The 262,645-nt window shown below is 37.7% G+C and overlaps 8 protein-coding genes and 1 long non-coding RNA gene across 18 annotated transcripts; 3 read left to right on the forward strand and 6 right to left on the reverse strand.

The window, feature by feature from the left end:
- Nucleotides 1–13,243: 13,243 nt before the first annotated feature.
- On the reverse strand, nt 13,244–17,330 carry LOC121313210 (GTP-binding protein GEM-like). 2 transcript variants are annotated; one of them, XM_041245525.1, is made up of 5 exons: nt 17,184–17,330; nt 16,510–16,848; nt 16,142–16,218; nt 15,323–15,527; nt 13,244–14,279 (listed from the first exon to the last, which is right to left on the reverse strand). In XM_041245525.1, the coding sequence occupies exons 1-5, from the start codon at nt 17,185–17,187 to the stop codon at nt 14,002–14,004; spliced, it is 903 nt and encodes a 300-aa protein (XP_041101459.1). In that variant the 5' UTR covers nt 17,188–17,330; the 3' UTR covers nt 13,244–14,001. The 2 variants fall into 2 exon arrangements, with proteins under 2 accessions (XP_041101459.1, XP_041101460.1); XM_041245526.1 differs by having other exon boundaries at nt 16,510–16,845; nt 17,184–17,329.
- A 32,542-nt stretch (nt 17,331–49,872) lies between these two features.
- LOC121308439 (fibrinogen silencer-binding protein-like) lies at nt 49,873–53,431 on the reverse strand. The gene is made up of 2 exons (XM_041240842.1): nt 52,913–53,431; nt 49,873–50,947 (listed from the first exon to the last, which is right to left on the reverse strand). The coding sequence occupies exons 1-2, from the start codon at nt 53,311–53,313 to the stop codon at nt 50,416–50,418; spliced, it is 933 nt and encodes a 310-aa protein (XP_041096776.1). The 5' UTR covers nt 53,314–53,431; the 3' UTR covers nt 49,873–50,415.
- A 6,880-nt stretch (nt 53,432–60,311) lies between these two features.
- Nucleotides 60,312–62,534, reverse strand: LOC121309145 (fibrinogen silencer-binding protein-like). The gene is made up of 2 exons (XM_041242054.1): nt 62,089–62,534; nt 60,312–61,314 (listed from the first exon to the last, which is right to left on the reverse strand). Exons 1-2 carry the CDS (start codon nt 62,460–62,462, stop codon nt 60,771–60,773), a joined length of 918 nt encoding a protein of 305 aa, XP_041097988.1. The 5' UTR covers nt 62,463–62,534; the 3' UTR covers nt 60,312–60,770.
- A 3,773-nt stretch (nt 62,535–66,307) lies between these two features.
- Nucleotides 66,308–73,792, reverse strand: LOC121308445. Its single transcript, XR_005948511.1, has 3 exons — nt 73,709–73,792; nt 72,996–73,077; nt 66,308–66,343 (listed from the first exon to the last, which is right to left on the reverse strand). It is a non-coding gene; the product is annotated as an uncharacterized LOC121308445 (long non-coding RNA).
- A 1,052-nt stretch (nt 73,793–74,844) lies between these two features.
- Nucleotides 74,845–96,055, forward strand: LOC121313211 (RING finger protein 151-like). Of its 5 annotated transcripts, XM_041245531.1 has the most exons (10): nt 74,878–74,943; nt 77,669–77,784; nt 84,744–84,860; nt 85,814–86,036; nt 86,310–86,449; nt 87,705–87,731; nt 91,873–92,035; nt 92,958–93,078; nt 93,381–93,631; nt 93,973–96,055. In XM_041245531.1, exons 4-9 carry the CDS (start codon nt 85,831–85,833, stop codon nt 93,624–93,626), a joined length of 903 nt encoding a protein of 300 aa, XP_041101465.1. In that variant the 5' UTR covers nt 74,878–74,943; nt 77,669–77,784; nt 84,744–84,860; nt 85,814–85,830; the 3' UTR covers nt 93,627–93,631; nt 93,973–96,055. The 5 variants fall into 5 exon arrangements, with proteins under 5 accessions (XP_041101464.1, XP_041101463.1, XP_041101465.1 ...); XM_041245529.1 differs by having other exon boundaries at nt 74,877–74,943; nt 85,811–86,036; nt 93,381–96,055; XM_041245528.1 differs by having other exon boundaries at nt 93,381–96,055.
- A 2,165-nt stretch (nt 96,056–98,220) lies between these two features.
- LOC121313212 (protein virilizer homolog) lies at nt 98,221–159,609 on the reverse strand. 3 transcript variants are annotated; one of them, XM_041245534.1, is made up of 24 exons: nt 159,535–159,609; nt 143,626–143,738; nt 143,059–143,145; nt 140,696–140,744; nt 138,444–138,606; nt 137,377–137,496; nt 135,038–135,268; nt 127,889–129,032; nt 126,762–127,253; nt 126,423–126,577; nt 125,970–126,052; nt 125,602–125,695; nt 124,812–125,356; nt 124,321–124,556; nt 123,700–123,961; nt 120,459–120,676; nt 111,633–111,765; nt 107,829–107,984; nt 107,137–107,297; nt 102,442–102,538; nt 101,593–101,759; nt 100,503–100,933; nt 99,789–99,935; nt 98,221–98,583 (listed from the first exon to the last, which is right to left on the reverse strand). In XM_041245534.1, exons 1-24 carry the CDS (start codon nt 159,595–159,597, stop codon nt 98,411–98,413), a joined length of 5,520 nt encoding a protein of 1,839 aa, XP_041101468.1. In that variant the 5' UTR covers nt 159,598–159,609; the 3' UTR covers nt 98,221–98,410. The 3 variants fall into 3 exon arrangements, with proteins under 3 accessions (XP_041101468.1, XP_041101467.1, XP_041101469.1); XM_041245533.1 differs by having other exon boundaries at nt 124,812–125,359; XM_041245535.1 differs by lacking the exons at nt 98,221–98,583; nt 99,789–99,935; nt 100,503–100,933; nt 101,593–101,759 and adding an exon at nt 102,906–102,956 and having other exon boundaries at nt 102,447–102,538; nt 124,812–125,359.
- Nucleotides 159,610–164,454: 4,845 nt separating this feature from the next.
- LOC121313213 (epithelial splicing regulatory protein 1-like) lies at nt 164,455–185,455 on the forward strand. The gene is given in 17 exon segments (XM_041245536.1): nt 164,455–164,809; nt 165,417–165,545; nt 166,160–166,273; nt 167,267–167,381; nt 168,291–168,389; nt 168,507–168,561; nt 169,293–169,403; nt 169,496–169,628; nt 169,730–169,772; nt 170,469–170,770; nt 172,007–172,222; nt 173,966–174,164; nt 175,541–175,712; nt 177,858–177,947; nt 177,949–178,024; nt 182,827–182,949; nt 183,656–185,455. Coding segments are annotated over 16 exon segments (2,070 nt in total). The 5' UTR covers nt 164,455–164,677; the 3' UTR covers nt 182,911–182,949; nt 183,656–185,455.
- A 7,631-nt stretch (nt 185,456–193,086) lies between these two features.
- Nucleotides 193,087–194,651, reverse strand: LOC121313214 (GSK-3-binding protein-like). The gene has a single exon (XM_041245538.1). The coding sequence runs from the start codon at nt 194,553–194,555 to the stop codon at nt 194,061–194,063; it is 495 nt and encodes a 164-aa protein (XP_041101472.1). The 5' UTR covers nt 194,556–194,651; the 3' UTR covers nt 193,087–194,060.
- A 10,060-nt stretch (nt 194,652–204,711) lies between these two features.
- LOC121313215 (probable C-mannosyltransferase DPY19L4) lies at nt 204,712–241,867 on the forward strand. Of its 3 annotated transcripts, XM_041245539.1 has the most exons (20): nt 204,712–204,899; nt 206,866–206,967; nt 207,865–207,978; nt 211,473–211,597; nt 212,356–212,446; nt 214,278–214,399; nt 214,686–214,831; nt 214,951–215,074; nt 218,207–218,341; nt 218,933–219,064; nt 219,167–219,268; nt 219,682–219,752; nt 225,634–225,792; nt 227,158–227,277; nt 230,871–230,991; nt 232,882–232,938; nt 234,959–235,041; nt 236,193–236,325; nt 237,312–237,470; nt 239,885–241,867. In XM_041245539.1, the coding sequence occupies exons 2-20, from the start codon at nt 206,871–206,873 to the stop codon at nt 240,047–240,049; spliced, it is 2,256 nt and encodes a 751-aa protein (XP_041101473.1). In that variant the 5' UTR covers nt 204,712–204,899; nt 206,866–206,870; the 3' UTR covers nt 240,050–241,867. The 3 variants fall into 3 exon arrangements, with proteins under 3 accessions (XP_041101473.1, XP_041101474.1, XP_041101475.1); XM_041245540.1 differs by lacking the exon at nt 232,882–232,938; XM_041245541.1 differs by lacking the exon at nt 225,634–225,792.
- Nucleotides 241,868–262,645: the final 20,778 nt, after the last annotated feature.

The raw sequence follows: 262,645 nt of genomic DNA on the forward strand, positions 1-262,645 counted from the left end.
TACCCATGCTAAAAAGCGCCGTGTAAACGCGCGGAGTACGTATTATAGAAAGATTGCAGAAAATACCCAGCGGGCACTGCACGCTAACCAGCAACGTCATCACAGCGCTGCCTTTTCATTTAAGCATGGGAATTGAAAGCGGGAACACATGCAAATTTAAACGCCAACTCGTAGCATCAAAAAAAGTAAGTGTAGCGCGTTTCTATATTCTTGATATTATGTATTGATAATATGTTTGAGGTCCACTGCTTACACAAGATATTTTCAAATGCTGGCATTCGTATATGTCGTCAAAACAGCAGGGCGTCAGCTTATTTTTTTTTTTTTTTTTCTCCTTTCCCCCTCAAGTACGCATGCTCAGAGTCTGCTCTTGTGAGAAGTACCCCCACTGTTTCAAGCAAGACTAAGTGCACCGTTCCGGCACAGACTGCCTCAGAATTATGGCAAGACGTTTTAACATTTAATCCTCAATTTCTGATATCGGCAATTTTAATACTGATATCAGGAATTCTGTTTTTGATATCAACAATTCTCAGTGTTGTTTTTTTTATTTCAAAAATAGAATTGTTGATATCGAAAGTACAGTTGTGGATGTCAAAAATGGAATTGTTGATATCAAAACAAACAAAAAAAATGTTGATATTGGAAATACAATTGTTGATATCAAAAATAGTACCTTTTATTTTGATATCAACAATTATATTTCCGATATCAAAAATTTATGCTAATGAACACCCGGGTTCAATTTTGTACTTCAAAAACAAATACTGATTAGACGGAGACTTCCGGTGGACATATTTGTAAGCACATTATCCAGGGTATGCCGAGAATGCCATGGACGATAGTGTTCATAATAGTTCTGCTATATAAAGGCGCGTTTTTTCATCTATAGAACGGGACAGAACGGACACGTCTGACAATAACGAAGCGTCAAAGATAGTGACTTTACACGAAGGTCTTGTCAAAGACGAAGAAAAAGAGATTTAACAATTTATTGTATGGTCATAACACATTATATATATATATATATAATATATATATATATATATATGTATATGTGTGTGTGTGTGTGTGTGTGTGTGTAAATGTTCTGCAATCAGAATGCTTTAGCTGAACATTACTACTTATGTCTTAATTATTTGAAACTACACTGAACAAAAATATAAATGCAACATGCAACAATTTGAAATATTTTACTGAGTTACAGTTCATATAAGGAAATCAGGCAATTGAAATAAATTCATTAGGCCCTAATCTACGGATTTCATATAACTAGAAATACAGATATGCATCGGTTGGTCACAGATACCTTAAAAAAAAATAAAAGGTAGGGGTGTGGATCAGAAAACCAGTCAGTATCTGGTGTGACCACCATTTGCCTCGTGCAGCACGACACATCTCCTTCGCATGGAGTTGATCAGGCTGTTGATTGTGGCCTGTGTAATGTTGTCCAACTCCTCTTCAACGGCTGTGCAAAGTTGCTGGATATTGGCGGGACCTGGAACACGCTGTCGTATACGTCGATCCAGAGCATCACAAACATGCTCAATGGGTGACATGTCTGGTGAGTATGCAGGCCATGGAAGAACTGGGACATTTTCAGCTTCCAGGAATTGTGTACAGATCCTTACGACATGGGGCCGTGCATTATCATGCTGAAACACGAGGTGATGGCGGCGGATGAATGGCACAACAATGGGCCTCATTATCTCGTCACAGTATCTATGTGCATTCAAATTGCATTCAATCGGTTACAACGCTGAACTGCAGTCAGGTTAAGACCCTGGTGAGGACGACGAGCATGCAGATGATATTCCCCGAGACAGTTCCTGACAGTTTGTGCAGAAATTCTTCGGTTGTGCAAACCCACAGTTTCATCAGCAGGTCCCGCAGATCCTGCAGGCAAAGAAGCTGGATGTGGAGGTCCTGTGCTGGCATGATTACACATGGTCTGCGGTTGTGAGGCCGGTTGGACGTACTGCCAAATTCTCTAAAACGATGTTGGAGGCGGCTTATGGTAGAGAAATGAACATTCAATTCTCTGGCAACAGACACACCTGTCAGGTGGATGGAGAGGAGAAATGCTCACTTACAGGGATGTAAACAAATTTGTGCACAAAATTTGAGAGAAATAAGCTTTTTGTGCGTAATGGAAAATTTCTGAGCTCTTTTATTTCAGCTCATGTAACATGGTACCAACACTTTACATTGTTGCGTTTATATTTTTGTTCAGTGTATATACGCCTTGCAAGTTCCAGTCTGCCTGGAAGTGCATTTTCTATGAATTGCTCGTAAAACATTGTCCATGTCATGAGAATTCTCAGACATTTTGCCAAACACAAAACAGACATACAGACTGGGTGTAATTCATCACCTAATTAGTATGCATTTCTGATATCAATAATTGAAACAGGAAGCTCATTAGCATGCGTTTTTGATATCAAGAACGGCATTTTTTGCTATCAAGAATTGTATTTTTGATATCAAAAATACAATTACAATACCGATATCAAAAATGCCATTGTTAGTATCAGAAATGCCATTCGTGATATCAATAATGCCAATCTTGATATCAGCAACTGAGGATTAAATGTTAAAATAAATGTTAAAACAACTTGCCATACTGAATCTTATCGGAAAGATTCCGGAACGCTAGTGTAAACGCACCTAATACAGTGGCACTGGAACAATTTTTAAAGTGCGGGTGCTGAAAGCCATTGAACAAAACTGTAACCCCTGTATATAATGTAAGCCATGCAAAGCCAGTGGGTGCTACTGCACCTCAAGCACCCCTAGTTTTAGCGCCCTTGACCTCACTTTTTGTGGAAACTGTTAAACTTGAACTATGCCAAAGTAGTAAGGTAAGATCATTGAGAATCATAATTAATGTTTAATTAATTAATTATTTTTTGTATGATAATTAGGTTTAAAAGTATCTCATAACAGCAACATTTCTCAATGTCAATACTAGTGGGCAGCATGCTTATTATCATTAATTTTGTGTGTATTCAATTAAAAATGTATGAAATGTATGACTGAATCCATTGCTTGAGGTAGATGGCATAATCTTATTTCATTTATGCTACATGAGCTGAAAACACTTTGACCTGTTGTCACGGATAGCTTGGGTGGTGACGTCAGACCCGGAAGAGAACGGACACACAGTCAGTAAGAAATTGCTGTTGCGCGTTTTAATAGTAAATAAAATATTTAAACAAACCAAAAACACTTATACAAAAGAAACCGACACTGTGGCCAAAATAAACAGGCACAGAACAAACAAACAAATATCGTGCTGGTTTATACCCAGCACGCGTAACAATTGTTTACTTTTAGGTTTCACTCCTGCTCACACCTGTTCTGCCTCTGAACACACCAACCTCGATGAGTCAAAGCTGTAGGGTTTTTATATTGTGGTCGAGGGATTAACTGGCTATCAAGTACCTGATTCTTCCCTCGACCACATTCAGCACAGGTTTTATCATATGCTTGGTCAACAGCAAGTTTGTCAGTAATCACTTGCTGTTGACCATGCATCGTCACAATTTTATCTGGATGACGCATTTTAACCACATTCAGGCTGTCAAAAAATAACAAAAAAGTGTGTTTTTAAATAAACACAAAACAATACATTTAAATAATAATATGACAAATACAAAGTAACCTAAAATACACACAGGGGCTGGGAGTACCTCGTCACACCTGTCTGTACATGTAATATGATACTGACATGGTTAACAGAGCAATTGTTTAAATGTAATACTTTTTCTAAGTATTTAAATCATTCTTTTTATGAAAAATATATTTGTAAAACGTAGTATTGCATTCTCTTGGCCAAGTAACCCACACACATTTGTTCAGCTACTTTCTTATAGAAACTGTCAAAAAATACAAATTGCTGGATTTAAATATAGTTAATTTAAAATAAGTTTAGAGTCATGCATTGTTTTCATTTCAAAGACAAGAATACATTATTCAATGGTATACTCAGTCACGACTAACAATGATTCATTCTTTATACATAATGTGTATTAATGGCTGCATTGCTTGGTTGTCGGCTTGAAATAGTTTTTTAAATGGTTTGTGATTCTTTTTTTTTTGTGCTTGTAAAAATACGACAGTAAATCGGCTGCAATGAAAAGTCCCTTCAACATTCCCAATAATTGTATTCATTACAAGTTTTCAGGAATAAACTACTTTACATTTTGTCCAGCAAAGCACCTTTCCAACATTCTCAGCTTTGTATTGTTCTATAACTATTTTCTAAACAGACTCAAACATATTACAAAAATCTCCTTCGCAGCAAACAACTGTATCCCCATTTTAAATCTGACTAAGTTACATTCAACATCTCCAAGGTTACACTAACAGATGAGAGGGGGCAGGCAGAACAGGATGAGATGGGAAGTGAAAGGAATGACTCACTTTCTTTGGCGGTATTTGGGCTAATTGGTCAGCAACTGTCGTAAAATTAAAAGACCCAAACAGACGTTGCCTAGAGCTGATCTTGGTAATGGCTACCAGATAGGAGTTACTCAATCCACCCAAAAATCGTATACACTGTGGCTCCCAAAGAGGAGCCCATACTGAGACCGATCTCCACCCTGCTTGGTGACCCACGATCCTGCAACTCGACCCTTACAATCTCTGACCTCAACATTTGTATCTTGGTTCATTAATCAACTTTTGTCTATAAGTAAGTTGTGAACATGTTTTATCTATAAGTAGATTAAACTGTTTTATATATATATATATATATATATCTTAATATATATATATATATATATATATATATATATAGTCAGTGGATGTACAGTGGATTAAATAGTCACTTATGTAAGTTTGTCGTGTGTACTTCTCGTAACATTCAAGTATGCAGTACACCCAAACAAAAATAACATATTCTGTACAGTAAACACAAGTCACACCCGTTTTCTTTGTGTTTCAGTTCGTTTGACACTGTATTACAGAACATCTGTGGCACGCGTGTTTACTACGTGTGCAGATCTCTTACTGTCTTTAAATATCTCAAATGAACTCTGTGATTGAGAGACGGAACCAACAGATGAGAAATCTAAACGCTACACCTCATACGCGTCATACTAGCACATTTACACACTTAACCGAGGCCCAGTGGTGACAAGAGCCGTGTTGCTCGCACCTCAAACTTTGTGGTGTCAAGTCTTATCCGGCAGCCACATAAAGTCATGTTGAGGTCATCTGTTTATCTTGTTCAGCAGAAGAATCCTCCTCTATTGGTCAGTTATTCTACCAACACCGGCTCCCGTCTAACCCTGCATAAAAAGATTTGCAAACCCTTTCTTGGGGTGATTCAGGAGGAGCAAAGACACACGCTTTGTAAATTATTTAGAGACCCTGTTTATATCCAGTATAAGCATTGCCAATGGTCATCGCTACTGCTATCATTGCCATTGATCCAGTCAATTGAACAAATTCCAGTTGACATGTATTGTTTTAAAGGCTCAAAGTCTGGGGGTGACACATCTTTGTCACAGATCCTTTCAAGCTGTGTTGAAAATGCCCTTCCTTTTATGTTAAATAGCCAAGTTGAAGGGACATACAATATGAAAATAAGTGTAATATAGGGGTAAAAGAAAAAAAAAAAAACCTGATCATTACAACACAGTGGGAAATACTACCATTATAATCTAACTTAATTTAATGTAGTATTATTAAATGAGCAATTATAAAGACACAGTGTGTAACGAGAACAATAGCTTTTTGTTACAGTCAGCCAGTTCTTCTTTGAAACTTTTTTATTCAAAATGGTAAATAAATGTAAACAAATGTAATACAAGGTGGCTTTTTCAAAAGTCAATGCAAAGAGGCGCCAACGGGATCTGTTTTATTGATGAAAGCAACATCTACATCATCCAGATCTGGTGGGAAGGGGGCTCTGACAATGCAGTTTTAGCCCTGTGAGTCATGCACACCAAGCCATTATTTGTGGCTCCAAATGGTTCTTAAAAATATGACTTTGAATGCATCATGACAACAGTGGGCTAAAGCAGATGTTCATCAACCTATTTTAATCTTTAATCTTTCAGCATGACTAGAGTCTAGAGATGTCTTTGTCAGAGACAGTCGTATGAACCAGCCATTATTTTAAAGAAACTAGAAAAAACAGCTGTAAAATTATGTTTTTTGTTGTTTTTGTTGTAAAAATAAACCATATTAAAGCACAAACTATTCACACACACACACACACACACACACACACACACACACACACAATATCAAGTCTGAACCAAGTACTGCTAGACTTAAATCTTCCACAGTAAAAACAACTATTCCGTGGATGCAACACAACCTTTTCTCCTGGTTCCATACAAATACATCAATAACTGTTTTTCTGAGGTCCTCAGAGATTTCTTTTGATCGTGGCATGACATGTTTCCACACACCTGTATGGTGAAGACCAAACTCACAGTTTCTGATCTTCATATAGGGTGGGGCATCCAAAACCCACCCCTGAAGATCTACCTAATTGTTTAAACACCTGATTCTAAGCTGATTCTTTTATTCGAGCTAATAAAACCAGGGGTTCACTAATGTTTTAACATACTCTGAATCTTACTTACTCATTGCTTGTCTAATTCATACATCATTTTGTTTCAAAAGGCATGGAATTGGATATTTAAGAAAAGATTGGTTTTGATTCAAGAAGACTATTATGGTAAAACTATGGAATTTCCATAATTATCATTGGGGTTCACAAACTTTTTCTCAGCACTGTATACTTTCTACCTTCTTTTAGCACCAGCTTTAACATTATTCATAAACTATTTAGGAAGATGTATACCATATATAAACAGCTATTTGCACTGGATTAAGTACAGTTCTTTCATATTTTCACTAAATTGAGTTATTGCTGTCAAGGAACGGAATAACAGGTAAAAACTATTTTTTAAACAATTTACAACAGAGAGCAATGGCCAGACGGAGAGGCCCACAGGGTTCAGCGTTATCTGCAACAGCAGTTTCATCATAAACATAGCCTGTTACAGTACAGTTGGCCTTAGCAAAGAAACATTGTATACACACAAGTATTGACACCCTCTATTGATTGAATTCTAATGTTATTACTCTGCATTAGCACACATTATAAATTATGGTTTTGATTAAATGTTCTAACACTGAGGTGGAAATGTCAAGGTTTATAGCCAGACAAACAATCTTCAGTGATTGAACGCAAAACTCATAATTTGAAATGAGTGGCCAAAGGAAGTTTTATCAATGTATCTGTGTCAGTTTTAGGGGAATAATTGCATAGACCCATTCCTGTACCTGTTTTTTGCTACTCTGTACTACAATTATTCACTGAGTTATATGCTTTAAAGCATTTTAAGTTTATGATCTATTAAGTTTATAGAAATAAAGTAAATGTATTAAACTGCAGGTAAGTGTGGCTGAAAACCAAACTGTGGGTGGTGTGACAAAAGGAACATGGCTCCAGCTTATTGGTTGATCAGGGCGAACCCACCTTTCCACCTAACCTTTATTGTACTACCTTGTAAATACCTGTCTCCCTTTCTTTGTTACACCAACTGAGTTGGCACTAGTGTATTGGTTGAAAGGGAAACCACCCTGTCTCTCTGTAAAGGTATAATAACTGTATGCTAACTCTGTATGATAGAACACTGCTCAGGCTTCCTAACACTGATGTGTTGAGCTGTTCTCATTTGCGCAAACTAATAAGCTTTATATCTCTGAATACCTGGCTCTTTTAGTTGCGGACCTGAAAAGTTCCACGACATTTTGGCGTAGCCGGCAGGATCCTAAACTCCGCCCGGTGGTAGTCCTGGGACAAAGAGTCAACCGTCGACGGGGTTCCAACTGAATTACTGGAATCAGGACACCGTGTTCTGGGAACGAGCAGAGTCTGCTCTGAGTCTGGCTGAGGGCTCCACCAAGGTGGATAAGGGATCCTGAGTGCAACTGAGAGATGAGTCAGACGATATTGAGTCTGGGACTCTAGAATAGGTTAGCCGTGGTCTGGGACCAAAGACGGAGTACTCCATAATAGGTTTGGAATCTAGTTAAGTTGTGGTTTGGGGCCATAGGACTCTCTCTCTCTCTCTCTCTATCTCTCTCTCTCTCTCTCTCTCTACTTCAATATGTTAGCAAAACAGGATGGGGCAGGGACGTGGTAAACAGTTAAACAAGGGGACAAAGTGAAACAAGAAAAGGGAAAGACAGGGAGGGAGGCTCAAGTTATGTTGCAGGTGGATCAGAGGAAGTCGAAACAGCGCAGAGAGAGACTCATCCCCCTCCATACTCCGGGGTGACTGCGCCTCCGGTAACTTTACCAACTGCACCGCCACCCCTCCCCCTCCTGAAACAGTGGTGGAAACTGACTACTCCACCGCAAGCGAAGACAGTGCAAGAGAAGCGACTGATCCAAACCCAACAGTGAGAACATACCCTAAGCGAGAGCAAGTACGTAACACGAAAGACTGTACAGTACAAGGCTTGTTCCCACTGATCCAGTATCCCAATCCCCAACCGAGACCTGGGCCAAACCAGAAGGGACATAACACTTGGTCACCAACAGTGTCAGTGCAAAGAGACTGGGATGTTGGGGAACTAAATGACATTGCAAAAGACTTGCTGGACCACCGTAAATACTCTGGACAGTTTGTGGAGCAAGTGCAGGGACTAATACAGAGGTATCGTCCTAGCACAGGCAAAATTGGACAGGTGTTGCATAGAAAAATGCAACTGGACTGGCACAGTATTAGCTAAGGATTTAACACCAACATAAACTTTGCATCAGACTTCCAGCAACAGCTCCAGGACCTATGTAACCGGATCACTACCAAGAGGCCGCTCCAATCAGACTGGAATAAAATCCACAATTGCAAACAAGGTCCTGAAGAAAGTTGGGATGACTATTATGCCCGACTGCTAAAGTGCTACCGTGATCACAGTGGTATGAGAGACGACCAGGACCAGTACTCAGAGGTACCAAAGACTGCCATTATGAATGGCATTAAACCTGACCTCCATGGCCCCGTAGCGCAGTTATGTATCGGCTGGGAAACCGGCACATTGACCAACTTGCTAGCCCACATGGTGCATCAGAATCGACAATTGCCAACACAAAAAGAAAAGAAAAAGAAGAGAAAGAAAAGAAGCAAGGAAAGTTACAGATGGTACAACTACAGTATTACCAGCAGCAAAAACATGGAGGCAGGGTGGAGGACAGCGGGGAGGACGTGGTCACCGTGGACGAGGACAAGGAAGAGGTCAATGGCAAGATAGGGGCCCAGTGGGCCAGAGAGGAGATGAATGTTTTCTATGTGGTAAATTAGGACATTATGCTAGAGACTGCCCTGAAGGGGGCAGTACAACACAACAGCAAATACAACCTTGGATGGGGTTATGGGGCTTAAATCAACCATGAAATAAGGAGGGAAATGTAGAGAGAGAAGTTAATAACGAACCAATTACATTATGCCCTTTACAATTTGATACACGTGCTAGCCCAACTATAACAGTAGAAGGGAAAGAGATTATATTTTTAGTAGACACTGGAGCAGCTAGCTCAGTAATTAAACACAGTGAGGCAGGACACCTGCAGTTATTAGGAAACACTGTACTAACTGTTGGGGCCTCAAGTCAAACCAATAAGGAACAGGTTACTACCAGAGCTAGGGTGCAGTTTAATGATATGTCTGTTGACCATGTGTTTATATGTTCGCGTTTGTGTCCAGCAAATTTGTGTGGGAGGAATCTGTTAACGGCTCTACACATCACGATAGAATGTAGTCAGGAAGGCATTATCATTGAAGTGCCATTACTATATCATGGAGAAGCCGATTGGCTATATGCGTGGGACCTGTTGTCAGGAATCCTAACCACACAATTGGAACGGCTTGCACGAGAAGTATGTGGTTCACAAACAGACTTTATGCCAGCACCTCGTATGCACTGCACAGCGCTTTTCTCGCATGGCCAACGCAACCTTGAATTTGAAAAAGATTGGTTTACTCCTCCGTGCCCTGTCTATGCTGAATATGTGTCCTCTAAATATTTATACTGGTCAAAGGATTTTACTGTTCTTTTCGACTGAGGGCTCTGCCCCTCATGTATCTCTTGCTAAGCGACCAGAACAAGCCTGGAAAGATTTGGGTCCATGAGTGTTAGCACTAGCTAAATTAGTTGATTGGGTGCCAGCGCCCAGAGGCGAGTACTCCGGTCAAGCATTCCGATGTTACAAAGAGGGGCCTGGGCATGCCATCGAGTGGCTGTGGAGCTTTTAGACATGCCTGGGCCACAGGACGTCCTTTTGTTACATGACCCTGAGCTAACCTGGTTAAAAGACATACCCCAGCAACTGTGGCCCACCAGTAAAAATCATTTTGGTTGTATTAAGAATTGCGAACCTCTGGTGGTGACACCCAAAAGCATGCACCGACCCAAAAGAAAACAATACCCCTTGGGACGGGATGCTATGATGGCATAAAACCACTGTTAGAAGAACCAGTACTAAAAGAGCCATCGTTCCGGCCCCGGGAGCTCGGTGCAATTCTCCCAGCCCGAAAGACAAATGGAGAGTGGCGATTTGTACAGGATCTCCATGAAATTAATGATGCCGTACAGCAGCGGACCCCAATTGTCCCTAATCCAATAACTTCTCTCTCTGCCGTTCCCCCATTAACAAAATGGTTCGCTGTAATTGATCTGGCAAATGCATTCTTCAGTATACCTATTGAGAAGGGTTCACAGGAATGGTTTGCTTTTACCTTTGAAGGAAAACAATGGACATGGACAGTCTGTCCACAAGGGTACACTGAAAGTCAGTCCTTATTCAGTGCTGCAATGTAGGCAAATTTAGCATGATTCTGTGGGTGGTGTGACAAAAGGAACATGGCTCCAGCTTATCGGTTGATCAGGGCGAACCCACCTTTCCACCTAACCTTTATTGTACTACCTTGTAAATACCTGTCCCCCTTTCTTTGTTACACCAACTGAGTTGGCTCTAGCTTATTGGTTGAAAGGGAAACCACCCTGTCTCTCTGTAAGGTATAATAACTGTATACTAACTCTGTATGAGAGAACACTGCTTGGGCTTCATAACACTGATGTTTTGAGCTGTTCTCGTTTGCGCAAACTAATAAAGCTTTATATCTCTCAATACCTGGTGCAGTTGGCTCTTTTAGTTGCGGACCTGAAAAGTTCCATGACACACTACTTGATGTATAACAAAACTAAAAACATCATAAAAGGTATTACTATTTGTTTTTATTAGACAATAATGGTCAAATATATAAATGGAGGTAAATTACCAGAGTAAATGCTTTACAAATATAGCCGTCAAGAGGGTTTGCATTCTGCTCTTGTCAGCCACCTTTTTTATTTCTCTGCTGACCACTTCTTTGGCACAAAGTACCTCAAGAATAGATTCTGTCTGACGTTATGCATATCTTTTTTCAGGAATGTACATTTCAATATTAGCAGCTACTTTTTAGAAAGACTAATACTTGTTTGTAAAAAAAAGTATGAAAAGGTCAGTTAATGTGAGAATGTGGTTTGAGATCCTAAATAAATTCCAAATATGTATACAAATTATGTCTGCATCAAACCAAGCAATTTTTTTTTTTTAAACCAACCCGTTATTGCCTTAGGACTAATATACAGTGGCTTTCAAAAAGTATTCACCGCCCTTGGACTTTTCCACATTTTATTGTGTTACAACATGGAATCACTTTGACATTATGGACTTTTTTTGTGTTGCTCAGTGGTAAAAACTCCTAATTAAATCCATTTTGATTCCATGTTGTAATACAGTAAAAGGTGGAAAAGTCCAAGGGGGGTGAATACTTTTGAGAGCCACTGTATATTTGAATATATATATATATATATATATATATATATATATATATATATATATATATATATATATATATATTGTTAATGATGCTGGAGAGGAAAGTGCACACTTAGTTTTATTGCGTCACAGACCTATATCTGTACTTTCCAATTGACACAAAATACAGTTTTATCTTACAACCAACACAAAAGGTCTGCCTTCTTTAGCTAATGCATGTCGGTGAACAGGATGGCTTTATAGGGGTGACATCAGACCAGAAGGACGAAGAACAACAAAGGTAGGGCGGTGAATCTGTGACACCACGGTGTCCAGGGTTTTATTGTAAATAATAATAAACAAAAGATTTAAACAAAACACACAAAACAGGACACGGCACTTGAGGCCGAAATAAAAAGGTAAACAAAACGGACAACATAAAACAAGACGATGGACGAACAGACAAACAAGTACCAGGCTGGCACTTTCAGCACATTGTAGCAATTGTTCTCAAACCCCAAAAAACTCCTTCTGTCTCCCGTTCTCCATTCACAAACACACAACCCCGAGTGAGTGAAAACATGCAGCTTTTATGCAGCTGTACGAGACTTGATTGCTAATCATTCAAGTGGAGTTTCGGTACAACTGCACGTGAATTAATAAAAGTGCAATTCCCCGTGCTCACGTATTATTTTACTTGCACGTGAAGTGCTGTGCAATCCTCGTGCCTAAATACAAAATATACATTTTATATACTTGTGCTCGAAACTCATATTTATATCCTGTGTATTTTATGCATAAACACCAACATTAAACACACTACATATAACAGAAAACACTTATAAACATAAAGGGGGCGGGACACTCCACCACAGTGTCTCATGCCAGCATGCATTACATCCAGAGCATTCCCTCATCTTCCTCTTCATATTCCATTCCTACCCAAGAACGTTTCGAAAATGTATGTAAATATTGAAAAATGCATTACTATTGGCGTGTTTACAATTTTTTTTTACTGCATTTTTTTAAGGCAATATAAAAACAGTACTTTTGTAAGGCAAATTATCGACATAAATAGTTGCTTGTGAGTTCAGGGACACTAAAAGTGGCACATTTGGAGCCTGGCTGTGCCCATGATATCTGATCATTTCAGAAACTTGTTTTGATTCTGTTTTCTGCAATGTGCTGTATTGCAAAAACATTTTCCATGTGCTGTACATTTACACACTAAGAATATCTTTATTTGTAAGGGATTTCACAATGCCCTTAACCTACTGTTGAGTTATTTTGATTCCTAGTGAAACTGCCTCCTTATATCATATTAGAAACATACTAAAACTATACAATTGGACTTTTACAAAAATAAAATGTATGTTTAAAAAAAAAATAGTATTAAATTACAAATATATGTTTTTTAAAGAAAATATATGTTTTTATTACAAAAAGAGTTAATCATGACACAGACCACATCATTCATATATATGTGTGTGTGTGTGTGTGTGTGTGTGTTAAAAATACAGTATCATCCTGTTGTCTTTGTAAGGTTGTAATGGTTACATTTTATAGCACTTTGGCAAGATTGACTCAAACAATTAGGGATTTTGATAATTATTTCAACTGGTCATTTTCCATAAGCCCCCTGCATACATCTTCCTTTTTCATTAGTCTTTATTTTCTGAAAATTTCACATCCCACAACTACTTTCATGAAATAATCCTGTCAAGTGCACACTGTGAAGTCAGGTGATCACAGAACTCAATGTTATTGGATAAACACACATTGAAGTTGAGAACCAAGTTACTGATTTTTTTTTTTTTTTTTTTTTTTTTTTTTGGCTGCCAACAAAAAATCGCTTCTGGAAATTGCTTGTGTGTCCTCGGTCTGAGCCTTAGTGAACCAGGATGACCTGCAAACTTACGTAGAATGGGCCAACCTCAGAATTTCAAAAGCATACATCAGTATCATTACTTTGCAGAACTTACAGCCAGTTTGCTCATAGAGCTATCTCTCTGTACAGATTCAAATCATTTCAGTGCTTTTATCAGATTTTGAAAACGGACCAGTTTTTGGCTGTACTATGACGTGCAATCTAATATAGACTGACACATTTTTTTTTCAGATAATATCATTTAGGAAAACAATCTCCTGCTTATTCCACAGGCAAGTTCTCATAGCACTGAGAGGTCATGACAAGACTTGGACTTCAGTCGGTATGCCATGTTCTTGTTGTTCTTGGCTACTATTTTGTCCAGAAAACGTTTGGCCTTCTTGGGAAGACTTTCTCTGCTTTTGTAATGTGCCAACCTTTTCTCATTCACCTCCTTGCTGTCCCTCCTCAGCCGAACCTGACGTACAATTCCTTCAAACATCTCCTGCACGTTGTGGTGGACAGCGGCTGACGTCTCGATGAATTTACAGTCAAACACCACAGCGCAAGCTCTGCCTTCTGCAGAAAGATTCAAAAGAAGATGATCAGCACATTTCGACACAAGGAACCAGGGGGTTCTGCAAGGTATACATGTAACATTAACATAGGATTGACGTACACGGTACACTATCATTATATCCATGAATTCTGTGGCCATTTCCGTAATAAATAAAAAAATATAACAATACCCAGCCTACGAAGCTTCATTTTAACCAGTTTAATAACTAAGGACCAACTCTGTGTAGTTAAATCTTTTAGGTATATCTATTCAACCTGAACTGCACTGCAAAGTCAGATCAGATCCCTTGATCTACTGCAGTGATGTGAAACTCTGTTCCTGGAGGATCATCCTACATTAACAAGTATAATGCAATAATCCTTATAAAAGCAGAGCAAAGTGTAACAAAGCACAGAGAGGTATGGCAACGCATATTTAAAAAGATGGCAACCAGAGTAAAATATGGTAAATGCATAGTATAGCCATGGGAAAAATATGGGAAAAGTGCAACAATACTGTGCTCTTATAAGGGAATTAACTGCATTAGGACCTTGGTGGAGGTTTAATTGGCTCAATTAAATAATTAAGAGCATGCTTGGAACAAAGGCCTGGACTGACCTTTTGGATAGACCCTATAAAGTAGGAATTGGGTCCTTTTCAAATACAGTGGTCAGCAGCACATTCTGGCCCTCGAGATCCATTCCAGTCCAGGTGTTTATTCCAAGCCTTTCCTAAATTAGTTCACTGAAGCTGCTAAGGGTCAGTCTACTAATTTAGGACCTGATTGGAATAAAAATACAGATGAATGGATCTCAAGTGACAGATTTGTGCGCCACTGTTAACGATTGGGTAACAAAACTGAATCCAAAGCCAACCCAATAGCTAATTAATAACCATTCAATACTTCACAATACTGCTATCTGTGTTACCAGTAAAAATGAGTTATTCTGTATCTGTTATGCACTGTAATTGTACTGTAGTTGAGTGAACGGTTTTACAATACAATAAAGAAACAGTCCTACACATGTTCTTATTCTTTTAGTAATATTTTCTTGTGTCTTACCTGTCACTGAAACTTGTCTGCGTCTGACCAGGTCACTTTTGTTGCCTACCAAGATGATCGGGATATCCTCTGATTGCCTTGTTCTTCTCAGCCGTATTTGGAGCTCTGAAGCCTTCTCAAAGCTGGCTCTGTCTGTTATTGAATAGACAATGAGGTACGCATCCCCAGCTTGCATACACTGCTCTTGGGTCCAGCTGCCTTCATCCTACAAACAGATATTTAGAAACCAGTCAGTTTGTTGTATGAAGACGGGCTGCTTTCAGATATTTCAGATATTATTTCCAGTGAAACCCCATATCCCCTGGTTATCCTCAGATGACAGTAATCTAGATCCTAGAACACTGGTACTCTGTAGAATCTTTTTCAGTCTAATACTTTAATAACAAGGTTCAGTTAACTATTGCTTTGTTGATACAATGCACTTGACTGCTGAATTCAGCAATTAAGTATGTGGTTGAAAGAATGCCCTGCAGTGGAATGAAGGAGCACCACTGTCTTAGAATATAATCTTGCTGGCTTTAATAAACTTTTAGCAAAATAATTTAGCCAAGAGGTTTTCAAGCAGTCAATCTGGCCGTAGTCATAGGATGGCAGCTCTGACCATAACAAATAGAATAGAATAGAATAGAATAGAATAGAATAGAATAGAATAGAATAGAATAGAATTGAATTTATATCTAGCTAAAAGAAAGGGCACTGACTAAATCTTCTTTTTAGGGTTTTCATTCAAAACAATTGTGACCTTTTATAGCTGATTTTTACTTTCCTTGTTATCAATGGGGGTAGCTAAGTGAAGACCAGTGCTTTATAATGAATTACCTGATTAGCCCATGTGTCCAATAAAATAATGGTTGCCCTTTCACCATCCACTACCAATGTTCGCTCATATGTGTCATCTAAGAGAAATGAAATACAGTCAGTTTAAACAATATTTGACAGCATAAAGGTAAGCATTTCTTATTGCCATGAAACAACTAAAATAATCCCAATTTTGCTTATAATATTTTATGCTGGATAAACTTTCATAATATTCCAGTAATGTTTGCTGATGCTGCATTATAATATGCATTACAGTTTTATAACAATACATGTCTTATTCTGATAACTGCAGCTTTAGCTAAACAACTAATTTTTCGTAACTTTCGTTGTTCCGACTTTGTGAAGTAGAAAGAGAGGAAGCAAATTACCTCCAAACAGGTTGCAATTACTATCCATGCTGTCCCGTGCACCTGCAAAAAAGGCAGCAAGTGCCGATTTCCCCACACCATTCTCTCCAATCACGACCACTCTGGAGCAGCTGCATTCCGACTCCGTTGAGACTGCAGAATCGGATGAATTTGAGGACCAGCTTCGCTTGTATGATTGGCCGGAGTTCATGCACGACTTGGAGCGCATGATTTGTGATGGTGGAACGTTTTTGGTCAACATGTGCTTCCCATCTGTGGAAATACTCCAGCGATGCTGCTGCGGTTGTAAACCACAGCTGTTGTGTCGAATTGATACATGCATGGTCATACCGCTTTCTGCTGGACAAAACAAAGTCATAGTTGATCAATTATACACACATTAAAAACAATTATGTATAATAAGGTTACAATTAAATGCAAACCACCGGACTGAAAATTCAATAATTTCCCATTTACAAAAATAACTGTATTGCACAGTATTTGTATTGCATTAAATATTACAAAGCCCAAACTTATGCATTGAATACATAAATTAACCACAATTTACCAGTAGCATGCACATCACAAGAAGGTTCAGATTATATTAACAATGTGTTTGTCAAACCTCCATTATTATGTTAAATAATAAAGTTTCCTTAAGTACAGCTGATGGTCTAAAATAATGGAGTGCTTACTCATTTAATTTCAGTTGTTTGCAAGAAGAAAAAACCTCCAGCTCTATGATCCTACGGTTTATTTCTGTCTGAAGGATTCGTGATCTGGTGAATAGCTTTTTGCGCTGTAAATCCTGCCTGGTTCTCTGACAGTCTCGCTATCTCCTATCGGCTCCTCTGTTTTATTAAAGCAGAGCTGAAACTGAGGAGGGCTTTCCTTGACGTCATCATTCACTCTCAAGCCAGAAAGATCCGCCTGGAGCAAAGACAAAATCACAAGGGGTTCCTGTAATACAGCTCGGGATAGGGAATTCTAAACAGGACTGGATCATAAATCCCAAAAGAAGCGGGAGAATAAACAAAAAAGCAGTACAAGTTATGTGCGTGTTTGAATGTTTATTTTACTGTAGTAGAGAATATGTAGTTTAGACGTTCTACAGCCAGGTTTACTGTAGAACTTTTAAGCACAGACGCACTGCACGTATTCAGTTAAATGCAACTGGGACTGCGTATGCTGATGCCCCGGGAATGCGACTTGTCTTACCTCTATTACGTATACTTTTGTTATTTTGTATTATGTTTTAAATGTTTGATTACCCCAGTGACGACAAGGAGACAAACACTTGCTCATCACAGCTGTCCCAGTCTTTAGGTGATAAATGCTTTGTGTACTGACTAGTACATAGCACTGTGATATTTGCATCATTTTGCGTAACATCTTTCGATAAACCAATTGTTTTAACTTATAGCATTTTGTATCTGATTTAACTTTTTATGTAACTTGTTCCTAATTGTAGGCATATCTTTATGCATTTGATATTTTTATTCTTGGCAGTTTTCTTTTTTTTATAATGGGAAGTGTGTTTTCCCGATAAATTAAATTGCAAGTATGTCAGTTTCCATTTTTATGATGTGGATTTACTGTGCTTTAACATGTTTTTTTTTTTTTTTTAAAGTAGAGCCCTGAAACCCGACCCGAGCTCGACGGGACCCGGCTATAAGTGTCGGGTGTAGTTTTAATACAAACATGTCCGGGTCGGGTCGAGTCGGGTTATGTAGTGTTATCAATTGCATCAGATTTTACACAAGTACGTGTCTTAGCTGCAAGCGCACTGCACTCATCCAGCTTCAGGATACCGGCTCTAAATATATCAGTTTGTATAGCACTGAAATTCTATTGGTTAAGAGAAGCAATGTTCTACCTAACAATAGCCAATCAAATGCGTTTTAAGGCATGCAGTGCCCGCCTACTCAGGAGAGTGTGATAAGAAAAGGGCAGCAATCGCATTTTTTTTTTTTTTTTTTTTTCGGACTGCATGTTGATAGCAATGAGCACAAAGAAAAGTTAGTTGGGTAAGACACCGTTGCAAAGTTAAGCAGCATCTAGTGGACTTTTAAATAATAAATATATGAATAAACTTGTATCTATTATTTTAATACATAAAAACATAAATTCCCTACAACACAATTGACCTCGCTATCTTAAAACTGGAGGAGACAGCAACAAGTTTGCAATGCAATTTAAAATTAAAATAATACAATGCCTCTAGACAAGTTATAGTCGTACATGGACTCTTTGATTAACCACTCCCGTGTGTAGTTTCGCTTCGTTTGTCCGATGCGACGGATAGACTAGGGTGTGAGTGTTGCTTTTTTGGTTTGGCAAATAGACAGGCGCTGAAAGAATGAAAAGTGCAGTTGGTTGTGTATTACACAATGTTAAAAACGTAGTAGTTTGTTTATTTATTTATTTATGTATTGGTTGTGTGTGTTTCATTTACTGACAGTCCCGTTTGCTGGCAGTCGTTGTTTAGAGTGTGCGCAGATGATATTAACTATGATGTGACTTATTTAGTATTTAGATAATCTCATGCATCGTAGTTTTAAGAATTTGAGATCTCTGAATTGAGTCGGGTCGGACCGGGTTCAACAAAGATGTGCTTGCTTGAGATTGGGTTGGTTTCGGGTTGAGTGTGGTCAGGTCAGGCGTAAAATTTAGGCCCGGAGCAGAACTCTATTTTACAGTGCTTTGCCGTAGTTATATGCAGTGTTGGGGAAGTTACTTTTAAAATGAAATCCGTTACCGTTCCAAGTTCCAAGTTACTTGAACAAAATTCTAACCAGTTATAGTAGCTTTACTTTGAAAAAAAAAAGTTAGTTAGTTATAAATAGTTACTTCTCAGACAGATTACGTTTTATATATATATATATATATATATATATATATATATATATATATATATATATATATATATATATATATATATATATATATTGGTTTAGTCAGGCTGCAGCTCGAAATGTTCTTTTGCTCTTGTTCCTTCACCTGCCATTTTCTAGCAAAACATGTTCACTTTTGACTGGCAAGATTGAAGCACTTTCTGATTGCCATATTATTGTAACGTTCGCTGTGTTTTACTGTCTCTCTGGCTTGCTATAATGTGATTGATTGGCTGTTAAAATATATTTTCTGATTGGCTCAAGTGCAAGGTTTGGGCCAATAGTAGTGGGGTTAGGTGCCCTCATTTATATATAAGGGGGTGGGACCGAAGGAATAAAAGAGGTTCAAGCGGTGTGGCTGTTAGAGCTATGGACTCTGAACCTGTCTGCGAGAGCGACATTAATAAAACAGCATCGATTCCCAAAGAGCGTCTCTGCTGTTTTTCTTCTGCTGCCATGTCTACACACTACAATTTTTTTTTTTTTCACATAAAATGTAATGCGTTACTTGTCTAAAAAAATTAACCATTACAGTTACAAATTACTGAAAAAATTGTGGGCAGCATAATTTATAAGACTATAGCTTCTATTGCCCTGGTGAAAATTTTAGAAATTCTTAGGAGCATGCAACACTAATCAAAAGTTAGATTCTGGTGTCTATATTTGTTTAAAGAAGGAGATGATAATAATTTCATTGCCACCGTTAAGAACAGTAAAATACAAATCAACAAACCAGACACTAAAAAGGAACTCACTGTGACTCCTGCTACATACAGTAGAGACACCTTGGTACTGGGTATAGGTATTGTTATTATTAACTAGTCATTTAGCAGATGCTTTATAGAGACTAGGTAAACTGTACATCAGCAACAACTGCTGCAGAGTCACTTACAGTAGGACCTTGGTTTTATGTCACATCCAAAAGACAGAGCACAAGGATGTTAGGTGACATGCGGAGTGTCACATTCAGTGAGGCAATGGTGGGGATTGAACCTGGTACCTCTTTGTAAGAAATTGCTTGCTTTAACCACTGGACCACCAAGCCTCCTACTCTATAGAAATGATTGCTAGAGTAGGCTTTGCACATAAAAACAGAAGCATACATATTAAAACCAGTTAAAGCGAGGTGTTTTTGTTTGTGTGTTTCTGCATGCCGGGTGCAAATCATTTTGAAAATTGGTGGTAAACTGTTTTGAAAGTGTAGCACCAGAGAGCCTAATGATGCAAACCCTAGTGTTTGATGAGTTTTTAGTGTTTTGTGTTACATCCCAGACTCCCAGAGAAGCTATAATCAATGCATAACTTAGTGCAGTAGTAACAGTGCCGTGATTATATCAGAGCTTAAGAAACTAGTCCTACAGGATACAATTCAAATATTGTTTGACAATTGGATTTGATGTAATATACATTCGGCTGTGTTTAAATGTGTTTGAGTGACCATGTAGCATAGTTTATTCTTTCGTTGTTGTTGACATCATTAAGTATAATAGAAGTACAACATAATAAATCTGTCAGAGTTTTAAATGCAAAGTGTGGTGTTAGCAGGTAGCTTCAGTTTGGCAATATGACATTACCAACTCAGGAACAGGGAATCCAGAAATACCAATGTATGGAAAATACTATACAGAGACCACAGGGTTGGAGTTATTTAGGAAGCAACAGGATATCCCAGAAGGGGAAATGGTGTTCCACAAAGCAAAGAGCCTTGATGTACTGGTACCTAATTGACACAGCTCTCGTCTACCTTGTTTCCATGACACTGTGACACTGTTCTGACCTGGCAGTTCTGCTTTTTAAAAGCCATGCCAGTGTTTCCACAACATGTTTTGTTGGATTTGATTTAATATACACCCAGCTGTGTTTAATTGCGTGGAAGTTGCAAAGGCTGACCTTCGTATCAGTGATATCATGGAGCAAGTACAACAGGGAAGAGGAGGCCTTGGTCTCAGTTCGGCTCCCCTGAGAGGCACAAGGCAGCTCCAGCTGAAAGGAGGAAGTTGGTGGGCACTGAAGTGCAAAAGCAGGAGGAGAGGATGGGGTGTGTCAAGGCGAAATCCTGGGTAAGCAGAGAGAAGATTGATTGGCTGGTGAGACCACATTGGAACAGAGGAGGATCAGCTTCTTAATCAGGTCCACATATGATGTTCTTCTATCACCGCAGAACCTGAATGTGTGGGTGGAAGAGAACCCTGCTTGTCCTTTGTGTTCCTCACTGAATCATATTCTTACAGGATGCAAGGTGGCTCTGAGTCAGGGTTGCTTCACTTGGCAAGGTGCTGCAATGCTTGGCATTAGCACTGGAAGAACAATGTATTAAGATCAAAAGCTTTCTGCCAATATCAGCAATAGCTGACTTTCCTCCACCCAGGAGAGCAACCAACAGTAAAGGTTATTAGAACTAAGATTCACCTGGGACAATTGGAGGCCGCAAGAAACTGGAGAGTGCAGACAGATGTTGACCAGTGCCACATGAGATTGCTACAATTACTCTTCCACCTGACACTGTCCCGTGGTCAGTCTCGGCACTCCTGATGGAGTTAACCGTGCCATGGGAGGATTCTGTGGATGAGGCATACAAGGGGAGGGAGGTGCCCACTTGATGACCCCTGCGAAGTGCTCCACCCAGCCCATTCCAGACAGTTGCCATGCTGAGGCGCTAGGGAGACCACTCTGCTTGATCCCTGGAACCAACATAGCTGCAGTTGTGTGTGCTGATGCGCCAGGGAGGCCGCAAAAAAAAGAGTAGGAAAAGCGCAGAAGGCTCAAATATTACAGCGAAGCTACGTCTTGGTTGGCTCCCACAACTATTATCTCATTTTATCGAAGTCCAAAATTAGCATGAAGTAAATAACAGCTACTCAGTGAATATAACATTTTACAGGTCATCATTTAAGCAAACAAATAAAAATTTCTAAACTTTACAGAAAGGAAGTTATATTGTGGCTAGTGCATTTTATGCCATGGTTTCCCTCTCAGTTACTAGTACTGATAAATAACATTACGATTACAGTCAGGTGTTTCTGAAATAGACTGTGTCCTTCAATCAAAAGGGACGCAATGCACAAGCTACTATTGCAGGCAGGGGCTTGGTGAACAGTGGGACGGTACACAAATGAGTTGTGCAGTGCCACCTTTCTCTCTCAGTCCACAATACAGGTCTGGGATTAAAAGGCAGGGGTTGTCCAGGCCAAGATAGAGTAGAAGTTGGGGAGCTCCCATAACACCTCATGACATAGGTCCTTCATCTTTCAAAAACATTCAATCAATAAAAATAAAATATAAATGTATTTCTCAATGTTACAGGTATAAGCCACGTTGGTCAGGTAGAATGCCTTCATCTGTGTTATACTATTCCCACACTGCAGCAGGAAAGCAGTAACACAGAAAATAGATAATGTAGTTCAGAAAATGAATGTGAAAGTTAATGTAATTTCTCTTCTTGTTGAGGGCACAGAGGGAGCAGGAGATTACTATTCATGAAGGTAGAAATTATTACAGAGGCAGGCTTGTGCGTGACAGTGAAGCAATTATAGGGTTTTTTTTGTTGTTTTTTTTGTAAAAAATCATTGTCTGATTGCATTGAATGCTCTAGGTCTCTTTGTACAGCTTTTTGAAAAAGCGTTTTTGGTTTCACTTTGTGGGGTTTGAAAGCGTCCCTCTAAACACAGCTCTATTGATGCATATTTCAAACATTAGAAAGTAATAATAACAGGTGAATGCCTTTGTTTTTGGAAGTAAACATATTTAGGTAATATTTCAGGCAATCTAGTCAGAAGAGGTAGGAATTAAAGGTTTATTGAATTAAATCAAATTTTGAATGATTTATAAAAACAAAAAGCATAATATGTTGTTCATTTTTAAAGATTTTATTTGAATGTGTTATGTTGAAATAAACAACTCAATGAACAGTTTAATATAGGACCTTGTAAGTAGTCTTACATTGTTTTGTATTTGTTTTAAAATAGTTTTTTTTACAATTTAGAGTAAATGGTTTTGCGAATATAGCATATAGTGGCCTAAACATATCTGAACAGTAGGACTTACAGCCAAATATATCGTCCAACAGCTACTGAGAGCATACACATCTGGACCATTGGTATTAACAAACTGGGCTTATTTTCTGATGCGTCTTTATCAAGACAAAAAGTAATTCCCATTTTGAGACAGGAAATTCCTTACTCATGTTTTACCTTCTCAAACTGAATGATTAATGGCGGTCCATTCCAATTAAACACTGCTGAAGCAAGCATGGTTTGTTTGACTTTTCTGTGTGATAAAAAAAAAAAAAATTGAATTATTTCTAAGAAAACTTGTTTGCCTCATATTGTGTGATTTCTGTGAATTTATTCATGCAGTTTCTCAGGTAAAAAGGTTCTGTGAAGAAGTATGTTATCCTGCAGGAACACGAGACAGAGACCATGCTTATCTATGATTCCACAAATTTCTGTTTCTTGTATTTGTGCTGTTCACTGCTCTTGTTGTTTACTTTATGAGGCATGTCTGCAACAAAACTCAGTCCAACGTAAATTTTTCCATTTATAAGGAGGCATGATTTTTTTTACTAATACTTCATAAAAATTCTATGAAAACCGTTGTGACTTCAAATTTTATAACAAACTGTGGCAAAGTGGTTAGTAGTGCACAAGTGTAGAGGTGATGCAGTGCTTAACAACAACAATCCAACAACAGTTCCATGGGTAAATAACAAAGCTTTATTAAGGCTTTTAAATAGTAACACTGACTATACACAACAACGTGTATACTCAGCAAAACCCCTGGGTTCAGTCCCAAAATAATAATAGCACACACACACTTTAACACACTTATACATTCATCAGTCCCAGTGAGTGCTCCGGGTGCAAGTGGTGTTGTGAATGTGAAGCGAGTGCTTTACAGTGGTATAGTGCAGTCCGGGTTTGATGCTGGCGTGACAGCGACAGCTCTCAGATCTTTAGCTGTCTACAATGACAAACAAGACAAAGTTAAATTGACAGACAGCACAACACTAAACATTCACGGGTTCTCTTTATTCCTCACGGTCAGTCCGTAACCGTAACGGAGGAACAGATCACTGGGGCCAATTCCCCTAATTACCATCCGCCACACCCTCTTTCGGTGGCGCGGCCATTCCCGTCTCCTCCAATTCGCGACTGACACATCACCTACCACATTAAGGTGTTGACTTCTGGTATCGTGGCCCCGCCCCCTTCCTGGATGGCTAACTTCCGACTGACCCTGGAATGAACTGCACTGTACGGGGCACTCTGCTCCGGTTATAGTGTCCTCACATGACAATGATGAGGCACTGTCAAAAGACGGTCGCGGTTCATCGCAGGCTGAAAAACCTTGCTGTTGAACCAGGCCTACAGAGGGTGCATGCATAGAAGACCCAATGGAAGAGTCTGGGAAGCTGCTGCCATTGACCCCAGAAGTCTCTGAAACATCACTACTATGAGCACTCTGTAGAACAACAGGTGTAGAACAACAACAAATGTCATTGACTGAAGTGTAACATTTTATACATGTAATAGGAGCTACAAGGCTTAAATGAAATACTGTGCTTGATTTAGCTTGTAGGAAAGTAGAATAAATTTCCCCAGTCCCAAGTCATTTTCAGCTTAGTTCATGTTGGCTTATCACAAAAATACTGTATAATCCATCATTCACAACACAATGTAGGTTTATTAACTAAAAAACTATGTTAGATTGCTATCCCATTTTACAAGCACAAGCCACGTCTACAATTTCTACATCACTTAATTTGTTTATGTTGAGGTGATCCCCCTACGTCACAATACAGAATATTTAACAAAACATACTGTTCAAAAAATTCAGTTATCTATCGGGAGGCCCTGCTTGTTTGGGCTGTTATGTTTGGTTGCCAAGAAACTGCACAGATGATTTTGTTTTTATTATCAGGGTCCAGGTCAGATCTCTGGACAGTGTAACCTATAATGAGTCAACAGCCTGAAAAAGCCTGGTGTGTTCAAGAGAAGAGAATATATTTGGGGTATAACGGGCTATAAGCTGAGGTCAGTTACTTAGCAGCAACTTGCATGAGGGGTCTAATGACACATTTAGTTAATAGAGATCCAAGGACAACAGATGAAAGAGTTGCTTATAAGCTTTTATTATTAGCCAAGGTTCAGAATTTTACAAGACAGCTGTGTTTCATATGGTGGCTCATTAAGTCCAGTGGGGGAAAAAATATAAATAACTTGACACTTCAAACCGTAGTATCGAGATCATGAGATAAAACACATTTTTATTTGTATTCCCCACACCACCCCATGTCCTCCAAGAGCCATGGAGGTTTACTTGTTTTTAGATTATAGTCCCTTTTACACTGTCAAATAAACACAGTTTCTTATATAAGTACTATATAATCAACCATCACTGCTAGCTCTTGTAGGATCTATTGATAAATGAAAGCCTTCTCCAGGGCCTGCTGCCGCTCCACCCTCACTGTTATCCCTCTGGACCTCTATGATCACTATTTCAGGAGGCCACCAGACCTATTCTGATGGCTCCACTGAAGAACTGCAGGTGCCCTATCAGCCACAGGGGTCGGGATTCCCCTGCCGACCTAAGCCCTCCCTACCCGGGCGGCACTCAGCCATTTGTGCTCTGCCCCCCAGGAACCCCTAGTCACAGTCGGCAGTGACATAGCCTGGATTCAAACCTGCGATCTCCAGGCTACAGGGCGCATCCTGCACTCCACGCAGAGTGTCTTTATTGGATGCACCACTCTAGACCCGAGTGTGCTTTTGTGATGTGGACTCCATTTCAGAGAGGGCTTAGCAGAGAGCAACAAGCTTATACCATTTATGGCCTAAACCAGGATAAAAACATCTACTCTAATAGCTCAGACAGCAAAAGTTGGCCTCCAGAATGGCCGCAATGTATTTTATTGTAAAGAAGCCTTGAATGGATCAGCCCGTGAGGCTTAGGCTTTGAGAACAGTCTGTGCTCCATTCTTCTATCAACTTTTTTTGTTTTTTTCAGCAATTACACAGGCTTTTAAGATCCATCCCGGTTTTATGTTAAATGTTCTCATGCTGATTTAGAGTCAGACTTAAGCCTTTGCTTCAGCGCATATTCTGCTACCATATACCTGAAAAAGAAAAATTTTAGGAAAGTTGAGACTATTCCTCTTTCTTTAGAGAGTTACAAAACTAATCCCTACAAAACAGCATAGGCTCATTTATTTTTAACATCAATTAATCAGTCAAGATCATATTCATAGAAATACAAATGGTTTATTTCATGTATTGATTTGCTCAGAGTTTATAGTTAAAGTGTCTTCCATATCAGAAGCATTATGAAGTCAAGAAACTTTAAAGACTCTATCTAATCTATTTCGTAAACAGCCACCAATGCAGGTATGAAAATGTTTTTTGAAGCCTTGCTTGTTAGGGTGACCATGTGCTTCAGGTTCATGGAAACAGATCACATCGGCATTCTGGTAGTCCTGCACCAATTAAATAAATACAAAACAGGACCCATAGTGTGCCATGGAACCAGGGGTCGTGGCTACCCTGTGGCTATTTCTTATTTACCAGATGGTCCACCAAAAGTTGAATTGAGCAATTAACTTAAACATACAACAGGAGCTATTATATTGTTTCCATATTATCTTAATTGAAAACTAGATATCATAGAGAGCATGCTTGGAATGTATTACTTGTTAAGCAGACAATGTGATATCTGACCAATGCAGTGCAAGAAATGCCTTGGTGTTAGCAATCCTATTCCTGATCTCTGAGCATGTGCAGTCTCCTGATTCGGTGCACTTACTTGATCCACAGAATACTGAATTAGTTTCTGATCCTAGGAAACCAACACTACTGTGAGTTATTCAAGGCCAGTGAAGTCGGATATTGATTTGCCGTACTGAAGTGTATCTTCCCTGTGTTTAAGAGTGTACACTCAGCAGTCAAGTTACTTTGTGCCGAGTTAAATCAAAGCAGTCATGATGATACATTTCTGTTGGAGGTTACATCTACTACCAATGGCAATAAATGTGGAAAATGTTGATAAAAGCAATGAATAAAAGTGGTCTATTGGAAAGTGTACAACAGACACTAAACTGTTACCAAAATATTGCAGACCACTGGCTATACTAAACCCCTTAGCTATGGATCACAAACACTGTACCTTTCCGCTCTGGATCTAGCTCCCTGGTATTCTCGCTAATGGAGCACTGAGCTCTCCGTTTACAGGATATGGCTGCTCCCAATTATCACTAATTATTCAATTAAGGAACAGCCACATTCTCACCTGTTTTTGACAGTGACAGGAATTAACCCCATCCCTACCAAACACTACCAAAACACACAGAAACACCACAATATTTACAGGCAGAGCGAGAGCTTATCCTCATCACCAGTGGTTCCCAACCCTGGTCCAGGGGACCCCCTGACCCCCTGTCTATGCTAGTTTTCATTCCAACTGACCTCTCAGTTACTTAACTAGACCCTTAATTAAACTGAATTTGCAATTAGACCTTTTTAATTGTTCTCAGCTACTAAAAAGTTGCAGAGTTCAAGTCACTTATAAAATGTTATAGCTAACTTGAAATCTGCAACTGTTTAAGATCTGAAAACAAGCTAAAGGGTCTAATTAAGCAAATGATCTCTTCAGTTATGGGTCTAGTTCAGTAATTGAGAGCTTGGTTGGAATGAAAACCAGCAGACACAGGGGGTCCCCAGGACTAGGGTTGGGAACCACTACTCATCACCATGCTTATCCTCATATTCATTGCTTCTCACATGTCTCCCCTCTCATTGCCATTGTTGCCCACCACACAATGTTGCCACCCCTATTTGTAAATAGTCTGATTGCCCTCTGATCAGTCTTTGGTCAAGCAAGACAGCCACACCTCTTGACCCCCCCCCCCCCCCCCCCAAAAAAAAAAAAAAAAAAATCAAATTGAAATAAGAGCAAAATAAAGAACACAGTAAATAATCTACACTGACGCCAGCTGGTGGCATGAGGGTGCAGACATACCATCTCTGTCGTCTTGGCAGTTCAGACAACATCTTGAGGCCAGGGCAGGACTCAAAGACCACCTGTCAAGACCTGTAGATTTACCTGCAGCTTTGTTGCTCAGGATTCCACCTGATCAGACCTGTAACTGTGCTTACAGTCTTGCTATTGCATCCTGTACTGTCTTTGGTTTTGCTTTGTTCCTGTATAAAACTTGTTTGATTGAAGTTACCTGAAGAAGACTGACTTATTATTTTTAAGAAAGCTAACCTTACAGCAGCATACATGATTTCTGAAAGGACATTTTGTCAAAAGGTCAATAGTATTGAAAGAGTTCAGACCTTTTTTTGTGCAACTTGCCCCTAGTGACCAGCAAGACTTAGGAATTCAAACATTCTAGCTATCCAGCAGGTCTATAAACGGCAGCTCAGGTTTTTTCAAAAACCAGCAGACCAAAAAATGACAGTATGATCAGTTGAAGACAATCTTTGATCAGTCATACTTGTGCTGTGAACTGCATTGATTTATTGACAGCTCTCCCTAAAATAACGCTGATGCCCCAAATTCTTATTCAGTCCAGACTTCATTGACTGTATGTTGTCCAAAGGATCAAATTACACATCTTTCTGTTCACTTTTGAAATGTTTACAAATTGACACATATTTATGGCTGACCTTCCCTCTCCTCCAAGCTGCAGCTTGGTCACATTGTTATGTCTCTCATCCATTACACAATGTGTCAGCTGTGTTCCATTAGATTCATTCTCTTGCCATAATACCAATGTATCCTTATTCTTTAACTTAGTGACATTGCTTACATATTACCTGCAAGAGTTAATTGACCTCTAACTATGCCTAACTTGTAATAACTGCCTACAAATGGAAAACTATGTTACTGGTACATTGTGCTATGGCTTGTGTTACCAGGAATGTAATTTGTTGATATTAAACCTGTCTTACTGCTCTACAGAGGATACAGTGATTAGGTTAAGTTTATACAGTGCTCCCCAAACTCTTTCTTTTTTTCCCCACTTATTTTTCCACCTTTTTATTTCCAATTTTGAATTTCCAGTCATGCTCCTTAACTGCTACAGCTCCCCACAAATGCTCAGGGGAACTGAAGGTCAGTGGGCATCCTCCAATCTCACCAAGTCAAACACCCAGAGGCTTCACAAGATGTTGGTAAGCTACCAGCCCATGGACGACAAATGCTAGCCATGCAGGTTTCCGTTCCAATTTACTTTGCCCGTACAGGCAACGTCTGGACTGTTTCTAACACTGAAATAATGAACAGGGTCATTTTTAAATGACATTTAACTGAATACTTTATTCAGGCAAAACAAGGTCTGTGATGTCCTTATTCAGAGCTTTGCTTGCAAAACCAACTGAAAGAAAAGAATAAGGTGCTTTTTTTTGCTTCAAGATAGACTTACATGTTTAGTTCATTTTAAAACTACTTTTATTATCTGAAGAAACTGCGTGGTTAAACAAACGACAACTAATTTAAAACAAATTGCTTTTCAAAGTAAACTGTTGGTGCCCAAATATTTATTTCTAAGTATTTACTTAAACACAACTTTGATAAACAGTTAGGACAGACAAAAATAATGTCACATCCTATTCCAATCAACCGTTAAAAGAAACACATACTGTATTACTGTATCGTACCAGTTCTATACCAAAATAATATATAATTGTATACATTTGCATTATGATGTTTTATTCTACTTTTCGGTAATTGACATAATTTAAAATATAAATATTTATAACATTTTAAAAAGCAAATGGCACAACAAAGCTGGATGAAATTTTATGTCATTTATGGTAACATTTTGAGCCACAAAAATGACATGGCTGTGGATAAGTAGACAGATATTTACATGGCTGAGCTTGGTGCTATTGCTGTGTAATTAATGCATATCTACTTGTACTACAATTGGCAGAAATGATCTTGAACTTTAAGTTTCAACATAAAAACATATTGTCCAGAATTGTCAGCCTTTTATTAATTTAGGTGTTGATTTGCTTACAGTTAGCTTTTTTATTGCCAGATACAACTCATTGAGATTCACTGTATACTGGCACATCTATATAATATTTCCAGGCATATGCTCACTTATGGCTAACTGATATCCATTTCAGGGCAACACAGGTCAGGTCTTTGCAAACATTTTGATATCAAAAACCCCTTGTCAAACTAAAAATGTTCAGGTTTTAATTTATTAACTACAAAGCACAGGGTTCACAGAAAATGGGTTGGAAATATAAAATTTGCCCTGAAACGATAGCATGTTACATGTGGAAAAAAAATCGGTGTTGTATATTTGTGTGTGTTATACCTGGGAGCATTTAACTACATACATTAATCTAATAAAATTACAGTATCACCAATGAAATTGATCTTCACGTAAGCTTCTCCTAAGTTACAGTGGCTCTCAAAAGTATTCACCCCCCCCTTGGACTTTTCCACATTTTATTGTGTTACAACATGGAATCAAAATGGATTTAATTAGGAGTTTTGCCACTGATCAACACAAAAAAAGTCCACAACGTCAAAGTGAAAAATAAAATCTATAAATTGTTCTAAATTAATTACAAATATAAAACAGAAAATAATTGATTGCATAAGTATTCACCCCTTTTGCTACAACACACCTAAATAAGCTCTGGTGCAACCAGTTGTCTTTAGAAGTCATATAATTAGTTGAACGGAGTCCACCTGTGTGCAATTAAGGTGTTTCACATGATTTCAGGTTAAATACACCTGTCTCTGGGAAGTCTCACAGTTGGTTACTACATTTCCTAACAAAAACTACAACATGAAGATGAACGAACATTCAAAGCAAATCCGGGAATAAGGTTCTTCAAAAGCACCAATCAGGGGTAGGATATAAGAACATTTCCAAGGCATTGAATATCCCCCGGAGCATAGTAAAGTCCATTATAAAGAAATGGAGAGAATATTGCACAATTGTGAATCTGTCTAGAACAGGCTGTCCTCAAAAACTGAGTATCCGGGCAAGAAGGGCACTTGTCAGGCAGGCCACCAGAGGCCTATGGCAACTTTAAAGCAGTTACAGTATCCCATGGCTGAGCTGGGAGACACTGCATACGGCAACAAAAGCCTGGGTGCTTCACAAAACTGGCCTTTATGGGAGAGTGACAAAAAGAAAACCACCTTTGAAAAAAACTCACATCAAATCTCTGCTAGAGTTTGCCAGAAGGCATGTGGGAGACTCTAAGACCAAGTGGAAGAAGATTCTATGGTCTGATTAGACCAAAATAGAGCTTTTTGGCCTCAAAGCTAAGCGGTATGTTTGTCGCAAGCCTAACACCGCACATCATCCTGAGAACACCATCCCTACCGTGAAGTATGGTGGTGGCAGGATCATGCTATGAGGATGCTTCTCTGTGTCACGGCCTGGAAAACTTGTGAAATAGAGGGCAAAATGGATGCAACAAAGTACAGAGAAATCCTGGAGGAAAACCTGCTGAAGTCTGCAAGAGACCTGGTACTTGGGAGAAGATTCATTTTCCAGCAGGACAATGACCCCAAACATATAGCCAAAGCCACACTGGAGTGGCTTAAAAACAAAAAGGTCAATGTCCTGGAGTGGCCAGGTCAAAGCCTGGACCTCAATCAAATTGAGAATATGTGGAAAGAGTTGGAAATTGCTGTTCACCAAAGGTGCCCTTCCAATTTAATGGAGCTTGAGCAATTTTGCAAAGAAGAATGGGCGAAAATTGTAGTGTCCAGATGTGCAAAGCTGGTAAAGACTTATCCAAATAGACTCATGGCTATAATAGCTGCCAAAGGTGCCTCTACCATATATTGACTCAAGGGGGTGAATACTTATACAATCAATTAATTTCTGTTTTGTAACTAATTTAGAACAATTTGTAGATTTTATTTTTCACTTTGACATTATGGACTTTTTCTGTGTTGATCAGTGGCAAAAACTTCTAATTAAATCCATTTTGATTCCATGTTGTAACACAATAAAATGTGGAAAAGCCCAAGGGGGGGTGAATACTTTTGAGAGCCTCTGTACATACGTTCAGGTCAGGCCATACTTTTCCATTTTGTTTTGACCCTATTTAATTTTCAATGTGTAGTGTTTTTGCTGAAACAAAACTGTTAATTCATTGAACTCTCTCTATAACTAATTAACCCTGGACTAGCTGTCTTAGATGTATAACTGTTTTGTGCTTATGCCTCTCATCTCATGAGATGTCCACCTCATGTAAATCTGGAATCCTTCGACATTTGATCTTGTCTGTTCCAGGTCTAAGGTGTAGTACTCAAGACAATTTAAAGTATATAGAGTAGAGTTACACCTGATACTGTATCAGAACAAATGCTTTCATTTTCTATGATGGTCCTATTATGTCTAAAAAAATTTAATTGATTTGATTAATTAGGGAGAATAAAGCTTAGTAGGTTGCACTTATATACAGAAAGATCAGTAAATGAACTTAAAGCTTAGCAAATGAACGCTTAAGAGGCTGTGTGGTCCAGTGGTTAAAGAAACAGGCTTATAGCTAAGAGATCCACAATTCAAATCCCAGCTCAGCCACTGACTCATGGTGTGACCTTGAGCAAGTCACTTAATCTCCTTGTGGTCTGTCTTTTAGGTGAAACATTGTTGAAAGTGACTCTGCAACTGTTGAACAGTTCACACACCCTAGTCTTGTATCTTGTAAAGGACTTTGTGATGGTGGTCCAAGAGGAAAAGTGCTACATAAAAATTACTATTTATTATTATCTTTTCCAGAATTCAGAATTCAGAATTACATTTTGTGAACTTCACAAATAGAGCTGATACCAGCTGTTTAATAATCTACTTCTAAACAGTTAATTTACTAAACTTTTAAAGTAAACTAACAGGCATCAGCTCCTGGATTTCTACAGAATGCAATTAATTTGCCTTGTTGTTGCTTGAACAGTTTATTTAAGTACATTCTGTATTGCTTACCTAACAGGGAGCATTGCTTTAGCAAAGTGCAATATTTCTGGATGTGAGTTTCATTTCACTGTGAGAGTTGGTTTTTAAGGTGGTTTAGTTTTCAGCAGTTAGTGTACTATGTTTAAAAATATTTGACAGAGATCTGTTTTCTAAATAATGTAGTCCTCCTTAAACAGTGATTGGCAACAGGAGACAGTGCTTCTTTGTTCGGAGTAAGACAGTGAGGTTGTGTCTCTTAGTTGGAAGGTGTTTGAAGCTTAGTCTTCTCATTTATGGTTACATTCCCACCCAACACCTTGCTTACAGGAGCTACCATAGTGTATAAACGATTGAGAAGTAATGGCGTTTTGGGAATGCAATGTGCTTTCTGAGCTACAGTAATCTTCTGACAGACCCAACACTGGGTAAATTCTGCACATCTACAACTTGAATGACGCACCAAATAGCAACACTGAAATACCTGTAGTTTTGAAATTAATGATCAGTGGAAAACGCATTCCAGCTGGATGCAGGCCAGTTTGCAGTATGCCATACTGATGTGTTATTTTACTTTTTGTCCAAATCCACAAACTTGATTCATTTGAACTATAATTTTTGTAACTGACTTGCCTTCTGACCATGTTTCATTTTAACCATGCTTTATCATACACTGTGCTTTATGCAGCTAGACTATGCTTTACTGTAACTACATTTTCACATTGTTTTATTGGGTTTATACTGCCTGCCAACAGCATTCTATCAATGCCCAATTTTGTCATTGTATTTGTATACAGATATTTAAATCTTTTTTATTATTATTATTATTATTATTATTATTATTATTATTATTATTATTATTATTATTATTATTATTATGTATCTGTACTCCTAACTGACGACTAACTAAATGTTTAAATATCATATTCTATGTCTACTCTGAAATATTTTTTTTGTAATAGATATTTATTTTAACTATTGTTTTATGGTATCATTATTATCATATTACTCAGTATTATAATAATTTATGTCTATACATTGCACGGTTACGTGTGGATTCTTCAGCCACATCTTACAGCTATGTGCTGAGAGGCAAGGATTTCTTTGAAAAAGTCAAGACAGAAGCAGTCAATAGAGTGATGAGACCTGCCTATGGTCAGGAAGCGATAAATGTGAACTGTTCTCTTTTTCCCCAATTCTCCAAACCCTGGCCATAGCCTGAGAACAAATAAAAACACACAAAACATCACCGCAAGCTCAGAAACGAACAATTCATTACATCTGTTTAAAACATCTATTCATATAAATCTATTCAACTACATGCATATGCTGTACTATTGTACCAGGAAATTGTCACAGTAATACCTGCAGACAGATAGCAAGAATATTTATGACACAAAAAGAGACCTGTGAACCATGTTGAGCAGTTTAAAAAACATAAAATAACCAAAATAAAGCAACTGGTCTCTCTCAAATGTATTAATTGTAACACTGAGCAAAACCAAAAACACTATAGGATCGAGACAAGAAGAGTCTAAGAAGGAACCAAATTATTATTAATAAACCTGAAATCAGTAAAAACAAGCACATTTTTTTCACTTTCCTTGGTATTGTGTTTTTTGTATGCATTGTAGTGACAGAATAATTATAGTTTTGAATATTTCAATACATACAAATCTTGAATAAAAAGCTTACTGTGGTTAAGGGCCCCTTCTTGCAACACCATTTTAACAAATATATTGGAGTAATTGAGAGACTGCAGTCCATTTTGTAATCCATATCTTTAAAAGTGTTTCACAACCAATGTTTCACAACCAATTTTACTTGAATGTAAATAATCTCAAATCGTTTCTTATTAATTCTGGAATGTAATTGTAGTTTTTTCTTTAAAAAGAAAGTGCTAAAAAAAAGGTTTGCTAATACATTTTTTAAAGATATCTGTCTATTGTAATTTCACTCCCAATCTTTGCAATCTGTAATGTGTAAATCATCTGCCTACTGCAGGATATGGTTGCAGTAAATGGAAATTCTTAAGCAACGCTGCCATCTGCTGTACTACCCCAGCACCAAAGATCACTGTGATAACAACTTTCACGTTGCATGGATAAAAAATAATCTTGCAATACGTTGATCCACGCTTGCCCTTGGTATTTTGCATGCTGAGATTACAGCAGGTGCTAGATTTGACCTTGTTTTAACTTGTGGCTGTCAAGACAACATGTTTGTCTTGGGCAAGCATGACGTAAAAAGGCAGTAAAGATACCATTCAACATCTCTATAAAAGCCTTGACTTATAAACTACACATTGAAACATAGCAGCATTTCAATTTGAACATTCAATTGATCTCATTAGTTGCTGACAGCAGAAAATAAATGGGACCATATTAAAAAGATTAATATGTATTTTGGCATATATATATATATATATATATATATATATATATATATATATATATATATATATATATATACACACATATATATATATATATATATATATATATATATATATATATATATACATATACACATATACACACAAACTGTGGATCATACAGCCAAAAAAGATGTTAGCAAAACTATTATTTTCCATATAAAAGTTTCCTGCGGTGAAGTTTAAGATTGTTGGCCTTGACTGAGGTTTTGAATTAATATTGCCTGAGAGAGTATGTCTTTTATTTCCGTTCACAGCTCTATGTGCTTGCCTCAATTCTGAGTACTATTAGGCAGTTCATTCAAAGTTCAAAATAAGTCTTTATCTGCATATCATTGGCAGGATTCCAGTCAATGTCCTAGAGAATCAGATGCAATGTCCCAACCAGGTTCAGACCTACACCTCCTGCTTTTGAACTCATCAAAAACATAAAGTCTAAAGAGTATCTGCTATTGAAGCCCTCCACTGTTTGCAGTCTCCAGAATACAGGGTTCTGTCCATCCAGCTATGTGTAGCTGTACCCAAAACCTTTACACATTTCCTGCAGCATGTCCAGAGTCTGGGTGTAATTGGAAACAAGAACAGCTCTGCCAAAGAAATAAACAAATACATTAAAAGAAAACACAAAAAAGAAATCTATCCATCTATCGCTGGGGTCCCCAAACTTTTGAGGCCCACCTTTTGATACCTATTTGGCAAAGCAGCCCATGTAAAAACATTAAAGGCCCTATGTATCATTGGATTTTCCTTCATATGTGGCTTTTTTCATTTCATTTTCAGCTTCTGTAGCAAAACATGTGATGTATACAGTATTATATGTTGTTTTCATTTTGTTTTGCTTCTTTTGTTTGGTTTACATGTGAAATTTTGATCATCTTATTCACGTGTAGTTATTTGTTACTTACTTATGATGTACAGTATGATGTGCTTTTCTATCCTAAATGTATTGTCGTTTAAGTAAAAACAAACGCCAGTCTGTTGCTGGTGGTAATTGGTCAAGTTTCCCATTAAAAATTCTTTTTTTCTTTTTTTCTAACATACATAATATGACTTTCTTGTTTAAACTTAAAGTAAAAGCTGGGCCTACAGTATTAACTCTGTTAATTAAACTACCGCCTGATAAACATGGGGCGCTGGTTACCTTTCAGCAGGACTGAGCTGGCGGATTGCTGCCAGTAGGTCAGCCAGTACCCGCAGCTTCCCAGAATCCTCTGTTTTATATCCATCAGCTCCGCATCCCTCCGGGAACAGGTTTGCTAACCCCTCATAGAGAGTGTTCTCGCAAACCTTGTCAGGACTCTTCTCCTTTTTCTGTTGAGATACAACATGTCTGTCAGGAAGACTTTTTAGTAGTTTGTTAGCACAAAAGGACAAATATTGGACGTTGACATTTTTGGATGACAAGGAACTAAAATGAAACCACAAGAAGCTTTTCATGGGGCAATGGGGCAAAAAATAAAAAAGATCAAGTTCCTAACCACAACAGAGCCCCATCAAAAATGTCCAAAATGACTCTTCTCGGGGTCATATCTCAGTGACCCAGGGCCCGTACCAATTTTCATGTCTTGGGGACCCGAGATATAGCACCCTGAAAAATGCCTATGGGAAATCCCATTATAAAACATCTTTGGGGCAACGCCCGCCATTTGGCGGTGGGGAGGAGAATGAACCCGTGGCTGGTGATTTTCTTTAGTTGAGAGTCATGTGCACATGAAGAGAGTGCTCCCTAGTTCTGCCCCAGGGGTCGTGGAGATATGAGGTACGATGAGACCACCCCCTCCCTATGGCAAATCTCATTATAAAAAAAACAAAGCGGCCCAGAATTTGGGATGTAAATGAAAACAGGGGCATTCTATATTTAAAAGTGAGATTACATTTGAGATAAACTAATGTATCCTGTAACAAAACTGCAATAGTGTATATATTTGATTTTAAAATACATCGCGCAAACGATTATAGATATATGCTATTTGAAAGAAAAAAGTACACCACTACAGAAAAAAAATAGTAATTCTTACATTCGTACATAACATGATAATTCACATAAAGTAATACCCCTTAGTCTGTTATATTAGTACAGCAAAATACCACGTTATATTTTAATTGAAAGATTGTGGAAAGCAGATCTCTCTCTCTCTCTTTCTCTGATCGTAATGTTAAAAATGCCTCCAAACTTTTCCACTCGTGTGATGACATATTCATGTGATAGACATGGACAAATCAAAATGCGAGACTGTTATGCGGTTCCATCCCAAAAACCGGGCATGTGTCATACCTCCACAAAAGACTATCCATTCCATTTTCGGCATCTGTACTATCCATTCCATTTTCGGCATCTGTACTATCCATTCAATTTTCAGCATCTGTTAAGGATCTGCTGTGTCCTCATCAGGATAAAGATGCCAGTCAGACGACCAAGCTCAGCTGCTCTTTAGGCAAACTGCTTTTCTTCCTGCAGTAAGGAAGACATCAGGGTTCATTCATTCTTATTTTGCTATTAGTTGAAACAGGTCACACAAATATGGCCCATCATAAGTTCCCCTTCTAAAGTCTTTTTTTTTGGCTTTCAATTGAAAATACACGCACATGTCATCTCTAAAGTTGTCTAAAGTCTAAAGACTAAGTTGCTTAAACAATATCCATACTGTAGAACTGAAATTGCCATAATATGCTGCCTACAATCATAGCACATGAGAAACTTAAAAAAGACCTTGACATATGCAAAATACTTTGTGCCCAAGGTTGAAAACTGTGCTGGCAATTTGTGTTTAACAGGTACCTTTCCAACAGAGGTCTTTTTTTTCTAGAACATAAAACCGAAAAGGTTGAGGTATTACTAACCTTTAACTAATCATGCAATTCAGGTGCACCAATCACAAACACCTGGTCATGATTAAAGTACTTGGTTTCTGTTACTGAATTAAATATTGAGTTCTGTTCTTACTTTAAACATCTTGCATGTTTTTATTTCCTGTCTTATGGAGTTTGGATGATTGAGTGACTACTGTACACTGCAAAAATATAGTTAAACAATAATTTCTCATCTAAGCGGGATTGAACGTTCCTAATTATATAGTTTTTGTACTTAAAATTCATAAATCTGTGGTGGACCAATTTCCCTAGGCATCTTTCACTACTTCAAACACATTTTAAACATACTTAAATATGCTTCACAATTGAAAAGATTAAACAGCTGTACCTTGGTTGCTGGAGGCTGCCGAGACCTGATGACAGGCTCTTCAAAGTCTTTCTGTATGTGTATTTTTTCTTGGCATGGCTCAAATTTATTAACTCTTTCAGTGCAAAATAACTTTTTTTTGTTGGTATTTCTAAAAACCTAAAAGAGACTTCCTTAGGATAACTATTACATATGTTCAGTGTCTTATACTGAAAAAACAAACACACTTGCAAACATATATAGCCTACACATTACAACCTACTAGTCTCGTATCTTGTAAAACGCTTTGTGATGGTGGTCCACTATGAAAGGTGCTATATAAAAATGATGATGATGATGATACTGGTGGGATGACTACTACTGATTATTTATAATAAATTATTATTATTATTATTATTATTATTATTATTATTATTATTATTATTATTTGTGATTAGGTTACTGGTCTTTTGTTTAATGGTGGAGCAGTCTGCAGCTTGGAGTGGAGTTTTCTTTCCTAGATTTATTTCTAATGGGTAGTTAGGGATCTCTGTTGAAGAGAAGTACAATTTCCTTTAATGTTATCATTTTACAGCATGCGAATCTGTAATCACGTATCGCATTGTATTGTGCTAATAAAGGTGCATGTTTTGATATGCAATGCAACTCCATGTTTTTTAACCCCAAGGAGGAACCTCTGTTGCAGCATTAGAAAACACTGGCCTGTAAGAATGACTCTTCTGTCACAAGGCAGGCTTGTAAGTGCGGAGGACATCTTTATGTTGCTGTTTTTTAAGCAATGTCCTTCATCACATATGATCAGACTGAACTCGACCTTCTGAATCTGCTACAGGGACCGAAGCAACATTTCATAGCTGATAAGGAGTACCAAGCAGACAGGGAATAAAATCCTCAACCTTGTAATCCTTTGAAAGAAAACAGGAACAAGAAAAGAACATAAATGTAAGTGTAAAGGTTCAATTTATTTCCATTGTATAGCTTTACATGTGGACACTGTACAACCAAGCACAGTACAATGTATTGCAACACAGTATCTACAGTAAAATGAACCTCTATATTATATTACTTGGTGCTATAGGGTCTTGTAACAGCTTTGAACCAAGTATGTAAAAAATGAAGTCAGAGGCATTTTTGCAAAAATGTCTTTGGTGGTGAAAACATTTTAATATATAAACCAGGATTTGAAGAAATAAGGATTTCAACTGACGCAATATTAGCAAACTAACAAATATTAAAATATGTTAAAATGTTAAATCCTTTTGGAGACAGTTTGTGTGGATTATGTACATTGGTGCAAATAAAATGTAAAAATATACTGTGGTAAAACACCCATAAATAAATAAATACATAAATAAATTAAAATGCAGGGTATTTTTGCCTGTGGACTTTTTCCAGTTGGTGCCTGTGACAGAAATATAATGAGTTCTGGTTTGAAATCTCCCTCTCGACCGTGTTTTAGTATTTTGGGGCGGATAACAATTATTGTTTGGGACTGTAAACCTGTTTATTTTGCTCCGCGCATTACACATTATTGTGTATTGCCGGAGCGTTTTGTTTTTGGGTCACCAGACCCGGATTATAATAAAACCCTTTCCAAATGGATTAAAATTGTCTGTGATTACTCCTGCAGTGCATCACTTCCGCACCTGTTCACAATCACCAGCCACTTTGCCACAGTGCCACTGAAGTAAAGTTTAAGTATTTGTTTCAGATGATTTAGAACCTAAAGCTGATTTATTAATGATAACAATGCCCTCATATTCAGCCTTCAATCTGAACACATAACCCAGTCACCTGATCTACAGCAAAGACATGGATTCGCTCTGTGCCCAAGCACTTCTGGGAGTGCTTCTCCAGTTTCTCACCACCCTGCCTGGTGCGTCGATGAGCACTTGCTTTATCACTGGTTTGCTCCCGTAGGGTCCCTGTCAAAGAAGGGTCCACTCTATTGACATGCACTATAGAAGCTCAAAGGATTTGTGGTTGGCTTTTTTTTTTTTTTGGGGGGGGGGGGGGGGGGTGGGTTGTTGGCATCAAAACTGATTATTTTATAAAATGATTTAAGCAAAATAATCTGAGTTGAAAAAGAACATACTTAACTGAAACTATTATAATCTTCTATAATGTAACCTTTAAAGTCAGACAGCTCTTGGGTGCAATATTAGGTAAACAAAGATATAAATAACACCTTAGAAGTGTCATTAACATGAAAACTACACCCACTGACCATCAGTCTGGTCTTTATGAGGCCTCCCAGCTCTGCAGATGTGTATCCAGTCCCTGACAGGGATAAGAACACATTACAGACACAAACCTTAAGAGAATGACAATTCAAGATAGGGATATAGTAATTGCGATAAACTAGGTGCATCAACAATTTGCAGACAGCACTTGTTCTCTGCTAAGCATTGCTTCATCTAGGTTGACATTAACATATGACCAACCAGGAGAGATGAGCATGTGAGGAATGCATTGCAGTCTTTACCAAGATAACATAATGATGATCCCTACTCAAGCATTAAAATGGTCCCTGCTCAAGCGTTAATATCTCGTCCTTTAAGTTTGCTGTTAACAGCAGTGTCACTCAGAATGTGCTTAATAAAATTACAAAAATAAATCAATGTATTAAAACAGCTCTGTGTTTACAATAAAGGTTATTGAATTCTGGGGTCTATGCTTCTTGGGAATGGTTTATGACATCACCTTGATGCAATGCTACTTATTATCCTGTTGAAGCAGTAGGTAAAAACTTCAGTATTTAACATGAAGAACACGGTGAGTCAGTAGGCTGGCTGCATTTACAACCCAGGGTCCCATGGCTGGAAGCTTGGCCTATAGGTTATAGCAAAAGACTATCAACCAAAAGTTACTGTCCCTTTCCCAATGTCTTTGCCTTCAATGTCTTTCAGTGTCACCGTCCTCCCTCCCACCTCCTGTGTTTTTTCTTTGATGCCTTGCACCACACCATGGTGAAGTACTTAACGACACTGGCTGATTCATTCTGTCCTACCTCAGGTTTGACCGTGTTTGTCCTCTGCAAGAAAGGGCTACAAAACGAATTCTGGAGGTAAGAATGACTGGGGTGATTTGGGTTGATTTTGATATATCTTGGATACAGCATCTGTAAATCAGAAAGCATTGAATTTATTCATTTCTGTATTAAGAACACAAACCTGTGGAACATGTAGGAAAGGGATTCACGAGTCTTATCAACCCAGACAAAACAGAATGAACCTAGCAACTGCTAGAGATTCTGAAAATACGCTAACGGATGGAATGAGTGCATTTGTTGCATTTTTATGAGCCTGCTTATCTTGTGCTGCCAAAGTGACCTTGTTTGATTCGGTACAGTATGTCAGACGACAGCACTTAGCAATATGGAAGAATTTACTGCCAAGGTGTTGCTTACAACAGGCACCTATGATTAATTAAATCACAGACTGTTTGCTAAAACAACTTCCTAGTGAATACCTCTCTCAAAATTATTAAAAAAAAAAAAATCAGCCTCAGAAATCTATGCATTTCACATTCATTTGAAAAATAATTTGTGAATATCCAAGAATATATATTTTTTCCCCTTGGTACACTCAAAATGATCTTCATTCAAAAGGCCTGTTTGCTTAATGCTATAACAACAGCTAAACTAAAAAAGGCACACTAATGTTTTGAAGGATGGATTCTATATAACCTAATTATAATTTTGTGTGCCACCCCAAATGTGTCTTTTGACAAACAAAGCTTGATGAAAAACAAACAAATCAGATACACAAATCCATGATAATCTGCACTCTCTTGTGTGCTGTAGCAGTGCAGAGAGACTGCAAATAGAAACAATAGCCTTGATAAAAGATTCTAGGCATCCATGAAAGATATATTCTTATTGTACTGAAAATGAATGTGTGCACAGTGGGCTTGTTTGTAACAAGATGATTACTGCCTCTCTCACCAGGATTTTAATGGAAGTGTCTTAGTGATGGAAATACAGATCCTGGTTTCAAACAGTAGATAGACATAGAAATCTCCTGGATGAAGCAGCATTGCACCAACTACATTAAAGCACAGTGACGGTGTGGTGATGGAACAGACGTCACAGAGTAACGGGTACAGGTGCAAATAACCCCAATACCAACAATGGTAGAGGGGTGTACTTTGACAGGGAACACAGTCCAAAGCAACAAAACTATATATCATTGGTCCCAATAGAGCAAGTCCCTCTCAGCTCTTTGGTGCTCTTTCAGGGGTGGTGGAAAGTACAGGTGCTCAGGTGCTGAAGTGTCCAGTTCAGTTGTGCGAGGTGTGTGACGTCCAAGGTGAAAGTGCTGGCAGTAGTGCGGCAGCTACTTGGCGTGACAGATCAGTCTGACCCCAGTCCTGATAATAAACAAACCAAAAACACATAGTACACAAATAAACACATGGCTCAGCAACGCAGGCTGTGTTACCTCAAAGGCCCCACACTTACAAAAGGACAGCCCTTATACTAGGAGACTCCACCCCATGATCAGCGCAACTTGGCACACCTGCCAGTTGTCTAATGCAGCACAGCTGATCACTGTAATCTTGTCCCCCAATATGATAATTTCGCTCTGCACTAAAATGGCTTTTTTAGACTTCCTTTTCTGCCCCTCTCTCAAAGCCAGCCCGTCTCGGTACAGGCTTGCGAGTACCTCTTCTTAGCGCCCTCTTGAGTCAGGAAGGAGATTTGCAGCTCAGATCCTCTCGCTCTCTGTCACAAGCACCTAATCCTCTACACATTATGTTCCATCAATTAATTCATGCCGTATCACGTACCAAAGAAAGTGTTTTTTAAATAAATCAACTCTTTGTTCTACTTCTTACCATGTGCAATGACAATAAATATATTTTCTTATTAAGACACTAATATGAAAAAAAGTTCAGTGTTTGAGAGCCATAATCAGACCCCATCTCAGCATCAAACCAATCACATGACTGGCAAAACTGTTAGGTTGAAGAAAAAAAAGAGCCAGTTAGTGCATGCTGTGTAGAGATGTTTTTAGGAAAGTCTATCAAAATATTAAATCCTAGGAAACACAGTGTAATGTTGCTATTCCAAAGATAAGCCAGCAGAATTAGCTTTAACAAGGCCTTTGCCTCCAGCCTGGGACTTACCTGCTGCCTTGCACAGGACTAACAAAGCATCTCAGTGTTGCTGACCTGAAGTAGCCCTATGTAGCATTGCAAACAATGGCTACAGTGGCACTTACACTAACCTAAACCAAATATGCAATAAAATAGCCTAATATTTTATATTATTCATTAAAAACATATATTAAAAAAATCTTCAGTTAAACAAATTTTGGAATTCATAGTGGGAATGACTTCAATAAAGTACTCTTTGTGCATTACACTATCGACATTTTTTTTACATTTTCCCCTAAATCATCCTGTCCTAATTTACGTAAATACAAACTAACTTTGACTGCCTTCTACAACTGCAGGCAGGTGCAGGAGATTACAGTATATTCTCCCTTGACTTATTAAAGCCACCAGAAAAGGATACTAATAATAAAAAGGAATAAGATCAGAACTAAATTGTTGTGAAATTTGAAACGAATATGAGACACTGTAGCTGTTTGACCCACAGATTCACAGAAAAAGGATGGCTGTATTTAAAAAATGAAGTACTAGAGGTGCAAAACAATTACATACCAAAAGCAGACAAATCAAAATCTAAAATAAAAAGACCAAAATGGTTTAATAGATCAATTTAAAAAAAAAAATATTCAGTGAAAAAAAGGCACTTTATAGAGCATTTAAAAGGGACCAAGAACAAAGTACACAGAAAGAGACCTTGGGACTGAAAACATAAGTCAAAAAATAAGTCAGACATGCCAAGAGAGAAATAGAAATGAGCATTATTAAGGGAGCTAAAACCAATTCCAAAAAGTTTTTCCAATATTATAACAGCAAAAGAACATTCAAGGAGGAAGTAAAATGTCTAAAAGACAAAGAGAAAAAAAACAGCAAATATATTAAACGATTACTCTTCACAAGTTTTTACAAAGGAGGATATGGTCAACATGCCCCACATGCCAACCTGTTCCTATCCAGTTTTAAATAACTTTAGCATAACCAAGGCAGAAGTGTTAAAAGGACTAGGAGCTCTTAAAATAAACAAATCCCCTGGGCCGAATAGTACTCGAAGAAATGAAAGAAGTTATTTACAAACTGCTAACCAAGATCATGCAACAGTCTCTTGAGAAAGGGGTTGTACCGACAGACTGGAGAATTGCAAACGTAATACCAATCCAGAAAAAGGGAGACAAAACTGAACCAGGTAATTACAGACCAATAAGCCTGACTTCTATTATATGTAAACTTATGAAAACTATAATAAGATCCAAAATGGAAAATGACCTATATGGTAGCAGTATCCTGGGAGACAGTCAGCATGGTTTTAGGAAAGGGAGATCATGTCTAACTAACCTGCTTGATTTTTTTGAGGATGTCACATCAATAATGGATAATTGCAAAGCATATGACATGGTTTATTTTGATTTCCAGAAAGCTTTTGACAAAGTCCCGTATAAAAGATTAATTCTCAAACTGAACGCAGCAGGGATTCAAGGAAATGCATGCACATGGATTAACATGTGATTAACATGTAGAAAACAATATACACATACATACACACAGACACACACACACACAGACACACACAGTATTACTGGTGAACAATGATATGAAATGTGTTTTGGTAATGATATATTAACATTAACATAGCAGACGTTACAGATATTTATATATGAAAAGCAATAACTTACTTTAACTTAGTGATCCTTTGCTTCATAATATCCATGGAGTAACACCCTATGGATGGCCAATGGTGCCAATCTTAATGCAGAATGCAAATGGCATTTGGTAACAGCAGCAAAGGTCATTCAAAATTATCTAGAACTGGGCAGACACATGGCAAATGACATTTAATTTAGAAAAGTGTAAGGTACTGCACGCAGGCAATACAAATTTGCATTATAAACACCATATGGGAGATACTGTAATTGAAGAAGGAATCTATGAAAAAGACCAAGGTGTTTATGTTGACTCAGAAATTTCTTCATCTAGATAAGGTGGGGAAGCTATATAAAAGGCCAACAAAATGTTTGGATATATAGTGAAAAGTGTTGAATTCAAATCAAGGGAAGTAATGTTAAACTTTACAGTGCATTAGTAAGACCTCATTTAGAATATTGTGTTTAGTTCTGGTCACCTCGCTACAAAAAGGATACTGCTGCTGTAGAAAAAGTGCAAATAAAAGCAACCAGAATTATTCTGGGCTTAAAAGGCATGTGATATGCAGACAGGCTAAAATAATTGAATCTACTGAGTCTTGAACAAAGAAGACTATGCAGCGATTTGATTCACATGGAATTGTGAGAGTCTGGAACCAGCTCCCCAGTAATGTTGTTGAAGCTGACACCCTGGGATCCTCCAAGAAGCTGCTTGATGAGATTCTGGGATCAATAAGCTACTAACAACCAAACGAGCAAGAACAGCCGAATGCCCTCCTCTTATTTATAAACTTTCTTATGTTCTTATGTTCTTATGACCTTTTACTGCAAAATTGTAGGACAAATAAAAGTCCTTATGAAGTTACTGATTCTTTATTTCAGGAATTTGCCTTTGGTGCCAAATATTCATTATTCCTTGTCTGCTTCACAATTCACTGAAATGAATGTTCTAATACAGTAAGTAAAAGCCTTCAGATATAAAAACAGTGAAGTTCAATAAGCACTGTTCAAAGACTGGAAGGTTGAATCACAAAATTTTGTTCCTAGACATTATTTCATAAACTAATGCACTTTTGAATTTTCTTCAGTTTTCTGCAGGTATTCTCTGACCAATTCCTAGTTTAAAACTGTCAAATAGCTAACCAAATAAGCTCTTTACAGTTTCTCCCACCCCCTCGAGACAGTAAGTAAACCTATTAACTGTTTATGCAAATGCATTCTAAGGCTAATGCATGATAGTATCCTGATACCATCATCCTGAGACATGTGGAGTAAATGTGGAGTAAATAATTTAAATGTAAAGGTCAAATCTAGCGATGGGGCCTCAAAGACTTAATTAAATAAAGGTTTTACTACTGTAATGTCGGTTGCAGAACAATTCTCACCACAAATAACCTGCTACCTTTGGAAATACATCAAATTAATACTGGTAATGCCAAAGTACCTCCATAATAATGGGAAAGGACGGTCGCATCATTACTGAAATTAAAATGTTTCTTATGTTCGTAAATGTAAAATTGTCTCAGTGGTGTAATTCTACATTGAAAAAAAATTAAATATATGCCTTTGAATTAAAATGACATTACAGTACAGTATTTTACTGTCAGGACTACCACTGCATTTAAGCATCTGTAGCTTGCTTTTTTTCAGTTGCGATGCAAATCTTAGTTTTTCACTAAGCAGAGATGAAAAGTTCTGCAACACACATACACCGTCCCCACCGCGCTACGCAACCCCCCTCCCTCTACATGCAAATCACACAATAACACTGCTGTACTCTGTATGTATTCAATGAATGTGTATTCACTTTATTTAAAAAAAAAAAAAATCACTAACAGAGAAAACAAAAAAATACCTGTACAATGCAGTTGTGCGTCCTTGTTTTTCCTGCAGTGTCGACACACATAAACTGCACGACTTGCTTTTTTTCTACTGGGAGTCGCTGTTGACCAGGGATTATACTGCACACACTGTGTATGTGCCTAATCATGTGAGATGTGATCAAATTCTAATTCCAAAATAGCTTTACTGGTTGTACACGTCATTGCACTTGATACAGTATCATATTACAGGTAGCTAGTTTGCGCCGAACTGATTCTTATAAGCGGATTACTTGATTCTTACAAGTGGAGTATCTTCGTACGGTTAGTATAAGAATGATTTTGTCCCAGTAGTTTTGGTCACTATATGTGGTTGATTCTTATCAGTGATTCTTATAAACCGATATATCGGTATATTTCCTCTCCAGCTACATCTTACAACCAAAGTGCTTAGGGTACAATAAATCATTTTAATTACCAGAGCTGACTTTATCAGGAGTTAAGCAATAACATGAACAAATAAGCAAATAATGAAACGTGAAACATATCATTACATCTTGTATTGATTGCAATTACAATAGCATAACACATGTAGAACACATTGTGACAATTAAAAACAAGGAAGATGTTAACATACACATTGCATCCTGTGTGCTGTATCATGCTTCTTTAACATCAGAAGATTTTAACACTGTACAGCAACTTTCTAATCTTGTGCTAACCCTAACCCCCCCTCCAAGTCATTTTAAAGAAGGTGGAAATAAGTAGTATGACTGACTAATGGGTTTGATAAAAGCAGTGTGATACCAACCAAAGATGTATCAATCAGGAACTTGTCCTATTGACTCCCTTATTCTGGCAAGCACATTTTAATGTGGTGATCATACGTGGAGGGTGAAATAAGGGATATTAAGGAGGGTTGACAGCTACAGTGCTACCTTAATATATTTGCCTTGCACGTAAAACCTATAAAACAAAAAACAGCAAAATAATAAAGGGATTTAATGCAGTACAGTGCCTATACAATACCTTCAACATGTACTCAACCTGAATTAGGCAAATTAGTGAATTATCAAATCGTGAACTAACGAATTACTTCAGCACTTCAGAATTATTGACAGCAATTTTATGTTAACCAATTTACTAAAAAGGTTAACAATGCCACTTTAAGCCCCCTGTTGCAAGAAACAGCTGGTAGGGGCTGCAATACCAAACAGTAAGCTGTCCTACTGGCAATGGACCCACCCACCTGTGCATTGTGTTACCATTAGAAGGGTTTTATAAACTACCAACAGTTTCTCAGCAAGTGACACAGATGTGCCGTGAAACATGTTGCATCACAGTCATAATAGCTTTAGTACTGTTTTATTTTTGTATTTTTTTTTAAAGTAGTTTATTACATTTCTCAGTTATAAAACTGAAATAACCACAACTAGAACATTCAGACCAAATATTATCTTTGCCAGGAGGGTGGGGGTTTGGAATGGTCTTTTAGGAAAGAATTTCCTAAAATGTATTCTGCTTGCCTTGTACTTTAAAACACACTGATGGTGTCTCTCTGTGTGTGTCTGTCTCTCTCTCATTAGTGCTCTGTGTCTCTCTCTCTCTCTCTCTCTCTCTCTCTCTCTCTCTGCAGTCTCTCTCTCTCTCTCTCTCTCTCTCTCTATATATATATATATATATATATATATATATATATACACACACACACACACACACACACACACACACACACACACACACACACACACATATATATATATAATACAGTTCTCCAGATAAGCTGAGTAAAGGGTGTTTTACACATTGAATATATATGAATTATGCATGATATTTAAATGCAATGCATAATGAATACACATAGACATTTTGCTGCACAGCTTGAGTTTGCATGTTATAAAGCTTCTTGTACCTCAACTGGATTCTTGATTTTGGATTTCTCAGCACCGCCTTAGTCCCGCTCAACCTAACCTACCAATTTACCTATCTGTCAACAAGATTTTTGGAAGGTAAATTTATACAATAAATACACTATTCCGTTGTTAAGTATATTCCATCTGCAGTGTTGGAATTCAAATAAAACGTTCAGTTTCTGTATTTATTTGCTTAACAGCATAAGTTAGTATTAAAGTATGTACAGTATTTGCTGAAAGTACTCATAACTTCCAAGGTAATGTTTACTTACCTAAGCTGTATTAATAACAGTTGTTATAATAGTGGAAAACACTAAAAGCTAGTATATATATATATATATATATATATATATATATATATATATATATATATATATATATACACACAGACACACACACACAGACACACACAGTATTACTGGTGAACAATGATATGAAATGTTTTTGGTAATGATATATTAACATTAACATAACAGACGTTACAGATATTTATATATGAAAAGCAATAACTTACTTTAACTTAGTGATCCTTTGCTTCATAATATCCATGGAGTAACACCCTATGGACGGCCAATGGTGCCAATCTTAATGCAGAATGCAAATGGCATTTGGTACCTAAATGTCAATCAGTGATATAAAATGCTTAAATAATACAACGTGTGTGCGTACACACACCCACACACACACAATATCTGTGGACATGTAAGCTGCAATTTACTGCAGTACTGTAATTTACTTTAATGCAGCAATCTTTGGTCTACACTGCATACACAATGTTTTTTTTTTTTTTTTTTTTTGTTTTGTTTTGTTTTTACTGTAGGAATAAAAAAAAACTTCACATTTCTCATTTATGAAATGGAAATAATCATAAATGGTCAGGCCTTCTAAATATTTATATATCTTAGGCTGCACTGTATTGGGTCGGCAATAAAAGAACTGATCAAGACATAATGGACTTTTCAGTGGCTATAGTCTGTATAATCCATAGAAAAGCATCCAGTAAGGATCACATGTGTGGTATTGGAAGCCCATGTCTGAGTCTTGCTGCTTTTAGTTTCTCTACTTTGATTTTACCCTTCAGCAGCTCTTCTTCCAGCTGCTGCTTCCTTTTCAGTCCCTCCCGTTTCTCCTCAATATACAGACCCATCTTTCTGTGATTGTCCATGACCAGTTCGTGCTCAGCCTTGGATAGCTGCAGTGTTTCATGTTCAATGCCAGTCAGATGCCTAAAGTTTTCAGCTCTGGAATAGATATCCCTTTTCATTGGAATGGGAGATGGAGACATGGTCACGGCCAAGTTGATAGAGGAAGGGCATGGGGAGATGGATCCGTCAAGGCCGTGCACAGACATCACATCTTCATCTTCTTCCTGGTCCCCCTCGATTCTTGTCGAAAGAATGGTGAGCTCGGGAGGAGGCTTCACATCTATCTCCTGATCTAGTCTCACAGTAACCGAGGCAGGCTGGTAGTCTGAAATAGTTGGCAGAGAGGAAGAGCTTCCTGGCTGTTCAACAGAGGAATCATGTTTGTAGATCATCCTAAAAAGACAAAAAACTAAATGTAATAAATGAAAATAACATTTAAGTAACCGTTTGTAAAGAGGTCTACATGTATACAACTCTTCTGTGTTCTGTAAACAGTTCTTTCGAGCATTATGCTTGATGCTTCTAAATCTGTCTTTACGCTCTTGGCGTTTAATCTTCTACCTGCTCTACTCATGATTTTCTTTGGGCGTGCACTCCTTTCAAGCATTTCAGTTGAATTTGTTCTGTGGTACTTGGTTATTGCTGTGATTGTGGATTTTGGTATTCCATATTTCTTTGATACTGTTCTGTAGCCATTTCCTTTGTCGTAGTTTGCCACAAATGCTTTACTCAAACGTGAATCCAACTAATTTTAACTAACTAATATTGCCTTTATAATGCAGCTTAATTCCTGAGTAATGGTTTTCAATCAAGGAATATATTTTTTAATTAGTTCTATTCATTTTTATACAGACTTTTAATGTAACAGTGCCAATAGTTTTGTCATGAACAAATATTTAAAATTGCTTAAGTCTTAATTAACTCTTAATTTATATATATATATATATATATATATATATATATATATATATATATATATATATATATGTTTATGTTAAACTACCAGAAATTGTGTGTTTTTGTCTATGTCATATTGATTAGTGGATAATATTCACTAAATGCTTGCATTTAAACCAAAAAAAAAAAAAAAAAACGTATTTTATTGAATTATCTTAAATGTATGGTGACAGTATTGTTGGCTGTGACTGTATATTTATAAACACATAGGCTTCTCAAACCAAGAAGACCCTCCATGCACTTAAACCATTTCTGAGCTGGTTAACGTGGATTTACAGAAAATAGCTCTGACTAGAAGCCGAAAACCTTGAAAAGCAGAGAAGCATTGCATTTTCGATTTTATTTTAATTTTAATGCACACAGGGCCTAATAAATAATAAATACATATAAAAAAAATAAAAGACTGTCAGTATTCATTCTTTTCATGTAATACCTTGAATAAAGATTGATTCAGAAAAAAAATGAGCAATAATGCAGCAAGGTATTGGCTCGAGCTGAAATCTCTGATGGAGAAAACACAGTATTTATTTATTTATTTGTTTATTAATGTGTGAACTAGCTGCTTCATAGAAATAATATATACTGTGTCTCTAAAAAAAAAAAAAAGACCAGTTTAATTGAAACTAATGCTCATTACATGTAGAAACAAATTAATAACTCTGATCACTACAATATTTTTAAAATATATGATAGCCTCTTGTGGAGAATTAGAAACCCGTTACTGATCTAATGCTGTGGCATTTTTAATAAAACAACTCAAAAAACAGAGTAGGGTGAGGTTATCACCAAGTAGTAACACAAACTGGCCAGCCCATAGTAAGTGCTGTAATTGCTGATTTTTCCAACTCCTTTTGTATAACCGAAATAAAGTTAGACAATTGGATTTTCCTCCCTCCTCAATCCTCTATTAGTTACACTAGCATTTGCTGTACCAACTTCACATAATGGGAGTTACAAACAGTGAAAGCCTGTGGTTTCACTTGGCTGTGTCTATTATTATGAGGTAAATATCTCTTTAATACATGGTGTATGATCTCAGCCAGAAGGAGGAGGGGTTAGGAAAACATATGTCCCTTACCCTGATACCTTCCACAGAGCTGTCTGCCAACAAAACACTTGTGTGGGTGAGAGAAGTTGTTAGAGCATGTTAAAAAGCCTGCCCGCCTCTTTCTGCCTTTAACAAAACTACAAATGTAGGTTGCAGACGGTTCTTAGTTCAGGCACTGTGGGGGGCAGCACACATTACACACAGGAATAAATTGTACAGTTCAAGGGAAGTTTAATCAGATAGACACTGAGACACAAATTGACGGCTAATGCAGTCAGATTAAGGTGCAACTTTCGCTTGTCTTGGTCTGAGGTATAAATGGCACAGTGTTACTTCTGTATAGGTTTTCTTACCTTGGCAAGGCGTTGTGGTCCTTGTCATGGATGGGCCTGAAGAGATGGGGGATCATTTCCATCACTCTTTTGGTGGGTTCAGAGATGCTGCCTCGATACTCAGGCTGGGCGTGCTTACGCTGCACCATCTCCTGCTTGGCGCTCTCCTTCAGCCTCTTGTAGAGCGTGCGGAGGCCTTGCGCAGTGCGAGGAGGCCTGTCGCCCCCCAGGGTGTTATACTGCTCTGCAATGCTGTCCCAGCACTTGTTCTTATCCACGATCACTGCATGCTTGTTGGTGTGCTCCTCCAGAATCCTAATGTGGGGTTTGACCAGCTTTAACAAATCCAGCTTTTCAGACAATGTAAAATTGGAGGACCTTGCTTTCCCCGCCATGTTTGTTGCCATGAATACTGCAGCCATTCTTGCTTATACTGTGTCTGTGTGTATTTGTGAGTGTTGTGCAGTTATTTTCTGGTCTGCTTCTTGGCTCTTTCTCTCCCTCTCCCTCACACACACACATACATACACACACTCTCTCCCTCGCTCTCTCTTCTTCTCCACTCTGAAAAACACAACACAGATACCCCCCCAGAAAAAAAAAAAAAAAAAAAAATCAGGCTTAACTAGGCCAGCCTCATGTAGGCCCACGCCTACCAGGGAGGGTTTTATTGAAATTCCTTTCAGCTTAAGCTGACGCAGATTCAGGAAAGCTGCTTAAACCCAGCCTGACCTACTTAAAGATCTAGACTATATTAAATTGTAAGCCAGGCAAGCACATTTGATTTTTAGTATGTGAAACTAAGAAATATAAAATCTTTGTGCTTTTATGAGAAGGGTTGAGGGTATGTATTTTATTTGTAGTGGAATTTAAACAGTAAACCCTTATGAAAAAACGAACATGCTCTAGTAATTAGCGCTGCACTGGACCTGCTTGTCATGGAAAAAAAAAAAAAAAACTAAATTAAAAAGGCTCTGAATAAGCATATTCGCCACCATCACAGGTTTAACGTGTTGTTTAACTCACGGAATCAGTGACTCGCTTGTTAAATGAAACCAAAAGCATAAACAGAAGCACACTAGTTGCTTTTAATTTGAAGTATGAGCTACAGAGGCAGAGCGTGTGTGTGCACTGATCCTGAAGAGCCTTAATCTTCTCGGCGCTGCCTGCTGCAGCTCCCGCTTTCATTTACATAATGCTGGACCTGCTGTCAATCACAAGATTAATTTCACTGTGGCTTGTTAGGTTTCACCCAAAGCTCAAGTTGCAGTATAAAGTTAATCTGCAGCTGCCTTCCGGTAGCAACAAGAGAAGGAAATTCTAGTTTTGTTTTCGTGGTAGTTCTTATTTGTTTTCCGGTACAATAGTTACACCATCTGCACAACAGATGTTTTTATGTTTATGATTATTTATTCCCGGGTTGTGGTAATTAACTTGTTGGCAACGAGACTGCAGTGACCTCTCTGATATCGCCGCTAAACTGGAGAACGTTTTGTGATTGATTGTGCCTATGTCGGGTCCAGATACAAGCACATTTGGAGAATTGGTTGCAATTTTATTTATTTATTTATTTGTTTTTTTGTTTTGTTTTTTTTTACTGATAAACATTTTTGCCGTTGTGGAATAACTCCATGATTTAAAAAGAAAAGCAAAATTAAAGTAATACACTATGCATTTGGTTATGATTAGTAACGCTGTTGTTATTTTCCACGATTACACGAGTTCTGTGAAATATACCAATTGTCATGCCGTGTAATATATGTATTTTACTGTGAAAATAACGATTTCTGAAAGAATAGTGTAAATATACATATTTATTTTCACTTAAAAACAGACTGCACATAAATATGTTATAACTCCTGCCTAAAGGGTGCCTCCCCTGTACGTGTTACCGTATGTGCATTTCATGCTTAATTCTAAAAATGTAAGAGTATACAAGTTATGATAAAATTGTCCATATGACGTTAACATGATAAAAAAAAAAAAAAAAAAAAAAAAAAAAAAATACCAGTTTAAGAAATGTATAATACCATCGCATACATGCCAACAGTCCATATACGGTCAGGACAGTCCCGATTTCCTAGCAAATGTCGCGTGTCCCGATGCATAGGAAGAGTGTCACGATATTTACCTATAGAAAAGCAATCATTTATTCTGCACAGTAGTTAGTGAAAAACACGCGGTGCTCTTCGGGCAGCTGAAACATCTGCTGATCATACAAATGTAAGAACACTTCTTTATGTCTATTTTTACTGTCAAGGTGGTCGTGTGTGAGTTGAGGGGATACCTCTGTTCAATGATAACACCGTGTAACATTTTTTTTTTTTTTGGTTCCTGGGTAGTAAGTGTTATTTTCTAATTGCTTATGCCTCAAAAGTATAGAAAATGGCTATTACTCCCCACAAACTTTGCTTTTGTGACCAGGACAGTGATATTTTGAAATGTACCTATTTTCCAGAACATTCCAGATAGATTCAGTGCTGAGTAAACTTGGAGTAACTTCTAGAACTTTTCAGTAATATAAATAGTAGTATAAATACAGGGGCCTTAAGCCCACCAGTTCAGTTTAGTTCCAGCTGCCTAAGTGGATACATATCTGCATTTTTCTGAGATGGCTTTAAAGTATGATGAGTACGACTGGGAGGTCATAGGGGACTTAAAAATGGTGGCATTCCTGATGGGTCTCCAAGGTGGTTTTACCAAGTTTCCCTGCTATCTTTGCCTTTGGGACAGCAGGGACACCAAGGCGCACTACCACAGGTGGGACTGGCCACAGCGGACCGAGTTCTCTGTGGGGAGGAACAACGTCAAGTGGGAGCCACTGGTGGACCCCCGGAAGGTGCTGATGCCACCACTGCACATCAAATTGGGCCTTATGAAACAATTTGTCAGAGCTGTCTGAGGCAAAGGTCAAAGCCGGTGTCTTCGTTGGACCACAGATAAAGAAGATCCTGGAGTGCAATGAATTCCCCAAGAAGCTCACTAGTAAGGAGAAAGCAGCTTGGAACAGCTTTGTCGCAGTGGTTCGGGGCTTCCTGTGCAATCACAAGGCCGAAAACTATGTGGAGCTGGTTGAGACTCTGGTGAAGAACTACGGCACAATGGGCTGTAGGATGTCCCTCAAAGTCCATATCCTTGATGCTCATCTTGATAAATTCAAGGAGAACATCGGAGCGTGCTCGGAGGAGCAAGGCGAGCGCTTCCACCAGGATATACTGGACTTTGAACGCCGCTACCAAGGACAGTATAACGAGAACATGATGGGAGACTACATTTGGGGGTTGATTCGTGAAAGTGATTTACAGTATAATCGTAAATCTTGAAAAACTACTCACTTCTAAATCTTTTGTAGTCATTTTTGTATTACTTTAGCATAAGTACATGTTAATTTGGATTCATATGTTGTTTTTTTCTGACTTTATGTGAACGAAAAGACACAAATTTGCCCGTTTTCTCATTGGAAATAGGTAAATTTCAAAATATCACTGTCCTGGTCACAAAAGCAAAGTTTGTGGGGAATAATAGCCATTTTCTATACTTTTAAGGCATAAGCAGTTAGGAAATAACACTTACTACCCAGGAACAAAAATTGTGTTACATAGTGTAATGAGTGCTTTTAGCGTATGCCCCTTTCATTATGATGCCTATGATGCATATGAGCCCCCGGGGGACCAAATGTTGGCATGGTTCTTTGAACATAACGGTGTAAGGCCAGAAAGTGGTACATTGTCACAATGTGGTATGCATACCAAAACATGACCTGTTGCACGAACCGTTTTGGGGTTTAAAAAAAAAAAAAAAGAAAAGTAACATTTGGTGTACCTGGAAAATGGAACCACTGTGCTTGTGAGATGACTTTCATTTGCAGACATGGCCATACAGTTTGTTCTTTACACCAGACAAACCTGCTTAATCATTGCAATATGAAAATCAGTGATTTAGCACTTTTGAGTGTTTTTTAGTTAAGGATCAACCACCAGATAGTTACATGTTACCACAATAATGTTGCATGCTTAGTCAAAAATGTGAAGGGGTGTGATGATATTAAATGCTCCCTAAAGCCCTGGCTATTTTGAAAATATGTATTTTCATTTTACAGGACATCTGATACTATAGTAAGTTAAAGAGTGCTCAGTTTGCCTTTCTTTAAGGTTTTTTTTTTTTTTTACACCCGAGTGAAACTGTCCTCAGGACTTCTTTCCAGCCATTAAAGAACCAGCAATAACAGATCCATGAAAATAAGACAAACTGAAAACATTCTTTAACTTGATGTTACCAGGTGCTATTTGATAACAAGGTGGAAAAAAAATCTATATATATATTGTACAAGGTGTGAATTTGTTTTTCATAAACAAAGCAAAAATACATATTGTACAAAGTGTGAAATTACATCACGGTAATATTATCTGATAGTGCACTGCTTACACTATGCAATATTACAGCAATTACAAACCTACGATTACCTATGGGTTTACTGCACTTTGGGTGCAAAGGTTTCTTAACACCCTTACGTTTAACAGAGCGAAGACTCTGTCGTATTTACTAAGCTTCTGCTCCATTTTATTTCAAATGATCTGTTCCAGCCATCACATCCTGGAGATTTTTTTAAGCATTAAAAGCACCCCTTTGACCTCTACAAAGCTCTAAAACTGCAGCTAGTGTAACCATTATCCTGTTCCTCTACAATGAACTTTGGGGGGGGGGGGGGGGTACAAAAATACAGCATTTTTTTTTGTAGTCAAATGTGGTTCTGTCTCTCCATTTTTGTATGTAAAAGCTCCATTCTGCAAACCATGCAGTGAATCAGTTAAAACTTAAATTCCCCTGTGCCACTTTACTCTGAAGTTGGAAAGACAACAGGGGTGATAGGGTATTCACAGAACATTGGATTCACTGGTTCCAGAGAACTGGAATGAATGTTAACGTTCATATCTGTGCATTGCTAGATAAGGCTGTGTGGTCTGGTGGTTAACGCAAAGGGGCTTGTAACTAGGAGGTCCCCGAACTCCTCGGTTCAAATCCTGGCTCAGCCACTAACTCAATGTATGACGTTGAGCAAATCACTTATAACCTCCTTGTGCTCTGTCTTTCAGGTGAGATGTTGTTGTAAGTGACTCTGAACTTAATGCATAGTTCACACACCCTAGTCTTTGTAAGTCACCTTGGATAAAGGCATCTGCAAAATAGACAAATTATAATTTAGATAGGAACCTCTGTCCAAAAACCCTTTGCAGTCTAGTAATTCAGAAAAATAATACCTAGTGTATGTACACATTCTCAAATAAGACCAACATAAAAAAGAAATGCACATTTCACATATATATTTTATGTACAGAGTAGTTTCCATTTATGTTGGCACTAGATTATGAATTTGGCAATCAACTATAAGTAATATAATTATTTCTAAGTGATTTTTTTAAAACAATACTTGCTGTAGTTATTTTTTTAAATATATTTTATACATACAGCATAATCACAATCACATGTGTGTTTATTCTGTTTGTCAAATATGTTATAATGTGGGTAACCATGATCTTTTAAAAGACAAACACAAGTTACCCAGGTTTTCGTATAGAGTGTAAAGGTCTTCCACATCAAGTCATGCATACAATTATCCACTTTTCTTAACTAGGCTATCTGGGTTGTTTAAGAAACTTTTTTTTTTCTTTTTTTGTCATGGCGTATTACACATCAACAGGAAAATATGACACAGTTCACGAATATTCTCACCCTGAAATTACCTTTATGGGAAATGCATTCTCTTTTACTGCCTAAAAGCATGTATGAAGGGAACTTGTTGGTACTAATACTGTGACTAGCACTTGGAACACCACCACTTCATTGCATTTATATAAAAAAGATGCCTCATTAGCCAAATACTTTTACATTCATTGAAGTACTAACATTGAGTAGTAACACACCACAGACTTATTCTCCTGTAATACTTCAAAACAATATGAATACATCATTCAAAATTAGCTTATAGCAGTGGTAATCTACGCAGTCCGTATCTACGGACCGTTAGTACATTTTGAAAAAAAATCTTGTTTCAGCTTTTTAACAGTACAGCAATTATATGAATCCCCTGCTTTCTTGTTGAACTGAACACACCATCTTATATATTTTTTTATTGGCAACTGAATCTATTCTGTGGTGCTAAAGAGGTGATTTTACTGTTTTAGGCCCATGGTAACATGTGCATTGATCAGTTTCCATCAGGATCGTTCAGTGGATAGCAGCATGTGTAAATGACACATCAGAGGACCACCGGTTAATAGAGGGTGTCGTATCTTACAGGTTTGGCTATGACAGGTTTTAATGTAGTTATTATGGTGCAAATGTCGCTGCGATAGACAGTAGTACTGTAGATACAGCGAGTGCTACGAAACAAAATGTACAACAGTACTATCAGCAAATATATGCTATTATTTAGTGAAACTGCTGTAGTGTGCATTGGCTGTTGTAGCTCTTTTTGCAAGTGTCCACCTCTCCCTTCCCTATGGCTAATAAAACAACCGTCATCAGTAGGTTTAACGTAATGGCTCCATGTTCACTTGGACAGTTATGCTTTTTAAATCTCAGGTACCTTTCACTTGTTTCTTTTCTTTAAGAGAAGCAGGACTGCACTTACCAGCATGCACTGGGGTGTGAGTTAAAAATCCTGAGCTGTCCCAAACTCCCAGTGAACATGGGTCATATGGTAGCCTTAGTCATCAGTAAGTTTTTACCTAATACAAAATGAAGATCGCCCTTCACAAGGACAAAGAATCAACTATGAGTACTACAAATCTTTGTTAAGTAGCTGTTCCAAGCTGATTAAAAATGATTACTGGTAAAATGATAGAATGCTCTTTTGAATAACACTTACAAATCAACATGTATTTGTGTTATTCTGTTGTGTACTCATGACTCAGAAATGGACACAATATTGTACTGTACTACACATGTTGTATGAAATTTAACTTTGCAAGCAATGGAAGCACAACAGACAGAACTCTGTCCACGACACATTTAAACCCTAACTCTGATATTGCATCATTCCATAATCCACCAAACTGCTATGTGCAAAGCTTAGCAATGAGTATGCAGATGTAATGGTGATCAAAACTGTCAACGTTTTGCAATCCAAGTGATCCTTACAACACATGCAATTAAAATGTTTCCTGTTTGAAGTATCTGCAGATCACATTATGTGTTCGTGCTAATATTATTAATGAAGATCTGCCACTTCTCCCACTTGCTGTAGCCTGTTATTTTTGTACTGAATGTAAAATAAGTACATATTTATTATTATCTGTTTTTAATTTCAATTCACTTGAAAGAGAAAACATTTTTCTGCTATTTTTGTTCTTGTGCTTCAATTTGGTTTGCAACAATTTGCTTTGTTTTTGCAATTGTGAAACACAATGTTTGGGTCTGTTAACAAAAACATATAATAATAGCTTTTGGCAGGGAAGGATACTAGTAAATAACTCTGAAACCAGCAACAATATGTGTAATAACTATATTTGTGTACCTATGTGTGATTCTGCATATGGGGATAGGAGTCAGAGTGAAAATGTTGCTCCAAACCTTAATCTTGCTGTAACCAAGAAAGCTGGACCTTCGCATAAAATAATTGGCTAGCCCAGCTTATTCGGTGTAGTCAGTCATGAAAAGAAGTAGCCAGCAACTGAGATTTGGTAGTAATGGGCTGTCTTAGTAAAATGCAGCGTGGCCCACAACTGTCATAACACCCAACCTGGCAAAACAGGTTGGATGTTATGCCAGATACAGACCTGCACACAATACAGACCTGTGCAAGAATCAGAAGACTGATTGGTATTCATTGAAAAGGTGAATACAGTAGATACAGGCTAAATAAACAGCTGGGTTGTGTTTACATGCTGTTGAACTCTGGTAGGCCATGCCTAAGCCTGGATGCTCTGAGTTTCTCCACTTTGATTTTGGCCCTGAGCAGCTCTTCCTCCAGCTGCTGCTTCCTCTTGAGCCCTTCCCGTTTCAGTTCGATGTACAGGCCCATCTTCCTGTGGTTCTCAATGCTCAGCTCCTGCTCCTTTTTTGACAACTGCAGTGCTTCCAGCTGGTGCATTGTGGCTGCCCGGCTCAGGCTTTCTCTCGTTGGGGGCCTCGATAACGTGTTTGTTTGAGGGGAGTGAGAAGTAGATGAAGATGACAGCACAACCATCATATTAAGAGAAGATGGGCGAGACGAAGCAGAGCTGTCCACAGCATTATCAGTATCTTCATTCCCAATCTCCATGCTGTCAATCAGGTGTGGACCCAGAGGTTTTGCATCTTCGTTTGAATGTACCTCTGTATTAGGGGCTGCAAGAAGGGTGGGCAGTCGGCTCTGCGAGCTTGTGGGCTGGGAACTGAGATACCCAGGCTCCTCTCTGTAAGATGACTGGCCAGAAGGAAATCTAGATCAGAAAGAACACAATCCCGTCAACATATTACCGTAACTCTACTGCAACCAATAGACACATTACTGTAACTCTCAACTGTACGTCTGGATATTGTTTTTGTACAGACATGCCATGTTGTCTTTCAGATATCCATTTTTTAAAAACTATACATGTAGTTAAAAAATCAAGATTTGATGTTCAAATGTGTAAACTTTTCATTTGCATAAATTTCATGGATCAAATGTGGCTGTTCGTTCATTAATAATGGTAAACACACGTATTGCAAACATGATTTATTTTATTACTGGTAACTTTTTTAGATAATAAAAAAATTATAGTTTATGTATTTTAGTTTTTTTTTTTTTTCAATCAATTGAAAGTTTTAATGTTCTGAAGCTTTGATGGCAGAGTGGGAGGATAATGAACTGTCTCCTTTAAAACCCAATAGGCTTACTTGATCTATGAAGTGTATGACTTAAATAAGAAATGTCAATGGGAGAAATCAAATCAAAAGGTAGATATACTCAGGGACCAGTAAAGTAGATAGACACACTGAAAATATGTAAAAGTAACTTCAAATGTGATTTGAATTTTTTTTTTTTATATATATATATAAAAGATCCTTCACTTTTTCAAATACTGAAGGAAGAAATTGGACTTTTGATACATTTACATGAAGTTTTACACTAAATTTACAATTTACTTGAAGTGAAAAGTGCAAGCAACGGGAAAGAAGTGGTCTTTACCTCTATGATCACAAATGAAGAACGAGCATATCAATCTCCGTACCTGTGTAAACAGCTACTCTCCTTGTTCTGGAGGTTCTGAAAGAAGGCTGGTACCATGAGAAGAAGCCTCCTGGTTGGCTTAGAGAGCTGCTGCCGGTACTCAGGCTGGGCCCGCTGCTGCTGCACCAGCTCCTGCTTGGCATTCTCCTTGAGCCGCTTGTAGAGCGTGCGGAGGCCCTGTGCGGTGCGAGGGGGGCGCTCCCCTCCTAGGGCATTGTAGTACTCCGCCACGGCCTCCCAGCAGCGGTTCTTCTCCACGATGGCCGAGTGCTTGTGCTTGTGCTCCTCGATCACCCGGACGTGGGGCCTCACCAGTCGCAGAAGGTCAATCTTTTCTGCCTCTGTGAAGTTGGAGGAGCGTGCTTTCCCAACCATTTCACTGTTTCCCTCCTAGAAGATGCTCCGTCACAAACACAGACCACTGACACAGGCCATGAATCTCTTCAAGTCTTCCTGGTTACATATCACCACCTTGATCACGGATGTCCTTTTTTTAAATGGAAAGACCCACGTCTTTTGATTCTTCCCTCGCTCCCCTCCTAGGGCATTGTAGTACTCCGCCACGGCCTCCCAGCAGCGGTTCTTCTCCACGATGGCCGAGTGCTTGTGCTTGTGCTCCTCGATCATGGGGCCTCATATAATAAGTAGGATGCTTTCCCAACCATTTCACTGTTTCCCTCCTATATATAATATATATATATATATATATATATATATTATGGAAAGACCCACGTCTTTTGATTCTTCCCTCAAAAACAAAGTTATTGCCAGTTAAAGTATCCTGTTACTGTATATATAATATATATATATATATATATATATATATATATATATATATATATATATATATATATATATATATCCTTTTTTTGATTCACAAAAAACTATTCATAATTAGCACTCCTCTTTAATAATATTTTCTGAAAGATTGCCAAGATATTTGCAGGTAAACATGGCCTTTGCCATATCTTTTACTATTGTGCACCTTAGAGGCTTTGAGGTAGTCAGCAATCACCAACAGCTGCTGAACAGAGAAGAATCAAGGGTCTAAATTTCTACTAAACTAGCAGCTTTTCGAAGAACCAAATTCCAAGCAAAGCAATTTCTACTGTGAAATGTAACCAGATGGAGGTTGTGTGCAAGATGTGTGCATTGATCTTTTGGTATTGTTTAGGTTTTGCAAAGCCCTCACTGCTTGCCTTCATTCTGTTTCCACAGTGCTTGAGCTGTGTGTGTGTGTTTTTTTCTTCTTCTTTTAAACCAGCCCCCTAGAGGCAATCTCATTTCCTCTAGCAGATTAGGCTGAATTGAAGTCTGGATTTCAGTAGGTTGTCAGGCCGCGCTGGCAGGACACACTGCACTGTCCTTGCTGCTTACATAGAGGATTTACATTCTGAGACACCCTGCATCGCTTCCTGCTGCCAGACTCAATTGACCTCTATGTGGCAAAGAGTTCAGGCTTTAGCAATGTAGTCTAGGAGCAGCCAGGTTAAAGCAACTCCATTGTAACACTAACTGTTGATGTTTTCGCTATTAAGTAGGGGTGCACCGATAAAGATTTTCTTGGCCGATCAATAGCCGATGGTTATCTACCCATATCGGCCGATACCAATAAGATACCGATAATAATATATAGTGCAGGTAAGCTATTGTAACCTACTAGAACAAGGCATAGGTCCTATATTTAAACTGTTTTATAATTATAGATGTTACAAATGAACAGATACTGTTTACTTGTATTTATGACAAAAATGCACAGGAACTTGTTGCATTTACTTCAGAAAATGAATATAAAGAATAACGTAGTATTATATTGTGTGCTTGACAGCAATTTATATTTTTGTTTTACAGTCGTCACACAAATATAACATTTCACATTTGTACTGTAGAAAAAAATATATATCACAACATCAAACATTGCGTATTATAACTTCTACCTGTATTGTACAGCAGAAAAGAAAAATGTAGCCCTACGCAATGTCAACTACAACAACTTTTGTAAAACTGCATGTAAATAGGGAGAAGGTTTAAGCCCTGCAAAAGATACATTATGATTTAAAATGGTTTGTTGTATTTAAATGCATTGTTTGGTTTGTGTGTTGGTGGTGGTTGTCAGGGATGGGGTTAATTCCTACCCCTGCCAAAAACATGCAAGAATGTGGTTGGAGCCTTTATTGAATAATTGATGATTAATTAGGCTCCAACCACATAGGATATAAGCAAGGCATATGATTTTCAAGTGAAATTTTTTAGGGCGTCCAAATTCGGGTGAATGCTTTTTTAAAAATTGGGTAGAATTATTTAATGAAAAAATTAAGTGAAATCAGGTGGATTTTTTAAATATATAATCAGGAAAGAATAAATAAATACTGTGGTAGAATTTGGGTTTTATTTAGAACGAAAGAAAGAAATGCTCAAGCACAAAGTGTTGGCAACAAAGTTGTTGTCAACAGTTTAAATCCCCAACGTATGCAGTCTTTTCATTTTCATTTAAAGTAGGAGGCTAGAAATCCCAAGTAGAAGGCCAGCGTGGGTGCAGGGGGTTATGTGGCTACTCCCCCAACACAGGTGCAGGGGGGTATATGGCTCCTCCCCCAACACAGGTGCAGGGGGGTATGTGGCTCCTCCCCCAGCACAGGTGCAGGGGGGTATGTGGCTCCTCCCCCAGCACAAGGAGGACACAACTTTCCCATGTTGCCGTTCTCATTAACTACCGAGTCTGAGAATACACAAGTGCATTAATAAATAAATAATACTTTTTTTTTTTAAATGCGCTTGTCAGAACTGAGATTTCGAACACTGTTGATTTTAATTTTCCAAAGTTTGTTTCTGTTACATTTTCTGTAAACATCAAATCATAAAACATAAATTGATTTTTACAATAATTTGTATTATTTTATTCTTTCATTTTTGATATATTTTTAAAAATTTTGTTAACTGTTTCTTGATTAAAATTAATACAAATGGTGGGGCTCCCGAGTGGCGCATCCAGTAAAAGCACTCCACGCAGAGTGCAGGATGTGCCCGATAGCCTGGAGATCACAAGTTCAAATGCAGGCTATGTCACAGCCAACCATGACTGGGAGTTCCTAGGGAGCAGGGCAAAATTCAGGTAGGGAAGGATTAGGTCAGCATGGGGAATCCATGGTTCACAGCACACCAGCAACCCCTGTGGCCAGTAGGGCACCTGCAGATCTGCAGGTTGACCTCCAGCACTATATGTCTGGTGGCTTTGCTGTGGATCCACAATGCAAAAAATGACAGATTGGCAGGAACATGTTGCCGGGGAGTTGCAGCAGTAAACCAGGTTAAAAACAATAATTGGGCTTTCCAAATTGGGGAGAAAACCAGGGTGAAAACCATTGGCAACAACTAAATTTATATATACACACAAAAACTACTTCAAATGGGAAAGAGTAATGTTATTTATTATTATTTATTTATTAACATACTCCCTTACCCAGGGTGACTTGCAGTTGTATACAAAAAATACATATCAAGAATTACAGTCCTAATAAGAGCAAATGCAAAACACAGTACAATTTGATATTGGGCGGTTCAAGAGCAGATAAGTGTTAATAGTTAAATCAGGGTTAGATACAAGTGAAATACAAGACACTACAAATACTGTAAAATAGGGAGCAGATAGATGCAAGTTAAAGTGCATTAAAGGCAGTGTGCCATATAGTCCAGAAGGGAAGAGTTGAGTTTTACAGGTGTTGATTGAAGAGGTGTGTCTTGAGGAGGCACCGGAAGGTAGTCAGGGACTGGGCAGTCCTGACATCCATAGGGAGGTCGTTCCACCACTGAGGGGCGAGGAGCGGGCTCTGGAGGCAGGGGAGTGTAGAGGAGGTACAGCCAGTCTTCTAGTGCAGGCAGCGCAGAGAGGTTGGGTGGGGTGTAGGGAGAGATGAGGGTCTGGAGGTAGCTGGGTACAGTCTGGTCACGGCATTGGTAGGCGAGTACAAGAGTCTAGAACTGAATGCAAGTGGTGATCAGGAGCCAGTGGACTGAGTGGAGCAGTGGAGTAACATGGGAGAAGCGAGGCAGACAGAACACCAGGTGAGCAGCGGAGTTCTGGAAGAGCTGGAGTGGATGGGTGGCTGGAGAGTACCAGGGCCTGGACGAGGAGTAGTTGGTGAGGAGGGGTCGGATTCTTCGTATGTTGCTCAGGAAGAAATGGCAGGTGCGTGCTAGAGTGGAGATGTGCTGGAAGTAGGAGAGGCAGGGGTCCAGGGTTACTCCAAGGTTCTTGACTGAGGAGGAGGGAGAGAATGTGGTAGATTCCAGAGGAATGGAGATAGAGAGATCAGAGGAGGGGGAAGATAAGGAGGGGAAGAAAAGGAGTTCAGATTTAGAGGTTGAGTTTGAGGTAATGTGAGTGCATCCAGGAGGAGATAGCAGACAGACAGGTAGAGATACGGGAGGGGATGATGAGGTCAAAGCGAGGGTATGAGAAACCATAGGATGCGATGAGGGGGCCCAGGGAGCGGGTGTAGAGAGAGAACAGGAGAGGACCCAAGACTGATCACTGGTGGACCCCTGTTGAGAGAGGGTGAGGTGTGGAGGTTTGGCCACGCCAAGTTAACTGGTAGATGCAGTCAGAGAGGTAGGAGGAGAACCAGGCCAGAGCAGTGCCAGAGATTCCCAGGACAGTAAGAGAATAGGAGAATAGACTGATCGGCAGTGGTAAAGGCAGCAGAGAGATCAAGGAGAATTAGGACAGAGGAGAGAGAGGCAGCACGGGCAGAGTTTAGCAAGTTAGTGACAGACAGGAGAGCAGTTTCAGCATAGTGAGCAGAACAGAAACCAGACTGGAAAGGGTCGAGCAGAGAGTGGTTAGGCAGGAAAGCAAAGAGCTGGCAGTGTACTGCCCACTCAGGGGTTTTAGAGAGGAAAGGTAAGAGGGAGACAAGACAATAGTTCTGGAGGGAGCTGGGGTCAAGGGTAGGTTTTTTAAGGAGGGGGGTAATGGAGGCTTATTTGAAGGCAGAGGGAAAGAGGACAGATAGAAGAGGTGTTGAGAATGGAGCAGATGAAGGGGAGTAGAGCAGGAGCAGCAGCTTGAAAGAGGTGAGTGGGGAGGGGGGTTCAGGGCACACATGGCGGGTTTGTGGCCGTGGAGGAGGGAGGAGAGGTCAGAGTCTGAGACGGGAAAGGAGGAGAAGGAGGGTGAATTAGTAGGGGAGACAGAAGGTGTAGGGGTTGGAGCGGGAGGGAGAGGGAGAGGTGTTAAAGAGTTTGCGGATATCAGATTTTAGAGAAGAAAGGCAAAGTCGTCAGAGGAGATAGAAAAGGGAGGAGGGAGGAGGAGGGGTTGAGGAGGGAGGAGAAGGTAGAGAATAGTTTCCAGGGGTTGTTAGTCGAGGATTGGATAATAGCTTGGAAATGGATATTTCTTATTCAATTTATTAATACAGATTAGCGCAAACCGACATACCAATTCTTTAGGAGATTAGCATGAGCTACTATAGGAAATCTGGAGAAGCTTCCCTTTTTTGGCTGGTGCTTGCAGTCTGTCACAAAGCACTGCAATACACAGCTTACTAGCTTGAATTTGTATTAAATTAAAGTATGACTGCTTACTGTAGAAATTACATTAATGTTTATGTAGTACCCTGGACAAGAGTAAAAGTTATTAACATAGATTGTATATACTCTATTTAAGACTTTCAATGTAATACTCTTGTAGCGCAATTTTGCCGGAACGTGTCACCAGGATTGATGAGCCAACTATACAGCTGGTGAGCGCGTGGGACTAAAACTTTTCAAAGTGAAAGCAACTGCATTCATTATTGCCTACATGTTTATACTGTGTATCTGTGTTTGCACATGCCTTTTAGTACCTTAAATGGCCTGGACACACCAGCGCTTCGCGTTGCATCTCCTTGCTTTTAAATTTTTTTTTTTTTTTTTTTTGATGCTCAGTAGACAGTGCCACACCAGCGCATCTATACCCAAGCATCAGTTCCCTTTCCGGGGTAAAAAGAAGTACTTTATAGCATTATAATTAGTGCTAAAATACCCTCCCTCCCCCCACTGTTGCTGTTGTAGTTGCCTAATATATAAAGAAAATATGGCTGTGTTTTGGGAAGGCATGGAAAGTGTGACATCAACAGAGGAAGAAGAAATTTGTACTGTTTTAACATTCATTTCCATTTGACTTGAACTTTTTAAAAAGGGAATTTAGATAGTTTCTAAAAATAACAAACTTAAGAACCGTGCCTATTTAAACATAGATAGATAATCACAGTATGTGCTTTTGCTTATTTGTACCTGCGTGTTTGTGTGTGGGTGTACTTTTTATTAGCATTTGTGTGTAAACTGTCAATAATATTATTTTACAACAACTGATTATGCAGCAAAATATATGATTGGTACATCTTGTAGCTCATATAGTGCTCAATCAGCAAAATAAAGCACATACAAATAAAATAATCAGTCATATTCATTAACTGTGGCATGAGAATTTCGTTTCCTGAATTAACTGTATATGCTAGGTTTCAGATTGATCTAAGTCAATGCAGAAGACATTTCCCAATACTATAACATATATGTAATGAGTTTAGCTCCCCACCCGATTGTTTAAGTGACTCACCTGCTAATAAAATGAGGCTGCCACGGCTGAACAGGGGATTCTTTGGTGTGGGCTGATTGTTGCAGGCTGGTCACTGCAGTCTGGCTGCTGCAGGAGAGCCAGAGTTTGGACTAACCCTGTTTTTAGGCTGATTGTGGTCAAGCTTCAGAACTGTATGGATTGAATGTGTACGGGCTAGGACCACAGTTATATTGACAAAAAGTGTATGGGACTTTTCCTTGGATCTTATAGATTAATTATTGCTGCCGTTTTGGGCTGCTGGGAGCCGACTGTTCAGAGCCTTCAATGTGCACTTTCTTTTGCTTCTGGCAGTGTCCTTCTTAAATCGATCTGTGTGTATGTTGTATATACTTTTAACTATTGTATTCATTACTGTAGTACTGTTAGTTCTTTTTAGAGGATGGGTTGTATCCAGAATTAGGCTGTGCTTTAATATCAGGGAGGGTATTGTGGGGGGGTGTTTTTACCGCTGTATGTACATGTTTTAGAAGGGTAGAGTTTTCTTGGTTTTATTATTTGTGTTTTAGAGGTTACATGGTTTATTGTCTAACACCTTAGATTTGAGTTGTTCCCTGTCCCCTTCTAAAAAAAGAAGGAGGGACAGAGGCTGTATTTCCTGTTTTTTTTCCTGTATTTCCTTTCTGTTACTGCTGTACTTATTCTAACATTGTTAGAATTGCCTAGTGTTTTTGTGGGGATACTGTTAATTGTGTGTTGTAATAAACTTTGGTTTTTATTATTGTGACTTCTGCTCCCGGACTCTTGTGTTTGACCCAGTGCTTTCCCCCTCTTATTTTGATACCTGCTCAAGCGTACCTAAATTAAGCCCCAGACCTTCCAGGTTATTAAAGGTGGTGGCAGCGGCTACGCTACCCGAAGCCATCGCTCATTACCCCGAGGCGTGGATTCGCTACACTGGTGGTAGTGGTGGGATCGTGCAAATTATATGTACGCTTGTGCATTTATTAGGTGGATTGACTTGGTCAAAAAATGGAGAGGGGTGAGAACCCTCTTAATCATAATAGCAGAGAGGCTTGTGTTCCATGCGCAGTATTTATGCTTGAGTCATTTAATGGAACTCAAATTAAAATTCATGAAAATGCAGGGTTACCCCAGAGTGCAAAAGATAGTTATGATCTGTGTAAAGCTGCACCACCTGAGACTAATGAGGAACCAAATAGAGTAAACTTCAATAGTCAGAAAAGGGAAGAAAAAGAGTCAGTAAGGGAATTTGGTAATGCAATACGGATGTTAGTAAATCATACTTATCCTAGCATAGATCTAGATACATAAGCCATGTTGGCTAGGGATCATTTTATTTTACTTGTGGATAGTGGGGATTTGAGGATCCAGCTCTGCAGCACAAAACCAACAGGCTTGGAAAAGGCTATTGGGTTGGCTGCGGAGCTTGAAATGATTTGAGAATTGGAGAAGGAAACTATCCCCTCTGAGATTGCGAGGATGAGCGAGGTTGGTTAGCCTACTAATAACGTTAATACAGGCAGTGATAATTTTGAAAAGTTGATGAAAACGATAGAACACGTACAAGGAGAAATGCAACAGATAAAGGCCATTTTTTTTCAGGGATCTGAAAACGGACAGCTGGCTGTATCCCTTCTCAATGGGGTCCGCAGAGACAGCGCGTAAGAGCCCCTGGTAGTAATGACAACACCAGTAGACAGTGTTGGAACTGCGGTAGCTGGGAACATTTACAGCAATACTGTAGACAGCAGCCTCCAGAAAAGTGGTAAGGGCAGGAGTGACTGGCTCCACTGCTGCTCTTTTTATACCTGGGCTACTGTTTCTTGTACCGTTACCACTTCAATTGGCCTCTTTTTACAAGCCTATATAAAGACCATCCCATGTCAATTTTTAATTGATACTGGAGCACAAGTTTCCCTGTTAAAGGAAAGATTTTTCAGTGATGTACAGGATAATGGAGAAACGACTCTTCAGCCATACTTAGGTACTGTGCACACAGCCAATGGGGGCCGGTTGGAAATCCAGGGTGTGTGGGAAGCACCCTGTAGTTTCAATGGCCTTAAATTACAACATGATTTGTTGATTGCACGAAATACTACACAAGTGGGGATTTTGTGGTTAGACAATGGATAATTGCAAAGCATATGACATGGTTTATTTAGATTTCCAGAAAGCTTATGACAAAGTCTCGCATAAAAGATGAATTCTCAGACTGAACAGTCGGGATTCAAGGAAATGCATGCACATGGATTAGGCAGTGGTTAACATGTAGAAAACAGAAAGTAAAGATTAGAGGAGAAACCTCAAAATGGAGCGAGGTAACCAGTGGAGTACCACAGGGATCAGTATTAGGTCCTCTGCTCTTCCTAATCTACATTAATGATTTAGATTCTGGTATAGTAAGCAAACTTGTTAAATTTGCAGACAACACAAAAATAGGAGGAGTGGGGCAAAGGTCATCCAAAATGATCTAGACATAATTTAGAACTGGGCAGACACATGGCAAATTACATTTAATAGAGAAAAGTGTAAGGTATTGCATGCAGGCAATAAAAATGTGCACTATAAATACCATATGGGAGATATTGAAATTGAAGAAGGAATCTATGAAAAAGACCTAGGAGTTTATGATGACTCAGAAATGTCTTCATCTAGACCAGGGGTGCCCAATCCTGGTCCTGGAGGTCCGATGCCCTCCTTTTTTTTGTTCAAACTGTACACCAAATTGATTAATTGGAATAATTAAGCTTATAATGGGCGCTTGATTGGTCCGATTAAGTAATTTAGTGCACAGTTGCAACAAAAGCCCGAAAGGACTCCAGCCCTCCAGGACCAGGATTGAGCACCCCTGATCTAGATGTGGGGAAGCTCTAAAAAAGGCCAACAAGATGCTCTGATATATAATGAAAAGTGTTGAATTTAAATCAAGGGAAGTAATGTTAAAACTGTACAATGCATTAGTAAGACCTCATCTAGAATACTGTGTTCAGTTCTGGTCACCTCACTACAAAAAATATATTGCTGCTCTAGAAAGAGTACAAAGAAGAGCGACCAGAATGATTCTGGGTTTAAAAGGAATATCATATACAGACAGGCTAAAAGAATTGAATGTATTCAGTCTTGAACAAAGAAGACTAAGCTGCGATCTGATTCAAGCATTAAAAATCCTAAAACTACTGACACTGTCGACCCAAGGGACTTTTTAGACATGAAAAAAAGAAACAAGGACAAGGGGTCACAAATGGATATTAGATAAAGTGGCATTCAGAACAGAAAATAGGAGGTACTTTTTTACACAGAGAATCGTGAGGGTCTGGAATCAACTTCCCAGTAATGTTGTTAAAGCTGACACCCTTGGATCTTTCAAGAAGCTGCTTGATGAGATTCTGGGATCAATAAGCTACTAACAACCAAATAAGCAAGATGGGCCGAATGGCCTCCTCTCGTTTGTAAACTTTCTTATGATCTGTCGATCTTGAGCAGGTGTTGTGACTCTTGGTCTTCCAGTTTGTGGCCTGTCATTGACAGTGTGTCTGGTTGTACCGTCTCGCCAGGTTTCAAATTGCTGGCTGTAAGCACCCAAGATGGCAAGCCACAGTCTAGCCTCCAACATGCCGATTGCATGAAGGCACTGCTCTCTTGACAGACGTGGCATATTGTTTTTTATCTGTGATTTTCTTTATTGCTTTTAATCAAGCTTACAATTCAGCAGCTGAAATCCCTCCATATCCAGTGTCCAATCAACTGTTTCACTAATTAGGTGATTAAGCATGTCATTGTCAAGAATGAACAATCAAAAAGAAACCAAAAACAATTTGTCAATGTCCATCATTTATATAATTTCATTTTTTCGAAAATAAATGTGTTATAATAGTGGTGTTTATTTTGATGCTCGGTATAAGTTGTGCCTTTTTGTTTAACTGTTATGCACAACAGTGTTTTTAGTTATTGGATCTTCTGTTAAAAAAATAAATTAAAAAAATTTAAAAATTCTTCTTTACAATAATTGAATAAGAAATTACGGTGCCAATTGCACCACTACCAAACGCAGATCTTTTGAAACATATTTACAGCAGGTTGCTCGCATGTTACACAGCACTGGGAAAATGACGGTGCACCCATACTATTAAGTATTTTGAAACCAAGCTTTTTTGAACACACTTTTTTTTTTTTAAACTATTAATGTACAAATTAAACCAGCTAAATACAACACTAATCAGGAAACTACATTCAATGGTTGTGTGTTTTATATGCACCTTATGCAATAGAGTCATCACATTTTATACCAAATTGAATTTGGGCAGAGAGTACAAATATGATGTACTCACTAACTAAAGATGCAGTGTTTTGTTTGTCCACTTGCTCAAGTTGAGCTTCGTTTTCTGGTGTACCACTGCTTTCATGAAGAGGCTGTAAATGCAAGAAGGAAAAATATATAACTTAAAACTACAGAATATTGTAGGTAGGAAAATAGGAATCATTGTTTTTACTCGAACAGTGGTCTTTGCACTTTTTTTGCTGTAAAATAGCATTGTAAATGCAAATTACAGCCTGTGGTTGCATTGAGAAATACTGATGGGTGTTATATGTGTAACACATTCTGTAGTCTGAGTGCACGGGAATGGTACTGTAATTTACACTCCTTGAAACCCATAGTCCCTGCCCTAGGAGATCAGGAGAACTGATACACAGCGCAAAATCCTGAATGGTATAACACTGCTTGCTGTGTGACTCCCCTGTATATAATTCCAGCAAATACATCCCATCAAGAGCATACAACAAGCTAAGCACAGTTCCCAAAGGAAGCAGTGCATATAATAATAATAATAATAATAATAATAATAATAATAATAATAATAATAATAATACTCTATATATAGAGTGGGTCTTAGGTTTGCAAAAATTCAACGTATACATATTCATCATTTTTAAATAAACAAACACAAATACACATTTCCGATTTTGTAACGTCTAACATCTTTCATAAATACGGGCCATTATTAGTCTTAGCTGTGGTTTACGTGTTTTGTTTTTTTTATACCTTTACTATATTTTCACATTTTATATTTGGTCACAGAAACATCTCAGGAAGGCGGGACCTGGGACGCAAGGGACTTTTTCAGCCTGAAAAAAGAAACAAGGACCAGGGGTCACAAATGGAGTTTAGAAAAAGGGGCATTCAGAACAGAAAATAGGAGACACTTTTTTACACAGAGAATTGTGAGGGTCTGGAATCAACTCCCCAGTAATGTTGTTGAAGCTGACACCCTGGGATCCTTCAAGAAGCTGCTTGATGAGATTTTGGGATCAATAAGCTACTAACAACCAAACGAGCAAGATGGGCCGAATGGCCTCCTCTCGTTTGTAAACTTTCTTATGTTCTTATGTTCTTATGTTCTTATGTATTTGTTATTATTTTTGTAACTTAATAGGTTTTATTTTTTAATGGAAAAAGGGTAACGTCAAAGTGAATTGATATACTATTATTATTTTTTTGTATCGGGGAAATTTTACTGGGTTTTATCTTTTAAAATAAAAAATCAGAAGCCCTAATTATTAGGTCTTCTAGTTTTCGGGTATTACTTTTGATCACGTGGTGTCCGTTTAAACATATTTTGAGCCGATTCGCTTTCGTAATCAAACACTAATTAACAAAGGAAGTTGTTTCTTTTTACTATCTTGATTGAGTTAGCAAACGATGTGCCTTGATCTCACCTGATTCTATTTGAACCTACATTTCGACTAATCGCCGAATTCATTTTTATTAATTTCTAATGCGTTAGTTTATAGTAATGCGTCTCTAATTTAAACAATCTGGCATTCAGTTAAGGCTAAACACCTGTTAATTAAGGTTTAAAGGGATGGAGAGAGATGGAAAATCAAAATCAAAAACCCTAATTATAGTTCAAAATTGCAACACACATGATAGGACACTGCATGTTTTGCAACCTGAGACACAAGAATCTGAGCGGACTAGAAACAAACAGATGGTAGAGATAACATTTCCCAAATAATAGTTGTGTATATATATATATATATATATATATATATATATATATATATATATATATATATATATGGTAAATTCCATTTATAAACATGTTAATGATGCTGATTGTAGACGCTGAATATCGAAAACATACCAGCTCTGCCACACTGCCGTAAATTGGAACGATACCGACGTATATTATAATAATTTACCACAGTGTACGGCCGCATTTCCTGCCATGGACAGGCTGTCAAGACAACTGCAGCCCGAGTCAGCAAGAGATACCGGTGAGTCTATTTGGAAAATGCGTTTTAAAATTAGTTGTATTTATTTATTTTAAGATAAAGTTGCTTCATATGCATTTTTGTTTGCTATAGCTCAGTGTTTATTTTCACCTAGGCTACGGGATAGGATTTTGATCTAATTGTAGTTTTAGATCTTAAACTTAAACAATGTCATTCATATCATGCATTATATGTTTTTTAAATGTATTTTTCTTTTTTATGAGCTGCACCAGTCCAACACACCGTTATTCAACTGGCCATTCTTTTTGTTATTGCAATTGGCCATTCTGAGACATATGTTTAGTTGTTTTCTTTTCATAGTTATACATGTTTTCATTAACATTTGTCTGTACTTATTTCGACAAAAACATTGGCAGGCAGTAGCGGTGTAATACATATATCCTAAAAAAATACGTTTAACAAGTAATCTAGAATAATAATTTCCTTCTCAAATTTTGATTAAAATTGTGAAAGATTATATTTTTGGTATTTCTCAACAGTACAATATGTGGGGTGTCTAGTAATGGAATGGCATTAAATAGCCAGGGTTGGGAATATGAAAAGTGAAGTCAAAGGTACTGGTCAAGTGTATTGTAATTGGGCCAGTTAGGCTAGAAAGCTCAAAGTAGCTACTTGCCCAGCAGCTGATGAAGTACAACCATGTAACCAATATACTGCCTCTGAAGCAGGGGTGTCCAATCCTGGTCCTGGAGGGCTGGTGTCCCTCCTGGTTTTTGTTCCAACTGTGCCCTAAATGACTTAATTAGAACAATAATTGGCCTAATTAAGTAATCTAGGACACAGTTGGAACAAAAACCAGGAGGGACACTAGCCCTCCAGGACCAGGATTGGACACACCTGCTCTAAAGTAAAGGACAGCAATCTAGAGGGACAGCTCTCAACTAATATAAATGATCTTCATCTCATAATTGAGGGATTCTACTGTTACTGTTTCCATATTGGACAACTAAATAACGGTGGACCTAAATACTGCCAGTGAAATAATATGAATGCGTACAAAGGTTATGAAAAGCAAACCTCTACAAGTAACTTTGCATTTCTATTCTAGTCTATTTCTGTCTGTAAAAATATGTAAATGGTAAGGGAATTATTTGGTGAATTAAAGGACAGCGGCACTGAGATCTGCCACCGTGTAAATCAGTTGAATAGACCCTAAAGAATATTTTGATTATTTCGTCTGTAAAAAATTACAGAACCCACCACTAAAACACACATACAGCTTAATGAGTCTAAAAAATACTGGCTAAGCCACATCATTACAACATGTAAAATATTAACATAAATATTAAGAATATACTGTAAACAATCAAAGAGAAAGAGCACAAAAATCCTTCAAACTAGCTGTGGTTAGCAGAGACCTCTGAAGATGAGTAGGTCCCACGTTCGCATACTTCGCGTTTTCTGGACTTGCAGGGTCCTTCTGAAGCAAGTGATCTCATATTGTGTGTTAAAGAACAACTTGGTATGAAATATTATCTTAACTAATGTAGTATTCTTTTTGTTTAGAATGACTGTTAGTGTGTATATAATATTCTGCTTTTATCATCACATCCTGGGGACTATCTCAATCTTGGTATAAGTATAGCTTGTACACCACAATGTAACCCTTAACCCTTTTTTTCTGTAACTTCCTGCCCCTAGTGCAGTGGTTCCCAACCTTTTTTAATCTAGGGACCACCTTGGCATTTTGGATTTTTCTCACTGACCACTTGCCATGTATTTTTTTCACATCAGAATTTTGAAACTAATTTGTATGTGTAAAGTAATGTATGATTCATTTATTATGAAATCTACCAAAAACTGCCATTTTTTTCTTGACCTCTGATTTTTTTGATAAACATTTGCACATTGTCTTTGGAAGAAATGGTTACACTGTGAATTGTAGGCCCGAGTGACCCCCCATTCATGAGATACAGGTCATCAAAGGTTGACCTGATTTGGACAGCCACCCTAACTTTACATAGTCATAATGTCCTCCATAATTGACATAGAAAGCTGGTGTTGGTGTCGTTTTAAAACTCTCAAATAGGACTTTGATCTATTCATTATATTTAAATTGTTGTGAAATACAAGATAAAAAAAAAAAAAAAATGAAAAAATCTGTGAATCTGTGGCCTTTGACCTCACCCAAGTCAAATTGCGTAACCTTGGATTTTTGTCAGTTTTTGATAGATTTTAGCCTAGACCCATATGTACGTTTCCTGCAAGTTTCATTTTCTGCCTGCCATTAGTTGAGGCACATCACAGATTTGAGTGCAGTGTGTCAAGTGAATCTTCTAACTGAAGCCATTACACACCTAATACAATTAAACAAATATATTTATTTGCAATTGAGTATACTCTCCTCTCCTGTTAAACTGAAGCTGCAGTGAACTGGTGCAGCTCTAACAGTTATTAATATGAATTAACCAAGGTGCCCTATTTACACAATTGGCTAAAACAAACAAATACAGGTGAATTAAATATAAATCAATACTGAATTGTGCACGTTTAATTTTGTCCCCACCAGTGGTACTTCTGTCAAAGCATGTTTTGGTATTTTAAGTAATGCTTCTCTAGGAGCTGTAATTACCACTGTTCAAATCCAATGAATCACTGAGCCTGGAAAAGAAAATGTATTGTTATATCACCTATGCTTAAGTTGCCCTTTTCTTCACAGCCATTCTGTCAGGGCTTTTGATGCTTTGGTCATCTTCTTGTCTCTCAGGGTATATGTCCTTCCTGTTGCAGTTGTTGGCTCCACTGATGTCAGCATATCCCCCATGTCTACAATAAATTGATCTGGACGGTGTGGGAAACAAAATGATCGTGCTGGTCATTCAGGTGCAGGAAGTTAATTTCAGCCTCCCGTTTCTTCTGCTCAGCACCAGTGACTATTGTTGTTGTTGTTGTTATTATTAAATAATTTCTTAGCAGATGGCCTTACCCAGGGCGACTTACAGTTCTATACAAAAAATACATGTCAAGAATTACAGTACAATTAAGGGCAAGATACAAAATACAGTGACTTCCGTCCTAATAAGAGCAAATGCAAAACCTAGTATGATTTGATGTCGGGGCATTTCAAGAGCAGATAAGTGTTGATAGTTGCATCTGGATTAGGTAAGAATGCAAGTGAAATACAAAATACTACAGATTGGATTAAGTGCACAATTTAAATACAGTAAAATAGGAGCAGATAAGTGCAAGTTAAAGTGCATTAAAGGCAGAGTGCTATATTGTCCAGAAGGGAAGAGTTGAGTTTTACAGGTGTTGTCTGAAGAGGTGTGTCTTGAGGAGCCGGAAGGTGGTCAGGGACTGGGCAGTCATGACACCCATAGGAAGGTCGTTCCACCACTGCAGGGTGAGGGTGGAGAAGGAGCGGGCTCTGAAGGCAAGGGAGCATAGAGGAGCCAGTCTTCTAGTGCAGGCGGAGCGGAGCGGTCAGGTGGGGGTGTAGGGAGAGATGAGGGTCTGGAGGTAGCTGGGTGCACTCTAGTCAAGGCATCGGTAGGCAAGTACAAGAGTCTTGAACTGGATGCGAGCGGTGATCGGGAGCCAGTGGAGAAGCGAGGCAGAGAGAACACCAGGCAAGCAGTGGAGTTCTGGATGAGCTAGAGCGGACGGGTGGCGACGCAGGGAGGCCGGCCAGGAGGGTTGCAGTAGTCTAGGTGGGAGAGTATGAGGAGTTGCATGAAGTAGTTGGTGAGGAAGGGTCGGTTTCTTTGTATGTTGCTCAGGAAGAAACAGCAGGTGCATGCTAGAGTGGAGATGTGTTGAGAGTAGGAGAGGCAGGGGTTCAAGGTTACTCCGAGGTTCTTGGCTCTGGAGGAGGGAGAGAGAGTGGTCGATTCCAGAGGAGGGGAAGAAAAGGAGGTCAGATTTAGAGAGGTTGAGTTTGAGGTGATGCGAGTGCATCCAGGAGGAGATAGCAGACAGACAGGTAGAGATATGGGAGGGGATTGTAGGGTCAGAGCGGGGGAAGGTGAGGAAGATCTGAGATTCATCAGCATAGAAATGGTATGAGAAACCATAGGATGCGATGAGGGGGCCCAGGGAGTGGGTGTAGAGAGAGAACAGCAGAGGACCCAAGACTGATCACTGGGGGACTCCTGTTGACAGAGAGTGAAGTGTGGAGGTTGAGCCACTCCAGGTTACCAGGTAGGAGAAGGTGAGGTCCAGTTGACGTCCAGCTTTTTGGGTAGGAGGGGATGGAGAGAGAGAAGTTGAAGGAGAGGAAGGAATTCGGCAGAGTAGGTGGGTTTGGAAAGATAGATATTGAAATCACCTAACAGGACAGTTGGGGTAGATAGAGAGGAGAAGGAGGAGAGGAGATAGTAGAGTTTGAGAGTGAGTGAGAGGTCAAGGGGGATAGTACAGTACAATTAGCAGGAGTTGACAGAGAGAGGTTAGTTGGACAGTGTGAAATTCAGAGGTGTTAAGAGGACGGGAGTGAGAGGACAGAATAACAGGGATGTGAGAGACGGTCCTAGCAGGACAGGTGAGTCAGATAAGGATAGTAGTGGTGGGAGCAGAAGCTGTGGGGGGAGGGTACAGACCTGTCTAGTAGTTGACGTCTTCCAGAGAACTGCTAGGTTTGGATTTTCTTTTAACGGTCTCTCCACGCAAGGCTCTCCTTGCTGGACTACCACAGCTAGACTCCCAGCTCTGTGGTAGAGAGTTTGTTCTGTGCTTGCACACAAATAGGCTAGCTGTCTATTATTCCTTAGTGGTCCATTTATTCTGATATTGCAACATATGAAATGTGCTGAGAATTTCCATATTTGTCTTGCCAATAGCAAATGAAAGAATGTATGGTTGCCTGAGAGTTGTTCCAATGGTATGATTGTGTTTCATCTTGTATGACGAAAGTGAAGTTTTTTGCAAAATCACCAAACTAGGAATTCATTTTCTTGAAGGAGTTCATTCCTTAGCTGTTGATAATATGCAGTCTGCATCTTTGCAATTAAGTCATGTCAATGAAGACATTTGGAGATGGCTTGTGAAAGTCTCTATGAACTTATCAGCAGAGTCATTGATTGTCTAAAGGGTGGATCTGTCACTTGTAGTCCGCTTCCGATACTCCACTGCATCCACCAGGCTATCTTGAAAGAGGAATTGACTCGTGAAATCTTCAAATGATGGACAGTTTTCACACTTTCCTAAGTGGCAATTGATATTAGGTGGGGAACACATGAGATAAGATAAGCAATGCCGATAGTGATTCAAAAGCATTTCTGTACTGGCATTCAGTTGTGGAAGCTTGGAACAGATGAATGTTAGCTTTACATTCTGGTGTGTTGTGCAGACACTGCTACTGCCTGCCAATACACACTCCTTTGGTTTTAGCTCTGCAGGTTTGGAGAAGTCAATCTTAATGTTAGGATGCTGTAATTTGAAGAAACAATAGACCTCTGAAAGATTGCAGAGAACAAGCTGTTTTTGTTGATGCCCCTCCTTCCCGACTCTTTGTTGTAAACAGAAACAAAATCTTTCTTTCCGGCTGTGAGTTGACTTCTGTAACATCTTCCCTCTTGTAGAACAGTTTTACCATTTGAGCAATCTCCTTTGTTAGCATTCTCCCCCCAGTTTTTGATTTGGATCAGATAGACATCTCTTCTTTTCCTGTAAAGCCTTAGCTGTCCTGAACATGTGGTAGGTAGCACCAAGCTCTGCAGCAGTCCTCCGTATAGACCAAGACATTGAGACGGCTGTCAAAATATGAACTTGCTGACTTCGACTGATATTTGAATTACATTTTTCCTTCAGCTGGGCCATCATCTCTTGATATGCCTGAGCCTGCTCCTTGATTTGTTTTACAGTCTTGCACTTCTGTTTGTGGGAAAACCCTTCTTGGAATTCTCTTCATTGCTTCTCCAATGTTCTTTACCTTCTGATATGCATATACCTTTTCTGACAATTTCCTTCTCTTCAGTAGAGATTTTTGTATTACCTCCAAGGCCTTATTTTTGTAAAATCTCATGTTCCGTTTCAGCTTTGAAAATTTCGTTTTTTGTCTTGAGCAGCATGAGGGCAGGATTCTCTGGTACTAGACTCCTTGGGGTCAGTTTGTTGTAGATGATGTTTGGTCTTGGTCAGGAGGACAATGAGCTAAAAACTTTGATATGCTTCTTTCTTAAAGTGCGACCTTTAGAGAGGCACACTCCACGATGCTTTGCAAATGGGTCATGGCATGCTTTGATGTCTTAACTCCAAGAAAGTCATTGGAAGTACTTGCCACAACAAATTGTCTTCACTGTCAAATAGACTGTAAAACTGCAGCTTCAATTTAACAGGTGAGTATTCTCGATTTACAACTAAATATCTTCACTTAGAAGATTCACCTGACACTCTGCATTCAACTTTGTGCTGTGCCTCAACTAACGGCAGGCATAAAATAAAACTTGCAGGAAATGTAGCTAAGGGTCTAGGCTACAATCCTCTCAAACACTGACAAAAACCCAAGGTTACAGAATCGCACAATTTTATCTTACACTTCACATAACCTTCCATATAATGAGAACATAGTGCTATCTGAGAGCTTTAAAACGACACCAAAACTACCTTTCTTTGTCAATTATGGTGGAAGTTATGATAATGGAAAGGTTGGGTCTGGGGGTCAACTCGAATCAAAGGAGGTCAAGGTTTTTGGTGATTGATTTTGATGAAGAGTTTAGCTGCATATAACAGAAGTTAATGTGAAACAAAAAGAGGCTATATTTGTAGTTTGACTTGAACTGTACCATGGTGTGAGTGACATTCTGTAGACTGTCCAATCATTTTTTTTTTTTTTCAAATTGCTTCCCACCCACCTCGTCTTCCTGTGTTTTCTATATGTATATTGAGCGAAGTTGGCGAATAGTAAGTTGTGTTAGAAATGTTTTGGATAGATTAATTTGCTACGAGGTAACGCTTCCTTAGACTAGCTCTGGCATTTTTTATTGGATCCGAGGATGACCTAAGCCCCAGTGCATTATTTGTCAGGAGGTTTTGCCAAACAAAACTCATAAACCTGCAAAATTGAGGCCACTTGCCACACATTTTTTCACAACAGCATTTTTAAACACATTTGTACGTGTATATGTAGAAAGTAAAGTATTTGTATAGTTACCTAACTTAATGAGATCCCTGGGGTTGAGTTTTCGCTACCAGTTCATCAAGCAATGTTGTCATTTTACGCATTGAAAGTTGCTGATGGCAAAGCTGCCCTTTTGTTTTAAAGCAAAGTGTTGTTTTTTTTCACTTTCTAAATGTTTTGTAGATAAGTGGCGTCTCAATTTTGCAGGTTTAAGAGCTTCATTTCACAAAACCTAGAGCTTTGGGTTGTCCTCAGATCAGAAACGTGCATTTACGTGAATACTATTACTGGCTAAAAAGGAAGTTGTGTTTTTGACAAGACAAATATACCTTCATACTGTGTAAATTATTTAGGTAGTATTTGTTTCACATTGGGGGAGTTTCCATGTGTGTTCTAATTTTTCTCGAGACATTGTGCTCGAGTCAAATGAAAAATGACCCTATACATTTCAGGTTTCCACCGGCTCGGTTTATTTTACTCGAAGACCCTCTTTTCAAATGATGTCATGGAAATGAAGGGGAAAGGAGGAGGTTGATATGCAAATTAGTCATGCGTAGCATTCTCGTGCTGTTTTCCAGACACCTCTCAAATGTGGTTTCCATGCACAGAGAACGGGTACACAAGAGAATACGTAAGAACATAAAGTTTACAAACGAGAGGAGGCCATTCAGCCTATCTTGCTCGTTTGGTTGTTAGTAGCTTATTGATTCCAGAATCTCATCAAGCAGCTTCTTGAAGGATCCCATGGTGTCAGCTTAACAACATTACAGGGGAGTTGGTTCCAGACCCTCCTAATTCTCTATGTAAACAAGTGCCTCCTATTTTCTTTTTTGAATGCCCCTTTGTCTAATCTCCATTTGTGACCCCTGGTCCTTGTTTCTCTTTTCAGGTCGAAAAAGTCCCTTGGGTCGACATTGTCAATACCTTTTAGAATTTTGAATGAGGTCACCGCATAGTCTCCTTTGTTCAAGACTGAATAAATTCAATTCTTTTAGCCTATCTGCGTATGCCATGCCTTTTAAACCCGGAATAATTCTGGTCCCTCTTCTTTGCACTGTTTCTAGAGCAGCAATATCCTTTTTGTAGTGAGGTGACCAGAACTGAACACAGTATTCAAGATGAGGTCTTACTAATGCATTGTACAGTTTTAACATTACTTCCCTTGATTTAAATTTAACACTTTTCACAATATATCCAACCATCTTGTTGGCCTTTTTTTTGTAGCTTCCCCACACTGTCTAGATAAAGACATTTCTGAATCAACATAAACTCCAAGGTCTTTTTTCATAGATTCCTTCTTCAAGTTCATTATCTCCCATATGATATTTATAATGCACATTTTTATTGCAGTACCTTATACTTTTCTCTTATTTCATTTACCATGTGTAGGGGTCTACCTAAATCACGATTTCGTGGAAACTGTGAAATTGAGGGGTCAACACACGTATTAAAAGGAAACAAAGGGGGAAATGCAGAATACATATATATATATATAAAATGTGGTTAAAGCTGTTGTGTTGCTTAGTAATATGTATTGTAGTTTTATAACATGTGAGTGTGTAGAAGTGGGGTTTTGCAAGAACTGCTTAAACACATTTTGGGAGTTGTTTGCAGACCACGTGGAGTTTACTCACGGACCACAGGTTTGGAACCACTGCTCTAGATCTACTTCAAAGAATTAGATGTTAGTAACAGAGGGTTTTAAAGGTTTCAATGGGAGAATAGTTAGATTGCCTGCTGTGCTGACCTGCCTGCCTGGTCAAAACAAACTAAGCAGATTCGTATCTGTTAAGAATGTCTGTCTGAAAGCCACTATACAATTTTCTTCCTACAAAGCGTTAAGAAGTATGACACCTGGTGAATATGAGGTGCCATGACTCTCTCTCTCATGAAATGACTAAAACCGATTCAAATGTAGTTTGACCATTGAGTAACAATTTAACTGATTTAAATTGGTTTTTAAGCAATTTTAATAACTAATCTTACGGACGCAAATTTAAGAGTTGTTTAAGTATGTTTTCCCAATAAAAATTGAAATGTTTGTTGTGCTTTTAATTAAGTTTAAAGTAGGGGTGTACTGAATCCAAGTTTTTGGGATTCGGCCGACTACCGAATCTACAAAAAAAAAAAAAAAAAAAAAGGAAAGGGGGGGAGGGGGCATGGCATGCCCTAGGATACTGAGGTTAAATATTGTGACAAACCGGGGTAAGCTTGCCACTTTCGGGACATTTTTCCACACTCTTTCGTGTGTAAATTGAACTCTCACAACAACACATGAGTTGAAACAGGCTGTATATTTATTTGCTTTAACAAAACTAAACTTTTATCAAATTCTGAACTATCAAAAACCAGACGGCTAAGACATATACCGGTATCGAAACCTATCGGTATTACAATACCTTTTAAGTTTTCAGGGCTCCCTCCCCGCCCCACCCCTCACAATACTTTTAGTCTAATGAAAACAATTGATATTCAGGATTATTTAATTTAATCACATGTATTTTTGTTAGACATGGACATGCCTTCTGCTCTCTCCTAATTAAGCTGCTGATATGTAACACAAAAATGCCAGTCGTGGGGAGGGCTTGCTCTCCAGGCTCAGCCCATGTGAACACAGGGTTATTGTTTGCTTTGTTCAACAGCTAGCTGCTTCGGCTCTGGTTATCAGTCCCTTAGGAAACACAACAGTTGATACTTCTTTTCTTTTGTCTGTTTTTCCATTCAGGAGCTGTCAGGGTCGAAGAGAGTTGTGTCGTTAACAGTGCAGCGGTGACTCCTCACCTTTTAGAAGTAAAAGTTGAAGATTAAGAGAATTAAAGTGTACCAATTCTTCTTGCATCAGGTACACTAGTATTTGCTTGTGTGTTATGATTTGCATTCATTGATGAATACAACTGTAGATGATTATTTTGTATTTGTAACAAGAAAATTGGTAGGTGCAGCTGTTTTTGCACATTTGAAGGAGATGTGGTTAATTCAACAGTCAGTCTTAATTTATCAGTTTTCAACTAATCAGTTGGAGTTGTACAGTTTTTTTTATTTTTATATTTCTGCTAACCACTTTTATATCACTGCAGTATTTTAATATAATGACTTGCTTGAAAAGTACTTTGATCAGACTAAAGGGAGGATGAAATCAAGTATTTACTGCATTCAGTATTCTTGTCAGCATGTTCAAATAATGAGGTTGAGAGTTGTGGGTTTACCCCATGTAAAGAAAGTTTTGAAATCAACCAGTTACCAGGAACTGGATCAGCAGAGATTGGACTGATTCTTATAAAACTAAGCAGTTTTTCACGATCCTGTCGCAGTTAACTTTGGATCAAAAAGATGGTTTGTGGGTGTTCAGTCTCAGAGACCAGAAGTACTTGTTTTGAAAGACTGGCTGATTTTCTGTAGACAAGCACTGACCCAGAGTCAGCGTCTTCACTTTGCTGTGTCTGAAATTGAAGTGCTGTCACTGGTTTAGAGATAAAATAATTATGATTGTGTTCTGTTCTGACAAAGTGGGGGAAAAAAAAAAAAACTAAGCAAAAACTTTAGTCCTTGTGTAGATCTCAAAGTAAGACACCCTGCCATCAGTTTTTGACTTATTATATTGTTAGTAATAAGCTACAGTAACTGCATTGCTGTTTGCCCAGTACTATAATTTACTTGCATATAATGTTATCTTTCAAGCAGCCTCAGCACCTTAACTTCCATGTTGAAAAGGCAGTTTGTGTTCAATGTATATCTTCTCCAGGTGTATCTCTATATTTAGAACTTTTCCTGAACATTTTCCTTGCTTGACAGCAGCTCGCCAGCCTAGGGCAATGGGATATGATATAGAGCGCTTTGTTGGATACGTCAATGATGGTCTGCTGTGCTGTATCTGTCGGGATGTGCTGGAGAATCCACTGCAGGCACCCTGCGAACATGCCTACTGTACCTCCTGTATCCAGGGATGGTTGGTTCATCACCACAACTGCCCTGAAGACAGGCAGGTCCTTGATTTATCCATGCTACGACCCTTATTCAGGTAAACCTGCACAGTGCAGTGAGTGGTTGTCAGTATCATAACATTTATCTGACTACTCACAGTAAAACGTGTGATTCAACAGCTCTGTGTTAAAAAAAAAAACAAAAAAACACTCCAATTACAATATTGTTGTGCATTGTCTGATGTAGAATACTCAACTTGCTGCTTTACTAAAATAAAAAAAAAAAATGCTTTCAGTTTATTGATGGAAGCCACATGAAACCAAGCAGGATTTTTTTTTCATTTAGCATCAATATAATTTGATATACGCAGGTACATGCGAAATGACTTGAATCGACTGCAGATCCAGTGCCGCAACAGAGAACATGGCTGTGAAATGGTGTGTTCTCTTGAATCCGTGGACAGACATGAGAGAGAGTGTGAATACAGTCGAATTCCTTGCACAAATACTAGTAAGTAATAAAGGAACACAGTACAAATTACATAGCTTATCAACATATGTTGTGTCTGTAAATACGATACTGACAGCAGTATATTACTAAACAGAACAGATGAGGTATTAAATACAGTCTAGTGTATTCTTAATGGGCACTCAATGCCATCCTGAAGTGGCAGGTGTTGAATTTATGAACATGTGATTTAATGTTGTGACTCTACTTGGGGGTTGAACATAGTGATTTAATATATATATAATTAAGGAACTGTTTGCAGCTCTGAAATGTACATGTGTAAGCCAGTGCATAAGGCAACACTGCACTGAGCAATGTAGCTAGGCAGTAAAGAAGTGTAGGGGATGCATCCGTGATGGTTCTGGGGTGATTTTAAAATAATCAGCTAGGCAGTTGCTTTGTGTCTGAAACATACTTTGTAGGAGTCTCATTCCAGCAATACCATTAACCTATGTTTCATTTGTGCATGAAATAAGTGATTTGTGGGAAAAGAGACAACCCTGTTCGTCTCTCGACTAGTCTGGGACGGTATAGACAATTCATCTACAAAGTTTACTTTTTTTTTTACCACCTTTTTGGAGTATTTTAGCAAGACTGGTAGTTTCTAGTGTAGCAGTTTGGTCTAGTTGTTTTAATGAAAGCACTGAAAGCGAGGATATGCTTCTAATGCAAAAGGAAGTAGGTCTGACAAATGTATTCAGCACAGCCCGTGTTTGGGTGATTAAAATAGATTCCGCTGTGTTGCTTTCGACAAGCAGAGGTATAAACCCATGAAAACAAAACCTAGCAGTCACCTGTCATTTCTAGATTAATAAAAAGAGATGCGAATGCAGAAGTGCCCTGCTGTATTGTAATCATCTTAACAGCAACAGATCTGAATACAATATGTTTCTTCACTCTTGGGAATTTAAAGGCGCTAGTGGTTTGCGGTGGATCAGATTTAAGTTATCAATAGTACATGCGTATGTTTTAAATTAAATCCTTTTTTAAAGAAATCTGGAGTTTCAGAGTTCTGTATAGTTGAGTGGTATTAAGTATTTTGATCATAGCAGTGTAGCGTGACTTTTCTGCAATCATATGCATTAATTATCTCCTCACAATGTTGTGGCTAAAAGTTCAACAGAATAATCGAAGGACTCGTTTGGAAAAGAGGATCTGAACTATTGTGACTTAGGCTAGGTGTTTACCACTAAATTGTAAAAAAAAAAAAAAAAAAAAAAAAAAAAAGGTAATACCTTTTGTAAACTGTTCCTACCAGGTGGAGTATACATGTGTTACCGATGTGGTATGTATGAAATCGTTGTTTTAAAGTTATTTGCTTGCATTTTGGATTAAGCTGAACTTTAGTATTATTGCTCTCTATTCACAAAGCTTTAATGCATGATTTTCATTAAACTGTTCTAACCAGTTGCTGATATATCAAACTGTGTTTTTGTATAAAAACATGATATTTAAGGTTTGGGAATGTGTGTGATATGCTTTCTTGTGTGATTTTTGTGAGTGTCTTTGTGTTGTATTAAATCTGAAACAAAAACACATTGGAAATGTGAAAAAACACTGTTATCAAAAGTGCCCAGCCATTTAAAGTAGAGTTAGCAAAAACACAAGCCAAGTTTCAAGAAACCATTGGGGCAGCTGTGCCCAGCACAAAGCAAATAGGCACAACTGTAAAACCAATGGGGACCAAGTTTACCTCAATTTTTTACTAACTTGGCTTGTGTTTTTTTGTGTTTGATCCGCATAAAAACAGGTACGCTGACATGTTTCGACATGTTGTCTTCATTAGAGCGTATGGAAAGCAGGAATCATTATATCTATTAAACGCACCCGGTACTCATTGTCATTTAACACCTCATGCGATTACTAGAAATAGTAATCTAGCAATCAATGCATTCAATTCACATTCTACGATCTGTTGTATATTGTAGAGGAAGCGTATGTGGTCCGCAGCAGAAAGAAATGGAGATGGCACAGGATGCAGGTTAAAGCAGTGAAAACTGCTATTTTATTGAAGGGTTTAGAACAGCAGGCAAATGGACGCTCTGTTATTAAATGGTTTAGCTCAGATAGACAGTTACATGAAAACCACAACACGACCCTGAGCTTGCACGCAGGTGGCTCCTAAATAGTGATCCCCCGAGCCCTGTTGGCTCACACACACAGGGGTACCTTTACATACACACAGTCCAATCACTAAGACCCTCAGTCCCGTGCAAACAGCTGGTTGGCGGAACCAACCACAAATCACAGTGCAACCAACAGAGACCCATCTACATCCAGCTGCACTGAGCATGCAATCCCAGATCCCCTTGCCATTCCTGGATAGCAGTCCCTCCTGAGTCCAGGCTTCCTGGGACCACTACTCCCCTCCACACAGCATGGCAGAGGCTAGCTAGCACAGCCCCAACAACAACCTCGGAACCCGGTTGCTGTTTGGCAAAGGCTGGGTGCTGCAGCCATGGCGTGGGGAACGCTCTAGGGCGATGCTGCTGGGCTTTCTCTCTGGGGCTCTGGCGACACTGTGCTCTCTCTCTGCGGCTTTAGTGGTATGGGGCTCTGGCAGCGTGGGGCTCTCTCTCTGGGGCTTTGGTGGCATGGGGCTCTCTCTCTGGGTCTCTGCCGACACTGGGCTCTCTCCCTGGGGCTTTGGTGGTGTGGGGCGCTCTCTCTGGGGCTTTGACAGCATGGCTTTCTCTCTGGGGCTCAGCGGCATGTGTCTCTCTCTCTCTCTCTCTGTAGGGCTCTAGTGGTGCTGGGCTCCCACTCTGGTAGAGCAGGACAGTTTCTTCTGGGCAGCGGGAGGTGCTCTTTCGCTGATGTCGCTGTGCTGTCTCTCTCTGGCGGCGGCGCAGCATGCTCTCACTGGCAGTGTGAGGCACTTTCTCTTGTGCGGCGTGGGAAAACCTCTCCCAGGCAGTGCAGGACACTCTCTCAGACAGCAGTTGTGGAGCAGAGCTCTCTGGCGGAAACTGCAGCGCGGGGTATCTCCCTGCATGAGCTTTTTGTCATGTATATGTTTTTAACCCTTAGCGGTCCACTTATTCAGTGCTTGTCAGGTGCATCATGTCCAATTTATTTTCACACACGCTGTTTAAAATAAAAATATTTTTTTCAGAGTAAAACAGGTTTAAAAGGCCCTGCATAGCAAGAGGACATGAGTACTGAATCTCCAGCCAAGCCCCACCCCATGATGTCGGACATGGTCCGATATTGGACTAGAAGGGAAAATTTGTAATATCGGACCTGGTCCGACATAGGACGGCAAAGGGTTAAACTAGTAATTTAAAAGGCATTGGGGTTTTAGAGGAGTGCTGGAGACGAGCTGTATTGGTTTTCTTGCTGTTAAACGTTTATATATGAAAAAAAACATAGCAATACTGTATGTAATTCATATTAGTACTGTAATTTGTAAGGTGACTGCAACCTCTCACTTGGATTGTTTACATCACATGGTTATATTAGTTGTCTTCAGCATTATTCAAATACTGTGGACAAACAGACCAGTAGTAAACAGTACATTTTTCTAAATAAGATCGTGGAAACCGTTAAGCAACTAATGTATGTCACTTAAAAAACGGACGTCGGGGCGTGTTAATTCCTGCCACATGGACACAGATGTCAATTCCCGGACTGTCCAGTCAAACCCGAACTGGTGGTAACCCTAACTCATGTTCAATTCTCGAATGCTCTGCAAGCTCCGGAAACAACAACACATATTCTCCCCATTCACTAACGGCGTGACCTGTCCTGTTCCCCTTTGAATACATGTAACCTAGACAAACCAAACAGACAAGTCCTGCAACAAAGCACTTGTCCGGATCGTTACAATATATTTTTAAATTTGAGAGTAAAAATATATGAAAGCATAATGACCTTTATGTACAAAAATCTTCACTAATACACAATTGAACAAGGACTGTAGAATATTTATTTTCATATCATACAGTATTAAATGCCACAGTTTATATGATAGTGAAAAACAAATACATAAATATCAAGATAAATGTACTTTTTTCTTTTTTTGTACATTTCACATAAGTGTTGCTTTTGGCTGATTTACTTTTACTGTGTCAATACCCTGAAAACACGTAAACTGTACTGTATTGATAGTCACTGGCAGTTCTTGCGCTTCGCTATAACTTAGCACAAGGAACTACCATTCCTCTCGATAAAGCATACATTTATCTCAATAAGTTGCTGTTTATGAGCGGTTGTTTTTTTCTTTCAGTTTAAAAAGAATAGACAGTTTTTAACTACAGTAGCTTCTTCCTGTTTGTCTAGGAATTGGATTCTGTTGTGAATAAGTGTTATTTTTTTAAATTAATTTTTTTGTGCGATTTGGATAACTTCTCTGTATTTGAAGTCTGTTTCAGTTCTTTCCTGAGTGAGATTTTGCAGTGCAGTAGTATCTATAGAAACGTGCAATTATGCAAACTGCATCCAACTGTGCAAACACAATGCTGGTCTGTTCAGTTGTAGTTGAGTCAGTCTTGGTATAATTCCATGGCAATTGTAAGTGCACTGCAAGTTGTGAGGCACCAACGCTACAGATAGCTGCTCGTCTCGCTGGTTCTCGGCTTCTCTGTGGACTGTTTTCTACTTTCCGCATGTGATTGTGTTATGTTTGAAATGTGCATCTCCACCTTTTTAAATTGCAGGTTTGAATAAATGCATGTTTGCATTTTGACAATTAGGGTTTCCATATATTGATTGGGGGTTGACCATTATGTAGGGGATACAGGAAGTAAGAACGAGAAAGAAACATGAGTAAGACTTGTAAGCAAGATTAAAGCAGCTGCACTATCCTTTTTTTCTCTGTACACCTCCTCATACCATGTGCTCTCCCAATAAAGCCTTTTGACCCAGTTATTGTGTATTGACAATCTTCACAAAGCCAAAGGAGTTATTTCTCAGAAGCTGCCTTATAAGAACACTTGCTGTTTGGGTAAGTTTAGCAGTGGTTGTTTGCTAAATATTATAGAGAACTGTCTTGTACTGCAAGTCAGGGCAGTTTAAAATATGTAGGTTCCCTGCTCAGTTTTTCTTGTGATAAAAGTACACTTCCTACAGGAGAAAATTATCAAGGAGGTTATGTGCAATTATTTTTTTGTTTGATAAGTGTATGTTGTTGACTTTTAGTTATCAAGAATAATCACAATTTAAAAGTTTTAAACGACAATAACTGCATTTGCATGGTGGTCAATGTTGGCACAGGTGATGTATCAACATGATGCATCTTTACATTTTGTAGTTTTTGTCCCCCCCCACATACATTGGAAATAGGGGGAACATCTAATAGGGAGTGCTGTTTATCAGTGAATGCAAGTATTATTGTTTTCCAAGACAAACATCCTGCAGTTGTAGTGTATTGATTGAATAGTGGGTATTGCACTATTTATTTTTTTGTCTCCACCGTATATCTGCAGGTTGCCCAATGCAGGTTGAGCGACGAAACTTGGAGGCACACCTGGCCGTCTGCGAGTACCGTAGTAGGGAGTGTCCGAATGGTTGTGGCTACACCATTCTCAATGCTGATGACACTCATCACAACTGTGTAGCAGAGCTGAGGACAGAGTTGGAACTGCTCAGGTATGCAGGGGGGTGATCAGGAAGGGATTTAAATAAAGCACTTGCATTGTTTCCTCTCAGCCCACCACAGGACACTTGAAATGCCTCTGACTTTAATGCAGAACAGAACAGAACAGCACAGAAGCAACAGTAAAATCAACTCTATATTGTAAGCCTAAAATGTGTGTCTTACTTCTGATAGTTTATACTTCCATCCTGGAAGACAGTGGATTACTGTCAAATCTGTAATGCCAATATATTGTAGGGACTTCATGCAGACAGGTCAATATTCAATGTCAGGATATCAACAGTTGCATTCTTGTGGCCATAAGACAATTTAAACAATTCAAAACAGTTATATTTCCAAGTTTTTTAGATGATCTTTGAATTAAAGATTTAAAATGTGTTATGGTAATGTGCACAAACATGACCTTTCAAACTCAAACACTTGCAAGCCAATACCGATTAGTTCCATTGTCAGATATGTCTTTGTTAACCAATACAGTGCTTTTGGACTTGCATGCAAGGTTTTGCTTAGGCATGCTTTAATCTCAATTATACATTCCTTAATTTCTAACTTTTTTTTTTTTTTTTGCCCAATAAAGTTCTTTGTCTTGAATGGTAATTCATGTGTAATAAAACATTATGTACTGGTGTTTTGCTTTAATGGTAATTTGTGTTCATCAGCTAATCTTTTTACAGAGCAGTCTTAAATCTGCTTTTAAAATGTTTCTTTCTGAACTGCAAAGCACTCCAAAATAATAATAGGCCATGGCCTCTTAAGGATTTTAAGTAAAAAGCCTTCACCATTATATGTTTGCAGAAGTGAATTTATTTGCGAGTTTTAATTAAACATGCTAGAAATTTAGTAAATGTTTTTTTTTAGTTTCAACAAAGTCTAAGTCCCTGTCAGCTAGTATTAAAAAGGCGTCCAAACTTTCAGGTCTGAGATGATATGTAAAGTTGAAGAAGTAAGGCATGAAATGGAATCCCGACTGGACTCGCAGAGACGACACATGGTGCAGAAGGAAAGTCTACTTAAAAACGAAATTGAGGAACTGAAGGTAAGCAAAAAAACTGATCTGTTCACTTTACATTCCCACATTACATTTTAGAGCAGTGTGTCAGACTTTTGAGAAGGCATATTTTAAGTAAATACCCACTCGAATGAACATATTTTTCCAAAGAAAGCAGAGGGAAATGTATTCGTGAATCGGACATCTGTTTTTAAGCGGAGTGAGCAATAAAAATCAGTGCTACTTTAAACAAAATGATTTACTTTGCATTTTTGTATATGTGTAAAGTAACTCCCTCTCCCATGTCTTGTCAAGCACGATTGTAAATCAGTGATGGTTTTGTGACACAGAGCCAGATGTCGAGGGTGATGTCAGATGTGCGCACCTTGCTGGCGGCAGAGCGGCTGCACAGGCAGGACCTGGAGCAGGCCGAGCTGGAGAAGAGGGAGCTCGTGGAGTTGCTCAAGAGCCTGCAGCGAGATGGCTATGCTGGCAGCAACATTGCCGAGGGGAGCATCCGCAAAAGCAGCGGCTCCCGAACCCTTGCTCGCCTTGACAGTATCAAGAGGAAACCCAGAGAGGTCACAGTCATCTAAGCCTGGTTAAAAAAAAAAAAAAAAAAAAAAAAAAAAAAGCCTGCTTTCTCTCTTCCATAATTAGTTTTAAGATGCATCTTTTCAGACTGCATTGTACCTCAAACATGTAAAGTAATAAAAGGGCCATCATGTGTTTATAGGTTTATGTGGAAATTAACATTTATGTGGGAATTTTTGCTAATAAGACCATTGTGTTCCTAAATGTGATAAGTTGTGAAAACAACCTTAGACTTGGTTTTATATCATCCAGCTACTGTACCTATTCAGATTTTTCACTACCTTCTGAGTTTTTGGCAAGATGAAAGATTGGTTACGGCTTACTAAGACATAGTAACACTGTTTTCAGAGGCCTTTACCAAGACGATTGGATTACAGCTAGCCCATGGCATATTCAAGTACAAAGAAACTGGTGCTGGGAGGATACACTGATTTAGACAACATGGTGTCTATGCAATTATACAGCTCAGGTCCTGAAATCAGCTCTGGAAACTGCCATTCAACAATTGAAGAACCTTTATTGCATTAAGGAAGTGATATCACTGCCACCTGTGGACTAAAGTAGAAACAAATACAACATATTTTATTATTATTTTGGGTCATTGAAGTTGTATTACCTTTTGAAGTTAGTCATACACCAAAAAAAACCTACGCAATTTGGACAAATGGTATGCAATGTTTAATTTTATTTTTTTCTACAACAAATGACTAAGTAATACCTATATATTGTAAAAGCATAAACTATGCGATTCCCATACAATTTAATTAGTAGTTTTTTTGTTCTCTGTAAGGTAAAGAATGCAGCCAAACAATGTCTTGGTGCTTTGTTTTATAATTTTGGAAATATTCTTCCTTAGTAGTCATAATTTGGTAAATGTATATCTTTCTGAATACAGTACATGTCTTTTAGATTTTTGTTCTATCATAATAATGTTGTACTATGTACGCTGCCACTAAGACTTTTGTACATACTTGAATTTTGGATCAAGTTATTTTCAGATCAAGCAGTTTATCATCCCTAAGAATATTTCATTGAAAATGTGCACAAAGTACTGTATAAATTGACAATAATTATTCCAGTGTGATCATGCCATAACCTTTGTTTTTCACAGTTATAATCACATTTGAGATAAAAAATTAAAAAGTACTATATGTTTTTCACAAATAAAATCTTGTACAAATGGTCAAAAAGAAATGTGAACTTTTTTGTACCATTCATATTTTTTGTACCAAGTCACATTAAAGAAATCTGGAAACTACAACACTACAGAGTGCCTCCTCAACTTGATTTCCCATAGTTAATCTCATGGGAAAAAAAATGGACAGGGACACTTTTTTTTTTATATTTTTGAATTACCTATTGGTATACATTAATTAAATTTGCTGAGAATCTCTGTATTGCACCATGTGCAGAAAATGTAATTTTTGTAGAAACAGAATACTATATACAATACATTAAGAAATGCTTCAGATCTAGTGGATCCCTTATTACCAATTGACTATTCTGTAATATATTTACAATATTTAATTGCTGAAAACCACTTGGCAAGTTGCTACAGATGTACTCTCTTTTTTCCCTTTTTTGGAACACCAATACTACAAACAGAATCCAGTAAACATGTTTGCAAAGCTATCCTATATCTACCAGTTTTCAGGGATGCCCAGCCCCAAGAAATTCTGTTACATTATTGAAGTTCATAAACTGAACTTCAATTTTACAAACACTTGTGAACAGCCCACTGATAACCTGTCATATTACTTGCCCTGTTGTCAAATTAGTACATATTGTATGTTCTTCAATTAACTGCAAATTCTGTATGTAACAGAGCCTGGAGTGTATTACATTCGTACAATTGAAAATGCAATAATGCGCCTTCCATCTCTGATACTTACAGGAAAGTACTTTATTATATAATGGTACAGAGGTTATATTGTAATCATTTTTCTTGACTATAAATGTAAAGGCCACGATACATTATGCAATTTCAGTTTGCAGCCTGTGATTGCACGGTGCAATAATGATGCGATAACCATGTAATTGGGCTCTATCTGATTGCATCCTATCGCAAGCTATCAAGCAGGGTTTTATTTTCATGCAATCGGTTGCAGTCGCCCTGAACAAGTATCCAATCAGTGAGCAAGGAGGAGTCACATGACCACATCTACGTTGACAGTAAAGAACGTGAGAGGAGAGAGCTAGAAGCAATGTCCCCCTCTGCTTCTGTACTCAGTCATACACATGAAACTGGTCAATTTAAACATTTTAATAACAATAATGGAAGGAGAAATAAAACTAACTTAATCAATTTAAGTAGCTAACCAATGAAATGTTAGCAAATTATTCCAACCGAAGTACAAAAGGTGAGTTATTTGTGGGGTTTAATAAAGTGTATACGTGTTGAGTGTTTAACGTTTTAAATATAAAACTTACCCCCCCCCCCCCCACACACAAATATTTAACTTTTTTGTACTTCGGTAATTTATAAAACAATGAAAATAAAATGATATATCTATCACCAGTCCAGTTTGAGTACACCTGCTTGAAACTAGGTTTTTCATGATTATCTATGCTTTTAACTGTATAAACTTGTCTATAAACACTTAATATTTCATTATATGATGTGTACTTATATAAGCTGATAATCATAAGTGAATTGCATTTAAAAATTAAATTATTAAATGAAAATGTAAATCTTGTCAATTTCGATGAAATGGTCACTCAAAGCAAGGGGATTTCAATCTGAAGCCCAAATCGGTTAAAAGTCTGAAATGTGTATAACACGGTGTTAGAATACTGGCCTAAGTATAAAAGTGTCTTTGTTAGATGTTCTGAGTTAACTAGCGTGTTACCTAATTAACCTTTTGTCACCAATTATTGTTAACAGGTGAGGGTCCATGATTACTATAAATATAGGTAGCATAGGCACAAGTTTATCATTCCTGAATGTAAGAAAATGGCAAAATACGCTCAGTTAAGCAAATAAAAAAAGACAGTCTGTAATTACTTTAAGAAATGAAGGTCAAGCTTTAAGACAAATCGCAAGAACTTTGCAACTGTCTGTAACCGCTGTGCCCAAGACCATCAAACGATTTGAAGAAACTGGCACTCATGAGGACCGAACAAGGTCAGACAGGCCAAGGGTGACCTCGGAATCAGAGAACAAGTTCATTCGAGTCACAAGTCTGCGAAACCGTCGACTAACTGCCCCTGAAATACAAGCTCACTAAATGCTACTAGAAGTACAGATGTTTCAACATCAACTGTTCAGAGGAGATTGCGTGAAGCTGGCCTTACTGGAAGAATTACTGCAATGAAACCATTGTTAAGAGTGCAGAATAAGAGGAAGAGACTTGCTTGGGCCATAAAACACAGACACTGGATGTTTGAGGAGTGGAGTCTGCCTTATGGACCGATGAATTTGAAATATTTGGGTCCAACCGCCGAGTATTTGTAAAAAACAGAGAGGGTGAGCGCATCAGTTCTGCATGTGTGGTTCCTACTGTCAAGCATGGAGGAGGCAGTGTCATGGTCTGGGGTTGCTTTGCTGGTGTCAGAGTTGGTGATCTTTACCAAGTCCATGGCAAGCTCAACCAGCATGGCTATTATAGCATACTTCAGAGGCATGTCATTCCATCAGGATTACGGCTAGTTGGGCAGTCCTTCATTACTCAGCAAGATAATGACCCGAAACACACCTCAAAGTTGTGCAAGAACTATCTGGCAAAGAAGGTAAGTGAAGGACAACTCAATTTAATGACCTGGCCTGCCCAGTCTCCAGACCTCAATCCCATAGAACTTGTATGGGACAAACTAGACAGAAGAGTCAAAGCAAAGCTACCCACAAGTGCCCTACATCTCTGGGAATTGCTGCAGAAGAGCTGGGAAGACATGTCAGGTGATTTCCTGCTGAAACTTGTTAACCAAATGCCTCGTGTTTGTAAGGCTGTTATTAAGGCAAAGGGTGGTTATTTTGAGAAAGCCAAGATTTAGAGACAATTTTCTTGAACATTGCTTTGATCCTCCTTATGTTTTGTTTTGTATATTGTAACGTGTTTTCATTTTCAAGTATTTACAGAAACGTATACAACAAATTTTCAACCAAACCTAGTTTTTATCTATCTATATCTATCTTCTCATCTTCTTTTCTCTATTTTCCACTTCAAACATCCTTCACACTCCCTGTTCCCGCTTCCACACACTATAGTGCATCGCATCCGATCGCACCTAGAGCTGTCAGCCGAGACTGCATGCGATTGATTGCATGCAATCACGCAATCGGACTGCACCGAAATTGCATTGTGTGTTGTGGCCTTTATATTAACAATTTTACAGAAATAAAATTGGTTGAATTTTCAAACACCTCCTGGTCCCAATTAGTTTGGACAAGTTTTGCTCTAATAAAACAAGACCTACATATATTTTAACCTGTATTGTAATTTCACGGAAACTGTGGATTGTCACCCCTGCTCTTATTCAAAATGCAATATGATGGCACACTGACTGTTTAATATCCTATAAACAAAGAATGCATCTTGTTACATCATTATCTTTATTGAAATTCCAACACAGCTGTAAGAAAAAGAGATACCTTACTTATTCATCAAACAAAGTCTTTATTATCTCAAGACAATACAATAAAATTCACATTGGTCCTTCAGTGCCTTAATAGCTTACAGGACATCTGGCAGTTTCTTACAATGATGAAACATTTCACATGTCCACAGTTCTCTCCATCACATTTCCTTGCTGGTGACAGTTTTGAAAAAAGAGGTGCAAAATGGCAGGTTTATCTGGTAAAGGAGCGGACGTGTCTCCCTCGGCCGCCACTGCAGCTACCGCTGCTGCCTCCACCACCGAATTTCCCTCTGGAGCCACTGCCTCCCCCACCGCCGCTTGACCATGAGGGGCCCACTCCCCGACCACGAGGGGCATGGTCCCGAGGAATCAGCCGGTAACCACCTGCAAGGACAGAGCACACCTCTGAGAATCACACACGGAATAGAGCATCATACACCATCACATAAGGGACAGAGCACATAGGGGACAGCGCACACCCCTGAGCATCATACACCAGAACACGGGACAGAGCACACCCCTGAGCATCATACATCAGCACACACGGGACAACGCACACCCATGAGCATCACACACCAGCACAATGACAGAGCACACCCCTGAGCATCATGCAACAAAACATGGAACAGAAACACAGAACACAGGACTGCAGAACTGTATACATGTCTAGCAAAGTTAACTCCACTCGAACACTGACACACAAAATCATTCATTTACTTATTCTATGTCTATTACTGTGTTTTTATGATTATTTTTCAGTATTTAGTATTCATAACATATATAGGGTTAAGTTAATCTAGAGTAGTCTTTGTGTAAAGTTACTCGGGCCTGAACAAAATAAATTGGAGATTTCAGCCAGAATATTTTTTACTTATGTAAACCTGTTTTACAGTGTAGGTGAGGTTGCAGGAAAACCAGAACAAAAAGACTTCAATTCTTGACCTTTGTAAACCTTGTTCTCAAGTAAGTATTTATCTGACCCAAAGATTAAAAAATAAATCATTTGAAACAAAAAGGTAAAAATTGCAATTGTAAAGCTCAATTTCACTTAATTTATAATGTATATAGGCCTAGTTCTAAAATTAACTCTTCTGTATTGACACACAGACACGTTTTACCTTGACAAAAAGAAAATAGCTTGACTCTTTTGACTCTTCCAATTGTCTTGTCCTTCCTAAAATAAAACTCTTTTTTCTACAAATGGAACTTACCTCCCCTTTTTTCAGCTTTGATGATTTAATGTGAAAACACCTTAATGCTTTAAAACACATATAAACATTTTGGCTTACCACAAGGACTTTAGAACATGCCTGCCTTCGATACCGTGTTTGGTACGAGGGCATTCCTCCCCTAACTTCTGTGCAAGCAACATAAACGCTGAAACAACAATTTCCTTTTCCTTTTTTAACCCTTTTTCACAAAATCTGGTTTGTAGTCAACAAACCAACTGGAAAATTACATAAAAAATCATTCCAAACCGAGGTGCGTGATATGTACATTAGAGGGCTAATATGATACTAAAGATTCCAATAAATTAGAAGGGAGGTAAAAATAACGATGGTATTAGTATAAGCAGGAAACATGCTAACCTGCAGCAGGCTGTCTGGATTGGGGAGGCCCTCGATTGAAGTTGCTCTGCCCCCCTCTACCTTCATTGTACGTTCCACGATGCGTGCCAGGTATACCCTGGGGACTCCAAGCAGACCCACGGCCGCCTTCTCTGCGATTGTAATTTCCTGTAACACACAGGTTTGTATAAATCACCAAACGAATAAAACAAGGACCCACTGTATTACCATTACCACTACACAGTAAGCAGTAAACACAGGTCACTCCATCTAGCACTACCACGGAATATGTGGATGATTTGAGATACTAGGCATGATTCTGCAATAACAATCCACTTAGCAATTGCTATGTCTGGAGCCTCACAACTAAACCTGAAAATAAAATAAGGCATTGCTCTGTATCAGTGTATCTATCTGTGATTTTCTTATGAGGGGGTGTTGCATCAGTTTCAAAGAGGTAGATCTTAACTTTTTCAATGTAACACTGGGTTGTTGCCAAGTATGAAAAGCTTGAAACACTTGATTGGTGGGTCCAGTGAGTATTGCTAAACCAGAAGGCGACGCAGACTGTGGCTACATCATTGTATCTTTTAAACTCAGACATTGAATGACTGCAACTTATCAAAAGTAGTAAGACCTAAGAACAAACTTCACATATCAGACAGATAGACAGACAGATAGATTCCATTCAGTTATTAGCAGGGTCAAATATAACATTGATTTTATTTTGCTTACTTCTTAGAATTGCAAGTGCAGCTCCATGTGTCACTGGCAGGGGGTGCTGTACCATAGAGGTTTCCCACGGTCTGCACAAATCCCGGGAAGTACACAAACCTTTTGGAGCTGGGGATGAGAAGAATCGGGTCTGACTGTGGAAAACCCCCCGACCACCTCTGTTCCCAGAGAACAGACCTCGAGACAAAGCTTTTAGAGAGCCTTTGACAGTCCTTTTTGGTAGAAGCAAGCCAGTAGGAGGACCAATATCTTTTATTTCTGCTGCAACAAAATCATCCACGTGCATGGACGGTGGTCGGCTAGTGTTCTGTTTTCTTTGTCGGAAAATATCGTGAGGTCTGCAAAGCTGTCCGAATGCTCCCCTGCCCCGCCCTCTAGGAAGAGCCATAATATGGGCCCTTTTGGCAGGTTCTATGTAGTCCAACTTCCCACTAGATAAAACAAAAAAAATAAAGACATATTAGAAGAGAATCTCTGTTAGCAGGATCAGTATTTTTGTGGGAGCATGGGGGAAAACAAGATAAAGTCACTGTTAACCTAAAGAATTGCTAAAGTAAGTAAAACAAATGGAAAGAAAAAAACAGATGTGTGGATGCAAAGATCTCGCTGGTTCTGTGTTTATTCTTTTTAAAAGGACGCATTACACAAAACTACATTTATCAAAGCAAACTGTGTTTATTGAACGGGAGATATTAGAAGTCGAAATATCAGCAGTGGTGGAGTTGTACAAAAACATAGAAGCTCCCCTTACATGGATGCTTAAGTGAAGACATCTGAAAGGTTTTAGGCAGAAACCTTGCCACTTTAGATTCATAAAAACAATGTCCTTAAACAGCCATTCTAAAACTAACATATTGTAGTTACGTATAAAAGATCAAGTAGGTGGCTACATTTCTCCTGATGATGTTTTTGCAAGTGCTGCAGGAGTCCCCAAATACACACACCCATTGTAATGATCAGCTCTCTAGCAATGGGTGGATTGTTCACACACAAATTCATATTTACCTAAAAAACATTGTCCTCAAAAACTTTGAACTATTTCAGTTTATTAAAATTCAAAGTTCCATCAAGTTGTTGTCGTGCCATATACCTTGATGTGATGAATGTTTCATGCTTATGTTTTCCCAGTTTGAAACCCTTGGCTGCCTTTGACCTTCCAGGAGAAGAAGGTTCCATCAGGAAAGACCTCTCCAGCTCTGCCTTCAGGTCAAAATCAGTGCAGCACTGCTGTGACAGCTCCACCAAATCAACTTTCACCTGAGATCAAACAACACTGATTAAACATTACAAAAACATCACGTCCTATTTCATATCTTACTTTAAACATTAAACATAACTTGTTCTGTAAAACACATCAACACGATTCTTGCCGAATTTCTAGATCTGGATTTGCACCTATCTTGGACTAGTAATGTTTTCAAACTGTGTGTCTACGTTTGTGTACAAGTTTCAAGCACTGTATGTGATAGGAGATGGAAACACAGACATAGGGAGGGGGCTTGGTGGGGACCTTGTAAGATAGGAGGGCTATCTTTGTTTCTTTAATTCTTTGCAAACAGGGGATAGTGGGGAATTGATTATTTATTTCAAAAGGACTAGGTGGATGAGTGCTGGGGACCAGGTAAGAGGGGAGGGAGTTACACAGACATGTTTGTCCACTGCAAATCGGCTTTTATTGACAAGACACTCACTACCTGTATTTTATAGTGAGCCCAGGTAATATTGAGGCATGCATGACTGACAATTCTTCATTGTTGAAAAGTTCTTTCAGTGTATTAAAAGTATTTATCTTTGTAGTTAACCAGGTTTGTGTGGGGTGCATAATCCGCCTTCCTTGTTCGCTGAATTATTGCTGCCACTGACAAATAAAAACAGTTCCTGATAATTACAGTTAACTCACAGCTAACCAGAATGCTATTGGTCTTGCTGGCTCACTTACCATATCCAGGTCTGTGTCAATCTCCTCTGCTTGGAATGGAGAGAGCCATAGTGTCTTCAGCTGGTCATCAAATACATCTGCCAGAATATACACAGTCCTAAAGCATAAAATAAAGAGAGATTGCTTTTCGGGTCTCAAAACAGTCCCCCCCCCCAACATATTTACTTTAAAGACTTAAAATTTAAGCCCAGTGTTCCATGTATCGATCATTTTAAAATCACCATGGCGTCCTCTTTTTCCCTTTTTAGGCTATTGTAAATACTCATTTAGGCACCTGCAGTCAACCATCTTTCTTCTGGAAAGTTTGCAATAGATATTTAACATTACCTACTAGGCTTGTAACGATAACAATAATAAATCGAATTATCTATCGATTGGAACCCCACAATAACAAATTGATAATATTTTAATGAAATCGAATATTCCATGAAATTAAAAACTTGTCTTGTATATTATTAACTTACTGTTAAGAACATAATCTGTGTTGTTGCTTCTAAAATTCAGAGAATATGCATCTGCGAACAAATACAGGATAATGATGTAGAGATGAAGAGTAATCTGCTTTAATTTATTTCATACATATTCTTTTGTTTTAAATCAATCCCAACTGTAGCCATCTGTCTTGAGTGAAACTAATAATATTTAAAATTACTACGTTGTCACTTTTCGTTTTGAAGCAATGCACTATCCGCAACCTCTTTTCATTTTTGATTGCTTTGATTGATTTTTTTTTAGTCTATATAATCCAATTAAATATTGCAGGTTGTACAAAACAATTTGCCACCATCACCATGTGGAATGCAAAATTACTGCAGATTTTTTAAATTCATTTTCGGACACTGGCTTAACAATACCAGTTGAGATCTCCTAGGATATTAAACCTGCACATATCTACCAATCAGTGAGGAGAGCCCAGAGTGGTTATTGGCTGCTGTTAAGTGTCAATCAATAAATCCCGTCCAGTTTTCTTTTTGAAATTGAAACAAGCTAATAATTAGGGATTCTAATTTTTGGTTTATTTGGTTTATTTTTGATCACGTGATGTCCCTTTAAATATATTTTAAGCCGATTCGCTTTCTTAATCAAACACTGATTACCAAAAGAAGTTGTTTCCTTTTTCCATCATATCTTGATTAAGTTAACAAACAACATGCCTTGATCTCACCTGATTCTATTTGAACCTGCATTTCATTCTGGCTCTAATTGCCCAATTCAGCTTATTAATTTCCACTGCATTAGTTTCCAGTCATGCTAATTTAAACAAACAATCTGGTATTCAGTTACGGCTTAACTATTAATTGAGGTTTAAAAGGGAGGGAGAGAGATGGAAAACAAAAACTGAAAACTAGAAGCCCTACTTATAATCACATCAGGAACCTGGACCGGTACACATAACTTCATTGGATTTAAGTGCAGGCTAAAGGACACAAAACAGACAATTTTAACAGTGAAGAATGAATTTCTCGGTCCGTGTGACGTTTTTCATGGCAGTGAAATAGGTAGGGCTTGGTAATGTATGTAAGCGAATCCACGTGGGCGAAACGTTACGATGTGGTAAATCGACTAATAATAAATCCACATACGTGTATGAAAGAGATATTCTACATATTCAAATATGGAGATGCAAAATAAAATGATCAACCCGAGAATGTCGCTGTTTTTTTCTGAAATGTTTACAAATACAATTATTGAAATTAACATACTTCATTGGACAGGGTGAATTGAACCCAGACGTGCAGGGGTCAGGTATGCCTATTGTTGACTGGAAGGACCTTTCTATGTCTGCGAGTGGAGCATAATACAAATATTTCTATACGTTTGTATTCCACAGCCAAGATATGAAAGGGAATTGTACTTTGTTAAAAATGGTCAATCTTTCACCATCGACTGGCAGACTGAATTGCTTTGCAGTAGTACTACAAAGCAAGCTATCTATCTACACCTGCTGTAGTGGGGCAGTCAGCAACTTGTATATTATTTGCATACTGTTATTTGTTCAAATACAAAGTACTGTACAGAGGCTACAGCAGATTTTGTTAGACTCAGCAATTGCTCTCCTTACAGTTTAATGTATAGTTTTAGTACAACAATGTCAACAAAGTTGCTATTTTTATTGGTCCTGTATCATGTGTACGATGCATAAGAGAGACTAAAAGGAAATGGTAAAACTTCCATTCTCCCCAACATCCTGCATTTCTCAATCACAGCACCAGCAACACGAGTCCCCCCGTCCCCAGTAAATTTGTAATTATTACTTTGAATAATAAGCATTTATGTTATGTAATTAATGGGAAACGTTAGGTTATTATCATAACCCTGGCTCCCTGAAATAACCATTACTGTACAGGTATTTCCCTCCTAAAGACCCAAAACCTGAATAAAGTACACCACAGCTGCTCAGCGAGCCTATGGTGCAGTCATGCCCCACCCCGAGAGTACAAGAGGACTGCGCTCACAGATCTCATCATCATTTTTCCTTCAAGTATGTTGCAATTACAGATGCAGCAACCTATATTTCAAAGAACCAGGGTTATACCAACAATCTAACGTTTCCATTCATGTACGAAATATAACCATTACCACATGGGTGAGTGTACCAAAGCTGTCGCAAGGGTAGTATTGCAGAATGACTGGAATTATACAAAGCTAAGCCGAGATGCTGACTAGCATGTTACCATACAGAACCCCAGCAACACAGTAGCTACAACGGAAAAATTGAGGGACAAACTCACCTATGTGCCTGTGTTGCAAGGGTTTTGAGGATCCACGACATTCAGACTGTAGAGCCTAATGAAGCTATGGGGAGTAGCCCACACCACTGCATTACATATCCTTGACAGATGCACCCTGGAACAAAGCCCACGATGTTGCCATGTCCCTGGTGGAATGGGCAGTGAGCTTTTCTGGAGGGGGCAAGTTGACTCACTCATAGGCAGGCCTAACGGTCTGCTATAGCCTTAGACAGATGTTGCTTAGAAAGGGCTTGACCATGGGACTTCATCCCATAGCAGACATAACATTGTTCGGACTGCCTCCAATCTTTCGTCCTGTCAGCGTAATGCACCTTGGCCAGCACTGGGCAGTGTATTGAGCGGTCGTTCTGTCAGACTGGAAAGGAGGTAGATGGAAAGCCTCCAATTCAACAACCTGGATGACATGGAATGCCGATAGTCTTCGGAGAAAAAAAGCAGGACTGATACCGAGCGCAACCTTTGTCCACGCTTTCGCAATAGAAAATGTCTGCATCTCACTCACCCCCTTTGCAGAGATGATAGTGAGCAAGAAAGCCACATTAAAATGATAAACTTCATCTCAGCTGAATGTAGGGGTTCAAATGGAGGCTTCATGAGTTTATTAAGCACCGCGTTTCGCCTCCAGCTAGGAACAAATATCCTTCATAGGCGGCTCAAGCCACCGAGCCCCTTTCAAAAATTACCCCGCAAGAAGGTGAGCTCCTGGAGAGACCGAGTCAATCTTGACATGGCAAGCTGAAATAGCTGCCAGACAGACCTTTAATTTAGAGGGGGACTTCCCTGTCAAACAGGTCCTGCAAAAATTGGAGGAGGGTAGATCATACAAATAGCCTGTTTTTGCAGCAAAGTTGCTACCTCCTGAGACACCAAAGCTGCGTTCTGTGGGTCTGTGACTGATGTTGCAGTCACACCCCGAAAGGGAGGGGAACCGTGCTTTAACTGCAGCGAGTAGCCGGTCTGGATGGTAGTAATCACCCAGATGTCTTTGGTGCACCGACGCCAATAGTCCAGATGACTCCCAGAGAACGGGCCCTGGGCCTGTGGCAGCAAATTCTTAGAGCTGTTGCTTTGCCTGTGGCTGCAGTCTCTGTGCAGGGTGCAGCCATCTGTCCCTGTCTTTGAGGCTGCTGGGACCTGGGGCACCAGTTTGCTGCTGGTTTATGTACTGCAGGTGGTCGCTTGGGAATTAGGCGTACTGACTCCTTCGTGGATTCCCAGGTCGGTTTGGTGACTAACACTGAGTCAGTATGGTATGGTAACCCAGTTTGGGAGCGGAGCGGGTCGGTGACCCCGAAATAGTTATGGTACGGGTCCACCGGTTCGCAGTCACCAAGGGTGGCAAAGTGCAGGGATGCAAATCTGTAAAAGCCACTGGCAAAACCAGTCAGTCAGTACTCACATGAGTCTGAGGGAAGCCTGTTTGTTAGAATGAACTAACAGCCCTCGTAATGGCGAGGCAAAAGCGGTCACCAAAATACGGCATCAAGATACTGTGGAAGAGATTGCAAGCTACTACAACCGAAGCAAGTATTTTGGTCCTGCGCAGTACTGCTACAGTACCACTTTGCAGACAATCCTGTGCATAGCCTCTGTAAAAAACAAAACAAAAAACAAAACAAAACAAAAACACACACAAGAGAGAAAAAACTCCCTAAACAAATACAGTAATAATATAGAACGTCTCGTATTTTTAGCCAAAGCCAAAATGAGAAATAAATAACTCCAGCTGGAGCTTTTGCAGCTTGGGGGGAGAGCACAATGTCACAATGGCAAAATTGAAGCCTGCTAGCTCCAATAATAAATGGCCTATACTTGAAGCACTTAAGCTATTACAGCCTTGTTCCTGTAGGACCAGATACTATATACACTATCAAACCTAATATGTACACATCATTATATTACAACTATTACAGTGAAACAGGTTATAATTTTGTGAATGTACCTGTTACTGAATTGGGTTTGCAGACTCTCTGGTGCAGGAAGTACAGGTTCTGTGTCCTGTTCAGCTGAAACAGTAGCATTACTGTCACTATCCAGCATCTGCCTGAGTCCCACCACATTTTCCAGCACAGGTTCAAGGCTATCATCATCTTTAGAATATTCCTATTTACCACAAAAAAGATAAGTATATAAATGCAAGGAAAAAAGCTCAATCTAGCTAAATGCTGGTGTACACACATACATTAAGCAAATTACAGGTTAATTTTGTCTCTTGTACACCATCAATAACTTCAAAATAGTTCAAGGTAAAACTTTGACAAACATTTTCAGCTGCCATTTTCAGTGTACTGATGTTTCAGCTGCTTCTTCTCTGGCTAGTTCAAGACTAAAGCTATAGAGATATAATTCTAGATATTTGTTGGAGCTCTAGAGACCAATGTCCTAATGGCAATATAGACAAGCATGTTGTACTATTAATGAAGAAAAACTGTAAAAAGGATTTTGTGAACAAAACCAAAGCCTTCTGAGGACATTATGCAAGGGAATAGCATATCTGATGGAATTTACTTCCACGTAAACATGGAAAAATATAAAAAATCTGCATCTCAAGTGGTTTTTGAGATATTAGCAGTTGAAACAGCAGCAGATTCACAAGTACATATAAACTCCCTGACAGGATGCTTAAGAACGTACTGTGATTTGCTTCTCTAATTCATGAAGCAAGTGATCCTGAGAGCTCTCCTTCCACTGCAGAAGTTCTTTCATCTCTGCCACACTGAATGCCAAGGAGCGGGTAGGGCAGCTTCCATCTATATCCATGGGGGTTGTGCTTTCATCACCACAGTATCCCTGATAAAGAAACACAAAAAGGACCTAATTTAGGCATTGTCAGATCTAAATCAGTACACCTTAATAAGAATGTTATTGATAGAGTTTGAAAGAAATATATTCCATTGTTGTTGGAAACATTGTTACCTCCGGTATACTGGTTTTGAGGGTCACAGTTTAGGTCCATTACATTGAGTAGCTTAAGAAACACGAGAATGCTGCCCATCACTATTTTTTATAGGTTCTGGTGATGTATTTAACTTTAGCTTGTTAACCATTTAATCTAAAAAAAAAAATGTTTTTAAAATATATTATCTACCATAAACGGTATTCCTAATATTTAAGAAATCAATGCCAACTTAAACAACACTAAAGGATTACAAACTCAATAGATTGTTTGAACCAAAATGTGCATTATACTTATTACCACACCCCTATACAGAGAGCCAGAAAAGATTAGGTAGAACAGATGTGATCAATTTTTGCACCAGTCCCACGCTTAGTTACATATTTAATTAAGTATGTAGCAGCATTTATTTATTTATTTATTTATTTATTTAAAATATTAAAAGTTTTAGTCTAGCCTTTAGATATAGTTGAGGAGCATGGCAGCATTTTGACATTTGTTTTTCAATGTCTTTCTAGCTCTGGAGCTGTGCGATACTGTTTTAAATGTGTCTTGCATTTTCAGAAACTCAGCTAGGTCAGAATAGCTGGATTGCCAGGATAATGCATTTATATTTATAATGCCTTTTCGTAAACTGATGCATATCAAACCAAGGGATAGCGCAAAATGTAACACGGTAACAAAGGATACAATTAACTTGTAAATGAATCAGTTTTTAACAAAGCTAAACTAAAATGTAGGTTTATTACTGTCCAGTGCAACAAAGAATAAAACATGCAACTGAAACAGAACTGGTGGCTCGTACAGGGCCAAGACAGGTTTACCAAGGAGTTTTGGTAAATTGTAAGCCAGCATTAATTTAGATTTGGCAACTTTAAGTCTCGTGAACTGTCGACTTTCAGGGCCAGGGCCTAGCGATGAAATATCAATTTATTACCTGGTGCATATGTTACTAGGAGAAAAGCAGGAGAACCAGTCAGTGAATTAGTTACCCTGTTAAGTGAAATGTATGTTAGTTACACAGTGACTGATGAGGTTGAGAATGGGGAGGTAGAAGTCCAGTTACTGGCTATAACTGGTGGATGTTACCTGAGTGGGTCGTCACTGAATAATAGTGAGACACACAGCACTGGGTGTTCACAGGCACGGAGATTTTATAAACACAGGTGCTGCCACTAGGGTACCAGCAATGGAAAATCGACTCCTCCCTACATTGCCTTGTGCAGAAATTACGATACATTTACCTTCTCATACATTATTTCTGAAAGGGTTACATAGGAGTACGCTGAAAGGACAGAAATAGTTTTTGGCGATTTAAATTCAGACCTGAAAATGACAGTTTTTTGACCCGCACCCGAACCACAAACCGTGAAAGTGTTCACATTCCGACCCGAACCCGACTCGCTTTTGCGGGTCACCCGAAAAAACACCCAAACTGATGAGAGGAAAAATATGGGGTCAAAGGACAGAAGGGATAAAATTATTATTCATTTTCACCCAAGATAGAGTGGGGGGTCTGCATGGAATATGCAGAACAAGCCTGAGTTACACCAGACAAATCTTTACATGGTTGTCCATCAGATGCCTAAGGCACCCGCTGGTTTTACCCCACTGACAGAGGAAAATATAGTTGCTTTAAGAGAATAGCCCTCAGTATGCACATCACACCTGAACATGACCACCGTCTGTACACACTCCATGTAACCCACAGACAAGATGCCAGTTAGGGTTACAGCTTACCGAGTGACACCCCAAAAGAAGGCACCAACACAGGAACACCTTCATCAGATGATTGAGGATGGGGTGATTGAACCACCTTCGTCAGATTAGTCTGCCCCTGTAGTACTCATTCAGAAATGAGACGGATCCTACTGTTTCTGCATAGACTACTGGCAGCTGAATATAAAAACCCAGTTTGATGCTTACCCAATGCCTCAAGTTCATGACATCCTGGAGTCACTTAAAAGAGCAGCCATGTTTAGCTCTCTAGAAGTCAAATCAATTCAAAATGAAATGCGATGTTGTGGGCAGGTGTTTTTGTGCACAATGAACCGGGTATAAATAACTACTTTCTTTGTACCTTTTTTCGCCTGGCCCCGATTTGGCTATGCACAATCATAGTGTTTTACTAAACAGGAGTATCTCAGGACAGATTGTATCAATTTTAATATTATACACTATTATGGTTTATTGTGAAGGCTGGTATTGCTTTGAGGAGAATACCCCAGAAATGCTGTATCAATTCTAACATAAATTAAATTTTACAGAAGATCCCGATGTCCTGTAAAACAAAATCAGGAGGACCTCCGAGAATATTACCTGGGATAAAAACAAATGGATGGTTTGCACAGGATTACATTTCACCAATGATGTCGGTAAAAATTCCAAATCCACCTGTTTATGTGTTGATTTTCAGTCCAGTGTGAATCGGGCTTTAGAAGGGTTTGTTGTACCTACTGTTTTTTTATGCATCTATTAAGGGTTTTACAGCAATTATTTTCTCTGAGCTGTTCCTGTATTAACTGCTTTACCGTAAAGGTGGGGGAGCCATTCGAGGTTAGGTTGTCCTTTGTTTGCATGGTGTGTTTGTTATTGCCATCTGTTTGTTTTTGTTTGTGCAGGCCTTATTTCTTTATTGTTGTTTATATTTAACTTTTCATGTGTTGCCTCAGCATTTAATTTTACTGTGTGCTTATCTCATATCACCCTTCCATGCTTTTTTCTTTTTTTTTCTTGCACACACATGCACATACATATTCTTTTGAGTATGGCAATAAACTCACTTTACTTGGTTATGTATTTTGACCCTTGAAATGTTTTATTTTGCTGTAGCTCAGGTTTTTATGTTTCAGTTGCACATTGTAATATTTATTGCACTGGACAGTAATAGCATACTCTTCACTTTTGCTTTATGTTAAAAACTGAATCGCTACAGGCTCTTTGCAACAGTCCTACATGCAGTGTGGTCATTTCTGTTCCAGTTGTGATTGTGTCTTTTGGATATTTATATATAGCAAGATTCCAAACTACAGTAGGACAAGGGGTGAAGTTCCCAAAACAAAAAAATATATAAGAAAATGCCCCCTGTGCCATTCAGTAATTACAGTCAATGGGAGATGGCATGAAGAGCAGCATACACGTAGGTAAGTACCAGGAGAATGCATGTGACGTTGATTTTTGTGGTTGGCTGAAAAGTGATATATAGCACATGACATTCCAAACAACCATTTGACTATTTCTACAGTACAAAGGATTTAATCTGTGATGTTTGGTGCCACTCTTCCTTTACTCAACAATAGAGGGCAGTATGAACCTTTCAAAACACAACTTCAGGAGATTAAAGTCATTTTGACAAACAAAAGAATACACATATGGTAAGTCTATCAGAAACACATGTTTTGGCTAATTATTTTGACATTTGACATGAATTAAAACACAGAAACATTAAAATACATTTACCAAAGTTTTTCCAAACAGAATTACAAATCCTACACATTCAAAAGATGAACTTCTACTAATGGAGAAACAGCGTCATCTCCTACCTGAGTGTCAGTGTTTAAGATCTGCCTAAGGAACTCCAACAGAGCCGACACCAGCTCAGCAGATTCTTTGTTGAATGATAAGACCACTCGTTTCAGCAGGCAGAAGAGGGCAGTGTCATGTTTCTTCAAGAAGCTGTGCAAAAAAGCAATCATATCGGTTATAAACTAGAACATGTTAATTCCAGTAACCTTCTATAAAGCTGCTAATGTACAAGACAAAAAAAAGCCACTTTTCAACATGCTCAAAAATCTCCCACAAAGAAAGCTGCTAATTTAGGAGGGTTTAAATCTAAAATGAAATCTATATGCAGCTCAACTCACAATTTTTTCACATGTTCTTGTTTGGATGTTTGTTTCTATAAATGCTTGAGAGGCTTCTAACTTCTGAATGCCTTATCTGATGGTTGAAGAAAGTAACACTACAGATTGTTAGAACAAATTGTTTCCCCTAAGATCCACACCTCAAAAATGAATCAAGGGGGGGTGCATGTGTGTGACATTTACACTGGTGTGTGCCAACTCAAGCCTTTCAAATTGGTAGAAATGCACCGACAGAGAGCAAAAACATATAATGTCCTAGGCATGGATTTTACCATTAAGGACATTCAAACAAATGAGATACTAGGGAGTCCCTCATTCTCTTTGTTCCATTTTTGCTTAATTAAAAGGAACAGCAGTCACATTCAATATTCTAATATTTAGCAGAATATGTTCTATAAGAGAGCACGAGATTGAAATGAAGTGAAAACCTACATAATAAAATCCACAGGCCTCCTTTTCTTTTTTGCACAACAGTAAAAGAATGAAAATATGAATGTTCATCCTGGTACCAAATTGCTTCATGTGTTCAAAATATGTTCAATAACCTATCTGTGATCAGCACAGGAAGTGATTAAAGAACCAGAAAAGGAGGTTATTTACAATAAATTGTAATGCAAATGAAAGCCTCTGTTATCACTGTTTCAGGAATGCAACAAACCCAGCTTGCAAATCAGAACTGGTTGAACCACATGAACAATACAAGCCTTTATTACTACTTCCAGCATCATTACATCCAAATACAGCAACAAGAATATATCTTGTTTCTGGCAATATATTTTCTTTTATATGCATGTGTATACAGTGGATCATTTTTTTTTGTATTACTACATAATGTGGAGATAAGTGTGTGCTATAAATGAAGGCGAAATCCCACCAAAAATAAAAAAATAAATAATAAAAAATTGCCTTCAAGGCAAAAGGTGTTCCACATTGCTGTCTCTTACAAGCAGATATGCAGGAATTTTAATACATCAATGCTGCACACAGAGATAAGAAGAGTGCCTGGACATAAGGTGTAAAATATTTTCCACAAGCTTATTCTCGTAAAATCCTTACAAAAATGCTATTTGTCGTTCCACAAACTCTACTGTGTGTCTTTATACTGGTACTGTGATTTGAACAAAAAAACAATTAATTTCTCTTCTGATGAAAAATGTAGAAAATAATCCAAAAAGATGACTTCATGTACTGCACACAGACAAGAGAATATTACATTTCTACAGCATTTAAAGCGATAATCATTTCTTTACCAGCAGTTAGGAATTCCTATTAAATTAGGAATTACAGGATCTTTGCTTCTTCACAAAATACCTTTTCTAAAAACACTATTCATTCTTTCCTTTATTTTACACTAAATGGATTAGCTTATGCATATAATACCTCTGGTCTTACATGCTTAAGTAGTGCGCGGACAACACTATTATACAACACCCTGCTTTTCCACACACTTTATTTGAAGCGTTTATTCAAGTTAAAGTTATGTTATTACTTTTTTTTGTTTTTTTTTTTAAGAATTTATTATTTTGTTTTTATCCGACATACACACAAGCTTTTTGTTTTAGAATACATACATTTACTATTTTTTTAACAGTACCTAGTGTATGACATTCTTTGTTTTGTAGTTAATTCACAAGGGTAAGTAAGGCCTTTCTTACCCAGATGACTGCAATTTTGGGGAGGGGGGGGGGGGGGGGGGGGGGGGGGGAGTTTGCCTTGCCAGGGTTTGTCAGGTCCCAAACAGTCGTGGGTAAATCTGGGTTTCTTTTTACTTGGTTTCCTTCTCTACAAAGAAGTTGCCGATCCCAATTAGAAGTGATAGGCGTGGGAAGTAAAAACTTTTTAAAGTGTTTGTGCGTAGGTGGTAGACTTCTACAATTCAGTTTTCAGAAACGTGCGTGGCTCTCTAGAAATAAACCCGGAGTGTCTTTCTAGCAACAGAATGAACGTAGGGAAAATAAACAAATAAAAACTAATTTGTCCAACGAGCAAAGTACAACGGCAAATCTTGTTGTCATGGTTGTCGGGCGATACGAATTGCACACCCCTGTTACTGCTGGGATATTTTTCAACTTTAAGATAGTGTTGCATATAATGGATTTGACAACATTTTGCAAATCAGCCAATATTCAAATGCTTGTACTAATTTTGAACGGACAACCGTAAATGAAAATGCCACATTTTTTACGTACGCATATACCGGAAAACCACCATGACAACTTTCCAGCAATATGTCAAATTCAAATACTTCTAAAAGCTAATGATGAAAACTGGTGGGGCCTTAACCCCCTTAGCAAAAAGACAAGTAACAAACTGAAATAGATATACTGAGCATCAAAAGAAACTTATCACTTAAATTTGGATAAAATTCAGTAGATGTGATTGTAAAATGGCAAACACTGTTTTAGAGCAGGTGCAGTGACTTTTTATTGTGCTGATTAACAATTGACATCACAAAGATGCTGCAAAACGATCTGTCGATCTTAGGCAGGAGTTGCGACTCTTGGTCTCCCAGTTGGTGGCCTGTGAGCACCCAAGACGGCGAGCCACAGTACACTGCCCTAGTCCAGCCTCCAAAATGCCAATTGCACGAAGGCACTGCTCTCTTGACAGACGTGGCATATTGTTTTTTTTCTGTGATTGACTATTGCTTTTATTCAAACTTGCAATTCAACAGCTGAAATCACTGCATATCCAGTGTCCAATCAACTGTCTCATTAATTAGGTGCATATGCTTTAGTCATAGTCACTCAAACGTGTCACGGTCAAGGATGAATTAAAAAGAACACATTTAGTCAATGCCCATCATTTATATATTTATAAATTATTTTTTTCGAACATAAATGTGTTATAATAGTGATAAGTTTCTTTTGATGCTCGGTGTATGTATATATGTATGTATGTATGTTATACGTAAGGTATAAACCACCACGGGCCGTGCGGGTCCCATGCTATATACCAAGCCTGAGGTGGTGATAAGGTCCAAGGCATCAGCCAAGGGCCTTTAACCGCCCCAGAAGTGGTATGGCTACATGTCATTTGTGGGAAGAAAAATTATTAAAATATTTAAAACACATTTAAATTAAGACAAAACCAGAAACTTTTATTGTGTATACATCCTTAGTGTAATATAGTCTGAAATTGAATTTAATTAATTGCTAGCTTAAAAATTGCACGTTAGTTTATTGTGAATTTCTGCATCGAAGGTGCCACCTCACTAGAAATTGGCGTACTGAATACAATCTGTGATGATGGGCAGAGTTTCAAATGACACTAAGGAAGTAAGGAGAGCAGCTGCGATGGAGACTGAAGCTGGATCTTGAAGTGAGTTTGTGAATATTTTTGAATATTACGTTGGATTGCAAAATATGTTTTTGTTTGTTATTGGACACCCTCGCGTCCAAGTCATGCCAGATTAAGTTGACGATCGAACCAGACTTTACGCACCAATCCGACCACAGTGTCAGGGGACAGTACCTCAGTTTCCCGCAGGTCTTTAAAATCCAGGCCGGTAATTCGGGGGTGGTGTCTGGCCTTGTTGTTACCAGCTTTTCTAAGAGATTTCTTGACTGACATGAATACATTACTGCTGGTTTTAAACTCGCTGTCAGCAGAGATGTTAAAACTTCTACTATTAAAACATGAAGTTAGTCCAAAAATTGGAAAACTACTTCTTCTAAAATTATGCTTCTGTATTAAATGTAAGTACTGAATACCACGTTTCTTTACTGTTTTTAAGAACCACGTGATAGTTATTTATTTTAAGAATATATATATATATATATATATATATATATATATATATATATATATATATATATATATATATATATATATATATATACATATACACACACATATATGTGTATGTGACACATACATATACATACACACACACACTACCGTGAAAAAGTATTTGCCCCCTGTCTGATTTTCTGCATTTTTCACATTGAATTTGGCCAGATCTTTTTGTGGGTTGTAGTAGTATATAGAGGGAGTCTGAGAGAAAAAAATGACACCAATGATCCTCAAGAGTTCTGGAGCAATGTTCTATGGACAGATGAGTCAAAAGTGAAACTTTTTGGCCAACATGGGCCCTGTTATCTTTGGCGAAAACCAAACACTGCATTCCACAGTAAGAACCATACAGTAAGCACGGTGGTGGTAGCATCATTGGGGATGCTTTGCTGCATCACGACCTGGACCATGAATTCTGCTCTGTACCATAGAATTCCACAGGAGAATGTCAGGCCATTCGTCCGTGAGCTAAAGCTGAAGCTGAAGCACAGCTGGGTCATGCAGCAAGACAATGATCCGAAACACATAAGCAAGTCTACATCAGAATAGTTGAAGAACTAGCAATTTAAAGTTTTGGAATGGCCTAGTCAAAGTCCAGACCTAAACCCCATCGAGATGTTGTGGGAGGACCTGAAATGAGCAGTTTATGCTCGGAAACCCACAAATGTTACTGAGTTGAAGCAGTTCTGCATGAAGGAGTGGGCCAAATTTCTCCATGGCGCTGTGAGAGACTTATCAATAACTACAGAGAGCGTTGGGCTGCAGTTGTTGCTGCTAAAGATGGTGTAACCAGTTATTGAGTCTAAGGGGGCAAATACTTTTACACACGGGGGCATTGGGTGTTGCATAACTTTCTTTAATAAATAAATGAAAAGTATCAAAATTTCATGGTTATTTGTTCACTCAGGGTCCCTTTTTATCTAATATTAGATTTTGGTTGAAGATCTGATAACATTGTGTCAAAAATGTAGAAAATCAGACATGGGGCAAATACTTTCACGGTACTGTGTGTGTGTGTGTATATATATATATATATATATATATATATATATATATATATATATATATATATATATATATATATAAAAAAAAAAAAAAAGTTTCAAAAGTATAACGTGATATGCGAGGTTAATAGTTATCTCTCGTGTAACTGGTCCTGAAGTTGTGTGTGGAAACGACTGGTTGGAAACAACGGCATTATGTTGAGAGTACGTACTCTTGTGGGGGTTAAGAATTGATGTTCGTTATCTTTGGACCCGACCGGTAATTGGTATGAGTAGACTTTCTTAGATTCTATAACCTTGTGATTCTAAAACACAGTAATACTTTTAAAACACAGTAATCTTTCTCAGAGACCATTACTTGGTTTACATCATAAACATGCTTTACTGTTTTACACACCCCTGGTGAGTTCTAGGTCAATCCATGTATTTTCTGTCATTTCTTTTGCAAAGCGTATTTAATAAGAAAACGCCTTATTGGCCAACAGCACTGGCCTCCTCTTGAACACAAACAGCTTACTTAGCTCAAAGCTTTTAAAAAGTATATGTTTTGAAAAGTGTGTTCAAGGTCAACAAGACTCATAATGGATTACACAATTCTTCTGAACTACTGTAGGTACCTTGAATGACATGTATGTTGGAAAACAAATTTATGTAGTCCCACCAACTGAATACAGTGCTCCCTCGCTATAATGCGGGTCCGGGGTCACACAATATGAGCTTTGTAACCCAACAGCATTATAAATGTAGGACGGGGGGCGCCACTGATCACATAACACATCTGACTAACGCTAGATTTTTGTACATAAAAAAGTAGCATTCCCACTCATGGATCATTTTAATTGGCAGTTTTTAAACTATAAATAGCCTGACTAAAACGGTAGTCTGAGGTTCTGCACCCCAGGTTCGGCTGCCGGAGCTGGGCTGAAGCGTCGTCTCTACAGCTCCTCTCACAGCAAAAAAGTAAGTACATTAGGAAAGATAACCACGTAATAGGCCTAATATTTATTTATTTATAAAACTAATGCTGATTATGATGTCTGTGTTATAAAGTGCCAGTGCAGCTTTTCTTCAGTTCAGAAACTGTCGTAAAAGGGCGAGACAGAAAAAGAAGTTAGACCGAGAAGTTGTTTATAGTTGGAACACCACTACTGTATTTACTGTAGAAACATTGCATGAATCACTAGTATATGGAATTGCTGGACATGCTATATAGAAATGTATAAAAATACTTTTTTTCCCCTCTCAAAATAATATATAAATACCAAACTTAAAAGCAGCCTGAGAAAGAACAGTCTGTAAATCTTTAACATCTAAAAATAATAACACTTCAATAACTTTTTTTTTTTTTTTTTTAATGTAAACAATCTTTGTAAACAGGGATGCAGGTCAGTTATGATCTTTTTATTTATTTATTTTTTAACTCGATTTTTTGTTTGACGTCCAAACAGTTTTCAGTAAAACCAAAATGAAAGTTTAAAACCAAAAAACCAGATTGAATTTGTGCAGCCAAGGAAACGCCGTCATCCTATAACCAGTCCGGAGATGCCCGTGAAAGTGGCCGGAGAAGCGACTGGGGGATCCTATTATTATTATTACTAATGAAAACAATAAATCTCGTATTTATGTATTCACGTATCGGAAAACAGACAAAGCAAGTACTTTTCATGTTCTTTAGCCTGTAGCAAACCAGCAACCAAACAAAAATCAATTTCTTTCTATGTGTTTCATTGCCACTTACTTTTGATAATGATTTAGCAACTCAATACAACTTTAACAAAACACCACATGTTTATTAAGCAGCTGGCTTCACTTACAGGTTTGCTAGCTTGCTTCTCTCAGTTCTTTTTCGTTCTCTCTAAACACTTCACTTACGGTGTTACATCTCTCTGTTGAAGCCAACTGCTTTCACTTTCTCTCTACCTACCCCCCAATAGATTCCTTGATCTATTTAGGAGCACATTTTGCCACTGTATAAAGACCCCTTTCTCTGTCCTCAATTGAGTTTGATGTTTAGTACATCTAAATATTTTCTCATTTTAACACTGATACTCCATTATAGTTGTGTTTCAGATACATTAACCAAATGAATGGAAATTTGGTGGCATTTAATTTCACGTTGAGCTATTACTTCAAGGTTTTAACACATAGGAGACAAATAAAAAAATAGAGGCAACATTTTATATAATTCAGTTTTATATTATTTCACAGGTAACAGAATTTGTACTACATATCTCTCCTCTTAGTGTAAGCTGAGCTATGGAGTGTCTTTTTCCAATAAATGTCAACTAGACATTTTTATGTAACATACTGTTTCACAAAAGCACAAAACATAATAAAACGGTGTCTACTGGAGTCATAATGGCATAACAAAACATAATACTGTACTGAAAAATACAGAAACAAAATTAGTATTTTAAACTTTCTCTCCGGTCATGTCTTATACTTTAATATACATAAAACTAAGTAAAAGTTTTATGCATATGTATGATAAAGTACTAGCTTAACACATGTGTACTGTAGACAATGTTTTATTCAGAATTGGAATTAAAGGGAAATTTAAAAATACCTAAAAATCACCAACTTCCTTAAGAGATATGGTGTTCATAAATAAATAGATAAAATACAACCATACAGACACATTAAAAAGAGAACAGTGAGCACCAAATACATCCCAACCTATTTACTTTTCAAGCTTTCACTAGGCAAACTTATTAGAAACATTTTCCCATACATTCATTACTTTTACCAGTGTGCTAACAAAACCTAAAAAAAACAACTTTCAATGAGCGCTTTTTCTGCCACATTGTTTAATTTGCCCTGGCTTATTTTTTTTTAGAATATTGACTACCTACTCATTTTGGTAAAATACAACAGTTGCATTGTGCCTGAGTTTTTAATTAATACCACGGGTACTTTTAGGGTACTCTTCATATTGTTGTTGTCTTGTTTTTTCGTGTGTGACAAAATCCAAAATTACTATTTTTACACAGAATTTTCTGCGATCAGCGATCAGAAATCTGTCTTTGCTTCCCGCCTACACATTCTGAACGGTGCTATAGGCTAGAAAGGTGTTTTCTATGGCAGGAACCTGTTTATGTGCAAAATGACACAATGACTGCGTGTATTAGAGATGCTACATGTATTGAAAAGTTTGTTATTGATTTTATCATAAAGAGAATGACTCGAGTCAGATGGAGACTTTTTTGCGCGATGAGTCGAGGCACATCTTTTGAGCAGGGAGTTGAGTCGAGTCTTTGCTTTAAGGGACTCGAGTCAAGTCGAGTCATTTGATGGCAATGGCTTGAGTCGAGTCATGAAAAATTATGACTTAAGAGTCGAGTCATTACAACTCTGTATTTTAATAAATGGATTCGAACCATATTACAGTGTGGAGCGCATATATCCAACATATAAAAACAAGCCCTTAAGATGAAAGGTGTGTCTGTATTTGGACTGGTTTGGACAAAAATATGGTTCAGGTCTCTGCTAAGGTCCCATTGCATCTGGCAATGGGACCGTAGCAGTCTCTAAGTACTATTATTCAATTGCTAAATTCTTAACACTGTTAATCCTGTTTATTTATTTATTTATGTATTTTTTATTTTGGTTTAAACGTTTTTTTTAATTTTTAGGAGTGGGCACTTACTATTAGTTTCACAGATTAATAAAAAAAAAGATGTAAAAGATTTAAAACAAGAAAGCTTACCTCCTTAAGTAGAAGAGTCCGTAATGGTGCTCCGTTAAGAACATCATTGTCCTGATACAGGTGAGCACTAGGGTGTAGCTGATCTCAGTGCTGGTTAATGCTTCAAGCATTCTGTCACATATGGTGGACAAAACATCCTTTGACGGGAGGGCATTGGTGAGCTGCTCCGTTTCCGAGACTGAGCTCTCTGAAGGGCTGGTTACAATCAGTGCAATATCCTAAACGAAATAAGAGTTTGCATCCATTTATCACATCAAGAACTATAGAACAACAATAATCCTAGTTAAATGAGTAGTGTAAAATCAACACGTTTTTTAATACTAATTAATGTGTTACTTTAATTTAAACATTAAAAAAAAAAAAAACTAAATGACATTAGTTTTTGTAAATCACAAGCTAAAAAAAGGAGAGCATATCCTAGATATCAGATCCACCTTTGCACTTTAAAAGCCTTAGTTTTAATCTGGTTTCCACTTCCAATGAAGAATGGCATCACCCAAATACTGGATACTAGTGATGAAATGTACTCAATATACTATGGTTGTGTTTTTGATGTATTTATTTTATTAAGTAAATCAGGCCTTTAACAGCAACCACTACTCAATTTCAAGTTTAATACTGCAAGTTACTAGCATTTACTGTACAATCCAGTAATTATTTGTGAAGTCAAAAACCACACATCCCAGGTACATATTGACAGTGGAATGACACCTCTCATGATCTTTTTTGTCTCTAGTCCAGCATGTTATATTTGTTATTGATATGGCCATAAGCTGAAACAATGTGAGAGTGAAATGGTTCATTTTTAGACCAGAATATACCTTATATACCTGTAAATTGAATAGGATGAAAATATTCTAGTGTTTTCTCTACCTAAAAAAAAGTACCATCACCTCAATATGGAAGCCTTACAGCATCAAGGTCAATGACACAGTCTGCACATAGCCCTGCAAATCGGTGGAGTCAAGTTCCTAAACAATATGCGAGGAACTGATTGTGTGGTTGCAGCAACAGTTTTGTAGATACAACTTTGTACAACACTCATAGGTCAGGTTTGGCATGGAAAACTTTTTGATTAAGTACAGGGAGATTGGAAAGTAAGTTAACCACATCAATGCATGGTGCGTTGATGTGGTAAACTTACTTTCTAATAACCCAGTATATAAAATAAAATAAAATAAATTATTACCTATACATTGAGGATTAAACAATATTTTACATTTAGTAGGAAGCAGTAATTAATACTTGCATTTTTAAGCATATAATGTGTTGCCCCCCAGGCATTTAGATTCAATTATTCACCGAAAAAGAAAGGCGGAAGTACTGCGACTGCTTTACTTGCAAAGAAACAAAAAACTGTGACTTCCATGCTCAAAAAGTCCACTGAAAACCGTGAAGCACAAAACACATTACATTTTGACCTGACACAGGCATTTGTGCAAAGATCCCTCTTGAAAAATTGGACATTCCGCAAAATACAACACTTTACCTGTGACACTGCCGTGAATTTAAAAAAAAATATATATATATATAGGACGCTAAAAGTGTCCCGGAATTAATATTCCGTCTGGTCTTAGATTACTTAATGAAATTACCTATCTATCTATCTATCTATCTATCTATCTATCTCTCTATCTATCTATCTATCCTATATATATATATATATATATATATATATATATATATATATATATATATATATATATAAATAAAGAGATATCACAAAACTGCAATATATAAAACAGATTTCTATTCATTAAATGTTAGTGGTCTCAATGACTCAAGGTTCTATGACCCTTCCAGAGGAGGTTAATACCCTGCAGTTAATGCCCACCACTGCCACGCCAAAAATAGTGGCTTCTGATTGGGCAATATCAATGGGTGGGGCCAATTATTTTGCAACTGTACTAATCTTCTCCTGGCTATTGGCAAATCAAACAAACTCCAGCAAGAGTGCACACTGTATATTCAAATCCCAGGTTTAACACAAGAGCACAGAATACCTGTGGTTGCTGGTTCTTCTTATGCTAGGTATTAACGTTGGTTATTTGCTGTCTGTTACCATGTTGTTCTACTCCAAGATGCCCCAATAAAGTGTTGAATTTGAAAACCTACACTATGTCCACAGGGATATGTCAGTCAAGAAAACACAGAAAAAAAAAAAAAAAAAAAAAAACTAATTTGTTAATAAGGCTTTTTGTTTTTTAAACAGCAGGTAAATTAGGCAGTTTCCATACCAACCACTGCCACATTTGTATCAGGTCTGCTTTTGTTGTTTACAGTGGTATAAAGAATCAACATAATTGGCTTTAGATAAACATGCACAGGGACTTAACAGATCAATCAAAATTCCAAAGCACAGGATATCAGTAGAGGTGTACAGTGTCTCCTAGGAGTAAACAAAGTAATTTCCTGAAATTTGAGTACATTTTTCCAAGTCAGCTAGTTGTTCAAACATCCCTCATTTATTTGTTTTATGGTTGCACACCAGTGGAACATTTATGTTTAACAATAATGTATTATTTGACCTGTGATGTTTGTGCAACATGTTGGTTTATTACCTGGGTCAGAATGCAAGAAATTCTACTTTTACACTGCTGACCTCAAAATACTTAAGGAGCTTTAACAAATGCTTTCATTTCATTTACTCCCTGATCTTACAAACAAAATCAAATATTAGAACTGCAACATGAAAATAAATAGTAAGTCCCTCTCTAATGTAGGTAAACCAAGTCGAAGAAAAAAGGTTTCCATTCTTTCATCAGCATGAACCACTATTGTCTTAATCTGATAAGACTGAAGGTTAAGCTTTACCTCAAAGTGCATTCCAGCATTAACTGTTACAGTATACTGTAACTGTAATTTGCTCCACTCAGCTCACAAATACAATGTTTTCTTACAGAAAAACCCAATTGTTTTAAAAATAAAATATTAATTTCATATTTATACCTCAAGACACCATTTATTTCTCGATTCCAAACATGCTCAGAGAACAGTGTAGTTTAATGGAGAATATATTTCCCTTGCAGAGGTGTACTACCATTTAAAAATCTTTTCCCCCTACCACAAAAGACGGTCTACAATATTTAAGTTTTCATAGTGTGCTTTGGCAGGAATAAACATTAAATTACAAACCCAATATAAATTATACCTAAAGGTATATGTGTTCTATTCTGAATATATAAAAGTACAAGCCAGAGGTAAATCACACAATTGCGTTTTGTAATATCCTGTAATTTACCTGATCACAAAGAGACTGTATGATAGTTGCGATGAACTCGGCACAGTGCTGCTGGTGCATGTTGTTGTCGGCTGGGGGCTGCTGCTGCAGCAGCCCTAAAATGGACGGAAACAACTCAGGAAACTTCTCATCTCCTTTACTGGTTCCACTGAGGAGGTGCAAGACAGCCACTTTACACGCGCGGTGCGAGGCTAAGGAGTCCAGGAAAGCAAAGAGCCGGGTGGTCTCCGGAGTGCAAACCTTCTCTTTCCCTTCAGGGGGGCTGAAAAGAGAGAAATTAATGGTTCAAATACATTTTAAAAAAACGCTGAGTTATAACTACAAGTCAATCAAGCAGTAGCATTTCAACACCTTCATCAGTGTTTGAAAGATATGGATTAAATTATTAGAAAACTTCAAAACAGCACATTTATAACAGGAAACTAATGTCTGAAAATAGTTTGTTGCTCATTTGTTTTTTGAATTTGTTTGCAACTGAAACCTGACCTGGTAAATGCTATGCAATTCTAGGCTTCTATGCCGAAATTACATAGTGTGCTGAAATGTGCCTTGTGATTGCGACCTGAACGGCTGCTTCACTACACTTTAGTTACACAATGTAATCCTTTGCAAGGGCCTTACGCTTCCAGCTCCTCCGCTATCAGCTCGAGCACTGTCCTCATGATGAGAAGTGCTGTTGGAGAAGCCAGATCGCACAGCTGGACACACACCCGCCTCAGCATGTGCAGCAGGGGCTGACATGTAGTCCCAGAGAAGGATCGCACAATGTCCTGCAGTAGTTTTGCATGAACATGAAGATGCATGCTCCACAGTTTCCGTGTATTAAGCGCAACTGCAATATCCTGCGGTGCAATAGCCTGTTCCAAAAATACAAAATGAAATGCATTAGTACAACATGAAAAATAATAACACACCAGCAGCCTGCTTTGTTTTATTACATATTTCTTCGAAGTTGACAACTGATCAATGAAATTGACTTTAATAAAGCCATAAAGCCAAAGACTTAGAGGCAATTATTTTGAATTAAAAACAAACAAAACTGTGCTACAGTGAAAAATACAGAAGCATTTGAAGTTGTAGGCCTGTGTACTGGACAGAACCATGTTGATTACCTGGGTCGTCTGCATTGGCAGGGGAAGAGGCAGCAATTCTGATATAAGAACAAGTCCAGAAAAAAAGCCCTCTGGAGTTTTCAGCACAGTGGAGAGGACCTCTTTCAGCATCAGAGACCAGGTGTTGTTGGCCAGAGTCTCCTCAGTGTCTGTAGCCTGCTCGTTTACCCCCTGGGTGAAGGTCAGCAGGATGTCAATGATTTCGCTCTGGATCTTCTGCTCCTCCAAGTCCAGGCGCCCGGAGACAGGGACGGAGCAGAGGACCATGTGCAGGGCGACCAGGGTGGAGGGCACCCGCGTGTCCTTGAACTTGAAGGAGCCGCTCCTCAGCAGCTCGGTCAGCATGTACTTGAGGAGGCGGAGGGTGCTATAGGCGACAGAGACGATCATGGATCGCTGCAGGCTGGTGCCCATGTTTCCGTGCAGTCTCCAGGGCTGGATGAGGATACTGTTCAGTTTCTGAAGAATTTTGATGAAGGTGTCCATCCCCTCAGCTGAGAAAAGCTGAATAACTGCCAGGTTCCACTTCAGGTCCTTTTGCTGTCCTGCTGCAAGGCCCACCATGTAAAGACGCAAAGCATGCTTTAATAATATGCCATCGCAAACAGGGGTAACATTAATAGAGCGGTACTATCTAGCTCAAACCTCAAACCTGTATGGGTGTGCAGATTATGCCTGCACATATTTATCTGTTTGCATGAAAAATTACTATATGAAAATTGTCTGAAGCACAGTGCAAGTTCTTTTTTTTTTTTTTTTTTTTTTTTTTTTTTTTTTTTAAAACTCTCACCTTCGACAGCATGGGATGTACAGGCAATTTGGCAGAGAATACGGAGAGCCGTCATGAGCCCAGCACCTTCCTGGGTTATCAAGTTATCAAGATTCTAAGGAGAACGAAATATATTTTAAATGTTTGCAGTTCCTCATATCATGCTTAGTTTTTTTTTTTCTTTTTTCTTTTTTTTTAACAATACATACAGCATTTGAAACAAATTGCGATTGGTTCAAAGAAAACACACTACTTAAGAATAGGATTGAACTCCAATTCCCCCATTAATTAATCTTGGGGAGGTAGTCAATCAAAAAATACAGCACCTGCTTCCAAGGGGAGCCATGTGCATATCTTAGTATTGTATCAAAAAACATGATTTTACAGACCTGTTTAATGTACTCAATAAGACTTGGAATGCAATTAATTTCGAACTGCAACTTCTCTAAAGGTTCAAGCCATTTGCTGAGCTCTGGAAAAAAAAAAAAAAAAGTTTAAATTAAAACAAGAGTACATCAAAAAAAACAACGAGCACAATGCATGCAGTGCTAATGGCACGATTACCAAATCCAAATGTTGGCTGTCATGCCTCCAACATGCAAGATTTTCATAGCACAACATTTTTTTATTATTATATACTTCATCGGTACATTTTCCCCTTTATCATACTTTTAGTTTTAAACCAAAAATAAGAAACTTTGCCTTTAGGGTAAAAACAAACAAATAGATAAATAAATAAATATGGTAAGCCCGACCCACTGACAACACACTTTTTATATTATTCAAAAGAGCTTTCCAGTCTATGGCTATGTAAAACCGTGTGTTTGTAAAGAGAAAGTTACCTTGCAGTTTGACATTGTTTTCATCAGCCTTACAGACTTTGAGAAGGGGGGCGCCGTACTGCTCCAGCATTCGAACATCACTGGACGACTGAACGACCAGCAAAACAAGCATGCAGGCATAATTGTATGTCACAGACTTTCTTGATTTGGTTTCCCTAAAGTTGTAGGAAACATTTTAAAACTTAAATGCTTATACTCTTTTTTTTTTTTTTTTTTTTTACCATGTTATGCAAGAAAAAACTGAACGCTTTAAAATAAATCAGTTTACCTTTTAAAATACTGTACTACCATTAATATCCAATCATAAAAATCAATGCCCAAATTGTAGTACAATCTTACCCTAAGCCCTCCTTGGAATAATGATCAAGCAGCGTGAGGAGACAAGAGAAGTTCTGGTCTGAGCTCAACACGTGAGACACAGCAGACCTCCCCGTGGAGTTGAAGGAGATCAGATAGAGGCTGTGCAGGATTCCCAGCAGCTCGGTGCTGTCCCCCTCCTCAACGCACGCCTCGCCGCCAAAGTGATCAAAAAGTTCAGCCACACACTGCAGGACATGCAAGGCCTGCATCAGCCAGACTGCAAATGGGTCCTCGCCTGAACTGTCTGCTTGGATGCCCTCGTCAGGGTCCTGCTCCGTGATCTGAGTGAAAACCCTCGTCAGCACGTTGGTTGCATCGTGTTCGGCCATAAGGAAGAGGAGGCCCTTCTGTGTCTGGGCCACGAACCTCAACAGGTCCTTGACTGCCTGTAAAACACCTGGGTGGAGACTGGTGGCTGGGATGGACAGCACCACAGTTAGAGACTCAAGAAAGTGCTGGCTGTGCATGTACCTGCAAACGAGATGTGAAAATGCATTGTCATTGTATGTTATTTAAAGCAATCTGTTATAAAACGTACCTACCACTGTTAAAGTTCACAGCTCGACTACAAGAGACATTTTAATAAAATGGATCACATATTACCTATTCTACCTTATGTTCATTCAACTGCATGCATTTAATGGTGAAAGCAAAAACAAACAATATATATATATATATATATATATATATATATATATATATATATATATATATATATATATATATATATATATATATATATATATATATATACATACGTACCAAACACGGTTTATAATTTCAATAATCGGGACGATTACATTATATTAATTTATGTGGTATGCTGCTGCTACCTTTAACAAGCACCGAATAACAAAAACTATGACAACTGGGTCCCACTACTTCATGCTAACACTGCATAAAATGCTTCATCAGTTCACCTTTCACATTGGTTGTTTGTCTAGTTTGTCTTTTTGGTAATTTAAGGCCGCTATAAAATGATATCAGTGTCTTAATTTAAATGCAATCCTTGGTTTAGTTTCTCTTAGTTTTACCTTGAAAATGGAACACTGCTTATTTAGAAATGAATCTAAAATAACTCAATGAGCTTTAGGCAGCGGGTATACCTGAAAAGAACTGGATAGGGGTCATCCCTCTCTGGAGGCCCGGTTATTCGAGCTGTGGTCGGAAATGACTTCACTGGGGGTTGAATCATAGCATGTGTTGCTGTCTCCATCAAATTTAACAGTTCATAAAGCATGCTGATAAGTTTCTCTATGTCTCCCTCATTTATATTTGAAGACTCCAACAGGGGATCCATATCCATGGGAGCCTCAAGATCTCCCTCCTTTTCCTTGCCTGTCTTCTCCTGGCCCGAATCAAGCTCAGGCTCTTGCTCAGTGTTAATTGGCGGAGGTGGAATTATCTCGCTCACCTGGATGGCTGTTTTTTGTAGGTCTGACAAAATCTCGTAGAAATGGCACTTCTGCACAATAGCAGTGCCAGCAGTAACAACACGCACAGTCTGATCCAACAAGATCAGATCTACCAGCTTCTGGTAGCCACTCCTTCCTTGTCCTTCCAGAGTGCAGTTCGAAAAGGCTTCCATTCCCTCAGAAATGCTGATTAGGCTATCCAAGGACTTGAGTGTGTTCAGCTTCAGAGACGAGGACACATGCTCTGCAAAGAGCAATTCAAATAGTCTGTTTATAATGCCACTCTCCACAAGGGCCACAACGGCTTGAGACCCACATTCAGCCAGAGAGGAAGCAAGCTTGGTTCCAGCTTTCAGCTGTCTTACATTGAGTGCAATGGGTTGCGAGAGGGCTGCCTGGAGACATAAGGCATGCATAGTCCAGTCTACCAGCTGTCTAAGATGACTATGTGTGGAGTCTTTCACTTGGAGGTAGCTCAGGCCCTTAACAAGCAAGCCTGGTACCTCTTCCAAAGCCATCACCCACTTGGCTCCTCGATCTTCTCTGTATAGTTCCAGTAGCTCAATCAGCTTGACTGATGGCTCTGCAGCACTTAAGGCATCCTCATGCAAATCGCTGTACTTCATTTTATTCACTTCAATTTCAAATGTAGTCCTGTACGGAGGATTGAAGTATAGCATGGGTCTGATATCCCTCTCGTAAGGATCGTACTGCATGGTGGGCACTGAAGCCAGATCTTCAGGCGTATAGTTTATATCAAAGCTGGGGAACTTAAAACTTTCATGTTCCAGCATGGCTTCCTCGTCACTGGAAATCTGCTCGTAGCCGTCATCCCCTACGAAGATAGAGAGAATACAAATTCATATCCCACAAGTTTGAAAATGGTACATTTAGCATACTTGTATGTATCCCCTTGTGAGAAAAAAAAAAAAAATCTAACTAACTATTACCACAGAAGGGTCATAAAACCAGCTTTTCAGACATTCAAATTAATCAAAATTTCAGATAGTCAAGCATGCTCAATCTGGCCGTTTTATTACAGAAGCATCTTAACATTTATCCTTACGTCTTATTTTTTTATTTTTTACCTTAGGATCCTAATTAGTTTGTTTTCTAGATTTCCTTCCAAACTTAAGAAATAGTACGCTCTTCCCTATTCAACCAATTTTGTACCTAGTTCCAGTGGTTCTAACTCACCTGGCAGCACTTACAAATTAGAACTTTGAATGAGATTTTCTTTCTTTCTTTTGTTTTCCACCATCTTAGTATTTCCTAATTAAAAGTCCCAGATGACATCCTAGCAGTACAGATAGACAGTGAATTCCAACTAATGCCTCGGGAATTGCCGATATTAGTACAGGAAGGCAGAAAGTAAATTAGGAAATAGTTTTATAATTGGGCCATAGTTAAATTGACATATTTGTGTCTACATAGTTATTCAGGATAGACTAAATAAGACCAACTAATCTGGCAATTAATTGTATCTTGTTGAATTTTACAAACCTTTTGGTAAAAGCTTTACCTCGCTCCTTGGTCATGAAATGAGGACCCACAAATATAATACATTAAAATCACTGCTGTGTCTAATGCTTTTAGGATTTTATAAAACTTAAGTACAGTTGTACTCACAAGTTTACATACCCCAGTGGAAATTTATAATGTCTAGACATTTCTCAAACAAATAATTTTAGGAAAAAAATTTGGTAGCAAAAGTAGAAAATTTGGTAGAAAAAAGTTACAAGAAATAGACGTCTACAATTATTTATTTCAACAATCTTTTTGCAAAACTCAAAAAATGCTAATTAAAAAAAAAAAAAATAATCATACCCTTTGATGACCTAATTCTAAAAAAATATTGCTGTCATTACCAATAAATCAATATGGGACAAAGTAAAGAGTTCTCTGAAGACCTTAGGCAGAAAAATTATTTATTGTCATAAAGCTGCAGAAGGATACAAGAAGATTTCCCAGCATTTCAGTATCCCAATTTCAAATATTGTTTCCATTATCAAGAAGTACAAGACTGATTTCCAGTTGGTGTTAATTAAAGATGGTCGCGTAGACACTGAGCTCTCACACACACCTATTTTTTATTTTTTTTTTCAATCTATATTTTTAAAAATGCATTATAAAAGTAACCTTTTCTTTTTTTAAAAATGGAATGCTTGTGAAATGAGCGGCAGATGCGATGGATGCAAATATCCCTTCTCTGTCGAACAAAACTAGGGAAGAAACCAAAAAGAAAAACTCAAAATGGAGGACATGCATGTGTCGGGTTCAGCTTCTGAGCTGCATATAGAAGAATCTCTACAGTTCTATGTCTCACAAATCTGTGTCCTGAAGGAGGTGATGGGTTACCTGCTCTCGGGCTGTGAGCTGAAGGAATTAATGTCGATACCGGGGCTCTAAGCTCTGACACGAACATTATCCGTAGTAACTCGCTGCTGGTGGCAGAACACAAAATTGATGCAATCGCCACCACGACACAGACGCTTAATAAGAGAGTCGACATCAGGCAGGACAGGAACAACACCAAAGCTCCTATACAGGATATTTCTTCTCTACAGTCTTCTCTGGCTGAACTTGAAGACCGAAACAGAAGTTCTAATCTCAGCTTGATTGAGCTTTATGAAAGGGCCAGAGAAAGATGATGAAATTTCATTTCTTCAAGCTAACCTTCCAAAATGGCTCCCTGCTTTAGCCACACAGAGCCCTATATAAATAGAGAGGGCATATCACATATACAGCAGTTCCAAGATACCAGGGGACAGACCTCATCCACAGATCTTCAAACTACTTCGCTTCACGGGTAGACGAGCGATACTCCAAACCTTTCGTCAAGCTAACTCCCGGGTTACATACGGTCAGGATAAACTGCTGTTATTTCCAGACTACTCGAAAGCTGCTGCACTGAGCAGGAAAGCATTTTCACAAATCCAAATGTATTTACGCCAAGATGGAGTACCGAATGTTTTACTGTATCCAGCTCGACTTAGAATTACACACAAGGGAGTGCAAACTCTGTGCAACACACCAGAGGAAGCTCAGGCTTTTCGTGCAAATCTGTAGAAGCAACGTCCCTCCTCCATAACCTAATTATGTATATATGGTGTTTATTTATTTCTGCATAGGAGTTTAAGTGTGTTACATTTGAACCAAAGTTAAGTGAGTTCTATTTATGGCACGTTCTACAAGGCTTAGCTGTTTTAAGCTTCGGCTGATTGCCATGTTAGGATATCTACCAGGCATGTTTACTTTGTTTTTTCTTTTCTATATTGTGGGGATTTCACGTCTGTGGGTGGGCTATGGGGAAGGAGTGGGGTGGCCGTGGCCGAATCTGGGAAGGTAGCGTCCTGTGGGGGGTGGGGGGTGAGGTGTGTGTGATGAGGACCTATTTAAGATTATTACTGTATTTCCTTGCTGCATCCTAAGGATGGTTGCACTAACGTCTCCTGTACCATTTTTGACATGTCATGTTTATGACTCGAATTTATTTTTGACTCTGTGACAGAAAGAATGATTCTTGGTGGTAAATCTCCCTCCCAACCCGTGAGGGCGCTAAGTAATGGGAACATAATACCTCGGACTGTTTGGCCTGACAATTTTTAAAAGGAAGTCGGTCATCTAGAAAGGGGGCAGAGCTTCAGGGCACTAATGCATCGACCCAGAACGGAAACAATGTGGCAGCCATTGGAGGAGCAGCTACAATCTTTTACCAAGGGGTCATGTATGACGGTACAAACAGGGGATGAAGCGACGTAATCTGTTCCTTCGTTTTGATTAAAGAAAGAACCCCGAAGGAACTGTGAATTGTGGAAACGTATTGTTTGTCTCTAATTATTTATTACTATTATTATTAGACAGCTAACATGCCCGTAGCTGGTGCCAGAGGTCAGCACTCCAACTGTGTCACAATAAATAATTATAATCCCACAACACAATTACAACACGCACCCAGGACTGGTGACAGTGTTAGTGTACTGTATTTGTAACGGGACTGTGTTTATTATTTGGGACTGCAAACCCTTTATTTTTAACAGTGCAATACAAATAGCTGTGTATTGTCTGTAGTTATTGTTTGGTCGCCAGACCTGGATTACAAATTAAATCTATTTTCTGATTGGATTATCACTGTCTGTCTGTTTCTTCATTGCGCACCGCATCACTCCTACCCAACTAACCACTTAGCCACAGACTCCCATGACTACTCTTTCGAAATTATCTTGGAATGTGCAAGGTTTAAATTCCACTAATAAGCACGTTGCTTGCCTAGATAAAAAAAAAATTCTATCCTATGATTCAGGAGTCTCATCTTAAACAACAAGACATACCCAGATTAGCCAGTAAATACCACTATGTGGCTGCTTCCTCCTCTGCAGAAAACAAAACGAAAGGCGCTCCAATTGCATTGTGCTGCAATATCCAGATTACTATTCTATGTACAGAGAGAGATCAAGATGGGATAGTGGGTTGTCTTAAAACTATTATTTCAGGGAAAAAAAGTCACCTTTGTATTGGGTTCACCCCAACAGTATTTGATCTTAAAATCTTTACATTTATTGACCAAAATATTATTAGACCTATCGGATTTAAAATTAATTCTTGGTGCTGACATGAACGCAGTGATAAATCCTATTTAGACAGGTCAGGGTTGCAGCAGTGCAATACACAGCACCTCGCTGCTTCTGCTATGCAACGCTTAATTTCCGATTCAGCTCTAGCTGGTGTCTGGTGTGTGTTTAACCCTTTAATAAGAAAATTCACTTTCTTCACGGCCAGACATAAATCCTTCTATAGGATTGACTTAATGTAAACACTTAGTAAACAGTGCAGAAATATTCCCTTTCTTGCTTTGCATGTTTGTCCCTGTTGAAATTCCTACTCGAGCCCCACGGTGGCGTTTCAACACCAGAACGAATCATTCCAAACAACACTACAGTAGCAGAGCTAGTCACCTCCTTGCTCTAAGCTTTACAGCTCTGAGGTTATTTTTGATAAAGATTATTGTAAGCAATTCCTTCAAAAACTTAATTTGCCACGCCTTTCAGCTGATGAGTCAGCTTCACTCAGTGCTCCAATCCCCTTGGACGAATTAAAGGAGGCTTTACAGGATATGAGGAGGTGCAAATCCCCAGGGTTTGATGGTATAGTTTATTTCTTTTTGCAATCAATTGGAACCATTATTATTGAAAATGATATTGACAAGGGTTCTTTCTGCAGAGATGTTAATTCGGCTATCATTTCCTTGTTAATGACCTATCTCATTGTTAAGCTTCATGCCAAGGTGTTATCGCGCCGTCTGGTAGACCACATAACTAAACTAATTCATCACACTCAAACAGGCTTCATCAAGATTCGTCTAGCCTCTACTAAAGTTCAGTGCCTTCTTCATATTATTCACATGTTCATGAATGTTGACACCACGTGTGCTGCTCTTTCTTTAGATGCTGAAAAGGCTTTCAGTCATCTCAAATGGGAATAGCTCTGTTCGACTACAGACTACATGGGTCTAGGTACCGAGTTTATTAATATGGTTAAAACTCTATAGGCCAATCCCACTGCGATGGTGCTCACAGGTAGTAAATGCTTACCCTTGCCTTTCTTGATATAATTTATATGGAACTTTCTACTGCTCTGTTCCATGGCGCAGGGGAGAGGACTGTGCAGGTGTGGAGGTTGGCTGCAGACTCCATTAGATCTCTGATTAATCTTTCTTCAGTTTTATCTGACTGGTATTGGTTAGGGAGGTCCTTTGTGAGGGTTGGTTTTTGTGGGGGTGAAACTGTAAAATTTGGGGAATTATTGTATTGTATTTAAACTGATTTAAACTGACGTTTTTGTGTTTTCCCCAATAAACATTTGATCACAAAACAAATAAAACAAGTACAAAACTCATGGTAATGTCACATCGCTCCCTCTGTCTGGAGAAAAAGAAGGTTCTTTCACCAAGAACAAGTAGAAGAATTACGAGGAAGGTTACTAATAATCCGAGATTAACTGACGCTGATAGTTGTTATATTTGGAGAAAGTCTGGCGTACCTACACCATACCTACTGCCAAGCATGGAGGTGGAAATATCCTTCAATGGGGCTATTTTTCCTCTAATAACAAAGGAAATTTTGTTCCAATACATTTCAAAATGAATTCCACAGCATACCAAAAGATACCAGCCAATCATCTGAAACCGTCCGCTACAAAACTTGGTTTAAAGCGCAACAACGATCCAAAGCACACATCAAAATCTACTTTATAATGGTTAAAATCAAGGTTCTGGAATGGCCCAGTCATGACCTAAATTCAATTGACATCTTTGGTTGAAGAATGCTCTGCACAAGAGAAGTCTGGAACAATTCTGTGTTTGGGGTATGTAAACTTTTGACTACAACTGCAGCTATATTTGTACCCGTGTAATAATGACTGACATGTACTACGGATTGGCATGATGGTTTACTGTAAAAGTGTGGAACTTATATGACCAGGTTGGCCATGACTATTTCTCCTTATCTTCCAGTAGTCAACTTACATGGCATGGCCTACTATAAAACACAATTGTTAAAAGGAATACTCAAAATAAAGCTGCAGAAGACTTGCGTTATAGATCAAACACTCAGCATGGAGATTTTATATTTCACCACTTGTTCTAAAAAATATATGTGTAACCTTTCAACCATGTTAGAAGCATTAAAACCAGGAATGACAGAAAAATGCAATGCAATATTCACAAAGGGGCTCCAGGTGAATGACATTGGATGATCCTGTGTGCCCTGCCTCGAACCAAAACGGTCCCCTTTTCCTCCCTCTCACCCACCCACTCAACCTCCTCATCATCCTCATCCTCACCCTCCTCCTCCTCCTCCTCCTCCTCCTCCTCCTCATCCTCCTCTACGATGCTGCCCATGGTCCTCTCGTCATCATCCTCTTCCTCATCCCCATCTATCTCCTCTTCCTCCGCCTCCTCCAGCTCCCCCATGTCAGAGTATGGTTCCTCCGGGGGGACTGAGGTTCGGTCTGGGGAGATGGGCTCAAAGAAATCCTCCTGGCCCTCCTCGCCGTCCTCTTTGTCTATGCCCACTAAAACGACAACCAACCGATAATCACAATGTAGGGAATATATTTTACTCTGGCTGTACCTAGAGGTGGAGGGAATTATACATGGGTAAGGCTTGAACTTTTCGGGTTTTATTTTTCAAATCTCTACCTCCCTTTAAATGTTAATTATTAGTCGTTAAACACTCTCTGCATCTTAATAAAGAGAAAGCTAAAAATGAAAGACTGGGTTGAATAATTTCTTTCTTTGCTACAAGGAGATTTTAAATGGACTTCAGTGTATCAGTGTACACCCTGCACTGGGTATTTTATGCTGAAAAGACAACTCTTAAATGAGTGAAAATAACAAAAGCACAATGATAAACTAGGTGACTGCAAGAATGAAATGCAATTAGGATCAGCAATGAGCAGTTAACTTAGTTTCTGGTCTGGATGTCATAGTGTACTCCTTGAAAAAACGAGTACTGGGTTTTTATGAAGCACATGGCTTTCTGTAGGGACGAAGCAAATAAACAGCAATGTGATACGAAATTTCTGTTGAGAAACAACTCTGTCATAATTCAGTGTTACAATTTATAAACTGTGCTTCTTGTGGGGTACCTTCAAACATTAAATGTCGATCAGTACTAATGATGGATAATCAACTGGCTTAAATACCAAAAAATTTACATTAAGGGTTCGTAAAAACACATTCCACTGGGTAGGCTTTAATGACTTTAAAAGAGTTAGCAGATTTATAACACAAAGACACTCCTTTAAATAAACTTACGGAACTTAATATAGCAAACCGTCGTTTGTCTGACGGTAACTCTCCACTTGTGATATTAAAACGTATGTTCACCATGTATATTTACACAGTCTTTTTTTAGATGGACATAAAATATGTATCTTGCTTACGGAATTGTGCCCCATCATCACACACACACACACACACACACACACACACACACACACACACACACACACACGCGTCAGAACATACATATAGCCAGGAAAATAAAGTTGTCTTACAGTAAATATATAATACACCAAATAATTTGAATAATGTGTTGTCTTTCTTTGACTATATCTGCTTGAGCTATTCTACATTTTCTTTTTCATTACTTTTTTATTATGGTAAATTACCATGCTTATTTAGGGACTCTGCGATTTGACTGGGCATGAATGGAACGGTTACATTGTTGAACAGGAGTATAAACACAAAACAGTAATCATTTTCAACTTTGCATTGAAACTGGAGGGTAATTGAATGCAGCATGCTGGTCAGGGTTACTGGAGTTAACAAAAAACAGTAACCTTTTCACTTCCTTTTTAGCTTCATAATTGAGCTTATTGCTTCATTTAAATTGTTTTCTTTATGTTAAGTTTTCAGGGCATTTTGTTAATGCACGTCTATTTTTGTTTTTCACTCTTCTACATTTTTTGAATGGAACTGTTCATTTTAACACAACAGTACTCGCACATGTTTGGTCATCATCACAACTGTTGCATGAAACTGGAGTGTAATAATCCAGCACCTCTGCGTTTAACTATTTGTATGTCAGCTGACCAGAGTTTAGTTGATATCCCATCATGCCTTTCTTCTTAAAGGCGTACAGCCACTATATATGAACCACCAATATCTCTCACAAGCACCTCAGTATATTGTTACGATATCGCAACAAAAGGAATACGCTTTTTTTTTTTTTTTTTTTTTTTGGTGAATATGTATAGCTATTAATGTACTATCAATCAATCCTTATTGTTAAAGGCACACTAGCATCTGCAGTACAAATATATAAATATTTTATGTCATAATTTTTCTTTTTTTTCCCCTGGGGAGGACACTGAAGACGGACTAAAAAAACAAGCCAGTCATGGATTTAACCCTATTATGGATTTAAAACAAATTATCAAGTGTATAGCAAATTCAATTTGATTACATTTATTTGGAAATCACAATAATCTTTCCACTTTAATATAAAAATCATGTTGGAAGGAGAAAGAATTAACATATATTATTGAATCAACATCATGGACACTTCAGTAAGCTACTCTATGAATGTTTTGGTAGAATGCCTCCAATTAAACACAAACATATACCCAGAACATGAAAAGAGTATACAAGTGTTGAAATGGGCAGCAAGGTCTACCTGACTCAGGGACAGCTTCCTCCTCATCATCGTCAGGGGGTGGAGGTCCTGGGGGGGTCCTAGGGCCTCTCGGCTGGGGTCTGGGGGGGCTTCCATTGTACTGATCTTCTTTATCCCAATCTGTACAGAAACAACCCCTTTGATCACCCAATCCCTCTTTGATGACCTGTCTGATTTAAAACTACAGAACCCATGACTCAAGGTGTCCTCTCTGGCTGTTAAAACACTGTATTATGACATATCTAGAGTAATCCCGAGATAAGAATTTAAGCTTATTTGATGTATACTGAGCATCAAAATAAACTTTTTATTTGAATAAAATTCACTAGATGTGATCGACTAATGACGAACTCTGTTTTTGATCAGGTGCAGTGACTTTTTATTGTGGTGATTTACAATCGACATCACAAAGATGCTGCAAAATGATCTGTCGATCTTGGGTAGGTGTTGTGACTCTTGGTCTCCCAGTTCGTGGCCTGTCATTGACAGTGTGTCGGATTATACCGTCTCGCCAGGTTTGAAATTGCTGGCTGTGAGTACCCAACACGGTCAGCCACAGTACGCTGCCCTAGTCCAGCCTCCAGCATGCCGATTGCATGAAGGCGCTGCTCTCTTGACAAGCGTGGCATATTGGTTATTTCTGTGATTTTCTTTATTGCTTTTATAAAAGCTTAAAATTCAACAGCTGAAATCACTCCATACCCAGTGTCCAATCAATTGTCTCACCTTATGCTTCAGTCAGTCACTCAAGCGTGTGATCAAGGAGAATGATCGAGTTATTAAAAAGAAACCAAAAACATGGTCAATGACAATCATTTATATACCTTTTTTTTTTTCCAAAAAGAAATGTGTTATAATAGTGATAAGTTTCTTTTGATGCTCGGTATATATATCGATCATCAATACTACTACCAACTTGAAATGGGAACCATCCCATTGTAATAATGATTGACAGTTTGACAAAGGCTACAGTAGCTCATTTCCACTGGATCTGCCAGTGGTATGGATTAGCATTATCACATTTTTAAAAATGAGTATTAGTTCACTGTGCTGCATTCCTGACTTACCATGTTTGGGGTTCCTCTTTAAAGTAGCCTGCTGTTGAGGTGGGGGTGGTGGGGGAGGTGGGGGAGAGTCCCTGTCATGGCTGAGACCCCTTTCTGCAGTTCCATAGACTGCCAGGGTAAGGCAGTTATACCAGCCTTTGAGCACCAGCCCATCTGTGTTCACCTGAAAAGAAGCATAAAACTAAGAGTGTGTGCGGCGTGGTTCACCCAGTCCTGTGCATATTTTGTATTTGTGTTGTATTATTATGATTTAAATGTATTGTTGGTTTTTTAAAACACAATGTGTGTTATTGTTTTACAGCCTGGATGGGGTTAAAATCCCCCATCCAGCTAAAACTTGTGCGTAATGTGGCGATCTCCCAAATGAATCAAGTACTTACCAATTGAGAGATGACCACATATGTAAAAGCGAAGCAGCCGCTCCTGGGAGATTGATGAGCGTTGGAGAGAGTTTGAAGAATGGAGACGGAGAGACAGTAAGATTTAAAACTAAAATCAATTGCTACTCGTGCTGATGTTTTAATCACTGTCTTTTGTTTTAGCCATCGGGCCTTTTGTTTTGTGGCAAAGTGTTTTGTTTCTGTTTACACCTTTTATTTATTATTAGAAATGAGCAAATCTGCTTCTCAACCCACGGTATTGGTATCTGTCTCTTCCTGGTCTGATGTCAACAAGCTAACTGTGAGAGAGTGGCATGTGGGAACTGAGAAATAAAATATTCACTCCATCAGGCGAGGGAAACATAAGCTGGACATTCTTTTTTTTTTGTCATTTTGACAGTGTCAATAAGGCCTTGTTTTGGACAACGGCTGGTTTAAAAAACGCTTTTTTAGCAGAAATGTATGTCTTGTGAGTAAAACTCCAGGGTTGCTTCTTCACAAGGCATATGCATGTCTGTAGTTTAGTCTGTAAACTAATCCCACCTTAACCTTTTTTCAGTATACGGAGTCAATACAAAAAAATCTTTATGAAACGTTAAAAAAAAAAAAAAAAAAAAAAAAATATTTTGAATCCACCGCCAATCCACCTTAAAATCAAAGAAAGTGCAAAACAAACAACATTGTTATTAGGATTCGCCCAATTGGAATATTAGCTGAAATATGATGAGCATGAGGTTAGTGCCGGAGGGCACACAGGGAGTGGCAGTAATCAAGCATCTCAGTTTGCAGAGGAAATTTCTGACAGAGCACCCCCCGGGCAACTGGCCTGATTCGAGACGTAACAACAAAGGCAGGGACCAATAGAATAGAGCTTTTCCATTTGTTAGTTTTTTTTATTTGAATGGAAAGTTTACAACTACAGTGTCTAAGGTTGACTGTCACCTTTGTCCTCCATGATAGCTTTTGCATGAACGCAATACACTGCTGTATTTTTCTTTTAAATCTTAGGAATCTGTTACCATTTATGTGCATGACTAGATCTTGGAGGAACAGAAATTATTGACTGATTATTAAGCCAAGTTCTGTTTCAAAATTTAAGTTTCCAGGTCATCCATTGTTCCCTGATAAATGGTATCTGGTTGTATACTTATTTAAACTTGTTTTTGTGTGTTAATTTGGGATATATATTCATATTTTAAAATACAACATTGGCTAAACTGCATCATTCTGGTACCTTTGGTCTGACTGCAGTTACACCAATTTTGCACACAAAGTGATTAGGTTCCACAAAGCAAGACTAACATTTCTTCTATAGTGTTTTCTTTGAAATATTTGCATATCTTAAACTGAAGAACGTAATACATGCAAAGAAAAGACAAATTAAAATTGGACTAATAATTAAATTACAGGTTCTACTGAGCGTAAGAAAATACTTGAAACCTTAGTTGGCACTCCTTGAAGGTCCATGCTTTTATTACATCAAGAATTGACAGTGGCAATTATCTGCTGGAATTATTGGCAAAACTGCACCTTGCTGTGTTTTTACAGTGGCAAAGAACATACTATTGTAATACTGACATCTTGAGATGTGAAGCCTATATCCAGCAGTCTTCTCCAACCACTAGGTGACAGTGCAGTAGAATGTTTCTCTGGTAAACAAGACATGGAATATCATGTGAAATGATTTCTGCAGGTCCCTGTCTCCCGACAGGATTTCCACCCCATAAAGCACATAATTTCGGATAAAAAGCAGTAGAATCCATTGTGTGGTCTTAAAACATATTATCTGTCACATTTCACTTTTGTGGTTACTAAATCCTTCAGTTGAAAAATGTTTGCTAAAGTGCTGTCCACAAAATAAAACTACCTTACCTTGCCATTTGGTCTGAAAACGATGGATTTGTTCTCGTCATAGTCAAGGCTGTAGGACAGAGTAAGAGGAATGTAATGTCACTTTTTATAACGAGCATCAGTGGTGCTGCCTTTTGCTTTTAATGCACCAGATTTTTCGAACAGGCCATCATTCAATTTAGATACTCAGGTCATGTGCACTATATGAACATTAAGTAAATAATTAAGATGTGCAAAGTTGCAAAAGTTTTACTGTCTTAATTAAAAAATGTTACTGAAGATTAAAAAGGGATTTGCTATTTTTGTTGCTTTGTATTAGTCATTGATGTCAAACCACCAACAAACAAAAAAGATCACGTTTAAACTACACATATGTTAAATGTCCTCTGGAAGAACCATTACCACAAAAAAAAACTTCAATAATTTTCATATCAGGGCCCCTTTGCAAGTAAACGTTTCGGCAAATGCTTTCAGTGACTACAACTTGTGTCTACATGACTTGGTATGTTTTACAACATAATTCCTGACTAAACTGAAATTATATATAAAACCCTTTCATCTTACTACAGTGGCTCTCAAAAGTATTCACTCCCATTGGACTTTCCACATTTTATTGTCTTACAACATGGAATCAAAATTGATTTAATTAGGAGTTTTTGCCACTGATCAACACAAAAAAGTCCATAATGTCAAAGCGAAAAATAAAATCTACAAATTGTCCTAAATTAATTGCAAATATAAAACAGAAAATAATTGATTGCATAAGTATTCACCCCCTTTGCTATGACACACCTAAATAAGCTCTGGTGCAACCAGTTGTCTTTAGAAGTCACATAACTAGTTGAATGGAGTCCACTTGTGTGCAATTAAGGTGTTTCACATGATTTCAGGTTAGATACACCTGTCTCTGGGAGGTCCCACAGTTAGTTAGTACATTTCCTAACAAAAACTACATCATGAAGACAAAGGAACATTCAAAGCAAATCCGGAATAAGGTTCTTCAAAAGCACCAAAAATCAGGGGTGGGATATATGAACATTTCCAAGGCACTGAATATCCCCCAGAGCACAGTAAAGTCCATTATTAAGAAACGGAGAGAATATGGCACAACTGCGAATCTGTCTAGAATAGGCAGTCCTCAAAAACTGTGTATCTGGACGAGAAGGGCACTAGTCAGGGAGGCCACCAAGAGGCCTATGGCAACTTTAAACGAGTTAGTCTTCCACAGCTGAGCTGAGAGACACTGTGCATACGGCAACAATAGCCCGGGTGCTTCACAAAACTGGCCTTTGTGGCAAAAAGAAAGCCATTGTTGAAAAAAACTCACATCAAATCTTGGCTAGAGTTTCCCAGAAGGCATGTGGGAGACTCTGGAGACCAAGTGGAAGAAGAGTCTATGGTCTGATGAGACCAAAATAGAGCTTTTTGACCTCAACGCGAAGTGCTATGTTTTGCACAAGCCTAACACCACACATCATCATGAGAACACCATCCCTACCGTGAAGCATGGTGGTGGCAGCATCATGCTATGGGGATGCTTCTCTGCATCAGGGCTTCGTGAAGATAGAGGGCAAAATGGATGCAGAAAAGTACAGAGAAATCCTGGAGGAAAACCTGCTGAAGTCTGCAAGAGACCTGGGACTTGGGAGAAGATTCATCCTCCAGCAGGACAATGACCCCAAACACACAACCAAAGCCACACTGGAGTGGCTTAAAAACAAAAAAAAGTCAATGTCCTGGAGTGGCCCAGTCAAAGCCCGGACCATAATCAAATTGAGAATATGTGGAAAGAGTTGAAAAATTCTGTTCGCCAAAAGGTACCCACCCAACTTGACGGAGCTCGAGCAATTTTGCAAAGAAGAATAGGAAAAAATTGCAGTGTCCAGATGTGCAAAGCTGGTAGAGACTTATCCAAATAGACGCATGGCTGTAATTGCTGCCAAAGATGCCTCTACCAAATATTAACTCAAGGGGGTGAATACCTATGCAATCAATTATTTTCTGTTTGTATTTGTAATTAATTTAGAACAATTTGTAGATTGTATTTTTCACTTTGACATTCTGGATTTTTTTTGTGTTGATTCAATGTTGTAACACAATAAAATGTGGAAAAGTCCAAGGGGGGGTGAATACTTTTGAGAGCCACTGTATATGTCAGGTCATCATGCATAGTTTGTCACCAGAGATTTATAATGGACATTCTTCGTATGTTAGTTCATCTTTCTTTGTACTGCAGTTGTGTCAAGTTATTTCACAAATATCAAAAATCAGTTTTTACTAAATGGATTCGTGGCCCTGTAATTGTTCAATGCAAACTCTTTATCAAAGCAAGTGTGTAACTAGTATACTTGAATATCTTGTTAAACTGTCAGACAAACACTCACCTTCCCAACCTGTCAAAGACAGGGGCACTCGGCTTGCTGACATTGTTGAAAAACAGGTCGAGCTGAAATGCATGAGGTGCTGTTTCCCTGGGGGACAGAGCACAGGGAAAATGTATACCTGATCCTTTACACTTCTGGACTAAAGATATCCATTTAACCTGAAGGACGAATCGTTAAAGGTTATAAAAATAGCATTTACTTTACCAATTAAAAAAACTTTGTTTTCTTTCATTTGAAAACCCATTTAGTGTTGCTATAGATTAAAATCAGTGTCTAAAGAAATATGAAGAAAAAATGGTTTAAGGGTGTAGCGATACACTACAGTCATAATATATATTATATCATGATATGCAGGTCAGGAAACAATGTCACAGTACAATGGATGGTCCTGATGGGGTTCTTTTTATTATGTCTATTTTTAGAGCCACATATTTTTCGCAAATACGAAATAACAAAATACAACATAAAAAACTAATATGCAAATATAAAATGAAATAAAACAAAAACTCACTATAAAGCAAACATAGAATTACATTTTTAAATTGGGAGGTTTATACAAACACTTACCCGTAGACCCTGCTGTCCTGCAGGTTACTGTGAGCTCGGATTCCTGGAGGGATCACTCGGACTTCATTAACAAGAACTCCACAGGGAAATCGAACAACGTCCACATTTGTGATCTGACAAGACAGAAAACATAGTCTTTGATTGTGCAGCAGTGGCAGTTTTGTAAAATTACTGCCAAGAAAAAGGGTTACTTTGTCTTTCACAATAGCCACAATTTAATCTGATAAAGAACCATGGGATATAAATGCATACCAATATAAATGTAAACCAAAAAGTTTACCACAATCTGGCAGCCATATTGTTATCATGGGTCAAAGGAAAGGATAACATTACATTTAAACCAAGGAGTTTCTATTGAATTTAAAAACAAAATGAAAAATCCTTATTTGATCAACAACAATACTGCGATCCTTACCAGAAGTCTACAATACAGAAATTTTCCAGCCTGAAAAAAAAGTACTTAAGGAGTTAGACCACATCCTTATTAAACATCCCAATGTTTTTTTTTACCCCCAAATAAAGTACAAAGTAGCAGCATTATTGGCTTCACAGTGAATTGAATAATACATTTCTAAACAGATTTGATAGACAGCATTTCTAAGGCGTGTAACACCTTAGGAGGTAATCAGGAAAATATAATGCAAAATGTGAGAGGTCTAGATTTTAATATGTATAGATTATAATATATCCTACTCAATAATTTGAAAGTCCTCAGCCAGTTCAACATCAGTTGGACAAGCGGATCTCTAGATACAGTATGCAAAACTAAAGTGTGACATTTGCATTTACTCCAAGGATACGCATCCCCAGGAAGCTTAATAAAGCAGCTTTGCAAATTACACTAACACACATTTGCTTTTGCTACAGTACAGGACAATTTACAAATCAATTTTTTTTTTGGACAAATTAATTTAAATATGTACTGCATACTGACATTGATAAACATCACCAAGAACTGCTAACAGCAAAGAAAGCATGGCATTCCTGTTTAAAAAAGTACATTGGATTAAAAATTCTAAAATGAAGTGAATATTTTATTTTTGATAATCTTATGGCCCTTTTACAGCAATTATACAGAATGCAGAATGTCTCTATCCAAATACTGTTTACACAGGTACAGACAGGACAAGATTCTTTAGAATCAACAACATAGTTTAATGTAATCAAAGATTTGGTTTTGTTTCACACTGGCACAGAATCTGGACGGAGCACCTGATACAGGTCTTACAAATTTTTGACATACTAGCGCATGTCACTTGAAATGTTTTCTTCTGAGGTTCTTTGGAATGTCTTCCAGGAACTTGTTACTTGTATTCCAAAAAAGAGTCTACACTATTTCAGAATGTGTATCTTATTGGTGTACATTTCAAACTCTACCTTTCTGCAATCAAAATGCTATCAGTCATGTGATAATTACAGTAGCACAGAAAGTAAAAAAAAAAAAAAAAAAAAAAAAAAAAAAAAATGTTCTCTGTGGTCCATTTTATTTAAGTTGACAACCTACAGTATAATAAAATGTCAGAAACACGTAATCCTCTGGAAAACTGCATAACTGATGTCTGAAAAATACAACACACATTGTATTGCACAGAGCAGTCCCTCTCTTATTAATCAAGTAGTCAGTGACACACACACACACTTAACCATCAGCATGATAAAAACAGTTGATGTCCATGACACATAGTAACAGTATCATAGTATGAAAGAAGTACAGCAATAACATGCCTGGGATTTAATCCCAAACAGGACAATAAAGTCTTTTTAGGGAGTTCTAAAGAATATTCAAAACAGAGCTTGTAAAACCTCAGTTTAGGAAAACTGTTATAATCTAAGGACACCTTACCAGATTACAACCTAATATCTTAAACTTATACATTTCTGAACTAATATGAACATTTAAATTTAAAAGCCACTACATCTATCTTGAGACGCTCCTGGACCAATTGTTTTCCAATGTACTGTACTTGGAGAATAAATGTACTGCAGTATATATGAACACTGACTCATGGATTTTCTACCTCCAATGCCCCGGAAGCAGCTTTGTTACTGACGCTTCCAACCAAGCTTCTCTGGATTGAATCATCGGCCCAAATGTTGATTAGAGCAAATGTTTCTTCATCCCTGCTGCAATCTGGCTCATGGTGTGTCTCAAGCAACAAAAATATGGATAAACAGAACAAACAGAAATGTTCCTTGTGGAAGTGAAACCATCACACAGGCGTGGCTATTTGTTATTGAGTCAGCTCACGAACGGCTATCAAGCATTTTGTCTCGCTCTATCAGGGTCAAAGCATGTCGACCCACATCACTGTGGTATATTTTCTATATACCAGTCTATGGTTTGGTTTCCATGATCAGAATAAGTTGGTCCTCTCGATCAGGTCAGTGAAATTAACTGGATCTTCTGATAGTACACTGCAACTGAGACTAATTTTGTTGAATTCCTGGCGATTTTCTAGTCCCACAGTTAGTCAGCTTGAAGTGGTCCTCTGCAACTGACCCATTGTCCATTAGGGCTAAAAAGATGTAAAATTCTGATCCAAATTGCACAACAGTGCAGTCTTTAGCCCGATGCGCACAGAACTAAAAATCACCACATAAACTGGCGGTTACAGAATTTTTTATGACAACAGTAAAAATTTGTCCTGTGTGAAGTCGTTTCTTTTTATCCCAGACAATTTTATCAGAGGTCCTCTGATTTTTAATAGGGCATCGAGACCTGTAAAATGTCAAACTCAAGCATCCCAGGTCTTTTTTACTCCTGTTCGAATCGACCATGTCAGTGTTATGTTAGAATTGATACAGCATTTACGGAGTATTCGCCTCAAAGCAATACCAGCCTTCACAATAAACCATTAATATAATATTAAAATTGGTACGATCTGTCCTTAGATTCTCCAGTTCAGTAAAACAATATGACTGCACGTAACCAAACTGGGGACCGGCGAAAATACAAAACATAATTGGCTACTCTTAAATAATTGATGATTTGAAGCTATATATGGAAATACATATTACTCAAAGCACAAAATGGTTATTCTAGCCTTTGGAAAAGAAGATACAATGAAATAAATATTTGAACCCGGTTCATTGTTTGCAAATCATGCAAAAAAGTGCCTTCTCTGACGAAACCATTGCATTTCATTTTGAATTTATGGACTTTGCTTGATGAAAATGAATCCACGTTCTGGGAGATTACCAGACGTCCTCTGCTTTTGTCCACTCTGAGGACACCTGTTTTTTAGTCCAGTGTGAATCATGCTTTTGAAACAAAATGGGATGCTATTACCAAATTATTCTCTCCACAAAGACTGAGCTAAAGAGAGACATAAAATACTTGTTAGATTCTTTGGAAGAACAAGCAGTTGAGATAGTAGAGTCGAAATATTTAGAAATAAGTGAAGACAAACTAAATTAACGTGAACAGTGTATGCTTTGTATTTAATACAGAAAAAAAATCTTTATGTCATCCATTTCATTAAATGACAAAGTCTTAATTATTACAGATAGAAAGGTTGACCTTATTGTTGCATGATACAACATGGGTGATACTTGGCAGAAAGAACAGGAAAGCATACCAAAAAATGATTGATGATTCAGAGAACGACGAGATTTAGTCTGAAACATATGTAAGTCAATATTAGTTTGCATATCTTTTTGTTGTTTTCTTCAGGTCGGTAAGTTTTCAAAAATTATATAATAAAAAGCTACATACAGCTATGGGCAAAAGTTTTGCACCTAAAAAATACATATATCTGAACATTTAGAGATTTTATTTATCATGTAATCAAAATACAAAATGATATCACAAAAGTCTACCGGAAGCCATAATAGTAGTACAGTATTTCACGTTACCTTTGGAAATCTTTCAGTGTTGTCAGAATATAGAAAACTACAAAGTGGTACAATTCAATATGTTAACGTAACCATACCAGCATTGTACAGCATTATTTTACTTTATGAAGCAATACCAGTTAATTCTATCTGGTGATGCAAAACTTTTGAAAATAGCTGTACCTTTAACACCTCAAACTTCACTTTATATCTCTGTTTTATCATTTGTGTAAGTAATGTATTTATTGACACCACCCATCCCTTACATTTTAAAAGTACCAAAATATTCCTTAGATTCATGCTGCTTAAGTTGCAACCTGAAAGGGGTCAATCATTAAAGTTTGGGATGAGGAGGAATACCTCTTTCTTCACTGCCCCCTCTTCACTTAAAAACGCATAATTCAAGCCCTGATAATAATACAAATTGTATTATTATTATTATTATTATTATTATTATTATTATTATTATAGCTTTTTCAACAGCTTCAATGTTTTTGTACGTTAGGATAATGTATTCTTGTATATTTTATCAATAGAAATATTACAATAAAGAATTTGTATTTGCATATTATAATGTTTTGTCCAAAGACTTATATACTTATTTATTTTGTTAATTCAACTGAATAAATCAGGAAATGTGAAATACAGGATAGAATGGAGCTGCTCCAGCATCCCCAGCTCCAGATCCAGAGCACAGCTCAAAAGACTGGCAAGCTCCTCAAGGCATCAAGGGCTCCATAGCCCATAGCCAGAGCACAGCCAACCCTGCTCTGCAGTACTCTAGGGGTGTGCAATTTCTGAAAAATCTAGTTGTTCTTAAAAAATGCTTGTCCCCTCCCCATCGCACAAAACAAACATACACAAAAAGTAGAATATAAATTGTAGGGTTTTGGTTCTATTTAATAGTGAACATGATCAATCAATTAGTGATTAACCAGGGTGGATCTACCTTGTACACTACATTCTTCAAGATACACAAAATGCTTCCTGTGACCACCACCTCATCTCATCAAATGTATCACATACTTTAAGGAATTGTTTCTTTCAGTGCAGTTTGGAACACATTCGCTAGTAAATTTAAGTAACATACTAAGAATACAACTATACTAAGCAATACTTGGGATTAATTCAAATATTAAAAAAAAAAATAGCTCTCCCTGTTTTTTCCACTCTTTCTCTATAAGTTGAATTCAGCGTATGATGTACAGGTGTTTTAGTTTGTTGCACCACAGACACAAATTCTTTTCCAACAATTAATGCTGCTTTGTGGAATTCTGATTTTTCTCGACATTCTTTCAGTTTTCTAACTGCTGAACCCCAGATTTATAAAGGACGTGTATAACTCGTCAAGTTTCAGATTTTCTACCAATATACATGCAATACTTACAGTAGGCTCCATCAAATTCTGCACACAAAATGTTTTTTCTTTTGTTTATTTGTATAGTATACTTAAAAAAAAAAAAACAACAACATTGAACAACAGTTTACAGCTATGTTTCCTCCTCTAACATGATGGCTAACTGGAACACTGCTGCAGCAGTGTGATCCTGCTTTCATACACTGAGGGCAACATTCTTTCCCTGCAAATACATAAATAAATTAATACATGGACACATTTCCATGAGATTTACATATTATGGCGGCCCTGAAGTGCAAAACAGAAACAAAAAGAAAAGCAGAAACACAAAAAGAAAAACACAACAACATTGATTGGAGGATCAACCTGTCAATCACTGTGCTACTCAGGAATGGGTAAAAGCATTTAACCTGGTCCGATTGTCTTTAAACAGACATCAACTGATTCCTTCTTGCCAGCTTAGAAACAAGAACCACCTTCATAGCACTTAGCATTTTTTTTTTTTTATTATTATTATTATTATTATTATTATTATTATTATTATTATTATTATTATTATTCATTAATTAAAATGCAACCGAACCGTGTCAAAAGGAGGTGTGATCGTCTCAGATCTTACACAAATCAATTCTTCCTTGTCCACAGCACACATATTACATTAAATCACATATCTACACACACACACACACACACACACACACACACACACTTACATGAGATTAAGGACAAAGCGCTGGGAAATTGCACTGTATTAATATGAACTGTGTTCGTCACACAGTTCCACAGCACAATGACTGCCAGGTTGTTCCTCCAGTCAGTGATGTGGAACCCCTTTTCCTATGTACCTACCCATTCCGGTTTGAAGTTAATGTAGTTGTGTTTTCTTAATGTTGTGTTTTCTTAATGTCGTCGTGTTTTTCTTTTTGTGTATGTGTTTTGCACTTCAGGGCCACCGTAACATCCTGTATTTAAAAATAAATAAATAAAAAATCGTATTAAAGACGCTCCTCGTATTGACACCGCAGTCACATATCAGCTTTATAATAGAGGCCGCCCTCGAATAAACGACGCTATCAATAAAGAAACATGAAAGCTTTTTTTTTCCTACTTAAAAAATACACGCAACACTGACGATGTACTGATTGTAACCTCAATCTAGCACGTACATTACGAAATAATGTACACACACATAGCAAGCACATTTTATTTTATGGTAGTACAGTTCTGAAAGAAAATGCAAGATAAACTACGTACAGAACAGCAGTCATTCTGAAGTTCTTATAGGTAGTTTTGTTGTTGTTTTTAGTTCAATTGTAATTCCTGTACTCAATCCCGTACAAATATAAACAATGTGTTTATTATCTATGAGAAGATTTAGTTTCGGCTTCTCTTGCAGAGAAATTACAAACAAACAAGTTACTGTGAGAAAAAAATATATTGTAGTTTTTACAGAAATTAAACTGATATTCTGAAGTAATTTTTGGTGCAGAAAAACAACTCTTGTATTTAACTGCCACACCAGCATTGTCCCGACCCTTAACTAATACACACCCCTGATTCGCTTGTACAGTACTCCCCTGACCTTCCAACTCCCTCCTAATAGGCTCTCGGTAACTGTCACCGATAAATGTACTGTAGTCAAAGTAGGTTAGCCACACACGCTGCTACATACAGGGTGGCTACCGTATTACAGAAAATAAGCAACCGCGATACTTCTAAAAAATGTCATAAATCATGCAATAAAATATTGCAGCATTTGAGTATTATTAATAAATGTCGCCGTCGCATAATGGCCGCCATCTTAAGCGCCAAATTGAATACGGTATATATATTGTACAGATAATCTCATATATAAGCATTTCATTTCTATTATTATAAACGTATGGTCAATCTTAATGTAAACAGTTTCATAAATCAATGGACTGTGCATGTCCAATAAATAACTAATATAGTAAAAACAAATGAGAATTTAAATCTAAAAAAAATATGATATGGTAAATAGCAAACTAGGCTAACAACACTACAATCGAAAGAAAAAAAAATCATTAAATTTTTTGCAGGGAAAGTGTCTTAAAATGCTTCTAAACAGTAAACTTTATGTTTTTTTTTTTTTTTGTAAACACATTCCCAACAAGTACACACATGCTTGACCACAAAGTGTTACAAATTACACAACGCGATTTTTTTTTCTAATCCCCTAATACCTTTGCGATTATGGTGTATTTTTTTTTTTTTTTTTTACTTCACTAGATTGCTGCTTAAATGTCAGGTTCATGTATTAAGAAAGCAGTATATCATTTGCAACATAAATAACACCTTAATACTATTAATAACACTAAAAGATAAGCCTGTGACTCTCGGGCAGCTATTTATGTGCTTCTTTGTAACCAACAGAAGATCAGCTTCTTGCACAGCTAGCCAATCAGAAGTAATGGGGTGGGGCGTAAACACATTTTAAAATATTTGTTTGTAGGCACTAGACTTCCGCAATTCAGTTTTCAGAAACACGTGTGGCTCTCTACAAATATACCAGGATTCGACATTAACCATGACCCAGTGGCACGGAGCCAGTAGAGAGCGCAGTTTGTCCGGTAGTTATGAAGCACCACAGGCCCGGCTGGGCCGGTTACATTTAACTAGTATAATTATATATATATATATATATATATATATATATATATATATATATATATATATATATATATATACACAGACACACACACACACACACACACACAGTGGCTTGCGAAAGTATTGACCCCCCCCCTTGGCATTTTCCCTATTTTGTTGCCTTACAACCTGGAATTAAAATGGATTTTTATTTGGATTTCATGTAATGGATATACACAAAATAGTCCAAATTGGTGAAGTGAAATGAAAAAAATAACTTGTTTCAAAAAATTCTAAAAAATAAATAATGGAAAAGTGGTGCATGCATATGTATTCACCCCCTTTGCTATTAAGCCTCTAAATAAGATCTGGTGCAACCAATTACCTTCAGAAGTCACATAATTAGTTAAATAAAGTCCACCTGTGTGCAATCTAAGTGTCACATGATCTCAGTATATATACACCTGTTCTGAAAGGCCCCAGAGTCTGCAACACCACTAAGCAAGGGGCACCACCAAGCAAGCGGCACCATGAAGACCAAGGAGCTCTCCAAACAGGTCAGGGACAAAGTTGTGGAGAAGTACAGATCAGGGTTGGGTTATAAAAAAATATCCGAAACTTTAAACATCCCACGAAGCACCATTAAAGCAATTATTAAAAAATGGAAAAAATATGGCACCGCAACAAACCTGGCAAGAGAGGGCCGCCCACCAAAACTCACGGACCAGGCAAGAAGGGCATTAATCAGAGAGGCAACAAAGAGACCGTAGATAACCCTGAAGGAGCTGCAAAGCTCCACAGCGGAGATTGAAGTATCTGTCCATAGGACCACTTTAAGCCGTACACTCCACAGAGCGGGGCTTTACGGAAGAGTGGCCAGAAAAAAGCCATTGCTTAAAAAAAAAAATAAGCAAACACGTTTAGTGTTCGCCAAAATGCATGTGGGAGACTCCCCAAACATATGGAAGAAGGTACTCTGGTCAGATGAGACTAAAATTAAGCTTTTTGCCCATCAAGGAAAACGCTATGTCTGGCACAAACCCAACACATCTCATCACCCCGAGAACACCATCCCCACAGTGAAGCATGGTGGTGACAGTGTCATGCTGTGGGGATGTTTTTCATCGGCAGGGACTGGGAAACTGGTCAGAATTGAAGGAATGATGGATGGCGCTAAATACAGGGAAATTCTTAACGGAAACCTGTTTCAGTCTTCCAGAGATTTGAGACTGGGACGGAGGTTCACCTTCCAGCAGGACAATGACCCTAAGCACACTGCTAAAGCAACACTCGAGTGGTTTAAGGGGAAACATTTAAATGTCTTGGAATGGCCTAGTCAAAGCCCAGACGTCAATCCAATTGAGAATCTGTGGTATGACTTAAAGATTGCTGTACACCAGCTGAACCCATCCAACTTGAAGGAGCTGGAGCAGTTTTGCCTTGAAGAATGAGCAAAAATCCCAGTGGCTAGATGTGCCAAGCTTATAGATACATACCCCAAGAGACTTGCAGCTGTAATTGCTGCAAAAGGTGGCTCTACAAAGTATTGACTTTGGGGGGGGGTGAATACTTATGCACGCTCAAGTTTTCTGTTTTTTTGTCTTATTTCTTGTTTGTTCCACAATAATAAATATTCATATCTTCAAAGTGGTAGGCATGTTGTGTAAATCAAATGATACAAACCCCCAAAAAATCAATTTTAATTCCAGGTTGTAAGGCAACAAAATAGGAAAAATGCCAAGGGGGGGTCAATACTTTCGCAAGCCTCTGTATATAGTGAACACGGCTTCCGTTTCATGAATCCAGGAAAATGTGCCAGTGTGCTAAAAAGCTGAATATTAATTTACAAACCAGTTTTTAAACACATAACTTTGAACTAATCCCATCTTTCCCGCCTCACGTCATATTTGTTGTACAGTCAGACTCTGATACTGCGTACCGAAGTTCTGTTGGTACTTTGTTAGATGTTCTCTGAGTTAACTAGAATGTTACCTAATTAACTGTTTGTCACCAATTATTGTTAACAGGTGAGGGTCCATGATTACTATAAATATAGGTAGCATAGGCACATGTCCTGGTTGTTTGTCCTGTTTGTGTACTGTTGGAGTTCAGACCACGTCACCTAGATACGGAGTGTGTGTGTGTGCGCGCAAAATAGAGCTGCGAATGACCAGACTGGATAAGGACGCAGGTACAGCAGAGGTATAAAGACCTGGGACACACGAAACCGAGGGGAGAGAGTGTGCGAGAGACAGAGTGAGAGCCAGATAATGAGTTACCTAACCTGTGGTGTGGCAAATCACAAAGAGAGAGAGACTGAGGGCTGTTAAGATCGGAAGCAAAAGGGGTTGTAGCATTCTGTGGCCTGTGGTGACGTGACGTCACAGTGGTCCGGACCACTCCAGCTGTTGCTGTTATTTTCCGATTTCACAGTTTCCTTTTCTTTATTTGCAATTATGTTATTTTACAAATACGTATGTTACAGTAATACATGCCAGTGTAAGGTTTATAATAAGTACAGGGGACTACGTTGCTTTTCATTGCGCTGAGTGGTCGCTGTTATGTTCTGATTTCAGTTTCCATTTTCATTTTCTTTAGTTGCAATTATGTTATTTTACAAATACGTATTGTAATGATCTCGGTTCCTGCAGGCAGGCACATCACACAAGGCGAGGCAATCCACACACAGGTGGAGGGTGGGCGCGAATCTGGGACCTCTCACACTAAAGCATAGTGCCAATACCGCTGTACAAAAGAGCCGGCTCCTTTGCAAGGAGAGTATATCGGGCTTATGTCTTTGTATGTGATTACATCACCTACCAGACCTGCTGCTGCCTTCCCCCGTGAACGCTACAGTATGTTACAGTAATACATGCCAGTGTTAAGGTTTATAATAAGTAGTACAGGGATATGACAGGATGATGAGTGGCAGTGATCTGGTCTGAACTGGTCTACTCAGCAGCAAAGGGCAACAGAAGTCCCTCAGTAGATTATTATACATTTACAGCCTATACTGGCAGATTGTTATTTTATTATTTACCTCTTTTTTAAAATAGATTTGTAAATGTTTTTATTTAAAGTGCTTTAACTGTGAAATCAGTACAGCGGCAGTGTTCCAGACCACTCAGCGCAACGAAGAGCAACACAGTACCCTTGTAACAAGACGAGGAGCCCTGTAGGCTGTACAGTATTGTTTGTTTATTTTTAGAATGGAATCTCCCCCTCCTCCCCTTTTTTATTTTATCTATTATGATTTATTGTATTTGACCACGTTATTGTTTATTTGGGATCTACAGTATTTATTAATCACAGTGAAAGCTGTGTGTATTTATATTTGACAGCGAAGAGCCGCATTGTTTTGTTATTGTTTTTGTTTGCGTGTGTTATGGCAGAGGCAAGGGAGCAGCTTGTCCTTGGCGAGGAATAATTAAAAAAAAAAAATAATAACTTGTGCAGAAGGTGGCCATCTCCCAAGTTAATGAAGTGATTAATTTGTTGCTAAATCAGGAGATGCTCACCTGCATTTAAACCTGCAGCTCTCTGTACTCCGAGTGGGGGTGTACAGAGGAGAGTACGAGAGCGGGAGGAGAGAACGAGAGCAAGCTAATATAACAGATTCTAGGAACACTGACAGCAAATGCCCAGCCTGACCTACGATCTTATTATTATTTTGTGATAGTGATTTGTTTTGGTTCAGGCCTTTTCTTTTGTGCTCTGTGAGTAAGGTGTTTTGTTTTTGTTCAAATATTTTATTTGTGGTTGTGTTTAAATAAATGGCGCACCACGCATCTTTTGGACTGCAGTACTTGCCTATGTGTTTTCAGTTCCTGCATCTGGCCGGACGTCACCACTCGTCATCCTGTCACACCCCTGTACTTACTATTATAAACCTTAACACTGGCATGTATTACTGTAACATACGTATTTGTAAAATAACAATTGCAAATAAAGAAAATGAAAAGGAAACTCTGAAATCGGAACATAACAGCGACAGCTGGAGTGGTGAGTGTGATCCGGACTACTGTGACCGAGTGGTCCTGACCGTGAAAACTGTACAGCGGCAGTGGTCTGGACCAGTCAGTGCAATGAAGAGCAACGTAGTCCTCTGTACTTATTATTATAAACCTTAACACTGGTATGTATTACTGTAACATACATATTTGTAAAATATCTTAATTGCAAATAAATAAAAAATTAAAAGGAAACTGTGAAATTGGAACATAACAACGACAGCGGGAGTGGTCCGGACCACTGTGACCGAGTGGTCCGGACCACGGCTACAGAATGCTACAACCCCTTCTCATCGGAAGCGCGTAAGGAACAGGGGGGAGAGACTACAATTTTGTTAGTGACAGAGGAGTTTGTTATTTTGGTGGCGTGGTCCTGGTCCAAACAGGGCCCAAAACAATAAACTGCTGTCATTTAACCCTGCACAACTTGTCTTCAGTGTTATCCATTGCGTTGCTAGCTAGAGTCATCGCAATACTATTGTGTGGTTTTAGTGGATTTCTATGATTTTTGGTCAGAACTTAATGTTAGGTTTCTCAAGATGGTTACATTGAGGGCAGTGCAGACGCCAGTGTTTTAGGTCCCATTCACACTTGGCTGATATTCAGTTTCCCGGTACAGTTCGTTTGAGTTTGGAACGTTTGCCCTTAAGTGTGAAAGCTCCAAAAGTTCCCAAGAACGATTAAAACGAACTGTCCCGAGACCACATGAAAGAGATGGTCTCGGCATGGTTACATCCGTTCTGGGGACATTTCGCTTATTTTTGCTTCAGTGTGAAAGAGAAGCGTTCTCAGTTCAGTTGCGAATATCAGGTGTACCAAACAGTCAATTTAGTTCAGTAACTGAGGTAACTCAGTTGGAACTAAAACCAGAAGAATCTTGTATACAATAGTATTATTGCCATCATTGTAGCACACCTTGAAACTGAAGATGCCACTTCATGGAGACGAAGAAAAGCATTCCGTTGCCTCTTCTGCAGCTGTAGAAAATATTGTACTTATGTTTTACCTAACTGTGATATCGGATGGTAAAAAACATTTAAAACAATCGAAAATTAAGAATATTTAATGTTAAATTAGGCGGGCCTATATAATAAACATATATGTTAAATTAGGCGGGCCTATATAATAAACAAATGATAACTTGAGATTTGTTTTCACAGTAGTGCCAGTAGCTGAGATTTTGTGCAAACAGCAGATCCCACAAGAACACAGTCTGAACATGAAGTAGGCTACAATAATAATACAGGGTTTTATTTCATTCACGCTTCTCTCATGCACTGGTTTCATCTCAATGGTAGTTTTACTTTAATTTGTAAAAAGAAACGCTTGAGGTAAGTGGCTTATGAACAGTATGTCCAAAATGTTAATGTTGTTTTGACTCATCAGTCCAGAGCACCTGCTGCCATTTCTCTACACCCCAGTTCCTGTGTTTTCGTGCATAGTTTTGCCTTGTTTCCATGTCTGAGGTATGGCTTTTTGGCCGCAAGTCTTCCATGAAGGCCACTTCTGACCAGACTTCTCCGGACAGTAGATGGGTGTAGCAGGTTCCCACTGTTTTTTGCCAATTCTGAGCTAATGGCACTTCTTAACATTTTCAGATTGCGAAGGGAAGTAAGCATGATGCGTCTTTCATCTGCTGCAGTAAGTTTCCTTGGCCGACCACTGCGTCTACGGTCCTCAACGTTGCCCGTTTCTTTGTGCTTCTTCAAAAGAGCTTGGACAGCACATCTGGAAACCCCTGTCTGCCTTGAAATTTCTGCCTGGGAGAGACCTTGCTGATGCAGTATAACTACCTTGTGTTTTGTTGCTGTGCTCAGTCTTGCCACGGTGTATGACTTTTGACAGTAAACTGTCTTCAGCAACCTCACCTTGTTAGCTGAGTTTGGCTGTTCCTCTCCCAGTTTTATTCTTCCTACACAGCTGTTTCTGTTTCAGTTATTGATTGTGTTTCAACCTACATATTGAACTGATGATCATTAGCACCTGTTTGGTACAACTGTTTAATCATACACCTGACTATACGCCTACAAAATCCCTGACTTTGTGCAAGTGTACCTAGAAGAACTGATGCTGTTTTGAAGGCAAAGTGTGGTCACACCAAATATGGATTTTATGTAGATTTTTCTTCTGTTCACTCACTTTGCATTTTGTTAATTGATAAGTATAAACTATTAACATGTCTATTTTTGAAAGCATTCTTACTTTACAGCATTTTTTCACACCTGCCTAAAACTTTTGCACAGTGTGTGTGTGTATATATATATATATATATATATATATATATATATATATATATATATATATATATATATATATATATATATATACATATATATATATACACACACACACACACACAGAGTGGGTTGTGAAAGTATTGACCCCCCCCTTGGCATTTTTCCTATTTTGTTGCCTTACAACCTGGAATTAAAATGGATTTTTATTTGGATTTCATGTAATGGATATACACAAAATAGTCCAAATTGGTGAAGTGAAATGAAAAAAATAACTTGTTTCAAAAAATTCTAAAAAATAAATAACGGAAAAGTGGTGCATGCATATGTATTCACCCCCTTTGCTATTAAGCCTCTAAATAAGATCTGGTGCAACCAATTACCTTCAGAAGTCACATAATTAGTTAAATAAAGTCCACCTGTGTGCAATCTAAGTGTCACATGATCTCAGTATATATACACCTGTTTTGAAAGGCCCCAGAGTCTGCAACACCACTAAGCAAGGGGCACCATGAAGACCAAGGAGCTCTCCAAACAGGTCAGGGACAAAGTTGTGGAGAAGTACAGATCAGGGTTGGGTTATAAAAAAATATCCAAAACTTTGAACATCCCACGGAGCACCATTAAAGACATTATTAAAAAATTGAAAGAATATGGCACCACAACAAACCTGGCAAGAGAGGGCCGCCCATCCCAGTGGCTAGATGTGCCAAGCTTATAGATACATACCCCAAGAGACTTGCAGCTGTAATTGCTGCAAAAGGTGGCTCTACAAAGTATTGACTTTGGGGAGGTGAAGACTTATGCACGCTCAAGTTTTCTGTTTTTTGTCTTATTTCTTGTTTGTTCCACAATAATAAATATTTTGCATCTTCAAAGTGGTAGGCATATTGTGTAAATCAAATGATACAAACCCCCAAAAAATCAATTTTAATTCCAGGTTGTAAGGCAACAAAATAAGAAAAATGCCAAGGGGGGTCAATACTTTCGCAAGCCACTGTACATTATATATATATATATATATATATATATATATATATATATATATATATATATATGTTCTTGTATATGTTTAAAATTTAAAGCTAATTGTACAGCTGTTGAGATACTTCTGTCAGAATATTGTTTCAAAATGGTATAATGCAACAAAAATAATAAATTACAGTATCATTCTAAAAAGCTAAGGGTAACGCTGTTTATCATAATCGTTCAATGTTTCATTGTATTTTAAACTTCTTCAATAAAGATCCAGATGAATGTGTTCCTTTTTGTGTAAACATGTGTTGTATTTTAACGGTACAAATGAACCTTGCGGTTTTAAAAAGTAAATATGCCAAGCTTTACCTGCACAGTAGATACAGAGTCGGGCGAGCTACTGGGCCTGAACAACAGTATTTAAAATTGCAAATGGCTTAAAAAAAGGATGTACAGTACTTTTAAAATCGATAAACGTAGATACAAAAATAAATACAATTTAATAACGTAAATGTATTTAAAAAGGAATAGACAACTTCAGATACACTGTCAGTGGACTGTATCTCTCTGTGTTGTTATGACGTGACGTTCTGCACACTTCAAGAAAAAAAATATTTTCCTTTTCTTTTACCATGCATATCACAATATTCAGTATACCAAATCACATTTTGCACAACCTATCCATTTAAATAAGTCTCGGCAAGATATATATACTATATATACTATATATACATCAAGTAAACCAAGAAGTTGCAAATGCGCATCCCGCTGTTGAGAAATCCAAACCAACTTGATAAACCAGAACATGCAACCAATAATATACCATAAATATGCAGAGCAACGTAATGCACCAATGCTTAAAAATTAAATCTGAAGTTACTTTTCATACCTCTGCACTTTGATGTTTAAAAGTGTCCAAAAACAGCAGCTCCATCGCAAAGTCAACCGCCATGTTCTTGGTACGCAGAACCTTGTACTTCCGGATACAAAAGAAACTACATCCGGTGCGCAGTGTTGGAAACAGAATTAATTGTGTCTTGCAATATAAAAGTTACAGTGATGTATTGTTAATACAGTACTGTAAACCTGTTTAAGTTGTGCTGGGTGACTTTTCTTGACCTTTTCTTGACCCTTCATCCTTTCAAATGCTGATATGTTAGTTTTGTTATGTGATACCGGGGACATTATATTTATATTGTTCTGTTCATTTTCTTTCGTGGACAGCCGCAAGAGCTACAGTATAGTTTTTTGCAGTACAGCTGCGCAAATTAAAGCCGTTTTCTTACCTTATGTATAACACTACATTATTCTTATATTTCCTCAGTTTTCAAAGTCTAAGCTTAGTTATTATTGCTATATTTACACCACTGTGTATATATTCAATGTACTCTTTATTTACTCTTAAGTGTGCATAATGTCTACGGTGACAGTAGTGGTGCAAATAAACACGGCAGTAGAATACAGTAGAACAATCTTCTAGTTTCCAGGACTCCTGCCTAGTTTTATATTAGTTATGTTCTGTTTCTTCCCTGCACATACCTTATTACATTGACATGCAATTATCAGGAAAAGGCTTTTTACAGCAGTTGTATGGAGTCATTTTTATTGTTGGGTGTTTTGTATGAATTAAACCTCTGTCCAACCTGGTAAATCACAAGGCAAGTTTTAAGTACGTCTACAATAAAGTCTGTTTTTGTTGCTGGATGAACTAAAATCACAAATAGTTTGAGGAAGTGTCACGTTAACAAGGAAATGGCTGAACATGTTTAATCCATGCTGACTATTTTCCCAGGTTAGGTAGGGTTTTTAGGTACTCTCAGTTTAAAGGAATTCATATTCCATGGAATGTAGCCATATGATTTGTGGGGAGAGTGAATTATCTGTTTTGATGGTTGTATGTTATGCCTCCTGATAGCAGTACCCGAGTAGCCTGGTATTTAGCCTGTGAGGTATGCTGCCTTTCTGCATTCTTTGTTGGTTGCTTGTTTATTATGTGATTATGTAAAAGCAATGTAATGACAATCATTCACATGCTTAAGTTTCCCATGAAACGACCAGAGATGGCAGCTTTGCCTTATCTGTTATTCCACTTTACCCACATTTATTTGTCTTCAACATTGAGAAATTCTCTCACCACTCGCAGCAAGGTGCAGTTTTTGCCTGGAGATCCTGTTGAGCCTGCAGGTGATAGGAAATGATTGGTTTGAAACCAGGAACAAAGATTATCAGTCCACTTGATCAGTAGTTGTGAGGCAACATTCAAATTGGGAAGAAAAAACAGCCAATATTAAACAGTGGTTAAAAGTACAAGCAGTGGTGCCAACTCATACCATTATCAGATTTTATCAATATAAACAACAGGAATTATCACTAGTGTAGACTCAGTGTCATGGTTTTAGCTTGAGTCTGTCACCAGTGTGGTGTTGTCAACATCCTGCTGTCCTCTGAAAATGTTGGTTCAGCTGTAATGTATGCAATATGTCTCCTAGCTTGGATAGATGATTCTTGCCTCTTGCATAACTTGCAGAAAATGTAAAAATGAACTATTTTTTTTTTCTTTCCTCTACTTTCATGCACAGTGTATGGTATTTATTTTTTTTGTTCAGTTCTACCCCCAATAAGGAGGACTTGAACTACAAGGGGTAACCTCTATTCAGACAAAACGTTAACAAGCTACTTAACCCTAGACCTGAGTGCTCAGCCTGGCTCTATGTCTAGCCTTATTAGGGCATGCGGAAGTGCAATGAGGTTAACTATTTCCAATAACCTCCTTAACCCATGGCAAAGACCAATACAGAGCTCTGGGTGGGCCCTGAGCCAAGATCAGCAAATGGTATTCAAATCATGCTACTTGACCCGCCTTTCCCTCTGCGTAGGAATACCTTTATCAAATTAGCCACTAGGGGGCCCTAGTTTACTTTCTTAATAGATTACACTCTAACATATTTGTATGTTCAAATGGAATTGTTCTTCAGCAAAGAGAATCAGGACAAGAGGGAGATAAATAACAACCTGTTCCTATATATTTTGTTCATTAAAATAACATACAGTAGTTAAGAACTGTTAATAAGTAGCTTGTTTTATATTTGTCTTCTTCCTTTCATAAAATGTGCCTTTCACTTACAAATAGAAATAGGGGCTATAGTTTTTGATTGGCTTAATATACTATCCTACATCTTTTGATATTGTTTATGTAGTATATAATATATTACAATTTATTATAATTTAATAAAATACAATATCATAATGTTAGTTATTTTTGTATTAATCCTAAAATGTTTTTAAAATTGTCTACCAAAAAACTTTCCCCACAAATCATATTGCTGCATTCCATAAAACATGAATTAATTTAAATATTTTACTTTCCATAGCTAATACAGTAGGTTGATTACTCCTAGTTGGATATATTGCTATAAACTAAAATAAATTAATTCACATCTATTAAATCAACTTTTTTTTCCCCAAAGGTATGTTATTATAAAGCTAAAGAAATAGACTTGGGCCACTTAAATAAATAAAATATGGACAAAATCCCAACGATTCTAGTAAAATTAAATGTTTTTCAAGATTTTCAAAGATGTACAATGTACACTTTGTTTTGTGAATGACTAAAATATTTCATACGTACAAAAACAACCAATTGAGATCAAAGGGATGTTATAGCTGCAAAAATAAGTAAACAAGATATAGTTGGTGCTAACTTCTTCAATTTTGTTTAGAAACCCAAACTTGTCATCATTTATTTGTAACCAGCAGGTCCGTATGCACTGGTTAAAACATTTGTATATCTGTATCAGATCCTTGCCATGCTAACCATGTATGATAAAACTTGGTGAAGATTTGTGCAAAATGAAGCCAGTTATTGTGTTCACCATGTTGAGTGTGACAGGCAGACACGGTTGAACACACAAACAATAAAATTGTGAAAGAGAAAGGTTGACATGACATTGCCAACACAGTTATGTGAATATATACACATTTTAATATAACAACAAAAAAAAAAAAACTTAAATCAAGGGAAGTAATGTCAAAACTGTACAATGCATTTGTACAGATAATTTCATTAATTGAGAGCTTAAGTTGGAATGAAAATCAGAAGACAATAATTCACCTACATGTTTATTGCTTTACACTGCATAATGTTCTGGAAAGTAACTGCATGTTTCCTGTCCAAGTCATTTTTATATAGCACCTTTCATAGTGGACCACCATCACAAAACACTTTACAAGATACAAGACTATGGTGTGTGAATTGTGCATCAGCTGTAGCGTCACTTACAACAACGTCACCCAAAAGACAGAGCACAAGGAGGTCAGGTCACACAGTGAGTGACTGAGCTGTGATTTGAACCAGAGACCTCCTGGTTATAAGCCTGAGTCTTTAACCACTGGACCACACAGCCTCCTCTAATACACTGAGAAGGCTAGATAAGTAGTGGGTCAGCAGTGCCTGCAGGGGGTGTGGGGGCCGGGGGGAAACAAGCACACTTTTTTTATATTCCTGTTATTTATTTGTTTACATTATTGTTACTTCATGGGTCACATTTTGTCAAGAATTGAACAAAAGCAATGGCATGTGCAAAATATGAAACTATAATTATATATTGTATGACTACTCCCTTTGTGTGTGTGTGTGATGGGACCAAACAAACAAACAAGCAAACAAAAAACATTTAAATCAATGTTTACCCTGACAGCTTCCAGGCTAATAACAGAAATAGACTTAGTGAACATAGCTCCATTCGGAGACAAGATATAACATCACCAGTTGTGAAATTTTTTTTTTGGAAGAAAACCATAACACTGATACTTTTGGTATATTGGAATAGAAAAAGTACGTCAAAATAGGAGGGGTGGCAATCGTAATAATAAATTGTTACAGAAAGAATTGTTTTGGATTTTGAACTTAAATACTGAGGTACCCAATGGATTAAATGAAGCATTAGAGTTGGTACCGGGGTAAATGTTTTTATGATAACTAGAGGTCCTGTGTTGGTAAAGTAATTTCATGGCTTGTGTATCATGACAACAACATAACAGTCTTTGAAACAGTTTCAAACACTGAAAAAATATGTAAATAACTGTGTTTTAACTGTTTCTCGGGTGCAATACCTACAACTATGTCCAAAAGTTTTGCATCACCCTATAGAATTAACTCATTTCGCTTCATAAAGTCAAATGAAACCTGCTGAATAATGTTACGTTAACATATAGAATTACATATCGCTTTGTAATTTTCCAGATACTTAACAAAAAACTGACAAAAATTGAAAAATTACATTTTGAAATCTAATATGAAATACTGTACTACTATTATGGCTTCCGGTGGTAGACTTTTGCCATATCATTTTGTAGTTCCTTTGATTACATGTTTAAATAAGGTGATGCAAAACTTTTGGAAATAGTTGTATTGTAGGCCTATAGTGCTCTCCACCATTAACACTGATCATCAGGTTGGAAAGCTGGGATCTGTCAATATCCTTTGGATCTCTTGTGGACTTGACTATTAAACCTAAATGGGCTGACTTCCTTTTCTAGCAAATGCACTTACTTTATGTAAAATATATGAAAATGTGAAATTTTTATATTTGAAACCTATAATTGGTATCTATTTTTGGTTTAGCTGGTATTTTATATATAGCAAAGCAAGTACTGGGGCTGGCGATGCTTTCTGCTGCGCTATGCCACGTCCCTGTTTAAAAGCGCCAATAACAGAGACAAGGCAGGTATCTTGTACCTGAATCACGTGGCTCGTGCGCAGGTAATGTACAAAAAATAGGGATAGCTCAGCCATTACGAGGCTGTGGGGGGCTGCCTACCTTCCATAGGCTCTCGCGAAATCACAAAAAAAGCCACAATAAATACCTGAAGCAAGGCAAACACCTTCACTTTAGACACATCTGTAAGTGTGAGGTTGTTGTTTTATTTTCACTTTATTCTACTGTGAGTTTTTTTTATTTTTTTATTTTTTAAACAGGGATTTCTTTATCAAGGTGCATTTAGTTTAGTTTTATTTCTGTCTTGTGTTCATCATGACGGCGACTTTAGACTATTTGGTGGTTTTATTTAATACAACGTCAGGGTTCAGCGGGGCTAATTTGGGATCTGATGAAAAGGAACTCGTTCAGTTGGTGTGGCAAGTTGTGGATTTGTCGAACGAGAAGGTATATTTTGAATTTTACTTTTCTTTGCAGTTTTTTTTTCTTTTTTCCAATGTTTTTTCGAATTTTACTTATATATGCATTTTTTTTTCTCTTTTTAAAAAATATTAGAAGATCTAACTCATGTGTGTGTGTGTGTGTGTGTGTGTATATATATATATATATATATATATATATATATATATATATATATATATATATATATATATATATATATATATATATATATATATATATATATATATGCTTTTGATAACTTTTGAAAAGCCATGGGTACTTTTGAAAACATTTGTAAACTAAACGGTCGAGAAGATAAAAAAAAAAAATTAGAAAAAATAGAAAATGATGCTTGATAACTTATAGAACATGCACGTTAAATTAAACCTGCTCATTCCAAATACGATTTTCATTTTGTCAATTTGTAATTTAATCGAGTATTTTACTTGTAGCCTGTCATTTCAAACTTACGTCACAGCCATGCACTCATTGACCGACATGTGTAGGAATGAAAAGATCAGACATATTGTTTATTTTTTAATAATGCATTTTATAACATCAAAGGAAAACACAAAGTAAAACAAAATGTCTTTAATACCCACATTTTCTTCAGGCTGGAAAACTCCGTGAAGTTTTAGTGAGACCTGATAACTTGGAACTGACAGAAGACTTCAAAGAAGCAACTGGCCTTCAAAAAGAAGCAATTTCTGCTGCTGATCCTTTCGAGCAGTTCTTCAATCAGGTGAACATTTATTCCGTTTTCTAAAACTAGTATGTACAGTATTTGACTTTGCATTATTATTATTATTATTATTAAATGGAAATATGTGACAAAACACCATTAACCAATAAACATTTAGTGTGATAAAAAGTTATGTAAAATTACGTTTTTAAATAATCCAATATCTTAGTTATAGTTTCCATCCATAAATAGGTATTTGTGTGTGTTACCACACACATATACCACATAATATATATATATCACGACGCTCGCGCAGATATATATCTATAGATATATATATATATATATAATCCAAGGTTCGCAGCGTCGTGACAAAAACACAAAAATCCTTGCTATTCTACGATTAAGCACGTCCGTGATTTTCTCGTATTATTATTCAAACTTTCGTAATAATCAAAAGTAAAGGGTTCTTTGAAACGATGCCGTTTTTAATGCATTTGGGATAAAGCAGTGGCTGTTTGACATGATAATATAACATCTACTGTAATAACGAAATGATTGGAATTAATGTTTAAAAAGTAATTCGTTTTATTATCATTACTATCAAAATTTTGTATGTAAATATCAATTGTATTAGTTTATAAGAGTAAATTGAACTGCTGTTTCCTGTGCAGTTTAACCAGCTGGTGGCTAATGAACCAATTCTTGGAGTGGGAACTTCATTCTGTCTATGTACTGATGGGCAGCTTCATATTAGACAAGTCCTTCACCCAGAGGCAGCCAACAAGGTAGGATTGCATCGTCTTCCATTTGAGCATCAGTTGCTTTTTTTTTTTTTTTTTTTTAATGATGTACTGTATTTACATGAAATGAATAGAATTTAACACCAAAGGTGAAGACAGTGGTGGTAAAGTAATGTTAAGGGTGGTGTACAGCTATGGTCAAAAGTATTGCATCACTTAGAATTTTAGGATTGATATATATATATATATATATATATATATATATATATATATATATATATATATATATATATATATATATATTTAGATCTTTTATTTAACAGTAATCAAAGAAACTATAAAATGGCATCGCAAAAGACTACCGGAAGCCATAATATTAGTACAGTATTTCATGTTAGATTTTTACGTTTTACACTAAGTATATGGAAAAGTACAAAACAGTATGTAATTCAATATGCTAATGTAACATTATTCAGCAGGTTTCATTTGACTTTTATGAAACAAAATTAGATAAAGCTATATGGTGATGCAACACTTCTGGCCATAGCTGTAAGTTAAAACATCTCAGTTACATATTGTATTGAGGATAAAAATGCATAAAGATATAATTACTTTTTTTGTTATTCCATAACATCTTGTTACCCACAAATAATTGCACCTACTACATACAATTTGAAACCATCCCATATTACATAACTCAATGAGGTTTTGTAATACTACATCTAGAAACTAACAAATTAATTAATGTGCATTTTATGATTGAGACCTATTCTGAAAGATTGAAAATATATGAGGTATTGTATAATGTCAGAATAAAACATGATTGGACATATTTGAAATTTAACAATGTCATCAGTGTCTCATTACAACATGAAATGTTTCTGAAATTCACAGTATAAAAAATGTTAAACTTTATTTTGGTTCTAAAAGTTAATGAGAATGTATTACATTTTTTTCAATACTCGTTTTATAGCTGAATCCTTTTTTTTAAGAGATCATGTTCTGAAAAAGTTAAAATGTGTCTTATTTTCCCAACAGAATGTCAAGCTGCCTGAATGTTTTCATTCATTTTTTGACCTGCGAAAAGAATTCAAGAAATGCTGTCCTGATTCACCTGATCTGAAAGACCTGGATATTCAAGTTATGGCCAATTGTATCCTTAAAAGAGTTTGAAGAAACACTTTCTAGATAATGCCTTGAGCGACTGTTAAAAACAGATTTGACCAGATCTTGTTAATTAAACTGAGAAGGTTTATGACATAAAATATCACTTATGGTTATGACTGTATGCTAAAGGGCCTACTTAAACAGAGAGAAGGCATCAAACACATAAAATAGAAGTAGTGTCTTTGTGGTCCATTTCTGTTTTTCAATATTATAACATTGAGCAAATTATTCTGATTTATTTATTTTTTTGTTCTAAAGAAATAGTTTTCAATAATCTCCCTAGTATATACTGCTGCATTATATAATTATCATGAATACCACATAAATTTTGCTTGGGAGTCCCAAGGGGTTGTTGCCTTCTCTGCTGTAGTAATATACAGTCGGTCTGACAGTGTTTTTCTCACTGTTCTTGCCTTTTAGATTCTTATCAGAGTTGACTGGGTGTAGAGCTGTGAGCTGGGTGTTGGCTTCTTCAGCCTTGTGTTTTGAAATGCAAATAGAATAGCTTTTGGGTCATTATAAGGGAGAGTCTAATGTGTTTAGTCAACAAGACAATAGTTTACAACACCAAACACCCTCCATATACAGTAATACATTACTATGTGTTGTTAATGTTATTTTAAAAGTTAGTCTTTATTATTGGTTAAAGTATATTCGTAATAAAAGAGGTAGTGACCTCATTATAGAAAACACAAGTACAGTAACATTCAGTTTTGTACTTACAAGTTTTGTTTTCAATTGCAACAAACATTTCTTACGCCATAATGTATATCAACAGTATATATTTGTTACACTATTTAAAAAAATGCTTGTATGTTGATCAAATAATAATAAATAATAATAATAATAATAATAATAATAATAATAATAATTACCCTTAACAACAATTTGAAAGACTTAAACATTGAAACTGATCCAACCGGTTACAGAGGGGCAGCTATGCAAGTTCAAACTATGGTTACCATCATTCTGAAACTGATTTCAGATCCAATCAGTAAGTTGCCGCTCTGTTTTTTTAAGTGCACATTAATAAATATTTCTATATAATATTAAAATGCAACTTTCTTTTAATATGCTTTTTAATGTTATTGCTTTGTTCCATTCCCCACAGACCATAGATTCTGTAATCCAGAAAGAGTAAATCACAAATTTGAAACTGGTACTTGGTAAGTAGTATGCAGTGATTAATTTGCGTTCTGTTTACCTTTAAATCAAAGTGTTTGTCTAAAATTCTTCTTCTTTTTCTTCTTTTTCTTCTTTTTCTTCTTCTTCTTCTTCTTCTTCTTCTTCTTCTTCTTCTTCTTCTTCTTCTTCTTCTTCTTCTTCTTCTTCTTCTTCTTCTTCTTCTAATACTGGAAGTATATAACTAGCTTCTATCTTTGATGTGAGCAAAAAAATAAATAAATAAATAAATAAACAAAGTATAAATATCGCTACCTAAATAAATCCAAAATGTTCTGTTATACAAACTATAGTCCACCCAAGTTAGCTTGAATACTCAAGGTTTTACTGTTTACATCAAGAGGTAACCTATCAAATATACTTGGGGAGAGATACAATCTAAAAATACAGCACCTGCAATATTTGGACGTGTGTTATTATATATATATATATATATATATCTATATTATATATATATTATATAAATATATATCTATATATATATTATATATATATGGCAACATTAAAGCAGTATAATGTGTTATATATTAAGGGATTACAGAAGTTATTGTCTCTGTTGCTTGTGTTGTCAGTATTTCCTCCTATGACTGAAAGTTAATTGAATTGTACAGTAAAACAGGGAAATTAAATGGGTCATAAATATGCAGTATTTTTTTTTTTTTCAATATAACAAAAAAGAATTAAAACTTGTTGTTACTTCCTGCAAAATATGTAGCGGCAAAATGGAAGTCGTTGATGACAACACTGTGATCCGAGCAAGGGGGTTGCCCTGGCAATCCTCTGACCAGGACATTGCCCGATTTTTCCAGGGTCTCAACATTGCAAAGTTAGTAGTGCTTGTACTTATTGTTTGGTGCTATCCAGTTTTTTTCAATGCTGTTTTGAGTGCATCAGTCTGATTTCTGTTCTGTTTCACAGAGGGGGAGCTGCACTCTGTCTAAACGCACAAGGAAGAAGGAATGGGGAGGCGTTGGTAAGATTTGTGAGTGAGGAACACAGAGACCTAGCACTGCAAAGACACAAACACCACATGGGAAATCGATACATTGAGGTACACAGATATACAGAGCCAATAATAATAATAATAATAATAATAATAATAATAATAATAATAATAATAATAATAATATTAATTACTTCTTTTTGTTTCAGGTTTACAAGGCCACAGGCGAGGATTTCCTTAAAATTGCTGGAGGTATTTATTCAAGTACCATTACTTTGTATAAATGTCATCTAGATTTATTCACAAGCAAGAACAAGGACTCTTGGTGTGTTTACTTATAAATTGCAGGTATCTGTAGAAACTTTTATTGCAGTTTCAGTTTTCAGTTTCAACAAGTGGTTATTTCTTTGCTACTGTGCTCTTATATTTACCTGCTCAAAAAACAAAAGCATGGGGTGCCCGAATGGCTCTTCCAGTTAAAGCCCTGTTTCTGGGAGCACAGGATGAGTCATACAGCTTGGACGCCGTCATTTTGTGTCCAGGCTGTGCAAAAGAGGCTGAACTTTGCTGGGGACTCTGAAGGGGGCGTCACATTGGCTCTGACGCTCCAGAGGTGGGGGGTGGGAAACTGGCAGGGACTCTTTCTCCTCATCCCACAACAGCAAACTCTACCGACCAGACACTGAGCACACGCAGAGTGGATAGAAAGCGGAGCCGATCTCTGTTCTCCGGGATTAGTAGCCCGCCCATCTCTGGTCTGGATTGCTTGCAGTAAATCAATTCTGACTTGTGCAGTAATGTGGATGATCCTGCCAGTGTTTAACAGATTTGTAATTCACTTTTATTTATTTAGCTGTCTCCTTAGTGTTAAGTATAACAAACTTAAACACACGTTGCTACAAGACGACATCTCATCAAAACAAATCACGTCTTAACTTCCTCCTGTAGGTACTTCCAATGAAGTGTCTCAGTTCCTCTCCAAAGAGAACCAAGTGATCGTTCGCATGCGTGGTCTCCCGTTCACCGCCACTGCTGAAGAAGTGTTAGCATTTCTTGGTCCCAGCTGCCCTGTCACCGGTGAGAAAGAAGGAATCCTTTTTGTCAAGTACCCTGATGGCAGGCCTACGGGGGATGCTTTTGTATTATTTGCTTGTGAGGAATTCTCGCAAAACGCCCTTAAGAAACACAAGGACATTCTGGGGAAGAGGTACATCGAACTGTTTAAAAGCACGGCAGCAGAGGTGCAGCAGGTTAGTAAACTGTCTTCATTGCCTTAAATAGTATATTGATACCTTGCTCTTGTTTCTATGTACCAAGGACGGTTTTTGATAATATTTAATATATAGCTGACTCTGTCCATTTATATATACTTTGGAAATGCATCCTTAAAGTTATGCCCAATTTTAGAAATAAATACCATAACAATAGAAAAGTATCAAAAATGTATATGTATGTTGTCATGTGACTTAACTGTCAATGTACTGGTACAAAATGGGTTGATGGTAGATATTTGGCAGCACATTTTCAGCCGTTAGGAAAAAGGGTTCAAATTGTGGATTTGTGACATACTTATCCTGCTTTTGGCAATCAGAAATGTCCTCACATCCTGTTTATCAGACATGTGATCACGCCAGGGGTGAAATGTAACTTCAGTTATTTCTTCACTTTGAGTAATGGCATTTAATTCCTTTATTTGTGTGTGTGTGAATAGCTTAAAAAATAACCCTTATCAAACATGATAACGCAAATTGGTCAGATAACAATGTCCTATGTTAGGAGAGCTAGGTGTGCAAACACTTCTGGAAATAATAGCTGCAATAAAATCCTCTTCTCTTCCTCAGTCTTAGAGAATATTGTTCTTTGACTTTTTACACAAACACACATTTGCATTTGAACCTGTGTCATTTTATTAGGAATGGATAGATTCTTCAGCTTAATTTGATGTACCACTTCTTGAAGTGGTTTGATACGTAGTTAAGCCACTTAAAAGATTTTTATAACATGGAGTAACATGTGCTTGCCTTGCGATGATGGCTTTTAATTATTAATATACCAGTAAGGATTAATTTGTGACAGCTTTACACTTTATGATGCATTTTAGTTATTGTGAAAGATACAGGGTTAACAATACTATCAGCTGAAGTCAACTTGTTATCTGTAGACCAACTACAGCTTGGCAAGTGGTGTGAGAGGTTGTTTGGTGTTTACTGTCTTCTGAAAAAAGCAATATAAACACCACATATTTTACCTTGGTCAATACAGCATCTACTAGATTTGCATGTCTATTCAGCAATGACTTGGAACTGAAAGTATTTGTGTACAGTAGTTTGGCTAATACACTTAACCACGATAAAGCACCATAATTTTTGGATTTGTAAATGGCCATTCTTTCACAGAAACAGTGAACTTCTAGGGTTTTTTTTTCCTATTATAGACAAAAACAGGATTTTTGAATTTTTTTTTAATAGATTGCTGTTTCCCTCCAGGTGTTGAAGAGGTACACATCTGCGCCTCTCATTCCTATAGCCCCTTCCATTATTCCTGTACTACCTCAGCCATTCATGCCCCCTCCTAGTGTCAGAGATTGTGTCCGTCTGAGGGGCCTACCCTACATCGCATCCATCGAGGACATACTGGAGTTTCTCGCAGAGTTTACTATGGACATCAGGCCTCATGGCATCCACATGGTGTTAAACCAGCAGGTATTGACAGCAATACCATCCACTACTCTGTGAGACCAATGTGTACCAAGGTTATATGGTGTTGTTTGAAAGGGTATATAAGGACCGTTTATTTTATTGTGTTACATGTTCCCATGTGTTGTTACAACTTATTAAGTAAGGTGAGTGTATTGTTTATTTTATTTATTTATTTATTTTTTTTACATTTTGACCACTTTTTTAAAATTTTAAGTTGCACTCCCTGCCTCAAGATGGCATCACATGGACCTGCATGGACCTCTCCGAACTACATTTCCTCCAGCTCACTGGTAAATCCATATCAGTTATGAGCAAGAGGATGATGGGAAATGTACTTCTGTGAGGTCCATGTGGGTACATGTGAAGCCCTCTTGAGGCAGGGAATGCAATTTAAAATTTCAAAAAAGTGGTCAAAATGTAAAAAAAAAAAAAAAAAAAAAAAAAAAAAAAAAAAATAGAATAATAAACACACCTTATATAAACAGTTGTAGCAATATGTGGGAACATAACGCAATACAATAGAAAGGTCCATATATACCCCTGAAGTTGACGGAGCCCGGAAGGGGGCGTGAGAGAAAATATATATCTTGTTTGCACGACTTAGTAAGATAGTAAGTCGTGGGTACGAGATATTATGTCGTGCCATGAGATTATATATATATACACACACATATATATTTTTTTTTTCTCTCTCACGTCTCCTCACAGGCTCCGTAGATGTTGCCAAATAATAAAGCAAAAATTAGCGGCTTTACTATTGATTTTTCTTGCAATTTAAAAATCGAGCAAAACAGGCATGGTGTTTTGTAAATGTGTAATGTCTGAAGCACTTTTCACCCTTTTTTGTGCAGTAAAAAAAAAAGTTTGCCATCTGCAAAGGCTGAAGTGAAAGTAATACAAAGCTTTTCTTTTTTATAGATTTTTTTTCTGCATCTTTTTGCAATGAAAAGTAGGCTTTATTTAACACCTATAAATTTAATGTATCTTTTATAGTTTCTTGCATTGGTGGAAAAGCAAAAGCTAAATAAAAATAATAAAAATATGAGCATGCATCAGAAAGGCAATTTGAGAAACTGTTGGAGATATATATATATATATATATATATATATATATATATATATATATATATATATATATATATACACACACACACACACACACACACACACACACACACACACACACACACACACACACATTGTGAACAGGCTGGCCGTAGATCTGGTTCGTGGCCCTTTAAGGACATGACCCAGAGATAAAACAGATAAATAAATCAAAATTCAAAAACAAACAAACACCTAGCTGTCATTGAGCACTAACTAAACGTATGCAGGTCTCTGACTAACACGCAGGACAGCTAAGCAGCTTACCTGACATATAACACCAAAACAAAACACTAATAAACTTGTTTAGAAAACCAAACATAGGTTTCCAACAGCCAGCCTCTTCACTCCATAGCAGCAATTGCAAACTGGGTGCTTTCCTTAAATACCCTGCACCTGGCTCTAATTTACAATGATAGCCAGGTGCAGGGGATAATTAACAATAAAACAATTAACACAAGTACAATTAAATTAACCAAAAGCAATTAAATGAACAAAATGTGCATTTTCACATGCTTTTTAGGCAGGGAGGAATCTAACCCGCCCCCTGCCACCTTACAATATATATATATATATATATATATATTTTCTTGGAATACTGCCAGGGCTGATTCTTAACAATGTAATGTTTTCTTCTCTCAGGGTCGTCCTTCAGGAGACGCCTTCATCCAGATGAAATCTCCAGAGTGGGCTTTCCTGACAGCACAGAAGTGTCACAAGAGAACCATGAAGGGCCGCTACGTGGAAGTCTTTCAGTGTTCAGCAGAAGATATGAATATTGTATTAATGGGGGGCACATTAAATCGGAATGGCCTGTCCCCGCCGCCATGTAAGTTACGACGTAAGTTTTGCTTGGGTCTTGGTGCTGCTCTACGCTACGTGCTGGTAGGTGCTGGAGCTTTTTTTAAATCTTCAATTTCTGGGTTCTTTTTTGTTCAAAATGATAAAATGGAGACTTCTACTGTCTAACATGGGAAAGAATCTAAGATGCGTTTGTGTTTCTTTTGGAAAAAACAAGTTACTCTGTTGATGCTTTCATTTAACAACTCAGTTTACAACAAGTTATATGATTAAAAAAAATCACACACGATTTGTCTGTAATAATAATCTATAAATATTTGCCTTATTTCCCCAGTGTCAAATGCTGTGTACTATTAATAAATACACATATACTGCATATTTACAGTATATACTGTATACGTATGTCTACATATGTTTTATTTTTTGCATTTCAGTTTTAACTACTGATGACGACTTTAATTTAAAAAAAACAAAAAAAAAACAACATATGAGAATAACTTCTTTAGGTGTTCGCTCATTACATTTTTTGGAGAGTAGACAGAGAGTTGCTTACTTTTTAAAGTACAAGTAATCTGTTCCTTATTTGGTTCCTGTTTAGCAGTTTGTAAAGCTCGATATGTATCATCATCCATGAGTTTCACTGTTAAATTAGCTCCCATCACACAAGTCTAGCTATCCTGTGCAGTGTCTTGTTTTTTCAAATGTGTGTAAACTTGTGGCCTAATCTGTGTAGGTCAGTTCTGGTTTAGATGGGTTTGAGAGTGCAGTCACTATGAGGTTTCTAGTACTGGTGAAGTTTAGAGTATGCAGCAGGGTCTTAGGCTGGGAGGTTGATAATCTTTGTGTGTGCTGTCTTGGGAAATTCTGTCTTTTCACCAAGTGTTGGCTGCATCGCTGTACTAAGAGGTTTTTGTTTTTGCCCTTGATCTTTAGAATGTGGAATTAAAGAACCATTTCCACACATGAAGTTTGTAAACAAATTTGTAAAGCGTGGAAAATGAAACCTAGCACATGCATTGTTTCCAAAATACTGAACAGCTCCCTGTAAACACCAGCTTCAACATCTAAGTTTGTATTGCTGGTCGAGAGATCGCCATTGTTCAGTCATATTTGTTAGCCCATACCCTCCCCAAGATATAGCCTAACAGATTTCTCTATTGAGAAATTGTTGATAATGAATAATTTAATAAATATGCCATCTAAACACCCTTATTAGTAAAGAAAATATACCCCCAACATTCTGTCTTATAGAAAGGTGGACACAGAAAAAAACCTCACTTCCAAATGAAATGGTATGTGGATTCCTGACTTTCTCATTACGTTGATGTCGTAAACACTTTTTTTCTACATCCCCCTACATTGTGCATTATTTAATCTGTCTGCATCTACAGAGTGCTTCTGTCTTCTGTTTCATAGGTCTGTCTCCTCCTGGGTACGTCTTTCATCCCCCTACAGCCATTATCCCTGCAGAAGCTGCCAGCCTCTATCAGCCCCAGATGCTTCTCAATCCCCGGGCCCTGCAGCCTCCCACAGCTTTCTACCCCGCTGGCACTCAGCTCTTTGTGAACTATGCTGCATACTACCCAAGGTAGGACATGGTACTCAGAGAGAATGGAGAGGAGAATCAAAAAATCACCTTGTAAGTGCTACGGTAGCTAACAAAGGTCGCTAGTCCCATATCGCAGATACAGCTAGCATTATTTGGCACTATGTTCGATTTCACTGTACTCCAAGTCTGTACCTCGTGTCTTATTTAGCTCATACAGGTATGGCCAAAAGGTCTGCATCACCCTATGAATTAACTAATTTTGCTTCATAAAGTCAAGTGAAATCTGGTGAATAATGTTACGTTACCATATTGAATTACATACCACTTTTTAGTTTTCCATAAACTTAATGAGAAACTGACAACAATTGAAAAATGACATTTTGAAATCTAATATGAAACTTTTGCTAAATCACTTTGTAGTTCCTTTGATTACATGGCTAAATAAAAGATCTAAATTATGTTTATATAGTTTTTTATTTTTATTATTATGTCTCAACCCTAAAATTCTAGGTAATGACATTCTTTTGGCCATAGCTTTAAGATTAACAAGTTGAATTAACTTTTTTAAATAAAAGTAGCACCTAGCTAGAATGATAAAAAAGGGGCGTTAACTTAATAGAATGCTTGACTTTGAAACTAGTTTGACTAGTTCTTTTTATATTAGTCCTGAAATAATTTGGTGTTGCCTGGTAGCATTCAAAACAACAATATTGAGAGCCTATTACAGTCAGCAACGAATATGTCCAACAGCTCTTTGAAGGAGCTGAGAAACAACAATGGATAAATAAAAAAAAAAAAAAACATTTTCATTGTGCTTTTATTCCAACCCATCTTTTGGTGAAATTTCACAGAGCAATAACACATTTTTATATACATTTTGAAAAGTGGGATGTAAAATGAAATGTACTGGAACAACCAGCTGAAAACCTCCCCAACCAGCTCTGACCACCGTAAACAATGCTACCTCATTTTGTGGGAATGATCAAATAACTGCCACTATCAGTCAGACCCACTCCAGCCCGACCCTGTTAATGTGACATTTGGCAGGTCATATAAGCTGATGTTAGCTGGTTGATCTGTGGAAAAAGTAACTGGTGGGTAAAAAAATAAAATAAAAACCTACTTTATTTTGTAATTCTAAGACAACTTCAATCGTCTTTTTCTAATTAGCTGGTGGTATCTATGAAGGTGTAACAAATGGCAACACAAGATCTGTGCTTGCCTCACTGGCTCTTCTAAACAAAAAGAGTTAACCAAGTCTAATTTAATTTTCATGTCAAACCTGTTATTGGTCTAAATTATCTAAACATTGATCTTACAATTCATGAGCATGAAAAGGCATAAAGAATTAAGGGGTTAATGACTAACTGACTGGTGACATCACTTGCTAAGGTTTATGGAAATGACAGGAACTTCTTTGACTTGCCAAACTGTGGGTGTGGATAATAAGTTTCTGTGTGAAGAAGGTTTTGCAAGGTTAACTGCTGCAGCCACGAATGAACAACCCCACGATAACTCTATGCAATAAAGTAAGAAGACTGGTTTTCTTGGCACCACAATAAAATAAGAGGCAAAATGTTGCCTAGTCCTGTAAGTAGCCAAGTCTAAGTTTCAGCAATAACTGTGTCTACAGCAATGATTTCCCCTTGTGCCTGACTTCTTCAGCTGCAAAATGATGAGACACACTACAGTGGAAATGAAATGTGCTGTCTTTACAAGGCCATCAAATACATTTGCATGCACTACATTTAAGCTCTGTATTCTCTATGCAAATAAATGTTACTGGCTGTCAAGAGAGCCCTTAAGTCTGGGATATTGGGTGCTGTTCATTAAACTTTATATTTATTTAATGAAGCACAGCATTTTGGGCATTCATGAAAACTTTCTAGTCTCTTAATTAAAGGGTGTGGGTCACACAATTTATTTACTGCTAACTGGTATTGTTAATATAAAAAAAACAATGTATGTCACATGTCTTAATTCAACATGTTATTTATTTAAAGTGACATTAACATTTTTTCTTTTATAAAAAAAACAAAACAAAATGATGCTAACTTTGTACTGAAGCAAGTACTTAATAAATCTTAATCCTGTTTATATATATATATATATATATTATATATATATATATATATATATATATATATATATATATATATAAATAAATACGATGAGAAAGTAAAGTGGCCCCACTGGCTCCCCAACCAGGGGACAACTACTTTGCCTCCCTGCTGCACCGACGTCGGACCTGGTTACCAGCCTAGTCCCCGCGACCAATGGTCAGGATGCAGAGCCTGGCCTATAGCAACACAGGTGTTAAGGACATTCTCAACTTTTTCCAGGGCTACCAGGTTTGTAACATCTTATACTCAGAAGCTAAGAAGTAAGGGATCTGAAAGCAATGACCCAAGAACGTTTTTAATTCAGTTTAAGGTGTATGTTTGTTTGTTTATGTTGAAGGTGCCTGGTATTAGAAAAAGAAAAGGCCTTTTTTTTTTTTTTTATCTGTGATGCAAGTGCACTAAAATTGTCTAAAATTTTTAGATAAATATTTAAAACACAGCTAGCCTGAAAAATGAACAGAATTTTTTTGTTTGCATTCAGTCAGTCAGGATTGTTGGAATCTTTTTGTGTTGTGTATTGTGGCAAGCTGGCGAGTGGATAGAGGCCCAGAGACAGACTGCAATTCAAAAAATATATACTTTTATTACAAAAAAACACACAAAATAAAAGTGCACAACAGCAAAAATAAAGATATTTAAACACAAATAAAGCAAAACTTACAAAAATAAAGGTTTCCAGGGTGGGCAATACCTTCACTGAACACAAAATTTAAAAATAAATAAATAAATAAATAAATAAATAAATAACCAACCAACCAGCTTCCTCAGCTCCCACCTCCAAATGAGAAGTAGAGGCCTCCTTTTATGTCAGGTGGCTGGGCGCTGATTGATTGTTAATTAAGTTAATCATTTAATCAACTAATCAACCCCAGCCACCTGAACATAATAAACCCAGGCAGGTAGGGGAAATTAACCCCATCCTTGCCAATTTCTAAACGGCAGAGCTTTGCTCTGCCACATGTATATATGCAGTTCCCTATATATTCGTAAGGTAAAATATTCCTGGAAAATGAATAATACATGTGGTATATACTGAGTATTAGTAAAAGTAAAATAATGTGGATCGGACCATTTCTTGGCTGGTTTGAGTTGTCACAATGTTTGATTTTTTTTAGGTAGTCATTTTGGTTGTTAAATGGACGACTTCAAAACACATTTGCTGATGTCTTGCTTTTTTAAAATAAAAATCTTGCGCAGGGTTTTGGCAAAATTGACAATAACAAATACAGAACATTGAAATAAAAGTAAATTCACTTTTATGTTATTTTTTTTTTATTGAATCAGCACAACTAGCTCTTGTGCCAACACTACAGCCACCTAAACCAGCATGACAGAAAACTGAAAAGCGAGAGCTTAAAGATTATTTCAGTATCAAAAGAGAGTGAGCCACTATGACAACCCACCTACGTCTTTGTGAACTAAAAACTGGTTTTCCCTGTTGCCCTTGCACTGAGCCAGCTGCTAGCTAGGGTGGAGCACTCAAGGTTTTTCAATCCGGCTTGCCTGAGCATGAGTTTGCTTTCTTTTTGTGTAAAAGGCTTACGTGTTCAGTGACATTTTAATTAATAGGAACCATCCCCTTGATGCTTTTATTAAAGATAGATGTTTCAAGATATTAGTGTACTTTATGCTTTATTGAAAAATTGAATTAATTTTACAGTACATTAGATTGACATAGATTGTGTTTGTTTTGTTTTTTTTCTTTAGTGCAGACAAAACATAATCTGCCTAATCTAAGAATTAAGCGTGGGAAAGTTTGTTTTTTAAGAAAACTGGGTGGGTGTATAACGTTAAAAGCAGGTCTGAACTAACTTCTGTTCTGATCTAAGCAAAAGTATCTACACCCTATTTTCAGTCCAAATTCCAATGTATTTTTTTTTTTGTTTAATAGCATTTAACGATTTTATTAAGAGTAAATGTAGCTGTATTTAGACCTGTTGCTGTTTAGATCATTAGAAAATAGTTTTAAAAATGTAACAGGATCCTTAAGTCTACTTCCCAGTGTGATCCCCAGCATTGTTGTAATTTAATTGAACTGTGATGACACATCTGCTTGATTCAGCATTTGTATCAAATTTTTTCAAGAATTATAACTAGGGCCCTGTGTTTTTCACAACTTGTTTTTAAAACCTCCAATTCAGTCCTAAACCCTCCAGATGTCTGTGTAGCTGCTCCAGCTAAACTGATCAAAAGAATAATTAAGTAATCAACACCCCCTAATTATGAGGGACAATTACTGCCTTGTAGAAATGGATGTGTTTAAGAAAAAAGCTTACTTTGAGACTTGCTGTTTTAGAACAAATAGATGCACCAACAAACTCAAAAAGCGTTTATTTGAGAGATATAGCCACCTGGTGTGCTGCGCACTGAAGGGTATAACTTATTTTAAAAGCCGTAATGTTAGAATTCATCAAACGTATAATAAAGATTTATTAAATGCATACAGAGCACTGGCATAAGTGTTGAACAGCACAGCTGGGAGAATAAACAAACAGTATGTTGTTAAAACTTTCCACCAAGTTTGTGAAAAATGTACAAGTTACTACAACTCTGATCAATGCAGAATAAACCACATTTTAACTATCCAGTTCACAAGTTTGTGAAGGCAGTGAGGATTTTAGACACACAACGTGTTTGTAGTTTGGCTACAGAACTCCTCCCATTAGATTGTATTACATGGTTTGATGCTGACTGTAAATCAGAAATGGAGGGATATGAACTATATGCAAAAGAAAACAGTAATGGAATTTCTTTGACTGAAGTTTGGAGAAATGCAGAACTATTTCCCTAAAAATATATTTGTAAGTTTTTACCCATTCTGTGAATGCTGAAAGACTGTTTCTTGCAAACATAAGTAACACTTATGGGCTTCTTATGAACAACCTTTTTTACATTATATTAGAAGAACAAAACAAAACAAATAAATAAATAAACACCAGTTACATATGGTACAGAATCAATCAAATTCCCTGATTCCAATAAATAGTTATAATAGATATATATATTTCTGGATGCAGAAAAAAAGTTACAAGAAATAGATGTCTACAATTGTTTATTTCAGCAATTTTTTTTTTTTTCAAAACTGCTGATTCAGAAGTATTCATACCCTTTGATGCTATGATAGTATTGTCTACAAGGTGCTAGAAATTTCAGTGATAATGTAGAACCTAATTCTAGAACAGTTTAGAAAATTCTGAATTATAGGTGAACATTCTTAGAGAGTATAAAAGAGTTAGGCATAGGATGATTGCCTTCATTACCAATAAGTCAATATCGGAAAAAGTAAAGAGCTATCGGAAGGCAGAAAATTGTTTGTCATAAAGCTGGAGAAGGATACAAGTACAAGACTCATGGTACTGTCACAACGCTCCCTCGGTCTGGAAGAAAGAAGGTTCTTTCACCAAGAACAAGTAGAAGAATTGTGAGGAAGGCTGATAACAATCTGAGATTGACTGTGAAAGATATTCAGAGTGAATTGGCTGCAAGAGGGACTGGGGTTTCCATGGTGAAGGAATCATTGATCACAGGCCAAGGAAAAAGCCACTCTTAGGAAAACATCACAAGAACAATCGCTTAAAGTTTGCAAAACGGCATTTGAATGATGGATATGAGGCTTGGTCAAAAGTGTTGTGGAGTGATGAAACAAAAATCCCAAGCTATTTGGTCATACTGATGGTCGTTATGTTTGGAGAAAGTCTAGTGAGGCGGACAAAGAAAAGAACACCATACCCACTGTCAAGCATGAAGGTGGTAATATCCTTCTATGGGGCTGTTTTTCCTCTAATGGCACAGGACATTTAGTTACAATACATGGTAAAATGTTATCCATAGCATACCAAAAGTTGTTGGCCTCATCTGAAACCCTCTGCTACAAAACTTGGTTTAAAGCACAACTGGATGTTCCAACACGACAATAATCCAAAGCACACATCAAAATCTACTTCAGAATGGTTAAAGAAGAATAAAATCAAGGTTCTGGAATGGGCTAATCAAAGTCCCAGTCTAAATCCGATTGAGAATCTTTGGTATGAGTTGAAATAGGCTGTGCACAAGAGAAGTCCTCGGAATTTGAATGAATTGGAACAATTTTGTGTTGAAGAGTGGTCAAAAATCACTAAAGAGTTGCGACAAAAGCTCATTGACAAATACCCTAATCATTATTATTGCTAAAGGTGCCTCAACTAGATATTAATATTCATTTTCCTTGTCAGGGTATAACTATTTTTTAAATTAGAATTTTTGGTGATATAAATAATTATAGACATCTATTTCTTTTAACTTTTTTTCCTCATCCACAAAAGCAAAACTTTTGCTACAAAAGATTTTTTTTCCTTTGATTGTTTTCGAGATATTTATAGAAATGATAAATTTCCACTGGGGAATGTAAACTTTTGACTACAACTGTACGTACTGTTCAGTGATCAGTGTCAGAAAAAAGCAAGTACTTCTCCACTATTAATGAAAATATAGATTTGTGCCCGGTGAGACCCAAATATCAAGATGATGACGTTTATTTTTTTTACGGAATGATTTGTGTAAAAGTCTTCTGGTAAATTAAAAATAATGTGTTTACACTTGGGAGTTCTCTGAAAGAATATTTTTTTAAAAAGTCCTTTTTAAATCCTGTTAAAAGTATTCAAAGGGATGTAAGGGTTAAATAAATGTCAGTAGCCATGTACAGTGTTTTGTTTAGTAATCTACTAATACATACTTTGTAGTAATGGGATGAGCAGTTCAAATGGTTAATGTAATGAGATGATTGTTTAATGATTGCTCATTAAGTGGCTTACTGTGGAGGCTATATCGACATCTCTGGGCTGTAGGACTAAATTGCAGGTAAAAAAAAAAAAAAAAAAACAGTTGTGAAAAACGCAGGGCCCCAATTATAATAAGAGCAACTGTTGTACTTCTGCTGCTAAGGAAAAGGAAAATGAAAGCCATGTGCCTTAAATAGGAGATGCTGTTTATGTTAATGAGCAATACTGTCCTATGCACAGCTGCTGATCTGTATGTTCAAACTTACATCATAGTATGCATCAGAAGATGGACTTGTACATGCACATGACCAAGCCAGGACACTACTCGCACATCCCAAAGAATGGGTCTGTATTTAAAGGACCCTTCCCATTAAACATCTTGTGAAGAGAAGGAAGGTAAGGCTCAACCATGATCACCTCAATGGGTCAATGGGCATCTGTTTCACAAACTCCTGCGGTGTGGTAGGCTTTTTGACTATGTAGCGTATCAAAAGGAAAGTTGACACATTATCTGATGGTTTTGCAAATTCAGCAAGGATTTGGGCTTTGTATCTACACTTGGTTGTTCAGTGTTGCTTTACCTCACTTTAAAAGGCATCTTGAAATCTTTCAGTTCTCCCATGTGCCATGTGTTCCCATTGAATGATACTGCAGAAAAGAAAGGAAATGTAGAAATCCTAGTCAAATCTACCACAGGACATATGTCAAAACGCAACCTATCACCTCTGGAGACAGGTTCAAATCCCAACTCAGGTCAAAAGTGAGTTTGGTGGTCTCTGACACAAAACTACTAAACAGTGAGCACAGAGGATGTTTAGGTTAGGACTGACGTGTGCTTGCACAACTATGAATGGAAGTGTCGTCACCATTGTCCCTTTACTGTCATGAAAATCCATACCAGGATACTTATAGATTCCCTAAAATGAGCAGCCATAAGGTTGGTTCTTAATCTTGATATGTGTACCAGAAGGTGATGGGTAAAAAAAAAATACGTTCGACCCTACCTCTGGTGATGGGGTATTGCCAAGCTCTCCAGTAGTCGTTTTAAGTCTTGAAAGGCAATGCCTTGATTGGATCAATTTTCTTTTCTCTCCTTGAACAGAATCATCCAGAGTCTGTGATAATGATGATGGTGAATAATTTATACGAACAGCCCAGCAGCAATGCCTTATTGACATGTCCGCCCTGCAGTCAGCCAAGCAAATGAACAGCTCAGCAGCAATGTGTTATTGACATGTCCGCCCTGCAGTCAGCCAAACAAATGAACAGCCCAGCAGCAATACCTTATTGACATGTCCGCCCTGCAGTCAGCCAAGCAATCTGTGCAAGACAGGAACCGTTCTCACATTGGGGTCCACTATGTGGACCTTCAGCTGCTGTAGAAAGGCCAACACGCAGTATCATGGGGACACATTATAAAACCCTGTGAGTCAAATAACAAAGTGGAGCTTAACTCATGTTTAACATGTTTTAAAAATAAATAAATAAAAAATAATGATTTTTGAACTTTTTTGATGTAAATAATAAGCTTGAGCATCTCAGATTTATAAATTCATGTGTACATGAAGTAAAAGTATCTTTTTTTTTAAATTTCTGTACCAGCTTTATTTTAAATTGCACAAGGTGTTGCCTGAAGCCTTAAACTGAAAATGTTAGACACGGTATTATTGTATATGCCAATACAAACCCAATGCCTGCTACTGTTTGTTTTTATAGTGTTGTATCGTACAATATTGCATGCAGTGTTCAAGAGGGGAGAGAGCTGGATTATGAGTAGTTGGGTTTTCATGTCCAGTTTATCAATCCTCAAAGAGCTGTAGTGCCAATAAAGTGTGTGTATATATATATTAGTCAAGTTGTAAAGTCTGCGCAGGGATTGCATTAGTTGTTTGCTATGTGAACATTCATGTAGTTAGTCTTAAGAAAATGGTCAAACTAAATAAAACCAATGGAATTGGTTGGTTTTATGTTCCAAAGAATAACAAGTCAGTTGCTGTAGCTGCAGGTATCACTGAATGTAGAAAAACTACAGGTGAGACCGTGCTTTAATGCTCGCAAAGCAAACAAAAATGTTATAATTCTCTAACACTTTAATAGTATTCAAGTCAACACTGTATAAACTGCTTGCTCAATTTGTATGACTGGTATCCTATAGCTAGATATATTGCACAATTATTTTGTATTTAAATGTTTACACTTGCTTTCCAGCCTGTTCTGCCAAATTGAAGCTACAACAAGTTCTAGTGCATGTCAATAAGACTGACTGTGTTTTCTTGTACAGTGTGTTGCCAAATGCTTGAAGTGCATGTTATTTTAAATACATATGGAGCAGTTGGATTTAAATTAAAAACCGGTATACATTGCATTACTAAACTTGTTAGCAATTAATACACAATTGGTAAGTCAACTGATACCATTTAATTCATTTTCAATGAATTGCGCAATGTATTACTAAACTAGCGTCAAAAATAAAATTAAACTATTCGGTTATTTGAAAATTATTCAATCTTAAGGACTGGAAAAAATATATATATCTTTAGATAATGTTTTTTTCTATTTTTAAATAGCTATAAGATGTGCATGTCCAGTCTTTATTATTCATGAAATACAAAAAACTATATATAAATAATGAACCATTTATGAAATTAATGAAAATATTGAAGTAGTAAGATAAATCAATTTTTGTTCTTGCGCTGTGTAATTTATAGTAGTATAGTAGTGTAATTTATAGGCAACTGTCATTAGTTCCAAAAACATAATGCTTGAGAGAAATAGTATTCATATGTATTACCCTTGGATGTATGCCAATAATAAATCCACTCTTTAATTGATTTACATGTACATGCTGTTACAGATTATTTGTGTATTATGTGTAATGCTTGAATAAAATATTGTAGATATACCTGTGCTTCTAGTGTGAAAAAAGACTCAAACCGGTTGAGAATATATTTTTAATGAAGTTGATGTGAACGTTAACACTGTAAACAGTTGCTTAATGTCTCTTAAACACTTCAGGTGGGCAGAAGGTCGTATTAAGTTAAAATAATAGCCAGACATTGCATTTCTGTCAGCTGTTTTGCCAGTTTTAGCTGCTATAGTTGGTTGTTGCCAAGCAATTGAACTCTGTAGGCAAGCATGACTAGTCTGCCTGGACTCGCGGGACTCCTGACCAGTAGGGGTCACTGTGGCAAGGTGAGTCAAACCAACCCTATTCGATTTCCTTCCCTAACCCCACTTGCAGCGTTCCCTATCGAACCATAGCTATGATCGAAGGACTTGCCTCTCACACCTCATGGCAATGCCTATAATAGGTTGGTCACTTGGGGACCCTCCGCAAAGGTCATTGAAAAGTGGGCTTATCATGATTGTTATATAAAATTCACAAAACTCACATAAAGAAAACAAAGACACAAAGCAAAACCCTTCCACACTGTCTCTCTGAAAAGTTGCCGCGTTAGTGACAGGCAGCCCTGAAAGAGAGATCCACCTCTCCCATTATGTTTACTGAAGGTGGTGGGGTGAGAGAGGACGAGGCCTTTAAATACATGTCTTGCTCCAGGGCACCAAGCTGCTATGGCGTCACTCCTGGGTTTTAGTTTGGAAACCTGGACTCTCCTCCTAATTGCACCCTCTGTTCTGTGTGAACAGCTTTGTACATTTCTTTCATTTTTCATTGTGAATACAATTTTATTTTGCTGTTTTGGAAAGGATAATGCTTTAGTTTGTTATATTATCCAAAAGTCATTGCTATCAAACATTTTTACATTTTGTATTTGAGTTTACACACTGGCACTTTACAGTAATGTAAGGCCATATCTCATTGATTAAATCTTCTGGTCACTCCCTTATAATAAGTCAAAACAATATATCGCTGTTACCGTAGCCTATTATTTCTAATCTCATCGCTTCTATCCAACATTCTGCAATGGGATGGGGTTGATTCTTTCCAGTGACACAAAAATATTTTCTTTGCCAATATGCTTGATATCCGAAGGAGTCGTATACCGTGTTTATTTTGGTAAATATGTAGATTTGTACGAAAAGAATGGGCTTTTTTTAACTGTTAAGATATGCAGTTTGCTGATTTCACACTATGAAATATGGGCTGTAATATGCGCTTCAAAACTGGGTCGAGTATGTTAATTCAACTGCTTTTACAAGTACCTAACCTGTTTATTATTTTATCCTTCATGAAAAAAGGAACATAGGTTTTTACTGAATACCTTGGATGACTTTCTAAGGAAAGAATTATGCCAGGTGGTTGGGGACCGTAATCATACTTTTTGAAATTTGCATCGTGTGTTAACAGCTACAAAACAGGTAGAACTTCTTGTCACGGGGGCAGTAGATTTTACCACACTGCCCCTGCAATCAAGCATAAATGGAGATTAACCCCAGATCAGTAAACAAACACGTGACCTTCACTCCCAGAGATTATTCTTGTACCTGAGTGAAGCACCCAAACCAGTTACTCTTTTTCACTTAAAATCTAACTTAATTGTGTTTTTTTTTTCTTTTTTTTTCAGGTTAAGTCAAGTCATAAATCTATTCAAATGTTTTTACAATACATTTTTGTCAATACAGTGTGTGTTTCGTATTATATTGCTAATAATAATTATAGTTTATTATTTACATTTTATAAAAATGGATCCATATTTAGCTCTCTAGTATGAAATTTACATTGACACCAATAGCTCTACTACATATGTAACTGATATTAATCTCTCGTGTTTTTATTATTTTTAATGCACTGCCTACCATCTGTTATTCATTATATAATCACAGCAAAGACATGGCATGGATAATTAATTTCATGAATTGTGGTTGTGGCAATTAAAAGCTTTTTATTCCAAATTGTTATATGTACTATAACGTTTTCTCAAAGGGGGAAAAAATACATAAAATACACAAACAGAACTAGAAGTAAACAATGTATTTTTTAGAGCTTTTTCAGTATTCATACATTGATTTTTAAAACTATTATAAGATAAATCCTTAATAACAAAGGAGATGAGAATGTGTTGTTTGTTTAGTCACTTTTAAGTCTTTTTATCTCTTACTGCAGACATGCCAAAAGCTGTTCCAAGGAAATGTAAAAAAGAAATGTATCGTTATTTGCTTTTGCCTGGGCTGTAAGGGAATGTCATTTTTAAGAATGCATACACACACAAGGAGGCGCTTGGCTAGAAATTAATACACCAAGTCTTGTGTTCCTACCGTCCATTACTCAAAACGTACTCTTTTAGTCATCTTCAAAAGTGAAAATAAAATGAAAACCTAGCAGATTGTCGTTTCTCTGATTAATTAATTTGAAATCCACTGACTCAAACTCAAATTCGTACCCTCCTTTGCCCCTTGTGGTTGTGGAGTTGTAAAACTTGGGTATCACAACAATGATCTACATTGTGTGAATGCCATTCTCGATAGATTCATTGAAATAAGCAAACAAAAAGCTCTTTATATCTTTCTTTTCTTGTTGAAGAAGCAAAACATACAGTAAATAAAAGACAGATCTATTTTTTACCATTGGTTTTACTATTTAGTTACCACCACGGCCATTTGGTATACGGAGCAACATCCAAATTATTCACTCAAGACAAGTTTGGATGAAATAAAACAGAAAGCTAGGAATTTAGTCTGTCTTATCAGTCTCAAGCACTGTTTCTAAGAAGAAATGACTATATATAAGTGATATCTGACTAAGATGTTTTTGGTCAGATAATTTACTGCTTGGCTCGACAACGTGCACCTAAACAAAACATTGTAAATTATCAATTTCACTTTCAAAATATACATACAAATACAACAAAATGTATTCATGTCTTGAAACTGGAGTTGGGTGTTACGGAGCTTCAGTGACATCTTGTGGCAGTTTTGTAATTCCATCATAACCTGCTCTTGCTTTTTAAACCTCTGTTTTTATTATGAGATTTAATATACTTTTTTTAACACTACATTTGCATTTAGACATACTATTTTTCCAAAGCTTTTGGTGTTTAGTTTTTTTCGGGGTCTATTATATTGATCTAAACAGTGGTGAATCTAAAGGCTGCCACTCTTTCACTCTACAGTAATCTAGCTGCTGTTTTAATTTAGCGGGATGATCTCTTGATATCCTTGTGAATTGTACTATTAAATGCAGTATAAAACAATGAAAACAGAACTGAGGTTTACAAATAGGCCTTTTTTCATACTTTTAAAATAAGCCATTTTCATGTATCCGCAGTAAAAAAAAAACACAAATAAAAACGAAGAAAGTATTACCTGAAATAGATATCTATCCAATACAATATTTTTTGTTTTTATGCAAATGTAACTTAGTGACCGCTCATTTCATAGTATACACAAGTTTACCAGTTTCCTCTTCCTTCAATTTCCTTTTCAATTTATTTATTTATCAAGTTTTAACTGGACGACATTTTCATTAAACAACATGTTATGGTAGGGTGCCCCACCCGCGTGTATTTTAGTGTTTTATGTTGCATGTGTCATGTTAATTTTGGTGTATATGTATTAGTGCACGGGATATAATGTTGGGCTATGTCGCATGAGTGTTGTTAAAATGTATATTTGTATTTAGGCACAGGGATTGCACAATCACTCCACGTGCAGATTAAAATGGGTATTTGTATGAAAGCACAGGAGTACAATTAGTTCACAAGCAGATGTACCGAGATTCAATTGAATGATTGATTAGCAAGCAAGTCTCAGTACAGCTGCATAAATGATGCTGTGTTTCACTCACTTGGAGCTGGGTATACAGTGAACAGGAGAAAGAGGAGAGAGAGAGAGAATAAAAGAAAACAATTGCTACTCATGCTGGAGGACTAGCACGATACTTGGTCTGGTCTGACATCACCACAAGCCAACGTGTCAAAAATGTTTACATGAAAACACACATTAAAACATTGAATCTTTTACTGGGCAGAATTGTTTACCAGGTATTCATTTCTTTATTGGGAATACATCCTTTAACCAACAACAGACTAGGAATATAGTCATAAACAGAGCTCAATCTCAAAATGCATGCTTATTTGATAACTTTTGAACTATATATACCTGGTTAAACTGCAAGCTTTAAACCCTGGAAACATCAGTCACAAAAGTCTGTTGGTACCAAATGTTACTCACAATGAAATTATACAGGCAAGTAATGTTGACCTGAGTCTGCAGTTTACTTGACAGTCAACATTTAAAACAATGCTGATTGAACACCTGGACACCTGTGAGTGTTTGATACAGAGCTCAATGGAAGAAAAATGAACACAGACTCCACCAAGTCTAACTCAGAATTACAGAATACTGTTCTATCAGCTGAGAGAAAAGTACACAACTCTTTAAGCATTCATTATGTGAATTACCTGCACTAAATTAGGAGATTGAGTCTGCTGGCACATGTAAAATATGCTCATTTACTTCACAGGTAAGAAACAATATATTATTCAAGATAACAAATGACTACCAGTTTTTAATAAGGTGTCAGCAGATGAATATGCAACCAATGTGAAAATGACATACAGTACCAGTCAAAAGTTGAGTACACTTGCTGGAAACTAGGCTTTTTCATAATTGACAATGTTTTACGTCGTATATGTTTCTGTAAATATTTGAAAATGAAAACACATGTTACAATATACAAAAGGAGTATCAAAGCAATGTTCAAGAAAATTGAAAATTGTCTCTAAATCTTGGATTCCCCAAAATAGCCACCCTTTGCCTTAATAACAGCCTCACAAACACGAGGTATTCGGCTAACAAGTTTCAGCAGGAAATCACCCGACATGTCTTCCCAGCTCTTCTGCAGCAATTCCCAGAGATGTAGGGCACTTGTGGGTAGCTTTGCTTTGACTCTTCTGTCCAGTTCGTCCCATGCAAATTCTATGGGATTGAGATCTGGAGACTGGACAGGCCAGGTCATTAAATTGAGTTGTCCTTCACTTTCCTTCTTCGCCAGATAGTTCTTGCACAACTTTGAGGTGTGTTTCGGGTCATCATCTTGCTGAAGAATGAAGGAATGCCTAACTAGCCGTAATCCTGATGGAATGACACGCTGGTTGAGCTTACCATGGATTTGGTAAAGATCACCAACTCTGTCACCAGCAAAGCAACCCCAGACAATGACACTGCCTCCTCCATGCTTGACAGTGAGAACCACACATGCAGAACTCATGGGCTCACCCTCGCTGCGTCTTACAAATACTCGGCAGTTGGACCCAAATATTTCAAATTTTGACTCATCGGTCCACAAGTCTCTTCCTCTTATTCTGCACTCTTAACAATGGTTTCTTTGCAGCAATTCTTCCAGTTAGGCCAGCTTCACGCAATCTTCTCTGAACAGTTAATGTTGAAACATCTGTGCTTCTAGTAGCATTTAGCTGAGCTTGTATTTCAGGTGTAGTTATTCGCCAGTTTCGCAGACTTGTGACTTGAATGAACTTGTTCTCTGATTCTGAGGTTACCCTTGGCCTGTCTGACCTTGTTCGGTCCTCATAAGTGCCAGTTTCTTCAAATTGTTTGATGGTCTTGGCTACAGCAGTTACAGACACTTGCAAAGTTCTTGTTATTTGTCTTAAAGATTCACCTCCATTTCTTAAAGTAATTACAGACTGTCTTTTTTCTTTGCGTAACTGAGCATATTTTCTGCTCCCTTACATTCAGAAATGACAAACTTGTGCCTATGATACCTATATTTATAGTAATCATGGACCCTCACCTGTTAACAATAATTGGTGACAAAAGGTTAATTAGGTAACATGCTAGTTAACTCAGAGAACATCTAACAAAGACACTTTTATACTTAGGCCAGTGTTCTAACACTGTGTTATACACATTTCAGACTTTTAACTGATTTGGGCTTCAGACTGAAATCCCCTTGCTTTGGAAGACCATTTCATTGAAAAATTGACAAGATTTACATTTTCATTTAAAAATTTAATTTTTTAATGCAATCCACTTATGATCATTGGCTTATATAAGTACACGTATCATATAATGAAATATTAAGTGTTTATAGACAAGTTCATACAGTTAAAAGCATAGTTAATCATGAAAAACCTGGTTTCAAGCAAGTGTACTCAAACTTTTGACTGGTACTGTATAAATAAAAACATTTCCACTTCAGGATACACAAACCCATACTCTAAATTGCACTATACATTACAAGATGTCCCATAAGTCAGGCATCACAGGCAATATCAGATATTATTCCGATTGTCAGATGTCTGCTGTTTTACTGGCCGGCCACACCCATTGCCTATTTGCACCACACATCAAAATGAGAGACAACCAATGTTAACAATTATTCCTGTCCGATTTACAGAACCCCCCTCCTCCCCCAATTACAATTTGAAAAAGGTTTGATATCCAAGAATATCTCGTTCCATAATGATGTGCCCAGCATAAGCTCTGGTCTACTGCCAGATACAATATTATATTTAGGTTTGCATCATTAACACTATGGCTAAGAGAGACAGACAAAATGGTAATCAATATGTTCTGTTCTGTTATGAGAATGAATAATACACCAAGGAAACACTGAGATAAAGCTCTTAAAATCGACACATTGAAAGGCAGATCCAACATAGCCTATCTTGCACAAACAGCATCTCCTCTAGATAACAAACCATACCTCAAGTGAACACAGGCAGAATTATAGTTGTTGGCATTATAAAAGCAATAATTAGGTTAGCCAAAATAATGCACTATTGAGCGCAATCTGTATAACCTCAGCACAATTAGATGATTATGGCAGTGTTTTATTGTTGCTCCCCCCTAATAATCAACAGCTTGACAAACATTACAATTGATACTGCTGTAATTTCCTTTGTTTGCTTTTCACCCCGGGATATCACTGTACATTCCTCATTCTGGCAATGTAAACTCAAGTTAAGGAGATCCCTTCAGTTATTTCCGGGTACATAAATTATATTTTCTGATTATAAGTTCAGAGGCCGACGAAAGGCACAGCAGAATTTACCAGGAGTGTTTAACACACATTTCGGAGGATACAAACACCGCTGGAAAAGTACATTTACCAAAATAAATTCAAACAATGGTGGTGTGTGTTACTCATCACACAATTTACCCCGCCCCTCACCCCCAGTAAATTACGTTTTCCGTTGATTTATCAACGTTTGTTAGTATTGAATCAGTTCACTATAGAAACGTTCAGTTTTAACGTTTTTACTGTTCTTGTATAATTTGTGTAAACTGAGAATAAAGTTTGTTTGAGGGGGCGGGAACAAATGTTTGACTGCCTTGCTCCTGCAGTTTATTGCAATATAGAATATTTTATTAGATCCCCCAAACAAACCGGCAGTAAAACAACAGTATACAAAGGGAGCCATCAGCATTTTTTCACATATTATACATAATTACATTTTTTAAAAATACATAATTTATAATATTAATGTTTAAGTTTACCCAAACAGATCAGTTTGTGGGACTTCTGAAGAAAATATATATATAAAAAGTTAAACAAGAAATCTTAACTAAACAAGTAAAAATAAATAAACAAATAAAAAAGGCAGACAACTCAAATGTAAAACCACATTTGCTTTTATTTCAAAAGACACAACCTGGAAAAAAAATCAGGAAACGGGTGGAAATACTTCGTTACGAAGTGTACATAATGTAATTTGAACAAAATGATTTACTCCGCGTCAGGATGACATAAAATGGGGGTGTCTGGGTTATTAAAATCAACCCGGTCTGATGAGTTGGTAGTAATTCTTGGTATAACTACTCTTCAACAGTTGAGACGGTCCGCCGTGCCAATTCCCCTGAGCTGCACCCTGCTGAGTGGTTGCAAAACAAATTCACTGCAGTCAAAATAACATCGTTTTGTTTGGTATCCAACTAGGGCAGGGTGCATTATTATTAATAACGACGACGACTCGGAATTCCCATTTACTTCCATCTAACAAAAAAGACATATGTTTATCTATGTAAACAAGGCAAGTGTTGTTTTCATCTCAAACCATATCCAAACTTAAAAAACTGAAAACATGTTATTCACATTTAACGGAAAAGCCAAAAGTCCCAAAGCGTACCGGTTGCACGTAAACATGTTGGCTTGTGTGGTACAGATAATATACGTGCCACGCCATTGAGTGGAAATTCAAATTAGGTGTCTCAGTCCTTAACAACAAAAAACGATGATTGTACAAACACCGGTACATAGAGTCCTTTAAAAACACATTTCTAATAAAAAACAAAACAAAAATAAAACAAACAAACAAAAAACATTAAGACTTACAAAAAAATATATATTTAAAACAGTTTCTAAAAACAGTCAGACTTTATTAATTGCATGTTATAAAATGTAAAAACCACATGTAGCAAGCAGTCTTTTGTTTAGAAAAAATAGCCCCGGTGGAATCTTGATTTTCAACAACAATCAACCCACTCTCTTCAATTTTTTTTCTTTTGTTTGTTTGTTTAGTTGCTGTTTTTTTTTGTTGTTGTTGTTTTTTATTATTTACAATGTGTATACAGCTGTCACATCATTACCATTGCAGATTATCACCGGTGCTGGATTCTGGATGGTCTGCACGTTCTGCCGCAGATAACTGAAGGCGTTTCACTGCCTCTTTGATCAGGTTTCCAGACAAAATCAATTCCTGAAGAAGCTGGTGGGGGTCGTCCTCCTGAGAAACATCGATTTTCTTTCGATTCCAGGCTCTCATGCTCCCACACTGTTGATCGGCGTCCTGTGGTATTGAATATGGGCTCCCCCGGTTTTGATTAGGACGATTCCTGAGTCGAAAACAGCAGCCAGGTCGTTTTTGAAGCGCTGCATTATTCTGTTTGGTGTGGTTGTGGTTGTTGTTACTATGAAGACATGACACTGTCCTCTGATTAGCAGCAGTGTTAGTGGTAGTAGTATTATTGTTGTAGAGGTGCAATGCTTCGCCGATTTTGGTTACTAGAGCGTCCACCTCTTTCGAGTCCACGGTAACAGACTGAGCTAAGAAAATGTAATTCTCCTTTCGACAAGGCATTTTTTTTTTTTTTTACGTTTTAAGAGCGAATTTGTTTTTAAATGAATGAGCCGTACAACAACCCCTTCCTCTCGCCACGCTGCTCAACGGAAAAGCAAACCAGGTTGATTTGTAAACAATTGACGACGCATATATCAGAGTGTACCATTCTCTGTAGGGATGACTTCTATTTATTGCCATATACTTTCAATCAATACGGTTTTATTTATGTGTCTATTGATTAAAAGTTTTTTTTTTCTATACTAATATAACATGTGTTCTATTTCTAATGTATTTTTAACGGTTGTCAAATAATAGGTTTATAATTAACTAAAAGTGCGCTCCCCTACTCCCCAGGCAGAAAATCTGTTGGAACAGTATTGGGATTGGTTTAAATATCTGTCTGGATTTCTAAGAACTGCAGGGTGTGTAGAGGGAGGTGAGAAAACGTGGCTTGGTCGGGGAAGAGACACACACACAGTGTTATTATTGTGTATTTATTTATTTGGCAGGCGCCGTTATCCAAGGCGATTTATGGGTTTTACAGGGCAGTACAGTATTACAGTGCAAGATTAATATTTAAATACAGCCACGTTTTCAGTAAGTGCAAATAACTACTAAAGTACAATATGAACTAGGATGCAAAAAATAAGGATTGCAAGTTATATCTACAAAGACATATTCGTGTCACGGTTGACAAAGGTGTATGTGATTTATTGAATTATATTGTTGTGATTTTTTTAGAATGTTATTTATTTTTCCTTTTTTTTTCTATCACAATGTGTTTTTGGAATGATTTATTTAATTTAACCAAGCTATTGATGTATTGATTTGTTTTGCTTTTACGTTTTCGTACACGCACTGTGTTAGCTATTCCTATGGCAAAGCCACCGGCGTCTACCGTTTGAAATCACGTTTGGATCACAGGCGTGGACAATAATTTAATCAGCTGTGCACTTTAAAATAAGGGAGAAGGTAGAACGCAAGGAGGTGAAACAAACACAAGGGAATCGGGCTACGCTGTGCAGAAAACGAAACGAAAAGAAAGAAAGAAAGAAGAAAGAAGGCAGAAGGCAGAAGGCAGACGGCAGACGGCAGACACAAGATAGGGAGAAAGTAGAACGCGGGGATAGAGAAAAGAACAAAATAGATACAAGGCCAAAGAAAGCAAGGAGATCGGAGTGTTGCAGGTAGTGGCACGGGACCGGGATGTGAGGAAGTTGGGGTTTTGTTGGCAGCAGTACGGGACTAAAGAGAAATAGGGACGTGAGGAGCTGAAGACGACCAGCTGAGCGGCGTTGACTGGAGAGAAGTAAAAATCAGGAGCACTTAGAGAGAGAGAGAGAGAGAGCTGCCCAAGACGCTGGGCTGGGAGTAGTGGGTCGTTATCCACCAACTGAGTGTTTTGTTGTGGTGCACTATCCTTAAACTGCAGTAGAGTCACGCACCTTCTCATTGAGCTATTGTTCCTTTTCATTATAACATATCAGCGGAGTCTTTTCCCTGTTCTCTGCCTTGCATTACAGCCAGAATTGAATTGATGCCGGGCTGTATTTTACTGCTACAAATGCTATTGGATTTACACTTGGCTGCTACACTAGACAATGCTGCTAAATTGTATCTGCTGCTAAAACTATATAATGCTGCTGGACTGTATCTGTTGCTAAACTACATAATGCTGCTAGGTTGTATATGTTGCTAGGTTATATCTGCTTCTAGATTACTGTATTTATACATAGATCTAGAAGTGTATTGATATATGGTTAGCTATGTGTTTGATTAATTTTAATTAGCAATTCTATTAAGTGATCTCTCTGATCTAAGTATACTATTTTAATTTGTATAAATTAGCTGATGAATTGAAATGTCTTGAAGTGCACTGATCCTTTGCTTTATTTTTATCAGGAAACCTGTGTTGTGTGTAATATCCTATTTTAGATCGAGAGTGGAGGCCCTGCTCTGTTGTAGATTGAAAAGTTTCATTCTCCACTCAATTGACTTTGGGGGAGGCTCAGTGTTATTAGTCTGTTGGCTTGGACTTGGTGGTGGATTGGTACCCTGTTGGGGAAAGGGATAATTGAGCAGTTTTGAAATTTGGGGTGGCAGGAGATTGGAACCGTGTGCCCTACTGACAATCCAGCCAGGGCAAGTACAATATTGAATAAGGACTGGTCATGCACATTATTTTACTGTGCTACTTTTACTTGTTGGTGACGAGGTGTGTTATATTAATGCCAAGTTTTGACTATAACCTGTTTTTAATAAGGAATTGCATATTATCGTCTGTACTCCATGCTGTGGGATATGGGCTAGTTGCTGTCCCCCTTCGTTGATGATTCGAACCTGTGTCAATGAAAGTAATTGTAATAGAACAGAATTCCTTACCTTCTTTAAACAAAGTGAAGTAGTCTGGCTATAATTTATTTCAGGGGTGTGTGTGATTACTACTACTACCCCCCTTAGCGTCCGTGGTGCGCCATCGCACCTACACTAGTAGTGCAAGGATGGTGCATTAGCTGAGCATCCAGTAGAAGGGATAAATCAAGAGATCTAAACAGGTGGGTCTTGAGCAGTCCTGCAGTTATCCGGTAGCTGGTTCGACCACAGAGGGGCTAGGGAAGAGGAGTGGGAACAGGAGGATGGAGAGTGGAGACAAGTCATGACCAATTGGCCAGTAGAGAAGTGAAGAGGGTGTGTAGGGAGACGCAAGGGATTTGAGGTAGGAAGGGGCAGTGTGGTGAAGAGGACGGTAGGCAAGAGTCTTGATTGAATGTGAGCATAGATAGGTAGCCAGTGGAGGGTGTTTCTGTTAACTTGGCTTGTGTTTTTGATGCAAGTTTGATCTGCTTTTTATTGTGTCTTTTGATAACATTTCCAATGTTTGTTTCAGATATCCCTTTTTTCACTTTGTGGATAGTAACACACGCACATTATGGGAATAGCAAAATTGCTCAACCTATATTGAGACAATGTATTGCCGTTTGGATAGGGTAAATGTACATAGTAGCCTAGTCTGAAAGGGTTAAGATGTGTAGCATAGCGGCTATGTAGTTGGATTGAAGGTATGACAAGTATGTAGGTTCAATGAAAGTGTCATTCATATCGACTACATTTTTTCACATAAATGTGTTTGTTGCACATAAAAAAATAAATAAAAAAGGACTAAGTTGCAATATAAATCATGTGGGAATCAAACCCAAGACATATGCTTCCAGTGCAGCTTGCTGTGCCTCCCTAGCTTTCACACGACAAAGTTTGTCATTTGACAACATTTGCAAGTAGCAGTAAAGTTACAGTTTTTAACAAGACTAATAAGATTTTGTAAACAATGATTATGTATTATCACGACTGTATTGAAAGCTTTCATCTGATTTTGCAAACTATCCTAATAAGCTTGATCTGTTCATTTAATATATTGTAACATTTTCATTTTTAGGAAGTAGGACTTGGGGAGATGTTGAATTCTCTGTTTGTTTTATTTGAAACTACAAACAATTTCTGTCAGGTGCCAGAATTCACAGCACCAAAAATAAGCTTATGTTTCATTGCATATTTTCTCGTGTCACAGCTCACATGCTCATTCAGTCGCACCCATAGTTTCTTATTCAAGTTCAGCCCTGTCTGCAGTCCCTAGGCTTATGCACCCACTTGTATAAACCCCTCTTCTTTTCTTGCCGCTGTCTGGCTCATCAACCAGTCACACCCGTGCGCTGCAACCCCTGAAAACAACACCACACATTCTCCCTACTCATTCACTCACTCCCCATCCCATGCTAAGTAAGGCCGTGACCTGTTCCGCTTATAATACATGTAAAATAAGACAGACGAGACAAACTGAACAGACAGAAAGTCCTGCAACAAAGCAATTGTCCAGGTTGTTACAATTTAAAAAAAAAAAAAAATGAATATAAAAATATGAAAGCATAACGACCTTTATGTACAAAAATCTTCACTAGGGCATATACAATTGAACAAGAACTGTTGTATTTATTTTCATTTCATAGTGTTAAATGGCAGTGTATCAGCCAGTGAAAAATAAATATTAAGATAAAGATGTATTTATCAAAGGTGTATGTATTGATTTATTTCAATATTTATTAATGTATTTATTTGTTTTACTTTTACCAAATATATAGGCTATCCTTCAGCATATAGTTAATTCTCAGTAATTAACATTCCTTTTTGTCCAATGGGGAGCACAAATAGCGTTACCTTCATCAACCAGTATCGAGATGAGCCATACTTCCTTGCATCAATAGGGACTAAAAGAGCGTTACACTGACAGGAAACCTAATTTTTTCAGATCCCAACAAAGATTTATATATATATATATACACACACACACACAGGATATGAACCAAACTAGTCATACTTTTACTCCAACTTTTACACAGATTCACATCTGAGCCCTTTCAACAGACTAGGCTACTATTTACATTTACTCTATCCAAACGGTAATACATTGCCTCAATATAGGTTGAACAATTTTGCTGTTCCCGTAATGTGTACATTATTATCCATTAAGTGAAAAAAGAAATGATATGTGATACAAAAACACATTGGAAATGTGATAATGCCAAGTTGTAAAAAGTGCCCAGCCATTTATAAAGTGGAGATATCAAAAACACAAGCCAAGTTTCAATAAACCACTGGGGCAACCTTGCTCAGCACAAAGCAAATAGGTACAATTGCTAAAGTGTTGGGGATCAAGGTTGCCCCAATTGTTTCTACTAACTTGGCTTGTGTTTTTAAGGCACAATAAAAGTGGATTAAACTTTCATCAAAAACACAAAACAAATTAGTAGAAACAATAGGGGCAACCTTGACCCCACCGCTTTTACAGTTGTGAGTGTTTACTTGGTGCTGGCCAAGGTTGCCCCAATTTTTTCTTCTAACTTGGCTTGTGTTTTTGATATGTTAGAAGCAACAATTGGAGCAACCTGGACCCCCATCGGTTTTACAGTTGCGTCTATTGGCTTTGTGCTGGGCAAGGTTACCCCAATGGTTTCTTGAAACTTGGCTTGTGTTTTTGATATCTCCATTTTAAATGACTGGGCATTTTTGAGAACTTGGTGTTTTTTCACATTTGCAATGTGTTTTTGTTTCTGACAGATTTAACTATTGCCTTAACATCCCTACACCACTGGGCAATAGTTTCCCTCTGACATGTGATTGGTTCACGTCACTGTCAGTCCCGCTTCTTTTCAAACAGACCAAACGCCTGCACTCGTCACAAGAGAAAATGGCTGAATGTGAAGAACTGCTCAACAGTGATTCTGTGAGTTAACAGAAAATTAATTATAAAACATACTACAAAAGAAAGATGCTCCAAACAATAAAATGGTGATTTAAAATGTCACTGTTTTCTAACTTTCTGAAATTCAAACAAATTGAAGTTGACAATGTAAACAAATATGATGGCAGGGATCTAAACTATATTATGCAGCAGTCAACAAGCAGACAGAGAGCTGTACACCAAAAATACTTTAACTATCTGGTATGAACTTCAAAAACATTTGATGTTATTTATTTATTTACTTATGCTGTATCAGCTATATTTAAATGCCCCTTGGGAAGACTATTGTTACCTCCAGGGTGCAATGCCACTGTTTAGATCAATTGAACAGACCCCAGAACTAATTATAGGTACCTGAATGCAACCTTTTTTGGTAACAAATACACATAAGGCCTGGTTTATGACTGTTTTCACTCTTGTATTGTGTTTGGGTTGTAGCAGCACCCCAAAATGGTAGTTTTAGTAACAGTTTTAAAAGTAAAAATCTTGGAAAGGATTACTCAATTCATAAGCAGACTTTCTATATAGCAGTAAAGTCAGTCACCTAGAATTGTGGTTGCTTTTCAAAACCTCTGGAACTCAGCCAGCTGGCAGTAACAGAGGACCTAGCTGCAGACATGTGAGGAACCAGTTAGGCTTTGCTCTTTTGAAACGGTATGAACAGTATGTATAATAAAAGGTCCAATATGAGTCTTTCATCTGGTAAAAGATTTCTGTAAAAAATAATTAATACTAAGGGAGTTCATGCCCCCAAACGGAAATCAAAACACAGTTAACACTGACCTTGTTACGGCAGGTAGTGTTGGTGTAATTTAAACAAAAGGGAAAGCCAGTTTCTGTCAACTTGAATTCATGGGTTAGTAGGACTCGACACAGCGTTGTGCAGTACTGTATATGCCATTTCCCACAAAAGTGCTTTATTTACAAGTCACTACTGAATTCCAGTGACTATATATGGCTAGCAACACTTACCACATAAAAACAAACAGCTGTAAAACACTGTATTGCCTATATATAAAAAAAAAAAAACTTGGCATATGGATTCTGTTTCTAATAATGCTGTGGTCTCTATACAGGGCAATAAGTGCAGATGGGACAAGTACAGGACTCCAAAGTTACATCCTTATAAGGGAGTGGGATCAGAGACAGTTACACGTGATGCATGTGTACTGTCTGCTCTGTGCTTGACAGCTATCCAGGTTTAACCAGACTCAATTTGCTGCAGAGGGGACAGGCAGCACTGGCAACTTGTTTATCACATTGCAGAGCAGGGCTAAAAATAAACTAGTGGTTAATGGGTAATATTATTTGCAGTGCAGTGAGAATATTTAGACTTGCGTTTTATCCCAGTGACAACAAGAGATGGTCAACATCAGATGCCTGGAGGCCTGGAGGTTGATGTGGCCAATAGGTAAATAGAAATGTTAAAGAGCCTACAAATTATTCGCAAAAGTGGTCAACAAAGAACTGGAAAAACATTTTAGGGGTAAGGCCAAAAACACAGTCAGCGTATACAGAGGTTTGTTTATAGCTCTTTAGAAAGTAAACTGGTGCGACTATTAACTGTATTAAAAAAATCTGTATGATATGAGTTTATTCGGTTACTTATTTTATGGTGGCAATGAAGAGAATGCAGTTGATCCAAGACCAAAAAATACTCTGAATGAGAGCAGAGAGAAACAAACAAAACAGAGAAAAGGAAATAAAGATGTGAGGTATGGTAGAAAAGATTCCTTCACCCACCCTTTGGATCATTGTCACAAGTCACCAGAAAACATTCCTTCACCCACCCTGTGGAACACTGTCACGAGCCCCCAGAAAACATTAGGTTGCTTACCCCGAAAGAGAAAACTAACATTATATATGGGATATGCCTGCCCATTGGGTAGGTATCGCTGAGCTCTCTATACCAGAGCTGCCGATAGGCCCCTTCTTAGGATGATGACCTCGGTCCCGCCCACTGAGGGATTAAAACCGTCATCCTGAGGAAGGCGTTTCTCTTCCATCGAACCCGTTAAGGAAACAAATGCGACCTCATGGTTGGTGGTCTTCTCTTTCAGGGAGCCAGGGTTACGATAAGTAACCCAAAGTTCGAAAATGATCACCAATGAACATTATGTATGGGATAATGTATACCATAGCTGTTGCGAGGGAGAAGGAACGACAACATAGAACTGCATAACCCAATGGTTAGCGGTGTGAGCTTACACCCTCAAGGACCCTTGTGCCTAATGAAGGCAGAGCAGGATCTACCACATTAAAGCGGTAGAACCTGGAAAAAGTATGCGACGTAGCCCAGCTAGCCACAGTACAAATACTGTACAGAGACTCGTTTGAAGAGGACCCACTATATAGCCAACCTTCTAGTGGAGTGTGCGGCTACCCTGCCAGGTGGGGGCAAGCCAGCACCATCATACGCAGTCGAGACTGTGTCCACAATCCAATGTGACAGACGCAGCTTTGAGAGGGGCTGTCCTAGGGCCCCTGTCCCTTGACAGACAAAGAGCTGGTCAGACTGAGACAAAGCTCTTGTCCTATCCACGTAGCATCTCAATGCCCGCACTAGGCAGAGGAAATTCAATCTCTCATCCTCCGCTAAAGCAAATGGCAGTGGATGGAAGGACTCCAGTTCCACAGACTGATTAACGTGGAAGGCTGTGATCACCCTGGGGAGGAAAGCAGGGTTGCTGCGCAGAGACACCCTACTGCCATCCTCCCAAATACACATGTAGGAGCTCTGCACAGCTTTTCTGTGCCTTCTAGAGAGTCAAGCAGTGCGGCCTGTTTTAGCACGCTAGGATCTGAAGCCAGACGATCCCAGGAGAAGCATACCTCTTTTGAGGGTGAGGAGCCATCGCCTGCGTCCAGAAAACAGACTGGCGTGGCTCAGCTGCTGGCATCCAGGGAACCTGCAGGAAGGCTGCAACACATCCCATAAGGGCCAAAACTGAGCTCGACAACAGGGGAGCACTGGCTGCCGAGGCTACCTTGAAGCCAGGTTCTTCCTCAGCAGGAGGTTTGAGCTCCACTCCTACCTGCATGTCAGAGGAGAAGGAAGCCCCATCCCCAGAGACAGCTACGCAATTGTGCCTACCCTAACTACGCGGTCGCACACACCTGGTCAGCGCATGACGTGCACCAGGGGGCCACAAGGGCTGAAGCCGTGGTGGGCAAGTTGAAGCAGACAGCAAAAAAAAACATGGTAGAATAGTATAGATAGGGGAGAGCACACTGTTTACAAGGCCTGACTCACTGAGGTGGGCGGGCCTATGCAGCCGGCGAGGTCTACTTGACAGTGGGGATGCGGCAAGGTCTATGCCCCGTGGAGGAAAGCATGGCTGGAAGAGTCATACAACAGCGGGGATATGGCGAGGCTTAGCGCTGTGGAGGAACTGTGTACTCTCAATAAAGAAATAGACAACAACTCGCAGGTGACTCCACTGGCAGTCGCTCACACACGACAGACAGATAACAAAGAGCGGCCTACCACGCAAGCGGAGCAAGCCGACTTTCAGCATGGGAAATACAATCGAATCAATTCGACTCGAGAAGCTCTTTTCTATTAACACGCTCAGCTCAACACAGAGGTCTTACCATACAATCTTGAGAAGGAAAAAGAAATGGCTTCCTCAGGATGGCGTTTTAAACCGTCGGTGGACAGGACAGAGTGCATCATCCCAGGAAAGGGCCTATCGGCTGCTCTAGTATAGAGAGCTCAGCGATACCTACCCAATGGGCAGGTATATCCCATACATAATGTTCGTTGGTGGTCGTCTTCGAATTGAAAGGGAACATTCCTTCACCCACCCTGTGGAACACTGTCACGAGTCCCCAGAAAAAAATCCTTCACCCACACTGTGGAACACTGTCAGAAGTCCCCAGAAAAAAATCCTTCACTCACCCTGTGGAACATGGTCATTTTTTATTTTACTTTTTATTATTGAAAACCCAGACTTACTGTTAACATTTTTCTTGCAATCCAAGAAACCAATAATAAAATGTGTGCTAATGATTATTTTCATTTTCGATAGACCCAACATTTCGGTACGTTTAACAAACATCTGTCAAGGAAAAGTGTGTTAAAACAAAACAGTGGAGGTGGGGGTACTTAATGGCTTTTGATACATTGATCTATACACTTATATTATTATGTGCACATTAATAGATTTAAATAGAAATTAATAGAAATGTTGGCCCTTCTGAGCAAAAACTACTTCATGTGAACCTTTAAAATATACATAAAAGAAAATAAATTTATAATTAGACTAGATACTTGGTGCCTGAAGGTTTAAATATAAAGGAACAGTAGATTGTTACAACTTTAACTATGTAGTGAATGACTTCACAAAGACATTAGATTTAAACAGAAATAAATGTGTGATTACCAAGGCATCAAAAGCACATAAATACCTCCAATGTTTGTTAGAAAATATATATATATATATATATATATATATATATATATATATATATATATATATATATATATATATATATATATCTATATATATATATATATATATATATATATATATATATATATATATATATATATATATATATATATATATATATATATATAGATATGCATATGTATATAGATACGTATAGTGCATTAGTACTATTCTGCATATCATTCATAAATCAATAAGTGTACATAATGGTCTTATGGAGGCATTTTAACACTGTAATTTACAGTGCAAACTGAAGTGCAATCAAACAATACAGCTCAGCCCCATTTTAAATAAAGTGAAAAATGCATGTTTTTACATGTATAACACATTACGCCTCGGGTACCAGCCGGATGCAGTTCAATGTTACACAAACCAAACGACGTGCTTTTTTTTTTTTTTTTTTTTTTTTTTTTTGCCGGATGAGGAAGTGAATAGAATACGCTTTCCCGAATGTCAGTCAGAGATTATTGTTATTTATTTTGGTTAATTGTTAAATTAAAAGTAGTGATCTGTTTTTTTTATTAAAAAATATTTGCTTTTTGTAAATAGCATACCTTGAGTTTTTGTGTTGCTGTCACACTGGATGGACCAGATTTGAATCTGACTAAGCCACCGGTAAGATGAAGCTTAACCATCTGTGTACTCTACTTTCTCTGTACTTTTACATTTCCCATGGTGTTTCTTGTTAACTTATCGCATCTAGACCAATTAGCGAAATAAATGAGCAAATTATACAAGTCATGCACACGTGGTGCTAACTAGTCGTACTAATACATTTGCAGGGCAAGCCGTTTTTCTTTATGAACATAACTAAATATACTGTGGATTTACAGTTTCATTGCAAGCTGTTTCAGCTTTCAGTAAACAATGTTGATATTTTTTCTGGAAGCTCTCAACCAGTGTAATGGTCCTACATCAAATGCACAAATAAATTAGCTGCAGTAAAAGGCGCAGTTTAAACATTTTATAAACATGTACACAATAGCGAACGTTTGCAAAGAAAGTCATATAGTCCTAGGTTTAATAAACTGTTCGTGGTTTTAAAGGCAGGAAGCTTGTGTACTTTCATACCCCCAAAACCATGAATCTTGGACTACTTTATCTTAAGGTAACATTAAGTAGTCCAAGATTAATGCTAAACCAGCCGATAATGCACAGTGAAGCCAATCGTCCTTCATTTTGAGCCCAGGTTACTCATTAGCTATAAATTATGATTTGACTGAGTGACGGTGAAATGCGCAATTTAATTTTCACCTGGAATGTGGGCAGCTGCAGTTGTACTCTGCGCCTTTTTTTGTTTGTTTCACAACAGATAAGACAACATTGCTATGTTGTGATTTGCAGTTCATGATTTAATAGGGCTAATACCAGTTTTCATTTGTCATTACAAGAAAGCGTAGAACATTTGTGGTTCACTAATTCAAAGAAATAGGCTCACTCCGTGACTGTTCTTAAGTAGCGGTTTGCGATGGTTGTGCTATTTGAAGCATACGGTGTACTGGCTTGGCAAGTGGTGGGAGTCTTATTGAGTTTACCAGCAGAGTCACTTGCATACCAAGGTTAGACTCTCTTATTGCAGCCTGTTATCTGCCTTGTTATTTATGAATGGAAGGATATTCGAGTGTCTGTTCTGAAATGCAGAACTGTTTACCCACCACAATAACGAATATATCTGTATTCACTTGTCATTACCAGAAATCTCTCTTTTTACATTCGACACCTTTTTATCTATTGCAAATATAAATAAAAACGCCATTGCATATACTAATCTTTATACAGTGCCTTTCATAGTGGACCACCATCACAAAGTGCTTTACAAGATACCAGACTAGGGTGTGTGAACTATGCATCAGCTGCAGAGTCACTTACAACAACATCTCACCTGAAAGGCAGAGCACAAGGAGGTTAAATGACTTACTCAGGGTCAGTGGCTGAGCTGAGATTTGAACCTGGGACCTCCTTGTTACAAGCCTGTTTCTTTAACCACTGGACCACACAGCCTCCTATATAATGGGATTATAAGGGTTTTCAACATGCACCACTGATTAGAACAGTAGGGGTTTTGGTATAACTCCGCAATGGCTGAGGGCAGATCACACTGATTAGAAATTAAGTAATATTGTTCTGCAATTGGTTTTTATCCCTAAAATTGCCCAGACACTAATTATTGTTGGTTTGACAGAGAAACAATTTTGCCTTTGCTACAGTGAAAAAAATGTATTTATTTTGTTGGCTAAGTGGAATAAAAATTGATTTCAATACTACAAACAGCACCAGAGGGTATTTTGATTTTAGAAGTCTTCTCCTGCAGTTGTTTCTTAATAGGTTTGGAAAACGGAACTGTTTATTATTTAGAAAAGCTACTCTAATTGTCTTTATGTTTGTTTTGTCACCATATTAAATGTCTTCACAGTTTATTAACAGTACAGAATACAAGATGCTGTGTTTTCTCACAAATAGTAATTGGGGAAAATATAATGTGTGAGCTTTTGTTCCTGTAGACCTCTGGGTTTCATTGTACAATATGATTCAGATTCAGATGTACATATTTGAGTACTCTTGCTGTTTTCACTCTCTTCAGGTGAAATGACAGAGGTGAGACAAAGGAAGGGGAAGACAAAAGAGACCCTTCCAGGGAAGGACAATCTGGATTGTCCCGAAACTCCACTGAAAGACAATGGATGTAAGTGAAGCAGCACTTTTCCACTTTGTGGAATTGTTGTAGATATATTTTTAATGGCGCACCCTTATCATGGTGGTAAGTGTTTTGATAATAGGAACCCTTCTGTGTTACATGGTTATGATTAGTTTTCATAAACTGTTCAGCTGTTTTGTACCAATTGGCCAATGCAACAGACCATACAATACTCAAGTTTCCGATTTGCAACATCTTGTAAATATGTTATCGGAATCAGCACACACACAGTTTTTGTACTAGTGTTATTATTATTATTATTATTATTATTATTATTATTATTATGTAATTATTTGGCATACAGTTTTATCCAAAGCGACTTATAGAAATTAAACAAACTATAAAAATAATAAATTCCATTTTTTAAAACTTTTCTTATAAGAAGGAAAAATAAGGGTAAAAAGATAAATGGCAAATTAAAAGACATAGCAGACATATAAAAGCAAATGAAGAATTATAAACATTTAACATACACAGCTGTCATACTAATAAAATAAACACACAGAAACACCCCAGACAGCCCCAAAACAGCCAGTGCCCTTTCCCGGTGCGCTTACATGATTGCCGCACACGCTGCCACTCACATCGACAGGGAAGATGCATGTGTAGCAATCCTTGATTGGAAGCAGCAATTATACAATAAATGAAAACAATTTAATTTTGATAATGTTTAATAGTTTATATATGTCTAGTTACGTAGCATTAACTGTAGAAGGAGGAGTAATATTTTAAAATCTGGCACTTGTGTTGGCCTTGACTTTTTTTTACATATTTTATAATATTTGCCTCTTTTTCCCTTTGCGATATTTGGACTTGTGTCTTTGGCAGTAAATCCTATTGTCTACCCTTATTTTCTGCTCAAAGAACTATTTAAACTCTTCATAGGTGAAGTGACAGAGGAACAGGCATGTCAAGAATCAGAAGAGAGTGTTCTGGCAAAGGAGAATTTGGATTGCCCCAAAACTCCACTGTCCAAAACTCCACAGTGTAACAGCAAATGTAAGTTCTAAAATATCTCAGCTCATATGTTACATCTCATTTGCAGTAGGGTCCCTACTAGAGAGTGACATTAGGACAGGACTCCCGTGGGATTCCCACGGTACAGGAATACATTTCTCTTTATGTTTGCTGGAATGGATGGAAACGGAAGTGAAATGGGCAGGAACAGGAGGGACCGGGAATAAAGAGTTTTAAATCTCACGGGAACGGATTGGAGCATTACTGAAGGCTGTGGGAAGTGCAGTATCAAACTTTAGTTTGTCAGACGAGCTACAAGAACTTCACCGCCTGAATCATTAACAACATCCACGGTCGATTTTCGTTTTCACCTATCTATATTAGATGTTGTAATACTAAACCAGTCAATATGTTGTAAAATTAAACCAATCAATGCATACTCAGGCTTCTGGGTATCCATATATTTACCAAGACAGACACTATAACCCTCGTATCAACGACACTCATTTTAATTGACACATTTAATGATGGAAATATCCTGCCTGAAAAGTATGTCATACAGTGAGAGATTAAAAGAAATCAAGTCTCTTTTTATTAAATCTCACGGGACGGGATGGGACGGGACATTTTTTGACAAGACGGGATGTGTCGAGAATGAAAAAAAAAGATGTATAGAGAACAGTATGGTATGGGAACATTTTTGATGGGACGGAACTCAAATTTCATTCCTGTGTCACTCTCAGTCCCTACTAATGCCATGTTTGAGTGTGAGCAAACTGGGCCTCTGTTTCATATTGTTTTTTTCTTGCCACTTGAATCAAACTTACCATGCCAAAGCATAGAAAGCCGCTACCGTTGCTGTAATGCTGGCAATTTTAGATGAAGAGGAGGAGGAATCTGTACAGTATTACACAAGAATGCATTAAATACTTAAGGAATAAATTGCATAAAATTTTTTTAAAAAACCTACTAAAGAATTGGTTACAATTTTTGTCGCATTGACTTCATAATTTACCAGCATTTTATTTAATTGTTTTATTGACCAGGATCAACATCAATGCTTTTAGCTGTAACTGCTGAATTTCAGCTGCTGTGTAGAAGAAAGACTATTTTAAAAGCGTGGTGTGTTAACACATTGTAATACTATCTCGCCGGAAGTCTGTTTTTCAATATGTTGTTAGCCAGCAACTGCTGTTAATTTGAACCGGTGCTGGTAAACACAGCATTATAAAATGTTTTCTTACACAATGCTTTGACGTGATTAAGCACTCAGTATATATTTCAGAGAGAGACTTCAATTACCGTATTCCTTCAAATTTGAGACACCCTTGAATTTCAGACACAGCCCGAATTTACCACCCTTACAAATTTAGTATAATGCGTTTTCGGGAATCTCAGGATACACACTTTACATTTGGAATATGATGCATAGCAGTTCTGATTTCTGATTAAGTTTAATGTCCCTGGGGTGTACGATGAAGCAGAATCTGTGCAAGTCGAGGCCACATGCATGCATTTTCTCATGTTAGCTGGTACTTTGCGAACGTTTGTGCAATCGCTGTGCTGAAGGAAATAGTATCTACTGAAGGTATGAACATGACATCAGCACAAAACAAACCAAGTTTATTTGCCTTGAAATCATAAAAATAAAAGAAAATTGACAGAAGTAGGCGGTGCAAGCCATCGAGAGATTCGTCAAAAATCACACCGGACATTTCCATAAGTTTACCAAAGCATCACCATTTTCTACAAATATTTACAGTTAAGATTGGCAGTGTTTTAACTGATGGACAGTACCGTCACACGAAGTCACAAATACATACCTCTCTGCAGTCTGCAATAAACAGTGGCTGACCAGCAAAGCACAGCGCTCTGACAAACTCATTAACACATTTGTTCTGCACTCTCTCTTTATTAAAGCGCATGTAAAAGTTTCATAAACTGATTGCGTGTCTCTCAGTTCACTTTATTGTTTTAGTTTAATGTGTCGCTTATTTTCTGTGTTCTTTCATTGTCAGAGCAAAAATCTACCTCAGTGTAACAGTATTTGCAACGCTGCCTCATCAGACTCACTTCTGTTCTTTTTGCTTTTTGTATACTTCGAAACATTTGTTTTCTTTTAAATATTCACAAATTGAATTACATTTTCTCCCCATTTCTCATCCACTAAAAATATTAGATTTTCGTGTGGGTATTTCAATTTAGTTTTTGATCAATTTAGTAGTTACCATGCCCAGCAATTGCTACAATAATCAGACTTTGATTGGCCAACATAATCAGGTGATAATGTGTTTGTGAAGTGACAGAGAACCACTTCTAAACGTTATTTTATCCTCTGACGTCTAAACGTCTACTGTATCCTAGGGTACAGTGTAAGGCTGCTTATTACAATGTCAGTCAAAATAAAACAGCATTTTAATCAAAATACTGTGTATTTCCTAGAAAATAGTACCAGGAAAATATTGAATAATAGACAAAAATCAGGTATAAATCGGTAAAAACCGATGTCCTGTTAAAAAAAAAAAAATCGCATAATTTTTCGGTAAAAATCAAAATAAACCGGAAACGCGGAACACTATGTATCATACAAAACTGACACGAAACAGTGTTGTTGTAGGTTAACCACGGAGCTTGTTTATTGTGCTGCACCCTGTATAATACTTAAGATAACGTCTCTGTTGTACACACCACTCACTTACGACATCACGCATCCCAGCAACAGCAAGCACGACACAACGCTCCACAACATCAGGCAACATGTAACCCAGCAACCACAACAGCATTGACCACATTGCAAACACAACAGTCAGAACAACATGCACTATACCAACTAACAGAACATATGGAGATTACTCACAGCTGTTTTTCTCCCAATTTGTGAACTTTAGTATTGCCTGGCAGGTCGAAAACTGGTCTGTCAGCATTTCCGATCTGTCCAAGCTGGTACTGTTTTTTAGAAACGCTGAAATTGTAAAAGCTTCTTTGAATTCCTCAGGCGGCGAATGACTTTGAGAATGGCTGCCTGTATGTCATGGATGATTTGAGATCAGACAGTAATGTTTTGGTTCATCTTCTCAGCAGTAAGTCAACTTGCTGCTTGTGTATTAGGGCAGTGACGTCTTTGTTTGTGTTTTCTCGGCAGTCAGTCACGTTGCAGTTTGTGCTGTTAAAAAAGTTTATTTTAAATTCGAAGGAATACGGTACACAATAGTTTGATCCATTTCAGATTCCACTATCACTTTCTCTCTATGTGGTAGCATTTTTGTTCACTTTAATTTTTGAAGCACACACTGTAGCAAAAGAATGCCTACAGTTCATTCTTACTGTACCATATCACTTACTGCGGTAACGGTCAGTTTCCTTGGTCTGTCCAAATGGCCTCATTTTAAAGTTTTTTGTCACTTCTTTAATACCATCCCTGAATAAACATAATATGTACAGTAATACAGTTAACACACTGTGGTATATAGTGTACTGTTTTAGATTTTCATTTCATAGATTATTAAGGCTGTTTCCCTTATTTAAAATCTTGACAGCTGTCTTGTTTCAACGTTTGGCAAGGCTGTTCTTCGGTTGCTTGGCCGCTGTCACCAGTGGTATGATGTATGCTGTGTACCTCTCAACCTACCTTGAAAGGAAATTCTGGTTTTCCAGCAGACAGGTAATGGAAAAAGGATTTATTTATTTATTTATTTATTTTTTTTTAATTCTGTGTTATTCCAATAATATTAAAAAATATAAAGTGCAAGGGCATTTTCTATTAACCAAAAAATGTTTTGCAATACAATATATTGACCAATTCATCTCTAATGTAGCTATTTCAAACATAGAATTGTCAATAAATGTAGGACGACAGTCATGCTTTACTTATTGGATAACTTTATAGTATTCATAGTGATACATTTATTTTCACTCTGAGCATTTAACAAAAAATAATAATAAAATTCTTCTTACTTGGTGAAAACAAATGTATCATTATGAAGATGTTAACAACCTTATATTCTTTAATAATATGGCACTACTGTATTTGGAGTTTTGCATTGAATCATACGTCATCATAATAATAATAATAATAATAATAATAATAATAATAATAATAATAATCACTTTCATACATGACCAATTTGGGTCCCAGTGCGAAAGATACCTTTGTATTGATTCTAGAAATTGTATTCACATTAATTTCTGCTGTTGAACAGGATGGGTTATAATGTGTTGTATTATAGACTTTACAGTTTTAATAGTAAAGTACAGTAAATAAAAATAAATACACTACCCTAATAAGTAGTGGGAAACCCTGTGCTCCGATAAGCTGTATAAGAAAATTGTTTGGTAGGAGTTATAAAGATGAAATATGATACAGTAATACAACTGGGAAAAGCTTTGAAGCATGTGCCTGACTGACTATGCTTTGTTTAGGATCTTGAAAGAGAAATAACATTTCAGAGCGACGGCGGGGTTTACTACTATTACTACAAACAAATGCTGGAAGCGCCTTCATTCCAAAGAGGTAATTTATTTAAAAAAGTGAAGTATTCATGTACAAAATCATTTGCTTCTACCTCAGTTCTTCTGAGTTGTTCTTTGCCCTGTTTGGTGTTGAGTTTCTTTGTTTAATTAACTAACAGTGCTGCACAAAAGTTTGGAAAATTCAGGACGGGGGAGACGCATGATATATGGCCATTATGGTTGTACTATAGTTTTGATTCTGTAGGTGAGAGATATTGGGGTAGATATAAGCATAGGCACAGCGCAAATAACTGCAGGCGCAAAATTCAAATTGCATTGCGGCCAGGCAATTATTTCGCACTGCGCCCTGTGTAAGCTTAAGAGCAGTGCAAATGATCCGCAGTTATGCTAATGAGGGTCTCAATGAGCGCATCTGTCTATTTAGCGGCCGCACTTGCAGCCCAGAGGTGATGGAGTTAGGAGTACAGAGAGCAGTAGGCGCTGTATGACAGTTGTGGAGCACAAAAATACGAACCAAAAAAAATATGTCAGAGCAAGGGCAGCAAAGTCCTATTGGCGCACGGAATATACATTTTTTTGAGAAGGAGCTGAAAGTCCTTACTGCATGAAACAGAGTTGTTTGGAAAAGCCTCAGCCAACATCAGTTATGTGAGTAGCCTGAGGAATATATGTGTTGGCCTGCCCTTTTCAGCATGAAATCCAGAAATTTGCCTAGCACTGGAAAAGGTAGATTAGGCTATCCTGCCAGACATTTCAACTTAACCAGAGGCTAAGTTGTGCAGAGAACACAGTATTTTCACATGAGCAGGGATAGCGGTCCCTAGATTAACACGAGGTTCTAGCTCATCCCTCAGTTCAGCTATTAGGTCTAGGATGACCTGCAGAGTGAGATGATAATGCTTTGGCACCACATCCTCTGGTATCCCAAACAAAGTGACCCTGGGGTTGAATATGTAGGGCCGCCGCCTTCTTGTCCTTCTGCAAACGTGTTCCTGGCTCTCAACAAGAGCCAAGTGTTGCCACATCAGGAAGTGTACCACATCAGCCATTCTGAAGCAAATAACAGGTCTCTGCAGGTGTGTGCTTTTATACAGCTGTTACTTACTCACTTCTGCAATGGGTTGCACCTTGTATAAGAGGTGTAATGTTTTTGGAGAGTCAGCAATTGCCCAAGTGCAAGGCAAAATGTTTGCACTGCTTAGTATCCAGATCCCTCTCAATTCCAGGCTCTTCATTTGAATGCATTTCAATATAATTTTAATGGATTAATGATGGCAAAGTGCAAATTTGATAGCGGGTGCAGAACACCAGGTGAACACCATTCTTTACATACGCCGCATTTTTAGCGGATGCTAAAATCCCTTTGCACGTATCCTTACGTCTTCCCCATGGAATCTACATGTGACCAAGGTATGAACAGTACCTTATTTGTCCACAAGATGTCACTGTTAGTCATGTATATTGTCATCACTTGATAAACTGAACCTGTTTTGGAAGAGGGCCCGTTGGTCCTGGAAAGGCCAGTTCCTCCACCTCTGTGTTTCAGGACAGACACGTCCAAGGTAGATTATGCAGTTCCAGTGAGAGACAATTACACTAAGTACAATTCATGCCAAGCAGCTGCCTTAATTGGCTTTCTTGAGCTATTATGCAGTGTTATCTCTTGGTATCACTCAGCAAAAATAACCATGGTTTGTTACTGCATTCGGAAAAGGATTATTAATAAACATTTGTTACTACAGGTTGCAGGCATGCATCATTTCTGTGTTTTTTGTAAAGCAGAGTATATGTTTTTTTTTTTTTTTGTTTGCTTGTTTTTACTTTTTTCAATTATAGCAATTTGTTGATGTTCTTTTAATTGACAATTTCAGGTCTTTATGAGCTAATGCGTGACAACAGGACAATATCAGCACGAACCATAAATGTAATTGAACAATTGTCATTGTATCCAGAGCTTGTCACTAGCCTTTTATATCAAATTACTGGAAGCCAGGTATGTTTCTTTTTTATTTTCTTGTTTTTACTGTTGATTGTTGAATTCACAGTTATTACTTTATTATTCTCCAATTGAGGAAACATATCACTGTAATGGAGGCAGGTCTACATGTTACACTTTGGAGGTTTTTATGTATTATAGAGGAAATTACCATTTTTTTTTGTGGTTGTGTGTCGTTCATGGGATTGCCTGTCCTTGGAATAGACCAATAAGCAACGCTATTCTCATAACTGTGGTATGAAAATGTTCTGTTTATTTGAAATGTTTTTCTCTCAACTCCTAGGATGTGATTGAGCCAATCTATTTCTACATCGGTGTGGTATTTGTACTGCAGGCTGTGCATGTGACTGCACTGTTTGTCTCCAGCTGGATTATGAGTGGAACGTGGATAGCGGGGATGCTTTCAGTGGCGTGGTACATTGTGAACAGGTATGAGAGTGTGCCAGATATTCGTGAAAACTGTAGCTCAGTGCCTTTGAACTCTCTTTAAAAGGGGGCCCATTGGAACACATGTGTTGTGTAAGTTAATTCCTGCACCTGTGTTTCAGGACAGACGCATCCAAGATAGAATATGCAATTCCTCTGAGGGACAATTGGGCATTGCCTTATTTTTCCTGCCAAGTAGCTGCCTTGACTGGCTTTTTGAGGAACAACATAAACTCATCCACAGAGGTAAGCTTGCAGATTATTTTATTATATAAAACTGCCACCGGAAATAGCTGTAATTCAGTTTGGTAATTAGCTCAAGAAAGGATAAAATAACTGTGTTCAAGACATAGACTTGGAATAGGAATAAGCCTTTTTTTACTATAGGCTACTATCATTGTTAATTTAAAGAAGTTGGGCTATCTTTTTGTGCCTCTTTATCAATGTTTGGGATGCTGTTGTAATTTTTTGGTCTACTCTGGGGTTTTAGTATTGAGGTGAATGGTTTAACCCCTGGTGACAAACACCATTTTTAATACCTTTTGGTTCCTGTTGTGGGTAAAGTGAGAGTAAAGGAGAGGAGATATGGCAAAGGTCAGTTACATGGATGGAAATAAGACTCATATTACATGGCAGCTTCATCCGATCCAGGTTTTTAAACAAGCCTAATTAACCACAGTGTCTAGGTAACAAGCTCATGTGTGTCTTATTAAACTCGTAGTAATACCAGGAATGGATCAAGCTACTATGTAGTTGGAGTATTATCCCCACCCCTGTGTCAGGATATGCAGTTTTATCAATAACAGGCACATATAGCAGAGAGCTCAGTACAGTTATATCTGTATCTGGATGGAATGCCTGCACTTGTGGTCTCTCGGAGATATTGCTTATCTGTGTTCAGTAAATACAGTAGAAGCTGTTATATTCAATGTAATTGGTTCCAGAGGTCCTTATGTGAAAATATCATATATCAGAGGGAGTTGTTATACAAAACTGTAGTTGCTTTATGAACGTGCTATATGCAGTATTAAAACAAAGCCCCAGGGCTTGCAAAATTTTGGTAATGGTACTTGTCCTTCGGGCAGTCCATTGCCGACATTTGGTTGTCCAAAAAAATGTCAGGTTGCCAATAATTCACCTATGGACTGTGATTTGTACAAAGTACACTGTACTCAATATAGGTACATTATCTCAGGGTTCATACACTTTTTCAACATCAAAATTCCATACTTTTTCCCAGACTTGTGTTTTAGTTTAGTTTCTACTAGTTTTTTGATGGTTATCCACATAGTTGGGCAGCCGCAGAGCATTATAGCTTTTTGATCCAGAGCAGAAGTTGCTCCTGGTTTTCTAAAAGTATTTGTCAGAATCTGAAGGTGCATATCTAGCAAGAGACAATGGAGGTATGCAAAAGAGAAGTAAGATACAATCAAAGAAATGCCCAATATTTGAGAACTACATTGCATTATTTACAAAAAGAATATACAAAGTTGTATACTGCAAGAATACTTGTGCCAAAATAGGATAGAATAATGGTACCAATAGTATACTAAAACCAGACAATTCTGGTACAAGTATTACAGTATGTTACTTTTTTGTAAGGGATGATATTGGATTCTGATCCAAACTTCTTTACACCATCTGTTAAATGGGTGGTGAAAAATAACAAAAATGAAATAACAAATGTGCACACATTATATATAAAAATGTGCAAGTGTTGTGTATTAAGCATATAAGTTAAATACTAAATACAGTACACCCTCGCTATAACAACCCTTTTAATAGCTTCTTAATAGCCTTTTGTTCGCTATAGTAAAATGACAATCCAAAACGAACAATATAAGCCGCTGGAGTAATTTAAGGTTGAAGGCATTAGCTAAATTATTAATATTAGTACTGTTTTAGTCTTTGATTTTCTTTATTATTGCAGTATTTGTCAATACTAGCACTGTTAATAATAGCAATGAGATTGTGAATAAAAGTAGAATTACAAGTTCAGTACTTACATATGTTAATTGAAATCTTGGTTCTTTATTTAAATATATATATATATATATATATATATATATATATATATATATATATATATATATATATATATATATATATATATATATATGCTTTGCCGTGTCGGTTGCATAGAGCTGTACAATCCAACATCAGCAGCAGACTGAGTTTTTTTCATCAGTATTTAATCGTATAGTTAAGGCCCTATAGCGAGGATGTAAATAGTATATCTACTTACTCGGCTGACGGTTTGGACCCGAGACTGTTGCTACACTCGGTACAGTAAGTTACAAGCAAGCACCATACATTTAAAATAAAATTACCGGTACATTTTATTAATCACATTAAAGAAATGAGAAAAGCGACGTCAACATGCTAGTAAATCTGAGTCAGTGATACTATCATCTTCGATTTTTAATTTATTTTTTCCACGAGTTGGGAAATAACGTTAACGATTTAATAAAGGTAACACCAAGATAACAAAACGTGAATCTTGGTGAGCAGATTACAGTAGCTTGTAATTCCAGTCTGTAACTTTCTTTAAAAAATCATAGCCTTCAATATAAAAGTTTATACTTTGGCTGTCGTAGTGTCCATTTTACTCTTCGTTTCACTGGAGAAGACGCAGTCATGTGACACACACCAATGCGTTGACAAGCAATGTTTACGTGTACGTCGCCCCAGATTTACCGGGATGATCTGTGAGCAGAATCTCGATTGGGAAACCGCTGTTTGATTAAGGCACAGAACGTTATCTTGTTATAGAGTAAAAGAATGTATCTATAATACAGTATTTGGAAATGTACCAAACGGCATTCTGAAAACAGTTCTCACCATACTTTCTCACACCATGCAAAAGTACAGTAGTCAGATTTTGCACTGAAAATGCATGTAAACCAGACACAGAAATTACATTAAAAAAAAGCATGCATACAAGCACAAACTGGCTTTGGAGGCCAGCAGTGTTGTTAAACAAACTTCTTGTTTCAGCTGTAGTGTTACAGTGATTACATTAATCCCTTACTTTCTTGTTTTCTTTTATTAAACATGGTTAAACTGGGAAGTTTGTTTTTCATAAAGTTACAGCTAGCATTTAAAAAAAAAAAAAAATGAAACTGCGTCCTCTTTTCTAGCACTTGGCTTTTATCTACAACTGACAGCATTCTGCCCTCCTAAGAGCTGAATATACTGTTTAAGACTAGTATAAAATGTGCATTGATCAGTTTCCATCTTTACCATTCAATTGATAACAGTGTAAAGGACACTTGCTAGCGGTCCATCGGTTTTTCAGGAGTGTTGTATCTTACAGGATGGGTTCTGTTCTGTGTAAAGTATAACCATATAGTTGTCTTTTATTTGAATGTTCTCCAGATCTTCTGCTATCTCCTTGTGAGTGCCTCCACCTTCACCTTCATGGTGATCTGGGAGTACAGTCACTATGTGCTGTTTGTGCAGGCCCTCACACTCTTCCTGCTGGACAGCTTTGACTTGGTTCAGACTCGTAAGGTAATACCAAACGTCATTCATGTGTCATAAATCTGTCCCTGTGATAGCCAGTGACCCAAATCCCAGGTAATTTCTGAAGATTTGGGACTTTTTGGGACACAGTGAGTTATTAGTCAGAGTGTTAATTTATAAACTTTAATGTTATGTATTGATGGGTATTGCTGACCTGGTAACCGCTTACTGCCATTGTTAGTCTTGATTTTGCTGTTCTTTTTGGTAAGAAATGCTATTATGGGATACTTGACTGTATGTGAGTTTCCGCTTATTGGTGTCAGATTCATATCCTAGGAGCGTGTAGTCCATTTTTAATCAGAAGCAGTGAATGGGCATAGGTGTTGTCCTGGCCCGGCCATCTTCTCACTGCATGATAGGGTAGTCTATTCAGTGCCTGAACTCTAGCCAATTAATATCCTTTGTAATGTCAGCAGTCTAGAAGTTATTTCTTTTAGCCACTCGGCTCTATTTACGACAATTTGCTTTTGTTGTTTTGCAGTTACAAGTACTCTAGACATTTCCAATAGCATTTGTCAGTTTGTGTGTTGTAAATGACGGGCTTTTTTGTCTTCTAATTTGTTTGAATCTCTTTTAAAGGTGATTGATATATATATTATCTACCTGTGTTCTATTGCACTGGGATATTTTGCGCAGTTCCAGAATACCAGCATTCTGAGCTCCCCGTTGCTAAGCCTTGTAGCTGGTTCAGTCCTTGCAAGGTATTTACAGGTAGTTAACCAAACTCTTTTAAAATGTGATCTTTAAGCTGCACATTTAGGCGATTATAGTTACAAATGCCCTGCTGACCAATTAAAAATGATTTCCCTACAGCAAAATATGAAGAAAGGCCCTGTTGTAGCCAGACTGATGAAAATCATGCTGCATTTCTATTTGGTGTTTACAATCGCATTTACATTCAGCTTTGTCGTAAAGGTAAGACATACATTTGATAACTAATTTGAAAACATTTGTGTGCATGTAGTGGTGGGGTTAAATTGCCATTTTAACAGTGGTAGTAAAAAAGCTTTTAAAGTTGTTTGTCTTTTTTTTTATCTGGAAAGACTAGGGACTTTCAGCCTTTAATGTGAAAGCAGAGACTTCTATATAAGCTGCAGCTATCGGAAACCACTGAGTTGGGTAGGAAGTATCTGTGGGTGGGTTAGGTGTTAAAAAAAGGCAGTTAAGGAATAATGTTCACACTTTTAGTTATAAGCCATATATTCTTCACAAAGCTTTCTAAGGAATCTTTACAAAATTGCGTCCTGAAGTTTGATTTCCTTTCAGTTGTATTACATTATATTAATTTTAACTGGAAAATTCAATGCATTTTTTTCTTCTTTTTTTAGAAAATAGTCTCGAGTGATAGTGGTCATTTATTCAAATTACTTGAAGTGAAATTTGGATTTAACACCACAACGTAAGTTATATATATTTTTTGAACCCTCTTAATACAACACTGTTCTTTTAGAGGTCAACAGCTAAATGCTGAATTAATCTAATACTGTGCATATATTGTGAGCGTGTGGGTGCACACAGGTGAAGCAGACAGTAGTTTCCAACACAATCAAAGTTTTATTAGGGTTCTGAACTCCAAAGAAAAGGCTAGCTCATGAATAGAAAAGAGAGTCCTGTTTGCAAGAAGATGGAAAAAGAAAATAAACAGTTCAAGATTCATAAAACAAAACAACAAATAGACAACGTAAACCAACTGGACTGTCAACCACATCCAGCTGGTGAGTAAGTAGTTTCACCTGGGTTTCCACCAGGTCGATAATCACCCCAGAATGTCCTTTAGAGATGGTAGTTTTAGTCCCCTAGTCTTGGGTTAGACCATGGCGCGTTGTGACACCCCGAAGTGCAGCCGACCTCCTCTCGCAAGCTCCAGCCCTGCAGGTCCCGCTGATTAGTCCAAGACAATGGGAAGTATTTCCCATGGCACCGGCAAAGAAAAGGGAATATGCGGCTCATAAGCAGCACCAGCTTCTTATCGTTTGTATCCCTGTTAGTCCATTCTGGTTTGGGTGTAGGTAATCCCAGGCTGCTCTCAGGTCGGAAAACAGAGCTGTCTGGCTGCAAAGGCTGTCTTTTAAAGGGGTGCTGATCATCCAGGAATTGGAGTGTTACAGGCTATATGTGTGGGCCAATTGAGGCTAATGAGAACTAATAATGGGATAACATTGATCCCCTACCTAACCACACGTGTAGCCTGTTAACTCTGTGTTGTCATGGCAGGCTGGTACGCTGGCCACAGGTCTATCTGGATGTTACCTGAAGCACCTGCGGGCCACAAGCGCCTCCCGGTGGTGAACCTGTGATTTAGCTCTGGTATTTATATATTATATATATATATATATATATATTATAAATATATATATATATATATATATATATATATATATATATGACTGGTGGATAACTCAACACCTTCGTTTAATTTGACAGACAGCTTTTGTCCTGAATTTTCTCTGTATAAAATATATGCATCCTGCCTCTAAATTTTTTTATTTTAAACCACTTTTTAACTCAACACTTATTACCAGTACTGAAGGTATACAAACTATCAAAAAGACTAGTGGATGACTCGACACATGACTGAACTCTTACTGGAAACGGATCGTTCATTCATTCATTTGTAACTACCAAGTGCAGCTGGTTGTAGTGTCAGTTCATAATGAGTGAGAAGCGAAAAAATAGTTCTCGTTCAATTGGCTTGAAAGCTCAGGTTATTCAGGATAACAAGTTTGTCAGCAGAACTTTCAAAGTGCGTGTTTTTGCATGTGAAACAATCGACAATGTTTGATTTGTGTGTGAAACTAAGTTTTTTATTAGTGTTTCTTTTCATAGTGTTAATTCTGTATAATATACATTTTTTAGCTTTTGCTATTTAACCCGTCAAATTAGACAGTATAAGCCAATACCTAAAAATTAATCTCGATATATATATATAGGCTATATATATATATATATATATATATATATATATATATATAAAATAATTAGGGCTGCTTTATTATCGATATAATTAATTACGAAATAATGTATAAGCAGATTCGTTGGCCTAATTAGTTAAATTTCTTTTGGACCAGATTTTTTTTTTTTTTTTTTTTTTTTTTTTTTTTGGCTGGGCATTTTGAACTTTATTTCCCAACATCCCCTGCTGAGAAAAAATGCGTGCGATGAAGGTCTTCCGAAGTGTGCAGTCAAACATAGACCAAACAACAACGATAATATATATATATATATATATATATATATATATATATATATATATATATATATATATATATATATATATATATACACACACATACACACTTCTGCTGCCAGCTTGAAAAAATATGTCTGCAGATGAAAAGGGAGTTTGTATGTTTAAGTTTGATGTACAAAGTTCATTTCAACGGAGTTGACTGTGCACTGCAGCATTTATTTTTCATGATTTCTTCATTTGGCCTGGCATGGTTTTAGAGGAGTAAATGCCATTTACTAGTGTCACAAACTGCAACTATAATGTTTTGTTTTATTGATGTTAGTACTGTTAATATTACATTACTGTTCAAGTTGTTTATGTATACTGATTTTTAGACGTTTATATCGTGTAACACGGGTAGGAGAGATGTTGTAACTGATGTTTACCTGTTTCATGGTCCTGAAAACCCAGAAACCCTAAATATAATGTTAAAAAAAAGTTTATATATATATATATATATTATATATATATATATATATATATATATATATATATATATATATATATATATATATATATAATATATTGGTTTTTATACAGTGGTTTGCAGAAGTATTCACCTCCTAGCAATAATGTCACATTTTGTTGAATTACAAATAATGTGTGCACAGTTTTTCGAACAAACTTGGTTTTTTATTGAACGCTGTAGTTGTTAAACTGAACACTATTATATGAGGGGGAGCTTAAATGTCAGCAAAACTTGCAAAGAAAAGGTACAAAATGAAATCTACTGGTTGTATATGTATTTAGCCCCTTAAGTCAGTACTTGGTAGAAGAACCTTTTGCAGCAATTACTGCTCTGAATCTTTTTGGTCTCTACTAGCTTTGCACAGTAGGATGGTGAAATTTTTGCCCATTCTTCACAGGAAATTTGCTCCAGTTCTGATGTTTGCTGGGGATAGTCGATGGACTACAATCTTCAAGTTTCGCCATAAATGTTAGATTGGATTCAAGCCAGTACTTTGACTGGGCCACTCAAGAACATGAATTCTCTTCTTGCTCAACCACTCCAGTGTGGCTTTGGCTTTGTGCTTCGGGTCATGTTGAAATGTGAATTTCCTCTTGACTGACTCCAAACAGGTTTTCTTCAAGGGTTCGCCTGTACTTTGCAGCATCCATTCTCCCCTCTATCCTGACAAGCTTCCCAGTCCCTGCTGAAGAGAAACATCCCCCTAACATGATGCTGCCACCACCATACTTGACAGTTGGAATGGTGTTGACTGAGTGATGTGCAGTTTTGGACTTGTGCAAGACGTAACCTTTGGAATTTAGACAGAAAAGTTTAATTTTTGTCTCGTCTGAGCATAAAACTTTTTTCCTCGTGTCTGTAGTATCATCTACATGCTTTTTTGCAAACTCCATACGTGCTTTAGGATGAGGCTTTTTGAGTAATGGCTTCTTTCTTGCCACCTGTCCATACAGGTCAGCTTTGTGTAAGGACCAGCTTATTGTTGATGTGTGAACACTGGCTCCCATTTCAGACACAGAACTTTGCAGATCTCTCAAGTTCATTGTTGGCTGCAGAGTGACATTCCAAACCAGTTTCCTGCTTGCCCAGCTGCTCAATTTGAGAAGGCGACCTGATCTTGGTAGTGTCTGGGTGGTATGATGCATCTTCCACTTCTTAATGATGGACTTCACTGTGCTGAGAGGGATAATCAGTGCATTTTTAGATTTTCTTAGTGCCTTTCTACCACTTTATCCCTGACTTGTTTCGAAAGCTCCTTGGTCTTCATGGTTGCTTTGTTGGATCACTATGTGAGTTGCAGCTTGAAAGTATTTATATATCTGAAGGAAATTATCTACAAGTTAAACCACTTTGGGTACACACAGGCTGAAAACATTTCACTAATTTTGTGGCCTTTCAAACAAAATCATTTGTACCTGAGCTGATTTAGGCTGAAGTAGCAAAGGGGTTGAATACTTATGCAACTGAGATTAATCTGTTTTTCTCTGTAAATCTTACTTATTTCTATTCTATATGCATTTTTTAACTTTATCAATGTGGAGTAGTTTGTGTAGATTCTACATGTAAAGTCTAATTTGAAAGCGTCATGGAGTACGCTCAGGTGCCAACAAAATGTGAAAACTTTGCAGGGGGGTGAATACTTCTGCAAACGTGTGTGTGTGTGTGTGTGCGTGCGCGTTCGCACAGTGCCTATAGAAAGTCTACACCCCTCAAACTTTTTTCACATTTTGTTGTGTCAGTGCCTCAGAGTTTCATGCATTTAAATGAGGATTTTTTTTTCGACTTATCTACACACCATACTCCACACTGTTAAGGGGAAAAAAGTTTTTTATTGAGAAAAAAATTATATATTAAAAATATAAAACTGAAAGATCATGATTGGATAAGTCTCTACCCCCAGAGTTAATACTTGGTGGAAGCACCTTTGGCAGCAATTACAGCTGTGAGTGTGTTGGGATAGGTCTCTACCAACTTTACACACATAGACTGGGCAATATTTGACCATTCTTCTTTACAGAACTGTTCAAGCTCGGTCCTTGGGGAGCGAACATTTGCCTTTTAGTTCCTTAGCCATTCCAGTGTAGCTGTGGCTGTGTGCTTTGGGTTGTTGTCATGCTGAAAGGTGAACTTCTGTCCCAGTTTCAGCTTTCTTGCAGAGGGCAACAGGTTTTCCTCAAGGACTTCTCTGTACTTTGCTCCATTCATTTTCCCTTCTATCCTGACAGGTGCTCCAGTCCCTGCCGATGAGAAACATCCCCATAACATGATGCTGCCACCACCATGCTTCACAGTAGGGATGGTGTTCTTTGGGTGATGCGCTGTGTTGGGTTTGTGCCAAACATAACGCTTTGCATTTAGGCCAAAAAGTTTCATTTTATTTTTGTCAGACCACAAAACTTTTTGCCACATGGCTATAGAATCTCCTGAGGTTTTTTTTTTTTTTTTTTTGCATACTGCAAACGGGATTCAAGATGAGCTTTCTTGAGTAATGGCTTCCTTCTTGCCACCCTACCCTACAGGCCAGATTTGTGGAGTGCTTGGGATGTTGTTGTCACATGCACACTTTGACCAGTCTTGGCCATAAAAGCCTGTAGCTCTTGCAAAGTTGTCATTGTCCTCTTGGTAGCCTCTCTGATCTGTCTCCTTCTTGTTCGATCATCCAGTTTGGAGGGACGGCTTGATCTAGGCAGGGTGTTGGTGGTGCCATACACCTTCTACTTCTTAATAATCATCTTGACCGTGATCCAGGGGATATTCAGGGTCTTTGATATTTTTTTATACCCATTCCCTGATCTGTGCCTTTCAACAACTTTTTCCTGGAGCTCTTCTGAAAGCGCCTTGGTGCTCATGAGTCTTTGCTTTGAAATGCACTACCCAGCAGAGGGAACCTACATGAACTGCTGAATTTATCCTGAAATCATGTGAATCACTACAGTTTAACACTGGTGGAGGCCACTTGGTGTGTGATTTTGAAGGTGTTTGGTTATACCTTTTTTCATTTGGAAGTTGTGGGGTAAGATGTGTAGATAAATGAAAAAAAAACAACACAATTTTAATGTATTTTAATTCCAGGCAATAAGGCAACAAAAGGTGAACATTTGGGGGGGGGGGGGGGGGGGGGGGGGGGGGGTTGTAGACTTTCTAGCACTATAATGTATTTATCTATCTATTTTTTTTCTTCACATTTTTATATATAGTGTCCACATGTCAATGCAGGTGTTGGGAATGAAAGAAAGACGGCACTGGTTTCATTATTGCAACCTTCCAGGTGTGCACCACTCCCTAGTGGTAAAGGCAGCCTCTGGACTTCTCAGGTCAAAGCACCTCCAAATAGAAAATACCTAAAAATAAAATTAAAAAAAAGAACTTGAGGATCTGCAATATAAACTACTAGAAACGATTGCAAACATGAGTGGTAATAAGACAGTAGAAAAATACAAACAAACTTTGAAGATTCTTCTTGTTTAAACAATAGCAATCTGTTACAGAGTTGTTCGCCAGAGTGGCCCCAGTCACCATACCTCTCATACCAAGACTTTCAGGGGCTGCAGAACGTAAACCTCTTCCTCTTTTCCTCTACAGAGACTTCACCACAAACCTGCTGCTTTGTCAAGAAGCTTTCCAGGTTCCAAGCCAGGATTTATTTTTAAGACTGACACAGGCATCTGTGCTGCCTTTCTATATACTTGTATTGCTTGTCTGTATTGTGTCAACAGTACAGATGATATACCGGAGGCTAAGGTATTTTTATTTTTAAATGTATTTACTGCTTTAAGCGAGGGACAGACAGGCACCACTGGGCATTTTCATGGTTTGGTACCGCTAGTCCGCTAGTTGTCAGTACCACACTGTAGGATATGTACTCGAACTACATATATGGCCAAAAGTTTTGCATCACCTAGTAGAATATTAGGATGCAGATATTAAAAAACTACAATAGCAGTACAGTATTTCATGTTAGATTTCAAAATGTCACATTTTTTCAATTTTTGGAAAACAACAAAGCCATATGTAATTTCAATATGCCAACGTAACATTAATTCTATAGGGTGTGATGCAAAACTTTAGGACATAGCTGTAATGACACCCATGTAATCTACTAAATAAAAACTGTTGTTTGTTTTTGAGTGTTGTTTTTTTGTCATCTATATGCAGGTGTATCAAATGACCGATCTGAGCTTAGCAAAGAAGTAGCAAGTAGCCTACTGCTAAAGCATTAGAAAATATGTCATTATACAGCCAATTATTTAATAAAAACAGTAGTGAACTACAGAAATAATAAAAAAGGCAAGAGGGATGCTTATCAGGAGATGTATAAAATATTGACTTGCCTGTTCTTGTATGAAATCTGGGAGAGATCAAACACTTCAGGGTGCTTGGACACCTCCGTAGACAACAGTTTCTTTCATGATTTTTCCTGGCAAGCACAAGTTGTCAGCACATGGTTGTAATTGGTTAATCCACTGATGGTACGATGCGGCAGCCAGAAAAAATCGCTCTGGATTCGATTTGATACCACTCAGTGGCACCGCTAGACTAGCAGTGATCTGTCCAGCACCATGGCACGATACAGGCAGCAAAATGCCTTGCGTGCCATGCCTGTCTGTCCCGGGAATTAGTCAGGATTAAAATAACCACATTTTGGTATTAGCTAAATCTGGAAGTACATTTTTATTGTACCCTAATTCCATACAAATGACAGTGTCTTACAAATGAAACTCCTGGTCGCAGAATATTTGAACTTTGTTTTTACCTTAATGCACATGCCAGTTTCTTAAATAAAATAAACATTCTCTCAGGAAAAGTTACTTAATTTTAACTTTGTAGAATGATGTTAAAGGCAACCTTTTAAAATAAGGTAATTAAAAGTTGTCTTTCTGAATCAGTTCAGAAAAGGCTGAATTCCCAAAGACAAGCTGAACAAAAAAAAAAAAGAAATTAAAAATGTAATTAAATCTGTTTCTTTATGGTTGACAGTCTAAGAATTTTAAATAAGCCCTTCTGTGAAACACTTTTTTTGGCCTTCAAAGGTTCTTCAAACTGTGTTTTTATTTCTTTCAATATTAGTCTTCACACTCTAAAACTATGAATTATTATTTCTTCCAGCGGTGAACCATTGGTAACAAACCCCAGGCTGGAAGATGGGTGGATAGGACAGCAGCCTGAAGTCATCTATCATGTATTCCACACAATCTTCTTCGGCTCATTAGCAATGGTGTTTGAGGGGTAGGCACAACCTGCCACGGAGCAGAAGCCCATTGAAGTTTTTATTTTGTTTCATTTTTTTCAGAACTCGATCCTTATGAGTGAATTTCAGAACAGTACAAGATTTTGTCATTAAAGGTGGTTGTCTTATATGCATATAATTTTAGGTCTTCATTTGTATTTACATGCAATACTGTATGATACATTTGCATGCAGCTGCTTCAGTCATCTTGCCAAATTACCTTTCATGATGAGGATTACCTTTTGAAAATGGAAAATTATCTATATGGCAACAGTATTCTGGGAGACAGTCAGTATGGTTTTAGGAAAGGGAGATTTTGTCTAACTAACCTGCTTGATTTTTTTGAGGATGCAGCATCGACAATGGATAATGGCAAAGCATATGACATGGTTTATTTAGATTTCGAGAAAGCTTTTGACAAAGTCCCACATTAAAGATTAATTCTCAAACTGAACACAGTGGGATTCAAGGAAATTTATGCACATGAATTAGGGAGTGGTTAACATGTAGAAAACAGAAAGTACTGATTAGGGGAGAAACCTGTGGAGTACCACAGAGATCAGTACTAGGTCCTCTGCTCTTCCTAATCTACATTAATGACTTAGATTCTGGTACAGTAAGCAAACTTGTTACATTTGCAGACGACACAAAAATAGGAGGAGTGGCAAACACTGCTGCAGCAGCAAAGGTCTTTCAAAGTGATCTAGACAGCATTCAGAACTGGGCAGACACATGGAAAATGACATTTAATAGAGAAAAGTGTAAAAGTACTGCACGCAGGCAATACAAATGTGCATTATAAATATGGGAGATAATGAAATTGAAGAAGGAATCTATGAAAAAGACCTATGAGTTTGTCGACTCAGAAATGTTTTCATCTAGACAATGTGGGGAGAAAAGGACAAGAAGATGTTTGGATATATAGTGAAATGTGTTGAATTTAAATCAAGGGAAGTAATGTTAAAACTATACAATGCATTAGTAAGACCTCATCTAGAATATTGTGTTCAGTTCTGGTCATCACTACAAAAAGGATATTGCAGCTCTAGAAATAGTGCAAAGAAGAGCAACCAGAATTATTCCAAGTTTAAAAGGCATGTCATATGCAGACAGGCTTAAAGAATTGAATCTATTCAGTCTTGAACAAAGAAGACTACGTGGTGATCTGATTCAAGCATTCAAATTTCTAAAAGGTATTGACAATATTGACCCAATGGACTTTTTCAACCTTAAAAAAGAAACAAGGACTAGGGGTCACAAATGGAGATTAGATAAGGGGGCATTCAGAACAGAAAATAGGAGGCACTTTTTTACACAGAATTGTGAGGGTCTGGAACCAACTCCCCTGTACTGTTGTTGAGGCTGACACCCTGGGATCCTTCAAGAAGCTGCTTAATGAGATTCTGGGATCAATGAGCTACTAACAACCAAGCAAGCAAGATGAGCTGAAATACCTCCTCTCGTTTATAAACTTTCTTATGTTCTTATGTTCAATGTGACTGAATCAGTGAGTGGATTTTTGTTTTTTAATTTTATGTGTTGAGCCGATATATTTTGGAATGCTTCTTTTTTTTTTTTTTTTTTTTTTTTACTGGATTCTGGGCAAAAATGATAATACCCTATGTGCAATATCAACAAAGAATAGTTGCATAGGACTGTGCTAACACCTGCTAAGCTCAGTTTGGCTGTTGCAGTGGTTAATTAATCTCTGATGAATGTTTCAGATTAATGTGCGCTGAGGAAATTGTACAGAAAAGAACAGGCTGTTTTAACCCATAAAGTACTGGTGCAGAAAGAAAGTTAGATGAACCACCAGATCTTCCATATTCATTTTTCATTATTTAATGTAGGGTTGCAGCGATACACCAGTTATACTGTTATATCATGATTAAAAATTGGTCAAATCAGTTCCAGCGGTATTACAGGATAAGGTCAGTAAGTCAGATATGAAGCATCATATAGGAAACCGTCCTTACTTGTTAGTTAAACAGTGTGAAAGGCTTACGGTTGAGTCTAAAAGGAACAGGAGTGATGAGTGTGGTTTCACCCAAGGGACAGCTGTGATACCAGCGATTTATGTTAATGCCCCCCTCCCCCAAACTTAATATAACCAACTCCGAGACCACATTGACTGTATCTGTGGTCTCTGGCTGTTTTAATAGTAACGCTTTTCATGCATTTAATCCTCGTTACACAAAAGTACATTTTAAAAACATGCACGTAGCCTAGATGTAATTAAGAGCAGTTACCTGTGTAGCAAGTTTGATTTCCCACCAGAAAGCCCTAGGCTTATTTTCTGTGTATTTCTTTGTGGAACATATTTCTGTGGAACAAAAAGATAAAAAGGGAAACGGGTTTGGTATAAATAAGCACACTGTTACATAACATGAATCCAGTTTCTGAACAATTGGATTTATGCATGATAAGAATAAAAATACAGTTCTGTAATTCTCAGCAATAAGAGTGCTGCAGTTTTACCAGACACTGCGTTTCTGACTAAAGAACATTTTTTCAAGTCACACTTTTCCATTTTTAAAATTAAAAAGTTTTATAGTAATATAAGAGAGGTGAGTGTATAAAAAGTGATCATTTTTACCATAGTGATGACAGCTAGTTCTGTGAGGTTTTACACATTTATGTGTTTTTTTTTTTTCTTAATCTATTTGCTACACACTGAGGGTTGTGTTAGATAACTAATAGAAAGCGGTCCCATACACTTACACAGTTAAAAGTATGTATATATCGTTGATTAAGTGCATACAAAGCTGCGTTTTATCTTGTAAGAAAATAAAATGTTATTTTAAAAGACCAGACCCCAGAGTAGTGGCTCAGAGGTTTTTATGTAACAGTATTACATAAAGTGGGTGCAGGGCTAGTTCTGTTGTCTAACCCGGCTTTAGTGAGGTAATATTTTACTGAAATATGAAAACAAATGTTTTATGATTTAGATGTCATGAACATTAATGCAAATATTCTTTTGCTTTAACCTATCTAAATGGTGAGAATTTAATTCAATACAATACTATATAATAGGGATCCTTCTTTCCAGTAAAGCATTCAGTATCTATATTTTTATCTGTAGTCAGCATAACTGAGTTTAACTCCTGATTGCAGGCAGTGTTCTCCTCTTTCTTTCTTAATTCACCACCATTCACTGAAATCAAAGTGCATTTATTATTATAGTCCGTCTACTATCTTGACGTGTGCTATTGTACTACTTTTGGAAGTTACAATAATTGAATTCTGTGAAATATATATATATATATATATATATATATATATATATATATATATATATATATATATATATATATATATTGAATGTGTTATTTGAAATTGTTATTATTGACATTAATACAACTGTTCCTTTCTTTAAAATTATCTCAAAGAAAATAAAATCAGTATCTGATCAGGATGATCATTTGTAGTGATAATATCGTGATATCGTCATTTTCTGTTCAGCTTGTATTTGTGATGTGAACTGTCTTGTATCGCTAAAAACCCTACTTTCTTGTTGACATACTCATATTTACAGTGTAAAGCCTGTGTTTTCAATAGTAACTTTCCTTGCAATGCTTTTATTTTTTGTCAGCCTGAAGCACCTGTGGATTCCCTACGTCTGCATGTTTGCAGCATTTGGAGTCTGCTCTCCAGAGCTGTGGATGACTGTCTTTAAGTGGCTGAGACTGAAATCTGTTCACCCAGCCGTGCTGGTGAGTAACCATGACGGTGTGACATTTTGTTGTGTCCTGTGGCCCAGTGATTTATGCATAGGCATGCGACTTTTCGATTTTAATTGCTAAAGCTTGTTAAACGTCGAATGCCCAAAAAATACGAGTTCAACTGAAATAAATTTACATAGGATAAACGTTAGTAAAACTCACTATTTTTTATTTTCTTACCAAAAATAATAATTTTGAAATCATCTCTAGTTTATGTAGTTTTTATACTTGCTGTCTGTCCCATCTCTGTTCCACTCTGAATGGCTAGGGGTTGCTGTCAGTCATCTCAGTGGTACCTTAGTAGGCTACTGTAGTTTCACTGTCAGTCGTTTCATCCTGTTCTGACAGATTTTGTTGACCGAAGCAGCGCTAGAGTGCTCTCATTTGTTTAAATGACTGTCAGTCATCAAGACCTGCACTGACTGCACTTTCATTTGCCAGCTACAGTGCTTGACATTCAAAGCGCCTACTTTGAAATTTGCAGATTAAGGTGTAGGTAAGCTTTTGCTATAGGTATATGGTGACAGTTACTAGTTTCATTTGAAAATGGGCCGCAAGGGGAAAACACTTAATGAATATTGTGCACAATACCCTGAAGTCTAAGCGGCAGGACGAAGCGGGCCCGTCTGCCTTGCCTTCCAGTGACTTTTGAGTCCAGCTGTGCTGAAGCAGGAGAGGGGCTTAAAAGTCTGTGTAATACACTTTTATATGGTGCGTATTCTAAGGTTTATTTGAGGTATTTTTTTAAATTTGTGTCGGATCTTTGTGTTTAGGAATAGCTGTGACCAAACTTTATTTCAATTAGAATGTTGGTAACCATGGTATTCTTGCATGTTAAATATAAATATGAATATGATAAAGGGGTTTCGCTAAATGAGACGTTTCTCAATGGCATAAAACATTTCTCAGGGCATGTTTCAGATGCGAAAACGTGGAGTGGATCGTAGAGAGAGAACAGACTTGTTTTTGGTAACATTACCAAATAAAATGAAGTGCTGTGGAGAAGAAATGTCCTCCGTTAATTTGATCTATTTGTTATTATGCAAACCAATTTTAGATTTTAAGCACTTGATTTTGAGCATGAAATCTATGTCAAAGAAATTGGTTTGATGTAAAATCAAAATTTGCAACATCCTGTGTGCTAGCTGTTGTTGCAATATGTTTGTAGTAGTTGTTGGTTATTGCCCAGGTGAAATTGAGCAACCCAAGAAAATGTAATTCTTAACAAGGTGTTAAAGACTTTTAGTTAATTGTCAGTCAGGTTTAAGGGTCAAATGACTGTTTTAAGTGTCAAGAGACCATTATTACCCCCAGTCGAAGATGCATATCCCAAACAGGCGATATAATAGTGAAGGCAGGCAGTACGTATGCATGTTGCATATATCTGTAGAACTGCTGGTCAGCTTTCACAAAACTTGGCAAGGATATTCTTTTACACAAGTTACACAATCACAATCTCTGCGTATGTGGAGAATTTGTGTCTGTTTGTAACATGCACATTTATACATATATCAAAAAATTGAGATTATGTGGATGCATCCTTCATGTCTGTATGTCAAACATACATTTTTATATTAACATACAGTGAATATAGGTCATAAGAATTAACTTTGCTCATGTTGCATATGGCTGTTTTTTAATTTAGAGCTATAGCAGGGGATACATGTCAATGAAATGCTTGCTTTCTCAGTTTAGGTTTTGCTAATAATTCATTTAACCCCCAAATGTTGATGCTATGCAATTATATTTTATACATGTTCTGAAAACTGTAAAGAGTGGTGTTTGGTTTTAATAATAGGCAAAGAAATAATTTTCAAAATAAACAGTTAACAGTGTGTTCCTAATGAATCTCATTTGTTCCCTATCTATATCTTCTAACAGGCTCTTATATTAAGCACTGCTGTTCCTACAATAATAGGATTCAGTTTATGGAGAGAGGTAAAGTGTTTTTTTATAGTCAGTAATCATTATATCATTGTTATTCCTATGCCAGAGATACACAAGCGTTTTTTTATTGTCAATTCTAGTTGACAACAAAAAATTGACAACTGAGTTGCTGTTGCTAAAAGTGCTGACTGTTTGCAGTAAAATGTTTCAGCAGTTTCTGTAGTAATTGGAATCATTTTGAAAAGATGTCAACGTAGAAACACTTTTGGAAAATCATCTGTTTCATTCCCTGACAAAATACTGAGTTTGGAGGGTCTTCAGTTTGTCTTTTACCTACATTGGCGGTTTTCTTTACATTTGTCTTCTTTTTATTGCAGTCTTTATATTCCGCACATATAACATCCCATGAAATCATGAAAAAAAAAAAAACAATCAGCACTTTATTAACATGAAAAAAATCACTCACACTTAGGTTTTACTAATTACAAACAGAATGACGCTGCCCAGCTTAGTGCTGTAAAAAACACCCAAGCAGCTGTGCTTTTCTACCCAACTCTCCCCTGGACTGTGCTTTTATACATGTGACCAGGTAATCAGTCAACCAATTTAACCAGACCACACTTCACACCCCTCCATTTAGGTTAGGCCACCATTTCAAACAACACATTGGATAAGCAGTTGAAAAGATTTACTGTTCAGAGATGGGTTTTAAACCCATAACATATAGTCTGTATTTACATTACTTACAATATGCCCGGCCACACTGATCTATATAATAAATATGCTTTATGTTATATATAAGGATGTATTTAAGTGAAGGTTGGACTGTTTCAGATGATGTTTTTTCTTCAGTCATTTATGTTTTTGTTTTGTAAGTGCAGTTGCTCTTCAAGTTGGAAATGACCCATCTCTGTGTGTGTGTGTGTGTGTGTGTGTGTGTGTGTGTGTGTGTGTGTGTGTATGTATGTATGTATATATATATATATATATATATATATATATATATATATATATATATATATATATATATATATTTTTTTTTTTAAATAAATAAATGGGTTTCTCAACACAGCGTTTATAAAGGGTACTTGCTATGTACTCCATTTTAGCATTTGTTTGCTCATTGGATTTGCTTTTCACAGACCAAAGCTTGACAAACTCAGTGTGAATTCAAATTAATGTTTCCAGAAATACCAATAGTGGAAGTGGCAGCTTTTCCATTCCAATGCAGCTGACAGAACCAATTGTATTTCAAACTGAATAAACCCTTGAATGCAAACTTGCAAATACTGCAAGGCGATTGTTATGTATAGATATGCATTGTAGGTTTTCTGTCAGTTACTGGTTATTTTTTTCCAATTGAGTGCTGGATGTCATTCTCTTCCTCAGCACTGATAGTTATTGGTTATAGGATTCGTATGTTGCCGTATGCGTTGAATCACATCTTGCATAGCTCAAGAGTGCAAACAAATGCAGTCCCTCAGTTCATGAATTTCAAACAATTGTTAATTGTTTAACAGAATTGCATTGTCCAATTGCATTGGACTAAGTCAGTATTACTTTCCAAGAATCTGTACATAAAAATGATTCATAAAGCCAACACTGGAAAATTCTCAGTAATAGTTAATGTACAATAAATTGTACTCTAACTAGAACATGAACAAGGACAGTGTCTAATCCTTCTGTTGTCTGACAGCTGCTGATAGCTCTGTGGTCACAACAGTTGAAAAATCTCCTTCTTTGCACAGTGTTTTCCACTGGGAGGGGTGCAACAGTATGATACAATGTTGGGTTACTTACTATGTCTTCATGATCACAACTGAATAATACAGTCAGTGTTCATTGGGTGGGGTGGGTGTGGAATAGTTTAAATAATTTTCAGCTGAATTAAGGGTTCAGTACCATAAAGAACAGGACGGCAAAGGTTTATAAGATGAGATGGGATTTGTATAGCATTGTTATTAAAGGCTGTCTGTTCCTGTGTTTTATGCTAGCAGAATTATTAAAAAAAACATTAAAATGAATCTTCCTCAAACGCTGATATAGGTGCTGTTTTCCCCTCTGCTCTCAGTATTTTCCCAGATTAATAAACGAGCTGTCGGAGCTCCAAGAGTTCTATGATCCAGACACGGTGGAACTGGTGAGCTGGATAAAGTAAGCAGCCAACTCCTTTTTCATAAGAGAGCTGTCTTGTTTCTTACATGAAGAATGTTTAAATATGTAGTTTACTGAAGCTATTAGGTCATGAAAACAGAAAAGGTGCTTACCCTACATAAAGGTAAATTGTTACCAGATGTGTCTTTGCTCCTAAAAGGCTCTTTAAAACTCGCCAGCATTTCTTAACCATTTATTATATGAAGGTATTTGCCCATGTTTGCCTCATATCACATCTTGAAACATATGAGTGGCAGTGAGGTAAAAGTAGGTTAAATGACTTCCCCCAGGTCATAGCAGTTGTGAATAGCTGATCTTTTAACTGGAATAATCCAATTTCAAATGCTAGAGTAGCAGAAACCCCTACGATGCACTGTGCTGTATTCAAACATTGTCTCACTCGGAACTCAAGGGAAGTGCGTATTCATACACTAATGCAAGGGTAAAATTTTGGTCTAGAAATCGACAGTATGTTTAATAGATTTAAACCTTCCGTGTAAAACTGCCTTTTAAACCTTTTCGATGAAAAACTATACTTGATTTGGTATTCATATTCCATAGCCTTTTGTATTTGAAATTTGAAATTTATTGTCACACACAGCATTCATTTTCAGTTTTACGGTGCCTCAAAATTCTGTTTTTGTAAAATCGTGAAAGTCTCTGAAGCAGTACAATTTTAGTTGAATGTTTTGTAAAATATACTGATCAGGATTTTTGTGTATTGTTTTAAACAGTTAAAACCTTTACAGGCTTGGTAAAATTGGCAAAAAAAATAAAAATAAAAATAAAAAGCCAACTTTAGCCATTTTGTATTGGTCCTTTTTTTTTTGTACTACCCTTGGAAATGTATGATACAGACTGCTTTCATGTGTTGTCAGGCTTAATTTGCACTGTTGTACCACAAATTGTATAAATGATGACCTGTGGGAGCTATACTTTCAGTTATTGTTCAAAGGGGAGCCTTATTTTCTCAAGGGATGTCCCCCTATTTTAACATTTCTTAATGGTCACTAACATCTCCAGCCCTTCCTCTATACACAAATGATGGCTTAGCGACTTGTCTAAACTATATATTAAAAAAAATCCATGTAGAAAAACGTAAGTGTGAACAACAGGCTGGTTGGACTTACCCCCTTTTTCTATGTTTGCAGAAGACAGGTTCCTGTGGCTGCTGTGTTTGCAGGGAGCCCCCAGATGATGAGTGTAGTAAAACTCTGTTCAGGGTGGACAGTGACCAGTTTACCTCTTTACAATGATGCTGACCTTTTGAAAAGGAATGAAAATGTAAGAAAGCTCCCAGTGGAAATGAACCTGCACGTTCTTTCATCCCATTAGCAAATTATGTGATGTTGCTTTTCAATTTTTACATGCAATTTTATAGCACTGCCTAAATCACAGTCCTATTTATTGTGTGAATCAGAGCAGGAGCGATTTTTAAAAGTCTGGCTGATTTTTACATCGACATCTCCTGGTATTTTACACTTTGCAGCAGGCATCAGTCTGTGTGGTCTCTGGAATTCTGGAATTATTGCAAAGTCAATACCGCCTCATTCCTGATTAATACCCAGCAGGGGGAGACATCCTCACATTGTATTATGTTCCTTGACCAATAGAACACTGCAAGCACGTTTCTTCAGCATACCAATATATAATTGATAGAGCATTGTCTCCCATAATGAAATACATGTTACTCCATAAGGCTTGTGCCTTCATCAGTTTATCTAAAATAAATCTTGACTTTTTGTAAAAGGTTTGCAAGTGTTGTTTTTAAGGTGGTATAACACATTATCAGTTGATCATGTTTATTTTCATGCAGCAGATGAAATAGTGTAGAAACACAGCTATATTCAGTGATTCTCTTAGTGTCGTTCGATCATGTGTAACTTACAAGAAATATAAACCTTTTCTTGTCACTAATTTTACAATACTGCTGCCGATGCAGTATCAGATATCAGTTCATCAGATTTGCCATTCTCTTTGTTAAGCCCCTCAGATGTTTTTGTTCTCAAGTACTCCTTTTTAATCACCTAGTACATATTTCTTTATAGTGTACAATGTATTGTTAAATATTTATAATAACTGAACCATACTGAATATGTTAGTTTCTCTTTGAAATGGAAGACAGCTCATGATTTATTAAAATGGTTAACTACTCGGTTCTTAAAACCTTAAAGTCTTTGTTCTAAATATTCAGAAGTGCATATGTCCATACTAAGTGACCACCTAGCAGTTTCTATTTAAAAGGCTTTTTTCCCCCATCATTTTTGCAGATTTACCAGGTCTATGCAATGAAGTCCGCAGAGGATATTTATAAGATCCTCACGTCATACAAAGCTAATTATGTGATTATAGAGGAGGCTGTCTGCAGTGAGATGGGTCCATCAAGAGGTTGCCGAGTAAAGGACTTGCTGGATGTCGCTAATGGACATGTGAGTAACAGCCTGCTGTGGGGAAAAAAATAATAAACGGTATAAACAAATGCAGTAAAAGCCTGCCTCTCAGCCTTCCAGCATTCAGATTAGAGCCCTTGGCATTAAAATGTGTGGCGGACAACCAAAATCAAGGCCATAGCATGAATAATTGAAAAGGGTACATGTGAATTGGTTTTCTTAGTAGTCTTAACTGGCAAGGTCATTTCTTTGAACTCCTCTTAGAAGTTTATGTAATCTAACAGGTTTTTTAAGCTCATAACCTACAGTTTAGTTCTTCACATCCCTTATAGAAGTTTACCAAGGTATTTTTGCATGGTATTTTTGCAGTTTTACCATTCATTTACCATACTGTACTCTGATTTGCCATGTTTGTTAATATGCTTTACATATACCTTGCTGTTCTTTATAATGCTCACCTATGCTTTACTGTGCTTTCACTAAGCTCCATTACACTTTGCAATGCTACTACTGTAGTAAACCTTTTTAAGTGATAACATGGAACACAGATACTTTTCCGTTTTGTTAGAAAAGTGCAGCAGGTAAGTAGTCATAAGAGTGAGAGCTATGCGGTTTAGCTAAACATACTTTGAAATCATCCTCAGTGTTTTCCTTGGTGTGTTCTACAGCAACAAAGGTTACTTACTGGTGAAGCTGTTGAGATATTTTCATGTCTGCAGTTTCAACCTTGTCAGAAGTGATGGATGAAAATGTAGATTTAGTGTTCAATCAAAAAATACAGGGTCATATTTGAGATATGTCAATTTATATCTGGATGTTTGAATGAATAATGCCATAGAGCAAATCGTGAAGGTTACAAAGCAGTGCTATATTTTTGGACTGGTGTTATTCAGATAAATGTATGTATTTATATTTGCAGTTTGCAACATTATTATTATTATTATTATTATTATTATTATTATTATTATTTAGCAGATGCTTTTATCAAAAGCGACTTGCAGAAATTAAACAAAATATAACAATATATAAATTACAATAAAAAAAGACCGCTTGCCCTCGGCGACTTCGCTGAATGGACTCCCACTGGAACGCAAAAATTTGTGAGAGCACATATGGTAACCTTGCAGTGTATATTTAATGAATTAGTCCAGATAAAAAAAGAGACAGGTGTTAATGTCTGTACAACAGTGTTGCTGTTTCGACACTGTTAGTGTCTTCTTTAGAGCATACTGGGGAGGCTTGGGTACACAGGTCTTAAATTGAAAAAGAAAATAGAAAAAGAAAAAGAAAGATACAGAGAGAAATTGCAGATGGAAAGACATAGCAGACATATAAAAGCAAATGAACACCCCCTTAACATATAGTTAGTATTTTTATGGAAACTCCTTTCTTCAGCACAGCTACTATTTCAAAAGGTTTGTGGAAGGCTTGAATCAGGGTTGCACAAACTCAATTGTATAATTGAAAAGCCTTTCCGTAGGAACTATGCTAGTTTTAACCCTGGCATCATGCATCAGTTCTAAAGTTTCCAATCAAAGCTACCTACCCCAATATGGCAGCTATTCTCTGTTGATTTCAGTTTGAATACTCAATGCTGCTAGAACTAAGATTTTTATTTTCCTCAGAGAGGAAGTGGGATGTGGAAATTGGTCAACGGCATTTCTAGGGTTAATAGCTGTGGTACCCCCTTATAAAAGAGACCTGATTGTAGCGCTGGATTTTTGACCCTTTTTAATTTAGTAATGTAATGGGGTAGCACAGTTCTGCATGGTTCATATAACACGCGTTGAAAGAAATCCTGTTGAATACATTTGAGGCAACTTCTCTGTTAAATTCTAATTGCCAGCTGCTGGAGCGGGTGCTTATCAGCTGTCTGTATTGTAAACATGTATTGTACTGCTGTTTTAATTAGATTAGTTCATTTATTGGAAGACTTACATACTATGTTATGATATTGTGTTTAACACCCCCGGAGTAGGACAAGTTATATTTTGTAGGTGCATTTTACCATGGGCCATATTGTAAAGTGATATTTGATTTACTGGCTTGAAAAATAAGTTATTTTGTTGTGCGCTGTTTGAGATCTTTGCACCTTATTTTAGCCAGTAAACAATTTAAGTGTGAGCTCAATCTCTTTTTGGTTATAGGGCTTCCCACTGCTTTCCTAAAACTCTTGATTTCTGAGTAACAGGCCCCTGAAAGAGTTGACTTGTTAGGGCTTTGCTATGTTGGTATTCATAGCAAATATGGTACGGAATAATGTTGGGAGGACAGAGTCTGCTCAAAAAGCAATGTGGGAGAGAAGACTTCCCCCTCTGCTGGGGTGGCTAGAGTTTGATATGTATTTATTACCACAAGCTGGCTGTTTTACAGTGGCATCCATTTTCATTAAGCTAAAAATATAATTGTGATATTATTTTATTTATTTTTATTTAACAACTTCTTATTTACAGGTGGTGTATGATCAAGGTGACATATATGCCTTCTCAAAGCATGGAAGATTCTGCCATGAAATCAAATTGAACTTGTCGCCTTACGTTAACTACTTCACCAGAGTCTTCTGGAACCGATCCTATCACGTGTACAAAGTCAACACTGTCATCTCTTTCCAGTACTAAGGGGGACTGAGGCCTTATCTATCTACCAGTTGGTGCTGCCTATATTTGTTTTTTATTGAGATCTTTTTTTTTTTTTTAAATGTTAGAAATGTCTTGTCAACCCTGTATTTGTGTAGTCTGTCAAGCATACATGCTGTAGGTGGTGTAAAAAAAATAAAATAAAAGGGTTTATTTTTCATTTTAATGAATAGCCAACCTAGATGTAGTACTTGGCTGAAGCCCCAAGACAAAGGATTAGTCAGACAATAAAACACCACTATCAAGCACACTTTCACTGACATGTAGCTAATTTTTTTCAAGGCGATATATATTTCAATAGATTTCTGAAGCTCAGCAGCAAGTCTTGCAATCAGGTCTAGTGAATGGATAGTGCTGCTTAAGCCAGCTTGTACTATGAGGACACTGACTACCATCATTACTTAGATTCTTGAGATCCAGCAGGCTGAACTGCCAGCCACTTTCAACAGTGCTGTCACTTTGCCCTCAAGTCAAAGTATATCAGATCAATCAGGTTGGTCCTTTAGGTTCCAGCTTTGAAAAAGATAAAAGAATGATGCAAAGATGAAAGATGTGCTGCATTTTACAGTTTGACATTCTACTTGAGAAAGCTGGGTCAGCCTGTCCTATTCATGTGACATGGTTTTTTTAATAGTTGCCCTACTGGTTCACAACAGAAAAGATTCAATATTACTGAACAACCCTCTTTCAACCACACACAAACACACACATACAATTTTAATATTACTGAACAACCCTCTTTCAAACACACACATACGGTTTTAATTCTGTCATAGTAAAAGTTGAGGTTTAAGTTACCTGTATTCGTTGTCATTGAAAAATAATCAGTTGCATTAATGAATCTCTAGATTCAATGTACAAAATACTGTTGTAGTAAAATGAAGGTGTTCTTTAAAATGTATTTGTTAAGTAGAGCTGCAGAAACCAATTATTCGATTTATTTGCATGCTCTCCACAGGTGAGAGTCATTGGTGTTGATTGGGATAATTGGCCAAGTGAAGAAAGCTGCTTGGATTTGTGATGATTGCTGCTTTTCTTAGACTGTGGAGAACAGCAATTCACACAACTCCAAGCAGCTGTTTCTTCAGTTGTGCCACTTTGAATGGTATATTGGCCCAGTCGACACCTATGACCCTTACCAGTGAAGAGCTTATCTGACTAATCGTTCTGTGCAGCACTAATGTTGAGTTTGGTACAGTTTTGTTACATGCAGTGCATGTGTATTGTGAGATAGTAGCACATATACACACAGTATATATACATACACACACTGGATTCTGCCGAGTCAACGCCCCGGTTTGAACGATCTCCCCACCCCAACTTTTTAGCTGAAGGTAACATTTTCAACATTAATTTCAGGTTTTTAATAACCGTGCACAATTAATGCCAGCTTTTGAAAATACAAAAGCAGCTCAGTGGCATACTACAGCATCTGACAATAAAAAGCATAATACTCTATAAGAATTCTTTGACATGGAGTAATTTAATTATGATATATTCAAACCTTTTTGACTGTTTGCCCTTTAGAGCATGGTGTGAGGCAGACTTAGCCTTCTTTAGCAAGCCCTCACTGGACTTCCGCCCGAAACTAGAGCAGTGAGACCGCACGCTCACTTTGGTTGCCAATAGTCCCATTAGCACCACATTGCTAATTTTGCTGCAAGCCTCAGTCCTGTTTTTCCTCGTGATGGAGAGCCCTCTCTCACCATCTGCGTTGCTGTGCAGCACTACATGGAGTTGCTTCATTACTCCATAGTAGGTAGTTTTTATTTAAGAGGTTTTTACAGTACAAGTCCACTTCTCATTCACACTGTAAAGAAGCTGAAACCCAGCATAAATTTTTCGCGGGCACCTACACAACACTATGTCATGCATGGGAGGGGAGGGTGATGCAGTACGTGAGCCCCAAAAAGTGTGTGTGTGTATATATATATATATATATATATATATATATATATATATATATATATATATAACAACACAAAATAATACATTAACATGCAAGGTACACTAAGCAATAGGATTTAAAAAACGCCTTTTTTAAAACCTCTTGCAGTATCTATAATTTTTTTTTTAATCCAAAATCTGGATTGTAGTCTGTATCATCTGATCCAAAACCGCCAAACTCCACATCTTTGTCGTCTGAACTTCATCATTGTTGATGCAAGCAATTGTCTGAATCATTACTTTGCGTAAAATTGGGGCAGGGGGAGGGGATAGTTCAAACCAGGGTGTTGACTCGGCAGAATCCAATATATATAATATCTGGTATCATACTAACCTTCCCCAAACATTAATGTACTGGTGATAATAATGAAGTTGACCATATGGTGAATGATCCAGAGCTTTAGCTATATGCATTAGGAAACCTTTGGATGAGTACGAGCAGAGCTCACTTCTACGTCCTGTGTGGGTAAAGGCTGGCCCAATTTGTACCCACGAAAATGTGTGTTTGCATATTTTAGAGCTTGTGCATAACCTGGAAATATCTGATGTCAGATGTATTTGTGTATAAGTCGTAGTGGTAGTATATTCTAATTATTGTGGAATGCAATAAATGAAATAAAAAAAAAAAAAAAAAAAATGTCACAAAGCAGTGATCTGGTTTATTTCAATCTTAAAACGAATCAACCGTGAATTTGGAGAAATCCAGTCAAACCAGAAGATGCAATGTAACGGACACTGTTGCTGCAGTTCAGTCATGATCTGCATGAACTAGTGGCAGCTATTCAGAAGTGAGACTATTTAAAGTGATGTGATGTATGGCCTTGATTTGAAGGGATTGCCCTTGTTTAGTAAGTGTCCACAGTGTTTGGACAGGATCCATCACTTGGACTGTCAGTTTAATGGGGATACATTGAATTATATTGCATATTAATCAGATTGGTGAGGTATGATTTGTTTAAATCATCTTGTTACATCAATAGGTTTAAAACTGCTACGAAACTTGCGCAGTGCAACTAAGAAACTTAGAGGAAGCGGGATTCTGAAAAATATGGCGTTATACGTCCCCACATGTTGTTACAACTGTTTAAATAACGTACCAGTGCCTTTTATTGTTAACATTCTGACGACTTTTTGCACTTAACTTTGAAGAATGTTTCAAAGCTCTTTTCAACATGGCCGCTCTAGTGCACTGGGGTTTGAGTCACAGCAGGCAAAGAGATTTAAAGAAAAAAAACCACATAACAAGTGCTCTGGCTTGCTATGCTATGCTAACAGTGAAAAGAACAAATTACAGGTACTTTATTTAAACTGTTGTATTTTATCCGCTACTTACTCTTTAAGTGTAAGAAAGTGTTTGGTAGTTTTGGAGCACCTGTTGAGTCTTATATAAATCTGGAGGACTTTATTGCTATAATAAATTAACTTTATTTAAAAATAATTATTCACGTTTGTGGCGTGTGGTGACGTCAGGCCAGAATGCAGGAACTGAAACACACACAGGTTACTACAGGTAGGGTGTAAATGGCGCTTGCGCTGCTTTATTTTAAATAACAAAAATAAAATAAATATTTAAACCAAAAGACTTGCTCACAGCGCAAAAGAAAAGTGTAAATAAAATAAATCACGAACACAAAATATAACAGGTCAGGCTGGGCAGATTGCTGTCACTGTTCCTATTCTTTTGTTAAATTACTCTTTCCTCTTGCTCTAAACCATTCCTTTTATGCAGATGGCCATCTCCCGATTAGCAACAAATTAATCACCTAATTAATTCGGGAGATGGCCACCTTCTGCAGAGGACCAACCTCGCCCCTGCCAGAACATATTTAAATAAACAAAACACACTTTTTGTGACACAGCGCTATATATATATATATTATATATATATATATATATATATATATATATATATATATATATATATATATATATATATAAATAAATAAATAAATCATAATACAGAACACAAAATAAACTGCACAGGGGCAGAGGGGGAAACCCCGTTCTAAAAATAAATACATGTACTGAGTCGAGTAGATACTTCTCTGGGGTCTTCAAGTGGGCACCTTACATTCTTGGTGTTTCGTCGACTAGCCCGAAGCACCTTAAGAGGACTCGACAGTGATTCTGGCATCCCAGCATCAGCCCTCTCAGTCCCCAATTTAGCTAAGCCCAGCTTACTTATCTTCCTTTACATCAGTGTTGCTTTATTTCTACCATGCTTGAGGTCCCCAACCAGAATCTTTTCATCTCAACCAGAGCCAATTGCTGCTCCTCTCTGCTGCTTCAGATAAGTTATTCACTATGCGTTGCAACTCTTGGCCACTGAATTTCTCTGAGAAACCGGGTTGTGGAGTGTGCCACAAATCCTCGACAACCCACCTCCACTGGGTAAACCTGGACTCTCCATCCTCGCTGTTCCGCTTCAGCAGCTAGTTGAGCGTACCAAAGTTTCTTCCTTTCATATACCTCATCCACAGCATGCTCCCATGGCACTGTTAACTCTACCAGGTGAATAAGGCGTGCTGATCCAGACCACAAGACAATATCAGGTCGAAGGTTAGTGGTGGCAATCTCAGGTGGGTAAATAAGCCGTTGTCCAACATCTGCCAGCATTTTCCAGTCTCTAGCAGCTTCCAGTTGTCCTAGACGAGTTTTGGTTTTAATACCTTTTCCTGAACCACTGCACAAGGAAATAACAGTTAACTCTTCTCAAATTATTGTGGTCAGGTTTTATCTCTGTTGTGATCTCCAGTTTTATGGCTGTCTGAGAGGCAGTTACATAAACTGATCCTTTTCTTTCATGCTGTTGTAGATGTGTCATTTTCTGAAGGGTAGTCGTTCGTTGCATTGTGTAAGGGTGGGGGGTGGGGGGATTAGACCTTCAGGCTGCCTCTGGTTCATATAAAGAACAATCCTGTATAACCTGTACTTAGCTAGCCTATCCAAAATGATATGCTGTCATGTTAAAAAGAATATAAAAACACTGTTATTAAAATTGTGAGATAAACATGAAAATATGACTCTTTGAATAAATAACACCAAAGCGCTCTCTCTCTTTCTCTCTCTCTCTCTCTCTCTCTCTCTCTCTCTCTCTCTCTCTCTATATATATATATATATATATATATATATATATATATATATATATATAATATATATATATATATATATATATATTATGCATAACATTTTTTATGGTCTCCCCATGTCAGACTTTATTATTAGCATTAAAATTATATTCCCTCCTTGAACATTTTAGCTGAAAAATGGTCAGTGCCGCATGATGCCTTAAGTCTTATAAAACTGAATTTTATAGCGTGCATTTGCTCTCTTGAATTCAAGCTATTTTGTGAACAGTATTCAAGCATGAACTTCAATTTGCTGTTCATAATGGGATTATGCCTCGGGTTGTATAACTCTCTCTACCTACCCTTTACTTAAGAAGCACAACTGCATTTTGATTTCACAGCATCCAGTGAGTGCGTCCAACACCTTTCTCTCTCATGTTCAGTGTCCATTTTCTTAATATCCGTTGCAGTGGTCTGTAATGATTACAGGCACAGGGGAGAATCAAAAGCTTAAAACCCTGGTTAGAAGTAAAGACATTTTTTTTTTTTTTTCCCCCTAGGTGGGAATATATATTGCAAGTGTATAGTAAACCTTTGCATGGATCACCAAAAATATAATTTTGGAGACAATGGGCATTGTATCGTATACTAATAGTGGCAGTCATGATCCCCACCCACCCCTCTTTAATAACTACTGTCCAAGTGGCCGCTACTTTACAACGAAAGGTCAGCGTAAGTTATCTGTCCAGGACTTGAATCCTACTTTAATGATCGTCACATAGCTGGTCCCACTTGTAAATCTTAATGCTTTCATGCAAATAAAATATATTTTAATTGAAAATTAAAAAACAAACACAAAAAAATCTTTATATGGGCAAAAAATGGCATCCTCATATGAGGTCATCTTGCATTTGAGTCTTCCATATGTCCCCTTATAAAGTATATTCTAGCCATATTTGGTACCATAAAAAAAATTAATTTAATATAAATATATATATAATTTTATATAAAATGTCATTTTAGAATACAAGAATACTGATGCTCAGTGCAGAAGAAAGTAGCATATGGAGAGTATAATAATCACTCCACACAAGATACATATTTGAATACAAAAGTGTAATATCAATCTGTGATAAAAAAAAATCCCCCAAAAAATCAATTGGGCCAAATGACAGCCAGCAATCTGGATTAAGTTTGAGGAACAGTAAATAATGTGTAAAGATAATTAATTAAAAATATTCATGTTCTAGTTTTATGATCAAAAGTTATTTTTTCCAACAGTTTAATCTGCCTGTAGCATGTGCAATATTAGGAAGCATAGATGTATCCTATTCTTTTAATGTCAGGTACCTGGGAAGTAGAACAAGGATTCTCGGGTCAACGAGGAGCTAAGTAGGAGTATCATTAGTACTGAACTGAACTTGCTTAAATGTACGATAGGCTCTATGATCTGTTCTGAAGATGTACAGAATGTGCGTGACAACACGTGAATTCATTTCTCTTGTTCAATGTTTTTATCTCCATGGAAACGCATGAAGCTCTCCTCACGATATTCAGAGTCGTTCTTTTCCTACTTGGTAAGCAAACACAGATATTTAAATATCCCCTCCCTTAAATGACTATGAATGAGTAATCTGCATTGGTACGAATGATTTCCTAAATCAGAACTGCATAACAACACATTGCCTGAAAAGTACAGCAAACAGGTCATGGGGAAAACTGTCATGACTTGTGCATACTCATATGAAATAATCATAGCACAGCACTATGTGCATGGCAAATAGTACACACAGCCCGTGAAATCACGATTTACATAGGGCCTTATTTATTATCCACTTGGGGCAGAATCTCAAGTAGCAATTTAGACAAAAGCATCAAGCAGGTAGTATAGTACAGTTGCATAGATCATACATTGTAGACATGCACTAGATTTATTTTCAGCATGAGGATGGTCTTGAATTGACCAAAACATCTGCACTTTGTCCAACGTGTTTGGCCTGTACTTTTGTATGAAATAAACACTCTGGTGTACCAATTGAACTTAGAGGTTAGGTATGACTTTGAGAGCTCTATTGATGACAAAGCGATGCTTTAAAAATGATTTTAAAATGTCAACGGAATGTGATGACTGAAACTGAAAATGTGTTTCTAAAGAACAAGAAGAAAACATCACTGAGACATCTCATATTTCACTCCTGTAACTTGTTGCTCTTTAAACCTTTTGATAGCAAAATGGCTGGCCGGTTTGGAGTTCTGGATAAACTACAGTAGGATAACAGTGATGGCCTTGTTGACTTGGTTAAAAGCATTATAAGGTGTAGAAAGCGATTGTTTTGAATTATGGGTTTAGCTTCAAGGCTCCAACTCTTTGGAACACTCTCCCATATTTGGTGTGGGATGCTCCCACTGTCGCTCGCTTTAAATCAACTCTCAAGACCCACCAGTTCTCTCTTGCTTTCCATGCTCTTTAAGCTTGATATCTGCTATTAGCTGCTGTGTTGCTGCTACTATTTCACATATTATGTTACTATCATATATTATGCCCTTTCCTCTGTATTTAATATATTATGCTTTATATATATATATATATATATATATATATATATATATATATATATATATATATATATATATATATATTTATGCATTTCTCTGTATTTTAAGTATTATGGATTTTCTTCTTGTTACTGCATCTTGTAAAGAGCTTTATGATGAAAGGGGCTATATAAATTTGATTGTTTGATTGATGATTTACAAGTATTATCATACAACTATCATTCAGTTGAAAAGCAGACAAATTCTCTCTGCCATTCACATTGGAGAGGATGGAATCATTCTTTGTGTTTTGGTTTTTTCATATAGAAATGAGAACTTCCCATTCAAACACAGTTGCCAAAGCAACCCAGTGCCTGTGTTTATAAACCAGTTGGCTCTCTAAGCAGTAGGAAGATAATTAATCTTGTTGTACGCTTAACTCTTCCTGTTATCTGTTAATTAAATATCCCATTACAATATGAAGGGGAAAAGGGCAGTGGATGTTTTGCACATGCCTATTTGCAGTGTTTGTTGCCTGTTCATGTCCTACAAATGAATTGGGAATTTTAACTGTATTTCTGCCACCCCTGATACCATATTGCATTTCAAGAAAAAAAGGTTCAAGTTTCTTTTTACATTAGTTTTGCTGTAGACCTGCCCTTTTATGATGCTAGAACATATTTAGATTCTCATATATTTAACTTATAACCAAGTATCTTTTTTGTGGATAAAATCTGAGACAGAGTAGAGGATTGTATTCTAGTGTTAGAGACTGTTGTCTCCAAGTGCACCCAATTAAAAAGTCAATCATTTGGCTCTGTGATGGGTTTCTGGGGGTTTGCAAAAGGACCACATCGTAAGCAGTCACTTTAAAAGTTCCTGCAAAAAGACACTAATAAGCACTGCAGTAGGTAATTTTACCGCACACATACATTTTGGAGGTGCACTGAAGAATGTGGCCATAACAATTTGCACAGTATGGTACAACAGACATAAACTAAACAATTCATACTTTAGTACTGACTACTCTACAGACCATTGAGTGGATCTAGTTTATAACATGTATGTGTTAAACCAGGGCTAGAAGTTAACTTTTTTTTTTTTTTAATTTAGTAGTCACCAATTGATTTTTACCTTGTTTTTCTCTCAATTTGAAATAGTCAATCCTATTTTTAGGCTCAGCTCACTGCTACCACCCCTGCGCTGACTCTGGAGTGGCAAAGATGAACACACCGAACTGCAGCCACTTCAGAATTACAGTTGGAAGACAATGCAGCTTATAAGCAATCTCGCAAGAGGCCCGGCTAGTCTACAGGAGTCACTGGTGCGCGGCGAGCCAAAAGCTTTCCAGAAAGCTTTTGACAAAGTCCTGCCTAAAAGATTAATTCTCAAACTAAACGCAGCAGGGGATCAAGGAAATGCATGCACATGGATTAGGGAGTGGTTAACATGTGAAAAAACAGAAAGTACTGATTAGAGGAGAAACCTCAAAATGGAGTGACGTAACCAGTGGTGTACCAGAGGGATAAGTATTAGGTCCTCTACTATTCCTAATCTACATTAATGATTTAGATTCTGGTATAGTAAGCAAACTTGTTAAATTTGCAAATTTACATAAAAATAGGAGTGGCAAACACATCAAAATGATCTAGACAAGATTCAGAACTGGGCAGACACATAGCAAATGGCATTTATTAGACAAAAATGTAAGGTACTGCATGCAGGCAATAAAAATGTGCATTATAAATATCATGTGGGAGATACTGAAATTGAAAAAGGAATCTATGAAAAAGACCTCTGTGTTTATGTTGACTCAGAAATGTCTTCATCTAGACAATGTGGGGAAGCTATAAAAAAAAAGGCCAACAAGATGCTTGGATATATTGTGAAAGGTGTTAAATTTAAATCAAGGGAAGTAATATTAAAACTTTAGAATGCATTAGCAAATTCTCATCTTGAATACTGTGTTCAGTTCTGGTCACCTCGCTACAAAAAGGATATTGCTAGTCTACAAAGAGTGCAAAGAAGAGCGACCAGAATGATTCCGGGTTTTAAAGACATGTCATATGCAGACAGACTAAAAGAACTGAATCTATTTAGTCTTTAAATAGATTCTTTTTAGACCTGAAAAAAGAAACAAGTAGATAGATAAAAGTATGATAGATAAAGGGGCATTCAGAACAGAAAATAGGCACTTTTTTGCACAGAATTGTGAGGGTCTGGAACCAACTCCCCTGTAATGTTGTTCAGGCTGACACCCTGGGATCCTTCAAGAAGCTGCTTGATGAGATTCTGGGATCAATAAGCTACTAATAACCAAACGAGTAAGATGGGTTGAAATGCCTCCTCTTGTTTGTAAACTTTCTTATTTTCTTATGTTCTTATGTTCTCTGCACATTGAAACCACATTTTCACAAAATGTCACTAATAATCTTCAAAAACAGCACAAGTACTTTAAGCATAGCTAAATTACAGTAGCTTGCGAAAGTATTGACCCCCCCTTGGCATTTTTCCTATTTTGTTGCCTTACAACCTGGAATTAAAATTGATTTTTGGGGGGTTTGTATCATTTGATTTACACAACACGCCTACCACTTTGAAGATGCAAAATATTTTTTATTGTGAAACAAACAAGAAATAAGACAAAAAAAACAGAAAACTTGAGCGTGCATAAGTATTCACCCCCCCAAAGTCAATACTTTGTAGAGCCACCTTTTGCAGCAATTACAGCTGCAAGTCTCTTGAGGTATGTAGCTATAAGCTTGGCACATCTAGCCACTGGGATTTTTGCCCATTCTTCAAGGCAAAACTGCTCTAGCTCCTTCAAGTTGGATGGGTTCTGCTGGTGTACAGCAATCTTTAAGTCATACCACAGATTCTCAACTGGATTGAGGTCTGGGCTTTGACTAGGCCATTCCAAGACATTTAAATGTTTCCCCTTAAACCACTCGAGTGTTGCTTTAGCAGTATGCTTAGGGTCATTGTCCTGCTGGAAGGTGAACCTCCGTCCCAGTCTCAAATCTCTGGAAGACTGAAACAGGTTTCCCTCAAGAATTTCCCTGTATTTAGCGCCATCCATCATTCCTTCAATTCTGACCAGTTTCCCAGTCCCTGCCGATGAAAAACATCCCCTCAGCATGATGCTGCCACCACCATGCTTCACTGTGGGGATGGTGTTCTCAGAGTGATGAGAGGTGTTGGGTTTGTGCCAGACATAACGTTTTCCTTGATGGCCAAAAAGCTCAATTTTAGTCTCATCTGACCAGAGTACCTTCTTCCATATGTTTGGGGAGTCTCCCACATGCCTTTTGGCGAACACCAAACGTGTTTGCTTATTTTTTTCTTTAAGCAATGGCTTTTTTCTGGCCACTCTTCCTTAAAGCCCAGCTCTGTGCAGTGTACGGCTTAAAGTGGTCCTATGGACAAATACTCCAATCTCCACTGTGGAGCTTTGCAGCTCCTTCAGGGTTATCTTTGATCTCTTTGTTACCTCTCTGATTAATGCCCTCCTTGCCTGGTCTGTGAGTTTTGGTGGGCGGCCCTCTCTTGCCAGGTTTGTTGTGGTGTCATATTCTTTCCATTTTTTAATAATGGCTTTAATGGTGCTCCGTGGGATGTTCAAAGTTTTGGATATTTTTTTATAACCCAACCCTGATCTGTACTTCTCCACAACTTTGTCCCTGACCTGTTTGGAGAACTCCTTGGTCTTCATGGTGCCGCTTACTTGGTGGTGCCGCTTGCTCGGTGGTGCCCCTTGCTTAGTGGTGTTGCAGACTCTGGGGCCTTTCAGAACAGGTGTATATATACTGAGATCATGTGACAGATCATGTGACACTTAGATTGCACACAGGTGGACTTTATTTAATTAATTATGTGACTTCTGAAGGTAACTGGTTACACAACATCTTATTTAGCGGCTTAATAGCAAAGGAGGTGAATACATATGCACGCACCACTTTTCCGTTATTTATTTTTTAGAATTTTTTTAAACAAGTTATTTTTTTCATTTCACTTCACCAATTTGGACTATTTTGTGTATGTCCATTACATCAAATCCAAATAAAAATCAATTTTAATTCCAGGTTGTAAGGCAACAAAATGGGAAAAATGCCAAGGGGGGGGGGGTCAATACTTTCGCAAGCCACTGTAGATTGGGCTAATTTACCATTCCAAGTGAAATAACTGGAGTTGTGTGGACTGCTGTTCTTCACAGTCTAAGAAAAGCAGCAATCATCACAAATCCAAGCAACTGTTTCTTCACTTGTTTCATTTTGAATGGTAACCTGATTTCTGTGGATAGCTCCAGCTGAATAATTGGTTTGTGCTGCTCTAACACCAAGGCTCGAAGTTAACATATATTTGGTAGCATTTTGCTACCCACAACTCTTAATTTAATACTAGTTTTTTTATGCAGTAGCATTTTATGCAGTTTATATGACCAACCCTAAATGAACAGGTATGTTGTTTTCTATAAAGCGAGAAACCATTGCTAATAGAGCTTACCGATTTGTAGAGGACTGAGACTTGCCACCCCATGTATATACGTGAGAGGTCCACAATGCAAATCGTATTGGACAATTACAAATACCTACAGTACCAGAACAACACGAATACAATTTCAAGCTTTTTGAAGTTTCTGGTAATTTATAGACCAAAAGTAAAATTAAATAACTGATTTTTTTTAAAGATAACAGACAATGGCCTAACAGGTTATTAAGTTTAATCATTGTCTAAAAAATGCTAATTTAATCTGTCATGGAGAATGTTAACCTTGGTTTCATCCATGCTAACTCATATTCGGTAGATAATTATTATTTTATCAAAATTCTAATTATGAGAAAAAATAAATAAAAACTAGAGCAAATAGCTATAACGTTACCAAGATCCAAGTAACGGCTTCCTTGTTTTATCAGTACGAATAGACGAAATACAATCTTGAGGTGCATTAATTTATCTATCTGTTTTCTTTTTATAATAGATTTGCACAACATTGCGTATTTCCCCTGTTTAACTAGCGAAATGTGTGCTTTAACGGATATATCGCCCCTCGCTATACTGCGGATTCGGCTATATTGCGGTGCTGGAGTTGACTCCCCATTTTTACAGTCTTACCTGCCCATGCCTTAGCTGCAATTTACATAGACAATGTGACTTAGAATTATTGTTCGTTTTATTTCGTACAGCACATCAGAAACAAAAACATACAAAACAAATAAAAGCAAAGCATTAATATCGCACTGTTATATACACACGCATTGCACAACAACACAAAGCAAATGAAATATCTGCTTGCTGAAATGTTTTTTACTTTAGCCAACGAGGCGTGGCAGCAATACACTAGCAAAAGTCACAGGACAGTGACTCGGATATCCAGGTACACATCAGTCGCGTTTTACCGCCCTTGTAGTTGAATAAAATCAAACCCCGTTATATATGTAACAAATTAATGCACTTACCCCTCACCTCTGATTTCCGACTCCCTCACCAGTTTTGTGATATAAAGCCCATCTTTTCAATCATGGGGTTTCCATGTTTTTTGTTTTTTTTAACTAGAGACATTTACACGAGAAATATGTCTAATGTAAAATGTTTTTTTGAGTTTCCATTCAGTTTATTTTACTCGAGTAAACCAGGCTTTTCACCCGACATCATACAAATGAATGGGAAAGGTGGGGGTTGATACAGTGGCTTGCGAAAGTATTGACCCCCCACCCCCCCCTGGCATTTTTCCCATTTTGTTGCCTTACAACCTGGAATTAAAATTGATTTTTATTTGGATTTGATGTAATGGACATACACAAAATAGTCCAAATTGGTGAAGTGAAATGAAAAAAATAACTTGTTTAAAAAAATTCTACAAAATAAATAACAGAAAAGTGGTGCGTGCATATGTATTCACCCCCTTTGCTATTAAGCCTCTAAATAAGAAGTGGTGTAACCAGTTACCTTCAGAAGTCACATAATTAGTTAAATAAAGTCCACCTGTGTGCAATCTAAGTGTCACATGATCTCAGTATATATACACCTGTTCTGAAAGGCCCCAGAGTCTGCAACACCACTAAGCAAGGGGCACCACCGAGCAAGCGACACCATGAAGACCAAGGAGTTCTCCAAACAGGTCAGGGACAAAGTTGTGGAGAAGTACAGAACAGGGTTGGGTCATAAAAAAATATACGAAACTTTGAACATCCCACGGAGCATCATTAAAGCCATTATTAAAAAATGGAAAGAATATGACATCACAACAAACCTGGCAAGAGAGGGCCGCCCACCAAAACTCACAGACCAGGCAAGGAGGGCATTAATCAGAGAGGTAACAAAGAGATCAAAGATAACGCTGAAGGAGCCGCAAAGCTCCACAGCGGAGATTGGAGTATTTGTCCATAGGACCACTTTAAGCCGTACACTCCACAGAGCTGGGCTTTACGGAAGAGTGGCCAGAAAAAAGCCATTGCTTAAAAAAAAAAAATAAGCAAACATGTTTGGTGTTCGCCAAAAGGCATGTGGGAGACTCCCCAAACATATGGAAGAAGGTACTCTGGTCAGATGAGACTAAAATTGAGCTTTTTGGCCATCAAGGAAAACGCTATGTCTGGCGCAAAGCCAACACCTCTGATCACCCCGAGAACACCATCCCCACAGTGAAGCATGGTGGTGGCAGCATCATGCTGAGGGGATGTTTTTCATCGGCAGGGACTGGGAAACTGGTCAGAATTGAAGGAATGATGAATGTCGCTAAATACAGGGAAATTCTTGAGGGAAACCTGTTTCAGTCTTCCAGAGATTTGAGACTGGGACGGAGGTTCACCTTCCAGCAGGACAATGACCCTAAGCATACTGCTAAAGCAACACTCGAGTGGTTTAAGGGGAAACATTTAAATGTCTTGGAATGGCCTAGTCAAAGCCCAGACCTCAATCCAGTTGAGAATCTGTGGTATGACTTAAAGATTGCTGTACACCAGCGGAACCCATCCAACTTGAAGGAGCTGGAGCAGTTTTGCCTTGAAGAATGGGCAAAAATCCCAGTGGCTAGATGTGCTAAGCTTATAAATACATACCTCAAGAGACTTGCAGCTGTAATTGCTGCAAAAGGTGGCTCTACAAAGTATTGACTTTGGGGGGGTGAATACTTATGCACGCTCAAGTTTTTTGTTTTTTGTCTTATTTCTTGTTTGTTTCACAATAAAAATTATTTTGCATCTTCAAAGTGGTAGGCATGTTGTGTAAATCAAATGGTACAAACCCCCCAAAAATCCATTTTAATTCCAGGTTGTAAGGCAACAAAATAGGAAAAATGTCAAGGGGGGTCAATACTTTCGCAAGCCACTGTACACCCATGACCCTCACCTGTGGAGAGAATCTGAATAATTGTGTAGCTCTTGTACAGTATGTGAGGCCTTTATTAGGATCAATGCAATGCAAGTCACAAATGGAGATCCAACTGTAATCTGAAGCAATTTACTCTTCACCTCCATCTGATAAATGTAATGTGTCAAATGTTGACAGACAAGCCTGTGACAAATCCAATCCATCTAGCCTAAACTGAAAAGGCAATGCAAATAAAGGATTCGATTAAAAATGCTGTGTACCACCTTGTTATATTAACATTTCATCAGTGATATATCACAGCTTCACTAGTTCTTGTGATTCTGTTTCAGCTAAAGAGAGACAATGCATGTTTTAACATAAAAAGCATAGGTCATCTTTAAGTGTGCATTGTTATACGAGTCCTGGACTAAACTTCCAGAGAGATCCCTATAACTAGCAAGAACGGCAAATAGAAACAGTTCAGGTGTACAGAAGACATAGAGACAGGTTATTTGCAAATGGGAATAAGATGCTCTGTATTCAACAACACTGAACCATGCAAAATTCTGTGCTCAAGGCTATGCTTTGTAAAACTAACAGTCATGAGATTCTATAATTAGATCATCCCTGTAGAAGATAAGCATTTCTTTCCTTTTTACCTTTCGGGCATGTTCTTGTTGCAGTGGTGTTGTCTTTGAAAAAAACGGACATAAAAGGAGATCAGACATCCGGCAGGATCTCTGTACACTAATTAAGACCAGTGTGCCATTGATGGAATGTTGGCATAAGCAATAGCTGTACTGTACAATAGCAACACATGTGCAAATAAAACGTATATATTTTTCCTGTGATCTTAAAATAAAAAATAAAGCTACATACATAGGCCTGAAGTTTTTTAATCCAAGTTTGCTACACTTAATTAGCTTAATTACCATTGCCACTGCATCTGTTTTCTGTGTGCAGTCGAACTTAATTTAGAATATGTTTTTTTCAGTTTGAAAAGTCACTAAATGTATAACTTTATAGCGTAGTCCTCTGCGCCACATTAGTTCACACCATGCTTTCTTTGCTGGGTAGAGAGAAAATGTTCAATGCTGTGTCATTCTCATTGAATTAAACAGTTGGATTTGTAAGTTAAATATTCTTTAACACACCAGCATGAAAAAGGGAAAGGGCTTCAATGTTGCGCTGATCATACAGAGGTCAGTGGGATCTGAGCCATGCGTCCATTTATCTTCACCTCTCCTGACTGGTAAGTGGGAATTTCAAATTAGGTAAAGGAAAAAGTAGTTATCATCGAGTATGGTGAATAGATGAGGGACACTGAGTGTGCTCTGATAAGCATTAAGTTGACAGCACACTGAGTACTGTAAACACTGACAGTGCTGACGATCAAACGCCAGTTTTCACACTTGCACAGACAGACACGGAACAATTACAGTAAACTTACAGTAAACTGAAATTCACAATCTAGCTAAAGGGTATGCATCCACCAAGCCACCAGCAAGATGACCATTTAATCGCCAAGTTGACCCATATGCAGCACTTCAGGCAGACAGGCTAGACTATTATTAGACACGGTGCTTTGATTTAGAGCAGCAGAAACCACCACCTGGGGAGAAACAACCCACAACAAACAGACAGTGTACTGAAACAAATGTCACAACACTGCAAAAAGAACAAGTAACACTAGGAGGTAAAAAATAAAATAAAAATAGAAATATTGAAGAGAAAACTTAGTTTATTCACTTTGTGCCCACAGGGCCAGCACAGGCACATCTCAACAGTGCAGTACTAATACAAAGAGAGACCCAAGTAGACCATACTCAGTAATAAACAATACAACAATTATTATATATTAAAGACGACTGGGTTGCCTTGGTCCTCTTGAGTGAGAAAGATGGCAACTTACATCTCTGCGTAGTCTACCACTGACTCAACGTGGACACTCTCAAGGACGCGTACCCCCTACCAAGGATTGATGAGGTGCTGGATGAGATTGGTGGCTCCCAGTGGTTTAGCTCACTGGACCTGTGGAGTGGGTACTGGCAGGTTGAGCTGGGTGCTGCAAGAGGTGCCACGGTCTGACTGCGTGGTCTGTCTGGATGACCTGCTGGTGCACGCCACCGAGTTCAGCAAGGGCTGGACCACCTGCAGGAGGTGCTGGACCGGATCCAGGCCACCAGGCTGAAGTTGCACCCTGGGAAGTGCCGCCTGATGAGGAAAGAGGTACATTTCCTGGGCCATGTAGTGGGGATGAACGGAGTGGCTACCAACCCCGCTGAAGTGGTCGCTGTACAGAATTGGCCTATCCCAACCTCCATCCACCAGGTTCACAGATTCTTAGGCCTTGCCTCATATTACAGGCAGTTCGTAAAGGGATTTGCTGACCAATTCACCAGACAACCGAGAAGGGCTGTCAGTTCAACTGGACAGAGCAGTACAATTAAGCGTTCCAAGAGCTGCGTGACGAGCTGGCCAATGCCCCAGTGCTGGCTTATCTCAAAACCAACCTATTGTTCATCCTGGACACCAGTGCCAGGGGGGGTGTCCTGTCCCAGAAAGGCCCTGGAGGAAACAGGTGGTCAACTACTACAGCCAGACCCTCAGGGAGACGGAGCGCAACTACTGTGTAACTCGCCGAGGAGTTTCTGGCCACTGCCATGGTCGTCCGCTACTTCCAATCCTGCCTGTATGGGTGACACTTCACCATCCATATGGACCATGTGCCGCTGTAGTGGCTACTGCAGTTCAAGGAGCCAGAAGAGCAGACCGCCCAGTGGATGAAGGCCCTGCGAGGGTACCAGTTTGAGGAGGCAGCACGGAAATGTGGACGCTTTAATCTGCCACCCCTGTGAGGAGGAACAGTGTTGGCACTGCACCCGCCTTGAAGAGGAGCCACTGTGGAAAATCCCAGCCAATGAACTACTGCAGCTGCAGGCAGCTGATACAGAACTGGGCCCTGTCATGATGAGACTGATTGAGGGCTGCCAGCTGACATGGGAAGAGGTGACACCCCTCTACAAGGAGGTAAAGGGTCTTGTAGGACAATGGGACAAGCTGAGCCTGCAGGACGGGATGCTCTGCCACCTGACAACATCTGTGGACTGCAGGGCGACCTCGGGGTACTAAGCAGACTCGGACACAAGGCCCTGCTATGTCGGTAGGGTTCCGCCATAGGAGGACCCCGCGATAAATGTGATGGTGTGGCAGAGTGTCCCGCCCCTATATATGTGTGTGCACTGTATTATTATTATTATTATTAATATATTGTGTTTTGAGCGGACGGACGAAAGCCGTCCGTCATTGTTTGCTGTTTTAGACCGGCGGAAAGCGGGTCTCAAAGTGAGGATGGGGTTGAATCCCCATCCCTGTAAAGCTTGTGGGAATGTGGCTGGAGCCTTAATAAGGTAATGGTTTAATGGTTAATTAAGGCTCCAGCAACGATATAAAAGACCCACTCCAAGCTCATTAGGGGAGAAGGTTCAGAGTGGAGAACGAGTGAGGAGTTGGGAGGTAAAACTAAAGTCGAGAGATAAACAATTGCTATACGTTTTGGTTAAAACCAGCATGATACTTGTTTAGTTACTATTATTGTTTATTTGTTTGGCCAACAAGCCCTTTGTTCTGTGTGTATTTGGTATTGTTCATACCTTTTATTTTCTGTTTATTATTTAATAAATATACTGAGCGTCCCACAGCTCAGTTTTCAACTGCCATTACGTGTTTTGGATTCTGTGTTCTTCCGGGTCTGATGTCACCACTACAGTCATCCTGGTCAGAGATGAACAGGTAGGGGGAGCATTGATTGAACAGGAGGACAACCAGCTTGAGAAAAGAGAGGAAGTCTGAGTGACGAGCCAGGAGAACTGCATCTGGAGTTCAGTGTGTGTGTATGTGTGTTGCGATCCCCCTCCCCATAAATGCAGGCTATTATCCCCTTTTCTCTCAGTGATCTGTGTCAGTCTGATTTCATCAGGACACCTACCCGAGTAAACGCTACTTATATATATCATATATATATAGATATACCCGAGTATATTATATATATTATATATATATTATATATATATATATCGTTATATACTATATATTATCTATATATATAATATCAATATATTATATATATATAGTACATACACACACACAAAACAAAATTAAGAAAACATGTTTTTCAGTTTTGGTTGGGCAACACAACTTTGACAAAAAAAATAGTTCTTTATCTTAGTCTACAAATATTCAGCAACTTAAGCTTTACCACCAGTTAAAAAACCGTTTGAGGTTTCCTGACAATGTAGTTTTCATAAGTATGTTAAGCTATCCAGTCATAGGACCCAAAATGTTACTTTAATAAAAATCGATCAATGTTCCGTTTTAGCAATAATAACCTCTTTTAAATGATTAGGATATTTGTTAATAAGCTTTTGCCATGATTCTTGATTTTTTTTAATGATTTTTTTTTTTATCATTATTCAATACAAAATTGTTCCAGTTCATTCAAAATCTGAGTTCTCTTTTGCACAGCCACCTTCAACTCATACCAAAGATTCTCAATCAGATTTAGATTGGGACTTTGACTAGGCCATTACAGAACCTTGATTTTATTCTTCTTTAACCATTCTGATGTAGATTTTTATATGTGCTTTGGATCATTGTTATGTTGGAACACTCAATTGCGCTTTAAACCAAGTTTTGTAGTGTAGGTTTCAGATAATTGGCCAGTATCTTTTGGTATGCTATGGAATCCATTTTACCTTGTATTGGAACTAAATTTCCTGTGCCATTAGAAGGATATTAACAGTAGGTATGGTGTTCTTTGTGTGCCTCACCAGACTTTCCCCAAACATAATGACTATCGGTGTGACCAAATAGCTCGATTTTTGTTTCATCACTCCACAAAACCTCTGACCAAAACTCATACCCATCATTCAAATGGCGTTTTGCAAACTTTAAGTGATTGTCCTTGTGATGTTTTCCTAAGAATGTCTTTTTCCTTGGCCTGTGACCATAGAGACCTTACCATGCAATGGATATGGAAACCCCAGTCCCACTTGCAGCCAGTTCACATTGAATATCTTTGGCAGTCAATCTTCTTCTTGTTGAAAGAACATTCTTTCTTCCAGGCCGAGGGAGTGTTGTGACAGAACCAAGAGTCTTGTACTTATTGGTAATAGAAACGGAAAACTGCATCAGCAAGGTCTCTCCCAGGAAGAAATTTCAAGGCAGACAGGGGTTTCCAGATGGGCTGTCCAAGCTCTTTTGAAGAAGCACAAAGAAACGGGCAATGTTGAGGACCATAGACACAGTGGTCGGCCAAGGAAACTTACTGCAGCAGATGAAAGACACATCATGCTTACTTCCCTTCGCAATCTGAAGATGTCTAGCAGTGCCATCAGCTCAGAATTGGCAGAAAACAGCGGGACCCTGCTACACCCATCTACTGTCCGGAGAAGTCTGGTCAGAAGTGGCCTTCATGGAAGACTTGCGGCCAAAAAGCCATACCTCAGACGTGGAAACAAGGCCAATCGACTCAACTATGCATGAAAACACAGGAACTGGGATGCAGACAAATGGCAGCAGGTGCTCTGGACTGATGAGTCAAAATTTGAAATATTTGGCTGTAGCAGAAGGCAGTTTGTTCGCCAAAGAGCTGGAGAGCGATACACAAATGAATGTCTGCAGGCAACAGTGAAGCATGGTGGAGGTTCCTTGCAAGTTTGGGGCTGCATTTCTGCAAATGGAGTTGGGGATTTGGTCAGAATTAATGGTCTCCTCAATGCTGAGAAGTACAGGCAGATACTTATCCATCATGCAATACCATCAGGGAGGCATCTGATTGGCCCCAGATTTATTCTGCAGCATGACAACGACCCCAAACATACATCAAATGTCATTAAGAACTATCTTCAGCGTAAAGAAGAACAAGTCCTGGAAGTGATGATATGGCCCCCACAGAGCCCTGATCTCAACATCATCAAGTCTGTCTGGGATTACATGAAGAGAGAGAAGCAACTGAGGCTGCCTAAATCCACAGAAGAACTGTGGTTAGTTCTCCAAGATGTTTGGGCCAACCTACCTGCCGAGTTCCTTCAAAAACTGTGTGCAAGTGTACCTAGAAGAATTGATGCTGTTTTGAAGGCAAAGGGTGGTCACACCAAATATTGATTTGAGGTAGATTTTTCTTCTGTTCACTCACTTTGCATTTTGCTAATTAATAAATCTAAACTATTAAAATGTCTATTTTTGAAAGCATTCTTACTTTACAGTATTTTTTCACACCTGCCTAAAACTTTTGCACAGTACTGTGTGTGTATATATATATATATATATATATATATATATATATATATATATATATATATATATATATATATATATATATATATGTTATTTATTATGGGCAGGATATTTTGACGGAATGATGTATAATAATGCACGAATATACTTAGAAATGTATGTGTGTCCTAAACAACAGAAAGGTTTCCTTAAACATTGCAGTGTGTCTCATTTTTCGCTTTGTAGTACACAACCCACATCAAACCCCCTTTGTTAGTAATTTAGAATGAAAGGCATGGTCTCACCAATGCACTAATGGCACTGAAGATTCTTCATTGTTTGGGGGTCAGTGTGAGGCTTTAATAGTAGACTGATCTCTAGGACCCAGATCTAAGCTGTAGACTACTTAAGACGCAACACACTGCTGAGCCATGAATCCTTGATAACAATTACTTAAATACAGATTTAAACGTGCAATTATGTATGTGTAAAAACTTCTTAGCCATCACTACTTTTTTCCCCAACAAGTTTTACGAAAGTTTTGAAATTGTCAAAACTTTAAAGAAGTAAAGCCTTTTCTTTTCTAAATTGACTTTAATGATTCTAGTTATTCACATCCTTCATGTCCTTCTGATATGTTCTGTTTAAACAGGTAATGGCATGGATTAGGTTTACAAAAAAAATGCTGTTGTTGGACAGATCATAGCAGATCCATGAAATTGATTATTGGCACAAGTCTGTTTAAATCTCTGTTTTGAAAAGCATTGAGATTCATGTCTGTTTAAATGCTTAAACATTAATGATTTATTAATTGATGTATGAGAGTGTGAACAGTGTTATGGTTTATTAATTATTCTAGGACTCAACGATGGGTTGTATGAGCTCTCTAAGGACTCTTGAATACAACAATGTTTGATCTCCTGGTGGTTTAAAGAATGCACAGAGGCTGACTAGAAGCTTGTGACAGAGCCCTGTTAATAAGGAGATAGTGAGTGTAGTGAGATATTATTATTATTGTTTTTTTTATATCTTAACAGTTTTGAGGATTGCTGTAGGTATGATTAGTAATGCCATAAAATCATGATTTTGCTTGTGGAGCTTTTTATTGTTTCTTCACAAAATAACTGAACAGTATTATTATTTTCTACATGCATTCGTATTCTCTTGATGTGTGCCTGAATGTATTTTGTTTTTAATTATCTAATTACCCAAACGGTAGGACAGCAGTGATATTAAGGTACTAATATACCTTATTATGTTTGCTATACCATGTGTTTTTATGTATTAATTCAATCAATCAATCTTTATTTTATATAGTGCCTTCCATAATGGACCACCATCACAAAGCTCTTTACAAGATGCAATAAATTCAAGAAAATACATAATACTTCAAATAGAGAAATGCATAATACATGATATATAGTGGAAAGTACATAATACATG

This window comes from Polyodon spathula, chromosome 3, assembly GCF_017654505.1.
Source record: "Polyodon spathula isolate WHYD16114869_AA chromosome 3, ASM1765450v1, whole genome shotgun sequence".
Lineage (NCBI taxonomy): Eukaryota > Metazoa > Chordata > Actinopteri > Acipenseriformes > Polyodontidae > Polyodon > Polyodon spathula.

Coding starts and splice junctions, on each gene's coding strand:
- LOC121313210 (XM_041245525.1), bottom strand. Junction 15,528..16,141: donor TGGACACATGGGCTAATCAG/GTAATTCATTAT, acceptor ATCTGTTTGTAG/GATGAAGGCAGCTGGACCCA. Junction 14,280..15,322: donor CAGACAAGTTTCAGTGACAG/GTAAGACACAAG, acceptor ATCTTTCTGCAG/AAGGCAGAGCTTGCGCTGTG.
- LOC121308439 (XM_041240842.1), bottom strand. CDS start 53,313: ATGGCTGCAGTATTCATGGCAACAAACATGGCGGGGAAAGCAAGGTCC. Junction 50,948..52,912: donor GACCACAACGCCTTGCCAAG/GTAAGAAAACCT, acceptor TTGTCTTTTTAG/GATGATCTACAAACATGATT.
- LOC121309145 (XM_041242054.1), bottom strand. CDS start 62,462: ATGGTTGGGAAAGCACGCTCCTCCAACTTCACAGAGGCAGAAAAGATT. Junction 61,315..62,088: donor GAGAGTAGCTGTTTACACAG/GTACGGAGATTG, acceptor TTTCTGATCTAG/ATTTCCTTCTGGCCAGTCAT.
- LOC121313211 (XM_041245530.1), top strand. CDS start 85,831: ATGGGATATGATATAGAGCGCTTTGTTGGATACGTCAATGATGGTCTG. Junction 86,450..87,704: donor AATTCCTTGCACAAATACTA/GTAAGTAATAAA, acceptor TGTTCCTACCAG/GTGGAGTATACATGTGTTAC. Junction 93,079..93,380: donor ACGAAATTGAGGAACTGAAG/GTAAGCAAAAAA, acceptor TTTGTGACACAG/AGCCAGATGTCGAGGGTGAT.
- LOC121313212 (XM_041245533.1), bottom strand. CDS start 159,597: ATGGCGGTTGACTTTGCGATGGAGCTGCTGTTTTTGGACACTTTTAAA. Junction 138,607..140,695: donor TTTTCAGACCAAATGGCAAG/GTAAGGTAGTTT, acceptor GCTTCTTTTCAG/GTGAACACAGATGGGCTGGT. Junction 125,696..125,969: donor TTATTGAGTACATTAAACAG/GTCTGTAAAATC, acceptor CGTTCTCCTTAG/AATCTTGATAACTTGATAAC.
- LOC121313214 (XM_041245538.1), bottom strand. CDS start 194,555: ATGCCTTGTCGAAAGGAGAATTACATTTTCTTAGCTCAGTCTGTTACC.
- LOC121313215 (XM_041245539.1), top strand. CDS start 206,871: ATGACAGAGGTGAGACAAAGGAAGGGGAAGACAAAAGAGACCCTTCCA. Junction 212,447..214,277: donor AGCGCCTTCATTCCAAAGAG/GTAATTTATTTA, acceptor TGACAATTTCAG/GTCTTTATGAGCTAATGCGT. Junction 236,326..237,311: donor TTTTGAAAAGGAATGAAAAT/GTAAGAAAGCTC, acceptor TCATTTTTGCAG/ATTTACCAGGTCTATGCAAT.